We start from the raw sequence: 288,358 nt of genomic DNA, 5'->3' as shown, positions 1-288,358 counted from the left end.
CTGACATGACTTCCCATTGTTTATTACCAGATGGAGAGAGAAAGGGAGCTGGAAATAAGCAAATATACAACTCTGTGAAAAGTGAAATTAAGCCATGTAGTGTTCTCTGAGGCTGCCAGTCTGTCCTTGGAAAGGCAAGCAGGAAGACGCAAAGCTGAAGACTGGCTGAAGCAAAGCGAGTTAAAATTAGCACTAGAGTAGCATCCACGGGAACAGGCTGGCGTAGAGTCCTCATGTGCACTGCACTATAGCCAAGCACTGTGACTTTTGGAGCCAAAAAGACACCTCAGGTGGCCTCAATGTTCCTGATGAGGGGAAGGGTGAGATGGTGTCCGAGACCAGTCTCAATGGTCCTGATGAGGTGACGATGGGTGAGATGGTGTCCGAGACCAGTTTGTTCCAGACAGCTTGTTTCTGCATTCAGAACAAGGCTAATAAACAGAGAACTGGAGAAATGTGAAAGGAAAACATGTTTGACTGAAGTACATGGCACTTGTCAATTCAAAATAAACTAAGAAAAAAGGACTTGAGATGCTGGTGGGTTTGAGGTCATGTTTCTTCAGACTACTGTCAGTTTAACCTTGAATTAGATCCACTAAATGATGTGCACATGTAAAGCAGGATTCAGGCACTTTGTTGTTGGATGACCCCCAAATTGCAATCCAACCCAGTCTCAGAAATAAAACCTGCTACTCAGTTGCCACCTAAAACTGCCTGAGCCCAAGCTGCTCAATACCTATCCGTTGCTTGAGTCCAGTGAGGATCCAGATACAGGGGAGACAAGTAAACTCATAGGGGTGGAGCTAAAGGAGATTTTTCTTTTGCATTAATGCAGCTTAATATGAAAGCTTCAATGTCTGGAACAGGATATGCACCTACAAATGTCCTTCCTAGGCTTCAAACATTCAACTTCATATGTCCTTTCCCCTGGAAAGTGCCTTCACCACTGGGAGAAGCTTAGGCACAGGGCTGCTCTTCTGTCGGTCTTGTATGTGAAATTGGTTATTGCACGTGAAATAAAAAGTAGTACAGGGACTATGGGGGAAAGGTTTTCTCTTCTTGCTGTTATATTCTTCTTCCCAGTCTTTTTTCAGAAGTAGTGTGACCATCTCTGGCATTTGAAAAATTAGGTCTTGTACTGTGTAATGGAACCTCTATTGCGAAGACATGGTGCCCTTTAAAAAAATTTTGTTTGCATAGATATACATCTCACTAAACACAAACATACACTGCTGTACTTCTCTTCCATTGCTCTGCCATGAAGACAGTAGTACTATCTAATGGTTTAATTGGTAATGATAGTCTAAATAAAAAGTTTTAAAGTGCACGGTATTTTGAAATTAATGGTGTGAAACTCTACACTGAATGAAGGCATAACACCATATTGAACATTTTTAAGTATCTAGTGAGAATAATGTACTATTCTAAATGCCTAACTTTAAATTTTTATAAATGGCTTGCATTGCAAAAATTGTGCACATCCACATGTGATGCTACATGATCCTGGGAGGATTAGGACAAAGACAAGATGGGGGAATTCAAGAAACATTTAGTGGTGAAAGACAGCAAGATGGGGGCAGCTGTTACTGTTAGCTAAAAGGCTTGTGTTTGAAGATTGGCACCGGGAGACACACACCTTACTTGGCTCTGTTAGTCAGTCAGTCAGTTAACACCCCCCTAAAGAAATCTTCTGCGGGTTTTAGCATTTCCTTAATTGAGGTGACAGGACTAAGAATAAATATTGTGCTATCTTTCTGGCAATGCTACTGTAAAAGATGAGCAGCCTAGCTGAACAAAGGTAACATTTTGATATGTAAAATAAAATATTCCTTTGGTGGTTTAGCCTGCCAGCAGTAGCTGGCTATAACCAATTCCTACTGTCAACCTGTTCCATTTCTGGTGAATAAAAATGGTTTTAACACTTACACCAATTCTCAAGAGATCTAGGATTCTCTAATTTTTAAATCTAACAAGTTACATGCCCTTTTTAGAGTGGAGGTGGGGGAGGTTGATCTTAACTGTCACACCAAGGGTAACTCGGCACTGAGGCAGAAAAAATGTGAAGCTCCTTGTTCACCCAACCCAGTGCCTCAGTTGAGCCGCAGGACGCATGATGTGTCACCTGTTGGCTCTGCCCTCCAGGCACCTGCTGGGCCAAGGCCACTGTGTGCTTCTGCAGCAGTCACCAGCCCTGAGGGGCCACTGCCAACCTTGTGTACAGGCCCAGAAGACCATTGTGCTGGGGGGCAGCCCCCTCATCCAAAGCCACCTGAGACTACCTGGCAGTAGCAGGAAGGCTAGGGCAGTGTTGCCCATCACCACGCCCTCAGTCCCTCAGCCCTGCTTTGCTGTGCAGGGTACATTTTCTTATCGATATGCAATAGAAAGGGGTTTTGAGGCCCAAACCTCTTACATTGAGTCAGGTCTTCGCTGATACTGGGTTTGTGCTCTTGTAATTCATTAACCTTGTACTGACATCTTGAAATCACCCCAATGCTGAAGATACACAGAATAAGATGGTTTTCTTGCAGTATAACCACATAATGTAGTTTGATCTCTGTTTAGGGCATATGGAGTGTCTGGAATATATTCTAATATTAATTGTGGTGACTGTGCTACTTAACAGACAAAAATGTCTGGGTTACATTATCTCATAAATCTCTACAGTAAGCAGGGTGGGTGCTCCCAAAGGAAGAAAAGCAAGTTTTAGCTGTCTGGTAGTAATAAACAGTTTTAGCTGTCTGGTAGTAATAAACCTAAACACTCAATTTGTTTTACTTTTAAGCCTAAAAAACAGCCTGCACAGACTAGATGAAAACATGTTATGTAGCGGGTATGGCTTCCTGCTGTAATGTAGGCAGGTTTGTGGATCTATTGCAAGAAAACACTAGGATATGACTGCATATAGGGACAAGAGGTGTGTCTTATTCTTTAAGATGATTGATGAGTGATGCTTAACTTCCTTTCTTTCAACTTTCAAATGGAAATGAATATCCTGACCTGCACTGTTCTCTTTGTGGAGTTCTCTCAGACTTTTTTGTTCAGTAAAAGTTGGTGTGAATGGCCTTGTTTCAGGATATTTTCATTGTTCCTATTTAAGTCAAGAATTAGATGAAAAAAAAAAACATTGTTATGTTCAACTAATTTTCCACAAGGAGAGATTTTCCCAAATAGTTGTTCCATTTTAGGTAAGGTAGAAATTTAACTTTCCAGGGAGGAAGAAGTCTCTGTGAAAGAGTTTTATTTCCATTTACTGTCAAAAGTTCTGGCAGTACCTGATGTCATTCATACTGAATGTGTATGTACTACCTTGCAGGTGGGAGGAGATTATATCAATCGTTCTTAGGATAATAGTTTTAGCTTTATTATATTTTAATTTTGTATTATAGGTGCTCATTTTAGCTCCTTATAGTGATATTTAGTCTTCTTGTTTTGCTCTGGGAGGTACTGGTCTGTTGGCATCCCAGAAAAAAAAAGTGCTCAGACCCTGTAATGTATCACTTACAAAGCTGTTTATTAGAGCTAACATAATAAGAAGAGAAAAGCATAGATAATCCTGTCTCTTTAGGTGCTGGGAGCCCCATGCATCAAACATAGCTCCCATCCACTCACAAGACACCTTGCAGACCCTGTTCATGGCAGAGAGAGCGAGCAAATCACCCCTGCCAGTCATTCAAGCTGTTACCAGATTTCCTAGCAAGAAAACAACTCTGTTCATAATTTCTATTGTCAAAAAGGAAAGACATTCTCCAGAGAGCTGCTTGTTGCACTGTTAAAGACAAGGCTTTATCACCAGAGCTGAGTCGGAGCTGGCCGCATGCTCCTCCGGCACCATGCATAGGCTGCAGCCAAGGCAGGCATGTGGCACAGCATGGCACATGGCATGGCACAGCCTGAAGGCCATGCTGGGCATGCAGCACCTGCACAGGTTACCTGCAATGTGGGTCACCGGCTCCTAAATGTACAGTGTTGTCCTGTCCTGGTCAGCTTTACTACAGCTTCTGTTGCCAGAAACTTGTTTTCTACAACTAAAGATTGAAGTCACTTCAGCACAGCAGGGGTGGTCAGGATGGATAGATACGCACAGACAGAATGGACAACTTTGTAACATGTCAAAAATTCATTAGTTTTTGCCGCAGTCCCCTGCTATTTTACTATTACTACATTTTGCTAGTTTTTCTGTTTCTCCCTTTCTGTACTCTTCTTTCGTCAGCCTTCCTGTTTTCCTGGGGTTTTTTTCCCCATTTTTCTAGTTCAAATCTATTTTTTCCACGTTATTTTCTCATTCTGTTTTTGTCAGTGTAACAAAATATATTCTTTGTCTCACTTGCTTTTTAGTGCATTGCCCTGTGATTTTTGTGATATAGGTTCTTTGAAGAAGGTGGTGTCTGTCTTCCTGTTTGTTTACACAGTGCTTGCCACAGTAGGGCATTTGGATAAAGTTACAATGAAATCAATAACCCTGTGATATTTTGCTGCCTTTCATTTCCTCTGGATGAGTTAATATTTAACTCTAGTAAAAGCCATACCGTGGCTAATTTTTTTTTCCTTTTTTCTTTTTTTTGTCATCACACCCTCCCCACCCCATGCCCACCCATATGAGTCTACTGCCCAGGACTCCAGAAAAAGTTAATGGATCCATGCCATTTTTCTTTGTTTACTACTGCATTCCCAAGGTTTACATGGGCTTCTCTGGCCACTTCACTTCCTCACATGTAACACTGAATGCTCTGTCTCTTCTTACCATCTCCATGCTGTGTGAAAAAAGGAAGTGCTTGTGCTAAGCAGAGTTTCATCGCTGGTTCTGCTTTTCACAGCTCATTTTAATTTTTTTCCCCCTTTTTTAGGCTCTGAGTTAATGGACGCCATTTCAATTTGCCTAAAAGTCAAAGTTTTTATTTGCCTGTGCTTTCTAAACCTCTTCTGATGTTCTTTGTCTAACAAAAAAAGTACTGTGTGAACCCTCTTAGAATGCACTGTAGAGCACTGAAATTGCATCACAGAGACCCAGATCTGCCCAGCAGCTGGACTCCTTATGGCAGAAATACCCTGATCAAATAGGGGCTGAGCAGCTCTGAAGCCAGGATTTGCATGTTGAACTGCACCACTGGAATTGATTCAGTGAGAATAAAATCCCAATGGCCTCTTGAAATATACTTCAAAATTATTTGACAGTGTTTTTTCCAACAGCCTAATCCTTTTCTGGAGATTGCCATTTAATATCCAGGCTGACATATTATTCTACCTGCCTTTTTTTTTTTATAAAGGCAGAAAATCTTTTGCTGGCAATAGACACAATGTTTAAATGGCAAGGTAGTGAGAGTTTTTTATCTCCAGCTAAAGATCATTTGCATAAGCATTTTGAGGTTGATAAACTTTTCTTTTTGAAACAGTGCAGGAGTCCAGGCTACTGTAACTTGTATTGCTTTGTTCTGTTTTCCTGACTTTTCCTGCCTTGCTTTTTTCAAATGTCAGTTCTTGAGACTTAGCATCAGTCTCAGCCACACTCCCAGTCTGGTGATGTTCCTTTGGTATTGATTGGTTTGTACCACAACCTCAGAGAAAGACACAGGAAACAAACCTGACATCAGACAAATAGATGGATACTTTCTCCTTTGGACTTAGGACGTGCGCATAGCATGCAGTGTCTGCACAGAGATCTGCAAACATCAGTGAAGATGTACACATTGGGCTGCATTTACAGACAGCACTTAAAATGTTTTTCCGGAGGGACACTGGAAGTACGTGCCTGATTCCCTATTCTGAGCTCAAGTGCTAGGCTCCATAGAAAGCATGAACAGCCAGCACAAGGAGTTACCAGCTGCATGGGGCTGGCCAAGACAATAGTATGGAAAAGTGTTTGTCTCTAACCCCTTGTCTCTGTAGAACTGGTGACTTCTTTAGAGAAGAGACCAAATTCTGTGTAGACAGTGATATGTATTTCCTGTTCTTCTAAAAAACAGAGGATGTGCTGTTCTGAGATCCAGGGGAGGGGAAGGGAAGGAAAGCTTTCTGAGTGTGCATACCACAGTATGTCTTCGTGAAGACTTAAAAATTAACTAGGTGCTGAGCTATGCGGCATGGGCCAGGCCAGGTGGAAGGAGACACATAGATTCACATGCTTAGGTAAAACATGGAAGATCAAAGATAAGAATATGACGGAAGGCAGATGCCTCTAATTTCATGTGCAGTGGGGCAGGGACATAATTTTGGACATAACTATCTAATTTCCCACATTAAGTGCTTTCATTTCTTTCTGAAACTTGGCCAAGGCTAGCAGCAGCTTGAAATACAAATTGTATCATAGTCAATTACTGCAATTTAGGCAATACCAAATATGGGAAAGAAAATTGGAGCCAGTGCTGTCAATGTAAAAAAAAAACATTTCATGGTCACTTTTTGTTGCTGATATTTTTCCTTCCATTACCTTTGCCAACAAATGACACAGAGCACTCAGCAGAAAGTGAAATCATTTTGGTGGAATTATTTTTCCTTCTTTTTTCCAGCAACTAAAGAGAGTAGCGCTTAACAAACATTAACCAAATACTGCTTTCTGCCAAAAATTGTTTATGCTACTCTAACTCCAATGCCTATATATAAAGATTGATACTTACATGGGTATATCCTGATGAACCAATGCTAATTCAAACTTTTGCATGGGATTCTTGGACTATATATTAGGTGTCAAATTTTCATCAAAGGCCCGCATAATGTGGTTTCTCAGTTTAAACTGTTCTAAGTACCTGTTCCTGTCCAAGGAGATGACAAGCTACACAAACACACATGCATCTATCCTTTTTTACAAAAGTTTTTAGAAGTACAAGTCCAGACATACAGACCTTCCTAGGCAAGAGGGAGCATACATGAACATAATCATGCAAGACAGATTTGCTTTCCTATAGTTCATAATTTTTACATCTTTAAATGGCCAAAAAGAGAAATGCCTTCTCAGAACAGCACACAGGAGAAGGTTGACCTGATTGTCCTGACTCCTTTTTGTGTCCAAACAGGGACTTGTACAAGTGCAGGCTGATTTTCCTTCTGACTGCACTCCAAGAAAAAGTGGGGAACCATCTACCATCCTGCTGTTGTATCACACAAATGCATTAGTTTGTGGCTTCAAGGATGTGAGCAAAGCCAAATGGTACTCACAACAGCACCAGAAAGTGCTAGGTGTCTTCACTATTTTGCAGCTTTTTTTTTTTTTAATCACTATTCTCAGCTTCATCTGGGTTAATTGATCCTCAGAAATAGAGCTGCTAGTATTGAGCAAATAAGATAATTTTACATTACCTGTAAGCATCTTCCCCACCTCAGAGTGTAATTCTGTCATTAATGTAAGTAAACACTTGACCAAATTTAATCCCAGACAGATGTGGCAATATTCTTGTGAAAAGAATACTAAAGTAAAAATAACAGAACAGGTGAAAAAGGGAAGAATGTTAGGGCTTTGCGGGGACTGGTATGTGTGGGTGACACAGTGGATGTGAGCAATATGGGAAAATGAGTTACAGCAAGCCTACATATTTAAAACATTCCATTCATAAGAAATGGGTTCTTTGGCTCTGGAAATATTTTTTATCAGTCCTTATTCCTTTGGAGCGGTTTTGTAACTGTATAGCTGCTGGAGGAATATAGAAAAACAGTCATATGGGCTGGTGTGGACTGCAGGTCTCCAGTCCAAAACTGTGCCCAAGGCAGTCTGAGCCACGGGGTCAGACACAGTCGCTCAGTGTTTTATGTGGTCAGAGCTTGAAATCCTCCACGGACAGAAATGGCACAGCCTCTCCAGGGAGCCTGTCCTGCTCCTTGGTTATCCTGCCATGGAAATTCCCCATCCCTGCTTTCCCTAGCTGAAAACTCTCCTGTTTCCATTTATGGCCACCACGGACAAAAAAACCTGGCCCCTGGTAACCACTTCATCGGTAGAGTGGGCACCTGAAAGCTGCTCTTCTCCTGTCCAACTCTTGCTGCCATTCCTCGCAGTGTCTGTTGAAGCCTAGCTCATGTACACCCAGGCCAGCCACAACTGCTCTCCCCTTGTCCACAAGTCCAGACATTTTATCACAGACAACCATCCAGTGGGTCAGGCATCATTTAGCCTTGGTCAATCCTTGATGACTATTCTCAGTCCCTGTCTTCTCACTCGTGTGCTCGTTCATGCCCCAGAGCTCTTGCTTCACCCACACTTTTCCCAGGGACCGAAAATGAGACCAGCCAGCCTGTAGTTCCCCAGGTTGTTCCATCTGCCCTTCTCTGAAGATGGGTGCAACATTTGCTTTGGTTTGGTCATTGGGGGCCTCCTCCAGTCTCCATGACCTGTCAGAACTGAAGAAAAGCGGCCTTGCCAGGATGTCGGATACCTCCCTCAGCACCCTTGGGTACAGCCCAACTGGTCTCAGGTGCATGGGTATGTTGTGACCCCACTTGGAAGCCACCCAGTACCTCAGCCTCTGCCATTAAATCACCACCCTCCACCCAGCAGCTGGTTGAAATACGCTGTTTAACCTCTACTGACTGAAAGCAACTGGTGACTACTGCTGAACTGCTAACTACAGCATCTCAGACAGAGCTATGTGAAATATTTTGATACGTTGACTGTCATTCTGTTCTACCACAACTGTCACATTCCAGTGTTTTCTGAATCGTGGAAGATTTTCCCTCTCATTTTACAAATTTTCACGTGTGGCTGTTTTTAATGCTAACAGGATGCTTAGTTGATGGAAATTTCTCATAGTTTCATGCAAATTAACTGAAGTACACCAGTTACACAGCTGAGCTGCCAGTCTAGCAGATTTAACATTTTCTAAATGTTCTTCAGGCTAATAGTAAAAATTCAGCCTTCAAAGGTTAAGAAGGCTGAAAGCCTGCTATATTGACTGCAGATTTTTATGAACTCACAGGTAAAATAAGTATGACTTCAAAAATACATACAGAACACTACTGATATATATAGTTCCATACTGTTTAGTTAGATCTGAAAAATACTGCGCTCGTGCGGGCTTCAAAGTTTTGGGGAATACATCCCCAGGAAAACAGATCAGAAACATTTCAGAGTGACTCCTCTTTCCCAGAGTATTTATTAAAAGAATTCTGATGAAAAGTGAACTTGACAGTTGCAGCTGAGGGTTTCATTTAAAAGAAAACCCTGGATCTTTTAAATTATTCTCTGCCAAATAAATGGCAGCCATGCAAAAGCAATTATTCTGAAGAGGCTTTGAGATTCTGAATTCACTAAAAAATTAAGGTAAGAAATAGTTACCAAATTGAGAAGTAGTGTCACCCTTTACGTAGAAGATCTAATCCATTCTCTAGGTCCAACTCTCTCTTCACTAGTTGCTCCCTTTCCACAGTGGTATTGAAGCCTAGAGCTATGCTGAAGTATGGAAAAAATAATACTGTTCGGCCTTACCCCAAATAAATAAATAAATAAATAAATTTGCTTCTCAGTAATACAACAGTGCAGAAGTGACTGTACTAAATTTAAAACATTCTTTGATTGTTTTTCATGAAAAGTCCTATAGAACCTAAGAAGTATGTTTTAAGTGTTGTGTTAAAAACAGTGAAAACTATAAATCATGGAATGTAACCTACGTTCCTAAGTCAAATTTCTATTTTATCCTTAAAGTTAGTCCATTACTCTTAACACTTAAGTAAAAGTAGCAAAACTGTAAATGTGAGGTATGTAGTAGTTCTTACTTTGAATTGTAATTCAATAAGGAAAAGTGTGTTTGCAAATTTTACTGATTAGGAAGTATCTAGAAAGATTTTGGCTGAGAGAAATCTCTTTTATTTTCCCCATTATCTGAGTATATAATCATTAGAAAGATTTTGAGATTCAGCATAGACTGCAGAATAAAGCTGGACAGATAATCAATCCACCAAAGGATTCTCCGTCATATATAAATCATTAAAGGGGACTTGCACCATATTTTCAGTCTAGATACTGCTGGACCTAGGGGATGGGAAGCTGGGGTGAGAGGTGAAGACAGCCTTCAGGACCAAAGTAATTAAATACCCTTGCCCTGAGTAGGGTCTGTTACCCTCTCTGGGAACAGAATTATTGAAACTTTACTTCTCCTTTTATCTTGGCCACCTGAAGTAACGTTTGGTAAGGTCTGTGATGTTTCTTTCAGATGTGCCCTCTCTTCCCAGCGGATCATGGCAGGAGCAGAAAAGGAGGCAGAAGACTACTAACCAAGGAGGCAAGGGTGGGAAAAGTCTTGTTTGCTAAGGAAAGAGAAAACCCATGAGACTGGAGGTACTGAGGAAGAGACTATTTTCTCTGTGCCCTCAGCTGTACATGTACAGAAAAAATAATAAACGCTTTTGGTTTCACTGCCCCAAACTAGGTTCACCTGGGTTTGCTTCAGTGTGAAAGCAAATTCCCTGTGCCCGCTGGGGCCCCTGTAGCAATAGAAATTGAATGTCTCAGCATGCAAGGCTTACAAGTGTGTGACATTATTTCTTCAGAGCGTGTCCTTGCTCTGGATGCCCAGCATAGACATGCCATGCAAGTAGCTAAAACAGCACTGCTTGGTCCAGAAAAAACTAACCCAGTGGGCTCATTTGGCCTCAAGAGTCCTGTGAAGGGAGGAGGGCACCTGGCCTGGCCAGCAAGAGTTGGGGTATTGTTAACAGGTTTGCTGACTTTTGGAGAAGGACCTCTCTGCCTTAAACTTGAAAAGGCACAAAGGGTGGCTGGGATTAACTCGAAGTTAAGGGTGACAGCATTTAAACTCCTGCTTCTAGAGAAGGTATTACAACATCATCCTAATAATCTAGGGTTCAAAGAAGTAATTAAGGTTTAACTGCCTGGTGCAAGCAATATGCTTAATTAACATGTCTGCTATTAAACAGGTTTATGACCATTACTACGGACAGGTGATGTGCACTCTTCAGAATCCCTCTTCCAGCGTCACTAATGTAGTTCACGCAGCTGGTGCCAAAATGTATCAAAGACTCACCCGTAACTGTTGATGCTAAGCCTCAACTTTCGCTTTCCTTATTACACATCAGTAAGTAAAATATACTTTGAAGCCATATGACCATTTCTGCTCCCCACCCTTATGCATAGCAAAGGCAAGTTTCTTGAAAGGAAGAAAGGTAAAAGGTTTTTATGGAGACAAACAAATTTCATTAATGTTAGTGGAGACTTTAGTAACTCAATGTTTCCTGCTAAAGGATTTCTGAAATACTGATTGTTTAAATGAGAGAATGAAATTAAAGTCCCTGAAAAATAATAAAAAAATGAGGACAGGTACAAGTAATATGATTTCGTGGCACAGAGTAAAAGATCATTACTTGTACATGACTAGATCTCCCAGAACACCTAGATTCCCAAATCCAGACCAGTATCTGTCAGAAAATGTTCCAGCATGCTGTCTTGGAATCTGCAACATAGATTGTAAAGGTGATATCTGCTCAGGGCCCATCCTGACATGTTTTCTTAAATGCATTTTTTTTTTTTTCTATACTATTTAGGTGTTTTGGGGAAAACAATGTATTTTTAAATATGTTAGTTTGACTGCAAGGATTTGGTTGTATTCTTCAATTTTTCTTGTCAAGCTCTATTACAGCTATAGAAGACAGACAAACTAAATAAATACTGGCAGATCCTAAAAGCATCCAACCATACATAAGACTTCAACAGCAAAGCTAGGGAAGGGGAAGGGGAAGGGGAAGGGGAAGGGGAAGGGGAAGGGGAAGGGGAAGGGGAAGGGGAAGGGGAAGGGGAAGGGAAAACTCCAAACTGTTATTTGTATGTGAAGAGTAAGAAACTGACTCATTTCAGTTATAAAACAGAAAAATTCAGGAGATATATGAGGAAAATAACTTGATAAAAGTTCTTGAAAACTGAGTAAAAGTATCTGGAAAAAGCTGAATGACATGATTTGGAATAAAGAACATGACCTCAAGGGTACTGTCTTTTTTTATGTCTGCTGTCCAAGGCACCTGGAAGGCTCCTTGCCTGTCAAAAGCAGCTTACTGTTAATTTACCACACTGCAGTCTAGGACACTAAAAGCACAATTAAGGAAACTGATCTATTGGGAAGAAGGGAATTTGAAAACTATGGAAACTGGTCTACTAGATTATTGAAATGTTAAGCTGAGGTATTGCTAACTGGAATTGGAAACCCTTTTTACATAATACAATTTCTCATGTTTTAATTGACTGAAGAGGTGTTCACTATAATATTAACTCTTTTATATATTCTATGTGATTAAAAAGTCAACCACTAACATTTTCAAAAAAAGCTATAAATTAAATCAGTGCAATATTGCAACAGAACTTAAATTAAATCACATTTATTATTTCTAATGACTGCAACAGCCATTCAGAGCTAGCAACAGCGCTGAATCTGGAGGCATTGTATCCTCATAAGCACAGTACAAGTATGTTGGAGCAGATGGCCTCTTCTACCATTTTTGTCTTCTAATGCATTCATATTATAACCCAGGTCAATTTTTCATTATCAGGCCACTTGAAAATGCACCAAGTAATGGTGATCTGGCTGGCAACCTTAATTATAATTGCGGTTCTCATCTTGAAGGCTTCCTGTCCTTTTCTGTTGTGCTAGATAGGAAGCAGCAAGAGAGCCAAACACATGCTTACTGTCAAACCAAACCTAAGGCAGAAAGGAGATGAAAGCACAAGTATTATGTTTCTGGGATCAAATCAGCCATTGAGCCTAAAGGCTTTCATTTTGGTGACTTTTAGTGATACATGATACTTGGTTACCACAATTATCATCAGTAAACCATTCAAATTATTAGGGCCATTCAAAATGCTTACATGTGAGTCAGGACTGAACTACAGCAGTGCCTCTTTTGGAAAATTCTGCTATGGAAAATTAAAAGACAAGTCAGGGGATTTTGAATAGTGTACATGTTACTTCAGCAATGGTTTCACTGGCTCCTAATTCCATCCCAGCACCGGTGAGCTGGACCGAGAAACTAAACCAGCATTAAAAAATTGAAAGGGGGAGCGGGGAGGAAGGTTATTTGGTAAGCAGAATGCAAATCAGTTTCCTCCCTGGCTGCCCAATGGATGATTAGGTCACAGTGCAAGGGCTGGTGTAAGCTGGGTGCATGCAGCAGGGACTGGAAAAAGCAGGTACTCTGAATGCCCTGGGCAGCACCATAGCTGAACCCACCATCACCACTTCAATTTTAACTGCTCTACCCTCTCCCCAGCTTCCAAATTCAATCCTGGTGCAGGTCTGTGTGTTGCCACCTCCCCTGAGAGGGAACCTGAAGGTCATCAGTATAAATCAGCAGTTTTCTTGCATTAGAGCACCACTGTATTCAGAATTAATGGTTGAAGGGTTGACATAATCATTAAGTTTTTAATTTTTAGTTATTCCTGACATAAGCCCAGTATCTTCAGGACAGCATCAAGATTAGCTTCTTGATGCAGTATCAGTGAAACATTTTTCTTTCATGTTCACTCAAGTTAGTGTTAGACTTTTACTCCTGCCCTCTAAACATGTAGTAGAAAACTGACACAAGTTATGAAAAAACAACTGCTGATATCAGTAAGTGATATAATCTAGATTTTAGTTTTGTTCATGCCACAAAGTTGCTCAGTTCTTGGATGATGATTATTTTAGCTAAGTTTCTTGGCAGATTCAGTGAAATGCTAATGTTATTTAGATTGCTTTCTCTAACCATTATAGCTGGCTATGGTGCCTTTTCTTTATATGTAGTTGTAATACCTTTAATAAAACATCAATTTCCTTCAGCACATTTGGTACTTGTTCAACAGAGTAAGAGTTCTTGTCATGAAATTGCCTTTTTAGACCATTTAAAAATCTACTAAATTTTTAATTAAATTTAATTAATAATTAAAAAATAATTAAAATTATATTTTATAATTAATTATAATATATAATATTAATTATATATAATATATATATAAATATATATAAATAAAAATAATTAAAATTATATATTATATTTAAAAAATAATTAAAAAAATTAATAATTAAAAAATAATTAAAAATAAATAAATTAAAGGGTGTTTCTTCTACCAGTCAGTTTTAGGGAGGTGGGTTTTTCTATGATTCACTTTCCCTAGAAGAAAAAGAAATTCCTTCTTATGGAGAACGTACGCTGAACAGCAATGTTCTCTTTTTTCCTTCTACATAGAACAGAACTTTGCGGTGAGTGTTAAGAAGATCTCTCCTGACTCTATCCAAACAGTAACACTTGCAGCACCTACTCAAGTAGCATCTTTACTATCTATCTACAGTGGCAGTGTCATTAACAGAGATACAGACAGGTGTTCATTGTATTATACAAATAAGTAAGTACAAGGTAAGCTGTCTAGCAGATTTCGAGCAACTAAGTCAGCAGTTCACCCTGTGCAGACAATGTTACCATTTTTTCAATCTATGTGAATTAGCAGTCCTGGTCTCACAGAAGCTATTAATATAGCTTGTCTTTACGTGGAAATTCTTAACAACAAACAGGTTCCTTTCTGCTAAAAGTATAATAGGACTTTCTGGAATTTCCCAGTACAATATGCAGTGAAGTTACACCTTGTTGTAGCTTGTGCAAAAGCGTTAAAGCACAACTGTCTCTAAGAGCATTCTTGTAGAAAAGCCAAAGGGTGGGGAAGACGGGGTAATTTCCCTCCACTGTCTCAGTCACAGGCTTTAATTACCTGTTCATGTATCACGTGAGAGTCTCTCAAGACTCCCTAAACAGCTTTCAGGTGGTTTTGAAGGCAGGGGTTGGCAAGAATAGGCCCCATTTCAGATTAAATTGCTTGCCTCCCTAGCCGTTTGCATGATCAACGGTTAGCAGTTTTTATGTTAATGTCTGCGTATTAGGGCACACCTTAGGAGCAACTTCACAACGAACTACCTTTGTAAGAAACACATACTGCCATCACAGCAACAGTTCAGGAAACAAAATAAAATTTAGTCTGTTTTATTTTGCTAGACATTTGCTAGAGTCTAATGAATTCCACTGTCATCTCAGGAGTAAGATGAGATATCTGGCAGTAACTATGCATGACAAACCTGAATTGATACAGGAAGAAACAGTATCATCCCTCACAGTGCCCTGTTCTCTCATCACCATGCTTCCGTGCCACATTGCAGCAGCTAAACTACACAGGGACCTAACGTGAACAAAACTCATCCTTTTCCTTTCACCAAAAGCAGCAAGTAAATAAAAATCAGCTGAACTTGAACAGCTGAACAGCTGTAGCTGTAAACCTAAACAAGCATAGACACATGAATGAACAAATTAGCATATGGAGGAAAGGCAGGACTTGTGTCAGCTTCAGTTGTGTGTAACAACCTACAGTAAAAACATTTTAGGTCTTCATCATTAGGATTTTTTTGTCGTGCTTTTAGAATTACTTTAATTGTAGGAAGAAGCAATATCATTTAGAAAAATAACTTTATTTTTGCATAGTCAGTGTCAAGTTACTGAAATACATGTTGAGCTTGACAGAAAGCAGAAACCAGCAATTCCATCAAAGACATTTAGACACTACTGCAGTTGTAAGTTTAAGAAACTTGAGTCATTTTGGATCCAAAAGCATGACTTGACTCCTGGTACAGTAAGAAGTATAAAATTAAAAGTCTGACTCTCATTAGGCACAAACTGAATTTTCCCTGAGAAGATGTAATTACAAACTTCATATCACATTATCAAGGGGGTTTAAGAGTATGAAAGCAAGATTTGGCTAAAAAATTTAAACACAAGCCCTTAATACTCCATGTGAAGACGAAATTTTCAGGAGGATTAAAAGTTACATATTACAGAACTACAGCAATCAGATACAAGTTAAACGATGTCATCTGGTTTTGGTATATTCCCTTTTGTGTAGTTTTCAGATCAATTCTAATGTTATTTTCCTGAGATCTTTCAGTACTCAGTATGAAGTCTGTGCAGTCCAGCTGCTCTTCCCTCTTCCTGCTCCCCATCTGTTCCTTCCAGCTAGGATTACATTCATGGGAAAAAACTGAGGAATAACCATGAACAACATATATTTTCTAAGCTTAAAACAAATAGTTTAGCCAAAGGAAGACCATCCATTACACCTTTTAGTTAATAAATAATCCAAATAGTTGGCCTTCTAAAAATTGCTGTGTTTGATTTTCCACCTAAAGGTCCATGTCCCATCTTCACATGAGACATGTCTTGTCTCCCCCTTGTCCAGTCCATGTGGATGGCAGGAAGGGTGTCATTACCACCATACCAACATGGTGAGAACCATTATACCCATCATCAGCATCACCACCATCGGTGTTACATGTTAACATACACGGTTGTGTGCTATTTGTACCTATGTTTTGTATAAGGACCATGCAGTATTTCAGTTCTTTTGCACATACAAAGCTTTGTGTCGCAAGTACTCTTCCAAGCATTTCACTGCAAAAGGGTCAACATCAGTATCAAACTTATTAGCAAAGAAGTGGTGGTTTCTTAGCATCCAGTTCAGATCTCCTACCCCAAAAACACAGACAGAGCGAACGTGAACTCCATTGCATGGTGGGTAAGGTGCACCTTTGGATATGTCACCTTCGAAGTACTGCCACTTGACAAACCTGGCCAGTGCATTCATGTCAGAAACATCATACTTGTCACTAGAAGAAACTGCACCTGGGACTTCAGGGATTCTCTGAATTGTTGCCCACAGGTACTCATCTGGGCTGTAAGTATCTTTTGCCCACTCTATGAACTTAAGTATTTTGCTGCTTTTTAATACATGTTCTATAAACCTTCTGCTAACTACAAAATAGGCACTACCAGAAAAAATTGGAGTACTGAGAGGTGGCAGCTGTTTGTCTATGCCTGTGTTCTTTATTTTACCATGAATAATCTCATGGTGTTTTTTCCACCTTACTTCTTTATAAACAGGCATTTTTTCTGTTTCCAAGCTGTTTTCACCTTTAAGGGCTTTTAATTTCTCTACTATTTCCTGGTTGGTCTTTATAGGAAAGTCCATACCACAAAGGTTTATTAGGTATTTCCAGTTTGAACTTTTCCTGTAGAGATCTTTCATGCAGTTAATGTCTGCCTGCACCCTGCTCCATGAAGCATACACAACACTCTCTAACTGGCTGGAAATAAAGACATTCTCAAAACATGAGACTATGCCCTTCACAGCAGCAAAAAAAGACTCTGGAGACTTTTTGTCAACATGAATGCAGTAAAAATTCTGAGGGGCATAGATTGATCTTAGAAGTCTATCAAGCATCTCAATTTTGTGATAAACCACTATTGAGTAAGCAATTGGAAATTCTGCTTCTTCATTGCTGAGAGGTTCCATAATGTACTTCCGAGTCTTGGTGAAAGAGGCACAGTCTGCTGTCATGTTAATATAATCATCTGTTGTTAGTCTAGGGCGTTTCTTAAATGACACCAACAATGTCTCAAGCTTTACTTTTTGAATTTCTTGTATATCCCCCTCTATAATCTTGGTGCAGTTAATATTGCCAATAGGATCTTCTTTTGTCAGCTCCAGATGCTTCCGATTTAAGGAGTCTTGTTTCTGGTTAACTTTCAAAACTGAAATGATTACTAAAATAACAGTTAGACCCAAGAAAAGCCTGAAGCGTGAGTTGTGGCAAAACCGTAATTTCCTCTTCAGCATTTCAAATACCAGGTAGCTCTGCAGGGCTAAAAAAACTGCCCTCCAATCTGTTCATATCAGCTTCAACAACTTCAGAAAAAACACTGCGTGTTTCTCAGGAATTTGGTGAGTTTATCAGGGAGATGGAAGGAAAAATCCTAAAAGACAATGAAATATGACTGTCACCAAAGATTAAAAGGTTTCTTTATAAAATTCATTGTTACTCAGTGACAGTAGAGAGGTTCAGCCAAAAATATTCTGTTGAAATTTGAAATTAATGAATAAAATGAGTTTATTTTTCTAGAAAAAGATTGGGAGAGACAGGTAGTTTTCATGAGACACTATTTCTATAGTAGTAACACCACAAACTGTAGTTCAGTAAGAAAACAGAGCTGATTCAGCTGCACCTAACAAAATCAAATCCAGTGAGTCAAGATAAATTACTGAGAAGCACATACTGGATGTTCATTGATGCTGCAGAGTCTGACAATGTTTTATACTCACTTCCATACTAACATAGATTTCATTATAATTACAACTTACCACTCACTTCCTGGATGCTAGTTACGCTTTATCTTCTCATGGGGAAAGCAGTTCCTGAAGCCTTTCAAGATTTTTGTGTGAGGTGCAGTTGTTCAACATCCTGCAGATGAGCTTAGAAATACAATCAGGAAAGAGCTGATGAGAAGAGGAGAAACAAATCAGTACACCATAGCGCCTCAACTTTCAGAGTTGTGAGAAGAGCTGTGACTGTATTGCTGAAGTTCCTTTTTAAGGTAGAAAGCGACCCTTATGGCCTGTCTCTAAAGCTGTTTTGTGTTAAGTCACTGCAATTGCACCAGTCTAAGAGCACAGCAGTATTGTGTTACCATATTTAAACACACTTCTTTTTATGATTCAGCAATTGCTTTTGTGTGGAAATAGGCTGCAAGGCTGAGCTGCAACAAGATTTATAACACAGCAATCTTGTTTTCATCTTTATATGATTTTATGAATTCACAGGCACTACATTATCTCTGTTAGTCCTGTTTCTCCCTTTTTTTCTGTTTCAGTACTCTGCAAAGGGATCACTGCAGTTATGCAGCTGCTACAGCTATAGCTGTTGAGAAAATTGCATAATAGAACTGGATTACAGAACTACGTGTCTTTTTTTGTAAGTACTACCTCGTGCAGGTAAACTGATGAACAGGATATCCTTAAGCAATTTACATCATCACTAAAATGTTATTTGTACTCAAAAATTCATTGTCTAAAAATTCAGTGCGGGTTTTAATTTCAAACCAACCTCTAATTGCAAAAGCCAAGAGAATCTGTAAAGAATGCCTTCCAAAATTTTAATCTTTAAGTTAAAAGGTTAAGGAAATACTGAAGTATTTGAAGTACTTTCATTTTTTACTACTTACAAAGCATTCTGTGCCCCTGAATAACTTCCTGAACAGCTGTAAGAATAACTGCTACCCAAAAAACTGGTAAGAAAATCTGCTTAAGAAGAAGTGTGCACTGTGTCCACTTCTGAGTGTTGCTGTAGGCTGTTCAGTGTAAGATTTTTCTTTCCCCTCCTTCTTTCATTTTAGCTTTTAATTCTCAAACTGTGGCTTTTAGCCTGCTGCTTGTTCAAAACAGGTGCATGTAAGAAACTTGACGCCTGGCATCACAGAGTTTTTTGATAGTCTTGCTGTCACCAGGATGCACTACACGTTGGGTCCATCACTATGTCCACAGCACTGCAAACTGACTAGGGGAATTGATCCACATGTAGTAGGAGGGGAGGAAGGTGCAGATCACTGCACTGAATGTCTAGCACAGGTCTAAGAACCAGCAGCATTTTAAGGAAGTATGGTAAGCAAATATTTTAGAATTCAAGCCACAAGCAGGCAGAGACCACAAACTGTTTGTGACTAACAGCATTATATAAAAATCTCAGTTACTGTCAAGTGTACTTTGTTTTCAAAGTTACACCTGTAATTATTTTAACCTGCATTTCTAATTTACCTTAGGGAGGTGGACATTTGTTCCAAGTCTGTTTTAGGTGTACAGTGAAGTCAAATTGAAAGAACTAAAATTCTAACCCTTAAAGTAAGCCAGGTGAACTAGTGTGCAATTATTGCTGAAAGCATAGAGAGGTACCTTTTAAAAATATCAGGTCTCACACTTTGAATTCAATTTTTAAAAAATTAAAAAAGGGAAATTTCACAATTACCACTTTTAGTTTGCAATGTGACATCACAGCAATATTATTTAGAGCAAGTTTTAGCATGTTTTATTATGCTAAATAAACTTACCACTTGGTTGCTTACTTGATGTCCTGCTAGTTTTGACTAGTAGATCTGATCCAATAAAAAAATAGTATCTATCACAAATTAAATTATTGAAGGAAAGATACTAGCTATGTGATAGTCTCCATAATCTCCATCAAGTATCTATGACCATAGGATGAAGCTTGTGATACTGGTTACCCTAAATTACTGTTTTCTGCCTATCAACTTAGAAATGAGAAATTTTCTGGAACTTAAAATGTACTTCAAGTACACTTACATTTGTGAAGCTTTAGCTGGCAGAAGCTGGAATGCTTTCTTTAGGATGACAGCACTACTATTTTATCCTATTCTCAGTTTTTATAGGAATACTAGTATTGTGGAGTAACACACACTTCAAGAGGATTGCCAGTCCCTCCCTGATCATTACAATGCAGGGCAACAAAAGTCTTAATCAAAAGCCACTATTGCACTCTTCATCTTCCATGTTTCCAAAGAACAGAGCTTTCTAGTAAGTCTTTCCTGCTCCTGTTTTAGAATAAAATTTAGTTGAAAGCAGGATAAAGAATCTCTTTCACAAAGGCCTTGTATACCCAGCTGGGTGCAATTCCTGTATTGTTTTGAGCTCAGAATAACCAGACCCTGCATTGCCATTATACCAAAATGAGAGATCTGCAAACATTTACATGTTAACATGGCTCTTATCTTTAGATGGAGGTTTTCCTCCAGTCAGAGGAGGAATTTATCCTACAGTCAAATTTGTCCCACTAAGTAAATATTTGTTTATGCTTGCAATTCCTTTTCTAAAAACTCCTAAAACTTGATCATATCCCATTCTTTGCAAAAGCTAACCTGCACAGGATAAGCAAAGATTTGGTACCTTTAATCTAAAAACATAGCCATTTTTTGTTTTATAAAGTTCTATGAGCCCAGAGTACTCATTAGCATAGCATTCAGTAAAGCTTTTAACATCTGTTTCTCAAGCTCTGCATAGCTTTAGTGTGCACACTTGATAATGCACTGTCAGAGGCAGCACTTTGCACTGGGAGGGAGGTTTGTGCAGCCACAGATCAAAGAGTTTACACTGCAGCCTTAGTCTTGCTCTCAATTGAAGTTCAGCTGCAGAAGTTATGTACTTGACATGCATCCTTCTTTTACAACCTCCTCCTCCTTCAGTCACAGCCTGTATTTCCAATGCAGTAGACATTAAGTCATTAAAGGGGGGAAAATATAGGAGCTGCTGGTTTTTGGAGGAGTTAGTACAAAGATTGAGGTTGGCTGCCCACTTCCCTCTTCCCTGACAGTATTATTCTTCACTGCTGTATACAAACTGTATGTTACGACTAAACACAAAACCAAGATGATTTAAACATGATTTCTGCTACAGACTAGTGTTCTCCATTTAAACAGACCTTATGAAAAGAAGAATTACTCTATCTAGTTTAAATCTCCATTTCTGGCACCTCTTCTGTGCCAAAGGGCAAATCCCTTGGATCATCTGCTTCTTAGTTTACTAACCTGTGAAACCAGTACTCTTTACCTAGCAGTTTGGGAAACATCTTGATAAAAGCCATGTTCTGATTTAATTTCTGTTAACCTGTCAAGGTGCCACTTTAAACAGCTGATTTCATTAACAATGCCTTCACCTGGTTACTATATAAACTTGTGTTAACCCTACATGCTAAGTTCTTAATCTGACCCATAGTACCGACTGAAACATGTCAGCACTAAGACTATACGGATACTTATGCCAAAGGAGCTGAATGGGAATAACCGTCACCAAAGAAAGGCTGTGGCCTCAGACAGGAGGGAGCAGCACCTTCTAAGCCCAGCCCAGCGTGTGAGTTTAGATAAGTTTGGCTTCACCCATCCTTAAAAACAAACAGAAAATCCCACAAGAAACTTAGGTCTTCAGAGAAAAAAATCAAACAAAATACTTTTACAAGTTTATACAACAGCTCTAAGGGACACCAAAGTTTACGTGGAGGTTTTATAGACAGGCTGGACTGGAGCGGCAGCATGTAATGGTAGTGCTATTAGCCAGGACCATTACATCCCCACCACAGGGCTGGTCTTCAGAAAGAGGATCTCTGTGAGGGCACAGAGCTGGCAGAGTGCTGCCGCACCAGCCCCAGTGAAGGGCACGTGCCTCAGCCCACCAACATGGAAACCAGCCTTTGGCTGCCAGCACAGCAGTTCTCTTCGGCTGCAGTTCCATGGTGCAACTGGTTTAATACTACAGTGCCCTGCTGGTGGAGGCAGAAGCCCTGCTCCCATATCTGCTGGCCACCCATCAAGCCTGGACAGACACAACAGCAGATACAACCAGCTGGCCTCCTGGGTGGCTCTCTGCTGTCAGCTCTCATGGCTGCTGGCAGGGCCCCAATGGCACTAATGGGCCCTGACAGCTCCAGCTGGCCCCCTCCAAGCTCCCCCACCGCCCCATTTCAGCCTCCCACAGCTGCCAGCCCCTGCCCCTGCCATAGCAAGGCCAGTCTCCAGTCCCCACAGCCTGGCCGTAGGCCCTGACAAGCTGTGCCCAAGTCCCAGCTCAGCCTCGGCATGTCCCCATCCCCAGGGAGGTGCCTGCTGTCAGGGCTGCCCCCATGCCCCTTGGCTGCCCTGCTCCTGGCTGCGGTGGTGGGACAGGCCTGGCTGCCACCCCTGCCCTGATGAAGCCACCATGGGGAGCTACCAGCCCTGCGGCATCCTGCAAATCTCTGCTCACCACGCCACAGCCCAGCCAACCCTGACACCAAGTTTTAGGCTCTTGTGTGGGCTGATACGGCTGAAAGTGAGAGAGGCATCTTTCCCTAAACGAGGTTAAAAGCAACAGCAGGCAGCCTTTCACCAGCGTCAGGCTAGGGTGGCACCACTCCCCAGGGCTGTCCATTTGCCTGAGTCACAGTGTCAGTATTGGGCAAACAGGATCCCCAGTTCTCAGGCATCACAGGTCGTCCCCCATGCCAGCTCACACAAAACGCATTGCCCCCCTCTGTCCTGTCTGAAGCAGTTTAGAGAGCTGAGTAAAACCGTAAACGAAGTAGATGATTTTTGTATTTAAGCGATTACCATACATTTTTATACTAAGTATATTTTCTTCCCTTGGAAAAAGCAGCTAGGGCCTGCTGCTGAAACGGTACGCAGACACATCTCATGAGGAGATGAAAATCATTAGGGTCTGGTAGCACAGAAAAAAAAAAAATCATGTGTCTTTTGATTTTGGCACTTCAGCCTTTTCTTACACCAATGGAAAAACTCTTGAGGCAAGATGTCAAACACCAATTCAGCATCCAAAAGGAAGCACTGTAGCCTCCAATATGCACCACAGACCAGTATCAGCACCAGAAATTCAGAAGGGGGAGGTCTGGGGTACTCCAGCAGCCTGTTAAATCCTATGAAAGACTGACAGAAAGGCAGGAAAGAACTTAAGAGTTAGGTAGCATCACGAAAGCAGTCAGGAGGTCAAAAGCAGTCATAACAAGAGTAGGGAAGATCTGAAAGGTCTTGCGGGCTTAGCTGCAACTTTCTGGTGTCACGTCTCTCTCAGCCTTGTGGGCTGCTGAACTAACATGCACCCAACTTCCCTTCATTTTCCTCCTGTTCCGCTTTCTCTAACAAATACCAGAGAAAGTAGACGGTCATGTTTGCTCTCATAGTTGCTTTGATGACTTTTGGCATATAGCTACTGTGGAGAGGACCTAGCAACATGAACATTACACTGGGGTCTATTATATGCCCATAGACACATTAGCTTTTAAAGAAAGCTTTAAAACAGATATTTGAAAACTTCCTGGCACCTGCACTAATATCCTACATCCATTCATGACAACCTGAGATTTTTGTTTTTACAGAAATGTATCCAAGAAAAGCCAAGTGGAAAATGTAGTGCTGAGTACACCCACCTCAGAAATGGTAGTTGGGATGGGCCAGGAGACAAGTAATAGTTTTGATGGGTGGGGAGTGAGAGTCAGAACTGACTTATTTTTCCCTTTTCTTGCCTCAGAGGGAGGGAAAATCTAAGGAAATGTCCTTGTTTCAGCTGGGATGGAGTTAATCATCTTCTTAGGAGCTAGCAGGGTGCTGTGTTTTGGCTTTCATGTGAGACTTCTCAGTTCCTCAGGCCTTATTAGTGAGAAGGCTGGAGGGGCACAAGGAATTGTGAGGAGACACAGCCAGGACGGCTGACCTGAACTAGCCGAAGCAGTATTCAATACCATGGGGCGTCATGCCTGGTATATGTACCTAGGGGGTTGGCTGGGGCAGGTGGATCATTGCTCAGGGACTGGCCGGGCATCTGTTGGTGGGTGGTGAGCAGCTGTGTTGTGCACCACTTGTTCCTTTCCCTCTGGATTTTACTCTTCCCCTTCCCCTTTTCATTGTAACTGTTATTGTCAGCATTGTTACTGTTGTTCTTTTACTTCTATTCTATTTCAATTATTAAACTGTTCTTATCTCAAGCCTTGAGTTTTACCTTCCTTTCCAACTCTCCTCCCCATCCCCCTGGGTAAGGGGGGAGGGAGCGAGCGGCTGCGTGATACTTAATTACCAACCGGGGTTAAACCACAACAGAAAACTTCAGCTACCCCTGAGAACTGTAAGTAAGCAGGTGTTGACCAGATCTTCGCTATTCTATCTTCCCATTAACAAATTCTACCCAAGATAGAAAGCTTTTCCCCAATGCTTTAGGAGGCCCTCCACTGAGGATGGATTTGCTGGAAAGTCCTTGAGTTTTACCAGGGCATATCCACGATGCTTCAAAGTATACACGTCCTGCAAGCATTTATTACAATAAACCTGTTTCCATTCACGTTCAGTTATGCAGAACGTTTGTTCTGATGAGGACTTATCTTTAAAGCCCTAAGCAGCTTGCATAAACACACACATGCATAAGCACAAAGACAGACTGCACAGATGCAGGGCTATCTGCAGAAATTTGCCAGACCTAGAACAAAGTCGTATTTACTCAGCATTTCCATGATACCAAGCAGCACAATATTGAAAGTAGATACGCCTGTAACTGAATGAAAGTACTCATGTTTGTGCCATTAGGTAAGTCTTCAGTCTTGCTGAAAATAAGAATTGGTCATAAGCCGAGTATTTGGGTTACCATTAGACTTTACAGGACTAAGACCTTAATTCTGAAAGTCAGACAGAGGCAGTGGCAGGGTTCCACATGGGTGCAGTAGTCTACTCATTGACAAGTCTGCAAGAGCAGGGCTCTTCCTTCACAGCTGCTAAAAACCCCAATAAAATAAAAAAGGTATTTCCTTTTTAGAGGAAAAAATAACATATTTCTAGTGCCTTGTTAGCTTAGAAGGCAGGTTTAAACAAAAATCCACAAACAGCTAGTACTGCTACACCTACCACTGCATAGAGATTAAACAGTGACAGCAGCTAAAAGTAGACAGCTGTTTTTCAAGGGGGGTGGGGGGAGCTGGGGAAGATTGAAAATAAATTCAAAGCTGTGGGTCATTTGGAGATCTTACCTTCTAGTGTCAGGAACCTGACATACTAAAATCTTTCTCTTTTAAAAAAACAAGTAACACCCATACGAGCACACACTCAGTGTGTAAAATAGCATTGTAAAACTGTAAATTTTAGTAGCCTTTCCAGTACCCTCTTGTACTACTGGATCAAGTAAATCTTCCTTTGAACAGTTCAAAGCCTGACTGCCATTTGCGTTCATGTCTGGCCTTAGAGCTCCCACAGGCAGAGCTGTAACAGTAAGAGATTTCAACTAAGGAGAGTAAAGCTGTTACAGCAAAGTGACCAGTTCCTACCTTGAGAAGACCGTGACTTTTAGTACTGAAGAAAAGATACGCTTTATTTCTAGGTAACTAACACTGAAACTACACTCACAAATCCCAAAACAAGAAAACCACAAAATCTTTAAAGTTGTCCCATTTAACACCCAGTACAACTGCCTGGTGTTCATGAAGGTAATTTGCACACATTGGCTACTTCAAAGTAAAATGCCTATCTATTTTTTTCACATTATTCCAAAGTAGGAACTATAATTTCACCAGGGACAGAGCAGCTGCTGTACTCCTCGTGCCCACCTTCAGAATTTTGCTAATTGCTACCTTGTGACAATGCTGTATTTCAGAATGGGACACGCTGGCAGACTGTTTCAGGAAAGGTAGTATCTATGAAACCACAACTAAATCTCATGTGGATCATCACGTTCCTGAGTACTTGGATCCCTCTTCAAGCACAATGTTTAAAATATTATTCTAAGGAGACTATCTTTAGCTCTATGCAGACGCCAGTGTTTTAAACCCATGCCTACAGTTACAGTTCATCAGTGAGCTGAATGACAACTACTACCAGCAGCAATAATCTCTGAAAAGAACAGGTATCTCTTACAGTTACAGGACTAACAAGGATCACCATCATGCTTAAGTGCATAGATTTAACTCTATTGCGCAAGTCAATAAAACAATACTACTTTTAATCTACAGTTTAAGAGGCACTATATGATTTTTTTTGGGTTTTTTTTTCCACTGCTCATTTCAGGCAAGATGAGTTTAATCTGACCTGCAAGACAAGACATACGAATACAGTTCAAAAATATTCCTTTTTATTGTCTAGGAATAGACAAGAAACCTACCCAGAAAGTAGGTTTCGCTGCAAAATACACAAAACCACAAACATACCTCCCCACCCCCCACCCTACATTATAGTTTACAGTGCTGTATATATAACATCAGCAATAGGCAACTTTCATGGTCATTGCAGAAATTTTATACTGGGTGAGAGCTATCACCTCTTACTCTGTTCCTTACAGAACTTTTCAGTAGGAAAACAGCCTAATCCTTCCACCCTTGAGAAAGATCAACAAAGGAAGGCTTTTAAATCTAATAGGGAACAGTACGTATGACTAGGATGGGAGGATCAACACACAGGAAGATTTGGTAACAGTTATCAAACACAAAGTTTTTGTTATGATTTAGATGTTCTCCTCTGCTGGGTGCAAAGAGCTTTCTGAGATAACCTATCACAGTTTACTAAGATGTGATGAGGTTTCTGTTCATTAAGCCTCTCTACTAACACCACAATTATCCTGTGTATAACAACTCTTCACAGTGCAAGAGGTGGTTTACCTGCAGCTATAAAGTAAACCTAATAGCACAAGTTATTTTGGTTGTACTAGTTGGACGTGCTACTTTCCTTTTTTCACCTTTCCCAAGACAGAATTCTACGTTGATAAGTGTTTTCAAGTTTCAGTAGCTTATGAAACAAGGTAAGTGGAGAACTTCTGGATTATATTGGAATACAAAGGAAAACCAGGAGGAGATTATTAGAAAAGAAATAAAACTTTTCACAAGACTAGTGCGTTTTCCATTGTAACAACAAATGTGGAGAGCAGGATTTTGCTCAGCAAATCACCACATTCTGCACAGCAGACTGTAAATCTTCAGCTTGCCTATTCCCTAGTACATTTTGCTTAAGTCAGAAAAAAAGAGAACAGACTTGGAAAAGGAATTCATCGGATTTTTTAAGCAACTTTGGGCTCTTCTGGCTTCAGGAAAGAAGTACTACCCCAGATAATTCAGATTCATAGGAAAGAGATGATGCTGGTAGGTAATGTTTTCTATAGGCAGAATGAAGAATGACTGAAAAGGAAAAACAGTAGTATACATTTGTATACATCTACTTTCAAAAGCTTCAACGTGAGCTACAAATACTGCATTATTTTTCACAAGCATTTTCAAGCTGAAGTCTATAGACTGAAATGCTAGATTTGTCCCCTCTTACTACCATTTCTGTCATTCTTAACAGCTCTGAGGTCACCTACCTCATATTCCATTAAAAAAGAAATTTAAAATTGTAGACTCCAAACCAGCAATTCCCTCCTGCTGCCACTCCTCCTCCTTCTCACAAAGAAACCTACTTTTCTGAGCAACACTGAAAGAAGGCAAAGTGCCAGAGCACAACTGAGCCTCCTGTAAGGCTTCTGAGTCCTCCCATCCAACTTGGGTCACAGGAAACTATTTACAACTTTCTAAACAGCTTTGCTGTTCTGAAAAAAAAGGTTTCTTCAAGGTTTTCCTAGTTCTAACAAGTTTAACAGAGACAGAGAGAATGGCAAGGGGGAGAAAGAGGCCACATCGCAGGACTGCAGCACCTCAGGAGGATCACATGCCCCCTGAACACTGTGCTCGCTAACAGATTTCACATCAACCCAGTACTGCTGAGGCCAATAGCTCTGCACGCACTGCTGCTGGAAAAGGCAAAGGAAGAAAGGGAAGACAGATTGAAAGGGAGAAAAGGAAAAAGAGGGAGAAAGGGGAGAAGGAAAGAAAGGGATGACAAAGAAATGGGAGATGTGAAGAGAGGAGAGGGGAAGAGAGGGGAAGAGAGGGGAAGAGAGGGGAAGAGAGGGGAAGAGAGGGGAAGAGAGGGGAAGAGAGGGGAAGAGAGGGGAAGAGAGGGGAAGAGAGGGGAAGAGAGGGGAAGAGAGGGGAAGAGAGGGGAAGAGAGGGGAAGAGAGGGGAAGAGAGGGGAAGAGAGGGGAAGAGAGGGGAAGAGAGGGGAAGAGAGGGGAAGAGAGGGGAAGAGAGGGGAAGAGAGGGGAAGAGAGGGGAAGAGAGGGGAAGAGAGGGGAAGAGAGGGGAAGAGAGGGGAAGAGAGGGGAAGAGAGGGGAAGAGAGGGGAAGAGAGGGGAAGAGAGGGGAAGAGAGGGGAAGAGAGGGGAAGAGAGGGGAAGAGAGGGGAAGAGAGGGGAAGAGAGGGGAAGAGAGGGGAAGAGAGGGGAAGAGAGGGGAAGAGAGGGGAAGAGAGGGGAAGAGAGGGGAAGAGAGGGGAAGAGAGGGGAAGAGAGGGGAAGAGAGGGGAAGAGAGGGGAAGAGAGGGGAAGAGAGGGGAAGAGAGGGGAAGAGAGGGGAAGAGAGGGGAAGAGAGGGGAAGAGAGGGGAAGAGAGGGGAAGAGAGGGGAAGAGAGGGGAAGAGAGGGGAAGAGAGGGGAAGAGAGGGGAAGAGAGGGGAAGAGAGGGGAAGAGAGGGGAAGAGAGGGGAAGAGAGGGGAAGAGAGGGGAAGAGAGGGGAAGAGAGGGGAAGAGAGGGGAAGAGAGGGGAAGAGAGGGGAAGAGAGGGGAAGAGAGGGGAAGAGAGGGGAAGAGAGGGGAAGAGAGGGGAAGAGAGGGGAAGAGAGGGGAAGAGAGGGGAAGAGAGGGGAAGAGAGGGGAAGAGAGGGGAAGAGAGGGGAAGAGAGGGGAAGAGAGGGGAAGAGAGGGGAAGAGAGGGGAAGAGAGGGGAAGAGAGGGGAAGAGAGGGGAAGAGAGGGGAAGAGAGGGGAAGAGAGGGGAAGAGAGGGGAAGAGAGGGGAAGAGAGGGGAAGAGAGGGGAAGAGAGGGGAAGAGAGGGGAAGAGAGGGGAAGAGAGGGGAAGAGAGGGGAAGAGAGGGGAAGAGAGGGGAAGAGAGGGGAAGAGAGGGGAAGAGAGGGGAAGAGAGGGGAAGAGAGGGGAAGAGAGGGGAAGAGAGGGGAAGAGAGGGGAAGAGAGGGGAAGAGAGGGGAAGAGAGGGGAAGAGAGGGGAAGAGAGGGGAAGAGAGGGGAAGAGAGGGGAAGAGAGGGGAAGAGAGGGGAAGAGAGGGGAAGAGAGGGGAAGAGAGGGGAAGAGAGGGGAAGAGAGGGGAAGAGAGGGGAAGAGAGGGGAAGAGAGGGGAAGAGAGGGGAAGAGAGGGGAAGAGAGGGGAAGAGAGGGGAAGAGAGGGGAAGAGAGGGGAAGAGAGGGGAAGAGAGGGGAAGAGAGGGGAAGAGAGGGGAAGAGAGGGGAAGAGAGGGGAAGAGAGGGGAAGAGAGGGGAAGAGAGGGGAAGAGAGGGGAAGAGAGGGGAAGAGAGGGGAAGAGAGGGGAAGAGAGGGGAAGAGAGGGGAAGAGAGGGGAAGAGAGGGGAAGAGAGGGGAAGAGAGGGGGAAAAAAAGAAGGTAAAAGAAGGGAGTTAAAAAAGGGGGAAAAGGAGGTAAGGTAAGAAAGGAAAAAGAAAGAAAAAAGAAGACAGAAAGGAAGAAAGAAGGAAAAGAGAGGAAAAGAGAGAAAAAAGAGAAAGGGGGGAAGGTAAAAGGAAAAAAAGAAGGAAAAAGAGAAGGAAGGGCAAGAAGAGAGAAGGGAAACAGAGGGAAAAGTAGAAGGGAAAAGAGAAAGACTGAAAAAAGAGAAAGGAAAAAAGAAGGAAAAAAGAGAGAAACAAAGAAAGAAGGAAGGAAAAGGAAAGTAGGAAAGAAAAGGGAAGAAAGGGAAAGAGAAGGAAAGAAGGAAAGGAAGAAAAGAAAAGAAAGAAAAAAAGGGGGGGGGGGCGTCACAGAAAGAATCGTGGTGGGAAGAAGACAGACAGCAGAGGAAGAAATGAAAGAAGGGCAGAAAAATAGGTCGGAAGTAAAGCACAGCAGAAGGAAGAGAAGGAGAGCGGCGCAGCAGCTGCGTCCCCCCACCCTCCGGTGCAGCACCTGCCCAGCGATCCCGCGGCTCCCGGGGGCGCGCCGCGCGGTCACGGAGGGGCCCGGGAGCCGGGATGCTCACGGCCCGGCCCGGCCCGCCCGCAGCACCCACCTGCGAGGCCGCGGCCGCTCTCGCCCGGCGCGGCGCGGCGAGCGGGCGCCCCGGGGCAGGCAGGGCGCCTCGGCAGCGCGGGGCCGCACGTCCCACCCTGCGCGGCCCGGCCCCACCCACCCACGCACCCACCGGCCCGGCCTCGCCCCACCCGTCGGTGCGCGGCGCCCGGCGCCGTCTCGCCGCTGCCCCTTCTCACCGCCCCCTCCCCCGCTCCGACGGTGCTGAGCTGCCGCCGGCCGCCTTCGCAACTGCTCTTGTTCAGCCTCTTTTTTTTCCCCTTGTCTTAAAAGGCTCCCCCGGCGGCGCCGGTAACGCTGAAACCCGCGTAGGACGGGGCGGGGGCCGCTCCTGCGCGGCTGACGGCGGCGCGGGGCTCTCTCCGCGTTCCCAGCCCCCGGACGGCGCGGCCCGCCCGGAGCAGGCAGCAGCCGCAGGGCACAGCGCAACACGCCCCGCACCTCGCCCCGGGCGCCCACCCCGGGGCCGAGGGGAAGGCACCGCGACGGGGCCGGCTCGGCTGCGGCAGCCGCGCCTCTGCGAGCGGGGAGCGGTGTGGATGTGCAGCGCCGCCTGCGCGCCGGCCGGGCTGCCCCGCCACCGCCTTCTGCGGGCAGATGTGTTCGAAATGGTCAGCGGGTGGAAAAATCGAGAGGCGGAAGAGGAGGGGGTGGGAGTGGGAAGGGAGCAGACCTGGCTGGGAAGCCGGGTACGAAACTTGCAGCGGTGAAAAGCAAAGCGTGTCCAGACAGAGACTGAGGAAGACTGTGTTGCCCGCTTTGTGCCGTCAAATGTCCGCCCGAAAACAAACATACTCGACAGGGTTTGGAGAGCTGTGGAACGTGAAGGTGGAGCTTAGGGGCTGGCCCTTATAAAACAGAAAATTAAATTTCAAGGAGATAGGAAGTTCAAAGAAAGTATCTTCCTCATTCAAACAATCCCCAAGCGCTGCAGCCTGCAGCAGCTTGAACAGTGCTTTGCAGCATTCCCCAAGGACCCCTGCACAACAGCATTATCAGGAGTTCAGTGCGATTATGGCAGATCGAGGCTCGCCTAAAGGACCTTCCTGTCCTGTCCCCATCCCAGCTGTGAGCCCCCATTGGAGGTTTATGCATCTGCACGGTAAGGGGGATCGAGGGGGCTGAAAGCTAACAAGAAAATGAAATGTGGTTCCAAGGCTGTCACTAGGAGACGCTGCCCGGAGAAGGGGGAACTGCCTCTACATGTGACCACTTAGATAAGACAGGTTAGTTTGGGAATGGACTGCGAGACCTCCAATCTGCATCGTTACATTTTCAAGAAAATATCCATTATATATGTATCTTCCAGGTAGAGAAGTAGAGCATAACTACATTCTAGCTTGCACTCATCCCTTTTTCCTGACACGTGGGGGGGAAAAAAAGGGGTCTTTCTAGCATGTCTGTTATTTATGGGGCTGAACTTGTGGTGGAGCACCATACTAAATGGCCTTTCCTCTGCAAACCCAGTAGAGGTTGGTAACAGAAATTTCCAACAGGAGTGAGAAGTTTGGAGGGAGAGGGCAAGATTTCTTACTTGTTTTGCCTGTAGAGAGTAATCATTTATCATGAGAGCTGATGACTGTATCTTGTTGGTCTTGCATGTAAATTAGAACAGCAAGTGACAGGTAGTGTGAATTTAAGTATTTGTAAAGCATTGTAGTAAAGAAGTAGTAACAGTAGAGCTGAACACCAAGTATTCTTAAGAGTGACTTGGGTAAGCTTTGGGGGCACATGTTTTCTTTCTTTGTTTTTCGTTCCCCTTGCCTTCGTTACACACACAACTGCATATGCAAAGAAGTGTGTTGGATCAAAATAAGCAAAGCACCAGAGTTCATGTGTAATGCTGCAGTAACAGAAAGTGCCCTCTAACAATTACTTCCTGCAGAGAGAAAAAGAAAAGAAAAAGCCTGAAAGTCATTACTGAAACTTGTAATTTCAGGTAGAGAGCTGAAGTCTGGTGTTCCCTAACTTCTGCACAGGTATAAAGTGGAGTTCTTCGTAGACTGGCATGATTAGAGAGGTTGTGATCCTTGGCCAACCATGCTGGCAAAGACTCATCATTTGTTTATTGCAGCTTTGTGACATTTCAAGGACTGTGTTTCACTTATCGTTCCTCTCATGGATAGTTTTTGTCAGCTGATCCAGAATGAAAATAGATGAAGTGGATTTGCACCTGGGTTTCGGTCTTCTAACTTTGAGGTTGGAATATGAAGATGACAGGGTCCACAAGCTGGTCTTCCTGCTGTGTGATAGACCAGTGAGAGATGTCACTGTATGCCAAATGTGAAACAAAATAATAAAATAAAAAAGAGATACCATTCACAATTTTGGAAGTACTCATGTACTATTATAAAATATATATTATAAAATATATATTATAAAATACATAATTGATTTTCTTGGAAATCTTGACTGGTTTGCATGAAATCAATTTGTACATGAATATTTGACAGCTGTGGTAAGACCAACAATCCAGTGAGAACAAGGCATACAAACATCATAATTGAGAAAGTTTAAAAGAACAGTTTTCTGTGCATGGCTAAACTTACATATTTATGGTGCAGGAGAACACAACTTAAATGTATTTCCACTAGGAGGACATCTGTCTCATAGGTAAGCTTGCTCTAAATTTATATTATTATCTCATTTGTCATTTGACAGCTGCCTCAAGGCTTTTAAGCCTTTTCTTGGAAAACCTAAAGAATATAGAACATTTTTTTTTACCCTGTCAAAAGTTTGCACTGCAAAGAGTTTTTTCAAACCTAATGCTTGTATCTTCTCAATTTTACCAGTTTTAAGGAAGTAAAAGTTTCTTTTTTCTGAAAAGCAAGACAGTGGTCTAGCATCTTGTAATGTTAATACCTTCTCTGCTGACCTTTTCAAAAGACCGCTTGGCTGAGGTTTTGTGTGTAATAAGCGTAACCTCAATATCTGTTTCTTGTGATAGTTTAGACCTAACATTAGGAAGATGCTGGATCCTAATATCTGACCTCAACCGGAGGTAAGCAGAGGATCCTAACCCCAGTTTTGAATCCTGCTACGCCTTGAAGGTTTCTTAATAGAGAGGCTCTGCCTTTACTACATTAGCCTTCTCTAAGGAAGGAGTTGCTACAATGTAGAAATTTGTATCTTCTGTAATCTTTTCTGTAAGCATTCCTAGTAAGATTTCCCTTTGTTGTTGTCATGGTTTAAACTCAGCTGCTAACTAAGCACCACACAGCCACTGGCTCAGTCCCTCCTCACCCAGAGGGATGGGGAAGAGAATTGGAAAGGAATGTAAAAATCAGGGTTTGAGATAAGAACAATTTAATAAGTAAAGCAAAAGCTGTGCACCCAAGCAAAGCAAAGCGAGGAATTCATTCACCACTTCCCATGGGCAGGCAGGTGTTCAGCCATCTCCAGGACAGCAGGCCCCATCATGTGTTAACAGTTACTTGGGAAGACAAACAGCATAATGCTGGATGTCCCCCACTTCCCTCTTCTTCCCCCAGCTTATATAGTCAGGATGATGTCATAAGGTATACAGTATCACTTTGGCCAGTTTGGGTCACTTGTCCTGGCTGTGTCCCCTCCCAATGTCCTGTGCCCCTCCAGCCCTCATGCTGGCAAGGCCTGAGAAACTGAAAAGTCCTTACCTCAATATACGAGCAACAACCAAAATGATCCATGTGCCATCAACATTGGTCTCACACCTAATCCAAAACACAGCACTGCACCAGCTACTAAGAAGAAAATTAACTCTATTCCAGGTGAAACCAGGAAAGTTGAAATGTTTATGAGACTTAACATTCTTGCCTGGATTCCCCACACTGCTTGCTCAGTGCCTGAGTAGGCAAAAAAACCAAAAACCAAAACCAAAAAAAATCTGATCTTCAATTTGCAGATGAACTCTTAAAAGCTGAGTCTCAGCATAAGTCAGAAGGCAGGTGCTGGAAATTCACTGTGTCAAAAAAAAAAAAAAAAATAAAAAAATCTGAAGATGGTGATCACAGCTGCCAAAACCACTTTAGCACCAAGTATTGTCTGACAGAGGAAGACACCCCATCCCCTTTAAGAAAATACATGTGAAGCACATTGTAGCACACTCCTCTTTGGAACAAAGTGCCTTCCGATATGGATGAGTATTCATTTGTAGGGATGAACATCGTTCATGCCTAAAGTTGTTAAGGGAAGCTCACGTTTTCTTCCTCAGAATATGTGTCATACATATTAGAAATACTCTTTCATTTTACCTATTGTGTGTTTACACAAAATTGTTACACTTTCTGAGAAACACATTTGTCAGGTAAGTTTAAGGTAAGTTTAATGTGAATAAACTGTGACAGTACTGCATGATCAAGGCCACCCTGGGACAAACTCTTCCAAGACATTGCCTGGCAGTTAGTACTAATTACAGAATCAAAACCAGAGTGGAATGCATTGCTGCCTTGAGTTGCCAAAATTAACTGTAAAACACATACTAGGTAAATTAGGGGTCTCTCCATTGTACCACTGTGGTCAGTTTGACCTTGGCTTGCTGCCAGATGCCTACCCAGCTGCTCCCTTACTCTACCTCCTAAACAGGATGGGGGAGAAAATAAGATGGAAAAAGGTTGGAATAAAGACAGGGAGATTGCTTACCAATTATTATCGAAACAGACTCAACTTGGGAAAGATTACTTTAGTTTACTACCAATTAAAAATAGAGTAAAATGATGGGAAACGAAGACAAAATTAAGCCTGCTCTCTATAAAAAATAAATCTCCTAGCCCCGCTGGCTTCTTCCTAGGCTAGGCTGAGCTTCACTGCTTTGTTTCTGACTCCTCTACCTCCTCCCGTCACAAGCACTGAGCAGAGATGAGGAATGGGCGTTGTTATCAGTCTATAACTGCTCCTCTCTGCCATTCCTTCCTCCTCATGCTGTTCCCCTGCTCCAGCATGAGTCTTTGCATGGGATACCTTTCCACAGGGTTCAGTCTGTCAGAAACAGACTGCTCCAGTGTGGGTTCCCCCACCCAGGCTGCAGCTCCTGCCAGGAGTCTGCTCCTGTATGGGCTCTCCATGGACTGCAACTTCCTTCAGGGCATGTCGACCTGCTGCAGTGAGGCCTTCCATGGGGTGCAGGGTGGATATCTGCTCCACTGTGGTTCTCCATGGGCTGCAGGGGGACAAACTGCTCCACCATGGTCTTCTCCATAGGGAAGTCTCTTCTGCAGCACCTGGAGTACCTTCTCCCCTCCTTCTCCACTGACCTTGTTGTCTGCAGGTCTGTTTCTCCCATGTTTTTCTCACTCCTTTCACTCACAGCTGCTGTTCAGTGGTTTTACCCTTTCTTAAAAACGTAATCACAGAGGTGCCACTCGTGTTACTGACAGGCTCAGCTTTGGCCAGCAGTGAGTCCATCTTGGAGCCGTGTGGAACCAGCTGTGATCAGCACAAGGCATCACCTGGCCTCTTCTCACAGAGGCCACCCCTGCAAGCCCCACCCCCCCCCCCCCCCCCCCCCCCCCCCCCCCCCGCCAAGTAAACGCAACAGAACCACTTAGGTTATTTTTTATTACTCTGATTCAGTTAAAATCATGACTTGCCAATTTGCACTGAAGAAGTGAGAAGCAGGCCTGGTGTTAACATGTCTGCTAGGGGGAAGACTCCTCTTGCTGGCTGCTTTTGCAGGAGTGATGAAAGATCAGTCTGGTGTGGCCTTGCAAATCCAGTATTTTATACATAAAGAGAATCAGTCAAACTCCTCCTAAGACACTAACAAATTAGACAGACATCAACCTTTCAAACTGTTCCAAAATTTATTTTTGAAAAGTATCAACAGTTTTAGAAAGTCCCCTCTCTGAAAGTAAAAATAAATCAATATAAATATTATCTATAAAAATGTAAATAAATACATACATAAATATACACACATACATACATGCAGACTTATACATATATGTATGTATATGCGAGGAATTCTGAAGTGATGTCTGAGTTGGTTTTGTTTCTCTTCTACACTTTTGAAACATTTCACAACTTTCAGAGCCCAGTCTCACAATTGCTTTAAGGTGGGCTAAGTGCAGGCTTCTTCTGAAAGGACTGCAGACCGTGTATCTGCTCTGCTCAAGCCTTTCTTTCCTTTGAATTTCTATCATCTATCGTTTCATAGCCCAACTTTTCCTTTTAAGTTTGTTTCATTTCTCCTTTCTCCCTTTGTTGAAGGTGGTCTGTTGTTACAGCTGTGTGGTGGGTTGACCATGGCTGGATGCCAGGTGTCCACCAAAGCCACTCCATCACTCTCCTCCTCAGCTGGACAGGGGAGAGGAAATACAACAAAAAACTCAGGAGTTGAGAGAGGGCAGGGGGATCACTCAGCAGTTGCCATCATGGGCAAAACAGGCTTGACTTGGGGAGACTAATTTATTACCAACCAAACCAGAGTAAAGTAATGAAAAATAAAACCAAGTCTTAAAAACACCTTCCCTTCACCGTCCTTTCTCCTGGGCTTAACTTCACTACTGATTTTCTCTACCTCCTCCCCTCTGAGCGTTGCAGGGGGATGGACGTTGTGTTCATTATGTGTTGTCTCTGCTGCTCCTTCCTCCTCACACTCTTCCCCTGCCCCAGTGTGGGCTCCCTCCCACGGGAGATGGTCCTCCACAAGTTTCTGCAATGTAAGTGCTTCCCATGGGCTACAGTTCTTCATGAACCACCCCCGTGTCGGTCCCTCCCACAGGTGCCGTCCATCAGGCCCAGCCTGCTCCAGCGTGGGTCCCCCATGGGGTCACAAGCCCGGCCAGCAAACCTGCTCCAGCGCGGGCTCCTCTCCACATGCCAGGAGCTGCTCCAGCACAGGCTTCTCAGGAGGTCACAGCCTCCTTTGGGCAACCAGCTGTCTCACCGTGGGCTGCACCGCGGGCTGCAGGGGGATCTGCTCTGGCGCCTGGAGCCCCTCCTGACCCTCCGTCTGCACTGACCTTGGTGTCTGCAGTTGCTTCTCTCCCATAGCCTGGCTCCTCACTCCAGCTGCAATTACTGTTGCACAGCAACTTTTCCCCCTTCTTAAACACGTTATCACAGAGTTGCTACCAGTGTTGCTGATGGGCTCAGCTTTGGCAAACAGCGGGTCCAGTCTTGCAGCTGGCTGGCACTGGCTCCATCAGACATGGGGGAATGTTCTAGTAGCTTCTCAGAAGCCACCCTTGTAGCCCTCCACTACCAAAATCTTGCCATGCATACCTAATATAGGCTGTGAGGAACAATTCCACAACAATCTGTTTTATAGTGTTCATGTGTTGCTAGATAAACATGTATTTTCTTACCACTATAAATGGCTAAACTCATGTGATCCTATATCACATAAGCAGCATCTTTGATTTAGTTACAATATTTTAACAATTACAGTGTTTTTCTGTCACAGATTCAGAGAATCACAGACTGGTCAGGATTGGAAGGCACCTCTGGAGATCACCCTGTCCAACCCCCTGCTAAAGCGGCTTCACCCAGAGCAGGTTGCACAGAGTTGCCTGCAGGTGGGTTTTGAATGTCTCCAGAGAAGGAGCCTGCACAGCCCCTCTGGGCAGCCTGTCCCAGGGCTCTGTCACCCTCGAGGTAAACAAGTTCTTCCTCATATTCAGACGGAACTTCTTGTGTTGCAGTTTGTGCCCATTGCCCCTTGTCCTGTTGCTGAGCACCACTGAAAAAGGCCTGGCCCCATCCTCCTGGCACTCACCCTCAAGGTATTTGTATGCCTTGACAAGATCCCCTCTCAGCCTTCTCCAGGCTGCACAGGCCCAGCTCCCTCAGCCTTCCCTCATGAGGGAGATGCTCCAGCCCCCTCACCCCCTCGGCAGCCCCCCGCTGGCCCCTCTCCAGTCGCTCCCTGTCTCTCCTGAACTGGGGAGCCCAGCGCTGGGCACAGCACTCCAGGTGCGGCCTCACCAGGGCAGAGCAGAGGGGCAGGACACCCCCCTCCACACCCCTCCACCCGCTGGCCACAATCTTGTCAGTTGTTATGTAAACTGCTAGTCTGGTGCTAAGCTTCCTATTTGCGTTTTGCTGACATTGCAGACTTTAGGCTTGGTGTAACATATGTATCTAATATAATTTCATGCTATATTGTCTAGTATTGCTACTTGTAGATGGGAGTAAAAAAGAATTCAGTATCAGCACTTTTTCCCCAACATATACAAACAAACCAATGCCAGCTTAAGACCATGAACCTAAAGTTCCTTTAGACGTTACTTACATGTACAGCATTAGCCTCTTGTCCTTATCTTGTTCCCTCTTTATCAAGCTATCAACATCTACTCATAATTTCCCACTACTACATTCTTTATAGCATTTCATCTAATTTCTGTAAAATAGGGAGTGCTTTGGTTATTCCTGAATGTTCTTTCAGTTACACTTTCACTGTACTTTATCTGTTATTGTGGGTTCCTCTTTTATAATAGCAGTGTTGCTCTGCTAGCTGGGATCAGCTGAAAATTTTCCAAGAGGTAAGCTATTTTTTACCAAAATTTCCTCATCTAGAAACAGAACATCCTGCTCTGTCCCTCTGGACAGTCAGTCTCTCTGTACAACACCTTCATAAAAGTACTTTATATGTGATTCCTGAGAAACTGCAGAAGTATGAGATCTGAACACAAGTTTTCTGTACTCCGGTGGGAGTTCTTTTCTAATATTTCAGCTGTGAATAAATTTATAGACTAGTAGGTTCCATTCCTGGACTAGGTGCTCCATTCCCTCAGGAAATCATAATCTATGCATTTTCAAGCGTTGAGGATTGCTAGGGTTAATAGCCTTGGTTGGCCCTTAAAGCTATAGTATTTGAAGCCTTAAGCTACAACAGCTGTCCGAGAGTAAACTTTTTGGTAATGTTGCAACACAAAATTAGCTGAAACTGGCAGATGCAGAATGTGTTCAGAAGATAAGGACCAAGGAAACAATTCTGAGATAACGTGGCAACTTCAGAGGGCAGCCAGCCCACCAACCAAGAAAACCAATAAGAAATCAAGAGACCATCGACCAGAATTAAGTGATTGGACTTGGGGATCAGGTAATGGGTGGTACATTCCAGGAAATCTGTCTCTGAAGGTATAATTGCAGTGCATGGTCTGCAATGCGGGTCCCTCTTTGGAGGCACCCAGCTAAAGCTGCTCAGCATGTTGGCTAAATAAACCACTTATTTACTCAGTCAATGGGCAACCCATCTTCTTCAAGCAGGAACCTACAGCTGAGTTCTCTTGAGGTGGCATCCATGCAATTCCTAATATGGACTGGGTGGCAGCTGCATAATTCCTGCAACACAAGGTTGTCTTAAATTTGTAAATTTAGTACACATGAACCTATAATAAGAATTGTCCCCTGGTATATGTTATTACTTGTGTGTGACTTTACTGTAAGCTTAGACATCACATAGCATCATATAAACTGCACATTACCATAAATCACAGGGGGTTTAGTCATATTACTACATACAACTGCCTGTGAAGCAGCTCCTAGAATCAGTACTAGTGTACTGTAAAGTAAGAGTATACTTTCATTTTTTTCAGGAGTTTCATCTTTGTCCACAGGCTTTTGCAGATGGCTTAGGTTCTTGGAAATGTAGCAGTTTCACCAAAAGGATGGATACTGCTGGGATGTGTATTTTATTGCACATTCTATACATTATTTTGCAGTGCCCTTTCCAGAGTCATCCTATTGATTTTGCAGACTTAAGCTTCAAAATCTGTCTTGTTTCTTTATGCTCCCAAGAGTTTGTGGTTTGGTCATGCAGTCCGTCCATTATTGTTCTGCCCTGAAGCGTAAATATGGGGTCCTAATTACAGTCTAGTCAATTTACATTCTGTAATTCACCACTCCTTTTTTTATTATAAGTTTAAATCTGAGTTCTATGTAAACATTTTGTTTAGATTTGAGTATGTCATGTCTATCACAGATAGCTGCTGCACAAGAGATTGTGTAAGACTTTGAGACTGGTAAAATTGAGGTCTCCTATAAGAATTTCTTAAGTTTCCTCTTCATACCTGGTAGCTTTTAACAGTTTCTTACTGTCTAGGTCAAGGATACTTAGTACCTTTCCTTAGTACTGTCTGATAAATGTATAGTTTCACTTATGTATCAATTATTAAAGTAATATCGAATATCCAGGACAAAACAACTTTCTTCTCACATTTGTTTTGTTTTCAGCAGCTCTATTGAGCCTTCCTGAGAGACAAAATTCCTGCTGTATCTCTTAGAATTTTTTTCCATTGGTCTTTCTTTTCCTAAGCCCAGTCTCACCATGTCAAGTAACTACCATAGGTGGTAGTGTTTTGCAGCAGAGATAAATATTAAAAATAATAATAAAAAATAATCAAAAATGCAGGAAGTATTTACCTCTTAATCATGAGTTGCAAGTAAGAAGCTTGTAAGAAAGAACAGGTTTCATTTCTTGCTCTCAGTACTGTAGTAAGCCCTCAAGAGCAGCTCTGTTCTCTTAAAAGGTTTTCAGCCCTCACGAGAATTAATCTTTTGCAAAATATCACACCTTTTTCCTTGTGAAAAGTCCAGAAGAATCTTATGCCGCTGGTAACCTCTTGAAACAGTTAAACAGCTCTATATAAGAGATAAATAAACACAAAAAGAAACAAACAAGCCTGACTTCCAAGCAAAATTCAGGGATTTGTACTATAATGTAAAAAGGTTTAGTACTCAAAAATGTTATAAACTCTGAGGTGTTTTTGTGCCCCAGCTTGCTGGCATATGCCTAAACGTCATCTGTGTGGCTCTGCTAGGAAGTGGGATTGTTGCCACCCTGAAGAAAACCATTTTTCCTTTAAGATCCACCTATAAAGATTTGAACTACATCCTCAAAAAGATTCCAATGTCCTGCACAAAGGCTTCCTGGCTCAAGTATTTTCATTTCATCCATATATTTGAAATTCTATTGACTCTTAATGTTGTTTGATATGTCAATTGGCTGCCCTCTGTACCTCAGGATGGTGTTCACCAAAAGGGTTTAAACCAGCACTGGAAATCAATAGACTTAATTTTACAAGAAACCATCCAGTAATCTGAGACAGCACTTCTAAAGTAAGGAAAATGAAAATCATAAGCAAGTGTGATGCTAAAAATCTGTCCAAGCAGACACCAACAAGCTGTAGTGATACAAACTGATAGAGCAGAGAAAATCATTCAAGTAAATCACTGTTCTTTCAATAATCTGAAATGAAAAAGCTGTTCTGTGAGAAGACCTGTAGCCTGTTATTTTCTAGCACTGAGCCAGAAAAGGAATGAAAAATAGTTTCAAATTGAAAAGCTACACATAAGTAAATACAAAGAAGCCTTTCTTATAATGCAGCTTGAAGCCATGTCTTTGCAAAAATGGGTTTCTAATGCAAACCAAGAAGAAAGAATACCTGATGTATAGATTTTCTGGTATCTGTAGTTTCTGAATTAAATAAAGAGGACAATTTCTTCAGTGAAGTGCTTTGGGGTTTACTGATGAAATGTTCTGCATAGATGTAGATATTGCATTGCTGCAGTCATTGACATGACTGTTCCAAAACTTTTACAACCTTTGCTTCTTGTAGCCACCTTCTGTGTAATATCTCAAGATATGTTCAAAACAGTTTGTTGTCTGAGCCCAAAACATGTAAATATTCACTTAAAGCTCAGAGCAATGTCCAGTGTTGGCAGTTTTGTTTCTTTGGTGTACTGCTGCAAATTTCTGTACAAAGAAGCTTAATGTCTTTACAGACCATTCTGAGAAACTTGCCTGGTGTTCTCACAGAAATAAAGAACCAACCATGTACCATTCATCATTTTTCTTCTCTCTCCTATGCAAGCATGGCAACAGCTGTTTTCAAAGCAAAGTAAAAAAGAGGAAAAAAATCCTCATTTCTACCACAGCAAAACATTGCATTGCACATTCTATTTGTGAAGAGGCATAAAATGAAATGGTAGATGGTAATCATACTGGTTCATGCTGAACATTACTGATGCTCTGCTAATGAAGCAAGAACATATTAGAGAACCTTTTATGTATCAGACATGATTCTTCAGAAATCGGTTCAAGACTAAAAGTCGATTGAATATAATCGGTATATATATAATGCCAACTAATGCACAGGAAATAGTTAACTTTGGATATTTCTGAATAAAAATCACTCAGCTTTTTTACTAATTAGAATGGAATATAATCCATATTCCTGGCAAACATATACATGGACAACTAGTCCACATACGTAAAACTGATGGGGTTTCATTACACTGTGAAGAAGTAAAGTATTGTGAGTCTGTCCTGTAATTTATTTTTATTTAAACCATTATAATTAAATTGATTTTAAAAATCTACTGAGTATTTAAACTGAGGTATCTGAAATCAAAATTTGGCTTCATGTTTAAGCAACCTATTAGATCAAATTGTTAGGGATATTAATTGGCCATAATTTTGTTTTTAATCATTTAATGTGTTCTAATATTTACTGAGAAAGAGTCCTAAATCCTTCAAGATCCTTCAAGTGTTCTTGGGCAAGTGAAGGTGCTGTGAAAGTGCTCACAATCTGACATTTTATGAATTTATCAATAACTGTTGACAGAGAAGCTGTCTGATACAAATATATTTACAGAAGTATTTGTCAAGAAAGTGGAAAATAACGTTTAAGTAATTGTCTAATTTAGCAATATTTTAAAGACTGAAATGGAAGGGCATTCAACTCCATATTGACATTCTCTTTGTTTAAATGCAGTGTCAACATTCATTCAAAAACTAGCCTACTGGCATAAATAAGTTGGTATCAACTTGGCAGCATTTTTGAGTGCCTAGGTAAACAATTGTCTTTTGTTAGCTTTTTTCCACCAATCCACTAGTCCATGCCCTTCGAACAAGTCTATAAGAAAGCAACAATAAAAGCAGACAGACAAATTGATTAAATTCCAACACAGAAAGGTCAGAATGACAGAGGTACTGACCTTGAACTTCCAGGTTCAGCCATGTGCATTTTCCATTTGCCTGCAGTGAGAGTGAATCAGAGATATCATACGTAATGTCATTCACACTAAGAAAAACTTGCACAACTGAGTATTCTCACTGAATTGGGTGAGGCCAAAACCTGTGAATCTGAAGCTTATATATGCAAAGCCTCAACCTAATGTGGTAATTAATAAGGTCATGGGCTTATATATTACTGAAATGAAACTAGATACAGTGATACCAACCAGCCCATGAAATCACCTTTGTGCCTTATCTGTGAGCATTGTCCTCAGACTGATTGTTTCTTTCTTTCTTTCTTTCTAAATTTGACCTCTTGGAGTATTATGAGTTGTCTATTGAGGAGTGATATGGGGAGTGAGCTGCCAGGAATATGGCAGTGCAGTGAGCCAAAAGGCTAGAAAAAGCGTAATTGCATTTGGTGTTGGTATACGTTATGTCACAGCTTCTTGTCAAAGATTTTTCAGAATATATCAAACTTGCAAGTAAATTGGTATTAAGTTCCTCCAAAAGCCAGCAGGCTCAGCAACTTAGATTCTAGGTAACAGGCCTACTATGGGCAGTAAAAATTTATTCAATATATAGCATGAAAACAAAAGTGTAGGTCAAAATAGATGGTTATACAGATTCTTTTCCACAGCTTGATTTCTCCTTAAAAGAAGAAGCAAATGTCAGTTTACTCAGTTTTTTTTATATTCTCTAACATCAGTGTGCCATTTTGTGCCACCTTCTTACCTGCCTCTAGAGACAGTTCACGTTGCTTGACTGATGCAAAAAAATACCAATCTGAAGACTAAACAGACTTGTTTTTTCTCTTCTGTCAAAGAAGGAACTGGAAGATTATTGAAACCACCCCAGAACATGATGCACTTTTTCACTCAAAAGTAAAACTCTGCAATACCTCAAAGTATCTGTTACATGTTAGTACGTTGTGGTTGCCAAATACAAGTGCAAGTACAAGGCTGCCAAAATTCATGATGGCATATACTAATCTCCGATTTATTTTTTGGGCAACAAATGACTATATGAATCTCTCTATTAAACCTATCTGATATTACACTGATGATGGCTATGAAAAAAACCCAGTTTGTGGGGATAATTAGTGCTGTAAGGTAAAGCAGGCTCTACAGATTCTTCTGCTTAGCCTGTTTTGCAGCATAAATTATGGGTTTCCACTACTATTTCCTTGCCAAGGTAAATAGTGTGGGGCAAAACAAGCAATACAAGTGCAGGTTGTAGTGATATTAATAATGTGGAAAAACTGGTTAGAACACCTCCAGATGAATCTAGTACCGAGTTGGATAGGTTGTTTTGAACCTCTGCAGCTCAGAGTACCGTTGAGAAAGTAAGTGGTATAAGAGATGTCCTAAAACCATCTTAGGGGGTTGGGGTTTTTTGACGGGGAAGAAGTGATTTTTAGTAATAACTCCAAATGAGCAAAACTTGTTTTCATTTCTGATGGATGCAGCTTAACTGGGAGAACTTGGGGAGATGCACACAGTGCTTCCACAATGTAATTAATTTAGCAACAAACACGCCAGCTGCATTATTCAGACCATGCAAGCCTTGCTGCTCTTAGGGTAAGACAATGACCCAGCAGCAGCTTGGAGAGCAGCTCTGTCAGACCTCACATATAGCATGTAAGTTAGCTTCCCATATTACTACCAACAATTTCCATCATCCACCAAGGAACTCGCTGGAAACCAGCAGGTCTCATTTGGGGAAAAAGGCAGAACAGGTGTCATGCTGGAAGAAGCCCTGTGAGACAAAACGGTGATGCAAAAGTGGATGGAGTAAGGCTGATATCCCAGTATACAAAAAACTAATACAAACATTCAGGATGTAACCTACTAGACGCCATGATTGAGCCAAAGGACATATTCTCCTCATTTGCAGCCCTGCGTTTGGCATCTCCTGTGTAAGCAGATCCAACTCTTCGGCATATGCATCACTGTCACTTTTACAATAGTATTAACACACCGGGTTGCATGGTGCTAAGTAAAAAGTCAAAGAAACTGGAGAGAAAAGAGAAAGAATATATGGTGAAAGGGTCTGAACTTCAAAGAAGTTGGAAGAAGTTACATGAGGAAGTGAATGTGATTTAACATAGGGCTACTTTCTTCTTCAACACCTTGCTTACTGATATGGGTGATAATAATTTATTACACAATGCACACTCTAAATGCATGACAGGTTGCAAAAAAAAAAAAAAAAAAAAGAGCAGGAAACATGTGGATAGAATAACAGTTACTTGTTAGCATCCCTGACCCTAGGAAGAGCCCTTTCTTTCAAATTTGGTGTCTTTTTGCAATTAGATAGCAGATATTCAAGTTGTGCTTCATCTGACATCAGGGTAGGATATGATTTAGGAAGAACAAAGCAGAAAAAATGCCTTTTGCTTGTTGTATTTGCCTATCTATGGGGTAAGAGCTAGCTCTGGAGGAAATGCAGCTTGATTTTGCCCGTAATTGTTTAAATCCATACATGGTTAATAGAAAGCAGTTTTACTCTTCATCTAGTTTATTAGAGTGTGTTTATGGACTCAATATTGCTGTTGTTTGTGCTGTGTCATCACTGGAAGAAAATAATTTTGAAGGAATTGCTTGAGGTAGGGTCACAATTTTTTCTTCCTCTTTTAACTTTAGGGTTTTATTCCCCTCCCTTAGCCCCCAAACAAAAGAATTCAGAAACAGGTCTTGTATTACTTTTGGGATTATTCTTTGTACATGTCTTTTGTATTCATAGCTTTGGTTTGGCTCCACAGAGGAGAAAGGCAGCACCAGGCCAGGTTTACTGGCAAGGGCAAGTGACTGCCGTCTGTCCATAGTGAGGCAACTTTTGGGAGACTGATGCAGAGCAACCCTTTTCTCCACAGCATGGATGGGTTTGGCACAGGGTGCTTGCAGGAGTATGGGATTGTGTGCACAGCAATTGGAATGTAACCCAAAACCCAAGACTGGAAAATACAGCTAACACTTTCCCTCATTGTTATGAAAATATTTTTTGTGTTAAGAAAACGTGAGATTGCAGTCAAATAGCGTGCATGGAGCAGGGTTTCTTTGCAGTGGCAGGCACAAGTGATGATTAGGGCTTTCTTCAATAGGCAGGACAAAGAAGATTGCTAAATGAAAGAATGGTTGCCTTATGTAGATGGCAGTGTTGTCACAAATGGAGGCACACCCTGCATGTGCTTGGGAACCACCATCACATATTTGTGATGGCGGAAGTATTACAAACTCCAGGTTCGTTTTAACAATGAGAAATTTTCACCAGGATCTTTCTTATTTGCTCAGCATTGGTTAGTGTGTGAACAAGGCTGTAACAGGAAAAACAGTTAAAAACTGTTAATTACCACGGAGGGGAAAACATTGCAGCTATTTCTTTCATTACCTCCTCCCTGCAATGTCAGCCACTAGAATGATCATTTTCATCTTCTGCTCTTTCTGATGCTATTGCATAGGTGAAAGAGCTTTCTCTCTTGTAGCTTGAAAATTAATAAAGCTTTCAGCTTTCCGTAAAGAGAATAGAGGCAAGGCCCTGTGCAGAGTATTCCTGGACATAAAAAAGCAAATCTGCCACTGGGACAATACGTCTCTTGTAGTTTGGAGAGGGTACTGTTACTGCCAGCACTTCTAAATACTTCCATGAATGAGTCCAGTGGTTACTGGTTCAATTTTTTATTCTTCATGTCATTGTGAAACCAGTTCTTGCAGTGAAGACAGTTTAGACAAACTGGATAGCTTTCCATAAACAGCAAATACCTGCTGCTTTTATCTCCATGCTCATTCCCACTTAAGCTTACGCCCTTCTAACAGGCTCTTCCCTCCGAGCGATTGCCCTTTTCTATAAGCCTTTAGCACCTTCTTCCCCATGAAAAGTAGGAATTAGAACTTATGTTCTAGGTCAGAAAATATTTTGGTATCTAATTTTTTTTTCTTTCCAACTCATCAGAAACAGAAAATATTCAGATTCACCAAAATCTGAGATGAATTTATTTCTGGGTGTTGATACATTTAAAAAGCTGAAAAATCTATTGCCCATTCCATTGTTTGTGGCCGCCTTAACAGATCTCAGCTAACTACTTCTTGTAACGTATTATTGCTGCTTACATGCCATTTCTGTGGGAATACTGGTCAGAAATAGCTTGACACTAACCTCCAAGCTGACTAACATCTATTCATCTGCAAGGTATTGCACAACTCATGACAATACAGTAAACACCTCCTAACCTACTTCACTGAGATCCCCAGTCTTGTTTTGCTACATTTCATTGTGGGGTTCCTGGTAGCAATCTGTGTTGATCGTTGAGAAATGCAAGGTATTTTGTAACACAGACTCTTGAACATATGACTATCTTATTTAGTTATCTTTAAGGGTGGAAGCTGCCTGAGATGCCTTGCCCTGTGCTACTTTTTTTGTGCTACCAAAGCCTCTGTTGGTAGGATTCTCCTGAGGATAGCACCAAACCATTAATCAGTCAGTGTTGTAATTTAATTTTGTAGGAGATTAGAAATCAAAATGAAAGGTTTTAATTGCTTTTATAATATGTGATAAGACTGGTTACGAACAAGGTCAGCTGTGCCTGGAAAAAATGTGTGTGATACATACCTGACATTCAGATGGACATTGTTATGATTCAACCTAATCAGGACTAGTTAGAGCACAATTATTTAGTCTGAGACTTCTATTAAACTGTTTTTGGAAAACAGAGAAACAGGGAGGGCTGTAAAATGCATTTAAAGGCTCTTTGGAAGAAAAGCTGGGGTTCTTCAGCAGTTTTACAATTTAAGAGAATTTTAAGTGCTAACTGTCAAGTATGTCCACATAGCACAATACAGTGCTGTGCAGGGAAAGCAGTTAAGCTAGCTGGAAGGAGTGCTGTGCATTTTTCAAGAAGCCAGTTGAGGGTTTGGTATGGAGAAAAGGCACTGGAAAGAGAAATAGTGATTCAAAAGCCAAGGGAATTTTTTAACACATTGATATAAGCTTTCAAAAGAATCACGCTCTACACCTTTATGTCATATTTCTGCAATATCTGAATCACACCAGTAAGTAATCAAACAAGCTTTGTCTCTTACACATTATTTAGTAACACGTGAATGGTAGTTGCTAGTATTTTCTGTAATTACCAGAAGCTGTTCAGTAGATAATACCAGCTATCATAGAATCACTGAATGGTTTCAGTTGGAAGAAGGGACCTTAAAGACCATCTATTTCCAACCCCCCTGCCATGGACAGGGACACCTACCACTAGATCTTATACCAAAGCCCTGTCCAACCTGACCTTCAACACTGCCAGGAATGCAGCATCCATAACTTCTCTGGAAAACCTCTTCCAGTGCCTCACTGCCCTCAAAGTAAAGAATTTCCTCCTAGTATCTAATCTAAAGCTGCCCTCTTCCAGTTTAAAGCCATCCCCCCTTGTCTTTTCACTATGCACCCTTGTAAAAAGTCCCTCTCCAGCTTTCTGATAGGCCCCCTTTAGGTACTGCAGGGCTGCTGTAAGGTCTCCCCAGAGCCTTGTCTTCTCCAGGCTGAAGCCCAGCTCTCAGCCTGTCGTTGTAGGAGAGGTGCTCCATCCCTCTGATCATCTTCATGGCCCTCCTCTGGACTCACTCCGTCAGGCCGTGTCCTTCTTATGTTGGGGGCCCCAGAGCTGAACACAGCACTCCAGCTGGGGTCTGACTGGAGTAGAGAGAGAGTATCATCTCCCTCAACCTGCTGGCCATGCTTCTTTTGATACAGCCCAGGATATGGTTGACTTTCTGGGCTGCAAGCACACATTGCCTGGTCATGTTGTTCTTCTCATCAACTAACACTCTCTACCCAGCCTGTGTTTGTGCTTGGGACTGCACTCACACTCACACGCAGGACCTTGCACTTGGACTTGATGAACTTTATGAGGTTCACACAGGCCCACCTCTGAAGCCTGTCAAGCTCGCTCTGGATGGCATCCCTTCCCTCCAGCATATCAATGGCACCACACAGCTTGATGTTGGCAGCAAACTTGCTGAGGGTTCACTCAATCCCAGTGTCCATGTTGCCAGCAAAGATGTTAAACAGTGCCAGTCCCAATACCAACCCCTGAGGAACACCACTCATCACTGGTCTCCACTTGGACATCGAGCCATTGACCACAACTCTTTGCATGCAACCATCCAGCCAATTCTTTATCGACTGAGTGGTTCATACGTCAAGTCCATGTGCCTCCAATTTAGACAAGGATCTCATGCAGGACTGTGTCACGTGCTTTACACAACTCCAGGTAGATTGTATCGGTTGCTTTTCCCTTATTCACCAGAGCTGTACTGCCATCATAGAAGGCCACCAGATCTGTCAGACATGATTTGCCCTTAGTGAAGCCATGTTGGCTGTCACCAATCACCTCCTTATTTTCCATGTGCCTTACCATAGTTTCCAGGAGGATCTGCTCCATGATCTTGCCAGGTGCAGAGGTGAGACTGACCGGCCTGTAGTTTCCCAGGTCTTCTTTATTTCCTTTTTTAAAAATGGGGGTTATGTTTCCCCTTTTCCAGTCAGTGGGAACTTCACCAGACTGCCATGACTTTTCAAATATAATGGATAGTGGCTTAGCCACTTCATCCACCACTTCCCTCAGGACCTGTTGATGCCTCTCATCAGGTCCCATGGACTTGTGCACCTTCAGGTTCCTTAGATGTTCTTAAACCTGATCTTCTCCTACAGTGTGCGGTTCTTCATTCTCCCAGGTGCTGCCTTTGGCTTCTGTGACTTGGGTGGTGTGGCTGCGCCACTTGCCAGTGAAGACCAAGGCAAAAAAGTTGTTGAGTACTTCAGCCTTCTTCATGACTTGGGTAATCAGGTCTCCCATTTCCTTCCAGAGAGGGACCATGTTTTCCCCAGTCTTCCTTTTACCACCAATGTACCTACAGAAGCATTTCTTGTTGCCCTTGATGTCCCTCGCCAGATTTAATTTTATCAGGGCTTTAGCTTTCCTAACCTGATCCCTGGCTGCTCGGACAATTTATCTGTATTCCTCCCAGGCTGCCTGTCCGTGCTTCCACCCTCTGTAGGCTTCCTTTTTCTGCTTGATTTTGTCCAGGAGCTTTAGTATATTTTATCTACATGTAGAAACTGCTACAACACAACATATTTACACACATTTCAAACATAGCTGGCCCACACAAAAGCTAGTTACTGATGTCATTTGCTTATCATATGATTTTTTTTTCTGTAGATACACATGCATAGAAGTACCTCTGGAAGTCTCTGTGTTAACAAACTAGTGCCTCTGCTGAGGAATGTCAGAGAGAAAGCAAGTACCTTCAGAGAGCAGGAAAATGCACTGTTTCATTTCCAAGAGTGAATGCCTACCTTCCAAGCAATGAAGATACAAATGTTCATTAACTCAAAGGCTAGCAAACAAAGATACTGTTACAAAACTATACCTGAGATAATGGCAAACATCACCAGTTTAACACAGATTGGAAAGTAATGTGGCAAAGGCATTTCTGACAGGCATTAGTAAGTGTAAGCAGTCCTTCTGTGTGATGGTTTTAGGTATAAGGTCTGACCTGCAGAAGCGAGTATTTGGCCTTGGGGGGAAGGTAACGTGGAAAGGTGTTTAGTTGATCGTGACTAGACTGATGATAAAGTGCCTTTCTCCATACACATTCTATTTCTTGAGCAATTTACTTTTACTGGAGAAAGTGTTGAAAAAGCAAAACTAAAGATCTCTACCCTAGGAAGAACTGAAGAGGATGAATAGATGCATGTCCTATGACTGCCTGTTGCTGCACAATTGCAGTGCCAAAAAGAGATTTCACAGCCTTATCTGCTAGCATGAGCTAGAAACAAAGAACTGAGAGATCAAGACTCTTCAAAGACATGTTAATGGCAGAAAGAGGAGAAAAAGACTCTCCCTACAGACTACTGACTCAGTGAAAGAGAAGAATGGCTAAAAATTGCACTTACTTACAGTGAACTTCCAAAATAACAGACAAAGGGTAAGATAAAAATATTATTATTCCACTCAGTAAACCAAAGAAGAAGAAGTAAATAATGAGTCAGCCTAATCTGAGAAAGACAGAAAAATCACCTCACATCCATCAGATGAATGGAAACAACACTCAGAGAACCACTGATGCTTTGAAAGATGTCTTTACTGGGGAGCAGTACTGAAATACACCCTCAGCTGTACAACAGTGGGGAGCTCTGTTAGCCCTTATATTGAAAACTGAGAAATTCCAAAGCAAGTAAAGAAGTGTTTTGTCTCTAATGCTGATAAATGAGGTATATAATGCATATATAACAACGTAAGTGTACATGTATGGTTATGTGTATTTTCTTTTCATTTATTTGGACAAGAGGTGGAAGTAGGGACAATATAGAGTAACTCCAATTATTTTTTTAACTAACTGCAGTAGGGTGGCAAACAGTGTGTGAGGTAAGAAAGAATTTGACGTATGACAAGTAAGCAAGTGCTTGTTTAAATTAAAAAAGAAATCTCACAGTTCATAATATATGACCTTACAGCTACTTGATCATCCCTGCAGGCCTCCTGGTGTTTTTGCCTGACTTCCCCTTTGTCAGGATGCATCACTGCTGAGCTTGGAGGAGGTGATCCTTGAATATTAACCACCTTTCTTGAGCCCCTCCTCCCTCCAGTGCTCTATGCCATGGTACTCTTACCAAGGAGATCCCTGAAGAGGCCAATGTCTGCTCTCCTGAAGTACAGGGTTGTGACCTTGCTGTGCACCCTTCTTGCTGCCTTAAGGATCCTGAACTCCATCATTTCATGGTCACTGCATATAAGGCTGCCCTTGAGCTTTGCATTCCTCACCTGCCCCTCCTTGCTGGTAAGAACAAGGTGCAGCATAGCACCTCTCCTCTGTTGGCTCCTCTGTCACTTGGAGAAGGAATTTACCGTCAATGCATTTCAGGAACCTCCTGCACTGCTTGTGCCCCGCTGCGTTGTCCCTCCAACGGATACCAGGGTAGTTTAAGTCCCCCATGAGGATCAGGGTTTGTGACTGTGAGGCTGCTCCTATCTGTCTGTAGGGGGACTCAGCTGTTTGGTTTTCCTGGTTGGGTGGCCTGTAGCAGACCCCTACTATAATGTCACCTGTGTAGGGCCCGTGTCAGCTTACCAGACTGAATGTAAGTGTTGTAGACTCATCATACTAACTAACATTTAATGCAATGCATAACATACTTAATCTTATTTCACAATAAAACAAATTACTTGTATCACACCACAACCCTATGCCAGAGTCCCCGTCTCCTGCTGCAAAACGGTGCATTCCTAGGCATGGCTTAAGGTTAGAGCAGGAATATCCCATTGCCTCCATATAAGATGGAAAAATAGCAAAAAATATCTGTGAGATACTGGGATATTCAGGGCTGTCCTAGCCAAGCTGGAAATTCTGGTTACACCAGGTCTGGTGAAATATTCAGGAGATGACTCAGAGAAAAAAGTGCCGTGTAGTAATACTAGTAGCATTTTAACCAGCTCCTTGGAAGTTTCCATTCCCCACATGACAAAACTCTCATTGATTCTGGAGTTCAGTCCAAGGACACTCTGGCATGCCTTACTTCTAGTGGCCTGAGACAAGGTGGTGAAATCAGAGTACAAAGATATATACAAAATAATTTTGCAAGAACAGCTAACAAACATACCTGCTTTAAAAGTATTTTTTCTGTCTTTTAGTCTGGAATAGAGATCTGGTGTTTTTTTTAAAGTCTGAAGTTTTGTTCTGTTTGAAAAGAGTATTTTCTTCTAGAAGTAACAGCAGATTAGTGTGATGGCTACCAAGACTGCATTAGATTACAATAAAGAACTGGTACTACTAATGCCTGCATAAAGAAATCGGGACCAGCAGGTCCAGGGAGGTGATTCTCCCCTCTGCTCCACTCTTGTCAAGTCTGGGGCCCCCAACATAAGAAGGACATGGACCTGATGAAGTGAGTCCAGAGGAGGGCCATGAAGATGATCGGAGGGATGGAGCACCTCTCCTACAAAGACAGGCTGAGAGAGTTGGTGTTGTTCAGCCTGGAGAAGGCAAGGCTCTGGGGAGACCTTACAGCAGCCCTGCAGTACCTAAAGGGGGCCTATCAGAAAGCTGGAGAGGGACTTTCTATGAGGGCACATAGTGAAAGAACAAGGGGGAATGGCTTTAAACTGGAAAAGGGCAGCTTTAGATTAGATACTAGGAGGAAATTCTTTACTGTGAGGGTGGTGAGGCTGCCCAGAGAAGCTGTGGATGCCCCATCTCTGGAAATGTTCAAGGCCAGGTTGGATGGGCTTTGAGCAACCTGGGCTGGTGGAAGGTGTCCCTGCCCATGGCAGGGGGGTTGTAACTAGGTGATCTTTAAGATCCCTTCCACCAATTCCATGATTCTATGATTGTATGATGTAACACATACTCTGTTTTCTTTATTCTGGTTTTTATGGCTGTATATATATACTAGACAAATATTTAAACACTTTTCACTAACAACAATAGCTGTAGATAAAGTAGCATAAGCAGGGAACCACTGCCTGTAATAGTGGCAGACTTTGTTGTTGCAGGCATGAACTATAAAACTGCTCTTCTGTAGGCTGACAATGCTAGCAAACACGCTCATCACTAAAATTTGGTGACACTTTGGGATATGTCTACTAACTCAATTAAATTTTAGTACACGTGAATAAATTCTAATTGTTCAGGATCCCCCCTCCCCTTCAATATGAACTAGGTACAATTAACAGCAAAAGAAAAACATGTCCAATATTAAGGGTCGCTTAAGTTTTAGCTGGATCCCTGCAACCCACCATGATGACTGATAAAAATTATTAACATCACAACTCACAACTTTTTGACCGAATGACACAGAAATCATCAGTTAGACTTCTGTGAAATTACCTAACCATGTAGTTCTTAAACAAATACTTCCCTGACTTACTATTTCCGGAGGTCTTTGTTAACTGAGGTTGTAAACCTCACACCCAAACCTATGCATGCTGAAAAAGAAGTCATTGGTTGCCATCTTGTGGATATCAGAAGAACATCAACATTTATTCTGAAAAGATGGATATGTATCTCCTTAAATAAGAATTATAACCTAGTGCATAATTCATTACTACCAGGAAGAAACATATTCTGTAAAATATAATTGCTTTTGTTTTGTTTCTTGCTCTTCAGCTGAAATAAACAATTCTAGTGGCCACATGGTCAACTGTTAATGATCTGTCATTAGTTAAGCAACTATGCAACAGCTTCGGGATTTGGACTTAATATCCAAGACACTTCCATTACGATGTATTACTGAAAAGACTTTTTGTAACATTATTCTCTATATGCTTGGAGACAGCAAAACAGAATATACGCAGTAGTAGGATACTTAGGACATCCTTCTCTTCCACTTTTCCTTGTTACATATATACTTCCACCACTGTTGTTTATCTACAGCTACACATATAAGGATTCTCTAAGTCAGTCAAAGATAGTCAAACTGAAGTAATGAATTTAAATGTTAGCATGAAAAGGATGGTGGGGAATCAGGTAAGAGAAAAATAAAAAAGAAGAGGGCAAGTTTGAGAACCACTTTAAAAAATACTTGTGGCCTTCTTATATAAAATAGTTTGTGTCCAGTTTCCATGAACTGATAGCATTCAGTGTTTTATAGTATGACATATAAGTTTTCTCAGGACAGTTCTCATTAGAAGTTATTTACTTGGAACACAATTAGATATAAGCACAAGTCTGCTTTTCCCACTAAAAAAAAAATAGCTAAAAGAATTAGAGGTAAATCCTGAATTGCTGTTGTAGCTTACATCAAACTGGTAAAAATGCATTCTAGAGGAGAAAGGGGGAAAGACTGGAAATTCAATTCCAGGACTTTGGCGGTATTTCTAGACATAGAAACATACGTGTAAACACGTAAAACATATGTGTTTATACACAAATATGCTTACGTACAGCATAGCAGTGCTGAATGAGACCCCAGAACTCAAATGGCATATATGCCACTGATACATACTGTCTGCTGGCAGGCTGTCTGCTCTGTACTTTAGAGAAATTAAGGGAAGTTTTTCATACTTAGTAATACTACTTTGAATTTATGTAAACTCATTTGAGCCAGATCAGGGCCATAGAAAAGACGGTGCTAATGAGATCTGTCAACACAACTACAACGTTTAAGGCAACTGGAAACAGGAAGTGAAGGAAGGGAAATACAGAGTTACCATTCACTTTCTTTGAAGTATAGAGTGAACGCAGGGTGAGCATTTCTGGCTTGACGCTTTTTTCCCCAAAGAAAATTCTTGCCCTACCAGCGCTAATGACAGGAAAGGAGATGTGAACATGATGACAAATCATAAGTGAGTAAAAAAAAACCAAACAGCTACAGCTCGCTGGTATCATGTAACAAAAAGATCTGTTCTCAGAGATTTCCCAAATGTCTGCTGTGAACTGAAGCATTTGACCTTTTCTGAAAGAAAAGGCAAAACCCGAGTTACTAAGGCAGAAACGATTGTTATACCTATGCACAGCCACAGGGCCCAAGATGTAGCTTTTCAAGTGAGAGGGCCAAGATGGTGCAACTGCCAGTCACCCTGCGTGGCTGCTGCTGTTCCCATTGCATGACCGCCGACTGTCGCCGGCAGTGAAGGACACCCCGTGCGCTTGGAAACCGACCGCGGCCCGCCCTGAGCGCTGCCGCCCGACCCCGCCCGCAGTCACCCCTCGGCTGAGCTCCCAGAACGAGCAACCCGCTGTGCGCCCCGCGGGCCTGTGCTCTCCAGGGGCAGCCGTACGCCCCGCCAGCGGCCTGCCCCCGCCTCGCCTACCACAGCCCGCGGGCGGCGGGCGCCGCCACCCTCCGGGTGGCCCGAGAGCGCGCGGCCGGCCTGTGACACGGGGGGACGGGGCACGGGGGTCTGTCAACAACACCCAGCGCGGTGTGCCCGCCCGCCTCGGCCCAGCCGGCGGGGAGCCTGCCGCCGCACCAGCGCCCTCTGCCAGCCGGGCCCAGGCGCTGCCCTGCGCTGAGGCAGAGCCGCGGGCGGCAGCCCCCTCTCCCGCCGGGCAGGCCTCCCCCTCCGGCCGCGAGCGCGGCTGAGCGACCGCGACCAAGCCCCGTGCATCCGCAGGCCTCCCCCCGCCCCCGTGCGTGGGGTGGGTGAGGCAGTGTGGTTAAGTCCATTGTGGGGGGGAGCCAGGTGCCTGTCAGAAAGTGGCGTCGATTGCAAACGGTAACGGTCCGCGTGATTCCTCCCCTCTTTTTGGTAGCGCCTAGAGCAAGTCGGCGGCGAGCCGGGGGGGGTGTGGCTACGGGGAGTGTCGGGCGAGGAGGTGGTGGCGGCCGGCTGTCTTTGTCTGCCGGCCGCCATGAAGCACCTGCCCTACTTCTGCCGCGGAGAGGTGGTGAAGGGCTTCGGCAGAGGCTCCAAGGAGCTGGGCATCCCCACCGGTGAGCGGGGTGCGCGGCGCCGGTGCCGGGACGTTACCGCCGCTTCCCCCGGCGGAGCGAGGGTGACAGCTTCCGTTGAAGACCAGCGGCGAGGCGTTCGCCGCGGCAGAGCCGGGAGCTGCGGCCCCCTGCGCAGAGCCAGAACTCCGTACCGGGTGCCTGAGGGCACCGGGCCCGGGGCGTTCAGCGGCCTGAACTTCTCCGGCCATGTGAGCGGGGGGGCCGGGCGGCTCCGGCGGGACGGGGCTGCGGGAGGGGCGCGGCGCGGTGCGGCGCCAGCCTTCGGGTGGCCGCCGGCGACGCCCAGCCCTCCTGCACAATTGCTTCACTCTGTGAATAGGCTTGGCTTGTGCCGTGTTAGTTTTTCTGACGTTTTTTCTTGCAGAGTCTTGTACCCTCTTCCGTGTTATTACCACCCCACTCCCCGCACCCACCCCCCCCACCCCCCCCACCCCCCCCACCCCCCCCACCCCCCCTTATGTTAAACTGGTTGCTTTCAGTCTTGGTTTTTGTTCGTTTAATCATGTAACCATCGTTGCAATGATGTACAGGATGTAGATAAGTGATCATATGCACGCTGTTGCCCAGCGGAAGCTTGGAAAATACCCGTTCTCATAAACCTCAGATGAGAACAAGAGAGGGAGTGTAGGCACTGGGAATAGCTGTAAGGAGGGAAGGTCAAGGGGGAGCAATGCAGAGGTTAAAAAAAAGAGCAGGTGGACTTGGCCTGCGAAAAAACAGATTTTCCTGTTGCTCGTCTCTGTTTCAGTTGTCTAGATACAGGTAGATGTGTAATCAAACTGAATTTTAGCCTGTCTTAAACAGGCAGTGAAGTCAACGTGCAGCACCACTCCTGGGAGACAAGGAAACTTTGCAAGACCAGCCTTGCGGTGCTGGATTTCTGACGGCAGTGTGGTAATGGTGTATTGGTATCAGGGAATAGGGGAGGGAATTTTTTATTGAGGTGCCTCTGAAGGGCAACTTGTACAAAATTGTCAGATGACTTAGTCATAGTCTCATTTATTTCTACATACTGTATTTCATAAGTAATTATTTTACTAACAAGTAAATAGTTCTGAGATGCTATTTTATAGTGCAGAAGAGACTTGATTTTCCCCCACCCTTTCATCTTTCACCATATTAAAGCTGTGATAGTTATCCTAAGAGTGAAATGCATTCTTACTGGATATATTACATGTTTGTTAATTATTGCCATAGAAGAGATTGTATATAACTATAAAATATAACTATATAAAAATATAAAATACAACTATAAAATACAGCATAAAAGACGTGATATCGCTGGTATTATCACAGGAACTCAATTTTGTGAAGCTGGTTTATATTTTATACTTTGGCAAGTGGCACGTTGAATGGTTCTTACCATCAGTGTTAAGTATGTAAGTAGTATGTAGGCAGAGCCTGTCTTTTAACTGTATTAAGATTCTGTTATGTCCTTGACTTGCATAAAGTCACTCACGCTTTACACTTTCTAAAATTTTTGCAGCTAACTTTTCTGACCAAGTAGTTGAAAGCTTTCCGTCTGATATCTCTACTGGTATATACTATGGATGGGCCTGTGTTGGAAATGGAGATGTGCATAAAATGGTTTTGAGCATAGGATGGAATCCTTTCTATAAGAATATTAAGAAATCAGTGGTAAGAATTTTGCTTTGTGTGGGATTTTTATTATAATAAATGAGTCAGGTGTTGATTTTGAATAAGATAAGCAGAACTTGATCCATAAATGAGATCAAATTCTGTTTGTGCTTAGAAATGTATTTGGTTTCTATAGCATATGTTCATATTCAGAAAAGGAAATACTCTCAGTATCCAGAGAGTATGCAGCTGTAGGTGAATAAAGTTTATCTTCTTTCTATTCCATCATTAATTAAATACTTCCAAAACAAAAATTCAATAGTATTTCTGAAATGGTGGTTGCTTATGGTGTTGATGGCTAACTAAACTTGATAGATGCATTGAATTTACTAGTTATAAGAGCCCTAGCATGAGCTGGAATATACTAATATATTGTTCTCTGTCAGCTATCTATATTTCAAATAAGAGACGTTGGGGCATCTTCATTTGTAATGGTTTCGTGATAATTCTTCTCTTAAATGATGGAATCTGTACATGAGGTGCTGTGGCTTGATATACAGAATAAATATTTGAAGGTACATAGTAAGATGGAAGAGCTGAGTTAACATCCTGAGCTGTGACAACTGTGGTTTTCTTGTTAACAGGTGCTGGTGTTTTTTCTGAGTCTTTTTGAGCTCTGTTTTAATTGTTTAAAACACTTTTATTTGGGCATGAATCTCTGCTTCTAAGGTTCTGATTGTTTGAAGGCTCTGTAATGTGCTTGTCCTATGCAAAAGTGTACCTTTTAAAATTTTTGCAAATAACTTATCTGAGCAAGTAGTCAGAAGCTTTCCATCTGATATCTCTGTTGTTATATGCTATGGGTGGGCCTGTGTTGGAGAGGGAAGTGCACATAAAATGGTTTGGGGCGTAAAGCACTTATTCTTGAATTCACTTCTTGAACTTTATCATTCAGTGTCCCACATAGGCTGCTTGTAAAAGTTGTCCTTAAGCCAACTGTTTCAATCAAAATCTTCATAGCTATTTGGATGCATCAACTTAGTGATGAAACATTAAACTTTGTGATTTGCTGCCTTGGAAATCTCAACTCTGAGAAGTGGCGAAACATTTCTCCCAAGTAATATATGTCTTGTCTTTTTTTTTGGCTATCAGAATACTCTTCAGTGAGTAGTTCTTCTTAAATTCCATGCAAAGTACAGCTCTCTTTCCTAACATAATCAAAAGCTTTAGCTTTTAAATCTTGCATTAAACATGCTAAAATAGATCTCCTTTTTATTGGTGTGTGTTGGGGAAAATTTGAATTGGGGATATTGGCTCTACATCCTTACAGTGAGGGAAATAAACTCCAGGTTCATTATATTTATTTCTCTTCCTTTAGGAAACACACATTATCCATACCTTCAAAGAAGACTTTTACGGAGAAATTCTTAGTATAGTCATCATTGGATATATTCGACCAGAAAAAAACTTTGATTCCTTAGGTCAGTACTGCAGCTCTCCCTCAAGCTAGTATCTTATTTGTCTTATTCATGCAAATACTGTGTCTGCACTGTCTCTTTCCATAAAGAGGTATTTTATCTCTTAAACTTTGAAATTTCAGTAAAATGTTTCCATAAGCTAAATGTACAAGTTGGTTTAATTAAAAATGCCAGAAACAAACCCCCACATTCTCCAATGTGTCAGACTAAAAAATTGTACTGTTGTGTCACTTCTCTGATGAGTAATTTTAAAATCACAGGCTTGTTATAAAAGCATCAGTTTTGTTTGTTGATTACTTTTTTAAATGCAGCTCTGTTAGAATTGAAACAGAAGTGCTAAAATGTCTTTTGGAACAAGGAGAGGGTAGTGCTTATAATGGTGAAAAGTGCAACTCTGGCATGTTTAAAAAACAAAACTAATCAAAAAACCAAAAGGCATCTTAAAACCAAAGAATTTTGCCTTTCAAACCTCATGGTAATATTCTACTTCTGGGACTGTTGTCTGATATTCTGTGGTATACCTTATTTTCATTTGCTATTGTGTGTTCAGAATTTAAACCAGCTTTTAAATACCCCTTTTCTTATTTTTTTTCAGAGGCGCTCATTTCAGCAATTCAAGAAGACATTGAAGAAGCAAAAAGACAGCTAGATTTACCAGAACATCTTAAACTCAAAGAAGATAACTTCTTTAATCTGCCAGAACACAAAATAGTGAACAACCACTGAGGAAACCCATGCTGCTTGTATTTTGCTCTGTTTTTTATCTCCCTTGTCATGAAGCTTTTATATTTGCGCTGCTTTTGCAGGTACTCCGGTGTCATGTGTCTGTTTAGCTAACTAAGGTTAAAACCAATCATGCAAGGTGACTTCAGTTTTCTTGTATTAATTCATCATTAACCCAGCCATGCAGTAGAAGTAGAAGGCTGGTTTAGGTTCTTACAGATAAACTGTATCCTGAAGTTACGTGTTGTTCAGGGATCTGGACACACGTGGAGCAGGACCTTCTCTGACCCTAAGATATGGGTAGTTCACTTAAGTGAAGAATGTCTTTTTTTAACATACAGAATGTTATTCCAACCTTTTTTCCCAGTTTTGTGTCATTCTCAGATCTAGATCTTAGCTGTATGTGAGAAAATGTTGCTATTCATTGAGTCAGGACCTGCCTGTAGTGCAGGGAGGCAATGATTAGGTAACAACAGCAAGATTTGTTCTGTATAGTTCTTATTTTTTATATGCTTACACAGCTGTCATGGTTGAAGCTGTTCCTTTAATTCAGATTATTTATTTTAAGTTTGTTTGAAATGGAGGAAATTGCTGTTGCTCATTAAGTTACTGGAATCTGAGTTATGTCACATATAAGAAACAGTATATATATTTCTATATATATGACAACACATGATCTGCATAGTTTACTTCTGAGGAAGTGTTTCGCTGAAATTCAGGAAATGGGTAACAATATGGAAGTTGACAAACTTTAAAGGTTCCGGCACAAAAGATGCAGAAGCAGCATAACAAGATTTCTGTTCATTGGGCATTAAGGCAAAAGAGGTAATGGAAGACAACTTAGCATTTTATGTGCTGCTGGCATTTATCATAGGAAAATGGGGAGAACCTTGGGGTTATTCGCTACACTGGCAACAAAATGGCTGACTTGAAGATTGGTGTTACTGTAAGGCACAGAAAAACCTCATTGACTCCCTGCACCACATGCTGGTAAGAGCTAGGGCTTTGGCCAAATGAAATCCTTTGCAGATTAATGTAGCAACACTATAGTGGGTATTGGTTATTTATTACAAGTAAGTGCAGCCAGGACTACTCTAAAATGTAGGGAAATAAATGGAGGGGATATTGTTAGAACTGATAAATTAAATAATTCCTATAGTATGTGTGATTCCACATCTACTTTTTTTTTTCTCTTAAATTTTTTCTGTCTCCAACTCAGTGAGTGGAACTAGGTAAGCTGCAATGACTTTGTCATGTTTGTAATCTTTTGATGTTGGCTTGTGATGTGGCTGGGAACATTTTCTGTGGGTATGTCTCAACTGTAGCTCTGTGTCTGAATTACCATGCATAATTTGGAACGCACAATTTCTGTAGTGCAATTTTATGAATTTAGTCCTTGTCCTATCCTATTCAAATCCTGCTTTTCACTCTAGGGTTTAAGGGAATTTTAACAAGGTAGTTGTTTGGGTCTTTGTGGCAAGTGCTATCAAGATGTTAGTTCCACTTCGTATTAACTGTCAGGCAGTATCATCAGACGTTATTAGGAAAGAGGTCTTGAGCAAATCAAGGATTTATGTTTGCTCTTTAGGACTTCAGGAGAAACTTGATTTAATTTAAATGAATTGTTTGCCAGTGCTGTTGATAGCAGGAGACACAATACAGAATTGAGGGGCTGGGGAGGGGAAGGGCAGGGCAGTTTTCAGCATTTAGATATACTTTTCTTTTAAAAGAGAACAAACTAATTGAGTGGACTTTTGCTATGTAACGTGTTGGAAACTACTAAAAAGTCTGTAAAAGCATTGTCTTGCAGGACTGACAGTTGGATTTTTTTGCATTGGGGGATGAAGGGGGAATTATTTTTTATTTTTTTTTTGCAAAGATTTGAGGCATTCTTGAGATTGCAGTAATGTCAAAATCTTACATTTTACTATTTTTTTTTTAAGAATAAATAAACGCTACACTTGTCAACTGAATATATTGTCAAGAATATATTTGAAGAATAGATTGTTGTTGTTCGTAGTACTGTAGCTAAACACTGAGAGCCACCTATAAAATTTTTTGCCAGTAATTTCATGTATCTGTTGTGGAAGCCATGGTGCCTTAAGCTGGTTGTCTGAGTAATGCTTTTCTGCATCTGCTAGTAAATGCTACTATCAGAAATTCAATTCACTGTTTGGCTGTAGAACCACTGTGCAATAGAGGACAGTGGCAAAAGGAAAACTTGGAAAAAACTCTTAAGTTTGCTCTCAAATCTTAGCTGAGGTGTGATGTATGGATACACTGAACTAATAAACTGCTCTTCATTTGTTTGTCTTCAAATTGGAGAAAATTGCTGAGCATACCTGTCCACATTATTTAAGAGAAAATGTCATGTATTGATTCTTAAAGCTCAATGCCTAATTCCTAGCACAATATAAACTTTATGAAGGGTTATATTTTTGTATTACTTACAAATAACTGTATTTATTCCAGTTGATGTTGCTGCACTGTACCATTAATAAAGGAATTGTAATGGACAAAGTTATCCTTGTCACAGGTTTCCTTTTCTTTGCCACAACTAGCAAAGTTAGTTATCTCAGTCTTACACAAAGCTTTTTAGGTGTGACTGCCTAAAAAGCTAGACTGACAGGAAAAAATAATGAGATGTTGTTCAACCTTCTCAGTGTGTCTGAAAACTGGCCTCAGTCTGGGGACTTAGGTGGTTTAGTCAGAACTTAAGGGAGTGTTAGAATTCATAGCATGAAACCTGTGAATCAGTTTGTCTATATATGCTTTCTTTCAAGACATTCTAAACCTGGTTTCTTTTAGGATTCAGATGGAAGAAGTTGTGTTCTCCTGTGTTCTGCTTCAACTGTTAAATGTTCAAGTAGGGCAGGTCAAACATTTGTCTGCTGCTGAAGGAGACTTAAACCTGTATCTTAAAACACATTATTTTGGCTCTGGCCTCTGGGGAAGAAGTTTGTTTCATACTTCTCTTGGCTGTTTATATGTAGACCTTACATCAAGGAAGAATGTAATATATTCTGGTGGTATATGTCGTAAGGGTTGCTTTATATCACATGTAGTGGATTCTTCAGTGTAGGCTGGTATCTGTCAGAAATGCTTCTAACAACAGAGTGCCCAGACTGGAGGTACAGATTTCGGAAAGGGAAATCCTCAAGCACCTGTGTTGTTCAGGGCTTTTCTTTGACACTCAGCATTATAACTTCCAAGTATCTAGATTTTCTACTAGTTTACTTCTGGAATTAAAACAGAATTTAAAAATACCCTAATGCCTTAGATGTCTTTTGTAATGAATATGCTTTATCTAGAGGGATAACCTTTTTTCCACACATGCTTGTATTTTCTGAAGAGAGAAGAAGGACGTTAAAAAAAAAACAACCCAAACAACCAGCTCACTAGTAAGCAAAAGACTGTACTTGCTAGTGTGACAGTTGGAAAACTTCCATTATCTACTTGTCCAGAAGAACATTTGGGTCGGTTTGTGGGCTCTCTTGGTTTTTAAATGGGTTGGAGCTTTAAAAACAAATAACAATGGCAGTTACTGTCTTAATAATGATCTCTATCTTGATCTATAATGGTTGGGAACTAATACTGGCTTCCTGTTTGTGGCTCAGATACTAAGCCAAGTGCTTAGTATCTTTTATATGTTCTTAAGTTTGCAGTTGTTTTGCTTCTTCCATAGTGCTAAGATTCAAAAGAGGAAGTCACAATTCAATCCAATCAATGAATACAGTAGGATTTGTATTGGGCATTTTTGTTTCCTAATGATGAGAACCTAGGTGAGTGAATTTGGTTTTTGCATAAGAACCAGGAAAAAAAAGAAAATTTGGAATTGAAGATTATGTTAAAGACAAGAAAGAGAAGAAAAGGTACAGCAAAATAACTGTTTGGGGATTTTGGTCGTGGCACATGCAGTGAGCCGGGATGGAGGAACTCAAGAGAAGTACTGAGGAAGAACAGTTTAACATAATGGTGGTTAGAGGAATGTAGAACTTGAACTCTTGAATGTAGAACTTCAACACAGAAAAGACAAGTCCTTATGTGGATGTCGAGTAGGTAATGTAAATGAGGAACAATAAAGTAACACTTCCCTTTTTATTAATCAATTGAATGTATAATATAAACCTACAAAGTAATGCAAAGGGAAAATACGTGTGTTGTTTTGTTGGTTAAGGATGTCTGCCTCCTGCTTAAACCTATTCTGAAAAGGGACAAAGGGGAAAAAAAGTTGTAATTGCTGCCTACTGTACATTATGTATTTTCCTAGGGAAAAATCTTCCATTTGGATCGCGATCAATGATGTCTCGGGAGATTTGTTAAAATCAGTTTTTAGACATGTATTGAGCAGTTCCCTACATAGTTCTGGGTAGTAGGAAACAGCCAATAAGAGTAGGAACATATGGTACTTGGAAAGACAGCAGAAGTGACCTGTGCATATGATTTCAACTATTAATTTTGGATCTTATTATCTGTAAATTTATCTAGTTCATTGCAAATATGCATGTCCAGCCAGAATCTTCAGTCATCTGTTGTTTGATTGCAGAAGTGATAGCTTATATATCCATCTGTATGATCTTGAAAATGTGGTACTGCTATTACAATATTTTTTATTAATTTGATTCAACACTTGAAATGTGCTTGTAAACCCCAGTTCCTAACCCTAGCATCTTTGGTATTGGCATATACCTACCAACTAGAAAACAAAGAAATAAAAAAAAAAAAAAAAAAAAGAGTGGAAAAAACTTCTTAGTCTTTCTATTCAGCAGTCCCTTTGAATCCTCAGAACATATCAGGTTGCATGTTTGATTATTCCTTAAAATTTAGACTTGAAACCACACTTGCATGTTTTTTTTTAGGTTGAGGGCAGATGAAAAAACTGCATTAGGAGCCGTGTTCTGCTGAAAGAAATGTACCCCTCCCTCCCTCCCTTCCCTGTGCATATAATGCAAATTCTTACTTTTTGAATTCCTGTCATTTGTCGTGAGAAGACCAAATGTCTCAAAATCCATTTGAAATGCTTCTGTGTTAACTTATATTGTTGAGTTTTTAGTAGTTTCATTGCTTTCTTTGGTTTGAAATTCTAGCCCAAGTCCTTAGCCAGAAGTCATGTAATGGTCCCACAAGACCTGGAGGCAATTGCATGGTGTACTGCAAAAACATAGTCTGATTTAGGGACTAGCCTGTGGGGGAAAGAGTCTGGGCCTCAAGGCACTTAGATGGTAACACCTACAGTGTAATTTTCTTTAATTCCTTTCTATCAAAATTAAGAAAGAATAAGAATCGCAGAAGAGGAAACATTTCCCTATGTACATACACTCTGTTGGAAAGAGAAAGGCTAAAACCCACTAGTAGCCTACACTTCCCATTGAATACACATTACTGGATTATGAGAGGTGAGTGGGTGGTAAAACTGCAGGAGATGTGAATTGACAAGATCATTTTGAAGGAGCGTTATGAGTGAGAGAGTAATGAGAGTATTACCTATAAGGAAAAAAAATACAGCTAGCTAAGGAAGAGCTTAGAGCTTGGAAACTTCATGGGTAGATGAGAGTAGCAAAGAAAGCATGGTGAGTAAAGAATGAAACACAAAAAGGCCTTGAGATGAGAAAAGCTTGTGAAACATTTTTAGTTTTTAAATATATTTGTTTCCTTCAGGACGTCTTTCTCAGTCTGGTGGCTGGAGAAGGCAAGAGGATAGAGACGTGCAGCATTGGCTTAGTGGGATGGGGATTTGTGGATTTGAATAGCTGTGGAGTTGAATTTTGCTAGCTTTTTGAGGACAGTGTAAAAGACAAAGACACAATAAATCCACAAAATAGGAAGTTGTATTTCAGATCCTTTCGTGCTGTGATCTGTGTGCATTTATTATTGGTTTCCTTGGTTGTGCTGTTTTCTATGGACTTTCTCCAGTGGTGTCAGTGACTAACAACAGTTCCCTCTGAGTCAGTAGTTACTGGACACACGGCCTTTTTATAAAGATTATGATTCTTCTTGGTCTCCCTGTGCAGTCTCAGTAGGCAGTTCTAATTGATAACAATGTAAAATTGATACGGCTCTGTAGGTCTCCAGCTTTGGGCATCCTTGACCACTTTTTTTAAAATGCAATTAAAAAAAAAAAAAAGTCTTCCTCACGATTCTCTTCCTCATACCATGTCCTTCTAATGTTATCAGTCAGTCAGTTGTTCTCTTAAGAAGACCCCTTCAAGGCATTTATCTGCTATGTTGTAAAACATGGAGATTTTCACCCTACCTGTACAGCATGAAATCATACAAACTTCCTGCTGTCTTGTAGGAGCAGGCTTCTCATCCGAGCTGCCATTTGAATCCTGCCAAAAGCACTGCTTTTCTGGAAGGAAAGAAGATACCAGTACTGCTTCTCTTCTGCAGGTGATAAATTCAAAACATGGTTGAAATGTTATGCCTAAACCAAAGAGCCTCTGAAAAGGTTTGGCATTTCAGAAGAATTCAGAGCTCTTTGTTTTTTGGAAGTGTAGTTTTGTTCCTGTCTTAGTTGTGGTAATGTAGACCAAATTATTTTAAGAAACAGGCTTTTTAAATGTAAATGCTTATTAGGTTTTTTTTGAATTCTTTTTTTGTTTGTTTTCTGTGTTCGTTTTGGTTTGTAATGATTCAGGATTATTATATATACAAAAGTTTTTGTAAAATAATGATGTTAATTTGAGAGCCCATAACCAAAATGTTTGCTACATCCCTTTCTTGTAGACATCTAAGGCTGCACAGGTGTACCTTGGATTAAGCCTTAGAAATTTGATAGGAGTCAGGTTATATAAACCAATAACAGTAATAAAGCACAATATTAATCTAAACAAGTGTAGGAGAGCAGGATATCACAAATTTTTCATTCTTTTTGTTTCTTCCTTGCTTTTCCCTGGAAAGCTCCTCCAGATAAGAACTTGAGTTGAAGTAACAGACCAGATGTGCCTTTCCAATGTACCTTGTTATTATATTGCTTTCGATAAATATAGGTCCTTATTTTGTCCTTTTTAACTGTCACATTATTTTGAATTCCTCTTTCTTACTGGAAGTGCAATAATTAAAAGATTAAAATCCAAAGTGGAGTCCACAGAAGTCCTGCAAATTTACCGAAGAATTCTGAGGTCTTTAGGAGTGTCTAACATTAAAGAAAAAAAAAAAAATAGAATCCACTAAGGAATTACACCATAAAAATCAGTCTTTCTCACATTTAATTCCCTTGTAAAACCAAGTAATTAACAGGTCTAGAGCTATTTATTATTGGAAATTTAAGCTATTCTAAGGTTCAATCTGCTCTCTTAGCCACCTGGTCACACTGACAACAAATAATAGCGCTGTCAGGGTGGTTTTGTGCAAAGAATTTGTTCTTTCACAGCAAGGGGTTGTAAAGAGCCTCCTTTTCTGTAGTACAATGTATTTTTGTAATGGTACAAAGTTATATTTTGTCCCTTTAAGTTAAATTACCCACTGAGTGCTATTTGCTTTGGCATAGTTTGAAAGTGCTGAACCATTTAAAAGATAAATGGAAAATTTCTATTGTAAATTCTCTCTGCTTATTCAGTTCCTTGTAGCCCAAGAAGGTGGTTAAAAAGACAAAAGTCCTTTTTGCCAGTGTACTTATAGACTATATTTCACTTCACAATAAATCCAAAATTTGTGTGATTAAATGATGCTTAATGACCACCAGACTTAGGATTAACTGGGGGCTGATGACCTATAAAATATTGCAGATATTTTTCATACAAATAATGAATACATTTGCTATTTTGATGGACAAACAACGAATACATTTGGAGGTACTTGGAGGAACGTCATAACCATAAATCTTTAACAGTGCCTTATAGATGCAGTTTCACTGGGAAACATGCTACAGGGTTTTGAGGGAAAACGTACCAGCTTTGAGGAGCACAGGTGTACCAGATAATATCAACAAAGAAAATCTGGGTATAAAGCCTATTGCATTATGAATTGCTTTACAACTATATTTCCATAGTAGTAAACTACTGGCACCCCATCCCAGTGACATTAACCATGTAGATGAATACACCCATCTTGTTTATCTCTGCGTGTTTTGGTAGTGATTGGCGTGGTTCTCAATAGGTGTGTGCATGCACAGTTTGTGTAGGTGTTTGCATTAATTACAATGCACACAGATACGTATTAGGGAAAGGATTTGCTTTCTGCACAGTGGACAGAAATGTAGTCTCTTAAGCAGTATGCATCTGGAGTGCTGCTTAGAAACCTACTAAGTATTTACATAAAGCTTGAGAAAAAACATGTTTTTAGAAACCATGCCCCTCCCACAATATGTATTGGATAAAATCTTGAGCTCATCAAGCTAGGAAATAACTAAATATACTGCAGTAATTTTGTAACAAAGGCAGCAGAGTGGAAGATCTATAAATTAGGAGTTCTCTAAGTTACTGACTTGCATGCTATTAAAGCTCATCTTCCTCATTGTCACCCAAGAATCCATTTTTAAATTTATGGTGAACTGTTGTCATCCTGTCCCATATATGACAGCATATTTTATATCTATATCTATAAATCATCATCATCTTCTCCAGTCTTAATTTCTGCACTCAATCTCTTGATCTTCCTGATAGTTTGTGTTGCTGTGGTTGCTCAACATGGGAAGGAGAGACTCTGGATTGATTTATCAGCTTCTCATACCCAGCTTCATTAACAGCTGTGGCTTTGGCTTGATATATTCTCCAGATATATGTAATGGTCCCAGCAAAAAGTTGGAAAGAAGCAAAATTAGTTCATAAGAAAGTAAGTGGTTTAGGTTTTTCTGTCAGGTGGTAGAATGGTTCATAATACACTGGCATCTGATAATAGCAATTAAAAAAAGAAATTATGTGAGGTCAGGTAGGAGGGGTCTGTTTTAAGTGATCTAGTAGAAAAATTAGGGTCGGCTTAGCATTTTCAATGTGTTGGAGTTACTGCCTTACCGTTCTAGTACCACAGTTCTGATCTTGTAGCTGTGATAGTACAAGAATAAAGGCAAAGAGGGGGTTGATAGGACAGCTGGGTTGCTTTATTAGATTAGGAATAGTCAGAAAGAAACAGAAAAACTAACAGAAACAAAACCACAACCTAGCTCCTCACCTTAGGCTAGAAACACAAAGCCCTCAGGAATATGTATATTTTTAACTCTCTGGTATCTAGAAACATTTGGAGACTGGTTGTTGTGTGACCTGAGCCTTTTTCCCAATAGTATCAGCACATTTCCTCACTCTACAGACCCTTTGTGCATAAAATGCTGTAGCTATTTCAAAGTCAGTGAGGTGATTTTGACATGATGATACAAGTTGCTGTGCATTGAAATGAGTACTTCCCAGTCAACTGCTTTATGAAAAGGATGGACATTTAAAACCCTATTTGTAAGTGACAGAAGGTGTCATCTCCAGTATCTGGCTGTTACTTGAGCAGCAGCGTTGCTTATTCTGGTGATGGAGCAGTAGCCATATACTCTGTGCCTGCGGCTCAGCAGCATGCTTTTGCTGTTTTGTGTTTTTCATTTTTAAATGTCAGCCCTGTCAATCATAAAGCCCTTAAGTGCCAGTACTGCTCTTTGGCATGGTCCTACCTCAGTTTTTTTTGCTGCAGTTAAAGCAATTTGGGCTGTCTGCCAGGTCAGAGTTATTGCAGCAGGGTGGGCAGCAGCCTTCTTCAGCATACAGTGGTGTGATAGCTGGACACAAGAAAAAAATAAGAATATTTAAAGATAAATCATGCTGAAATTGGAGAGGATCTTTCTGCATTCATACTGTATTCAGAAGTTCAGTTCAGTATACAAATCACAGGAGAAAATGCCTACAGGTAGGTACCTCTTGTCCTGGTGTCTCCTGGACTTTGCATTCACCTACAAAACAGTCTGAGTTGCACATTCCACTCAATAAACTGTAGCTCTGTACACAAGATGTGAACCCAAATGCTCCCTTCCCTAGAAAAGCAAATGAAACTGTCACAATAGAAAAAAAGTCATCTAACTTCCGTTAAAAATATACTGAGCACCCTGGCCAAAGGAAAGGGCTGTTTGTTATTGCGATGAATCAACAGTGAGGAGTCCAGCAGGAAGAGGTCAGTATTTAAAAGAAAAAAAAATTAAAAAGCACCTGGCCTGAGACTGGTCTTGAAACTTCATGTGCTCACAAAGTGTATTTCTCGTGTGTTTTGAAATTTGTGAAAAACAGATTATGAACTGTCCGACTGTGTTGGACTTCTGTTTTTTTTTAAGTGGTGCCACTGCTTTGCCACCTACTATAGCTGTTCGTGTCATGTCTGCACATGGATGTTCAGAGGCATTCAAGAGGATCAGTCAGGTCAGTGCACTAAAGTAAAATATTGGGAAACCTTGGCCAGATATTCTCATTTGCAAAGGCGATAGGCGTTAGGCCTAGCAAACCCCTTTCAAACCACAATGAATTAAATCACATTTGTTTGAATAATATTAATTCTTTAGGTGCATAGGAAAAATTGTGGTTAACTAGGTGCAAACAGAGCATCATATGTGCTTTGTGTGTGTCATCATATGAGCTTTGTTGCTGTGAGGATATTTTTGAAGACACACACTGGGTACGGTTCTTCTGTGAAATATTGAAGTGAATGTTTCGCCCTACATAATGTTAAAACATGTCCCTCCAGTTCCCTGCAACTAGACATTTTCTGTCTGAAAAGAAAAAAATGGATATGCTAGTAGTTCACAGTAGCAGCAGTTAAACATGTGAAGTTAGCAACTTTCTGTGACCTGGTTAATTTACTATGTGATCTTTCTGACTGATGCAGGATTTAGCTTTCTGCTCCTGAGAAAGAGACACTGCACCACTTCTTGGCTCCTACATCAACATGGCAGATACATTTCAGAACACTTACAGCTTTGCCATTTAGAGGGATTGGTTTGTATTTCATCTTAGTATTTCCATAATTATGACAGAAAATCTGTCCTGCCATATAAATCTCAAATAAAATAAAAATCAATCATTGAAACAGTCTGCAAATTGAAATTACAATCTCCTTTTGTCCCAAATTATGCCTAAATATTTCTGTCTTTTATTATAGTGTCTTGTGCTGTTACATTTTAATGATTCCTGAAGGTAGCTTCTTTTCAGTTATTTCTACAATTTTAAGTATTGTTATGTCATAATTAGTGATCTGCAGTATCCAATATATCCACTGTCCTAAAGTGTTCATATATTACAATATGATGCAGTCTGAGCCTGGTATAGTAGGGTGACACCCGCTAGCTATCATCTGATGCTGTGGAGAGAGAATAGAATGCTGTTTCCAAGCACAATAATGCTGTTCATTTCAGAATTAGTCACAGTGTAATTTAGGTAAAAGAAACCAAATACATAAATGTGTCACAAAACAAAACAGTCAGTCTCTCAAAGTTAGCTCTACAAAATACTGGACTACAGACGTCACAGTACTTTTTCTGTTTTTCCACCTTGAGGATATGTTTTGTGGCCTTTTGATTTTTAAGTTGTGTTGCTGCTTGTTGATCTAATCTTACAGGATTGTAGCTCTGTGGGGCTTTTTTGAATCTGCAATTAAAGGAAAAAGGTTTTCGTTTTGACTGTCTTACAAGGGGTTTTTTGTTCATTTCAGCACATGGAGGGTTATTTCCTGCTGCCTTATTCAAAATTGTTTTTAAAATCAACCTTCTTCAGTTTTTTAAATTCATGAAGTTTGGCATTCATTTTTATGTTCAATACCGTACTTTTAAATTTAAGAGCTGTTGTAATAAAGAAAAATGTAAATGTCATCTGGAGATTTACTAGGACACGGTTCTGAACTGCTCATCTGAAATGAGGAGCAGTCCAGAACTGTGCCTTACTAAATCATGTGCTTATTGCAAATGAAGAGAATAATTCAGCTTAATATTGTAAATTTCAGCCATTTTAATATTGTAAATTTCTCCAAAGCCAAATCCAGCTCTGCAATCCAAACAGATAGTACAAACAGGAAAAGCTGGGACATATATTAATTTAGGAGACTCGTCGCAGGAAAAAATTCACACGGAGATTTTGTACTGGCCAGCCACAGGATGCTATTACCCTTTACCTAAGAGGTCAAACTCTGAGTAGGAAGGGAAGTAAAATAAAAATTTGGGAAGAAGTTGTGTGAAATAGCTTTTCTCAATGCTATCACCTAGCCATTTCCCTCCGACAGGGGGGCTCTGAGATGTGTCAAGTGGAAATTTTATGTCTGCTGAAAACTAAGAACTTGGTTATGCTTGGCACAGACTTAATTCAACGTGTCAATCATTTCCTAAATGTTGAAAAGATTTGTGCATTCTACCTCACGCATGGAAAGGCTGCTGAGAAGGTTGTAGGTCTCAGCATTCAATTCTGTATTTTGTTCCAAGCAGTCACAGCAGTGAAAAAATTAGATGTCTGATGAAAAAGGAATTATGACACAGTAGGCTATTCATTTTGCTGTGGAAAAAAACGCCCAACCAAAACAATAAAACCAAAGTGGGGTGGAGACTGAACTTGGCACTTCAGTTAGCATTTCCAGTGGTTTCAAATAAATATGATTTTTTATAAGTTGATGGATTAGCTGACAGTATCCATTAGCTCCACGCAGCCAGTCAATACACTTTGTTGTTCTGCCTGTTACTGCAAAGTAGTTCAAACTGTTGACATTTCAAATGAAAGACAGGAAAGGAAGTGTTTTGAGTAAGGAGGAGGGAGAACTGTAGACATACTAAGCCTCTTCTCACTAGAGGAAATGGTGGGCATTTTTAGTGATAAGATATGCACTGAGTAAAGAAGTAGAGATGTGCATAACATGGCACAGGGGAAAAAGGACAAATAGTAATAAAAATAGTAAAAATAGTTACTGATAACTGCAAATCTAAATGAGATAGTTGTGCCATGGCTATCTCAGTAACAGGTGCAAAGTCCATACGGCTAGGAGACAGTCTGTAACAACATGAGTCACTTCCACATCTGATCCTATCTGCAGCTCAGAACTTCCTAAAAGCTCTGTGTTTAAAAAAACCTAAAAATCAAATCTGTCTCTTCTCTTTGAGAATAATTGACAGTGGTCTGGGGCAGCACAGTGGATCAAAACCTGGCAGTCTAACAGCAGGGCACTCAGCAACAATATTGTTAGTAATTTTTTTACCAGGCCTAGTTGTGAATATTAGTTGCAGGTGGTATTGAAGCCTCTAGTACTGCAGTGCATATTGGCAAGTGGCAAAAGATTAATCGGGGGCAGATGTAGTAGGAGATAAGGAGAGTTTTCTCCCCTTTCGCTATTCTGGCTACAACATGTCTGCCTTGAGCAGGGGTCCCAGATTTTTTGCAGGGTCCAGACACAGGCTACAGCGTCCTTCATATAATGCACGTCACAGCAGAAAGCTGCACACTGTCAGGGTGAGCATGAGACATGAAAGCCCAGGCTGCAGCACCAGGCCTCTGCGGATGCCTGCAAATGTGCAAAGCATTCGCTGCTGCAGCCTGTGCAGCACAGCCCAAGTAAGTGAGGGTCTGAAAGGAAGAGCGAGCAATGGCAAATGAGTTTAGAAGGGGTAGAGGCTTCTTTGTCTAGAAGCTATACAAAATATTCAATACTTAGATTTTATATGCTTCGTTCTCCTTTTGGTTTTGTTTAAGGAAATAAAGTGACGTAGAAATTTTCTGTGAGAAGACTGTTTATAGCCTTAACAAATTATGTCAATAAGAACATTCTCCTCCCTAAGCTGATTACCCAACTTTTTCATTTTCTCACCAGCTCCACTTTCCCCTGGCATCCACAGCTAACTGTGGTGCTGGTGTGAGCTTTCAGGGCAAACAAACCAGGTGTTTGCCTATCCCAGTGGGGTCAGAGTCAGGAGGACAGACTGGGACACTTAGAGCTTAAGGTCACTTTCAGTGAGCAGCAGAACATCCAGGAGCTACCCTGGCACTGCTGTGGGGTCACCCAATAGTGGACTTGCCTGCCAGGGAGAAGTAGAGAAGCAAGAGCCAGAAGATAATAGCTCAAGGGAACAGGTGTGGTGGGGGAGGAAGGAAAGGCAGCTACTCAGGTCCCTGAGATTAGAAACAGTCATCTGAGTCGTTGGATCCTGGTGCTGCTTATTTGCCTGGCCATTGGTGAGGATGTCTGGTTGAAGAGCTGGTGGCAAATTGCCCTGAGAGGTGGAAATCGGGATCTCAAGAAAGGGCTCGGGTTAAGGAAGGCAGGGAAGTCCAGCCTTCCCTCTGCTATTCTTCTGTGCTGTCTTTTCTGTTTATCATTCCTGAGGGGGTGAAACTTTTCAGCCAAACCCACAAGCCAGGCAGGTAGTGGGGAGGAATACCAGTGGCTACAAAAGGACAGTAACATCAGTGATTTCAGTGTCTCCCACTTCACAGATGATGGTGCAAATAAAATGTCTCTTTCTGATGTTTGTCTGCAGTTGGATATCCTCTGTTCTGTTGTCAGTTACTTCTAAAAACTTGAGAAATTGTCAAGGCTGAATTCTGATTAGACCATTGAAACTGTCTATGGACTACATATGCAATAAATACAAATTCTCATTTCTCTTACTTGCTTCCAGCTACCTTACCCTGGGTTGTGTTTTGTTTCATTTATGGGCAGTTTTAAATGCTGTAGTTAAACACTGGTTATATGTGTGAAGAAATAAGCCAAAAATATTGCTGAAGTATGTATTGAAAGGGACTTTGATCCTGATGAGACAATTGTTGTAATAGAAAAAGTAAATACTGATAAGGTAAGGCTAAACTGAGAAGTTAATTATTGCTGAAGAATACAGTTTTGACACAATTTAAAGCCTTGCAAGTAAAAACAAAGATCTTTTAAAAAGTGGAGTACTTTCCCTCCTCCATTTAATCTTTGCTCCTTTAGCAGTATTTGTTGTTTTATATAGTATTTGCTAGTCACCCCCAGAGGGAGATGTACACAATTAGGCTTCTGATACTTGGCATGAGTGATAACCATAAACTTTATAGTCAGACGTAAATGTTTAAATGCCCCAGCTTATTTACTGCTATTGTCTGTGGAAGGAACGGAATTAGACTATCTTTTATTTAAAAAAAAAATAAATTTTTTTGCATGTCAGAAAGTTCCCAGAATGGACAGGTGTGATACAAAAGATTTTTCTACAACAAACTGCACAGGGGGTATTTCCAGTAATATAACCAGAGCTTTCCCAAGAGTAACCTTGTGAAGCTGTCAAGAAAATCAGTCATGAAAAGGCAAAATGTTTATCCTTGGCCTTTGAACCAATGCTAAATGAAAAGAACAAACAACTGGGTTTATCCATAGAAAGATCTTTCACTTGTCAGTTAAAACTTTACTTTGGATAGTGTGACAAGTTATGTTGCATAATGCCACAGGAGAACTAAGTAATTAATTAATGACAAAGTTGCCTGCCTTCATGGGAAGACTGCCAGGTCGGAGGCTTCATCCCTCTGTTCTGGCTTACCATCATTCTTTGTGTAAGAACAAGCCTCAAATAAGAACAAGCAAGTTTGTGGCTTGTTGAACTTTTTTGTTGTGTTTCTTTCTGCCTCAGTGTCTACCATGCTGCACTTGAGGATCCTATAAGCCTCTGTTTAAAACTATCTATGCTTCTTCTGGTTGCAAATGAAAAGTGTAAATATAAAAGTCATGTGTGTATGATGTTGTGTGATTCTGAAGTAGTTATGAAACCATGGATCAGAGAAAAGTGTAAACTAACCATCTTACAAAAATGGGGCATTAACTCTGGAAAAAAAAACCCTCTGCTTTATTATTATACTGTTCTGGATTTTTAAAGGCAAAAATGTATGACCTTTTCAGACCTGCTGAGCTGTTTTCATCATTATGGGTATGTTCTTTCTCTTTTTGTTTTAGAACTGAAATACCTTCTCTTTAAAATTCCTATTCAGGCCAGGCTGTGACTCAACATCACATTGATTCTTGCTTCTTTATCAGAATGAGTAACAACTTCCAGCTCAGTCTCCCCAGTTTCCTTCTAGAAACGGAAACTGATCACACCATGCCATTTCTTGAGCTAAGGTTTACTGCAGCTCTGAAGTACTGTAGTGCTCTGCCCCTTCAGTCTATTCCAGCATGAAAAAAGTTGAAAGCCCTTGGAAATCTGAAGTACAAAAACTGAAAACTACTGGAGGATTTGTTATGGGCAAGACAGCAGCACCCTTCCAAAAGGTCACAGAGATCTCATTATTGCAGTGTCTAGGTGGTTTGGCCTGATGGCATTATAACTGAATTTTTTTATACCTTCTTTCTTTTGGCAGCTATCTCTTTGTAAAACACACAAAACAGCTGACAAGGAACCACAGATAGTCTAATTTAATGCAATCCTGAACTGGAAATATTAAGTTCCCAGTCTGAAATTCTGCCCACATTTCTTGTGCTAATCTCATTTCAGATGTAACATACCTTAAATCAGTACTGTTTCCTCAAATATGAATTTTTCTGGACTCTATTGGAGTATAGCATGGTCTGATCATAGATATTTGTGTTGTAAATTGTAGGACTGATTGGGGGCAGGGGAGGCGGGGGGAGTCCTATGCAGTAAAATGTCTTACAGGACCTGATTCCAATTTCATACCAGTGTGAATATCAGCTGGTTACAATGCAATTCAGTGCAGATGAACCAGGGTTATTAGTGTGAGAATAACAAGACTTCTGGATTAGGCATTAATAGCCTAATGTAAACTTTTGGGAAAGATCCTCTCTGTAGCTCTGCTCAGTCCTCTTGGGAGCCTATGAAAATCAGCCTTCTCAATTAACACACCTGAGTTAGGGGCTTATGTTTAGGTGCTATGAGTATCCCCTAAATTGGCTGATTGCTAGCCTCAGTGTCCATATTCATGCCTGTGCCAAATTCCATAGCTGTACAAAGCTACAGGTGCCCTGGACTCCTGTCACATTAATTCATCACTGTGGTGACTCCAGCAGTTATGATTTTGATTGGAAGACAATGAAAGAAAGACTATTCCACTCATTTACAGAGAATTCTCTGTGTTTGTGGAAATCACCTGGTTAAACATAGACTATCTATGTAACCAATGGTCTTCACATAATGTGTTTTCTCACTTTCTTGCCCTTGGTTTTGTTTGCAATAATCATCAATTGCCTCTTCACTGGAGTCTGCAAACTAGTGCTAAGACCATACAGCCACTTCTCAAGCAGCTGAAGCAAGGTCTTGGTGCTAAGAGGCACCTATCTTATGCTTGGGCATTCCATTAACCAGAAACATGGTGGTGTTCACAGTGCCTCTATGTATAATTTTTTTTGTCTTCTTCCTACACCTTCTAGGCAGCAACAGCCTTATTTACGCTGGATGAAATTCTGGTGCTAAAATCCCAACCTGGGCTTAAAAAAAAATTCTTACTGGAAGAAGAGTTGTCTGAAGATGGTGGTAGGGAGGTAAATGCCCTCAGATCATGAATGTGGTAATATTATTATGGCACTGAAGCACACAGACCATCTTTTTATTTACTAGATGACCTCTAAAATATTTTTACAAACTGACGAGCTATACTCTTCATAACTCTAAGACCAGAGAGATTAGTTTGGTAAATACTGCCTTGAGTGTTACAAAACATTGGATAGGGTTTTACACATTAGTTTGTTATTGGAAAATTTGTTCTAATGAAGCCTGGATACTTGAGAGAATTGGCCTTTTTAAGTAACAAAAAAGGCTGGACAGAGAGTCCTGTATAATGCATAAAGCCTGCAGCTATACTGTGATTCTGTAACTCTACGCGTAACTGGAGAATACCATCAGCAATGTATCTTGACTGTGCTGTAGTTCAAGCAATACCACTTAGTTACTTGGGTTCTTCCTAGATTTAGCCTTCATGCAGCAGTCACTTTTGAGGGGAAAGTATATATGCCTAAAAAAAAAAAGGGGGGGGGCACTTGTGGATGGCACAGGACTGAAAGTGTTACAAGAGTTAGCTATGTTAACAGATGTAACTCCTCATAATTGGAAGATCTTAATGTATACTGTTTTTTGTGTCCCTGCTTAATAATATTTCTCTGATTCCACATTGAAGCCTGTGGTACAGTTAACATCATTAGCACTCCTGATATATCCAAAGTGGGCACCCTGGTCCACAAGCAAAGTACTTCTGGGTGATACCATTTCTGTTAAACTCTCTGTCTTGTATGCTGCAAGAAAAACATTCAGTGAACAGGACATCCTCAGAGATTTCAACTCTGCTAAGAACAGTAGTTTTGGAAGATGTCAATGAACTGTATTTCTGTGTATTTTGCACTAATGTCATTTTATATCTGAATTCATATTCAATAGTAAGTATGTTGGGGTAAAACCAGAGCATTTGTTTGTATGTGGAGGCGGGAAAAGAACTATATAGAATGTTCTTCATGTGAACTCTGTATACTCTACAAAAGCTGGAAAAGGAACCACAACCCTCAGTGATGCTCCTTTCTGCCAGTTCTCTGGAGTCAGTCAGAGCTGGATGTGTACAAATGCAACAAATTTATCCTGATATGTTATAGACCAAAATGGTATGTCAAGTATTTGCATGGCAAAATTGATATGTGCTGAGACAGACGTCACTCAAAACTCATTGCATTAAACCTTTTTTTAATTCATCCATCTCTCTGTAACCTTCTCTGGATGAGCTCTAGGTTACAATGACATGTGGTTCTAATTTCTTGATATGAAGAGGTCTCATAACTGATTTACTTCTAGACCTGCAACTGACTGACTTTACACTGGACAGGAAACTTTTCAGTTAGAATGCCTAGAAACCAGCAGGAGCTGTAAACAGAAATAAGACTCAACCCTGTCCTTCTTTTGTTTTTTTAAATCTTTGATAAAACTATTAAAACCAGATGAAGTGAGCTGCACCCAAGAGTTAGCCTTTTCTACATATGATGCTGAATATTTCTCACACTGTTTAATACTGTTGTTTGTTCTGGTACGATTTTCCTGTTGGGCTGCACTTGTTGGACTGTATAGACTAGTAGCAACAATCTTAGGGAGGACATTATCTCAATGTCTGTGACATTTGAAAGGAATTAATCATAGCGAATAACCAAGCTGACCATTCAGTAAGAATGATACATCGGTTGCCTCTGAGAACTCTTAAGAAAGTGCGAGTTCCCTTCACAACTTGGGTACTCCTTAATCCCCTAATAAATCTTTAAATGCCTCTAAATATTTCTTTTCCTCTTGCTACCCCTTCACATAACTCTGATTTTATTATAGATACTTAAACTTGTTTTTCACCACGGTTTGAAGTAGCAAAATAGAAAGCTGTGATAGTACACCAGGGTCTTCACAAAAAAGCAGAAAAGCATTCTGAAAGCCACAGCTTCTGAAAAACGGGTAAGGAAGGAAAAGTCATCTGCTGGAGGAGGAAGTTATTTTAGGAAAATTCAGGTAAAGTGAATGTGACAAATCCTATTAATACACATACGTATTGTGAACAGTAACATCAATAAAGTATCGATAAAGATACTTGGTTAGAACAAGCTGCATCACATAATTTAGTCTATATTTTTCCTAAAATAAATGTAGTTCTAGGGGAGACACAAAAATCTGCCAGTTATTTCTCCTTTCCAGAAAGAAAATGGAGGATGTGATAGGAAATTAGAATGAACTCCATTAAAAGCAAAGAAATGGGTGTATGTGCACTTTAAACTAGAGAACTTAGATTCTTCATGTTAGCTGGAAGAAGTCTGCCATTCCAAAAATACGTTAAAAAACTACCAAAAGAATTAAGATTTCACGTGTCAGCAACCATGTTGTATTGGAACTACAATACAGAAAAGTAAAATTGCAGGCAAAAATCCAGAGGAAAGAAAAGGATCCAGCTAAGTGTCAGTGAGGTAGGTACCTGTGTATGTCACACAGGAGCAGTGGCATGATTCATATTCACTGCTACCACAGTATTTTCCTTCTTCACAGCAGGTAACACATTCGGTGCCGTGAAAACTATTGTAAAAAGGGGGAATACACCGTGTTTGAGCTCTGAGCAGGTAACAGCAGCAGAGGACAACAAGGTCATTCACAAACCAGTGACTCTCCTTTAATTAAAGAACAAGTCAAATATTAGACTTAACCAGATTTCTTCACTGGTCACATTTTAGGAAATTAGAGACAGTAATTACTTCAAGTAGGGATTAAATGCAGTTTTGGCCACAGTGAAATAGCAGCTGTTTGTGAACTCGTAGCAAATATTACCAAGTAGTAGTGGACAGAAAAAAATGAACAATGCCACTGCGTATTGAAAAAAAATCAGGTATATAACCCACAATTGCCTATGAGCCATTTGGCACAGAGTCAGCACATCCACATACAGAAAAATGCTAAGGGACTTGTTAACAACATCTTGTGCTTCTCTTGAAAGACTAGCAGCAGCTCCTGATACCATGACATGGTACAGGCTAAGAATAGATTCACAGCAAAGGAAATCGTCACCTCTTCCTGCAATAGCAGTTTCCTTTGAAACCTCCTATGTAAGTGCCAGTTTTATGGTTTTACGTGGCTGGGACATTTGTCAAGATTACAGTTGCAGGTATTTTGCCTTGCAGGCACTTTTGAGAGAAAGCACAGAAGTGTGAGTAGCAGAGAAAAACAGCATAGCATTGTCATGTTTCTGTGTCCCTAAGTAAACATTTCTGCTTTCATGTTACAGGGTGCCTACAGCAGGATACAGTCTCAGTTTCGAAAAACAGCTTAAATCAGTAATACAACAAATGTAACCACACCTGCTTGGTGGCTGTTTTTCCTCAGCTGTGTATTTCAAAGTGCTTTACTAGGCAGATAGCATTATATTTTTATGGGTCGGAAAACTAATAATTTGCACAAGTTTAGTTAATGGGCCAGTAACTGGATGAGAACTGGAATCCAGGTTTCTCCAGTCCCACCCAGGGCCCTGCCCATTGATAGCTTTGCCAAGACAATGCAGCAAGTCTTGAACTAGTGAACGTGAAGCCCCTGCAGGGGTCTGTTTATTTGCCACCCTCACACAGATGGTATTCTTTCAAAATGTTGTTAGCAATTGTCTCATCTCACTACTACAACCAAAGAAAACATGAAATTTTGGTTCTTTTAATATTTTTTCTTTCAGTTTCTCCTTCTTTCCTCATGCAGAATAGACTTGTCTCCCCTTTTCCATGCTACCATTGTTAATTGACTGGGAAGCACATAAACATAACTTTTGACATAAACTGGGTTTGTGAGAAGTAAAAATGTCAGCATAGCATTTTTTAGAGACTGTGACCCATGATATCAGAAAGCTGTAATCTTGAGTTTTCAAATATGTTTTGTTATTGTAGGAACTTCTAAATTTTGACTCCACTAATCTCATTTTACAGAAACACAGAAGGCCACACCCAGTTTCCTATGGTTTTCCAAAATCTTAATATAGACTGCAGATTTAAAGGGAAGCAGGTGCTACTCTTTCACAGAGAGTTAAGACTAATGTTCTTCCCTTTCCATTACATTATACATCCTCTTTCAAAAGTCACTTGTAAAAAATAAATATGTTTGTACTAAGAAGTGTGCAAGCACTTGAAAAATCTAAATGCAACATAAATACAGGAAAACATACTTGCAAAAAGTAAAGGAACCTAGTTATTGTTGTCAGGGATTCAGACAACATGTAGCTGTTACCAGCTGCAAGATGAAAGTCCACTTTGCCAGAAGGTACAAGATAATTGTTAAAACATCCATGGAACAGCTGTGTTCTGTAAGAAGAACGCCTACAGATACCAAATACTGAGCTTATAATTTTTGTGGTGTAAAGTCCTTTCGGTCCTTTACAAATTTAATGAGAGTTTTCTACCTTTTCTGCTAGAATCAAAAGGTTATTCATTCACTCATAAAGGAGCTTGAAATGTGTATGGCTGCTTTGTGGGTTTTACCCACCAGTTTCAAGAATTAATGTTGTTCCCTCTACCAGCAAGAAACATCCACTCTTGTTTAGACTGTGTGAACAATATGTTGTAATAGAATTAAGCCTATGATACATGAGGTATGGCAGGATCACTGGGCACCTCTGTGTGCACACATTAAAATTTGTAGTGTGCTTTGCCTGCTCTCCAAATCATAGTGAAAATAATACTAATTCCTTTGAGAGAGGAACATTTACCTTTCACAAGTGATTTGCACATAGCTTATGTTCCAATTAAAAAAAGGAAGAAAAAGTTTTCCACTCTGTGAAGGACATCTCCACATCTGGAGGAAGAAATATTAATGGGACAAAGGAGACTTGAAAGCAAGTGGACCAAGAAGAGCTGAAACAACATTCTTCTAGAATGGTCAGCTACATGCACATGTCCTGTAATGCTAGCCTTCTTATTTTAGACACATAGCTTTTAAGCACTGCAGTTAGCATTTTAGCTAATATTTTTTATATGTGCCTTTTCATGTAGCAGAAACAATAGAAGTACTTACATTTTGTGAGGGTCATTCAAATAGTTTTAATGATGTCCAATAACCTACACATGCGGACATTCTTAAGCATTTTTACAAATCCGCTATTCTTCGAAGCTCACAAAGATATAACTTTATGGCTTCAAATACCTTATTCAAATATTTTTAAGTAAACATCTCAGTCTTAAAATTCAGAATTCATTTTTTAGCAGCTCAGTAAGAACTTCCTTACTGCTTTGTGAGTTCATTTAGCTGCCTGAAGTGTAATGTACCTTGTAGTTTACTAAATTATAAATTAATAATTCAAAAGGGATGTTATGGCAGTCCAAAATACATTTCATAGCAGAACTCTTGTAATTAATTTTTAGAGGTCAGAAAGTAGTAATAGATTTGTCACTTCCAATGCAATACTGTCACTTTCTGACTATTCAATCAAGTATCAGGAGTAAGTGTTAATTTTGCCTTAGTGATAAATAATTTCCAATATTTATTCAGAGTATTCAGCTCTCTAATAAATACATTTTGATCTGTATTCAGTGTTCATACATAAACAGTGGTATTTTTGTTTGTATATAGTAGATCTCTTTCAAAATGTGTCTCAAGGATGAAATTTTCAGCAAGCACCGGGGAGGTTTTACACTCATTTCCCACGACCAGCAAATAGAAGTACCAACTCCCATGAGTCTCTCATGAAAGTCTTTCCCTCAATCTCCATTTATTTTCAAGTGCTTATACCAGAACAAGTGAGTGAAACTGAACTGTGGAGTGGGAATTAAAAGCAGAAGAATGTCGGTAGCCCCAAAATTTCTTCCTAAGAGCTCTGTTTGTAAGTGGACTAATCTGAGGTCTGCACACTTCGCCCCCACGCACAGGAGCAAAATGCAACCTACTAGGGTACCAAAGCAAGGATTTCTTTTTTTCTGTGCAACAGACTTTCCTAGTTATGTAAACACTGACAAATGTCACTGTTTTTCTTATGGGTAGGCTAAACAGGACAAAGCAAAGCAAAACAACATGGAAATAAATCCTTTGGCCCTATATCCCTGCAAGAGTCACTGGCACTGTGAATGCAGTAGAATGACTCCAGGTTGCTCTAACTAGAAGTCCTATCTGACAAAACCAAATTCAGCACACAAGAAAACAGATGCCTATATATATATATATTATAACTGCTTTCAAATGTGGCACGTAGAATTTCATGGGGTTTTTTTTAATCTTTTTCCGTGAAGACTGCAACCTATTAAAGATTTACTCTGAAAGCACTGACTCTTGGTAACTTGTCAGACAAGACATACAGAGTCTGAAAAATGCATGCCCGCTGTGATCTAGCTCAGGAAAATATGTAAGAAAATTCACATGCTGCTCAGGGCTGGAGTCCTTGGGAGAAGAGGATGTCCACCAAACTCAGACCAAAGGAAAACACTTTGTGTCGCTTTGGAGCAGTTACCACTCAGGCATCTCCCCAGCACTCACATACAGAGAGCATCCTACTGACAGGAGCTCAGAAGGGCCTCAATAAACCCATGGAGGTTCCTCACCAAGAGGCAACCACATAGCCCAGGTTTGCTGATCCCAAGGTGAAGCTATTCCCAGGGACTGAGTAAGGGTCAACCCAAACCCATGGCACCTCACTCCCCCTGGGGTGACTGACTGTCTCAGGTGCCCACAGCCCGGCTTCTCAGGATCTTGCCAGCAGCACAGAAAAATCTCCATTTCTGCATGATTCTTGGCTTGGTTACTACCTGTCTTGCCAGTGGGGACCCCTGTGTTAAAGGACAACAGCCTGGCCAGCCCAGTGTTGGGTCTTGTCACCATGGATTTTTGGCTGGCAACAAGTGGGACAGAGGAAGGTGCAGAGGTGGGATCTCTGGCCTGTGGTGGACACAGCAGCACGGCCACAGGCTGCCTGAGCTCAGCTGCCTCAGTTCTAGCCAGCAGGTCCCAGCTGCTCCATGGATGCAACACTGACTGCCCCTCTCCCTCGTCTGCCACCCTCTTCTCTTATTTTCAGCTATTTCTCTAATGAAACAGGTGTCTGGTTATGCTTGATGCTGTTGAGGCCAGCCAAGACAGCTGGAGACAGCTAGGTGTCTGTGGGTCCCACGTGGAGTTACTAGGAGAGCACGGCCTTCTCCCAGCTTAGACGGAATGTCACTGCACAATGTTAGCGACTTCTTGGTGTGCCCTGGAGAATTTGGCAAGTGTCCTTTGCCTTGCAGGCTTGAAGGTCCAAGCAAGCCATCTGTAGCCCCTGGAGGAGGTGCCTCTGTCTGGGACCGCTGCAGAGTCACCCAGGACTTCCTGGGGCTGACACAGTTTCTCTCTCCGTACCACAAAAGAAGGGTGTTTCACTGTTCTGTGCCTCACCCCTCCAGAGTTCATGGCTCTGCAGCTGAGTTGCAGCCACAATGTCTCCTTGCTCCATGTCCCCTGCATTGGTCACTTACAGCCACCACAACACAAATGACCCCAGCCGTGAGGTCCTGCTTCCAATGAAAAGGACTGGTATTTTTTTTTTTTTTTTTTTGCCTTCCTCTTCAGATCACCCTGCTGTCATTGAGATGGACGTCACTTCAGCTCTCAGGAGCATGTCAATATGCCATCACCAGCTGCCACAGTCCCCTCAGTGGACTCGTGATGGTTCGTTAACTATGATCTTGAAGCGCAAAAATCAAGGCGACCGTGCCAAGGGGTTATGCTTCAATCAAACAGCACAATTTTATTGTTTGCCCGTAAAGCGGCGTGCGATAGGTAGAAAGACAGAAAGTGAATAAAAGGTAAAGTAAAAAGAAAAGGAAAGAGGATTATAGCTACCACCACGGGTCCAAGGCGTTCCTATGGTCCCACGTCCAGGCAGCGTCCCCGCCGGTCCTTCCGATCGTCGTGATCCTTGGTGGGGAAGATCTCCAAAGTTCAGTTGCTAAGAAGGCATCTTTTTATGCCAAGCAACACACCTTGCTCCTCCTCTGGTCCATGGACTTCTGCCAGTCTCCGCCTTCTCGAGCCAGGTTATCTTGCCCCAGAGGCGGGTAGCTTCAAACCAGGAGGCGTGTTCTTGTAGTGTTTTCTGGTTCGTTGTTATGACCACAGTTGTGATCCATCTTCTGGACAGCTGTTCTGTGGCCTTATTCAATCCCAGGTGGCAGGGAATGGCATAGTACTAATCGTACCGTGCAGTTCTCCTTCCCAGGGTGTTCAGTCCCAGGTTGCAGGGAGCGGCATCGTTCTCCTTGTACTGTGCAGTTCTCTTTCCCAGGGTCTTTGTGTCTTAGTGTCCATGAGGACCACATTCCATCTCCAGGTCTCTGTTGGCAATGTTGAGACAATATTGTTCTCTTTAGACCGACTCTTACACCAGCCTGTGCTCCCTAGACTTGCAGAAGGGAGGAGGAGGTATGTATGTAGACAGCAGGATAACGCTCTGTTGCTCAGCTGTTTCTTTTCAGCCTTTCCTTTGCAAAATGAAATAAGGAGAAAAGAAAGAGCTCAGACACCTGTGAAGAGTTGCCCAAAGTGCAGTAAACAGTAATCAAGTCACACAGAGCCTGAAGTCTAGCAGCAGACAAGAGGGTAGCACCCTCAATAACCATATTTCAAAAGATAAAGCACAGCTTGTAGTACCTATTGGGTGCCCTAAAGTGTTTGGCCAGTTTGCCCTAAGGCAGGGGTCCTCAAACTACGGCCCGCGGGCCAGATACGGCCCCCCAGGGTCCTCAATCCGGCCCCCGGTATTTACAGACCCCCCGCCCCCCCTCCCCCACCGGGGGTTGGGGGGGAAACCAAGCAGCCGCAGATGGCTGCCTGCCACTGCATCCACGCGCCCGCCCCCTGGTTAAAAAGTTTGAGGACCCCTGCTAAGCCAAACTGGCCATGGCTAAGCTCTGTGGAGAAGAGCTTTCTTAGTAGCTCTGCATTTCAGAACAACCACACAAATTTCCCACCATATTATATACTTGGATTTTAAAACTATGGGAGGGGGATTCTCATCTTTGTGTGACTGTGACAGCCTCCAAGACCCATTTTTTTGAAGACATTTGGGCAGAGACAAAAATCCTCATCTACAAATACTCTGTGATGTGTGTTACGCAGCTCAGCTGCCCATTGCCAGCTGATGTCACCTCGGCCTTGCAAAGCTGAATGAGATAACACCTGCAGACCTTGACTATGGGTGACTGTCCTCTCCAGCAGTCTCACACTTGTGATGAATTCAGTGGCAAGACTCGGGATCTTCCCTGGTCAGCCTCAGTGCTCACAGGAAAGTGAACACACATGCTGAGCAGTTCCTCATGACTGGAAATGCCAAGAGCGCTCAGAGAAGATCCGGAGACCTTCTCTGAACTTCTGTAAGCACTGTTCTCCTCAGTGTGACCATCACCTATGGAAATGGTGTCAAACATGACGTGACATTCACTGGTGTGTCCTCATCCCTCCCGTGAGGACATGGTATATGCTCTAGGGCATCTGGGAAAGGTTGGGTGGGTTTTTTGGTGTTGCTTTTATCTGTTGGCTGGTTTCTGTATGTCTCATACAGCTGGAACAGAAAATTATTAAGAAAGCATCAGGGACATAAAAGCACTGATAAGCCTCACTGTCCTTGCCCAACTCACCAAGGTCTCCCCCTTGGCCTTGCTCCAGGACTCCATTTCTGCCACCCAGGGCCATCAGTCTGCTCTGCAGCATCACAGCAGGGCTGGTCTTCAGGTCTCCACAACCCCACAGGGCAAAGGATTATAAAGGAGAAACATGATAATCCATATGGGGATATCAAATGGCTAAAGGAAACCTATACTGACGCTATGGCAATCTGGTTGCAGTGAGAGGAGTGGAAAATGCAAGTCAGGGTTATATCAGTCACTCAGAATTTGCCTGCAGGCAGGAGCAGGCAGGTTAAGAGACAGACAAAGCAAAATCTGGTGGTGAGGAAGAAAATTTACCCAAAGCAATGTAACCTGTAATACCAGAACTAGTCAACTGGAAGTAAAAAATAAGTACTTAGAAGGTAAACAACAGTCTCATATCAGTGCCAAAGCTTTGCTGCAATAGCACAACTGTTCCAAACCGACAAAACAGGCCCAGTCAAGTTTATGACTGCTATGCATTAAATTGTTTGAGACAAATACATGGTGTGATCTGCACTCCAAATTCCCACCCCCTGAACACCCTGTGATACCCAAGACCCCATCCCCTGAGCACCCCATGATACACTACTTGATTCAGAGGATGACAAGGTTCAGGGAGTATCACCAAATAAACCCCACAGAAGAGCCTGATGCGCTGCCAGGACAGCTGTTGCCCCCTGCCTGTGGCTTCACTTCTCAAGAATTATTGGATTTACAGACTCAAAATCTGGAGAAACCTGGTGTGAATGGGTTATTGAATTGTGCAGCAGGATGGGCTTGTTCCTCACCTGCTAGTGACAGAGGAGGTAAAGATGGATGGCTTTGGGAGAATGCTAGCTAATTAGAAAAGGTAATATTAAAATGGGCCATCTTAGACTTGCTAAGTGGTGGACAAACTGCTCTGAATAACCCATGATAGCAAGACACCACTGCAGGTGGACTCCATCCTATAGTAGAAGAGGCTGCCCCAAAATCTAAACCTCCAGCACTGCTGACCATGGAAGCTGTGGGTGCTGACACCCCATGGCCAGATTGTCTTTACATGACGATCTGAAAGTGCCACCTGAAGTCCAAGTAGCACAAACCCAGAGAAGCTTGATGCCACCCACCCCAGCCCGTCTCTGCCACACCACAGGAGAGCCATGGGCAAGCCAAAAAAAGCAAACAACTTCTGACAACTGCCAAGGAGGCAGGAAGCCAGAAAGGCTGAGATAAAGGTTTAAAGATGTTGCAGCTGCAAGGTCTTTCCATAACTACTCTCAAACAATTAGCAGGAGAAGATGTGCCAGTGCAAAAATCCAGGAGCTCCAACTAGCAGCTGCCTCAGCCCTCAGCCCTGCTCCTCCATGTCCGCACCTCAACGAGCAGGGCTGGCCAGGCCCCATCACAGGGCTGGCAGCCATCCGAGCAGCCCACCGCCAGCCAAGACTAGAAATGTTGGTCAGCAACAAGTTCTCCACTGCCTTCTTAGTACATGCTGGAACACAAAGCTCTATCATTCATAAGGACAGATATAAAGGAAGAATCTCCCTTAAATGAAACAAAGACTCAGTAATGGGAGCAAATGGCAAAACAGTCACATATCCTGTGGTTAAAACTAAATTACTTTTATTTATGATGCCAAATATCAGAATGGTGAAACCTCAGGTCCTGTTAGATATCATGATTATCCTGGGGATGGACATCCTTTGAGGTCAGATGTGGACAGACAGCTAGGGAAAATGTGAAACTGGGTCACCACCCAAGCATCTTAATATGAACCAAAAGGAAGCTCACATATTTGCTCCAACTCCATTTCTGTCTGAAAGCAAACCAATACATATCCCACAATGCAGGTTACCAGTAGTATCTGTCTTGTGTCTGAACTGATCCAGCAACTAGAATGATGGGGAAAATAACAGAAAAGGGATGTTCACCAAATGATAGTCTGGTGAGGCCAGTCAGGAAACCTCATGGTACTTGGCAGTTACTTACTGATTACTAAGCAAGATGTTAACCATTAACAATTAGTATTAGTCAATCAACCCACTGGCTTCGAGGCAAGGCCACAGCTGCATGTTATCAATGCTAATCAACCCACTGCCTCCATTTCTCTACAAGGTAGAGCAGTAGGTACTCTGCATTTTTGGTGCTCTCATATTCCAGGATTTAGTATATTACCCAGATCCTTACATGTTATTTTAAAGCAAAATACCTATTGGCAATGGCTTCTAAAACATCAGGAAAGCCCTACACATGCAGAAAGATGATCAGTCTGTAGGACCCTTCTCACACCCTTCTCACCCCTTTCTACTGGGGTGTTCAGAGCAAAGCTGCACTGTGTTTCTGTAAGTGTTTGTTTAATTGTTGTGTTTTTTTTTCTCAACACCAGAATCTGTATTTTAAAGTTTCTTTACTGACCATAAAATAAATTAAGTAAAATTCACTGACTTAAAACTTTTTTGTTCCCTGTGACACCAATCATTTAACTAAAATCAATACAGTCCAAAATGCCTCTGAGGAGCAGTTAGGAAGGTGTCTGCACAATGGTTAGGACTTAAGGGGAGTTCAAATCTGTTCTAACATGCAGGCAAATGGGCATGGTCTGTAGCACGTACTCAAGCTAAATAAATAGTAAGCATACTCATGCCAGTTTTGCTAAACTGTGGCTTGATGCATGATCTACAGCCAACAATATCCTAACCTGAGGAAAGGATAGGTGTTGCACAAATCTGGCAAATAGATTACACAGGCATTTGTGGAGAACTAACAAGAGATGGAACATGTGCATCCATCTCGAGATGCCACAGCACCACCGTCTGTAATAGGATTAAATTAGCAGTTTGCTACACTCCCATTGTCTCAAGAAATACAATCTAGTAATGAATTACATTTTAAAAATCAAGAAATACATGAATAGATGTATTCATAAATGCATGAATAGAAGATGTGTATGATAGACTCTCCATCTACCGTGTCAATCACAGAGTAAAGGTTTGTAGAAAGACAGAATGGTCCGTTAATGAAATAAAAAAATTATAATAAAAATCTCCCAAGTGGGGAAAATTCTTGTGGACAATTTCATGCCACCTGAATGATCACCAAACACTCAGAGAAAGAGTCCTTAGTCGTGCATTTGAGTTGTCAATAACCTATCCAACCCCACAACACCAACTGCATTATACCTGGAGGTCAAGAGATTAAATGGTAGATGTCCACCCTGCACTAGGAACCCACTGGATTACCTGGTTGTGTAACCAGGGAAAGAGAGTGTGGAAAGCTTTGAAGAAATGTAAAGGGGAAGAATTAATAAGAGCTGAGGCTTGGATAACCTTCAAGACTAAGATTTGTTTTCTATCATTTCAGGAATCAATATAGCATGGCAGACAGAAAAAAGGCCAAAATAGGAAGGGGAATGCCGATATGACATACTAGCAGACACTCTCACAGCATACCCACCATCCCTCCCTCCTCCTGTATTTGTTTCAAATTTTCTGGGACTTCTTCCTTTGTTAACAGGGAAAGTCACATCTAAACCTTCAACTGATGTTTCACGTATTACTGAGACCCAAGACCAACAGACAATTGCACCCTGACCCCATGCCCTGAATATATTATAAAGTACTATCAAGAAGAGACTTCTAATCTCATAGCCTAAATGCATTTGATAGAAAAATAAAGATGATGTCAGACATCCCTATGGTGTGTTCTGGTGCATCTGCATTAATACAAGTGATTGGCCTGGACCCTCTCCATGGGGAAAATAATGCCACAGTATCCACCTACCAGATACCTCAGGAAACATTGTCTTCTACTATCAAATCTCTGCCTGACTTGGAACCAGTTAGTGTCTAATTTTAAAAGGTGAGAAATGTTACAGAATTTTTAACAGATAAATCCAAATTATTTTCATCTGGGACATATATTTTTTATATAATGGGGGAATTACAAATAGCTTTTGATCTGTTTTTACATGCTGCAACTGGAACCCCACTTGTGGAACAGGCCACCAGCTCATACCTGTCTGGAATCTTTTGAGTGGTTTCTCTAAGGATCTTGATAAAATCCTCATTCTGATGTTAAGTCAAGGCCAGAGATTCTGGTACAGAAATTGAGGATGCTCATAATTCTGAATTTCTGCAAATCCCGCAGCTAGTAAAACCCCTCCTTCAGGAACGGGAAAATCATCCCCCAAATCTTTTGTACTCTTTCTCTCAATTTAGAGTGACATGTAATCACTGTATTGGAAACAAACATAACAAAAATACACCCATAGTACAAATTCAATTTTACTGGCTTAAGAAAATTCAGTCTCATTGCTACCTTGAGGGCAGGTCAGGGAACTGTTGGAACTCTTTGGGGATCAGTATGAACAGCTGGAGCAGCCCTGAATGCTGCAGATCTTGAAGTTGTCTGGCATAAGTTAACTGGGCTATGATAATTTAGCAGCCATATAAATTAGCAAGCCGTATAAAGACAAGTGACCAGTAAAGTTTTTTAACATGAAAATCATGTTAAAACTCTCCGAGTAACTCTTCAGCCTTGCAACAAACTCAAAACATTGGAGCAGCTGTAACAAACAGCACTGACTATCATCGCATGTACTGTAATATAATTTTTTGCTGTTTTGCAGTATGATTGATCAGTATTAATGCTTAAAACTGAAAGCTCTGCAGTTCCACCAAATTCATATTCTGAATGTTAACCCCTATTTACCAACATTGTTTTATCCAATATTACTTATCCCTATTGTGGGGATATCTGCACACACTCTGTACCCCAAGATGAATCAGTATACCCTTTTTATGAGTGTCTACTGGTCCCTTTAGTCTTGAGAAACTGCTTTTTGTCTCTTCAGAATTTGGCTCATTGGCTAATTAAAGGACATTTGTCCTGGATCACTGACATAAATGACAACATAATTGAGACAACTTTCTAGATTCCTGTCATTTACACCCCGACATTGTGGGAACTATATATAGGATACTCTTGTTGCTGGATGTATGTAGCTGCCACCACAGGACCCCATACTAGGGATAGCTCAAAGTAACATCCCTGAAAAGCTTCAAGTAGCACCAGGTCTCCCAGATCAGCTGTTACACTCTAGATTCTGTGCCTGTCTGAATGGCTATTACTAGCTATTGTAGACGTCAGAAAGGACCTTCATTTTTCAGCTGATGTTAACATGAATCAAGAAACCAAATGCAATATATTGCCTTCCACAATACTCTAAATTAAATTTGCAACCAAGTCAGTTAATCGCTTTTTAGAATTTTCTTTCGAAATCATCAGTTTAAAAAGAACAGATCATAATCTTTTAATTATCTTTGCAGAGAAGTTATTTTACTGCAATATATTTAACTTTACCTTGAAGTTTTATAAGCAACCACAGTGATTTCCAGACATTTCTAGACCAGCACCTATATAATCTAATATGAGCTGTATCTTATTTTCCTTAGTTACTGCAACATATACTTACTAAAAGAAAGTAAAATCATGGTTTTTAGGTCTTTGGATGGAGCCTAGACATTATGGAATTACTTTTTACACCAGCTATAATTCATTAGAATACACAGCTGAAACTGCTGCAAAACTCTTGGGTGGGATAAAGTGCCATAGGTTTGTCTATTAGGAAATAACCAATCTCTTACCAGAAGTAACAACCATACAGGGCAGGATTTAGCTCCCACTGAACAAGCCTTTTAGATTTTTTTTCTATTGAATGTTTTTGTGGAATGAGGGAATACTTTACACACTGAAGTGTCTAAAATGGTGCTGAAACACACCTAAAATAAAGATGTGTCATTACAGACTTACACCAAAAACCTCTGACTTGATTGAGGAAAAATCCCTGCATCCACACAGTTTGTATTTCTGCTTCTGAGTCTTCTTCATAAGAATTATCTCAGGAGGCAACACAAATTTCTATAGGTAGTAGCTGCAGGTAAGCAATGGCAGAGTGCACAAATACACAAATGTTAAGTCACATAGAAAAGAGGAACATTTAAGAAAGTTAATGATCCAGCAATGCAATAACCTGACTAGTAGCAAGGTGGAGATAGAGTGAAGCAGTATGGCAAAACAAAGTCAAGTTTTCTGAAGTCACAGATTTCATATTTTGAAGAATTTACTATGTTCCAGTTCATTGTCTGACCTTTCTCATCCCTTTAATGTTGTTAAACTTCTGATACTTTAGAGTAACTGGTGAGATTGTCTATGAAAATGAGAAATAAGTATATATATTCTGAAAGGGTTTAGAATTTCTAATTTAGACTTTGACTACGGGAAAGGATAGTAAGTATGAACAGAAACTAAATAGTTCTTGCAAGAGTCTTTTATTCTGATTCCCATAACAATATTTACCGCAACACTTGTAAAGGTGTTACTGCTTTTCCCTTGCTGAGCACAACTGGGTTGATGGACCAATAGGATCTTACTAGAAAGCTTCTGCACTGCACTCCATTCCCTGGAATTAAACAGGGCTGAAATCCCCTGGTAAAATCTCAGCCTACATGCATCTTTGGAAACTAATGAAACTTAACTACCTGAAATGTCATTGTTATTATATGGCAGCAGTGAACATACGCACATCAGACAGCACAAGAAAAATAGGATAGGAGAGCTGCTGCCCTAGGCTCATAGGGAGAAGAGTTTGACCCCATTAAAGATAAATCACAAATGATAATTGTTAGCTAATACAAAACACCATAAAATAGGACAATAAAAAGATCCTTTTTTGTCTTCAACATTTTATGGGGCATAAGGAAAGCAACCTGCAGGGGTCATTCCAAGACCAAAGTCTACTGTGTGCTAGCAGAAATTTCCATGGGGACCCAAAGGTAGTCAAAGGAGGATACATGAGCATCATTGTATAAATTCTCCACACCCTGCAGAATACCAAAACATTATTCCAGAGTTCAGTCACCCTGATACTTCAAGAAGAGTGCAAGCTGAACTTTTCTCCCTTTGGACTCCATTGTTAGACTGTAAAGGAGTAGTACTTTTTCTGTGTGACAAAGTCTTCTGAGGTGAAGGAACCAACACCTCTCCCTTAAAACTTCTCTGAGGAAAATAAAGCCACAGTACAAGAGTTTAATATGGGATGGATTCCAAACTCATAACCAACCCCATGAACCACTTCTCTGTAGGGGAAGAAAAGAAAAGAAGAAGAAATCCCAAATTATTTTCTCTCACTCCTACATCAAAGAAAGCAAACAGGTGAACTTCATGCAAGACACAGTCTAGTACACCACACACACTACAAATCTATCTGGAAGTCTATTGCCTGATGCTTGTAGAGACAGTCAGAAGCAAGCAAGTAAGGCATAGCAGCTTGACCAGGGAACAGTGTATTTCAACAGATACTTCTCTCCAGATTTCCAGAGATAATTACAGACACTAGAGTGCACTGAAGATTCTTCTGGAAATTATGAAAAGTAAATAAATGCATATTTCTCTACTACTTCTGACTGGAATAAAAGGCAGAGTCACATACTGGATAGCAGGAGAAAAGTAAAAAAAAAGAACTGTACAATTACCCACTGAGAACTGCCCGTGAACTGAACGGCAGAAGGATCCTGGGTGCGGGGAAATCACAGGGAAGAGCTGATGATGGTGACTATCTCTTGTTTTAGCTTATTGGACAGCTGAACTGTTAGCTGTATTCTCATGTAGGCAGTATGTAACCATTTCAGAGCTGGGTCATAGTACTGAAGTTCAAATGGAACCACATCTAAGAACATACAGCAGGAACACAAAAGCTTTAATGCCAAAAAACTCTCTCCAGCTGAATGTAAAAAGACTTAATGAAAGCAATTCATAGTGAGCAGCACAAGTTTCCTCATCTGAGATGCATCTATTCTTTTGTTCCAACAAGGAAATTCTACCTTCTCTACTCTTCTTTTCCTATTATATGAAAAAAAATATTACATGATCGGTTCAAGATTTTCTACCCTGTCTAGCAGAATAAGGGATAAAAAGAAGGATTGTGCTACCAAAAAAACCTGAAAGGCCCTTGCCACTTTCTGCTTTCTGTTGTTCCCCAATGATGGCCATTCAGTTTCATGCAGAATTATTGAAACTTGACCAATCTGGTCAAAACCAATCTTTGTTGTGGCTTTTTTCTGGGTTCTGTGACATAGTCACCTGCTCCACAGTCTCACCCTCCTGTACACAGTCCAATGGAGGCTTTAGCTCATCTGGGTGGAGGCACAGGGACGTACTGTTTATTCTTTCTTTGAGCAGAAAATCTGTCCAGTCCCATTTTTCTCCTGCAACCAGCAGAGGTGGCTCTTACTCTGCTAGCATGGAGTCCATCACTGGCACAGCTTAATAAACCCCTGCAATGCTGTTTTCAGATGCTTTCATTATTTTGATAGTGCCAGACCAGAAATTCTGTCAAAGTCTTTTCCGTTGTGATGGGTTAGTCCTATATGTAGCTCTTAATGACTGCATTCAGCATGATGGTTGTGTCTTATGTTTTTCTAAATATGTGTATTCAATTCAGAATTCTGTGTGCCCAGCTGGGGTAGAGCAATAAGTTGTTCTCCAGGTCTGGAAGAAGCAGCTGGGCAGCCTGGCTGAAATACGGCCTTCCAGCATACCAGCACTGTGGCCTCTGCTCGCCACACAAGAGGATACTGGTTACTTAGTGGAGACTTTTTTCTTTTGGAAATACTGTGTCCAGTTCTGGAAAGGGAAATCTGCTGCCCTGATGAACCATGAGCTGAGAACTGAAGAGACATGATGAAGCTAAGCAGGTTGCATGAAATCTCTGAGGGAGCTGATCAAATCAGCTTCCTCAACAGTGCTGAAGTTGCAGATGGACATTATGCCTTTACTGTTTGCATCCCTTTTCCTTCTTTCTTTACCTTGCTTAAAGAGAGCAGTATAAAAAAGGATGCAGTATCATAGTGGCACTGTTGCTTCATTGTGACAGGAGCTGTGTAGGACAAGGCCTCAAGGACAAGAGTCCAAGTACTGATAGCCTGATGAATAGAGACTTGTTAGAACTTGTAGGGCACAAGCCCTGGGAACAAAGGAGCAAGCTAACTGCAGAACCCTGAGCTGTTACAGTTGAGGAGGCAACCAGACGGACAGAGAAACAAGTAGCCAGATAAGGGAACGGATGGCGCCGATATGTAATCAAGAAAGCCGCGTAGAAAGAAACTCCCTAACCTTGGAATAGAAATTATTGCTATGTCAAGATAAACTAGTAAGTTCCTATTGTTCTAACGGTGTGCCTTAAATATCAACCAATCAGTGTTTTTTACGCTTAAGATTTAACCAATCAGTGTGTAATATGTAGAAGGTAGAAACGTATATAATTGTAAGAAAATCACTAATAAATGGACAACTTGCTTGCATCAAGCTGCGCCCCGTCTCTTCATTCGCTGCAGAGCTGAGCATTTGGATGAAGTTGCTACAGATTTTTTCTGGGTGACACTTCTGCAAAGCCATTGGAGCTCAGAAATAATGCTAGTGACCCTTCAAACCCCCAGAATTGTGGATAAGCTTATCTACTTCCGTTTGGTCTGGTTTGTTACCTGTTGATGAATCTCACCCAGGCACAGCTACTGATGAATTCTTGCATTCTATTTTATAAATGCAGCAGAAACAGGAAGCATTGGAGTGTGTGTGGTGCATGTGTATTTGATGGGGATATTTTGGCAACTGATACAGAAATGGCCCTATCGACTTGCTGCATCACATATATTATGCCTCCAAAGTAGGATATCTCCACAGCTGAGAAGCCGTGAGCCCTGATTAGCAGATCAGCAGATTTCAGTAAACGTGGTATATTGCCCAAAGATATACTGCTGAAACCAAAATTAGTCGAAATACACAGTTTGGAAAGAACGGTAGCAAGGTTAAGATGGGTGTGAGATGGACATTGTGATCTTGATGGTAATTCCTTATGAACTACAGGAATTTATTAACAACTGTTTTGATGATAAAACAGATGAGGTAAGATACGTTCAATTTGTTCACAGAAATTGTAGCTATCCCTTCTAAGGAAAATACTTTTATTTGCATTTATGGTCTATGCTTATGTTTATTGTGGTTCATGAAAGATTGATTTTGACATGCAGAAGCTGACTGAGGAAAGACTATAAAACCCATCAGATTCATGAGAAACCATCAGTTAGTGGAATTAGAACAGATCCGGCAGCCCATGTGAGGTGAGGCTGCAGCAGCTCTATGTCCCCAAGTCCAGCTGCTAGTGAGGCTGAGTGTGTGTTCCTAGCAGACACACGCACACAGAGCGTGTGTACACAACACATAGATGCATATTTACACATGGCCAGCCACACAGATAACACAGACAAATACACAGAGCACTCAAATGAACACTAACGGTGCCAACAGCCTCATCCTGCTTCTCAGAACAGGAACAGTAATTGTTATTCATAATAGGGACAGCAGCAGTGGAAGAAGATATTTACTTGTTCCACATGAGAAACCAGAAGAAATGGCCAAAAATACAGTGAAACTTATTACAAGGTATTCCATCTTGGCCAGGCATGACACATTTCCATGACATGGAGTATGTGGTGGCCTGTAGAGGCAGATTGTAGCCCTAGAGAATGTGTCAGCATCCTCTGAACCCAGAGCCATTCTGGCCCCAGCTCCCCAAAGCCTGCCATGGGAATGGAACAAGGGTGTGGGGCTTCATGAGTCACATGTGGCTAATGGTCCCTGTGTACCCAGGGGAAGAATGAGCCGCTCAGATATGACCATCTCCAGGCTCTCAGGAGTGGCTCCAGACTGGGTATCCGTTGTATGGAAAGCAATGATCAGAGCCCCCATGACCTTGTTTCCCTTCATGAGTGTCTTTTGACACCATAGTCAGTGTTGAGCTCCAGTAATTATTTGGGGTTGTAATTTACTTTCTAAGTTTTAGTATTTCATTTGTGCTTCCAGTAGGCTGTTTCTGGTTTTATAGGTTACAGTGTTTTGGGTAAGACTTTCTTACCTCCTAGAAAAGATATTTCGCTTTGTTTGTCTGATAAACTCTCTATCAAGTAACAAATGTGATCCTGGTTTGTCCTTTCCTTTCTTCAGTTTGTTCTGATTTTCCACCTTTTAAACCTGACCAATATTGTTATAGAGTAAATTCAGTTTTCTGTCTCTCCTTTAGAAACTTTTGCCCTAAATCTTTCCGCTTACCACATACTCCACAGTTTTCATGGCAATGGTCCCAGTAATACTGGTCTTAGTACTCATTAGTATTATTTAATCTCATCAGCCGCACTAAACGCTTACTGGTGAGCTATGGTGGTTGGTCAGAGGGATCCTACTGAATACATTAATTTAATGTCATGGTTCTTTATAATCCTCTCATCTAGCATATACATGACAACAAAATTCTGCTTAGGCAAATCAGTATTTATTATCTAATTAGTAAATAAATTATAATAATAATAGAAAATACTCTTAGTAATAATAATAGTACTGATACTACTGTTTAAATGATACTTAAAATAATATTCCCAGCTGGAGACTCGTCACAAGTGGTGTTCCCCAGGGCTCAGTGTTGTGGCCAGTCCTGTTTAACGTCTTTATCGATGATCTGGACGAGGGCTTTGGGTGCACCCTCAGTAAGTTTGCAGATGACACCAAGTTGGGACGCGGAGCGTTGACCTGCTGGAGGGCAGTCAGGCTGTGCAGAGGGACCTGGGCAGGCCAGAGCGATGGGCCGAGGCCATTCCTGTGAGGTTCAACAGGGCTCAGTGCCGGGTCCTGCCCTTGGGTCACAGCAGCCCCACACAGCGCTACAGGCTGGGGCAGAGTGGCTGGAAAGGGCCTGGTGGGAAAGGGCCTGGGGGTGCTGGTCCACAGCCGGCTGAGCATGAGCCAGCAGTGTGCCCAGGTGGCCGAGGCAGCCAGCAGCACCCTGGCTGGTACCAGACACGGTGTGGCCAGCAGGACCAGGGCAGCGATGGTCCCCCTGTACTGGGCACTGGTGAGGCCGCACCTCGAACGCTGTGTTCAGGTTTGGGCCCCTCGCTGCAAGAGGGACGCTGAGGTGCTGCAGCGTGGCCAGAGCGGGCAGCGAGGCTGGTGCAGGGTCTGGGGCACAAGGCTGACGGGGAGCGGCTGAGGGAACGGGGGCGGTTTAGCAAGAGAAGGAGATTCGGGGGACCTTATTGCTCTCTACAACTACTTGAAAGGAGGTTGTAGGCAGATGAGTGTGGGTCTTTTTTTCCCCAGGTGACAAGTGACAAGACAAAGGAAACTGCCTCAAGTTATACCAGGGAGGTTTAGATTGGATATTAGGAAAACTTATTCACCAAAAGAGTTGTGAAGCATTGGAACAGGCTGCCCAGGGAGGTGGTGGAATCACCGCCCCTGGAGGTGTTTAAAAAATGCATAGATGTTCTTAGTGATGTACTTGGCAGTCCTGGGTTAACAGTTGGATTTGATGATATTAAGGGTCCTTTCCAACCTAAATGATTCTGTGATTCTAAAAGTGACAGGAGTGCAAGCCTGCAGGAAAACACAGGGCAGTTGTGCTGGGTATGTGGCAGCTGCAGGTGCTGGGGAGCAGTTTGATGCCTGCAAATGCATGGAGTCAAGTAGTTAACAATGTGGATGCAGGCTGGGTGAATGCAATTCAGGCTTTCAGCTGTGTCAAGTACTTTACGTCTCTGCTTTAGCTAGTGTGCCAGCTTTTGTGTTCATACATGTAATCAGTTTTCATGTAAAGGTTTGTGGGGTTTGACTCAGAAAAGTCCAAGTTGCACGTTCAGTATGAATCATTCAGTCTGGTTATTCTCATGTTTTACAGTGTGCTAACATTAGGATTTGAAATTTTTATTAGAAACTTCTTTTAAATTAAAAAATGTTAACATTTTTAGGTCTGTGACAAAAATTTACAGATCTTCATTGGAAAACAGAAAACTTTATGGAATTCAAGTATTTATTTGAAACCTTGAAAATTTTTGAAGCATAAAATTGTAGCAAACACTTAATTTAATTGGAAAGTTTTGTCAGAAGAAAAATATTTACCAGCAGCCGTAAAATAAAGATTTTTAGGGCTAGCTACTGCCTTCTTGATATCTGTACCTTGAATAATTTACATAGATGGAACTAAGATTTAGTATTTAGACCACAATACTTAGTTCTGGTGCTAGCAAAGTGGTGTTCTTAAATTTTAGCCCTTCTAGTAACAATATAAAGCACTGTGAGCAGCAGCTGCATATCATAACCCTAACCCTACAAAGAAAATTTCTTTCTATCCGTGTACTTCATAATAAAGACAGACATTTGGCTTTGGTGAGAATTACTGGAGTAGTGCCTTTTAGTCTGGGTTTTAGAAGTAAAATATCTCAATGCTAATATTTTGGTTCACTTGCAGGTCTCCACCATTAAGTCAATAAATGGTATTCATACAAAGGTTTTAAAGTCAATATAAGCAAAAAAAAGAAGTATGCTTTTAGCTTTTATAATCAGGTCAAAGTCAGATTTCCTCTGATTATTTTTTTTTAATAATTTATTTTTATGCTGAAAAACATTCTCATTTATATGGGGTGTTTTAATGTTGCATTAGAAGTACGTGACTTTTAGTTAAATTAATTAGTCTGTCTTTTACTTCTGTGTGGCTCTTTTTGTTGACAGTTGTGTTGCATGTCTCCATATGGTATAATAAATAGCTCTTACAGTTGATAGAAGATTAGTAAGGTCCCATAATTAATGCTTAATTATTGCTCTTGCTGCTTTGCATATGGAAAAATAATACATTGGCTTTCCTTTTCCTGGAAGGATGTTTATAAAGTATATATATATATAATATATAAGATATAAGAGTTAATAATTGCGGACCAAATGTTTTTCTTCCATTTAATTTTTAAGTGCCTGCTTGGGCTTCAGTCCTGTATGTGGTGCCTATTAAGGTGAAAGCAGTTCTTCTCTGGCATTAGATATTAGCTTCAATAGTGGTAGCAGCAGGACAGCAAGCAATCTACCTATACAGAATGGGTGATAGGGTGAGAACCTTATCTTGCAAATTTATGCTGCTGCAGAGTCCTCAAATACATGATGACCTCTCACCTGGACGACAGTATCCATGCAAGGCATTAGCAAATACTGCATCTGATATTAGAATACACTTTGTTTCCCTATAGTTTAATTCATATAAATGTTCCTTGAGATTTTCTGTAGCTGTTCACAGTCCATGTGTATCTAATGCTCAGAAGATGTAGGCTGTGAGCCATACTAAATCCATAATTTGAGTTGTTTCCATTTTTATTACTTCAGTTAAGACTAGTTACTTCTGGTTTGTCTTTTGAAATAGCATATTTGCCTGTTTATTCTAAGTTGAGGAGTACTCTCCTGGTTTACGTGTGGGTGGGGTCTTTCACTGTGATGAAGTGGAACATCTGATTTATGTTTGTAGGTGAGTAGCGATGGAGATGTTTGAATTTGTATCTGCAGGATAATATAGTCTGTAAAATAAATTGGCAAGGGTGCATGTTAGATAAATGGACAGTGACGTGCATTGAAAACTCTTGGTGAGTTCACAGGTGATACAGAACTGGGAGAAATGGCTGAAAAAACAAATGTTGCCATTCAGAGGGACCTGGAGAAATGGGCTGAGAGGTCTCATGAAGTTCAGCAAGGGGAAATGAAAAACCCTGCCTGTGCAGGGAAATGACCCCAGTATGCACTGGGGAACAACTTGCTGGAAAGCAGCTCTGCAGGGAAGAACCTGGAGATCCTGGTGGACAACAAGCTTACCATGACACAGCAAAGTGCTCTTCTGGCAAAGAAGACTAATGGTGTCCTGGGCTGCATTAGGCAGACTTGCCAGCAGGCTGAGGGAGGTGATCCTTCTTCTTTTCGTGCACTGGTGAGGCCATACCTGGAGTGCTGTGTCCAGTTCTGGGCTCCCCAGTACAAGTGAGATGTGTATACTGGAGCAGGTCCAGTGAAGGGCCACAAAGATGATGAAGGGACTGGAGCATCCCTCCTCTGAGGAGAGGCTGAGAGAGCTGGGATTGTTCAGCCTGGAGCAGAGAAGGCTCAAGGGGCATATTCTCCATCTCTATAAATAGCTGATGGGAGGGAATGAAGAAGAGACAGCCAGACCTTTCTCAGTAGTGCCTGCTGACAGGATGAGGCTATGGGCACAACTGAAAAAACCAGGAAGTTCCATCTGAACACAAAAGACAACTTTTTTACTATGATGGTCAAAAACTGGGGTAGGTTACCTGGAGGGTTTGTGAAGTATCCATCTGTAGAGATACTCAAAACCAACTGGTCTTCATCAGCCTGCTGTAGATGATCCTGTCTGAGCAGGAGATTGGACTAGATGGTCTCAAGATGTTCCTCCCAACCTCAGTGATTCTGTGAAGATGCCGACCAGTTATGGAGCAGAAAGAAAAGGGTTTTTTTTCTCTCAACTCTAAAGTACAATAGATTATTTTGTCCACTATTGGATATGTAGTAGTGAATGTTGTAGTTATGGTTCAGATCTTGGTGGTGTTTTAGATTGTGTGTAGAAGAATTATTTTTATCTTCTGCCTCTTCAGCGGGCATATTAGATTATGCAGTCAAAAATGGACTATATATATAATAAAAAATAGGTTTAAACTACATTTTTGTATGGTAGAATTTATTATAACATAAAGGTAGAAATTATCATCCTTATTTTGCATATTTATAATATAATTTTCCTTTTCTTCTTAGATTTTAACATGTTTCTTCAAAAAAAATTGTGTGATTTTTTTTTTCTTAAATCTGTCTTAACTTTACGTCATTTCTTGCATTTTTAATTTAGACCATTTTGATACAAAGGAATTTGACTGAGCAGACTGTTATTAACAAGGATTCTTTTGGACATTAAAAACCTGACACATGCTTTGCAGGATTGAGTGCTTAAAATTTAAATATGTCAAGAGACGAATCTGTTATTTTTATTTGCCTCTAAAGAAGCAGTTGTACACATAATACTCTCTCCTGAAGTGCAGAAAAATTTTGCATGTATGAAATGGGACAGGAAAAGTTCTTATATGTGTTTCAAATCCATATCCCACATCTCACATAAGCACAGATTGCAGATTATAATGGCATACGTGAAGGTAAGACTTCATTTAATACACTGCTTCTGCCTGTCCTTTTTCAAGTACTCTGTTACTCCTGTCATTGCTGGTCTTTTAGATGGTTTATAAAACTGAAGTTATTGTCCAATTTATGAATGGAGGTGTTCTGATTTTTAGTGGCCAGGAGGAAATAAAATTATATAACCAAAGTCCCTTAAGTGTCTCTGTCCTCATTGTACTGGGACAAATATTTTTCATTTATTTGTGCTGCAAAATAGTTTTGGAAATTCTTGCAGAATAACTGGTGTCTTAAGTTGTTTCCTTCTCAGGTTTCTTACTAATGTAAATGTGTTGAGAGGTAAGCTCAGCAGAAGAGTGTGAGATACAGTGGAAGTCGGATGGCTTGCAAATATTTGCACTCCAGAAAAACCTTTAGCTGGCTGCACTTTTCTGTAGTTGCATGTATTTTACTACTGCAGAGCTTGTGCAGAATAAGGAGAGAGAGAAGACAGAGTAACGGTTTACTGGTTTAAAATAAAATTACCTGGGGCACTGAAGTCCTGGGGAGTTTTGAGAAGGGGAGTGTCATTCCCAGCTTCAGTTTGAGAGTGGGATTTCTACTTCAGGGTGGAACCAATAGGTTCCTTAAGTTGGGTTCCCACTGCTAACATTTTTTTGCTGTTCCAGGCTAAACTATTTGTTCTGCTTTCTGTCATCTGTGTTCTGCTGAACCTGGCTGTATTTATATTAGGGTGTCAAGGCATTAATTTTCTGCTCAGTATACCCAGATGCAATTTGGTGAGCAACGTATTGATTTATATGTATTTCATCACAGAAATTATACATGTATTTCTTCCATGTAAGCTTGCTGTCCTGGGATCACGAAGTGTACTAATATAGAGATGCAAGTAATACAGATCAGCATGGTAGGGGAAAAAACCCCACCTGTCTGTTTTCAGGCCTTGATTCAGTTCAAATTGTGAACAGACCCACTGAAATCCACAAGAGAACTTTTTTGTCTGTGTTCCGAAACACTTGATTTTTTTTACGTTGCAGTCTTCATAAGGTGTTATAAATATGTATAAAAATATATATAAAAAATATATAAATATAAATATAAATAAAAGATGTTATGTTTCAAAGCTGAAGACCCCAAAAAGATGTTTTGAAAGGTTTTATTCTTAGCATACTTAGCCCAGAAATAGTTTTGTTTGACTTCATTAATAGCTGGCTTCTGTCTTCAGGGTCTGAAGATGCAGCTGATTTGGTACAAGGCTTTCTAGACAATTTTATGGGGCCATGTAGGAGGGAATCCCAAATATAACCTTAGAAAATCTTTTTTTTCAGCATTATACACTGATTTTTAATATCATAGTAGTTTAAGAACTAGCATAAAGGATTTTTATAGTAATGTAACAAAGATAAACTGTTGAAAAAAGGCTGGGTGGGTACTGGTGAGCTACCTACAGAAAGCTTGGTCAGTATAATCTGTGCGTGGGATTATTTTTCCAGGTTTGCTTCACCTGGTGAGGAAAACTTGTGTTGATACCATACATCAAGAACTGTGATGAAAAAATAAAAGTAGAGCAAACAGAGCAAAACATAATAGTTTTTCAGAACATTTCTGCTTGAGGAAGAGGCAATCTGCACAAGAAAGGACAGGATGCAAATGACTTTTCTCAAATCAGTGTCATAAGAAGTGGAAGAATGTCTATTTATGAACCAGAAACTGTGGAATAATTGAAATTGAAGGATACAGGGTCACTTGGGGATAAAGATAATTGTGTGTAAAGGCTTGAAGGACTTAAAAGGTTAATGGAAAGAATTTTTTAATATTTATTTTCATTCATTTATTGCTTCAAGAAAGCTATTGTTTGTTCCTTAACATGCCAGTAGGTATATTGCAGTGAGAGTCCAAGATTACAAGCACTTGGCAATCTAGATTCACCCAATATCAAGGTACCAAAGCAGCACAGAGAACTGCTAATGTTATTCCAAATGAGATGGTTAAACATTTCAGGAGTTTTGGAGCACTCTGTGATTTCAAGCATTGTGTACAGCCAAAAGGCATTATTGAAATAATATTTTTTTTATATATGAGGTTTATGTAAGTGGAAGACCTTTGACACTATGACTCTAGAGAGTATGACAGCTAAACCCTCATTATCTCTAGATACACAAACATTGAATTTCTACTTCAAATTAATGTTATCTTAGTTTTTAAAGTTACGAACAACAGTGGTGTACCGACATAGCTATTATTGATTTGACTGCGTTGAAATTTTACCTCTGGGTTTCATTCCATCCATAGAGATGCAAAACATACTCATGAACCAAAGAAAAGGTGTGCACTCCATATACAATGGCTTACACATCAGTCACAGAAAGAATTTTCAGGCTGCTATGAATCTGAAGGAGCATGGATACTAAAATTGCTTAGTAATCAGTGCAGCTTTGATTTCAACTAAGTTGTATTTAAATTTCTTGAGCTTATCAGTAAATCTTCCTTTCAAATAGGAAGATTGCAGAATATAGCTTTATAATGCATGAATCATTGGCTTACCAAATGGTACAAATTTCATTTTACAAGCCTGTATTTCCAGTCTGCTTTGCAGCCAGAGGTACAGTTTAACACATAGGCTCTATATTATGCCGATAAATATGTCACATAAAAACAGCCAATAAATTGAGAAGTGGAGTTTTGTGTTTTTAAAGGTGGGTATGGGTGAAAACAAGGTTTGTTTCTGCTGTGAAGAATGTTGCACTGAATGTACAGAAGAGATAGTGCTGAAGCTATACCACGTGAAGCCGTGCAGTACTGCTCACCTTGTTCTCAATGCACCCTGCACACACTGCTCAATATGACTGCTTTGATAATGTCCACACTTGTGCAAGAGTCCAGTGCTGAGGCAACTGCTGTGTTTACTGTGAAAAATTGTTATTTTTCTGGTCTTCCACACTGGTCAGAAGCTCTTTATGGTTCTGTAACAGGTTTTTTTCTCTCATCGCTGGGTTTTGACCAGTGCATTGCTGATCCAGTATGTAGTTCTTGTCCTGTCTGTGTTTTATGCAACCAGAACTACAGCTTAATTCAGACATGATTGCATGGTTAAATACAGTGTAAGTTTTAGCTAATGATTTGATGTCTTTGCTGGTCTTTTATCTTCTCAGCCTTAATTGCCTTACAAACTGCTAAAATACAACTTCCAAACAGCATCACCTTCAAATATAAAAGTGCGCTAACATTTTCTTTTTAATGGTGATTATCTCACATCTGGATTTTCTACAGAAAAGTTAAGAGGAAGCTTATAATTCTTGGATGAATAGATGGACTATAAGTAACATCTGAGCAGTATTAAACCTGTCTGGATCTCTCTGTCAGGAAGTACAATAGGGCAAAACAAGCTTTTGCAAATTACTCCAGTCTTGGAGATGATTTGTCCTCAAGACTTCATCACATATGTTTCTAAGAAGTAATTGTCATCATCAACCTTGTGTTTTCTGTATTTGCGTTTGTTTTAGTTTTTTGTTATTATTTTGACATTTACAAATACTTTGATTTAATCTTTAATTTCCATTATCTTGTTCTTCAGAAAGTCTGCATTGCTCTTTGTGCTCTGAATGCTGTAAGCACCATGATCTGCTTGATAGCAGCTGCCCTGTGTTACTTAAAGATTTCCGCAACAAGAAGAACCATCATAGTAAGTGAAAGCAAAACATTGCCTGCTATAAACAGCAGTACTAACACTACTGCTAGATTAAACAGCCCAGCAGTTTTGTGTGTCTTGGAAGGTTTTTAACAGAAGTTTCATTTGATTAGGATGAGTCTCAGATTGGAGACCAAGATCATGTTTTTGTTCCTGATGATTTTGTTGCACCTGGAGCTTGTGATTCTTCTCCAGAAGCAAGTCACAGGTAAACCTCTACACTCTCTTACCTTCCTTTAGTGTCTTTGGAAACAAATGGAGATTTGCATAATCTTCATTTTTTAAGACCATTTTCTCTGTTACTAACCAAGAAAGTTTGGTAACTTTAGAAAAAAAAAAAGGGGGAAAAAAAGAATTAAAACCCCGTTGAGTTAGGAGGCAGTGTATATATGGTGTGGGTGAGTGGTATAGTTTTGTGGTTTTCAATTTAGAATCTGTAGAAACTGTTTCTGGATGAGAGAAGTACTGCAGTTTGACATGGCGGAAAACTTTTATGATGCTGTCAGGAGCAGGTGAGGGTAGTGACGGAAAGCCAGGCACAACCTGGAAAATAGAATACAAAGTGTTTTAAGGCATGTGAATTTAAGGGAAGAGGCAATCCATGTGGGGCAGCAAGTCAGTCATCTGGAGTCTAGAAATCTACCCCAGTCCAGTTTAAAATATCATTTGGGGACTAGAGGCATTTGCCAAAATGCAAATCTGCTTGTCCAAGTTGTGTATTCTCAAATTCAGTGTGTGCTTCAAACTGAAACCCTGTGCTGCTGACAGTTCTTTTTTAACCACCGAATGTATTTCTGCTATTGAAACACTAACATTTCCAGGAGGACAAAGCCCTGACGGTGTTGTTCAGCTGAGGTATGAGTGCAGAAGGTGGGAAAGAAGTGGCCAAGGATGTGCATTGCCCCTTCATGTCTTGCTTGCCAGCAGCGGTACAGAGCCTCCCTACGGTCTGGAGCACTGTCTCAGCAGTGGGGTTCGCTGAAAAAGCTTTGACTCCTATTCTCTACCTTTACTGTACCATTACTTCAAAAAGATGCCAACTTTTTGACTAACACAAGAATTTGCTTTGCTTGCATAAAGAGTGGAAATAAAGAAATAAAGAATAAATTGACAAACATGCACATCCTGGAAATTACTTTTATATTAGGGGACTTAAGGGAATGCTTTTCTAGTTGCACATTCTGCAATAAGTTTTAACATGGTATACTTTTTGGATGCAATTTTAATTTTCAAAGTGTGACTAATCTGGGTAGGCCAGATCAAGCATGTTTAAAAATAAAACTAAGGTTCAAGAAGTATATAATTTTGTGGCCTGTGTAAGCTCAGCATGAACATACTGGGAAAATGTGAAAAATGTGACGAATTAATGTCAAGGAGGCACCAAACTCCCCTGTTCTCCAATCTTGTTTTGAAGCTTTTAGGGGCAGATGAAATAGGCTGAAATGAAAAACGATTTTAACATGTTTTATATCCACCATTTTTAAGACTAAAAAAGCAATGACCGGTTATCAAATTTTTTTCTTTCTTTTCCTCAAATTTCTCCATGTAGTCCCTCCAATACCTTGACAAGAGCCTTTTGGTCCCCAGTTCCTTTTCCCCTGTAAGCAGCCTTCCACAGGCAGCATTTCCATTACCTCTGCTCTTTCCTCTGTGCTTGCAAGAAATAATTTTCACAGTCATCTTTGTTCCCTCCAACCAGTGTCCAGAGAAACCCTAAACTCTGGAAGGAAGGACTTGCTCTTGTGTAACATTTCTTTGTAGAGAGATCACATCCGCTAGTGATAGCTGTAAACCTGACACGGGTCCAGAGATCAAAACACATGGACTTCTGTGTGTTGCTTGAGGTTCCTGCTCAGTACCAAATCAGCAATTAAAAAATGTATTAAAAGAAGAGAAAAATTGAGACACTTTGGTTCACAAACTTCTCTGAAGATTGTGTGGAGAGGGTCCCCTCAGCAGCCCTGCTCTCTTCCAGTGTTAATGGTTAATGGTGTAATGTAAACTTATGTTATCACAATCAGCATTTGTCAGTTTTCTCCAGGCATTGTTCTGATTTCTTCCCTCTCAGAGCTACATCCTAGGAAGATGATACAGCAAAAGATCTTTGGGATTTCTGCTGCATTTAGGGGTTTGGAGAGCAATTTGAAAATTCAGAAGTAAAGTTAACCAAGATACACATTTGCTTCATACAAGCCTTCATGAATTGATCCAACTATAATATCCTTAATCAAGCATCTTCACAAAGATAGCCTTTAGTTTGAATTTACCTTTTTCTGTGCAGCTGTATCTGAACATAAAACATGAGATCAGAAGTATCTTGAGTTTCCATTACAATTAAGAATTCAGTAGTTCTCAAAAATCAGAGCTAGGCTGTTGCATTTTAAGTGAACACCTGTATTTGAATCTCTTGAAACAAAACTGAATTTCTGAAGTAAAACTGAAATGGGTTCCCAGGTGCAGTGCTGCCCAAAGGCATTTGAAGCTCTGGTGAAGCACTGGAGAGGCACCTCCTTAGGAGCCATTTCCTGCCATCTTCTGGGAAAATCTCTTGCAGCTCTTGACGAGTTCATTAGCTGTGGCTGCGATCTCAAAATCTGAGCTGGCACAGGGAACCCGATGGAGTTTGGTAGCAGGTGATTTTTTTTTCAGCTGGAAATCCATACTCATGGAGTCTCTTGGTGCTATTTGTTACAGGATTCTTGACTCTGATGTGAATCTATTGCCCTGTGGTTATGGAGCACTAATCAAAAACATTGAAGTGTCTTGTTCTCTGAAGCAACATCCTATTTATGAAATTCCACGGAGCCAGAGCAACTCTGAGCAGGTATGGCTCACAGGATTTTAAGAGTGTAACATGACCACTATAAAGGCAAGTTTGCGCTGAGGCATGTTAAACATAAGTCAGGTATCTTTTCATTCCAGAGTAGCAGGAGAATATATTTGGTTGCAAATATGAGTTTCTGTAAATATCACTGAATATTTTAATTATCACTTACCTTTAGAACTGAAAAGTTTTCCCCAGCTGGAAGACTCTGTTGGGGCATGGCAGAAGGAGCAAAATGTACTGTGGAGCACACCTTTTGCTGGTTATTCTAGAGGACCCCTGTGCTGCCTCCTTGCTTTAATTCCCTTCTGCACCTGTACTCCTCCCATGTGGGACTAGGTCATGATTTTGCCATGCTCACTGATCTTTTTTCACTAGCATTTTCAGTGCTTTCCCCCCAGAAATACTCACCAGGATAACATGTGCTGACCTGGATCATGAACATTAAATTTATACATTCACTGGTCTTGGTTTTGCAGTGGAATTAAACCCGTATCACATAGTCCCTGTGCAGTTAAGCAAAAGTATTCACTTTATAAGTCGGATGTTGCAGTTCTTAGGAAGTACCAGAAAAAAGATAGTGGCTTGTGATTTTTCAACTTTTCTATTTTATTCTAGGAAGGTGCACTAAAAAGGGTCATGGAAGTTGCTGTTGAATCAAGGGAAGTGAGCGATAGGCAGGCCGCTCAAGGTAAAAAACACATTTTAAAATTTGGTCTGTAACAGTCCTACCCAACCCAGATGACTTAATGTAGCAGCAACATTATTATTTCTTTGAAAGGCAGCCACCATATTGCAAGCTGAAGATACAGAACCGTGATTGTTTTAGGCGGTAGGAACAGGGAGTAATGTTTAAAATACTTGAAAAGTTGTTTGCTCTTAAGATATGAAAATAAAGACATATGTCCTTCTTAGTAATCTACAAAGTAGTTGTGCACTTTACATTCATACATTGTAAGAAATTATGTCCAGCTCCAGTGCTTCCATTTGTTTTATATTCACGATGGTGCCTTGTTGACATTTTGTTACTGACAAAAATAGGAAAAGGATAAAATAATACCATAGTGTGTTGAGCTAAATGTGAGAATTACTCTGTTCTTCAGCCTGCACTGGAAGAATTACTAAATAGTTTCTACATACAGGTACAGGACGTAGCTACACTACTTACAGAGGCCTCATCAAACTTTGCTCAGTATTGTTTTAGAAAACCATGGAAATGGTTCCAAGTTGGTTTTTAGCCTAATCTGTCATCGTTCACGTTTGCAATTAAATATTACTGGCTCCCAGGTAAGTCACAGGCAGTTTTTCCAGTACAGCCCTAGTGGAAATCTGTTCTATTTTTCATTTGAACTTGCCATTATGCAGCAGATATCTGTTGTGCAACAGATGGCTATGTGCCAACCTGCACAACATGCACGCCGCGAGAATATAGATAGTAAAGACACTTGGTGGGGAGGGGTGGCGGGGGAAGTCCCAAATCTACTATTTGACTGCGGTTTCTCTTCAGCCAATGTACTTCTCAAGCTGTAGGAAAACTTTATTGTGAAGTTTATCAGTTGAAATTGTCCCTACTAAGTGGCGGCAGGAAAAAAAATATGTTTACATAAAAGCATACTTTAACCAAAAACCAAGTCTTTTGAAGTTCCCTTACACTCCGGGAGTCTGCCTGAGACCTCTGAAGACAAGTACTTGCATGCTTCTGTTATATCATCAGTTGTGATAACCAGAAAAATTTAGAAGAGCTGTAGCAAAAATCTTAATTCTCAAGGAATTCTTATTGATAAAACAGCTCTTGCTTTCTCGGGGCTCTTTGAGCACAAATGAAAATAGGATATCAAAAATAAGGCTGCATGGTGACTATTTAAAGTTATGAGAATGGCAAACAGGAAAAGAATACTATAGAAAATGCAACTTGTGAAGGAGAGTCAGAAAACCTTGGGGTTTTGTTTTAAAATATGAAAGCTATGATGAGGCATTGTTTGAGGTATTGTTTGCATTTAAAAACTTCCTTTGGAAGCAAGCAGATCTAAGCAAAGGTTGTAAGTTGTACCCTCCTCCCTAACCTTTTAACTGGCTTCTCCATCTCCCCCCACCCCCCTAAAAAGATCTGTAGAGAGATGTTTAAATCTCAGCCTAGTTGTTAAATTCAGATAAAGAAAAAAGTGAGCATCTCAGTAAAGAATATTAACGTTGCTTCTTTGATGCCAAGGCTTTCTAGGGGTAATTTATTTAAGAAAAGGAAATATGCTGAGCAGTATCTCTTCCTCTCGTTATATTTAGGGAGATGTACTGGGTCTGGCTGGGATGGAGTTAATTTTATTCATAGCAGCCCAGATGGTGCTGTTTGGGATTTGTGACCAAAATAGTGTTCATAACACACCAATGTTCTAGCTCTTGCTAAGCAATGCTTGCACAGCATTGAGGCTTGCTCCATCTCTTACTCTGCCTCCAAATCCCCTCCCCTCTCCCTGCCACGTCCCACCCCTCACCCTACCCCCTGGCAGCAAGCAGGCTGTGGGTGAGCAAGAGGATGGGAGGGGACACAGCTGGGACAGCTGACCTCAACTGACCAAAGGGACGACCCATGCTGTATAACATCATGTTCAACAGTTAGGACTGGCTGGATGTCAGTCACCTGGTGGTGAGCAATTGCTTTTGCATCACTCATTTTTCTTCAGTTTGTTTTGTTGGTCATCCCATCCCTGTTGCCTCAAACTGTCTTTATCTCAACCCATGAATTCTGTCACTTTTGCCATTCCAGCTCTTGTCCCCACCTCGCTATGGGGGCTGTGACTGAGCAGCTGTGTGGGGCTGAGCTGCCTGCTGGGGTTAAACCACAGCAAGAGGGAAACACAAAATGAAGGGATACGCTGGAATTGCGGCAGAGGAACTCCATCGTCTCTCTCAGCTGATGTAGAGTTACAGCCTATAAATAAAAGCTGAACTTTCAGTTTATGCTGGTAGCCTGTTGTGTCAGGGCATTTGTGTATGGTGCTGTGATTTTCTTGGCATCACCAGAACTGATCTGTAGCTCCCGATGGAAGTTAAAGCTACACACTACTCCCTGTCAGCAGAACCGGGGGAGTCCTGACTGCCGGCTGCAGAAGGAGCTGTCAGCTTCTCTGTGCCAGCTAAAGTTGTTTTACTGACTTGAAAAGTACTCCTGTCAAGCAAAGCGGGACTTTCCCTGCCAACTGTAGTAGGAAGACATGCAACCTTCTGCTGATGGCTGGGGATGTTTGGAAGCTGGTCTTCATTATCAAATACTAGGTATATGCATTTCCAGTACACACCAGCTTAAGCCAGTTACATCTCTGACATTTAGAATATTAATATTATGAAGAATTATCGTAAGATTGGTTTATCATAATTATCATAGGCAATCATCTGTTCAGTAATTAGTAATTAATTTAATTCATTAGTAATTAATAACAAGACTTCTCCAGTACCAACAGCACTGTACCTCAAGAACTCACTGCTAGCACAACTCCATTGGTGCTAACAAGTTTATAGTGGTGATGGATTCTTTAATCCTGCCTGATTCTTGGCCCACCATGCTTTGTTGATGGTCCTACCTCCTGACTTTCAAGGCTGGTGTCTGCTTTATGTAGGTTGTGTCACTGTTTCTTTGCTTTAGAGATTCTAGGTTGCATTTGTTTAGGAGATAAGGTGCCATGCTCAACAACTACATATCATCAAAGCCTTAATTTTTGCAAATGCCCCGGTCACTGGTACACTCCTATTAGACTAGCAGCACAAACATTTGCCATGTTCTGAACAAAAGACTGTTTAAATTAATTTGGTATTTTACTCTTGCATAAGAAAGAACATTGTTTTCTGTAATACGCCAGGTGGCATCAGAGGGAGGTATAGAACCAGGCTTGGTGAGAAATATATAGCTTCATCCTGTCCTGTTCTCTAAAAGGCAGTTGTGGGACTCACAGTATATAATCCCACCCTAAGGAAAAGGAGGAATGTTGACTAATTGGAAAGATGAAACCTATCACAAGAATTCAGGAAAATACTTCTAATAAAGAACCTCATGAAACAAGTTTTTAAATTGCCTTATAGCGACTGATGGCTGATTCATGAGCTACTGAATTGCAAACAGTGACTGCCCCCTGTGAACGTATCCTCTCACGTCTGCTTATATGCAGGAGGATTTCAGGCTTTGTGAGATTTAGTTTCCACTCCAAGAAAGCTGTAGCTCCCTTCTCTCTGATCAGGTAGTTAGAGATAAGGTTTACACCAGGCAGAACTGTATTTTTTTGCTATTCCAGTTGCATAAGGCTGAACAGGTTTCTGCAAACGTTTAAGCAGGCTTTAGACCAGTGTTACTGGTGAGTGTGGGTATACGCACACATACTTGCACCTCTAGGCTTTTGTGTCCAATCATTACAGATTTGAGGGGGAGGGGGAACGACAAAAAAAAAAATCAGTAATAATCTCTAATAACGGCTGCTACAAGATCTACCTTACTCTGACTACTTTTCCTCCACCTTTGATGTTCCCGACTACTCAGCTGAAAGCACTCCCGAGCCTGCCAGCAGGGTGAGCCTTTCACGGAGCTGGGCGCCTGCAGGACGGCGGTGCGCCTTCAGTCCCCGCAGAACCGATGTACGAGTGACCTGTTCTGCGCTACCGGTTGCTGCAAGGTGACTTCGTTTTCTCTGTCAGTGCGGATGTTATGAGTCCTTAAAAAATCATTTGTGTAGGTTAGTACCCTGAACCTAGCATCTGCAGAAATCACCTACTGTCTCCCAACAGAGTACCTACATCAGCAGTTTGTGCTTTGCCAAATCTCCTCCCCCCCAACACCTTAGTCTTGCTTGGTTTTAGGCTTTCACATGCAGGAACACGGTCTGTAGCAGGCATTGTTATTCTGGGGAGGAGGGAGGGATGGTGAAAGATGAGGCGGGAGCACATAGGACTTCTCATTTAAAAACTTGCTAGGGGAGTTGTCAATGTGAGCAATGTAAAGCAAAATTATCCTGGTTATTTTACTTGCATGTCTCTTCTTGTTCCATAGCATCACAAAAATGAAAACTCAATACAAAAAACCTACAGTGTAGAGCCAATGAAGTCTGTTGCATCTACACTAGTGTCAGTAATCCATTTCAGTTGCTGTGGAAAAACTGCTAATGTGACTACAGAGTTCTTGATTCTGTTGACAGTCTTAAAAATCCACTAGTTAAGAGTCTTGCAGGTTTTATTAAAGGATGTTGGAATCCCCCATATTAGCTGCTGATTCATATAAACACTCACAATATGTAAGCAGGAAGGGAGCGTGTCAGTAACAACCATTTATTCTGAATATTGACAGCATGCCTATCAGGATTACACTTACTATTTTGTGGAATGTTTTTATGTCTGCTACATCATGTGTTTTCTCTATTCCTCCTAGCGAGTTCCACCACAGCACCCTGGAGAATTTGCTGCTGAAGCAATAGTTACATGACACAGCCTATTCATAGCTGTGAAAGCAAAGCATTTCTGCTGTACAGAGACTCCATCAGTCAGAAGCACCTGGGCTCTTTAGGCTTGGTGTAACTGAGGTTAGGTCTGTTCAGCACTGGACCTGAAAGCTGAATACATGAGTGCTGCAGAAAGGGGATGCAGCTGCAGCAGAACAGTGGAAGCTGCTCCAAGTTAGTTTGTGCTGCTCTTGCTGGAAAGTTTTGCATCTGCTTTGGGTACTGTTGTGTTTGGCATAAAGCCAACATTAAAGCGCTTCTTGAACAACCTGTAGGTGCTCTTATTTTTTAACAAGACCAAAATCTGGTGATTTTTATTTAGATCAAAGGCAGGGGATTTTTATTCAGACCAAAGACAGTGGAATTGATTCCTTTTTGCCCCTTGTTTAGTCCTGAAAAGGTAATTTTGAATGTTGGGGTTTCGTTTTGTTTAATTTTTTTATTACATTTCCACTTTGTAGTATTACTAGCTTCCAGCTTGGTAATTATTTTCAGATAGTTTGTAACTAGCCCTCTTCACTGGTAGTAACTGAAAGTTACAGAGTTTAGTAGAGATCATGAAAGCCTTCAAACTTTGCTTAACCTGCTTTGTATACCTGTATGTTAACACTGGCACTCAATGCTCATTTCAGGTCTGTTCAGAACAGAAGCAAAAGAGAAAGGAACAGTTGTACACAAAATGGCAAATAGTTTTCGCAGAAATTCCCTCCAGACCCTTTGACACGTGACATGTGCTTAACCATAGCTATGCATGACTATTTTACAGGCATTTTCTCTAGTGTAAATCCAATACAAGTGAGCCTTGCATGCTGCCCTGATCACGCCAGACTGTTACGTTTTAAGTCATTAAACTGTGCACTGCATCATCACTGAGTCAGGAACAGAATGCCAAGGGATACTTGTTGAACAACAGCACTGTGAACCAAGTGGATTGTCTGCTTTGTTTGATCTTTATCTTCAGGGGGAGTGCTCACTAGGAAGCTGAAACAGAGACTGAAGGAGAACCACAATGCTGCTCTGTCACTTTGCTGAAAAGTCTGAGAGGAAGAGCTGTGAGGGGAAGACTCCGATCTTTGGTAGAGTACGTGCTGCATTGAAATGAAACAGCTTGTGGCGAGGATCCTAGAGCAGTTCTCCTGTAGCATGAGCCCTGACCTTTATGAATGTGTGGAAAATATCAAGTCTGTTTTCAAATCAGATGAGAAACATGGGGCAGAAGCTATCACCAGTGCCCCCTTCCTTGAGCAGGTAGTTTTGTTACTTGTATTTCTTAGGTGATGTGGAAACCCACGCCTTCGTTTGGGAGTACGTGTTTACATTTGTCACTCTGCTTTGTGTGTAAAAGTTTTTGAACCTAACTAGCTTTGATATTGTAGATTTATTTAGGGAGTGTGTGAGAGGCTGTGCAGGTGTGATGTTTCTTCCTTTATCAACCACACAGCCAGGAAGGTTTTCGCAACACTGAATATGTGTATTTAAAAGCTGAAAGAGATGGTTTTCTGTGGTAGAATCATGAACTGTAAATAACATGATAGTGCATGGCAGGCGAGAGGGAAGAGATGTTACAAAGGAGTTACTATTATAAATGGAAGCTGACAAGGAAATTTATATGTAAACCCACTAGAAGCAACTTTTCTAGTTGCTTTGAGTAAGCAACTAGACCTAGTACTAAAGGAAAAAAAATCAGAAAAACATATGCTTACATTGATGGAATGAATATTCAGAAGTTTCAGATATTATAGACTTCATCAAACAAGCAATTTTGGTAGCTTGCAATTTGGATAGGTGAGCTGATCCACACATGGTACAAGTGATTTGCTGTGACAACTGGTTTTGGTTTGAGTTCTGAAACAAAACACATCAAAGACTGTAATTTAGGCTCTGCAGATAAAGTGAGATTTCCCACTGGAGCCTATAGGCAACAAAAACCTCAACAAATTTGACATGAACAGCTGGAAAAAAAATTCCTTATGAGACTAAAACTTATTGCACTGACCTGAAAGTTATTACAGTCCAGTGGCAAAAGCCATTTAGATTCCCATTAAGCAACACCTGACATGCCATGGTTTGGAGTGAGTTAATTCTTGTGCAATTAAAAAAAAAAAAAAAAAAAAAAAGAATCAGAAAAGACAACTCTTAGTCCTTTTCCCAATTGGGTTTGCTTTTCCCACACCTTCTTGACAAACAGAAGTTTTAGTCTCAGCATTTTGTATTATTCTTTAAAAATAACAGACAACAGTACAACTAGCTTCTTCCTAGTTGGTAAGAAACTATTTTAATGGAACAAAAGCCTGAAAACAAATCTGATACACTTTCTTTTCTTTTAGTGATGGCACCTGTCCAGCAAGCCATGTCATCAAGTGCCCATGTGTTACCTTTCAGACAGCATCCTGGATTCCTGCAGCTGAAGGGGTGCGGTGACATGACTACTTTCACATGGATGAGGATCAGTTAGGGGAGAGGAAGATCCAGACAGCACAGTATCAATGGCATCATAGTCTTATTGGCATTGTCAGGGAAACCGTAATTTGAGTCACTTTCTGTCTTTGTTTTTGAGCTGTTTTTTGTTTATTCCTCAGTAAAGCACTTCTGTTAGATATACATCCTGCACAGGAAAATTGTCTTTGGCAAGTAGATGAAAAAGTGTGTCAATAAACCATTTTTTTTTATACCCTCACACTCAAGGCTGCTAAGGGGACGCTTGTTCTACAAAGCCTATTAAGGAGATTGCATGCTGGCCTTCATGGCTCTCAGGTGCAACTAGTCTGTTTCCCATACAGTACTGTCCTGTTGCATCTCTCTAGTCTGTCACCACTTCGGATAGATTTGCTTTTTTCACTCAACTGACAAGAGACGGCAGAACAGCCCTATGCCTTCATTTACTGTGGTGAGGCAAGGACAGTTAATGCATGTGTGCACTTTGTGTCTTGCTGGAGAGCAGGGTCAGTGTCAATACCTATGTTCATCTGGTGTGTGTTACTGTAGTTCCACTGTTTTTTTGGTTTGGTTGTTGTTGTTGGGTTTGGGTTTTTTGTTGTTGGTTTTTTTTTGGTTTTTTTTTTGTTTTTTTTTCCTATAGCAATTTACTTCCTAGTGTAGGCGCTTGTCACATATCAGCTGCTATCCATGCTGGAAGCATGTATGCAGCCATCTCAAATCCTTTGCAGATGTGCAGGTGACTGCCTAACGTTGTTTGGGCAATCTTTACCACCTACCACTAGGTCACAGTGAGCTGACACCTTCTGGCTAATAAACAAATGTATATGCCTGTTGGCTCAAGCTGTTGACTGCAGAGAGTTTGTTAAGCTTTGTTCTGTGTATTTGCTGCTAACGCAGAATACAGAAAAGATTTTCAGAGCTGGGATCTCGCACACAGATTTTTATTTGCAAGACTAGCTGTAATCTTCTGTGCCTCAGCAGGATGGCTAAATATTCTTGCTACTGTTTTAACAATAAAGTATAGCTTCATTTAAACTTACTGAACAGCTTTCAGACTGAAAACCAGAGAGCTTTAAAGGGAGTTTCAATTGACCTTGTTCAGAAGCTGACACTGTGCAGTATGGGTTGACTCACTAAAGGTAGTAACATGAATAAAATAAAATGCTTCTCTCTGTACTGGAACTGGTGGTTTATTTTTCCTGTCTAGTAAGGGAAATATGTTAGGGGTATTGAGTTTGATGGAGTACTGGCATGTTGGTACATTTTGCCCTCAGAAGTAAGAGCACAGCAAGTGAAAAATGAAGGGTTTTGTTTCAGAGAAGAAAGAAAACACCATGAGAACACATTGCTTTGTTACGCTAGCTTTTACCTCAGCTCTACTACATATTTTGCAATTTCATCACATTTAAAACTCCAACTCTTCTTGTTACGTGCATCATCTTAAGCAGGAGTTCTTTCCTACCTTCTGCGTTAGCTTCCTTTTCCCAGTTAATCCCTACCCTTCCAACACTAGGCTGTGGAAGAGGAAAATTTTGCACATGCCATCATTGCGAGCCATACTTCCAGTAGCTCTTGGCAGCTCTTACCTTGCTGTCACACTCTATATATAAACCCCTCGCATCCCTACTGCGAGAAAAGCACAAAGGTCCCAGGGCTCCAAGTCAGGATGCAACATAAGCTTACCCTTCAGAAGACTTGATCACAATTCAGTTCATTGCTCATTACTGCAGTGGAACAGGACTAACCTGAGCTAAAATTACCAGCCATTGGACCACTGAACAGGGCTTCAAAACACAGGTCCATGTTTCTGATAACAGAAGAGAGAAAAAAATCTGATTTCAATGAATTGTCTGCTTACTACAGCTCTTAATTTCTAATTGACCAGGTAATTATGCCAGGAAGAAGGCCACAATTATTTATAAAACCTATCAATCAAGTTATTACCCAGGTACACTGTTCCCTTAGTGAGCTGCACAAAACACGACCTGCTAAAAACCTAAGAGAAACAATGTGGCACAAGCACTGTTCCACCTGAGGAAAAATAGAAAAAACATATATATTCAGAGTCATCAACTTCCCAGGGTAATACTGGCCTGTTATCACAGGCTTCTTGGAAGACCTCTTCCCTGTCCCACTGGCGTGCTTCCGAGAGCTGATAGCCAGGTCTGTGCACTACGGGTAACCAGTCCCACTTTGTAAGGAGAATGCACAAGCTGAGGGACTTTATGTGAGGGTAGGAGCCTACCTGTTCTCCATGTACCTCATCTTAAGTTATACTTGCAAATTGTGTAGCTGAATCAGTGTGTAAAAAATACTAGGATACCCGTATTTCTTGGAGACTGTCCTGGACACCAAGCAGGCTAGTTTCTGTAGCCAGACTGTGCTCTATTCTGCACCTGACAACCTTAATGGCTACGGACTGGACAGGCAGGTCCTTGCTAACTGCGAGGATTATATATCATTCAGGACTCTGTTTTGTCCACTAGACACCTACCCTCTTCAGCCACTACACCTAATACTGCATCTTGACTGCCACGAATTTACAGCCAGCCTCACATATCTCTCTGACTATGGCACACTGATCCAGAAAAGATTCAGTATTTTCTACAGAGGCAGCAAATCTACCTCAGAACAGTGCTCTTGCAAACTGAGTAGTTATCCAAAATAGAAGTTTCTCTACCAGTATGAGAACAATAACATTGCAAGTTTTTTAAAAAAGTTACCCCTATACCCAAACAACATGGCGAGTTTTAATTTAATTATCTTCAGGCACTGAGAGACACAGTACTAAACCCAGTTGCTTTTTCTTAGCCATAATTAGAATCTCAGCAAGAGGTAATGTAAAGGATACTTACCACTCTTAATACTATTTCATCAAGTATTAAACACGCAAAGATTCCAAGAGCTACAAGGTATCCTGTGGCTAACTTAAATCACCACAGCTCCAGTGACAGTGCATCCCTTAGCAAGAGAAGAATCATTCTCATTTCCTAAGTTTACACAAATATCTTTCATCAGAACCAGTCTCCGATCAGCGGCTGCTCCTCCCCCCCTTTCTCTTTAAAACTACCAGCTTTATGAGACATTGTCATTAAAAAGATAAACTTCTCATGCCCTTTCCCATTTGCAAATGCAGTCTCATTTCCCATTTGGGCAGACTGCAGAATTAACGAAAAATCTCCTTTCATCAACCCTCTCAAACACAGCTGCCATCACCACTGCTCCAGCAACTCCCACCCAATGGAAAAGCCACCAGTTAGAGCAAAGGGAATTTATCAGTGGGTGAGATACTGCCCTCAGTCCCAGACCTTCTCATTCTAAAACAAGGGGCACACAACTCAGGGCAACCTGGCACACCGTCTCTCTTCCACTGCTGCCAGGGTACATCTCCTGAACTTCTGTGGCCTTGCCTGAAGATGCCCTTCTGGAGAAGGAGCAGCATACACACCTCCTCACCAGCAGTGAAACTCACAGAAGCCATAGAAGATACTTTATGGGATGAAACAGGGAGGAAAGGCAGAGTACATGCAGGCTGCAACAGGGTAAAGACAGCAGGAAGAAGCATCAATGGGTAAGTGGATGCTTATGATAAGGATAAGCATGAAACATGGGCTTAAAGTGAAAAAAAAAATTGTACCTGCTTTTAGTTTACTTCTCTGAAAGTCATTCTTATGTCTTCCCTGTTCCCCCTACCCCTATGCACAGGTGCACATGGACTAGCAGAAATAACAGTGGTGGAGGGAGAGAGCACAAGCCTTTTAGCCAGTTGCTTAGGATTCAGAAAGAGATTTTTGTGAATCTTAATCTTATTAATTGAATCAAATTAATCAAATCTTAATTTGGTCATTGGTAAAATCATCCAGTGGGGAAATCAGAAATGATAGTAAGTGTACAGAATTTTAGCAAGGCCTCATTTATGAAAAAGGCATATTTTAAGTAATTCAGACAATGAAATAATATTTCTGTCATATAAAAGGTATCTTGAAATAACATATTTTTGGCAAACATGGTGACATTTCACATAGTAAAAGCAGGGATGCAACCTTAGATAGGAATCAGCTTCATTTAGGAGCACTAGTGTAATTTCTTACCTGAAAATAATGCTGTTTTAAAAATAAAGTCAACAGCATTCATTTGCACCTGCAGAAACACATATCATATTACTCCAGACTAAGTGGCAAAAGCAAAGTTCAGACACCTTCCAAGCATTCACCCACTTGGTATCGGCAAGCCAACCCCCTAGGCCAGTATGAGCAAACTCTCAGCGTAGTCTGAGGTAATTTTGTATTTTATTGTTGCAAATCTTACAGACATTAGCACTCTGTTAAATAAAGGAATGTAGCACAGTAAATACACCACAACAAAATAGCTGGCCAGAAACCCCCCACTCTGCCCCATCTGAAACAAAAAAACCACTCCTCTCCACCTTACCCTCCCCCCAAATCAAAACACTGCAGCTTCATTACAGAGGTCAGAGACCTGTGGCAAAAACATCAGAGGAATTACATTCAGTAGATGTGCAATATCAACATTCCAGGCTCACATATATTTTTATATATATTTGTATTTATATAGAGAGATCATTATATGTTTACAAAGAACAATATTGTTACAAATACAATAACTATACTTTTCCCAACGCTTTACAATAATTTCTATTCACCCTTTTTACAGAACAATAGTACAACTTCATAGTCTAGGTACTGTGCTAAATATGTACAAGAGATCTCAACCACATTGCTGTCTTCAGAAATACATTTCATTTAGAAAAAAAGGAAAGCAAGCAAACCTGGAAATCCCAACTGAGTCAAATTCAAACAAGACTCAAAACATATGTGTGAAACTTGCCAATAAAAAAATATAAGGGATGTTTCATCCTTAATGTAAACATGGAAGAATTAATCAGACTGTATGAAGCAGCAAGGATGAGAAATAATTCAGGTCTGTCGCTAAAGAAGGAATGTAAACCAGTAGTTTGTTCCTTTGAGTCTGTTAAAAATTCGTGTATGTAATCCAACAAACTGCTGCAACAGTCTACAGAGAACTGCCAGCTTTCCCTTTCAAGCTCCTTTTTCTTGAAACCTTTCCTTTACAAAGTAAAAAGGGATTGCTTACTGTTATCAGAAGTGTGCACACACTATGGACCTCTCAGTTTGCACACAATGTAATTGGGAAAACTGTGACTTTTTGCTAGACTCTGATCATGCAAGCACTCACTTGCTTAATGTTAAGCACCTGTTTACCATGAACTGTTCAAGCACCCAGCTGCCTGCAACTTCACAGAATCTTGGCTGCAAGATTTTCAAAGAAACAGTTGATAAATCTCTAAATACATCTGCATCTTCAGGTCTTCATCATTTCCCCATGAAGTGAGTTAAAGACCCTACCACATGAGCTGGACAGAACCACAGAAACAAGTGAAGCAGAGGGTGTAAACATAGCATGAACCAGAAGCATGATAACTGATTTTCTCAGGCAACTTATGGAAAGGCTGCACTGTATATAATCTAAATTGTACATGGTTATATATCATATTTACATATATTACTATATATATGGAAACTCTGGAAAAAAGTTTGTATGATCATAAACCAGATGCCTACAGTTAAACAATATACTCACAAGTCATTCACTATCTAGTTGCATCAGTCAGGTAGTAGAGGTAAGTACTAACCTGGAATACTAACACTGCTCTCTTGTGCAATCTGCTATTCTGGAGATTTGGATTAAATTATATAACAACAAGAACTGCAGTTAAATCAAGTCATCATACACTAATTTCAACACTAAAATGTATTCACTGACTACAATAGTTTATGCACCACTTTATTATCCCCTTTAAATATTTACTGCTCACAGAAATACAAAGTTTATTTTCTACCTCTGATTGAAATACAAAGTTTATTCTCTGCCTCTGATCAGCCCACAAATACCCATGATTTCTGAAAACCAAAAATGAACCTCCAGCAAGAGTGCTCAATGGCTCTTAGCAGCATTTGCACTAAGTATGCATATGCATATACACACACACACACACACATCCACTTCCATGAATCTCTGTAGTAATGTCTAGGTATCATTACTGGACTGCAAACAACATTTACATTGCACAGTCGACCCCACAACTGAGAAATAAATGACTAAGACCAAGAGCACATTTGCAAAGCAGAAGTGGTTTGTGGCTGTGTGACCTGCTCTGGTTTTCATCTCACTGAGCCTTTCTATCACAGTAAAATTAAGCACAAACTGCTTATTTGAAAGAAATCAACATACTAGCCTGGACTAAATGCATGGTTCAATTTCAGCACATGCACCAGTACACTGTCCTGGTAAAAAGTAACTACAGAGAATTGAGAATTTTTCTCTCACTAGCAAGAGAAGTCATTGCTTTTCCCCACACCCACCCACCCCCCAAAAAAACCCCAACCCAATCCCCCTTTTCCCCTTTTGTCTCTAGCATGCAAGTTAGAGGCCAATCAAATCCTAGATTTCATACATTCCTAGAGTTTATCATCTTCATACAAGTGCATATAGTACACACATATTTCCTTTAAGTGCCATGGATGGAAAAAAATCACAAGTTAAATTATATAACAAAATAAATAGGTTTATTCCCACCTCATCCCTTCCACTCTTATCTATATCATGAACTAAAGGAAAAGTCAATAAAATTAGACAGGTCTTTGGACAAAAATATATGTTAAAACTGGTTCAGAGAACAAAATCACTTAGAATAGTCTGCAGATCTCTTATATTCAAACTTCCATAAATAGCAAGCACAATTTAAAAAAATGTCTATATACACTGGTGCACATGGCTGTGTGCACCAAATTCTGAATTAACTGCCTAGAAAAAGAGCAGCTATTCAGGAAATCCCCTCATTATTTCTCCTGTAGATATTTAAAGATTTTCCCCCTCTCCTTTAACTTCTAAAATAGGCAAGGGACTATAAAAGACATGTTGCATTTAAAAACAAAGTAGAAGAAAACGAAAGAGTTAGAAACCTGGGGGCAGAGAGGGGGAGGCAGCTGTAAAAAATGCCTCCCAAATTACTTAGTGTAAGTAATGCAAGTGTAACATGTTTCAGCAACTCATAGAGTACCTTTTGGGGTCCTACTGTCATGAAGAACTGATGACAGAGGGGAATTAAAAGGTGTGTATTTTGACAGTCCATTTTACAACAGTAGGGTTTACGGAGTTTTCACAAGCAGGTAATTCTTCCTGAAGGCAAAACTATCCTTTTGGTATTCTACTTTCCCTACAGAACCTTTAACACTGAGCTCAGTGCCTGTGGGAAAATAGCGCCAGAAAAGCAGCGTCACAGGCAGGATATCCTAGAGAAGTCTTTGTGCCCTATACTTTTATCTGTTTGGTAAAGATGTATTTTGTTCAGCAACATTTAGTTTACTTAGTTTGTCCAATCATAGCTTCAATAATAAAAGTTATTATGTGGCATGAAGCGGAGTCAATCTTCTTTGTGAATCGCGCTGTGAACAATGCTGCAGTTATCTTCCTGTTTTGCATGTGGAACTGCATGAAGTTTCACTTGTAAAAAGATGCAACCGAAATAGTCCCATAGATATATTTTGCTCCCTCCCAAAATACAGGAAAATGGTGGGAAGAAGATGAAAAAAGGGAGGGAGGACAGAGAGACAGTGTTGTGTTTGTATTGGGCGTGGGGGGTGAGAATGTCTTTGCAGACACAGAAATGCAGTGCTAGAGAGACAAGCACTAATGAGGAAAAACATCCTCCATGCACGTTGTGACGGTGAGGTGTCAGCTTTAGATGTAAACTGGTTGCTCTTGTGCAGTCAACAGTCTGTACATGGCAGCTGGCATAGTCTTCATATGAATCTAGAGGAAATATGGCAAGTTAATCTATGTTCCTAACATGCATACTACAACAGAGGTTGGTGAAGGAACTAGCTAAAGTCATACAGAACAGAAGGGGAAGGTAAAACCGAGTTTTCATACCCTTATTAAAGTATTGCAGCTAGTGATTTTACAAAATCGTATGTTTAATATCAATGAACCATTTGAAGTTGTGGACACTTCATATTTTCAGATTAGGATACTTCTAAAGCACAGGAGAACTATGGCTAAGAAATAAAATAAATGGTGCGCTGGCTTGCTCTCGGTTCCACTTCTTAAAGTTGAGTAGCAACAGGTTAACAGAGGTAGAATCACAGAATTATGGAACAGTTTGAGTTGGAAGGGACCTCTGAAGATCACCCAGTCCAAACTGCCCTGCTGCAGAGACATCTTTCACTAGATCAGGTTCCTTAAAGCCCCATCCAACCTTTGAACACGTCCAGGGAGGGGACATCCACATCTTCTCTAGGCAGCCTGTTCCAGTGTTCCATCACCCTCATCATAAAAAATGTCTTCCTTATGTCCAATCCAAATCTACCCTCTTTCAGTTTAAAGCCATTAATCCTTGTCCTATCACTACGCGCCCTTGTAAAAACTCCCTCTCCAGCTTTCTGGTAGGCCCCCTTTAGGTACTGGAAGGCTGCTATAATACTTCTGTAATACAGAATTTATAGCTGTTTGTTAGCTTTTGCCTCAGAGCCAAGAATCACAGTATCATAGAACCACAGAACGGTATGGGTTGGAAGGGACCTTTAAAGATCATCTACTCCAAACCCTCCTGCCATGGGCAGGGACATTTTCATTGAGTCAGGTTGCTCAAAGTGCCATTGAACCTGACATTCAAACCTTCCAGGGATGTGGCATCCACAGCTTCTCTGGGCAAACTGTTCCAATATTTCACCACACTCACCACAAAATTTACTCTCTTATGTCCAAGCTAAATCTAACCACTTTCAGTTTAAAATCACTGCAGCTTGTCCTTTCACTACAGGCCCAGCTAAAAAGTCTTTCTCTGTCTTTCTGATAAGCCAGTTGTAATTATTGACAGGCCACAACAGGTCGCTCCAGAGCCTTCTCTCCTCCAGGCTGAGCATCTCCAACTTTCTCAGCTTTTCTCAATGGGAGAGGTGTTCCAGCCCACTGACCACTTTTGTGGCCCTCCTCAGGACCTGCTCCAACAGGTCCATGCCTGCCTTGTACTGGGGAGCCCAGAGCTGGCAGCAGTACTCCAGGTGGGGTCTTGATGAGCGCAGAGCAAAGGGGCAGAATCCCCTCCTTCAACCTGCTGCCACGCTTCCTTTTATGCAGCCCAGGGTACAGCTGGCTTTCTGGGCTGCAAGTGGACATTGCTGGGTCTTGTCTAATTTTTCATCCACCATTACCCCCAAGCCCTTCTCTGTAGGACTGCCGTCAATCCCTTCATCTCCCAGTCTGCACTGGTGTTGGGGACTGCCCCGACCCGGGTACTGGATCTTGCACTTGGCCTTGTTGAACTTCATGGAGTTTGCATGGGCCCACTCTTCAAGCCTGTCACGGTCCCTCTGATAGTATTCCTTTCCTCAGCTGCACCACAGAGCTTGGTGTCACCTGCAAACTTGCTGAAGGTGCACTCAATCCTACTGTCTACATTATCGACGAAGACATTAAAAAGTATTGGTCCCAGTATGGTCCCTTGAGGGACACCACTTGTTACTGGTTTCCACTGGTAACAGTGATTAACTGTTATATTGCCTAGACACACTGCCTGCTCTTACCTCACCAACAGCATTTGAGAGAATGTGAACAATTTTCTCATGGGGTGTTGCTACAACACTCTGTCCATTGATTTCAATGATCCGATGGCCGACACGTACACCTCCTCGCTCTGCTATACCTCCTCTCATAAGGCTACAGATCTGTAAGGGAAAGGACAAATTTTTCAGGGTCAGAGGGTTTAGATTACTCATTTTTGCTTGTAAACTGTAAATCAGCATTTAAACACAGAGGTTTTCAACAAATTCTAAAATGTAATCAATCACTGATTCAAATTAAAATTTGTTAGTGACAAGTAACTACTGGATATTCTCTTCCAAGAGCAGAACAAACTGTCAGAAAAGGCTTTTTGTGTTGTACGGCACATATGTTGTGATTTGGAAATTTAAGGGTATATGAATGACCACAGTTTAGCAATGTTCAGAAGGCAGATGCCTTACAACAAAAGGGGATCGAGGACTGTCTTTTGCTTGGTTAGACACAAATGATGCAGATTGAAAGCAACCTCTACCACACATTTTTGTTTCTCTACCTAAAACAGCTTTTCGGTTCCTCTGGCTGACTCTATAAAGTTGTGAAGTAAACAGAGTCAAAGACAAAAAATAACTGTGATTAACTGAGCTTCTATATAGGAGACTTAACACATGTGCAAAGTCCTGCTTACTGTAAGGGAGAAAACAGTTGCCTCTGCCTTCCCACACTGAAACTTATCCACAAATAGATAAGAAGTTTCTTATATATTAAAACTTAACCAGAGAGTGTGGAAGCTACTTACAATCCCATTCTGCACACTGAAGCCCAACTGATATCTGAGGTCCGGTCTCCTGATCAAGACTGTGGTTACTGGAGGACACCTAACTATGTTCAGTTTAACCCGGGCCTGGTTTTTCAAACCCTGAAAAAAGAAATCACCATGAAAAATGCTAGCAAACTCAGTGGAGGTAGCAGGTGATATAAAAAGTGTTAAAATATTGACAGTCCTGAATAAATACCTCTTTGTATGCATTGTAGCAGAATCTCATCACTGAATGACAGACAGTAGCATCAGAATGTTCAGTGAAATGAGTGAAAACATACCAAATTTTTCTTGCTGAGAAGCTGACACAGGTTTTTTTTAAGAAAACTAGTTTCCTGTCAGCAATTTCTCCATTTGATAACACAATCACATATAAAAAGAATATCAAATGGGCCTATGCAGCTCAACAAAAAAGCAATGACCATGGATGGGAATAAAAAGTTAAATAAGTAGCGAAGATAGTTACAAATAAGTGGCTTCCCTAATAGGATATTTTGTCAAGCAAATGGCAGGTCCTGCTCGTATCATGCTTATATAAGCAGTGCTCATAATTTCTGTTTCTCTTCCCCTTCTAAACATCACATTCATCATGAACTCCTTGCTACAAAAAGAAAATTGAAGAAGGAAAGTTTATTTTTACTGGGCAGTAAAACACTGGAACAGATTACCCAGTGAGGCTGTGGAGTATCCAGCCTTGGGGTTATTTAAACCCTAGCGGGCACAGTCCTGAGCAACCTGGTCTACTTTGAACCAAAGTATTGATCTAGACCAGCTTCAGTCGTGACCGCCAGCCTGAGAGACTCTGTGATTGTATGGCTCCATAAAAACTCAAATGTAAAAATGCAGATAACTGATCTGAGCCCTTCTACAACTTTAAGTAGTCAGAGCTCTTGGAGATTGTCAAGACATTTTTCTGAAATGCTTCATTCACACAAAGGATTAGCCATAAATAAATGCATTAATAAAATCCACATGGAGAAAAAATGCTTTATAAAGAATACAGCAACATCCACCCTACTTAATACAACACCTACCAATTTCAGTACCTGCTTCTGAATTCATTTTATAGGTACAATTGAAATCTGGGTCCCACCGCAACTAAGAGGTGTCTGGCACGGACTTGAAAAGGTTAATTCTGAAGAATAATTCCTACTATAGCTAAGGTAATACACTGAAGTATGTACAACCACTTTACTGCTGCTGATTCTGTTGAGCTACACTCCAGATTCAGCAGTGACTTGTGTAACTAGACCGGCACCCTGCCAGGGTGAACTGCCTTAGAGTCTGTTTTCCTGTCAGTCCTTAAACTGGATGTAATCATCACATGGGAAACAGTTGCAGTCACTTCCACACCGTGCTGAGCTCAGCTGGTCTGTTACTGAAAGTGGCTCCAAGAGAATGGGCATGTGAACACCGCATGACAAAACACATGGCCGTGGGAACTGCTTCTACTCCACTCCCAGCAGAAGGGTTTGAATGCTGTCTCTTCCATGACTACGGACTCCTCCATTCTGGTGAGGACTTAGCAGCACACCACACATGCTCAAGGGCCATTCATCTTCTATACGCAGGTCTTCACAACAGCGCACATTATAGAAGATAGGGACTGCTCAACCTGCACTAAGCTGTGAGTTTGACGTTTACTCAAAACTCTGAGGCATTTTTGCTTCATCCTTCTTAATCCAGGAGAGCAGGAGTCATGCAGAATACTGGAGATACCCATTTCTATTAGGAATTTAGGTGTCTAACCTCAGTGATGTGAATTCAGTCAGGTTACATGCCCTCAACAGAGTTGATATCATTGTGCTCTCACTTCCCTGAAGAATGTGCAACTTACTTACATGTATTCCTTGGAAAAAAAGGAATGTGGTCCCCACAAATAATTTTCTAATTTTACAGAAAGCACATATATTTCAAAAGTGGCTGATTTCCAGTATTATGCAGACTGGTAACATATACTGCTCAGAAACAAAACAATTGCATCATTTGACCAACTTATTTGATTATCTAGTCCCTGAGTCTGCTTCTGTTTGTAGGCAGCACCAGATGCTTCTGAAAAAGATACAAGTAGTGTAATACAATTAGGAAACAACCACCACATATGGAAAGCTTCTTCCAAGCTGTCAGTTTGCAGTTGGTTTACAGTCGATCTGTTACAGAGATTACAGCCATAACACTGAAATTATTTCATCTGAAGTGCTTGTGAGATATTCTTAGCTACATAATATTCTCATATTTTCATAGAAGTCCTTACAGCATGCTAAAGAAATCTGAAATCCAGAAACATTTCTGCCACATTCATATGTGTGCTTAGAACATTCAGTGGTATATATACTTGTTACCAGAAGTGCCATATGAACAGCTCCAGATGTATGGTTACGAAGACCTGCAAACACACAATCTTCTCTTTAGAAAGACAAATTAATGGCTAGCAGTTCCTATGGCAACAGCAGTAAGTATCAGCGAGGAACAGAAAGGTCTGCAGAAACTGGGAACACCAAAGCTGGTTGTTTTGAGAAAGTACTGATGAGCCCAACAAAGCCCCACCTGGAAAAGCTCTGAATCAGAGAAGTGTAACTCATCACAGGTGTAGAAATAAAAGTGATGTGGGATAGGAAACAAGTACAGCTAACATGAAAAGTCTAAATTTGCAGGGACTTTTGATCCAGTGAAGCTGGCACAAAGATACTTAATATGAATTCTTTTTTCCTTCACAAATATAAGACAGTTTTTGCCATGCTTTCAGTATGCTAAACTTCCAGGCTATCATTTCTATTCACTGAATCTAAAATGGCTGGTTCAGTGACTTACGGAACTATTACTCATCAGAACTCTGCATCAACATTTTTGGAAACCAAAATGGGAAGTCTTTATAGCAAATATCTTGGTTCAAGTATTAGGAAACTAATTCATGGACAAAAAAATAAAAAATTTACTTTGTAAATGCAAAATTTCCTTTGCAATTTAAAAAAGTACAAAATGCAAAAAAAAGTATTAAATAACTTGTTACAGGAAGTTGCCTAAATTAGTAATATAACACGCATATTCCTAGAAATTCCTAGAGAAGGACATCTGTATAGCACACCACCAGCATTACATTACGTGTCTACGTGTTATGATCTGCAGGAGCTCTGTGGGGCTATTTTGGTAAATAACAAAGTCCATATACCTACATCTCAAACATTCTCTAGTGATGCAACTTTCCAGCTCTTGAAACCCTCATGTTTAAACACCTATTTCCTTGTATGCTACAGCTACCCCAGACACTCTCCAGTTCCAGTTGACCTGTATGCTTTTTGCAGTCACATATTTTTCTGACAATTACAAGAAAGCTCTTATAATTAAAATATCCCATTTAGCTAAGTGAAAAGAAGCATCACACTTTCAAATACTAGGGCAAAGTTTCTACAGAGGATAAGTATGTCTTTACTTCAAAAGTTTTAAAAATAGTTATAAACAAACAAACAAACAAACAAAAGCATCAGCTCTATTTCAGCCAGATTCTAGGAGACATTTAAACAGCTAATATGGCCTAGGGCAGTATTAGGCACCTGTGCCACCATTTGTCACACAAAATTTAAAGTGTGTATCTGGTAATATCTTCCTTCTGAACAAAATATTCTCTTGCAGAGTGAAGTTCTGCACAGAGTCCTTGCCTGTACAAGTAAATGGCACAGCTCACTTTCTGGGAGTCAGAAAATTGGTGTAGCATAATTCTCACTGTAAAGATCATAAAATGGAAAGAGCTATACAAACATTTGGTAAGAAATTACTTAAGAGTTCTATACTTCCTGCTCTCCTATTATGTAATCCTTTTAAAATGTGCAACTTCCAGAAACACTCTCCATACCTTTATAATACTCTGACACGTTGACAGTGGTAAGCCAACCAAACTGGTCCCATTGATTGACATGATCTGGTCCCCTATGTTCAGCTTCCCAGACTTCTCTGCTGGTCCTCCATGCATCATGTTGGCTATGATAACTGTAGGCAAAATGGATCCCCAGCCAGACTCCACAATCACTACACCTAGGATCTCTCCCTTTTGCTTTTCAATGTAAACCTGTATCATAAGAAAAAAGTGTTTCAAAAAAAAGCTTCTTCACACCTATGGAACTGACTAGCACCATCCCTCTCCAAACATTTGTATAACCAACAAACATACACTCTCCCTATTTGCAACATTCATAATTCAATGGCAAAACAAAGTAGTATACACATCTTACTACATTTCATTTGTATTCAAACATGAAATCAAATATCAGCACTACATAATATAGATTTTGCTTAATGCAGAACACACCCCTCACAACTTATTTCTCCATACGAGCAGAGGAAATTGGAGTGGAAGAAGCCCTGGTGCCATGGCCTTTGGCAGACAAAGCTAAAGAGGAAGAGACTTGAAACAGTTTATGACTGTGGATTGGAAAACCATTGCCTGTGTGCTCCAGTGGTGCACTGGCTCATCTTTATTAACCAAGCTGCAAATCCTTTCAGCAAATACAATTCTTTAAAATCTGGAATCAGCCACTTTCACCAACACCCATGACTCTCTAATTTTATATTGTTTACTGTAATCTGTTATATTGTATTAATCTGTTAATTTGTTTTAAATTAATTTTCAAACACATCTGATAATTGTTTGGTAAAAAGAACACAAACAGATGGTATATCTTTTCACTGCTGACAACTTTTGTGTTCGTTGTTTGCCTCTGACGCAGAACGGATGACAGGGTGTTCTAATTGGGAGGATATTCTAGATCAGGGGTCCTCAAACTTTTTAACCAGGGGGCTGGCGCGCGGATGCAGTGGCAGGCAGCCATCTGCAGCTGCTTGTTTTCCCCCCCAACCCCCGGCGGGGAGGGGATGGGGGGGTTCTGTAAATACCGGGGGCCGGATTGAGGACCCTGGGGGGCTGTATCTGGCCCGTGGGCCGTAGTTTGAGGACTCCTGTTCTAGAGTCACTGAGGTCATTTATAGGAAGTATTAATGGTTTTCTGATTTCTGCCAGCGTGGGCCTGCAACCGATACAGAGCATCTTAATGCTGTTATGCAAGAAAAAATTAGACCTACATCTTTGCAGTTTTCAGATTTGGAGAAGTGAATCAGGTCATCGTTGTACATGTCCTGGGTATTGAGCAAGTCACTATATTCCTTCTGGCTAAGGTCTTCTGGGTTGATTCCATTTGCCCTCAGAAACTCCTGGTAGGCCACACTAAATGCTTGACCTATGGACTGTGCAATCAATTGTGCCTGTAGCAGTTCCCAGAGAAGAGAAAAGAAAAAAGTGAAACATTCTGATGGTCTTGTCCACTGATACTTTCACTGTTACAATCACACTGTAAAATGTCAACCATCAAGCTGATGAACCTACAAGTTACGGCAATACAGTTTAAAAAATACTTATGCATTAAAGATTAATTTTAAAGACCCACAAAATGTCAACACATTCACCTGTGCCATGAATCCAGCTGGGTAAGCAATTATAAATATGAAATATAAATAAAGCCATCCTTTCACAGTTAAGAACTGCTAATATAAATGTAAGGAAATACCCACTATAGTGGCTGTAGCCCACACCTACAATTCTTCCCACACATGCAGCTCCCAGATGGTTCTCCATCCTAGCAGAGGCAATGCCATTCTCTGACAAGCCAGCAGTGAAAATGAAAATGTCTACTGGAAAACACAAACCCACATTTAAGAGGGCATTTCCTCCTTTTCTTACCCTGCTTTAAAACCATCACATCTATATTGACTGCTCCTACCTCAGTCACGGATGAATAAAAGGAAAAGGGCAGCCATCAGTGACTGGATCCAGGCCTTGAAGTAACTGGAAACGGTCACACACATCTCCCTCCCCACCCTGCTACCTCCTTCAGCCTTCCTCCCCACATTTCTTGTTTCCCTCTCTCCAGCTCCATGAGTCTGCCAGTTACCTGTCCCTGTCCTTCTCTGCCTGCCCTTTGTGCGCACCCTCTTGCACCTGCAGCTTCCCATCGCCTTCTCTGCACCTAAAGCCACCAAATGTCCCACTCACTACACTGCACTGCTGCCACCACAAATTGTTCCCTATCTGCAGCAGTGGGAGAGAAACTGGGCACAAGGCAGACACGTGGAAAGCTCTGTGTTGTGCAAGGTAGGAGATGCAGCTGGAAACAGCAGACCAGAGGGATGCCTCCCTTGGAGTTAGTGATCACGGTTAGTATGAGACAGGTAACGGAAAGAAGAGGAAAGCAGCACAGCATGGTGCAGAGTACTGCTGTGTATAACTGGCACAATATATGCAGTAAGTACTGTGTAGCGAACAGGAGTTGGACACAGTGTGTACCAAAACAGACCCCTGGAGCACAGTGCTGCTGGCTGTGATGAAGGGAGGGAAGAGGACAGCTCCACAGCTGACAGGCTGGGGGAGTGCTAGCGATGAATGGATACTGCTGAGGTGTATTTTCATACAGCCTACCAGCTCTACTTAAAGTCCTTTTTGGTCTCTAATAAAGGAAGAGTTCCCAACCCTGAAATAAAAACATGATTGTATCTTAAAGCAACTCAAACCTGCTCATGACAACAGGATGATTGCTGAGAAGGCCAATATTTAGCCTGGCAGTATTCACCAATGCTCAGATCAACATAGTTTTGACAGCAAGAACAAGACAGCAAGAAAATGGGAAAACTACACCTCCATAGCTCCGTAACGTGAGGAGATAAACGCAGACTTTACATTCATACACATGTATCTTCTCTCCAGGAAGAGACCAAGTCCCAGTTGGACACCCACCATGTGGACACATCACTAGGATTCAGCTCATTTAAAGATACAGCTCTAAATACAGTTGAAAATCCAGTGCTGTCCTCCTTAGATAAGAACTCTTCCAAGTAGAGACACATTCTGGCCAACAGCCACTTGAGTACTTACAGCTTCTGTGTCAGTTACTGGGTAAATTCTTCTAAAATACCCAGCTGCCCCAGAAGAAGAGAAGGTGACAATGATACATATATGAGTTTTATAGTATGAACAGGCTGTACAACTCCACTGGCTCTACAGTATCTTTGAAGCTGCCATCTCCTTGCTGTTAACAGGTGCTGCAAGGTTTCCATTCTAACTCTTTCTCAGTCATTTGGGTATCTGAGATGAATTTGCAATCTATCTGCAAACTATACCGTGACTAAGGAGAGGTATAATCTCCTGTAACATCTCAGCGTGTTTTCACATCACTGAGCAATGTTTTTCTTTCATCTACAGGCATATACTTTCCAGGCCAACATCCTGTGGCAGAGAGGGGATCACATCCGACACAAATATGGGCTGACCCAAACAAACCACAGAAAGTAATGTCAGTTATCCCCAGAAGGAAACAGAATCCAGCTAGCCAGAGTATTAATAGCAGCCTGGGAAACGGATCCAGGAAGTCTGGATCATAGTCAGACCACCAAAAGCTGAAGGAAAATAAGCTCCAGCCTCTGGTATCTGACTGTTTTTTGCCTTTTCAACTGGCCAGTAAGACAGCAAGCAGTGCCCAAACTTGTGACTAGAAAGACAGGAAAAGCAGCATCAAAGCTGTTTTATTTTCACACCAGTTTCTTGAAAGGCTTTGCAAAAGTGGCCTACATGTTATTTTTTGGGGAAAAAAAAAAATCACAACTTTCTGTGCTCTCTGTCAAAAATTTGTTTGAGGATCAATTCTGTCAGTGCTCTTGTCCTTACTTTTTAACTTCAGCAGTAAGTCATATATGTACATTAATCTGCACCCATATACTTTATACAGACATGGGTTTAGTAGAGATTCATCATTACATAAAATCAGTTGCTTATTCAAGAAAACCTTCCCAAGTCCTTGCTGATACATTACAGAGTGGAAGACACAGGAGTATTTGATAAGAAACTGATTTTCACCTTAGTTCTCTTAAGTAATACTCTGCTATTTGGAGGGCTGAGAACTGAGATCTTTTATTTTCCCAAATTATTAGGGCTAACCTGATTATGATCCTGACAACTACATATCAATCCACTTCAATCTGATATGATTGATTTTACCTTTCAGTTACTGAGCTTTAAAAAGTGTATAAAATCAGCAAGTTATGCACATTGATTGTGAAAACACACTATCAAGTCCCATATCATGTAACTTAGTAACTTGCACCATAGACTAAAATTTACACAGCTGTGTCTCTATTCAGCATACTTTGGGACTGCTGAAATTACCAACTTCCTTTGCTGGCTTTTTGATATGATGTCAGCAACTGCTCCCCGGTACAAGTCTCAAACAAACAAACAAACAAAAAAAATCCCTCGCCTTCTAGTACGTATCAGTGACTGATACTTGATGCAAGATTTAGGATTAGAATTTCTCTAGGAAAATAGGCATATCTGATAGGCTTTCACTCTCACACACGGAATCTGAGCTAGTATTTGTGGCAACTGGACCCTCCTCTCATTGTTACTGAAAAGCACTGAAGGAGCTGGCAGATCGGAAGCATTACTATAAACATCAATTTTGTGAATAAAATGTCATGTGCAAACATGCAAACAGAAGGCATGTTCCTCTACTTAGATGAAGTATTTTGTTGCAGTTAAAGAACAAATGGGACTATTTGCAATGGACTTCAAGCCCACTAAAATGTGCTTACACTTCCACCCCTAGAAAACTACAAGACAGAGTAATTCCTTACATCCTCAGACTCAAAGACATGGCAAATCATTTTGTACTGCCTCTTTCCGTCTTGAGAAGGATGAGATGCTTCCACATTATCCTGGGAGTTAGACCGTGGCATTCGCCTACGAGCCATCAAAACAACTATATTTCCTATATCTGCAATATAAGAAATGGTCCGCAGGGGATGATCCATCATGGTTTCCTGGGGAATACAAAAACCAACATAAGTACCTGTTTCAATGAAGTTCTTATTGCACACCTAGCATTATGAAAACAAACAATATAAGACCTTTGCCAAGTGAAATCTGTAATACCTGTCATGCATGAAGGCAGATGCCAAAAGAAAACAAGAGCTTCACTTTCCAAAAGTAAAGCAAAGAGCAAGTTTTACAAATTAAAGCTGTGTTTTCTGTGGAAAAGCACATACAGGCCCCAATATCGGCATGTGAGTATGCTGGGCATGTATGTGCAAAGGACTATACACTTCAAATTGCCACAAGCAAACATTTTGGGTTACTCTGGACACAATCAATACTTGACACATTATAGCTCATAAGAAGTGAGCTGACTGCAATTAGCTTACCTGCAAATTCTAATAATTTCTACAGTCAGACACACCACAGTAATTTCATGTATGACACAATTCTTGAGCATAGAGCCTGGACTTTTTAAACGACAAATTTTGGCAGGTAGGTGGAAGACTGCTTCAGAAGCCTACTACCACAATACTGACAAAGGTGTCTTTGTGTATACCTGTGTGTCTGCATTCAGTACTTTTATTCTCTGTGTAGAAATGAAGAGGTCTACTTCAGTCATGGGTTGAGATTCACCTTCTGGAGCCTGAAAATAAATGGATTAGTGTCAAACAAACACATTAGGTACATAGTTACTAATTATGTTAGCTTATGAGCAGGGGTGCACCAAGACACAGTCAACAGAACAGCAATGCAAGATAGAGTATTAGACTGCAGAAGCCAAACACAAAGATATGGAAACTATATACATATATGTGAAAGTGAACTGGATATTATTTGAAAAAAATGTTAACACCATAAAAGCTTCACAAATTCAGTAAAAATATACCTGACTGCAACATGAACTATATAAAGATTTCATGACAATCAAAATTATTCTCCCATTTTTCCCACACTATGAATCCCACTTTAAAGAAGGTTTTTCACACAAGCCATAGAAAGGCGTAACTGCATCTCTTGCCTGAGAAATTTGTATATGGGCTAACAGTGACTGCCAAGACCAATGGAAAAACCTGCACCACAGGTAGGTACAGTTTAGGCAATTCATAATGCAGTTCTGGTAAGACCTTCACAGTCAGACAATATATTATTCGAGCACTAACACACTTTAGAAGTCATATTTTGTTAACAGAAAGCAAAAAATTTTAATCTTTTAAAAAATAATATTTGCTCAAAGATACTTAGAAACTCCATAAATGAAACTTACTACTAAAATGAGTCAATTTCAGCATATTACTATGTGTATATACATAAATGGGTTTTTTTGCATCCAGCAATTTGACACATCCGTAAATCAAACAAAGCACTCTTATAGAAAGATAACAAAATAAATAAATGAAAAAAAGACTTAATTTTAATCTATCGTTCTACAGAATTAAAACCTTTGCCATGTCAGTCCTGTTTCTTTAGTATGCATTTTGGGTACTGCCTGTAACCATCCAATCTTTACTCTTATTTCTAATGTGAAATGGCTAATGATAAGCAACAAAAAATGGCTGATCAGGCAACTGATTTCTGAGAAATGTCAACTTGTATGGTGGCTCAGAAACAAATCTAAAAAAAAACTTGCTGGATGCAGAAAATAAAAACATAAAATAAAAAGAAACGCAAAAATCCCTCCCAGAAAACAACACGCATAACATCAAGCTGATGGGAGTTTGTACTGCACCTTCTTCCTGCTTTTGGCTAATTTCTGGGCCATCTGCTTAGCATGGAACAAACAGAGACAGGACAATAGTTAGAGAAGGACTTACAGAGACTCCAAGTCAAGCAGGAATCTGCATGCTAATGCCAGGGCTCACAGACTACTAGCTGTTCTAAATTAGTCCCTGCTTAGATTAATTTCCTCCTTTTCTTTTTGGCTTAAAAAAACCCTAAAATTTTCATGTTTAGCACAATGACTTTAAAAAATAAACTGTACCAAAAAAGTCAGGAAGAACATGAAAGGTTTGGGTTTTTTCTTGTTGTTGCTTTTTAGTGTTTGGGTTTTTTTGTCCATTTAAAATGCTACTCAAAACAAACAAGGGGGTGGTTTTGTGAGTTTTTTTCTTGGGATTCTTTTTAAGGACAAAAAATGGCACTTCCCGTCATTTACAGCAGTGTTAACCATGATACCACTTCTTTTGAATCAACACCAATGTAAAAGGTGAAAGAAGAATCTTAGCCATTATTACCCCAACATTTTCAGATCTAAAGAATTTAGACTGACGTTTCTTAATGCTCTCATAATTAAACAGTCTTCAGAAAATAACCTCTCTAAAACTACGCTGTTTTCCTGGAAAAACAAAATGACACAAGTCAACTTTCACCTCCATTCTGTGCAAAGTTCTCCTCCTGTGCAAATACATCCCCACCAATGTTAACATTGCATATCTAGACAACAGGTTTTACTGTGACACCTGCACAAAGATACGTTAATACTACCACATTTTTTCAAGAAGGCAGTGGAGCATGTACTTCAGTTCCACAAACACCTGAATCCAGGTTTCTTGTCACCAAGTAGTTTAACTGATTTACATCCAGACATGTATCAACCCATTGCAACAAATTGATTCCTCATGTGCTACTACTATAGCAACAATAACAACACAAATAAGCATTATTCTTACAGGCTTGCAATCATTAATTCAAACCCAGGTGAACTGAACTTACAGACCTGCTTACTGCAGAAACACAATACTCACCAGGCTGGCAGATATCCTTTTACTTCCAACAGTCTAAGCTGCTTAGCTTAGACTGTTGCCTCTTAGCTAATTAAATTAACAGGTGTACTTGTAGTGGGAAGGAAGCTTAGTATCACAGGCTTCCTAAAGATGCATGGCTAACTACTTCCATGAAGAACAAACAGAAAGCCTGAATCACAAGACACATCAAATGTTTTATACTGATGCTCACAACTTCCATCTCTCAGGTTTTGTCTAAACAAACCTGAAAGCGGCTACTGAAACTTCAGACCTCGCTGCTTATTTACAAATAACATTCTCTCACTAGCTTTTAGTCACCTTTTGGAAACTAAGAAATATTTGATAGCCCGGTGACTGCAAACTACTGCAAAAGCAATTAATAAAAAGCAATAATAAAAAATTAAAAAAAAATAACTGCCTCATGCTGCAGGCGCTTCATTAGATTAATATTAATTTAAATTGGTAGTCAGAAATGACATAATCATCTTGACTAACAGCTGCTTGCTATACACTGGACAAGGGGGGGGGGGGGATAAACTCAGGAGACAGAGCATTTAAATTGTTTCCAAAACCAAGCTTCCCTTCTGACAACTTGCCCCACTCCCCAAACTTTACAGAGTGATGGACCTCACAAAAGAAGAAAAGCACCAGCCAAAAAGAATAAAAAAGGGGGGGGGGGGGGGGAGGGGGGGGAAATCCTTGAGCTAGTGGTTTACAAAGCAGAATCAGAGATTCATCAAAACACACTATCATTCAATTTAATGAAAATTCTGCTCTTGCACTGGAAGCATCTGGTCTTAGTAGTATTTCAGTTTTTTGAAGAATTATTTTCAAATATTTCATAAAACTAAGGTGATGACATGGAATAACCAATTCTAGTAAGTGATTTAACACTACACTGAAATGCCATGAAAAGTAGTCATGGTCCATGGGGAAAAAAAAAAAAAAAAAAAGGATAATTCTATGCAAGACACTTTATCAATCCAATCCTCTTTATCACCATGTTATTTTGCTAATTCAGAGCAAAAGATTCTAATTTTTAGAAAAAACCAGAAACTACTTAATCTAAATAAAATACAGTTTTTCTAAAAATATAGAGTCCAGACTTTTCATTTCAGGTAAATTAAATTTAACTATGTATCTAGTAGCAACTTCCAAAATTACAAATTGTTAAAAACCAGCAAGCTTCCACTTTTCCTACAGGATGTCTTAAAGATACTCAACCCATTTAACCTCTACAAAAAATGTACTGCAACTCAGTGAACACCGAGATGATACTGAGCGAACAAAATGTGCGTATTATTCCCACACATGGGTTCTACCTTAAATTACATTCAGTAATTACATCAGTTGTTATCTAAAGATGTTCAAACCTGCCACACAGCTCAAATCTGCTGATGAAAAATAAAAATGAAAGTTAATTGTTAGTTCAGATGTGAAATGTAACCAACACAGATCAGCTGTGAATTGTAACCATGAACATCAACTTTTTTATTGTTACAAGTACTATAGCTCTACTCCAAGCAAAATGTGAAAAGGCATTTTTTTCTGTGGTATCTAAAGAAACGAGACTACAGTCTGAAGATGGTGATATACGCTTTCTATTACTGAAAGTACCGGCTAGTGGAAATGTGAAATAACTGTTTTACAAACATCTTCAAAGCAGTGCATCTGTTTTAAGTTAGTTGGTTTTCACAGAGATAAAGTCCAAGGAAAAAAAACAACCAACCCAACCCTCATACTTCTAAACTGAAGAGATACTTTAAAGCAGCAGCAAAGAGAATTGTTTTCAAAATCTGTTCATATTCTAAATGACTATGTGGTCTGAAGGCTCTGCTAAAAGGAAACATTATAGGGATTAATAAATTCAAAAGGAACACACTCATAGAGAAGCTATGTGTACACAGTGGGCTTTAAACAAAGCTCTTCCCCCTTTTTAATGTTCTTAACTTCAAGTCTGAAAAATTTTTAAAACTCATTCTTAAATCATAACCTTTGTTTTCTTTAACTACAGAGAAATGTTTCACATGCAACACCTAACACACTGTGAACAAACACGACTAGCACCCAAGTATCTTAGTCATTGTGTGAACAATATTTTATACATTTGGGCTAACACCCATATTATGCAGTGATGAATTTAGCAGCAGGAACTCCATCATAATGGATGTCTCACTTACAAGGTTTAGCTTTAATGGCAATCAGAAAACCAGTCAAAACCAACCCAAATAAACCAAAAACCCCAAGGTGCAGGGAGGTACATTTACGTTGCCTGAGCTTCACCTAGAAGCAGAAAAGCAGTAACTGTCAAGGAAGTGTACAATGGTATTGTGTGCCATGCAGTAAGCCAATAATTTTCTGAAATACAGTTTCAGAAAATTCTGCATACCAGCTAGGGTTTTACCAGGTCAACAATGTAATTACTTGGGCCTCCATCTTGAGATGAATTTACTACAACCAAGAATATATGTGTCTGACAATCTGTATGGATGTATAAACTATGGGGTTTGTGAGTGAAATGAGCTGAACAGGTTTCTTACGTTTTGCGGCACAGCACTGATGAGGCATAACAGAATCCTCAGAAAGAACTTTATTTTGTTAAACAATTTCTAAAAAATACATTTAGTATCAGGGAAAGATTCTACACCATCTCACAGGCCCACTTTGAATCAATTCTGTTCTGTTTTCTGTAACACATTCTTTCAATCTCTGTCTAATATTGTACTCCCATGCAAGTTTCACCTTCCAGGTGCAAACTTCCAGCCCACCCCCAGGTTCACGTTCAGTTCCTGGTACAGTTTCCTGCGGCAGCTGTTGCTAATCTTTCCTTTCAATCTCCAGTGATGTGGCCCTCCTAGATCCAGCCTCACTGAAGCCCGTATTTCACTCCCTTCTCTATCTTACCTTTAGTCTCCTGTGCATTCAAATCAGACAACTTTTCTACCATGTGGCCCAGCATCAGGAAAGAACACATGGGGACTATTAAACAGCGAGGCACAGCCTTACTCACACCCAGAGCAGGAAAGAAGCAGACTCTAGGGGAAAATCTCCACTGTAGCTTTGGGAAGAACCCACCAAGACCTGCCAGAGTTGAGAAAGCTGAGTGAAAAAATCCTTTTAAAAAATGTCACTGAATCCAAAGTTTCCAATAAACACAGATAAATCATTCTTTTTCAAAAGGTTCACCAGTTGTTTAAGTTTGTGGAAACTTCTACAGAGGTGGCAGAAGACGACTTATCTGTAACAGGAAGGCTACACCCCTGCCTTGAAAATGCTAGAGTGTTAGTGATTTTCAGAGACAAGGTTACAAGAAATTACGTATTTGGACATCAGCAAAATTACACTTTCTGGAAGTATCTCAGTGGTTCTACTAAGAGCTTCACTGTGAAAGTCTCATTCACAGACCGAACTGAACACCTGGCATGGAAAACATTGGAAGGAATAGTAACAGTAGGAAGAATCAGCCAACCTTTAATAGACAGTGCTATCGGCTTTGCTGATAACATACTGTCTCTCCTCCTCTCCCTTTTATACGATTGCACACAGAGTTTGAGTTGGAATCCAAAATAAACTATACAAAAGAGGAACACACAAGTATTAAACTAAAGAAGACTTTCAGATAAGATTGTGTTGGTTAGCTGAATTAGCAGAAGATGAAGCGGTGTGCATACCACCCAGTCACATATGGGTAGTGGGAATATTGCAGCATACTCTACAACCATGCAGTACTTAACTTCAGTTGACAATGTCATTATTGTTACTTACAATACAGCAGCATGCCCATTGCTTGTTGCGGCCTGTACAGAATTGGTAGGCACTTCTGTTTTCCAAACAAACAAAGCAAACATACCAGATTCCAGGACAAATTATTTTTTTCCATACATCTCGGTACAATCACAGGCTTTTCTTTTTCTTTTTAAATCAGTTCATAGCTATTATGTGGTGAAGAAACTAATACCCACAACAGGGTCAAAAATAACTGCAAACATTACCACAGTACCCATTCCATCAAGTGTAAGGAAAGAAACACCTGCAGTACTTACTGGTTATACCCTAAACCTGTTTTCCCCCCAATACCCAGGTAATATATAACTTGGTAATATATAACTTAGACCACTTCACTGAATCTGGCTTCAGATCTGGCTTAGAGTACATGGCAGAAGTATTACTAAAGGGAATTAAAATTATCTGGTAAATTTTCCTGATCAGTGTTGTTCCAAAAGCATCACTAAATACGTGATTTATTTTGCAGAAAGAAAGATGAGGAACTTAAGCTTTCTGAAACCACAGATAACCCCACATGGAAAAACAAGTTCATACCTTAAGGCACCCATATAATAAGGAGCAGGAACCATTCCTCACCTTGATTCTGCTGACAGCTTCCTGAGCCTGCATCATTCTCACATTCTTGGAGGGAGTTTTATCAGAAAGGAGTTGAGTGGAGCCAAGGTAATTGGCAGCAAAAATGATGCCATCGATTAAGTCTTCAGGATCACAAGGGCCAGGAACTGTAACACAGGAAAGCAGTCGCTGTGGAAAATGATGCTGAACCACAGCAAAACAACAGCAATCTGACAAGTTGAGCCTGAACCTGATGGCTGCAAATCCTCCTCTGAAATACTTCACAGTTTAGCATGATCATAAGGCAACCAGTACTTTCAAAGGTACAAAATGCCAAGTAAATGCACTCAACATCTGCAGTGGGTTGACCCTGTCTGGACACCAGGTGCCCACCAAAACCGCTCCATCACTCCCCTCCTCAGCTGGACAGGGAAGAGAAAATATAACGAAAGGCTAATGGGTTGAGATGAGGACAGGGAGATCACTCAGTAATTACCGCCATGGGCAAAACAGACTCAACTTGGGGAAATGAATTAATTTACTGTCAATCAAAAGAGAGGAGGCTGATAAGAAATAAAAGCAAATCTTAAAACACCTTCCCACCACCGCTCCCTTCTTCCCACGCTCAACTTTACTCCCCATCTCTCTACCTCCTCCCCACCCAGTGGCACAGGGGGACGGGGAATGGGCACTGTGATCAGTTCATCACACATTGTCTCTGCTGCTTTTTCCTCCTCACAGGGAGGGCTCCTCACACTCCTCCCCTGCTCCAGCGTGAGGTCCTTCCCATGGGACACAGTCCTCCAGGAACTTCTCCAACATGAGTCCTTCCCATGGGCTACACTTCTTCACAAACCGCCCCAGCGCGGGTCCCTCCCACAGGTGCCGTCCTTCAGGCCCAGCCTGCTCCAGCGTGGGTCCCCCGTGGGGTCACAAGCCCGGCCAGCAAACCTGCTCCAGCGCGGGCTCCTCTCCACATGGGGCCACAGGCCCTGCCAGGAGCTGCTCCAGCACGGGCCGTCCACAGGGTCACAGCCTCCTTTGGGCACCCACCTGCTCTGGCGTGGGGACCTGCATGGGCTGCAGGTGGGGATCTGCTCCACCATGGACCTCCACGTGCTGCAGGGGCACAGCCTGCCTCACCGTGGGCTGCACCGCGGGCTGCAGGGGGATCTGCTCTGGCACCTGGAGCCCCTCCTGACCCTCCGTCTGCACTGACCTTGGTGTCTGCAGTTGCTTCTCTCCCATAGCCTGGCTCCTCACTCCAGCTGCAATTACTGTTGCACAGCAACTTTTCCCCCTTCTTAAACACGTTATCACAGAGTTGCTACCAGTGTTGCTGATGGGCTCAGCTTTGGCAAACAGCGGGTCCAGTCTTGCAGCTGGCTGGCACTGGCTCCATCAGACATGGGGGAGTGTTCTAGCAGCTTCTCACAGAAGGGACCCTTGTAGCCCACCCACTACCAAATCTTTGCCACACAAACTCAATACAATGTCTCTCCAGTAAAAGCCTTAACTGTTAATCTAGCCCATCTCTCATAATAGCTTGTTCTTTTGTGAGCAGGGATCATCCCTGAGCAAAATAATTTCTGTAACTTTTCCCTGTTATAAAGGGACAGACACAGTCACTCAGCTTTTCCTCACCCACCAAAACCAGCCTTGCAATGGTAAGACTGACAGTCACAACAGAAAGAGGAAGGGTGCAATTTAGTAACAGCCATCAGCCACTTGCTCACCTGTGCGTTAGCTGCAGTTAGTGCAACAGGCATTAGAGCAGGGGTCCTCAAACTTTTTAACCAGGGGGCCGGCGCACGGATGCAGTGGCAGGCAGCCATCTGCGGCTGCTTGGTTTCCCCCCCCAGCACCCGGGGGGGGGGGGGGGGCGGGGGGATCTGTAGATACCGGGGGCCAGATTGAGGACCCTGGGGGCCGTATCTGGCCCGTGGGCTGTAGTTTGAGGACCCCTGCAGTAGAGCCTCCACAGGAATGCTTTACAGGTACAAAATGTCTCCCCTTACCAAGAAGACTGATTGCCCAGTTAAGAAAAGTACTTCTATGCCATCACTGTTAGTCTCAACAATGACATTGAGGTAAAGGACAAAGTTAAATAAAAATGTTGTTAAATACACAGAACTTGGGCTCTCCGAACGGCAGAACAACTCTCTTTGTCCTGCAGATTCTGAATGACCTGATTCCCAACAACTTCTGTGAGAAGTTAGATGGTATTGAAGTGTTCAGTACCTGAATACGCAAATCCTTACAAAGCAGCATTTATGATCTCCTAAGTTTTTGGTATTTGGCATTTGTATCTAAAAAATGTATATGCAAACATGTTCTATTGTAACACCTTGCCACATGTTAAAATTGTCGTGATCCAAAAGGGAGGCTGGTTAACCTAATTATGTTCAAGACAAATAAAAATGCAAATCGTATTAGAGAATGCTAAGAGTAAAAGTGTCTATATTCTATCACCAAAAAAATCAACTTTTTCAGTTTGCCTTTTTTTCCTGTAAGAGCAAAGCAAAAACCCTACAATATCGGAAGGGAGCTTTTATTAGCTCAAGGGGTATCTTGAGCTATATGGCGATGGGGCTTAAAGTTTAACATTACTCAGAATGCCAATTCTGTTCTAACTGAAGAGATTAACAGCCCCTGAGAATGAGCACGGGTAACTTTGGCCCCAAAGAAATGCAAGTCACTATTTAGATTAAAATGGTAAAAGAAAGAGCTGGAGACACTGAAACTATACACACAGACAGAAGTAGATATATAAATCTTATCAGCAAGCTCGTCTCCTTTATGGTTTCTTTAAATATGAAAATTTATGACTAGTAATTTTAAGATGCTCATCTCTGAAGTGCAGAATTTGTTCAGATACAATGTATCTGGAAAACTCTCAAAATGAATGAGTCACTTTCAAGCCCCCCAAAATGGGAATTTTTTCCTGAAGGAAATGTATGCATCTGGAAGTACTGTATATTTGCACACTCTTCCAGTCCTGAAACCATATGGCATTTCAAGTGTTGCTATTCGTTATTCTACATACCAAGGCCTTTTCACCGCTTTCATCACTTCACTATAAAGGGCACAAAACCCTTTATAGTACAATTTCTGATCAAAACACTAAAATCATAAATATAAATTGACAAAAGTGTAGATAAGACTCCCAGAAGGAAGCATATTAAAACCAAAAAAAGGCATATGCTTTACTTTCTTCAGTGGTGAACACACAGACAGCGCTGCTTTTTTAAGATCCCCTCCATTTACTACTTCTGACAATTAAATTATTACCTGAATGAAAGTACTAGCAAGATTTTCTTGGACTGCTAGTGCATAAAAATGGAAAAACTTGGGGTTTTAAGGAATTTTGCACTGGATTGAGATCTAAGAAAATTTTAATTTATAATTATTATCTTTTGAGGAGAGAAGGACTATTTAAGATAGTCCTTGATAGACAGGGCTACCACTAGGAGATGAATTTCAGTTCTAGAGTGATCCTTCACTGCTGCAAAATTCCAGAGCTCATCTAGTTTCAAAACCATGTATGAAGTTTATGTTATTGACATTCTAGTGACAGATTCCAAAATATGCAGCTCATACACTGAAGACTAAAAAATGATCTAATTGCAGTCTAAAGAGAATTATCACATAATAGCTTAAACACAGCACACTGTAAAGTAATCCAAGGAGTTCCAAGACAGTCCAAATGATGTATCATCTCAACTGTATTTCTGGCATTCCATCAAGCATATGCAACAAGCACTGTTAGGGGACAAAAAACTAAATGAAACTTCAAATTTTCTGCTTCTGTCACAATGAAATATGCTGCTGCTCTCATAATGAAATAACTGTGGTTTACAGCATGCAGTCTTCCTGTATACACAGGATGCAGACTCATACGAAAGGTAACAAGTTCATGTAGCAGGTAACTTGCTTTTTCACATTGTTCTGAATAAATTCAGCACTAGTACAAACACAACCTTCACTCTAAGACAGGAAGCACTACTTAATTAGAAGACAAGCAGCTGTAAAGCAATGCAGACTTCCTTTGGCAGGGCTCCCAATTAATCAAATTAATTCAATTTTGCTAATTAATCCAACTGAGATTGGACTGAATCTGCCAATTGAAATCAGTGCAGAACAGAGCACTAGAATCTTCTCGCTTAGACTGTTTTCCTTGTCCGCACACATTCATATGTGTTGTGTAAATACCACAAAAATTTAGTAGTGTTTTAAGTGATACTGATAAAAAATCAGCAGAACTGACATAGAAACTATGAATGAAACACTAAAAAAATAAAAGTTCCAAGTTCCTGAACTACAAAAAGAGCACAGTACAATTAGCTCAGGTTCCAGACTGGATACAATTTACTCTAAATGAGTACACCCAACCCTTGCAGTTTTTCTATTCAGCAAATAAAAATAAAATTTTAGATGTTTTAAATATTGGAGGTTTGGGGATATGAAAAAACATTTAGAAACTGTAGAATTATCTTACCTTCAACATAGGTTGGAAATGAAGCCAAGCTTTTTCTGGACTGTAATTAAGACAAAAAGGATTTCAAACAGAACAGAGCATGCACAAATACGCATTCAAAATTTCTCCATGACAAAAAAAGAAAAAGTAAATCAGTCATATTTATTATCAAAGGAAGATCACCACTTGTTAAGATTTATTACTACATTTAGTATTTTCAAAATCTAAGCACCTACTAGATTTAAATTCAATGTATTCCATTTGTGTCTTTACCTTCCAGGCAACATGCTAGGCCCAGTGTTCAGTTACTTGTTGGTGTTCAATAGTATATTAACTGTCTACCAATAGGTGCTCTAATTTTACTAATCAAGAGGTATGCCAGAGAATACATCATATCTCAAATAAATACCTGCAGGAATACATAAAATAAGGCTATAGTTTTATTATTCATGACAAAGCATCAGCCTGGTCAGTTATTCACTAACAAAATTGTTATTCATTAACCAAATTCTGTTATTCATTAGGACAGGTTTTAGAGGTATCCCTCACATTAATACAGCCTTACAAAAAGCTTTCTAAATTTTAACAGGTTAGGTAGCAACCTGTGTTCTGTGGAGTAACTGAATTCACTTAACATCTCACCACCAAGTATGGTTACACCATATCAAGCACAAAACCGCATCTGGTAGCTTCACTTATGTAAAAAGTGAACAAACAAAAAAAAAATCCTGACTTGCCTATGTAAATACACAGTCTAAAGTAAGACCTTACTTCTGACTTCAGTTTTATGTGAAAGACTAACACTCCAAACATGTGAAAGCTACGACTTCCAGTGAGTAAGACTCATCATTTTGTTATAATCAATAATGCAAACAACATTGGAAAATTTATCAAAGAAAATTCTGTGTGGCAATATACAGATGGCAATAGGTATATTGAAATACTTGCTGATATCACATGTGCTGCAGATAAGAATTCTGGGTATCCCAAGGATTACAAAACTTTAATGAATCTACAACTGACTGTATTAGCAGTAACTCCTCCAATGCCTGTTTAATACAGTTTTATTAAAAGAAAAATCTCTGTATGATCAGAATAATGCATAATATCTTAAGACAATTTCCAGCATATTTCCAGACAACATACACTGAAATATATGCTGCATTGTTTTCCATTGTGAACTAGGAAGTTCACAGTTATGTGACAGTTCAGCTGACTAACGCCAAGCAGTCTTTTCCATTGTAACAAATAGAAAACGGATTTTAAAAGTAGTATTTTTCAACCAATGATGCTCATCTTGCTATAAAATAAAACTTGTGAAACAAAACCAAAAGATGCATGACACACAGATCCTGCACAGCCTGTGACCACCTGCTGTTCCTTGTGTAAATGACTATAGTGTACTGCAAAATTGAAAAAGCTCTCCATTAGAGATTGTACTAGCATAAATAAAGATGTTAATAAACCAAAATCTCCTGATATTAAGGCATTTAAGCTGGTGTGAGGACACTGACATGCCTTTTCAGAACTGTGGCTTTTTGATCTCTTCGGGTGAAATGTTTTTACTGGACCACCTGCCCACACAGTCTTCAACAATTGTTTGTAATCGCCACTGGTCTAAAGACCAGAGAAATAGTAAAGTAACAGGTAAAGTTACCAACAGGAGGAAACTTACACCTTTTAATTTACGTATCATGAATAATGAAACATTAAGTTCATTAATGTTTCATTACTCTTGTTAATCCCATTGCCACCTAGTATTGTAAAATCTGTATTTTTAAAAAAGGTTTTACAAAGACCTAGAAGTCATTCCCAAAAATTATGAGGCCACTTTATCACTGTTGTTCTTCCATTAGATGTGCTAGAGCAGGAATTACTGCTCACCTGAGGGAAACAAACAGCCTGCCTGACACATCCCACAGTGAAACCTGATTTACCACCTCTGACACCATGTGTGAGCACGTTCTAAAAACTGAAATGAGTAGCATCTTGTTTCTTTTCTTCCTTTGGGTAAGTTTATTGATATCTAAAAACTGCTAAAAGTTAGGATATATATGAAGTGACAAATCTGTACTGAAGAAAGCTAAAGGCTTTTACAAGCTAACAAATATAGCAGATGAATATTTAATGGCATAATCTCTTGTTGAAGGCTTTAAGTACATGAGAAATTATGAGTGTTTTAAGTCTTTTGAAACCTTTCATTATTTTCTAAATGCAAATATGGACTAGCACAAATACATGCATGTTACAAGCTTTTTTATTCTTTAACAATAACATGGCGGGGGGGGGGGAAGAATGGATTAATAATTAGTGTTTCTACTTAATCACTATTGCCAGTTAGAGCAGATCACTTTTTTTCATTGCGGACAGTAACTCATGCATTGCTATCTGTAACAATATGGTATCTTGTCAGACTAGAGTTTCTAGATTTTTTTGAAGTTTAAAAAAGAAAATAAACTAAATATTTGCTGATTTTTCTGTTTACAGAGCCAGTCATTCTATACCAATCCAAATACTTTTTATGACAAATTATTTTCTTTTCACACTGCAAGAAGTTCTACTCACACTTCTCATTTCCTGTTGGTGGAAATACTGCAGTGTAAAACCTGCCAGATGAGGGGTAGGGGACAAGTATTTAACTGTATTTTGAGGAGCCTGGAGTCAGGACCTGAATTCTGACTGTGAATCACTGGCAGGTCAGTTTCTACAATGACAAAATATTAAGCAGCATATAATACCACCTGAGTTCATTTAAGCAAGATTTTTCATCTGGCTGAGAAACATTCTTTTCTTTGCAGGAAGACATTCTGCATGGAAAAAAGCAAAGGGCTTCTTTCTTTTGCCTCTAATACAGAGGTGATATTGGCTGTTTGCTAAATCTATGCTTCCCAGCCTGTTAAATATAGTGGCATCTGAACACAGAGTCAGAAACGCCATGATAAACAGTCTTAAATGTTAGAAATTCAGTCAGCCAGCCAGGCAAGCATAAGGGAAAGGAGCTACAAATCAGCTTTCCAAGTTTGTCGCAACTTTGCAAAAAGAGAAGGGATTGCACAGGTACAAGGGGGAAAGGAAAATAAAAAGGCAAAATTTACATGAACAAAACTGTGGGTTTTTTAGAAATTTCACTCTACCTCTTTATTAGTGGAGGCCTCTGCTGTACTGCAGACATCCTGGTGATGTTGCCTACTTGCCGACTCAGCACCCCGAGGTGAAGAGGAATCTGGAGATGGAGACTAGACACGGCAAGAAAATTAAATAATAATCTGAGTGACCAATGTAGAAATTCTTCTTTCATATTTTCCTCTAACTTGGCAGTGGAAATAAGAGATGAGAGGGGAAGAAAAAAACAAACAAACAAAACCAACACAACAAACACTTTTAATGTTGTAACCCTTGCTTTTTATCATAATGATCACACTTCAGTTTCTCATTGGACTTTCTCAGAACCGCTGAATCTTCTAAAAACCACCTGTATTTGTCAATAATACATAAAAGTTAAGGAGTTGGAAAAATAAAAAGCTGTACTCAGCGACAAGAAACACTCAGCCAAAAGTGTGTCATAAAACTGTATTTTTGCAAGGTGAACTGAGGATTGTCTGATATTGGTATTGGGCCAACTACTTACACTTACTGTCACCATTCAACTAAGCTGCAGTTACAGGACTTCAGTTGCACAAGTACTTGCCTACTGCATGCAGGGAAATGACTGTGTGCTTACTGAAGGCTGACTTCATCCTAAACTCATTCTAGGAAAGAAAATATAAAGTCACTAATAAGTAAGCTGTGAGGGGAGACAGGTGAATTGACCATGACCAGAACACAACCAATTCAGCTAAAAATTATTTAGTCGTCGAGGAGAGTGAAGAAAAGACTGCAATTTCCCCATAAACACATATGCTCTTGGATATAATTAACCTGAAGTGCTAAACTAATCTAACCTCAGCAGAGGTAAGCTGCAGTGGTTGTCCATAAATGTTATTCCATCATCTTAAAAAACAACACTTACAAATCATACAGAGTAATACTGATGTATCCAAGGAATATTCAATACCAGTGTAATCAAGGACTATGGCTCCTCGACCTAGATACAGCGCAAACTTGGAAAGTATTTCACAGTCCATGCTATGATCTCAGTACTATACTTGTGCTCTCTAGATCAGATTTCCTCATTCTTCTCCTTTCACCATAAATAATTCAGTGGAGAAACTGTCTTTCCAATCATGTACTAGTCATTCATGATCATCAAGAATGTCATAGCAGAGGAACAAAGGGAACAGCATAGAAAAGCAGTATCGTGGACTAGATCTACGTGGTAAGTCAGCAAGTATCTTGATAAAGAAAAAGAATGCTTTGGGAAAGGATATTCTAATCATAGACAATTCCTAATGAATGCTGGCAACACCAAAAAGCTGTAGCAAGGTATCTGAAGTCTAGAGCAGGGAGGAGTGGTACAGGGGTATGACAGAACACAGAGTGTGAAATTAATGAAGGCGACCAAAATGAAAGAAAGTACAAACTTCAACCCAGCAGGTATTTTTAAAGGCAGATCTTAAGGAGATACCTGCAAAACATGTCAGTGCATATGCCAAAATGTGAATCCTCAAAGAAAGGTTTAGCATTTAGCTATGCAAGCTGGGCGTTTTGCCCAGCAGCCCTGGCATTCTGCACTCTCCTTTGACATAAGGAGTTTGGTCCTAGCTTTGCCAGCTCAGCAGTTCATCACTGATGGCAGAAAAATCTAATACTATTCTTCTGGTTTCATAAACAATCACATGGCATGGCTTTTCTCTAAACCAGTGAGCCATACCAGAAAATGGCTACACTTCCAGTGCTCTCAGCTGGCAGCAGCTCCAGTCTAGGAGTTCCCTCTGCTCCAGCTGAAACATTTGAGTTCTATGAAATAGTGTGGAAAATAAAATCTAAGTTTTACAAGCTTAGCTTCACAGATATAGAACAAAACAAGAAAATAAAATTCCTTCTCCTATTTCTCTTTACCTTCATTCCTTTAAAAGGTCTGTATTGGATAATTACTAAATATTATAATTACTTCCAAAGAGTTAAGAGGTAATTCCTTATACAGGTGTCTCCTGGGTAGAAGAGCAGCCCTTGTATCTCCCTGTTTTGAATTACAACTGCAGGGCAAAAAGGAGATGCAGCTGTGAAACGGTCCCTAGAATGCTGGCATGTGCTTGCACAGTCATTCACACAGGAGCTGTAGGAGAGATACACGCTCCCCCTGACCTGCTGTGTAATTACCAAAATTACAGCGCCACAGTGACTCAAACGCACAAATGATAACTTCTAGTTACTTAGGAAGTGTCCTCATAGTACTCGCATTTCCAATAGTTACATAGTATTTTTGTGTTAGGATTAAATATAAAAGGTACACAATACTATCAACCTAATAAAGACATCAGGATATTGTAGGATTAAGCTTTAAATACTAAACAAAGAAACAAAGTAAAACATATCATATTTTAGCACCAACATTTCCACACACAAAAAAAGTTCTTTAAAATGCCTGAAAGCTCTGACATTCACACACTAAAGTGGTAACAATAAATGATTTCACTTAAACCAGTTGGTTGCTGGCATTAAGAAATTTTGCACCATTTAAATTTATTAACAGTTACTCCAGCAGCACTGTGAATACCTGTACTCAGCTGTTTTCATCTATGAAGTATCAGAATTAAGCAACCATCAAAATGATCACACAGCTTTCCATGTGCTCTGTTTGAATGTCTGCTCAGATTTTTCTGGGAAAAAAAACCCCAAAACCAAAACTACCAAACCCAAGCATCAAACATCCTACAAAGTTTGCTACATGACAGGACATGACAGCTGTCCCCAAAAACATTTGTATAAAAAAGTTCAGCCTTTGAAGAAAAAACACTCAGTTCTCTTCTGCATCAAAATGCAGTTTTAGAGGTACCATATACAATGCATAAGGAAAGAATGCAGTCACAGCGATAACAAGAAATATTTTGGTACATCATAGTGGATAGACAATTTGCATAGCTGCTCAAAACACTACAACTGAAGTCTGAAATAAATGCTTAGTGACTGTTTCGTTATCTGCTAATAAAACAAGTTTTACAAGCCTAAGAAAAATGCTGTCAGAGCAAACATAGTAGGTTTGTGTGAAGCATACTGTTACTATGTAGAGAGGTCCATCAGCAGAAGTGCAGCAATAAAAAAGTACTAGTTACCTCATTTCTCCTCTTGAATGTCTACTTACATTTTTTTTACGATACTCAAACTGGTACATCCAAAAATTCTCCATCTCAATTTTGGCGTTGTTTGACTCTAACTAACATGCAACCCACTCCACCTAAGAAACCTTCCTTGCTATTCTGCAGAGGGATTTAGTAACAGAACTTGTAACAGGAGAGGATTGTTTTGCATCTAACCTGTCCAGGTGAGTCTAGCTGGCTACTGAATAGCTCATGAGGACAAACACAACCTACACTGAAACACCTTCAAATGCAACCACCTGGTCTTGCTTCATAAAAGCTTTTGTTATCTGCTTTCAGCAGCAACTTATCTGAAAAGAGTAACCTAGTGGGTCACATTATCACATACAAAGCTGGGACAAAAGGGATGAAATCAATAAAGACTTCACCAATGCAAGGTTCACTTAAAAAAAAGGCCATTACTGATACGATATTATTTGGCAGAGGAATGGCAAGTATGGTCTTGTACATTAGTTCAGAGGAGACAACTGGATAAAGCAAGGCTTTTAGGTTTATTTGGTTTTAGTGATAAACAGTCTTCTGAGTGGTACCCATACACATTAGGTAAAGGTCAAAGCACTATGAACTTTTGCCCAACATGCAAATATAGTCAGATGCCTAATTTCACAAACACCACGCAATACAGCACAAATACGGCAATAAATCTCAGGTTTTAGCACAGCTATGTTGTGGCAGAATATCTACTGTTATTTGAACAGTTCAAATTCTATTCACTAAAATCTAGACTGAGACCATCAACATATGTTCACAGCTTTCAGACAGCATAAAGTACCCATAAAGAATGGAACTGAAAGCTAAATTTCCTTACAGTGTAACTATTCATCATTATTGGCCATCTTCATTTAAATTTGTTTTATCTATAATGTTAAAAACTGAGGGTTTGAAAGAATAAAACTGACTTACAACTATTGTACATGTACATGCATACTGTGGCACAGTCTATGCAATTTTATTTATAACTGTGACATCAAGATGAAAACTTAAGTTCGTAATGTAGCTGTGGTGTAATTGTAATTGTGGTGTAACTGTCACTGCACACAACCAGTGCACTTACCCTTCAGTTTGCTGAGTGGTCCAGCACCTGCTCCCTGCCAGTTTGTGCACAGATGATATGAGTTGACCTGAAACAAGGTAAATGACTAAACTGCTCACTTCAGAAAAACGTTATTTGACTAATTGCTATAAGACCTCTCCGTACAGGAATTTCAGGCAGCCTCAGAGACTCCCCTGCAGGCTCCTCCTGTGCACATGCCAAGTGAGAGGCACAATTCATTGCTTCAGGGCGCAAACTACCATCCTGAGTAGGGACTATGCCTGACCCAACAGCTCCCCCATGCAGTTTCTGCTGCAAAAATGACCAGACAGAAACTATTCCTACAGATGCAGGTAAATAAGGTCATGTGTGACAGTCTTGTGTACACAGTTAACTTAGAAAGTGTTTTATATGTAGCTTAAGGTACACTATAGCCATGGATCACACATGCTAGAGTGGACATGTAGGATCACAGACCAACTGTAAGACTTGAGAACAAATGCAGTTTGGGCAGTCATAGTTTGGGGAATCTCCCCTGATCCAGCTGACGATGCCCTGCAAGCATGGATGGAGCCTCCTGCCACTTTGCCATCATCTGGACAATGACTGGCAATCCCACTTAAGAGACCTGACTGTCCACACATGCTACACAACTCAAAAGCTCTGAATAAACTAGCTTTTTTTAAAACAAGCACACTGTCCATGAGTGTCTGCATACCACAAAGTTGCTAATTCTTCAGTAAAATTCACTGAAGTCACAAAAATACGAATTTTGACCTAAGCAATAACTGTGCACCTCTGCCAAAGTCTTTGAAGCAAGAGCCCCGTCTGTTACTCTTATATTACTAAGTCTGAAATACAAAATAAAAACATACCTAACAATACACAGAGATTTAGACCTGACACCAACAAGTCCAAGTGGGCAAACAATAAACATAACTGAGCCTCTTAGGGCAAGATGATCCTTTCTTTTTGCCCATTTCAGAGTCTCTTGGCCACATGAGTCAGTAGCAGTAACCATGTGGTACCACAGTCACACTTTGTTTAGCTGGTAACTTCTCTTTGAATAAAATCTTAGGCTGTATGGGCTCTGACTGCCCATTAGATCACACACAGATGCTATGGGGGTAGGGTCTGTCCAGCAGCACGTGCACTGGATAGAGGGCTGTCAGCACAGCAGGGCTCTGGGAAGCCCATTCAGTGCTGGCTGTTTCTCTCTCTCCTTTCTGGAAAACTGCACTTTCACTTGAACATGTAGTTTGAATGCAGCTTCAGGTGTCAGTCTAAAAAAACCAGTGTGGATGCTTCCTGTGTCTTCAAAAGACTTTAACTGTAAAAAACTAGATTTCAACATCACAAAAACCACTTGGAATTGCTTTCATCTTTCAATAATTAAAAACAATAATAAATCAAAAAATATTCAAGGGGTTATGTATACAGTGCTCACTGCAATTTAGAAACCCATAACTCATCTGGGAAGTGTTTGTTTTCAAGTAAGACAAATTGATAAATTTAAGCTTTCTTCTGTGTGATTGATGAATCAGCATCAAGCTTTCTGCCCTGGATATTAAAATGAGTGGGTTTTTTTCTGGTTGGTTGGGGTTTTTGTTTGTTTCGTTTTTTTAAATATGATTTTTGGTTTGGTTTTTGGGGGGAATTTTTTTCTGTATAATTTTAACACTGTGATCTTGCATCGATGATGGAAAGTTGACCTGTATTCTGTGTGCTCTGCCAACAGTTTTAAAAGGTCTGCCCAGAAAAAGAAAACAATATCTCATCAATATAAACTCATCTTTATTTCATGTATTTTCTTTGTCTTTCTTCCCCCTTAGTTCACCTATTACTGAAACCTGCTCAATTATTTAAAACAGACTTCTCTACTGTCTTGTTAATAATACATTACTTCTGCTGTGGAAAAAGTGAAGCAAATTCATGTCCATGAAAACACTTCACTTCTGGAGTTATCAGAATTGAGAAAATCTTGCAACTGAGAACTCAAAGGTTGAAATAAAACTTACGTAACCAGAAAGAACAGAGAAGCAAAACAATGCAGCTCAGCTCTGTTCTGCCTGAGAGGGTTGTCTTCAGCTCTGAATTTCTCCTTCACAAATCTAAACCACCCATGCATATGGTTTTTACTTTATATATTGAGTTTATTCTAACCACACCATCTCAAGTGTCTGCAGAGGAACTGAGACTGTAAACACTGATGAGGGGGGTTTGCAAAACCAAAGTCTGGGCACGCAGCAACACACCATGCCTTGCAGGCCCCCAAAACATGGCTTCAGATCTATAACCCCATGGATAATTGAACGGACCTCAGAAAAAGATCATGGTGCTTAGTTCTGAAATGGAGAATTTCTCCTTCCAAATTTTCTCCTGATTATGGCAGAAGTGAAGCAGGCAGCCAGCTTCTCTCTTCTGGAAACAAAAGGACAGAATTGTTCTTTAAAGCTCAACCAAAAAAAAACCAACCTACTTTAGCTTTTGTGACTTTCAGGACTCTTCTCAACAGGTCTCTGTACTTCCACAACTAAGCAAGCCACTACTCTCAAAGTTTTATGACATTTTAAAAATGTTTTTTTAGACCTTCCATACAGCTAACACACCAGAATATTTCAGAAATTTATGTCAATTGTTCTTCTCTTGTATGTGTGGCAAACCTCATAAAATCTTACTGCATTTATTCAAAGGACACTGGGAGAATTTTTCAGCTTTTACCAAAAACATAAATACAACACCTTCTCCACAAACTAAATGTCCAGACCTTCTCTTATTCACGTGAAAGCATGCATCACTAAATCAGGGTGCACAAGGCACATGACAGCAAATACTCTCCATTGTTAAATATTAAGCAGGTACTTTGGTACACTATTTATTTATTCACAGAACTCTGCCACCCGCCTCCTACATCACAAAACTACTAGAGTTTGTTAGAGTAAAATTGTTCATGGGCTATGACCAATTTTTTTTTTTCATATACCTATCAAATATTTCTTTTGAGAAGAAATACATAGGAATGACTGAAATTCCTTGTAGATAAAGTGTGAATAAACCTGAAAACAAACAGATACAGTGACCTGTAGCTTTCTTACCATCACAGTCGTTGCATGTCTTTTCTAACAGTCCCAAACCATACCCAGCTGCAGGCCAGCTGAACACTTTTGGATTGTTAGCTTCACAAAATAGTCTCTGGACACTTCCAACTGGTACTCTTATCAAACATTCTGCTGTGAATGTATCATCCAAATGCCCAGCACTGAGAAGCAACAGCTGCTTTCTTGTGAAAATAGGCAAAAGAGGTTGTTGTATTGATGTGTGAACTGCAAATCATTCTTCTGATTCCCTGGCTTCATTGTTCTCTTGTGGAGAACTCCTAGCTAAATAAAAAGTGACTGCTATTTGTATCTAAAAATGTCTTACCACTTTCAGTATGATATGGTTAACAACACAAAATGATTACAAATATTTTCAAGTTAAGTCCTATCTCTAAAAGCAAAATTGTTTTGTTAAAAAACAATGTGGGGACCATTTTCAACGTAGACCTGCAGAATAACTGAAGGTAATAAAAGCACCCAATTTGCATCACTTATCTGTAGCCTCTTGATACTTTTGGGGGAAGAAAAGGGTGTCTGCCTTATGTAATTCTTTCTTATTTCAAGTCCAATGTTACACATCAGACTTAATAACATCTCTGGCATTTACAACTGAGAAGCTCCTGTCTGAGATCCTGTTCCTTTCTCAAGGGAGACAGAAGAAAAATCTACATTTAGATGAATGAACTTAAACTATATATTTATTACAATTTATCACTCATGGTCACTCGGTCAACACAACCTAATTTAGCCCAGTTTACTGCTAAGCGGTTCTACAAATGCTTTGTTAAAGAAAGCAGACTGCTTAGACTGTTCATGAGTTGGTATCTGAATTAAAGAATCCAGTAAAGCAAATACATACCTCACCTTTAGTGAAAAACAGAATTCCTACCCAGTCCCAAGTCCCTTCTTCTACAGCATGTATTCCCCTCAATCTGCTAAAGATCTTCTAAACTATACACTTGACTTCCTTCCTTCCACGAACACAGACTGTCTGCCCATCTGCAACCATTGTTTATCTTTGCAGTGAGCTATATTAACTGTCATTATACGTCACGGTTTTGATTACAGCCAGGGCTGAAAATCTCAGTCAGGTTCTCATCTGACAGGCTATGAGAAATATGGAATGAGAAATCAACTTTTGGTGCAAAACAGAAACCTCTGTGTATTTCAATACTTAATGTAGATACCAACCAACAGAAACACCTGTTCTTTTTACTATATGAACATACCAGGCTGAATCCTACCAGCATACCTTAGGCAACTGAATTCAGGAAGGTGCAGCAAGAGTTTGGAGAGCAGCTGGAGCACCTTCAGGAAGGACTCAGTACTCTCAGGATCCCCAACCTAATGTCACTGAGACCATTTACAATCAGACAATCAGGAAGCAACAGGAAGTTCTTTGATCTTCCCAGACAAAGACAGCACTTACAAACACAGACAATATGGTAAACAAAATGTACAGCTAAATCTACCTGAAAAATGGGAGAGAAATAATTACAGCTTTTGGAAATTTGTAAAGAAGTTAAGTTAAAAATAATTGCTCTCCCATATAGAACTATCTGGAAGATTGCTTTAGCCCTTTATGTGACTGCTAATCAACTCTGTAACAGAAATAATTAAAAAAGAAAAAAAATCAATTAAACTATGAAGTAAAAAATCCCAACCCAAACACACTCATCACTGTGTGTTTCCAACAGTTTTCCAGGAAAAATAAAATCTGGAAGCTGCATGTATCAGTCAGCTTGCATGGTTTTTGAGAAACTCAAATACCATGTTCCAAAAATCTCTTCCTGTCTGTAGAATACCAGCCTTCATTGCCTTGAAGGCAAAGAAATCAGAAGCCTGTCATAGATCCACATGGCATATGATCTTTTTTCACCATCTGAATTCCCTTTGCAGAGGCTGAGGTGTTTTGGATAGTTCTGATGAATTTATAGAATGTAACAATAATTCAGTTTCAAACACCAAACAACAGATAAAATGTTCTATTTTCAGTGTTCTTCCAAAAAACTAAAGGTCATAAAAAAAATTCCACAGCAGTTTAGAGGATGGAGCAGATGTTTGCAGTGCCCTTATCCTTGAAGTAATAGCATGGGTCCATATGATATACTATTTTTGGCCAGCAAATTTAGCTTACCAGCTCTTTTCATATCAGGCAAAAACGTAATGTAGTTAACAGTTGTTTATGAGTTTATTTTATTAGAAATGCAGAAAACCCATAAAACTTCAAGTAAAGACTATCATACAGGCAGCTGCAACCACAAACTGAGACCTGATTCTGATCCAAATTCAACTTCATGCCAAAAGTACAGAATTTCAGAAATGTTGATGCTGTAAATCTGAACAATGGCCTTTGACACTTAGGTTGCTGTACAGTAAATACGCTTTACAGTGAAAATGTAATATACTGAGGTTTGTAACACATTTCTAGAGCCTGCTAGTAGACAAAAACCTGCAACTTTTCTGGAATATGACTCTGAGCCATGGTAACATCATGAAGAATATTAACAGATTTCTAGTGGAATTGTTAGTATTGTTATGTGACAGAAAACGAAACTTAGAAACCTGCAATTAACAGAAACACACAAGGACAGGTAATAGAGGACAAAGTGTTTGGTAGCTAGTCTAAAATATCCAGTGGCAGTAAAAAATGTAACAGCATTTGTTTCAGAAAAAACAAGTAAAGAGCTTCATGTGACAAATTCTTGTACAGTATGGCTGGGGGTCAGCAGTGATGCATAAAGAAAAATTTGGCCCACTGATAATGCACATGCTCTTTAAAGTACAAACTCAAAAAAGCAGTACATACTCTACTGAAGGATAAGTCACAGAACAAGAACAAAATGCATCTTCCTTCACTGCCATGTTTGCCACATTTAAAGGAAGGAGACATACATAACCCGAGAGCTGAAAGCTTTGTATACTCACATCTCCATCTAGTGGCCTCTGGTCGTCAGAGTCCCTGGTTGGACTGACGTCCTGCCTCATCACCCAGATAGGCTCCTTAGGTTCATCAGGGGTATAAGGAGAACGGATGGTCCTTGTCTTCACCTCCTCAATAGCCTCTTTAATATCCTTGATGGCCAGTGAAATTGCATCTTTCTTTTCCTTGCTGTACCTCTGTACAGATTCTCCCGAGCTGGGTGCAACTCGAGACACAGCTGGGAGCTGGCCGTTACTTTCATGCCCACCACCAGCAACAGCATGACCATGCTCCAAACTCTGCTCCGCCTCTGGCATGTCTTCAGCTGCCTTGTCTAAGCTCTGAGAGCTCATGCTCTGCTTCACCTCTGCTACAATCTGATCAATGTCCTCCTCTTGTTCGTAACTATCCATTCTCGGGTAGGGCGCAAACTCTGCCTCCTTCTCAGGGCTGTCAGACTCGCCATCAGACCGTTCATCATAATGGTGAAGGCGAGCACCAAGTGCCTCCTTGCGGTAGTTGTCGGCTTCCTCCCTCTCCCGCTCATACTGTTGGATCCCGTCCCTGACATCGAGGTCTGGTGTATCTCCTATCTCCTCATACACATGCTCCTGCAGTCCATAGTCGGCGTAAGGCTCAGCATACTGTTCATCTTCTCCTCGGTGGAAGAGCCGATGCGTATAGACATAACCTGAGTAGGCTGCATTCATGGCTTCCTCGTGTTCAATGGAATGGAAATGTAAGTGATTGGGCAATGTTCGATTATGAATGGCCTCGCCATGCTCAGCCTCGGCATTCTCCGTGTACTCCTCAGACTCAGGCCTGTACTGCACTGCATACATGCTCTCATCCTCATTTTCCTGAACTCTCTCTGTGTCATAACTGTCCTCCACTGTGGCTATCACATCCCCTTCTGCAGTATCTGTGTGATTGTGGAAACCACTCTCAGTGCTGGCTGACCGAGCTAACATCCCTTCCTCCTCCTGCCCGGACAGGCCCCTTTGGCTGCTGTTTGTATGCCTTGGGTAGTGAGTTGCATACCGCTGCTCCTCTTCCACCTCTGAGTGCTCCAGGTCGGCCTCCACTGACTCGTTCACTGCTCCGCTTGCTGGCTTTTCATGTACTTCCCCCTCAGGTGGTCCAACCAAATGGTTCATGGCAAGTTCTGGTGGGTAGGTCCCTTACTGTATTGACATTTTGTCTATCACAGCTGGAAAGAAATAAAAAAAAAACCTCTGACATTACTCTTAAAAAAAAGTAGAGTCAATAAACAGAAGCAACAAAAGGCACCCTACCCTTCCTTCCCCAGCAGACGAACATTTGACTTCATCAGCTCTGAAGTCAGATGACAGCCAGCAAAACAGTATGACCTCCCATGCAAATGATCTCCAACAGCAGCAACCAACAAAAATCCCCTTGGGGACTGAACTTCTTATTTCTACAGACATTCTTTGTGGAAGGATCATTTCCAAGCAATTCCTTGGAGATGCTTCTATGGAGTGCTGTGGCAATTCAATGAAGTTGGCAAGCAAATGTTAGAAAAGCTAACTTTTGCCAGGGGCTCAACCACGGTAGAGCTATGACAAGAATATTCCACCTTTGCTCTACTGCTCTCCCTACAGCTCACTAACCCAGTGTGAAGGAAGGATTCTGTAATGTAGAACCACAGATTTAGTAACATCACAGGAGTCTGCAGTTGCTCAGGTACATGACAGCTATGCATACTACACTTCTTCAGTATGGTATCTTCAGCTAAGCTACTCACCCTATGCACTTTTGAAAAAATAATCAGAAATAAAAACGCACTCTCAGGGTATCTGAAACATCTTATCCCTAGAGAAGCCCATGACACCTAGATACAACATTGTTACCTTTGTAGAATGTCTCTGTAATCACTTCAAGATGGCTTCTGCACCAAGTATCTTTCCTAAACCATGGAGAAGTCATAACCATGACCACATTGAGACTAATGAGTGATCTTACCCTTGACGACTTTGAGCAAAAATCTCAAAAGATGACAGAATTACTGAAGAGGTCTGTCAATAATAGTAAATATATAAGCCACAGAAACAGGAAAATGCCATAAGAATACAGATTAGCTTCTGCAAGTTTCATGGAGCAAACAGGCCTATCTACCTCAGAAGGCTTCATGTTTAGGTAAGGGCTTCAGCTGTTTTGAACCTTGCCCTATGTTTTTAAAATGTGTCATAAAAAGGACATTTTATGTCTTTTTAGGTCCCTAGGTCAAACCACATATCCTTAAGTAAAATGCAGCTCTAGACCATGACTTACAAGTCCTAAAAGAAAAGGTACTTGTTGGAGAACTTCTAACTTGGAGGATCTATAAAAGCATGCGCCAACTACCGATTAAAAAAAATTAACATGAATGTAAAATAGTACTTAAATCTACTGAACTGAGGCAAGGAGTCTCAGGTGACACTTTGCTGACTAAATGAGCTCTGTGCAACAAAAGCAGTGAGAATAACTTCCTGTGACGAGAAAGCAACAGTAATTTCAGTTGCCCTCTATTAGTTAAGTTGACAGGTACGCAAGCCTCAGTGGGAGTTACTTGTGCTATATTTCCACGGGAAATCTAGTGGGAGCAGCTTCCAGCTCAGCAAACATTCCTTGTCTTTGTCACACCTAATGTTTTAGCCTTTAAAACTTAATAGTCCTTTTAAAATAAAGGAAACAAAATACGTCTTGGCCCTTGTTCCAGACAGATCTTTACATTTTCAGAAACAGCATATACATAGTTTTTGCAAATCTAGCATGCTGTGTTTAATCTTAATACATGCATTTCTCACCCTCATCACAAGGCAGAAAAATGTATAGTATATCACATAGTATATAAAAAATGCAGTTCTAAAATAATAACCCTATTCAAAATGCAGTTCTAAAGTAATAGCCCTTTGAAAAGTCCATACCAAGCAGGACTGCCTGCTTCCACTGAAGTCAGTTATAAAACTTCCATTGCTTTGGACATAGACAGCACTAGGCTAAAATAAGGGACTGTTTAAAAATTCTACCTTAAATGGGTTGCACTCAAGCAGCCCCTGACTTGCACCTAAGTGTCATTGGTCAGCCACAGGAAAAGGGCAGTACTAATTGAAAGAAATGAAGTTACACATAAACACAGGATGATGACCAACTTTCTGAAATCTTTATCACATGTTATCCTGCCACATTTTTAACATTTTTCAGTTAGAAAGGAAGGCAAAATTCAACTACATGAAGACTACCCATACCTCAAGTCAAACAAGGTATCAAATGCCACAATATTTATAACAATGAAAGTTCTGATAATATCTGAAAATACATGATTCTGGTTTAGAAGTCTACATATGCAACATAATGCATACTACAGACAGCAGCATTACTAACATGTCTAGCTGTGAGAAACAAACTGCAGAAATTGCAAATATAAAATACTGCTGAAAACTACCTGAGAGCCCAAATATTCTCCTTTTGTAAACTGGAAGTCTCCAAATTTCCACTTGTGAAATTGCTCTCATTTGAAGAACGATCTCAGGTTAATAACAAATATTGATATCCTGAAATTTTCAATGTTGTGTCCTTTGAGGGGATGAGGATGAAACTGTTAAGCTTTACTTAAAGCTTTTTACTGGAAAAGATCCTCTTGTGTTGCCCTTCCTCCAGTAATTTCAATTAAATGTTACTCTTTAATTCTAGAAGTAATAAAACATTGTTTTCAGATGTATTTTGAAACTTTCAAAAAAGAAATTTTAATTGTTAGAACAGAAGATAAGTTTACTTCAAAAACTGTAGATCTGAATAAATGCCCTTAGGTCACCTAAGCCCCAATAACCTTCAATGAAAAGTAAGCTTCTAAGTCACGTACATTTATTTAACTGTTTAACAATCAGTCTTTAGGACAATAATTTAAAGAACCACCTATTAAGGTTGGGGGTTAGAAGCACTAAATCCATTTTCATACATGGTAGGTGGAAAACTGCTAAAAAACAAATTTTTTCATTCTTAGTAGCATTTCCCTAAAGCAAATATAAGGTCTACCTGATTTTTCTCACCAGGCCTTCAAAAAAGCATTTTATTTCCAGCAAGCAAACAAAAATCAATAACTATATAAAATGCCATAGATGGAAGAGAATATAAGCAAGAGAGGTCATCTGACCTTGGAAATAAAGACACAACACCCATCTGAAAGATATTATCCTCTCACATTAATTACCCTGCACAACAGCTATGCTCCAGTAATCAAACATACACAGGAAAGTGCTCTGTAAGCACTCTTAGCTTTGCACTCAGGACTTGATGGATAAATCTCTCCAAAATAGAGAAATCAAAGGCTGATTACTACTGCAACTAGCTCTTTGCTGAAGGTTAAACTACCTTCCTGCCTGTAAAGAAGAAAAAAATCTCCACATATTTTTCAAGCAACATAAAGAAAACCTGGAAGTTTAAGGATTTTTCTCTGCTACTTTATATTACAAAAAAGAAGTGTTTAAAACACCACCAAAGGGCATACAATCATCTTGGAGCAAGACCACAACATCCATTCCCAGTGCTACTCAGGAAAAGTCATGCAATAAGAAAAGGTGAAAATGTGAGTGTTCAGATTCTAACTTAGTTTGTTATTTGCTTCTCAAGTCCAGATGTATAATTGTTTGCTTTATTTTTTATATGTTTTTAAATATGTTTTATATGCTTGTTTATGATTGTTTCTTGTGCATGCAGGCAGAAATGAAGCTTTTTTTTTTTTTTCTTAAATTATTCCAAATACACCTTTTAGAGTTGACTTTGTAAGACCACTATGCATCCTATTTCCACAGTCCAGTCCCCACTTTTTGGAATAAAAGATCGCAGGTGCAGTAGGTCTTGTACTATTATTACTGTCTCAAAACAAAGCTGTGTGCCAGGTGGAAGCAAGAGAACCCCTAGACATACACGTAGCCAGTGGCTTTTGTCACACAGAGGATAACAGGGTAACAGTTAGGAGGGGACCACAGGAGGTCTCCAGCCCAAGCCCTGCCCAAAGCACAGCCTGCCCTGAGCTCAGGCCAGGCTGACCAGGGCCTTACCCACCTGGGGCCTGATAACCTCCAAGGCTGGGGATGGCACAGCCTGTCTGGGCCCCCGCTCCACTTCTGGGCTGTCCTTGCTGGGAGAACTTTTCTTCCTTTCAGCCGGTTTGAATTTCCCTATTTCAGAATTTGCCTGTCTCTGACCCACCCTCCTGCCCCACACTACCATGAAGAGCCCAGCTGCATCTCCTCCATCCCCTGGCCTCTTTGGGTGCCCCCAAAACTGTCCCTCCTCCCAGCTGGGCCAGCCCTGGTCCCACAGCCTCCCCTTGCAGGACAAGGGCTCCAACCCCACCATCTCTGTGGCCTCCCCACACCTCTCACCAGTTTGTCAGTGTCGTTCCCGTACTGGGGACCCAAAGTGGAGGCAGTGCCCAGGTGAGGTCTGAAAGGTGCTGAGCAGAGGGGACAGTCCCTGCCCTCCCTTGGCTTTTAAGGCCATGTCCTGCTCACACTGCCCCAGGCACTGTTGTCCCTTTTTTTGCTGCTCAGGCCATGACCCAGAGCTGCCCCTTGGCCCCACCAACCCCAGACTGTATTGCTGTGAGGGGTATTACTCGTATACATCTTTTAAATAGTCTTTTCATTTGTAAGAAGCATAACTGTTTGCTCTTATTTTGCAGAACTTTTGCAAGAGAAGAAGTTATTACGTCAGTTGAGCATGTAAGCAAAAATAGTTTTGTCTTCCCTAAAACCTTTGGATGTATTTACCCACGTCTTTCACAAAAAAATAGTTATTCTTTGAACACATTTAACCATAACTCTAACTCACACGAGAAGCAAAGAGACCTCTGAATTTGAGAAGGCACATTCTCTGTGGAATTTCACAAAGCACCTGTGTTTTTCCAGACTCCAGCAATACACCGCTGTATCACTTGTAGAGATACAGTTATTGACAAAACATATAAACACAAGCTAACTTTCAAAAAAACAACATAGTCAATGTTAGCAAATCTATGTTTTTGAGACACACCTTCAAAATATTTTCTTTTTTTTTATAAAGAGCCCCTATGGTATAAAATGGCTGAGAATTTAACAACATATGTGATGCCCTCCCAGAGAGAATTCCCCACCACTCCTGTGTTAGATGATTCTCTTTTCTGAACTGTAAACCCAATCGCTTCTGCTGCCATGTGCTAAGTAAGCTCATCCAAAAGAGCTTTAAACAAAACAAAAAAAAGCTGTGGAAGTATGCTTCTTGCCAGTCAGCAAAAGCAGCACTTGGAAAGTTACATTAATACCACATGCACACACACTCATGCATTCGTTCACACTGATGAGGCTGAACAACTTAACACTCAAAATGTTGTAAGTGTAAAGCCAAAAAGCTGCATGCACAGTGTTACTCCGCACACAAAAATTTTATACAAATGTTTGTGGAATCCTTGTATCACTGTAATATTTTAAACAAGTTAAACACATTAGTTTCAACACTATAATTTGCCTTTAATATTTTCTGAAAAGTCTTTTACTTCAGTTTTCTTCATAATAATCCCGCAAGCTTCCATTTCTGAGTCCTAGGGCTGCTTCTGAACTCGGCAGGAGCAAAGTTCAAAACACACTCTACTTGCTGTTCAATAAAAGGCCTTTTATTTTCTACTAAGGTATGTAAATTTCAAAAGGGGGTAGCTTCCACCAGCATCAGTCTTTTTTGACCACAACTAGCCTAAAAGAGTACACAGATTCCTAATAAAAAGTAAGAAAATACTGCTGTTAAAATAAAAGAGAGCTGTACATTGGCCCATGCTTACAATGTCACCTTGGCCATGGCACCTAAAAGTCCTGTGCCTAACAAGAGAATTGCAACTAGCCAAAGATCAAGCACCCTGGCACAAGGCTCAGTGGCTTACTATTCAGGTGTCCCACAACTGAAAGCACACAAGAAATCCAATTTTGGGCATAACAGAGGAAAAAAACGCAAACCCATGAATTTATGGCCAAAGAACCACCGCACTACTAGAACAGGACCATCACAGGATTTAAGCCTGCAGCAGAAAAATAAACAAAACCTACAAGTTCTTGGGAATTCTTTTATACATCTATTTTTATCTGTTATACATCAATAATTACATCTATTGTTTAGATGAGTAGTTATAAGCTTCCCCATAAACAACACAAACATTATGTTATTAACACCAGAGATGTATATGGAACAATAACGAAAGGAGTACACAAGCCACGATGGAATGGAAGTGAATTGGATTGAGCTGCATTGCGCACCAGAGTAACTCAAAAGCAGAACAAGCAGGCAAGAGATTTCAGTTTCCCACTGTTTCTAAAAATATTTTGGCTCTCACCAGGGTATAAAATTCTGTGGTGGAAAGGGTAAAGATGTGTCAGCAGCAGACATCCTAAACCACATAATCTCAGACTAACTCTGTGATTACAGGGAACTAATTTGAATTTCTGCTTACATCAGCTCTTAAATAGCTCTTCAAATTAAATTGACATCATAACTCAAGAAACCTGATCAGGTCACACAACGCCCCTCTGGAGTCTGGAAATGTCATCACTCCCCAGACAACAGAGTACTAAGACTATGCCGTATTTTGCTCAACTTCATTGTTAACCCTCCATTTTTTAATTCTGTGTACCTATTTTTGAACTTTTTGTTCTGATAACACAACTTCACCCTTGCTGCAAGTCTTCAAAAAGCATGCTCCTATTTCACCTACTGCAGCACACAATCTGGTGAAACTACAGAAGACCAGTTGAAAAAACTGACCATTTATCTGAAAAATGTCTTTACAAGTTTATGTAAGCTTTGAAAAGTACTTTAGATGAATTATGATATTTACAACAACTGCTTATTGAAAACAGAAATTACTTACTGCCTATACGAATCACCTGTACCTGTTTTTAATACGGAATTAAAACAAATCAGAAGCATCATTTTCCAAGTCTTCAATCAATAAGAAAAATTTTTTTACAAAAGTAATAATTAGCTTTAGGCATCCAATTATTAAACTGAATATCTATGAAGAAAGAAAAAAACAGTTTCCTGTTCCATTGAACCTGAGCACACTGAACAGCTGATGACGAGTATGCAGTCAATGACAAAGCCAATATAATAGGCACAGGATGAAAAAAACCCAAACCACCAGCTCCTTCACCTCCTACCCACGGGTCTTCTTCCTCCAGGCCCATGCCTGCCCCCAAGAAAAGAAAGGGGAGCTGAGAGAAACCTGCACATGATAGAAAAGAACCCCAAAGTTTTGTTCATAGTAAACAGATCTAGAATTACCACAATTAATGATCTCTCAAAACTCACTTTTTCTCTCCTTCCAATTCCCACCTTATTCAAAATTAAAATTTAAACTTGTGCAAGAAACACCATTCAGTAATCTTAAATGCAGACAGGCCAGATCTCGTAATCTTCTAGAGCACTGAAGAGAAAGAGTACTCTGATCAGAAGAGCAACAGACCTTCCCACCACCTTTTAACACTGAAGTCCTGCCTACACAAGAAACAGAGGCAACGGACTCTGAGAGTATGTGAAGTCATCCATCTGCTGACCGAGGAAGGTTAGCTGGTATTATGGCCCAAACAGACGAGATGAACCAAAAGCAGTAGAGACAAATCTTGACAAGGATCCACAAGCAACCTCTGTTGTAAAGTACAATTAGACACACCAGATCAAAGACACTTCAAAAAACCAATTAATCACAAGTCCAGATTGTAATTGGTTAAGGGAATAAATCTGACTGCTCTCCCCAACCAGAATGATTAAGCATCATAAATCCTGTAACATCTAAGCTAAAGGAAACTGGGGGTTCTCTTTCTGCTGTGATTCTTTGACAGGTTACTGATGGTTTTATTCCTGGGTGTATTATGGATTGCACCTTTAATTAGCAGCTGAATAATCTAAAATTTTGACCACTGGAATTGTTACTCTGGTATTTACATCATGGTTACTAATAAAACCCATTTCCAAAGAAGAAAGAGAAACTGAAATAGTATATAAGCAATGTCAAAGTACAACAACATTTAAGATCAATATTACAATGCAACACTAGCTTCAATCTCTGCTATAACTACAATAACTAAAAATGAATTTTACTAAATCAGAACATATGGTTGTTTGTCATTTACTATTTTTTCCTCCTCTGTGTAAAAGGGCAGAACTGTCTCAGAGTGCACAGTGGAAAACGCTGACTCTCCAGTGATGAATTCTGAATGCAAATGATGTTATCTTTAAACTGGTGACATTTTTATAGTGATGAAAACTATATATTTCCCTCTATTTTAACAAAGAGGGATTTGACCAATGCTACAAAAAAACCCCAAATCGACCCAGCAAGCCCAATACCCTCTCTATCTCCTTTGAGACGCCATTAATAGCATAATATAGAACAGATGCAGACAGAGCTAAAAAATATGATCCAGGAAGCTGCAGGGCATGGCTGTCTTTAGGGTGAGTAAGGATGCCTCAAGCTTCACTCACATAGAGAGTAAAAACTAGTATGTCCAAAAAGCCCTTGGATATTCCTCCTCTGCCTGCACATACAGACTTCATCCAACCTTTCTGGATGAATCTTACTCAGTTCTATTCTTGGTCAGTGTTGCACAGTCTGAAGCAACATATCTTAGGTATAAGCAAGACAGGAGATGGATCAGTCAAGAATCAAGATTGAGAACACTCTTCATCTGTTGAAATTTTTGTCACTTAGTCCTCCTGATTTAGTAACCTGAAGTGATACTGTGAGGGGGAAATAAAGTTTATCAATTTTGTTATAAAAAGCAAAGTTTTCAAAAAAAAACTCTAGATTTTTTTAATTCTTTAATGCAATCAAGCCACAGGTTATGACAGACACACATACATTTGTATGGTATTGAGACCACTTCAAGAAAAGAAGGGTCTTGTAGAATGTGAGAGAAGGCTCTTCAGCAAATATGTAGCTTTCAGTAAAACCAAGCTGAACAACAGACAGTGAAGTCCAGCTAGTTTGCCTGATTAGTTTCATTCAGCTGACAGAAGCAAATTGCACAATACTGTTTGCAGAAGAGAGTTTCAAAGAAAAAAAGGCTGAAGTAGCAGAATAGTACACATGTGGAGAGAAAAGGAAAAAGCCTCTAGGACATATAAGCAATAACTTCTTTACTTCTTAAATGCATCTCTAATAAATCTAACAGTTAGCAAGACAACTGAGCAACATATCTTGATTTAAAAATCTGTTTCCTTTCATCCCAAACTCAAACCCAAAAGTACAGGATCAACCAGCACCCACGCGCATTTGACTGGCCTTACCATACCTGCCTCCACCAGTTCTGTTCCAGGGTCCCAAACAGCAAAATTTTTCTAGCCTGAAAACCTAACAATTTCTGCACCCTCAGTGACTTAGGAAGCAAGATACACCCTGTGAGCCTCCCCAAAGCTGATGAGAGAGAGTTAGTTATTCACACAGAGAGGATATCAGCATCACTCTTTCCTCTGCACTGAGGAAGATCTTGACTGAAACGTACTTTTCAGAACCAGCACATTTCTGTTAGCGGAACTAGCTGTTCCAAGGCCACTACACATGAAATTCTGTTAAAACTGCCCTTTTCACTTGCTGTTTTTCTCTGCTGTAATTCCACTACTTGGATGTGTTTATAGTATAAAAAGATTTGATATGGTTAAGTAAGCATATTAAAAATATTTTACATGAAATATACTCTTCTACTAAATTCTAAGTACTGCTATACAAAAAAAGACAAAGTAACCTACTTTTACAGAAATGTGAGCCAGCTGAAGGGTTTTTTTAAGTCAGTTCTGTTTGGAAGAAAGACAAAAGCACTGCAGGGGTGGAAGGAATGAACAATTTTTAAAAAGACAACTGCCACCCTGCATGTGTTTACAAAATCTTTTATTTATGTTCTGTTTTGCTTATGAATGCATCTTCAAATGCCGTTACACTATATCCTTTTTTCCCATTGTCTGTATGTGTTCCTTGACTTGGACGGATTTGTGCAGAGCCTCTAGCTGTAAATATTGCATAGGGAGGGAAAAGTGTGTTTGGGTGACTTGCCTCAGTTTTCTTTGTTTTTCTTCTGAATTCTCTCCTGTGTCATTGTGTTCTGGTAAGTTTTCTTTGTGGGTAGAGACTGGCAAGTGTATGGAAAGCTTTGTAGTTTTGATAAAGTGCATCTAGTTTTGATTTTCATGATCTGGTGGTAGTGTGATGTGGTTCACCAAATTAGAATCAACAGATTTTATTTTTTTTTTCACCTGATAGGACCCCCATGGCTGTAGCTAGGCATCACTCCCATCTCCCTTGCTCAGACTGTAAACTTTGAGCAAGCTGCTGTTTGAGAGACACATCTGAAGACCCTGAGCTGTGTACAGTGTGATTACTAATACTCTTCAAGTTCTGTTCCAAGCTGCGCATGTGGAGAAATGTCAGCCTTCGTTAGGGTTTAGTTATGTCTGGGGAACATGTTACATGGACTTCTCTGGACAAGTAAAGCTTTTAGCTGTATAAAAGTTGTAAAAACCCATGGATCAGTAGTAAATCCAACTTCTTAAAAACCACAAAGCATTATGACCCACCCACTCCCCTAAGCTCTTGCTTGCTTGAACTGCAGCATAAACCATTTAGAAAGACCTGTAATTTTCAAAGTTTTTCAACCCACAACATTCATTCCATTATCCTACACTGGACAGATGTTACGCTGCCACACTACAATTATCAAGGCATTCACTTACCTTTTAAAACATTAGCACAACATAAACTTCCTTACAGTCTTCTGGGACTCTGGCATTGTTGTAATAGCTATTGAAAACTAAGGGTCCAAAGGGCTTCTCTGCTACACCCTTCTAAACATCAGTTACCTGACCAGAACAATTTTTATGTACAAAAGCAGCCAATCAACAGTAGGAATTTAGCATGGCCAAGTTTCAAGACTTTCAAACAGGCCAGTTTCTGCAAACAGTTACTCATGCAGATCCTGAGCTCAAATACACAACATCCAGGCTCTGGAACAAAAAGTGAGTCACAAGCTGAAGTGATGTTTTGATTACATTAATGAACTAATTTTGATTAAATTAATGATTTTATTAAAGCAGGCACACAACTGAAAAAATCACAGTCAATCCTGGGAAAACATTGTTTGCTCTTTCAGACCTGTGGCTGGGGTTTTGGCTTTTCTGAAAGTCTCTGAAATTCTGACTCTCATCAATTCTAATTGAAAAAAGTCTAAAAAAAAGGGAGAGGAAGGAGAAGGGAAGGGCGGGAAGGAAGTAGCACAAAAAATTCTGAAGCTTAGCAGAGTGAACAGGTTGCATACACTTGTCAGAGGCAGTTTCTCAGAGTGGATCTACATTTGTGTTTTAGTTTGCAGCCGAAGTACACTTTCAAAGGGCAGCTTCTGATGGCCCACACACACTGCACTTCAGTGCACACTGCAGAACACACTCGGAGATCACGTACCTGATTTCTTCCAAACAACAATCAATTGGCAGAAGATTCAGGAGTGCCCCTAATTTGCTCAATCTGCTGGTAAGCATTCAGGCACAGGACCAGTTGTGGCGGTGTGCTTTGACAACACTCTCCTGACCCGGCCCTTTTCTGTTTAAGCAATAGCCACCAGTGGTGCTGTGATGGCTGCATCTGCCTTAAGCTGAACTTTGGGGAGCCAGGTAACAGCACAATAGCTAAGGGCCATAAATCTAGCTCAACAGCTGAGGGCTAGTTGAGCATGCGCCAACCAAAATACAGCTGGTACGCAAACGACTATGGCAATCACATTACTCCATAAACAGTGTACAGCACAGGGCCTGCTGAGGTCTTCTGCATGGCAGCGGGCTGCATGCCAGGATCTCCCCTTGAGCAGGGGCACCTCTCAAGGTTACTCCTCTAGGTTGAGAGATTCCTTGCTGCAACAGATTCATGGTAAGTGATTAATAGCACGCTAAACTTCGAAATCTTAGCTAAGTGGTATAAAGGATTGATTGTGCACATATCCTTTTGATATAAACCACTGACAGAGTCTGAGACTAAGTATGGAACCAGCCACACCTAGACTCCTGAGAAAGAGTTTAGAAACTAAAGGGGTCCCTTCTGAACCTCATGACTCAATGGGATGGTCTCCCTGACAGTTTTGTCAGATCCTGTCCTCTATGCAGTAAATGATCAAGTGTACCTTGCCACCGAACCTTGTTAAACCACTGCTGCATTTACTATCAAACTTTGTTAAACTGATGTTTTATATCAACAAATATATTGCTACTTCACTCTCAGGAGTGAAGTGCATCAATCCATCCATGACACCAACCAGAGCTCATGTGATACAAGACTCCTCAAATGTGCGTAAGATTGTATGTTAGGTCTTTGGTACCAAAGATTTTGTCCTACAGATCCAGCCAGACTGCAGCTAAGTCAGGGAAAGCTCAGGGCAGTTCAACAGAAACATTTGTTTGGTAATATTATCATAATTTCTAACTTAAGCTAATTCTTTTAATCATATGGGAATATTTTCTCTCAGATGTATTTTCACTAGTGGGATGGGAAAGACAAAAACATTATAGACACAGGTGAAATATTTGACAAACCAGTGTATTCTGGTACCTCCTTGCATACTCAGACGGTTCTTACAAACTCATAGAGTCAGAAAAATGCTAATTGGAAGTGACCACTGGAGATCATCCAGACCAACCGGCTCCCTAAAGTAGAACTAATGCAAATACCAGATGGCGCTGGTCACAGCTTTGAGTGGCCACACCTCAAACCCCCCTGCAGATAGGTTATTCCACCATCCCTCTGGGTACCCGGTCTGGTTTTGCACTTACCTTACCTTACTAGCCTTAAGAATTTTTCCATTATATTCAATCTCAATATGCATTACTGTGATAACTTGGTGCAGCTGAAACATCAGAACCGACCTTACAACAAATTCCTCATTTGTTTATGTAATGTGCCCATTTATAAGAGTAAATATGCACTTGGGAAAACACATTCAGAGGAGCAAAGAACATAAGGCAAAAAGGGTGGGTGGAGGGGCAGCAGAAAAGAAGAGGAATATAACACACAAGCTATATATTAACCTTCAAAACTATTTTTTAAATGCATTAAGAATCATAATAAAAATACATAAGCTATAAAGAAGAGAAGTCTTGGGGGTAAAAAGGGGGAAAACTTGCATCTAACGTCTTTAAAAGGTATTTAGAAATTCTGTTTTTTACTCCTGATTACATTATGAATTTCATTGTATCAGATCATTAGACATCAGCTAAGATCTATCTAGTGGCACTGAAAATTTTTTGAAGAATCAGATTAATATAATTCAGTTAAAAAAAGACTTCTGAATGATTGCTAATTTTGACTGGAATTGTTAAGTGAAACTAAGCTCCAGTATCTTTGCAGGCATGCATTGTTTCCTAACCAAAAGAGTGTAACTTTCAGGTAACCACATATGAAGGTGCTATTAACAGATTCTTCTATGTAGCAGGATGTGGTGGGTTGACCCTGTCTGGACACCAGGTGCCCACCAAAACCGCTCCATCACTCCCCTCCTCAGCTGGACAGGGAAGAGAAAATATAACGAAAGGCTAATGGGTTGAGATGAGGACAGGGAGATCACTCAGTAATTACCGCCATGGGCAAAACAGACTCAACTTGGGGAAATGAATTAATTTACTGTCAATCAAAAGAGAGGAGGCTGGTAAGAAATAAAAGCAAATCTTAAAACACCTTCCCACCACCGCTCCCTTCTTCCCACGCTCAACTTTACTCCCCATCTCTCTACCTCCTCCCCACCCAGTGGCACAGGGGGACGGGGAATGGGCACTGTGATCAGTTCATCACACATTGTCTCTGCTGCTTTTTCCTCCTCACAGGGAGGGCTCCTCACACTCCTCCCCTGCTCCAGCGTGAGGTCCCTCCCATGGGACACAGTCCTCCAGGAACTTCTCCAACATGAGTCCTTCCCATGGGCTACACTTCTTCACGAACCGCCCCAGCGCGGGTCCCTCCCACAGGTGCCGTCCTTCAGGCCCAGCCTGCTCCAGCGTGGGTCCCCCGTGGGGTCACAAGCCCGGCCAGCAAACCTGCTCCAGCGCGGGCTCCTCTCCACATGGGGCCACAGGCCCTGCCAGGAGCTGCTCCAGCACGGGCCGTCCACAGGGTCACAGCCTCCTTTGGGCACCCACCTGCTCTGGCGTGGGGACCTGCATGGGCTGCAGGTGGGGATCTGCTCCACCATGGACCTCCACGTGCAGCAGGGGCACAACCTGCCTCACCGTGGGCTGCACCGCAGGCTGCAGGGGGATCTGCTCTGGTGCCTGGAGCCCCTCCTGCCCCTCCGTCTGCACTGACCTCGGTGTCTGCACAGTTGCTTCTCTCAGAGATTCTCACTCCTCTCTTCTGTGCTGTTGCGCAGATTTTTTTTCCCCTTTTTAAACATTTTATCACCGAGGTGCTACCACCATCACTGATGAGCTCAGGCTTGGCCAGTGGTGGGTTCATCCTGTCGCTGGCTAGCACCGGCCCTATTGGACATGAAGCTTCTGGTATCTTCTCACAGAAGGGACCCTGCAGCCCCTCACTACCAAATCTTTGCCATGCAAACACACAGGGCACAAGAGTACAGTGTACCAGTTGTACCAATGTAACACTGGTCAAGAAGGCACTTTTCACTACTTGAAGAACAAACAGCTTTCTGAGTTAATTGTCTTATGCTGTCATTCCTGAAAGGTAACCAACAGTCTACATGCACATACAGAGATTTTTTCTTAGGACCAAGTGGACCAGTAAACCATTTTGCCTGACCCCCTACATACTACAGGCCAAAAAAAATTTTATTCTGTAATTCTAGAGCAATTCTGCCCACATATTGTTTTGTTTACAGGATCCTAAGCATACTCACACTTCTCACTAAAATGACTAAAATGACAATACTGGCAATGTAAGGCTGCAGCTCAGTCTAATTACTCTTCCACTGGTACAAGCACAAAAACATGGCCTTCAGAGCAGCCTTGGGGCTATTCTCAAAAAAAATCTACAAGTCTTAATAAGGCTTAAGGGATTTCAAAAAACATTTCATGTTCAAAAATGTTTCACTGTCATTTTCAACTTTTGCATCTTTTATTCTTACCGTGGTACTTCTTGTGTGAATACAGAAACTGAAATTCCATTGCAGGTCCTACCAAAATAATCTAACAGGATATCAAAAACCAGGCTGCACCTTTCCAAAAGAAAAGCATCCACCTCTAGGTAAATGCTTAAAAGCAAAATACTTTGCCACAGAAGTTATCCCAATCAGTTTTGCAAAAAAGACCAAACATTTCAGAAAAAAACCCCACAAAACCAAAAACAAAACCCAGACAAACAGAAAAGGTATAAGTAGGAAAGACTCATCCATGAAGCAGATCAGGGCTAATGCTGTTAAGATTTGACAAAAATGCCCATCTTTTTTAACAGCATTTACTTTTTCAAAGCGGTGTTCAAATCCGTTTTCTCTCCTGTGTGTGGTTTTGAGCCAAGAAACACACACTGATAGCTGCTTTAAGCTATGCAGATCTCATCTTTTGTCAACCATGATCACACTGGAGTATCATCTGGCAATATAAACAAGGTAACATTGTCCACAAGTCAAGTCCCCAGGTTATCCATCCTTATGACAACATGAGGGGTTGGACTAGATGATCTTTAAAGGTCCCTTCCAACCCAAACCATTCTGAGATTCTATAAAAAAAATGAGATAAACCCAAGCTCAATACTGAAGATGTAGCTTCTGTTTCTCTACTCCAGACAAAAGCCCTCTTCTCAAGCCTGTGGACTGGCTTTTCCATCTACTGAAAACATATTTTTTATAGCTATCTGCATCACAAGAGGGATTCTTAAATGCGTACACCTCCTTCAGAAAAAAATGAAGGAAAGTATAAATTTGTATTCAGACTAGGAACAGCCAACACAAGATTTGCCTGTAATTTCTGCTAAAATGTAGGAATGACCTTTGCAAATACAGGTATTTCTGATGTAATTAGCTTGCATTAGTATATTTATCAAAAGAAAAACCAAATTCCAAAACTTACGTGACCTGTTCCCTTCTAAGTTGTGTTGTCAGATTTATTTCCAGAACAAAGAAAATAAGATGTTCTACATAACTAATTTTTTACTTTTTGACTTATTAACATTCAGCTATTGTAAAGCTCAATATGAAATCTGGTTCGAATATCTATATACCAACCACTTCACATACTGTAAGAAATTAGCAGCCCCAAAGTACAGATAAGCAGCAGGTCCAATCTACATTAATGAAAACTTACACATGCAAACCTCAGATCAGGCTGAAAGGTAAATGTACAAACCAAAAGACAAGTGCGTAACGCATTTGGAAGGCACTGATCAAGCCACTTGACACCAGAAAGTTATTTTAATCCAATGAGACAGGCATTCCAACACAGACGGGAAAAGCTGCAGGACACTATGGATCAGAGAGTGGGAAAAGATCATATGATGTCAACTCCAAAAGAAATTCCACTGACGTGGAACAGACCGTTGAGATTTTCCTGCAAACTTTCCAACTAGGGATTTCACGGAGCAAAGATGCAACAGAGGGACAGACTCCAGCATCACAACACCTCTTAATGTTCACAGAGAAAAGAACCTTACAGTGCCCTGCTCTGTGGCTGTGTCTTTGCAAACCCAGCATATTTAACTGTAAGCTATTCACAGCCACAAACATGAGAAATACTACAGAAGTGAACACACCTTCACCAAGCTCTAAGGTAGAGGCAAGCATTTAAAATGTTCCTCTTAAAAGCAGGTTACAAAAACCTCAAGGGATAAAAATAGCTTTTCCTCACAAAGCTCAAACTGGACTGGAGAGTCTGACAGTAGGTATTGCACCCCCAGGTAGGATGCCAGAGTATATAAACCAAATACCAACTTATTTAAACTGGACAGTCTGGAAGCAAACAGCAAACATTCTGCATCAGTTATATTGGTGTGCAAAGTCATCTTAAAGAATGCAAATTAGCACATATTAGGCTGATTATTTTCTCAAGGGGACAGTGTGTAACCATAAATGTAAACACTGAAGACTAGAAAAAGGTCAGCAATAGAAAACTGGGCAGATAAACTATGACCTCAATTATCTTATCGAGTATAGAAATGGACCTAAAAAACAGCAGCAAAGCAAGATTCTCAACGCTGCACACAATTCCAGGCACATCAGAACAAACATGAGCACTGCATTGCACATGCAAAGCAAGACAAATTTTATGCAAATATCTGCCCTAGCAAATTCGGGAGAAAATACAAAATAGATATACCTAGCCTAACTGCAAAAACATAACAGAAAAAAACCCCAAACAATAAAAAACAACCCAGTGACAGAAAAACTGCTACACTATAAAAAAGAACACAGAAAATAAAATCCCTTTTGTTCCTGAACATTCAATAAACCCCAATTAATTCTTTGTACTATGATACTTAATTCTGCATGGTTTGAGAATAATACCAGTTTGAGAATACAATCACAATTCCGGTAACACTTAAAAGCCAAAACACAGATGTATTTTTCAGCTTATAGGAACAACAGCATGCAGACAAACATTTTAAAGGCCTCACCCAGGAAACATGAATATTACAAAAAATAGGAAAAAAAAAAATCAGCAAACCCACCAGTCCAACTCAAGGCACAACAAAGCAGGTTCAACCGCAGAATCACAAGCTCAAAATCGATAATCCATACCTACTGTGAAGAATTAAAGCACCAGAAATCACTAAAGGAAAACAAGCAAGAGAGCCTTGCTTGGGACCACGCAGGGAACAACAGCTTGGCTCTCAGCCATGGCAAGCACAGCCAAATCCCCTCCCCACATGTTCCCTGTAGGTCCCAGAGGGGTCGGCTTTGCTTGTATCAGGCTCTGGAACATCACCACCCAGGTTTTCCTCACCTCAAATCCATTCCTGCATTTTAGAAAATGCAGCTGTGGCTCTAACCCTTTGATGCCTGTTTTGCCCAAAGGATTCTGAACTCCTCAGAATAACAGTATTAAAGAAATGTGGAAACAAACTATTTCATATGTCAGATGATACTTCCTACACATGCACATGTATGGGGAAAGATGGGTCCCTTCTGTGACAACTCTGCTGGACAGAAGTCCATGTCTGGACCAACACCAGCAGCACCGGCTGGCACAGGAGCATTGCCAACCACAAACCTAAGCACTCTGATGATGGTATCAAGGACCCATCTGCAAGTACATTAGATTTTCCCAATATTCTACCGTGTGTGCGTGTGTCTTGGTGTTATATATATATATATAAATTTTATATGGTTATTTTATATATATTTATATATATATAAAAATATATATAAACCACATTTTTAGTATGATTTATAAGTGTATAAATCACACTGTCTAACCTTTTTGTCCCAAGGCTTGCATTTCTCCTGCCACTGCACATAAAGACCCCTGCCCGGAGTCCCAAGCAGCTGCACCACTCTCTCCTGCCAAACCCTAGAACTACCCACCCTGCATCCCCTAAGTGAATCCAAGGCTACCCACAACTCTCCAGCTATGCACTGCCATAACTGCTTCAACATTCTAAGCTTCCCAGTACAAACATTTGCAAATCTGAGTCATAACTTAAGAAGAAAAAGCCACCTCACTTGCATCCCCTAAGGTAACAACTGCACTTGCTCTGTACCGGGTGCAGTGCCTGGGCACTGGTAGAGGAGGCTGTGGGGCAGCTGCTGCGAGGAACATAGTATCTGGTGCACTGAAGTAAAGTCAGTATACTAAATTTTCAGAAACAGATGTTACCCAGCTTGCAAGAAGAAATTAGCTTCTCCTTCAAATCCATTCCTAAACTGGTTTATGGTTCTGCAGTTCTTTAAACAACAGGTAATTCTGTGACTACACATTATTTCATCAAGAGGAAAAACAACAAAAACAAACAAACAAAGCACTTCCAAGAAATTTCAGTTGGTAAATACAGTTTCTAGGACACCTCAGAGTAACATGCTAGTAACACTTGCACCAGATCAGCTGACAGTTCCCTACATATTCTGTCTGCAAATATCTCATTGCAGAAACACATCTCAGGTCTCTGCAGTCCAAGCAGGTGGACAAAAAATGAAACGGCAGCGATCACCCAACTAATTTGCAGAGCACAGACTTAGAACATGAAGGTAACAGAACCCCCTCTGAGCTTGTGCTCTGAAATATGGCTACAGACCGCAGACATACTCAGAAGCACCCATGTGAATACTACTGGCTAAGGCTCATTTTCAGAAGCGATTTAGGAAGCTCAAATACTGCATGACTTTAAGAGAATACAGGCTTCCAAACAAAGAAACAGCATTCTGTTCTGTAATATTTAAAGACTATTTACTTCAAAGAGTTTGATTACATTTCTACTGTCCCCTTTGGAGGCTCTCCTGCCCTATGCTACCTATTCACCTGGTACTAATGACATTGCCAGATATGGCTGTGACAGATCAGAAATTTTTAGTTTCTAGGAGATTGCTGAAGTCATCAGAGACACAGATGTCTCCCTCTCCAATTCCCTAGTCAGGTGTAAAGACCCAAGTAAAGGCAGATGTATAACTTGAGATGAACACATGGCTGTAGAAACAGCAACAGCAGAAGGGTTTTAATTTTCTTGACTGAGAGCACCTGTTTGGCAAATGAAGGATGGCCAAAATATGCAGAGATGAAGGAGCTGTTCAGAACACTAGCTTAGCAACACCAAAACCAGCATTAAAATAAGTTTTGAGGGAACTAATGGGAAAAGCCCTTACAGATTAAGAAAACAGTAACTCTTAGAACTAGACTCTAGGAAGCAGTTGGAAATTCCAATAGGATAATAGAAGAAACAAAGAACGTTAAAAGACAGCTCTCTAAACACCAATCATGTCCACACAAATGACAAAAATACCAAACCATCTGAGTTCTGCAGTATGGTCTACCCAGCACCACTGCTGCCTAAACTCCTGAATTACTGACCTCTGATTCAGTGTTTAACTGTATGTTAAACAAGTACGTACACAAAGTTTAGATCAAGCTGACCCACCCTCTCAAGTAGTCAAATGACCCACCCTCTCAAGTCATCAAAACCGATGAGTGAAAGGACTTCTAATCAAGGGAGTCAACCTGGAGAAACAAAGAACAGATAATGGTAAGAACACCGTTCTCCAAATCATGCAGAGAGATGCCTCCACGTGAGGAAGTTCTGCCCGTGAGAGGAGACAAACTGGTAAGGTGTTGCAACCCCCAGGAAATTAGCTGGAAGTAGGACAAAGGTAATTGTGGTAGTGGGAGATGGTGACCTCCAACTCAAATAGCCTCCCCAAAAGAGGGCAAACCCCTGCTTGGGGAGCACGTGCAGCTGGTAAAAACCTTCAGCCGTGCTGTCTGAGGATGTGTGCTAATTGGCGTTAGAAGCAAGAAACTCGTAACCAACCCTGTGTGTGTGAATGGAAATGAATATGTAATACACCATGAATGTGCAAGTGCTCTGCTGTGTATGTGGACCCTCGAGCAACTCGGTGAGCACGCTTGGAGGAAACATTCCCCCACGCTCCCAGCACTGCAATAAACCAATGTTGGCTTTATAAACTATTGTTTGGTTTGGAGAGTTTTCCTGGTTACCATTTTTGGTAACAGTATTGAACTTTGTGGGACAAATAAAACCAACTGGAATTGCAACACAGATGATGACAGCTTGTTCATGAAGAATAACCGTGGAAAGGAGAAAAGAGTAACAAGGTTCTATATTATATTTCAGGAACATTTATCCTAAAATTCAAGAAAAGATAAAAGAGTGCAGTGAAGTTAGAATGAAAGGCAGGGAAGAAAACAAGGGCAGAATTATAGGTGAAACAAGATTCTTCAGTTTTGAAGCAAATACAGACATTTTTTCTTACGCAGTTATCTCAGCTACCCAGAAGACAGCCTATGATAGTAAAATACAAGAATTCATTAACTCAGGCACTGGGTGAGAAAGCGATGCAACATGGTTACTAGAAGTATGCAAGGATCTCTGTTGCTTAAGAAAATTGAGAAGGTTACTAGGAAAGAAAATTTTGTTCTGACTGGATACGGAGGAATTAGTGTTGAAAATCAAAATCTGATAGATAATGGTGTCACAATCACAAAACAATGAAGTTTAGCATTGTAAGAACAGCAGGATTCTGAGTGTGACAGGATGAGGACAATGGACTTGGGAGAGGCACCAGAGAAGAACAAATAATTACAAGATGCTTAGAATATAAGACCTCTGAGAAAAGACTGAAGGAAGTGAGTTTGTTTAGTCCCCTGGGGAAAAAAGCAATCAGCCTAAAAGGCAACAAAAAATACTGAGATCAGATTTCAGGGAACTAAAAAAACAAACCAAACCAAAAAAAAAAACCACAACAAAAAAACCCAAACAATTTTAACTTAAAGGATAATTAAGCTTTAAAACTGATTACTTTTGCAGACTGTGGAATCTCTTGTCTCCTTACCTGGAGACCCAAAAAGAGATTGGAAAAATATCTAATCAAGGGATATTTAAGTGATTCATCATACCTTTATACAGAGGAATGAATTAGATTCACATCTGGAAAAGCCTTCTGGCCCTGTACTTCCACATTAGTGACAGGCAGATTTCACAGCAGTGAGCTTTTCCTGCTTATTAAAACATTTATAGGTTTCTTTAAGGCAAGAAAATCAAGACACTCAGCTCTACGTCTTTCACCAAGGTACTAATTTATTTCCAAGTAAATTAAACAGAAAGACTTCAGTAAAAAAAGGACTGTATGTAAAGGACACTGTGAGCAAGAAGTCAGATGGGAGCCCAAGGCCTCGCAACAGCTAAGGCCCTGGCAGGGAACCATGGCACCCACAGCAGAAGTGTGGCATGGCCTTCAGCACATACGGCAAGGACCTGATCTTTTGTGAACTGGATCTAGGTAGAGATCTAGGGCTAAAACAGAATAATTACGGCTACTAATTTAAAAATGTAAACCAAATCCAAACACTCTAAGCTGGTAACAATCAGTGGATTTTGGGCTGCCAAGCCACTCGCATGAGGCAATCCTGTTGGCAATGCTACACAAGGCTTACAGTGACTGTAGGACAACAGGAAACACAGGAGTGGATGTAGCGAAACTGGCACCAAATGTCAGAAAAGTCGTTACTAGTGGGCTGTGTACTGGCAAGTTTTGGCACAGACATGGAGGTGCAAGGCTAATGAAAAGCTAGGCCCAAACTCAGAAGATAATGGAGACTAAAGTACCATGTAGAGAGTAAAGAGCCAAATCAAGTGGAGGAAAAAAGGAAGGTAGGTCTTCCAGTGGCAGCTGTGTGGACACCTACAGATGGCAGTAAAGCTGACACGCAGATTCGAGTCCACGAGGAGGCTGGAGGAAATCTCTTTGGATGACATGCTGGGCTCTCCACCAGGTCTACGTTCTTTAGATCTGGGGTCAGGCGGTGGAGCCAGGAAATAGATTTACACCTCAGTACTTAGAAAACTGTAATTTAGTAATAATCACATGTGATTCCTTAGAATCTGCATTCTATATCATCATAAAACTGTAAATTTATATATTTGATTGCATACAGATTATTTTGCATAGACTATTTTGCTGCTCTACCTATTTCCTCTTACAGTGTTCATTAACCAATAAACATCTCAATAGTTCATATCAGCTAAGTCCGTCCTGTGTCTTCACCCTAAAGGGGGGAGTGTCAAACCCTGACAGCAACAGAACTGTATCTAGGTAGCAATTATTTCTGACATTCTTATAGGATGTACAAGTGATGTTATGTGATAAAATCTCACCCACAAAGCAACACAGAAAGATAAGGACAGGGGCAAAGCTCAAATAATACCCTGCCCCAGCCACCCCCAGGAGCCATCAGCCCACCAAAGGCCCATCTCCACAAGCCCAGAGGAGCACAGAGGCATGCAATTGCAGTTCAAACTGCAGGCTCCTAAGGAAGGAACACCCTGTCTGAGATGCCCGCTCCACTCTGAGCCGATTCAGGAGAGCCTCAGCTCCTGCGTCCAGATGTGAAAGTCACCAAGATGAGTCACTGCGAGCAGCCCTCTGGATTACCTTTCGGACTAAGCAGGGCTGTTGTCCAGGGGTGTGGGACGCATTACGGGATGCAGGGGAAGAGCATGTGATTGATTGCACACGACTCATTTACACGAAGTTTAGGGGAGGAACCAAAGGCAGGAGAAGGGATGGATCTATTGATGAGGAATGACTGGGAAGACAGAGGTGTAAGGGAATAAAAGAGGCTGGTTGCATGTGAATAGTGTGCTGGTCGGTATGCTTGCCTGGGCATGCCCTGTGCCTGACCCACAAAGTCTGTCCTGTTTTCCTGTTAAACGCCTTTCTAACTCATTCCTGTGTGAGGGACTGTCTACCTGATGTGCATGTGTGTACGGGGGCCTGGGTGTAGCAACTGGAGTCAGACCACCGGCTGGAGGGCTCACGTGCCTGTGGCACCAGCACTGAAGCACACATGCAAGAGGGCATGTGATCGTGAGCAAAGGTGAAGCTGGACTAGCTGGTGAGCAAGAGAAAGGCTCTGGGAACCGAAGCCAGAGGGGCCTCTTAACAGCCAGCCCTGGGTGGGAGAGATCTTGTGTTTCCAAGGGCAAGAGCACAGCAGGGTCAGCTATGGGAGCAGGGGAGCCCTGGTCAACTCTCTGTGTGTTTGTGTATGTGTGCATGCAAGTGACATGGTCAGTACCACCAACACGGTTGTAGCCACAGGGGCTTGTTGTACACCCAGATGCCAGCCACTGGGACCCAGAGACAGCTACAGGGCAGACTGAGTGACCCCAGCTGCTGATGGGATCCACACTTCCCATACAGATATAGATACGGGTCTCACTAGGGGTGCAGTCCTTCCCCGCGAGAGCGAGGAGCGGGATGAGGACCCTGGTGCTGCCTGTGTTTCTGTCGGTGCTCTGTGTGTCCATCCCATACAGCTGTGTGTGTATGTGTACGTGTGGTGTTCAGGTGTGCTGCATGCATGTCTCCACTGGGAACACAGGCTCAGCCTTGCTGCTGGATGGAAGTGGGGCCACCGAGCAGCAGCAGCCTCACGTCCCTCGCATTGCCAGGCCCAGCACCATCTATTTCCCTCTAACAGTGTAGTATTAAACCAAATACAGATAAAACTGTACCTGCTCTACCAACCCAATATACAAACAATACACTGTACTCCTACCAAGGCAAATCAAAATCTGTTTGACTTATATTATTATGGGTAAAAAAATTATTAAATAGAAACAGTACTAACAAAAATGGAGTGTTTCGACCAATCACCACTAGGAAAGTGTTTTTGAAGAGTCCAATTTTCTCCATTAAGACTAGCAAAGAAATAGGTAGCTGCAATGCTTAAGCAATTTCAATGATAAAACTTGTGCCACTGCTTCAAGTGTGTAATATTTTGATTACTTTTGTACTGAAACAGAAAGGGATGTTCCAAGAATATAGCTAGTAGTCAGAAATTCTTGATTTCTATCTAATCCCTTCCTGACAGTGGGCAAGTCACAAAAAATTTGTCCTTTAGTTTCCCTATCAATAACAAACAAATAGCATGCCACAAATAATTATCAGGTTACTAGACTGCATGAAAATTAATTAGTGCTTATTTGTAATGAACATTGAAAGTGAAAAGGACTATTTGCATCAGCACAGAGTCCTAAAATGACACAGCACTGGCAACATGAAACAGTCAGGGAGAGGAAGAGAAACCATTTTTCCAAGACACAATTTCTGTAAGCATAGGGAAGAGTTACATCCTATTTCCTTCACCTATTTTATTTTTGTAGCACGGACAAAAATAAAGCTTAAAACAAGGCCAGTCTACTTAAACACTCAGTTTATAAATACAGAAATGATGTCATCCTAAAAAAAAAGTCTCCTGAAGATAATCATCTGGGAGAATTTATGAGAAATGTGTACTTGGCACATAAATGCATGCAACAGCAGTAATTACATCAAACATATCTCAAGCACATTAATTTTATGTGATGTGAATTCTTCACTGTAAGTTACGTCAGGTGTACTGCAGCTGACTGAGATTTAAATATCTATAAATAAGAACTGTGAATTTAAATGTAAAATGTATCACCAAATTCGTTGTGCACCCTGCCAGAAATGTAGGAGGTTAGGAATAGGATTATTTAATTTTCTTTAAACCAAACTGGACAGCATTATTGAAATCAGATATGCTTATAAGATAGTGAAGAGGTGTCACAAGTGGAGTGAGTTCAGCTACTCTTTGTGATGCAAAATCATAAGGTCCTCCGAGTATCAAGTAGCTGGTGGCAAGGCAGAGTGGTACAGCTTTTTGTTTGAAATTGATGCTAAGTTTTTCAGCAAAAGTACAGAATTTCAGTTTATATGGTTCAGGACTGCTTAGGCAGTCCTATTTGCTGTAGCCTCACTGAAGTGGATGGGCATCAGGAAGAGGTCAGATTCCTTGTAACGTCTCTACATATTACAGGAAACACTTCTAATGGCAGAGAGCAATTCAGCAGTTTCACAGCATGGCAGTTCACTCCCACTACAGGGCAGACCCAATTCTCTTCAGAAGGCCCACAGATCAAGACACAGACTGATCCCCTTAATCCACATATGCTGCCTATCTAATCTTGCAACTACTTTGCAATGAAAACTGACAGTGGCTTCAATGAGAGCTCTAGGAGTGGCCACATGCTTTGCCACCTGCTACAAAATACTTGAAATTCCAGTTCATTTTCCTTAAATATTACTTGAAAAAGTGACATGAAAATGGCAAATCTTTCTTTCAAGACCAGGTTGGATGGGGCTTTGAGCAACCTGGTCTAGCAGATGTCCTTGCCCATGGCAGGGGGGTTGGAACTAGATGACGTTTAAGGTCCCTTCCAAACCAAACTATTCTATGATTCTATGATGATTCCTTGATTCTTCTGGTAGAATTAAATAATGGCATTTTATAAAGCCCACTCAACTCAGTAGGGGGGGAGTGGGGGTGGGTGACAAAGACAGAAGGCTGAAGAACCTTTCAAACATAAGTCTTATATCAGCAATGCCACCTTACAACCCATTAAAAAAAGACTACACAGTTTTCAACATACAGGATTTACAAACCTATAATCTCACAGACACTGGCCTCAAAATAATGGCCCAATTCAGATTTGTTAAATTTTATGAGGAATTAACATCACCTGCTTTAAGCATTTTATTTTCTAATTCCATCGACAGAAGGGGGAGAGAAGCATAGGAGAGTAATGTCCCTGGAAAAAAGGATCAGATCTTTCCTTCCAAGCAGTAACCTAACATATCAGTCCCAGCTTCTCAGCTAACTACACAGTCCCAAGGGATTGGACTTTGGCAGAACCATAATGGGCAGCACATCAGTTGGCTTCCTGAAACACAGACTGCTATTTCACAAGGCAAACCTGTGCACTGTCCCCAGTGATGGCATACGACTGACTATGCAAGGTACAAACAACAGCTTGTCATCCACACATTTGCTTTCTCAGCAGACAGCCCCAGAGCTGAATGCACATGTTGACATGGAAAATAACTTACATTTTAACTATTTAGGATCAAAAGTTGCAGGTGCACTAACAGGCTGCATGTGTGCAGTGTATAGACAACCGCGCTGTATGGAAAAAATTAACAAGCACAAAGTCTATCCATTTCACATTTCTCAAATGCAGCTGAGTGACAACTTCAATCTGCAAACTCCAGCTGCAGTGACATCAGTCATTGCCCACAGCCCACACTACAAACAAATCTCCATGTATGCACAGAAGGATCTGTTCCTTTGATTCAAGAGTCCAACAAGGTACAAACCTTAGCTGCACAGCATCTAGCTCTACACAAGGCAAATACAAACACACTGGCAAAAAGAAATTCTAACTTTTTTCAGCTAATTTTAAGTATGTTTGCACAAAATACTTTTCAGAGTTGTCCTGGGGAGACTGAAAAGGTCTTAACACCAGAAATTAACTGAAATACTTCTATTGGGAAGTAGAATAAATACAGCATTGTGAAAAATGCTGTCAAAGTTTCTTGCTTTCTCTTCCTTGGCTCTAACTTCAGAAATACGTTGAGGACTGGTTTTCTGAATGCAAGTGTTGTTTTGCCATTCTGTTCTATATTTTACATACAAGTTCAGGGTTTAACAAAAGCCCCCAAAGGATCAAGGTTTGAATTTCAGATAAAGGTTACTAGTCACAAAGAAATGAGTACAGAATCTCACACACACACAAAAAAAAAAAAAATTAAAAAAAGAATGAAACGTGAAAATCTCTAGGGACCTACAATGTCAGAATAATCAAGGTAAAGATACAATATCTAATTGCATCGATTTCAGCATTCAGAGTGCTTGGTTTTTTATGTATTTTAAAATACTTCTAATGCCCTCTAGACTAGTGCATCTTAAGGTTTACTGCTGGAGAACTACAGTTCAGTCGTAAATGCTGTAAACACATCTTCATGAGCCAAGAGGGCAGTAAATACACACCCTCACTTATTAGTCAAAGGGAAACAGTTCTATGTATTCAATACAGAAAGCTCTCTTCATCTGTATAGCCCAGGATTGCTTCTGTTTGGAGTGCCCAGCAATCAAGATCAGAATTCAAGCAGCAAACCAAACAAATGCACAACCAAACCACAAGACTTCATTCAGACCTCAGCTGGAATTTCACAGTCACAAACAACAAGCGCAAAGGCAATGCACAAGCATATAATTAGGACAAGCTTTCTATTTCCTTACAAGAAGAGTTCAGAAGAGCTGAACTTGATCTTAAAGAACAAAAACCTGAGAAGCTGAAGTAAAGATACCCAATCTTTTTAAACTGAAGGATGCTGTTGGTAATAGGACAAACAGGCATGAACAAAATCTAGAGAGGAAGTAACCAGTTGGTTCTGCAGCAGCTTTCAAATGGGAGCTCTAGCAGAAGCAACAAAAACCCACCCTAGGTGTTCTTAAAATATCAAAATTTTATGTAAAGGATTATCGGAGACATCAGAAACCGGTGAAAACACACCAAATTGCTGTAGCATGGTATTTCTATCTAAGTTTCCCTCTTGTTTTAAAAAGGTAACTCTGTAATTAACAATAAAGTTCTTGAAATGCTGTGAGATTGAGAAAGCGTTACAACACACTCTCTCTGGTTTTATACTTCTTCCTAAGAATTGATAGCTAGAAACAGGACACTTGGATAACGGACTTTACTAACACTGCAAAACTATTCTTGTGGGTATTTTTAAATAAGTGTAGTTTTGTTAGATTTTTGCCAAAATGCTACAATAATGCAGTGTAGTTGTATATAGCTTACACTTAACTGATTGGCACTTAGCTGATCAACATTTTCACAACATGCAACTTAGTTCTCCACTAATAAGAAGCGTATCACAAGCTGGCTTTTCAGCAGTTCCATCACACAACAGTTACAGCATTCCCATACGCAAAACATTCTTGACTCTGGGAATTTTACTTCATTTCACCTATTGCCAATTAATACAACCTTCTGGTTACTGGTCTGTGTATTGAGAAAAAAAATATAAACAATTGAATACTTAGGGAAACACTCTCCCTTCTCCAGACTCAGCTTCAGTGCAACACCTTTTCCTTCCCCTTCCCAGGCTCAACTTCTCTTGTTTTCACCACAGGTTACACTTATTCCCTCCCAATTCCTATAGTCAAGCAAAAGGCAGTGCAGGAAGTTGGAGCCAGTGTTGTATGGTTTCTTTCTGCTGCTCCTTGCTTCCTACTTGTCCTCTTCCACTGCCGCTTGCTTCTCATTTCCTCCACTCCAGCTTGAGTTCCTCCATGGGCTGCAGTCTGCCAGGAGTGTCCCTGCCCTGGTGTGGGTCCTGCAAGACCTGTGATCTCTTGGGGCAACCCGCACCAGCCTGGCTTGCTTGGGAGCTGCAGTCCCTTGGGAGTGATGTTTGGTCCAGTGTGGATCATCTCCTTCCAATAGTGCACCTCTAGCCACATCTCCATTTCTGCTCCCTTCCAGCAGCTGCTCTCAAGGAAGTCTGAGCAGCAATGCCTGTGCAGCAATGTGCTTCCCTGACAGGCTGAGGTTTTGGTGCACAACATGTTGTTTTAATGAGTTTTAGACCTGCTTGGAAGTGGCTGTGGCTGGCTATATTGGGTTTACGTGGCAAGGTTTTGGTAGCAGGGTGGCTGCAGGGCTGGCTTCTGTGAGAAGAGACCAGGGGTTGCCCCATGCTGTGTAACAGAACAATTCATGAAGGACTGCATCCCATGGGAGGGTCCCCATGCTGAGTGGGGGAACAATGTGAGGAGGAAGGCGCAGCAGAGAGGAGATGTCATGGACTGACCAGAATCCACGCCATTCCCCATCCCTCTGCACTGCACAGGGTGGGGACAAGGCAGAGGAGTCATGAATGAAGGAGTGAAGTTGAGCCTAGGAAGAAGGGGGTAGGGGAAAAGCGGTTTAGTTTTGGCTTTGTGTCACCATCCCACTCTATTTTAAAATGGTAATAAATTAAATTAATTTTCCCCAAGTCAAGTCTGTTTTGCCCATGACAGTAACTAGTAAGTTGATTTTTCTATTCTTTCCCTCAGCCCATGGGCTTTTTCGTCTTATTTTCTCCCCATCCTGTTGAGGAGGAGGAATGCGTGCACAGCTGGGTGGGCAACTGGCAGCCAGCCAAGGTCAAACCCACCACACTGGCGCAGGGTAGTTATGGTCTCTGCAGAGCTGCCTTCTGCCTCCTTTTTGTCCCACCCTGTATCACTGCCACAGGGGCTCTGCCACCTCTGGAGCAGGGCTCAGCCTTTGTCCTTTCAAAATTTCATCGGGTCCCTACTGTTCAGCTCCTCTGAACAGCAGCCCTGCCCTCCAATGTATCAACTGGTCCCCCCAGTATGGTGTCATTTGCTGAAATTTATCACAGTGCCTTTCGTTCTCTCTTCTGGATCACTGCAAGAGATGTTGAACACAACAGGTCCCAGGACACACCTCTCTGACACCCCTCTTGACTCTAGATAGCACATGACCCATTAACCACGACCCCTGAGCCCGACCACTCAAACAGATTTTTACCCATCTGTTTGTCATCCCTCTCAGACTGTAATGTTCCAGTTGGATACAACAATATTGTAGGAGACAGGGTCAAGACATTGTTAAGCGTTAAGGCAGCATCCATTGCTCGCCCACTGCCTGCGAACCTGGTCATTTTATTACAGAAAAAGTCACATGGGTCAGCCATGATCCACCCTTGGTCAATCCATGCTCACTGCTCTTGATAACTGTCTCCTCCCTCACATGCCCAGAAATGTGTTCCAGCAGGACTCACTCCAACATTTTTCCAAGGACAGAAGTGATTCTAATCAGACTATAGCTTCCATGACTGATTTTTCTTTTGAAGATGGGTGCGATGTTTGCCTTTTTCAAGTTGAGGGGAACCTTCCCCAATCTGCATAACCTTTCACAGATGACAGAACACCCGTGCAAATCCTTCCAGATTAAAACTTGGTTTCTGGAACACAGACAGTGTGACTTCTGTGTAGTCACTAACAATCCAAAATTTAAAAAGATGGAAAACAGTTGTACTTTTATTGAAAATAATTCCTGATTGCTCATTTTAGCAATCAAAAATCATTTACTTTGTTTTTTGATTTGACATATTATTGTTTTGCTTTTGTACTGTAAAAGAAACTTAATTCCAATTTGAAACACTTTCATAAACTTAACTGTATCGTGCCTCTGAAAGCTCTAGAAACTTTACACCACACCAGACAGCAAGATGTGTCAAGGTACAATTTGGATTGAAATTCAACATACAGAAATGCTGAGATAAACTAATTATATTACCCATTCATTTACACTCAGGGACCCTGTAATACTACACAAAGAGGCATAGCATAAGAATCTGAGCAGAACAGATTTGTGGATTATATTTGCAAAATAGTTCCCAACATATTGAAGTTCACTCTCCTTTCCTGCACAAGCGTTTTTCATTCGTGTTCTCTCAGGCATACTGTTCTACTTCTGACATGAACCAAATCATATTGCTATTCTCAATTACTTAGAGATATAACAGCATTTAGCACCAAAACAATCTCCCTCAATTTTTTCCATTTTCTCTGGAAGTTATCTTGGACATTTTCCCTAATGTAGAATCACTCCATAAGCAAGAAGAGAGAGCAGAAATGGTTTTAAAGACAACACCCAGGAAAACTGAGCAACAGCAACATCAGCCTGCAGAACTGATTATTCCAGACTACAGCTGTGGCTTTGACATTATTAATTTACCAACATCTACTCTCCTTTTAAATTGCATCACAGAACTTGCATTCAAAGGAAACAGGCAGGAAACAAGTCGTAATCATGGCTTACAGAGTAAATGTGTCCTAACCCAATCCATGTTCCACCATAAATCAAAACTTCTTGTCAGACTACCAACCACACAGGATCTGTGTCAGGTGAAAATACTTCACACACGTATCAACAAGCATAGAGACTTCAGAGTCTGACAGAGACACTCTGCCGATCTGAGGTTTCTGGGATTTCACATCTACCTGAAAAGCAAGAAGGCCAGACTCCTCCTACTCCACCTACAGATTAGCTGTGAAAAGAGGATGCTCAGATGTGTTACAATTTCTAACCAACATGGGAGACAGCTAGCATTCAATATAAAATACAAATTAACAGGTTTAAAACACTAGTAAGCAAGCAGCCATTACTGAGTTTATAGGCCTCACTTAAAACTATGAACTGCAAACAGACTGCTTTTTCACATGCCTGCTGGGTATACATCGTAAGATTTCAGCTCAGCTTCGAAATTATATATTGGAAATCACTGGTTACAATTTTGACAAAGCCACTGGTATTCTCTCAAACACATATATGGTTCTAATCTTGCCTGCTACAGGCTAAATATGAAATCTAATCAGTACAAAGGAAAAAAATAATGGATGAAATCAAAAGCTATAAAGGTCGTCATAAAATGGCAGGAGTATTGCAATGGAGGTACTCTTTCTGTGCACACTTGGGATTACTGCTTCATAAAATAAAATTATTCTGAGGCTCAGACAACTCAGAAGAAGCTCAAATCCCTATGACTTTCTATTCTTTGTCTTCTAAATCACCTTTTTTATTATTATTATAAGGAAGTTTTTTCTAACACCTGAAGAAATCCTGATCAGACAAGAAACAGAACAATCTACAATGAGTCCAGAGCTAAACAAGCAATGGCTGTCCAATACACACAACAGCCTTCTCAACTGGTGACTGCCAAATTTATATATAAATGATTTCAGTTTCTCTTCTCAGAGGAGAAAGTCAAAGCACTTCCCCATTATGTGACCATTTTCATTAAAAATGAATAATTTTATTTCTGTGATCTCTACTCTTCTTCCAAATTTGGCTGGAACTAACTAGCAAGGGTACTGCTGGGAGAAAAAAGGAAAATGGAGACTTGTGCAGATTTCTCTACTTCTTTATAATACCAAGCTGGGGGTGGGGGGTGGGCGTGGGGGTGGGAGGGGTGGGGATATAAAGAGGGGGCATGTCTGAAACCCCTCCAGTGGATTGGTATTACCCGTGTCTACAAAAACAATCAAACCACACAGTTACATGACAGTACAACAAAACCTCTGCAATCACAGAGTCAAATCTCTGTCTGACACATCATATCAGTGTCACTGTCCCTTAAGTCAGCATCAGCGACACTGGTAACATTTCTGGTATGTGTATTTACCCATTCTCAAAGGCCTCCAAGCATCCATGCCTACTCGGTCAGATTTGAGTGTTTCAGTATTCCTCCTGTTGGTAGTTTTCCCAAGTTCTCATCTGACTCTTCACTGTTTTGGTGGGAACTGGTTAGTTATACCCAGTCCTGCCAAACAAAGCACAGGCAGCTCCCACTGCCTCTTTACTGCAGCTATTTTCAGTGCCCTGTACGGACCCTCTCTTCTCTGGCCTCAACAATCCCCACTTGATAGTGGAGATTCACTCTTCATGGTCTTGCCTGTCTACCTATAGATTTCCAGTACTCTCCAAACTTTCTCCAGCTCTCTCCAACACAGCGTGCCAAAGAGGATACCCCTTCTGAGCCCCCACCCAGCAACCATCGAGCCTCTCCTAAGGCTATATTCCTGTTCTCTCAGTACAGTAATCGCCTTTCATTAACAACAGGTCACTGACAACCCATCTTACATGGTCATTAGCTGCACAGACACACCCACACCCTTCACCAGATATCTGCGTACATGCTACTTAGCCAGCTGCTCCCTCACCAGGGTACCATGCATCTTGCTCTGGCTCCTGCTGCAGAGCACATCTCTCTCCCTTCCACCCCTGAACGCTCATCAAGATTGTTTCTCTGTCCTCCAACATCCTTGTGGGTCCCCCCAGGCTGCCACCTCCCTGCACTGGTTTTCACACCTCTAATCAAAATGTTGAGTACTACTGCCAAAATCCTGCAAAGTCCACTTTGATGCAGGTTTCCATTTCAACAATAGGTTACTAGATTCCTCTCTGTGGTTTGCGTAATAGGTCTTACAGCTGAGATGAAGATGAATCTTACAGGAAGCACAACGTGGAATTCACCCAGCCTCTTCCCACTGCCACCAAAACAAATACATAAATCTAGACCAGAATTGTATCAGGAAACCTTCTGCAAAGATAATAAAAATACTAAATTTAGAATAAATTTAAAAAAAACAATACTCCCAAAAATGTTGACTCAACTTGTAGGACAAGGACACATTTGTACCTCACACTTACCAAAACAAAACAAAATTAAAACATTGCCAAAATAATCAATCATACAAAGCAGTCACAGTCTTCAGACAATTCTCCCTCAGGAAGCAGAATTAAAAATGTAGAAAGCAACAGATTAGTAAAATCATACATTTATAAAATAAAAATCAATCTTTATAATTCTTAGACAAGAAAAAAAGAGTAACTTACTATGATTAGATTCTTACATCTTTAACCTGCTTTTTAAGGTAAATCTCTTAATTCAGCATTGACAAACACATACGTCTCCTTAAACTACTTAATCTCATTCACAGTTCCCAACCTCTGAAAGCACTGTGTCATACCAATAGTTTTGCATAATAATAAACATGACAGAATGTGATGCACCCTGGTTTAAAACTCCTACAGACTGAATCGCTCTTTTACCATAACAACACAAGAATTCCCACTACTTTAGTACACAGGCACTTCACAGAACAAACACTAATTTATAATAACCAGCAGTGGGCTAAAAATCCCTTCTTCTGCCACTAACCAAGTTTTCATTCATGAAAGATTTAAGAAAAGCGGGACAAGATGCCTCAGTTCAGGTTCAGCCAGTAAACCCTGCTATAGCATACATACTGGCTCCAGCAGTAAAAATCCCGGTACTTAGAGAGCTAGTCTATGATACCACCAAAGCGCATCCCTGACTTCTAAGACGTTAAGTACCACCATCTCCATGAATGACACTGAACAGCGTTCTCCGAGAGAGGCACTGAAGAAAACAGCAAGCCACTCTTCAAATGAAACAGGAATTGCAACACTAACAGAAGGCGGTACGCTTTTGAAGGCAGAGCATTATCTGTTCCTACAAAGATGGAATGGGACTATTGTTTGGCATTCTTATGTCTCCTGCTTAAGTGGAATTAATATTAACTTCTCAATGAAAATTTATTCACTGGGAAAGAATAATGGGTAATTCAGTGGAAGGTCAAAGCACAGCCTAGAAAATTAAAGAAATTCAAATCTTCTGAGATCCAAACACATTTAGTATTCAATCTAAAGGTTAGCATTAAACTCTTACCAAAAAAAAAAAAAAAACCCAACGCCAAAACCAAACCAAACTCCCAAAATTAAAACAGCCTCCATTGCAACTAGATAATTTCTGATATGGCAGATTTCTTTCATAGCCTACCTGAGTAATCAGACATACAGCGCAAACCACCACAGTATTATATGAAATTAGGATCTATGGAGAAATTGTGCTAGTTTATTGTTTTAAGATGGATAAAAATGCTGGTGAGAGATGCACCCAGTTATCATTATAGTCTTGAGAATAAAAATGTTCCACTGTATTTTCATCTGTCAATTCAGATAATAATACTCAAGATAGAAAAATATACAAAATACTATTCCTTTCCACTGATCTATGCTAATGCATTAATTTTGATGGCTTAAATTCTGTTTCACAGCAGTGAAAAGGTTATAGATGAAATGAGCCTCCTGTCTAGCAAACCTGTTTCTAACTGATGAGTTTTTCTCTCCATAACCCACTATTTTGCATTGTACAGCAGCAGTGGCAGTGATGGCAGGGATTCAAAATTATTTCAAATGTTTACTAAAAAATGTCAAAAGAAAATACTTCAAAAAAGCAGAAGTCTGATTATCATGAAGTTCTACATTTCTTCTAAAGCAACAGAAAATACTCTCCTGAAGAGCTCATTCATTTGTAAAAACCTGTGCAAATAAAAATATTACTGTTAACTGCATGATGTTTTCATGAAAAACACTGCAAATGCAAAATGACAAGTCCTGAAACTAAGAAAAGCCATGCAAGGTTTCTAATGATCCCCTTCAGTAATTGTTTATTCGGTTAATTATAACTCAAGTGTCTGTGAGAAAGAAAAAGGGAAGCAAAAAAGGAAAAAGAAGTAGTCATGGTCTGATATACAGTGTATTACAGTGAATTACAAAAGACATTTTCTTCTATAAGAGCAAAACATTTATAATATTTTTTAGATAAATTAATCCAAATTCCATAAGTCATATAATATTGACTCTTTATAAAGGCCCATACAGAGCCCAAACAAACACAAGTGTTCATCAAAGCCACAGCCAAGAATTAACTTCTTATAAAATTAAAACCAAACTAATGTTATTTTATCTATATGTGAACAGTTTTGGGGAAAGGCTATCATATATGTGAGGTATACATAATGTTTCTATACAAGTTGATATTACTCAAACAGAAATGCACGGACACAATTAAAGCTTCATAAAAGATTTAATACATTATATTGCTGATTTTCAATTAACGTTTACCAAACAGAAAACAAAGAACTGCACAACCTTATAAGATTTGCAACCTATGTATAGTATTATGCTGGAAAAAAGCCCCCTATAATTAAACAGCCTGGAAGGTAGGCTCTTTTATTAGGTTTATAATCCACAAACAATACTTTAAAGTGATTTAACATTTTTTTTATTTCTTATCCTTAACATTTTAGCCGCTGGCAACTTGAAATTGATTTTATATTTGAGACTTCCTTCAAGCCTCACAGGCAATCTGGGTTCACCCTCCCAGTAGGGCAAAGGTGAGCAGAAGTCTGGCAGTGGCTGGCAGACTGACCTGCAGGCATGACCAGACCATCAGTTCAGCAGGTCTTCAGCCTGATGTTGTCCTCATCCTCTTCTGCTTCTTGACCCATTTCCTGGCTTTCTTGGGAGATGTGTAGTAAGAAGTAGGGAGTGGGACAAAGCAGCAACAGAGCAGTAAAAGGAAGGCAGACTTACGAGATCCTTGTGAATCTCATGAAAATCAGGTTCCATGTGTCCTTGTGCTTGTGTAATTTCTTACAGGTTCTCTTCTCCAATGTAACAGGGGGATCACAGTCCTGTGGCTGTCTTTAGTGCACCACACAGACTCCCAATGCCAGGCTCTCTTCATTTAACCAGTCCTGGCTTCAGACCAGACCCAGCTCCCAGATCCTCTCTCATGGAACCTCTTCCCCATAGCAGCACTTTCACGTTCACACTTAAAACCTTGCACTCACCAGTCACTTTATAGGGCGGCCCTGATGCCAGTCAGAAGACCCATCTATCCCTTCCTCAGTTTCTCCATGATGCTGCACAATAAACTAGCTACAGATTACAAAACACACCCCAAAATCCCATGGGAAAAGCCATGAGGAAGCCACATTCAAGAGCCACACATGGGTTGTGCACGGGACTTGCACAGGACCTAGAAAGGCCATTTCGTCTCTGGCAAGGGATGTGCCTATTCTGTAAGGAAAGTTGTACTAGCCACTTCGGTGCCAGGCTTCCTAAATTCACTTTCAGTCATCTCCAAATACATACTAACTGTATTGTGAAAGTGAGTAGACCAGACACCCTGCTGCTTTGAATCATACAAGAAACTGAAAAGGCTTTAAATTTTAAAACAACTGGAGCTGATGCCCTTGTACACCAGTGTAGCAGGGACCACAGGGCATCCCATCCTTCACCTGCCAGGTGCTGAGGCTGGGACAGGGGAGGAGGTACACAATGCAGTTACAAATCATACAAGGGAAGATACTCTGTTTGTCTGTTGTAACCTTAAAACTGCACATTTAATACAAGAGATTCTATAAAAACATCCAAACATCACACGCATCATATGACTCAAAAGTTTAGTTCCTTCCCAGTGTACAGAATCCATCTACTTAGTTATCATTTCTTTTATAAATGATGCTCCTGCTTGGCTTTACTCCAGCACTGATTTCTTCTAAATTCTGCAACCTGTCCATCGAACTTTGCTGGTTCTAACAAGACCATGCAATAAGAAAAAAACCATGACAGAAAGCAAAAGATTAAGCATAGCAGTAACTGCACAAGAGCACTTCTTAAACACAGAAATGCAAACCCAGTAATGGCCGTTCCTTGAAAGGGCATCTTCCCATCTACCTAATAGTTCCAAGGGGAAGTTAAAAACATAGCCAGAAAACAAAGCTACACGGTGCCTCTTCTATCCCAAAAGTATATGCAGGATTTCATTACTGTTTTTAATATTGATGTGTTAATGTATTGATCTTTACATTCTGTCACTGCAGACAAACCGAAGAATGCTCCACAAGAAACTCTTTACAATGCTTCTTAATGACAAAAATACTGACTAAACTGTGTGGAAACTTAGAAATAAATGAAACAGTAATTAAAAGCGTTTGGAAAGTTCTGTGCATTATCTGAAGAAATGCGTCCACATTGTTAAAGGCAGGCAAATTAAAACACCTCAGTCTTTTATGTGGAAACAGCTATATAACTATTGATTTAGAACATTTTTTCCACCCTATACATTCCCATAAATATGATCTAGCTAGGAAACAATGTAATTTTTTTTTTTAATTCCCTTAAGCTTCATAAACTTGTTATTAGAGGAGAACAACCTTCAGTTACTCATAATGAAAAATATGTTACTACCTCCCAAATTGCCTTAAAATGGCTGCCCAGAGTCCAAATTTACTAGTTTCTGGGTTTGGGATGTGGTTTTCTTTGTTGGTGGTAGGTTTTGTTTGTTTGTCGTTACTATATTGCCAAATAGATTGCCTAACAAGAAAAGAAGAAAAAAAAAAGAAGAAAAAAAAAAAAAACCCAAAACCAAAGAAGCAATTTCTTCTAGCAAGAACAGAACCATAACCACCAACATGAGGAAAAGAGACAGAAGAGTATAAAGTCATTTTGCCTGAAGATTTGAAGAGCACTACTTATAAAACAGTCTACCGACTCAGCATGCTTGTTCTCTTACAGATTTCTTTGGGTGTATTTTTTCCCCAGCTTTAAGAAAGTGTACAAAATTTTAAGTTTTCTTCGCTTTTGAGCTTACAAAGAAGTTGAAAAAGCCAATAAGCAACTGAGCTGTTCTGAATTGAAAAGGGTGTAAGTGTGCCAAGAGTATGGTATAGAGACTACAATGAGAAAAAAAAAGTTAAACAGATTTTGTCTGAGAACAGTACAAAAAAAGGAAACGTGGAAACTTACACAGCAAATTTGCTTTCAAATAGAATATGGGCATAACCTTCAGAGATGTCCACAATGCCCCAGTGCAACCCCAGCTCAGATCCCAAGAACGCCTTTAACGGTAACATACACATGGATTAAATCCTAAGAACAGACCTCCAGTTTATTCTAAAAAAAATTTAACTCCACTAAATTGGATACAGTTTTGTGTCACTGACAGGATTATAGCAGAGCTACAGAGATTTAAATCAGACGCCTCTAGACTGTTTTTTCCTCATTAATGAATATTGTTTCTTCTACATTCCATGAATGATGAAAACCATTGTTTGAGACTTGGCTAGTTATGTTAGAGGCAGAGCAGTGAGACCTGCTAAGTCAAAGGATCTTTGAGACTCTCAGATAGTTTTTATTTCTCAATCATGTACTTTTTCAAATTCCCAAGGATTTGTAATCCTGAGATCCCCAGGAACAAAATCCCACTTAGGGAAGATATAGCTAAACTCAATGCTGTTGATAATACCCTTCACTTTCACTAATTTTCAGCTCAGAGATTTTGGATGTCGCGGCTCAAAAGCGTAGTCTCAGCTGCTCTCCAGGGCTTCCACAAAGTGATGCTCTGCTAGCTTATTCATTGCTCAGACAACGCCAGCGTGCTCGTCACTATGGGGCATTTCTAGAAACTATTCTAGAGCAATCAGTTAGTGAAAATGTAAACAGAAGCATACAATAACTACTATCAAAATCAACTAAGTGGTAAAAAAGGTCATCTCCCACTTGTCGAGAGGATTATCAATGCATTATTTCTGCCCTTACTCTCCCAACGTTGAAGCAGCATGTCACCCTAGTTTTGTTGTTGTTGCTCTATCTAGAAAGAAACAAGTTGAACAGCACTTGGAAATATTTTTTTATTTTCAGGTATTTGTAGCGCTTTTCACACAATACACACACAGTTAAACCTTTGCACAAGCTTCGGTGAATTTAGCCAAAAGTCATGGAAGAGTGTGAACTGCCTTAATAGTAAGTCCGAGGCACCAGGCAGTTGTCATTTTAATTACATGTTTCTATTTATTGAAATGCTAATGTTATCCTAAACCTTTGTAGGTTCCTGGAAGTCACAAACTCTGCACCTGAGCTGTCCTACCATTCCACCACTCTCTCAGTGACTTCTGATCTGGGTTACATATGCAGCAACAAGAACATCAGGAACTTATTACCACACTTGGAAACAAAAACCAAAAACAGATGTTGACAGTTCCCTGGCATATTCTCCCTGACGTGCCTTCAAACTCTTCAAAGCTACAGTGTGTCCTCAATCTCCTCAAACTAACACAGCACGGGAAAAGCACAGCAGTCACCAACAGGCAGACCACCAGTACAGCAGGTAACTTCTCTGTTCCACTGAACAGGCTTCCACATCAGAAACCATCACTGTGGCAGTCTTTTGGGTCACCTCACCAGAGCAACCAACCCAGGCCCACACACTATCTTCTCCTCCAATGCTACACATCTGGAAACATCTGGCAAATTAATGGATTTTGCACAGCTGTCAAAAGCAGGAAAAAGATCTTAAAGAGATAAAATATGTCAGTATCTGCTGTATACCTCTTACAGAAGTGGCTTTATTGGAGACTACACAGTTTTTCAGCTCTGACTCAAAACTTAGCCTCTTTTTTCAGCAAGAACATTGAGGAAGGGAAGGAAGAACAGTATGTACAACCTTCTAGACCATTAAATACTTGCAAGCAAAATACATCCAAGGAACCAGCTAATTCAATGACATGCTGTACAGTAATTTTCTCAGTTCTGAGTAGTACTGAAGCCACAACACCAGTTCTACACAACTGCAATCACACCATTTGCAGTTGAAACCTCACCACTCAATGGAGTCAGGCTTGATGCCTAATTGTGGTTTGGTCCTGGGCAAGTACGGGCTGTGATTACTCAACAGGCAGCACTGCCTGCTTTGCATGCTGAAGGTTATTACTGCGGGGGTAAAATGTGCAAATGTGCGTATATGATAAAGAACATAACGGAATTCAGGATTACAGAGACAACGATATTCTACAGAAATAATGTTAATCAGCCTTCAGTTACTAACAAGCGTTTGCCACAATGCCAGATTTAACCACACACTGCCAAGTCTTTAGTATGAAGAGACAAACATGTATTTAGATGCAGTGGGTCACTGGCTCCAAACTGTGGACTGTGAAGTTACTTCTATCACAATGGTGAACTATCTGCCAACTTTTAAGCTCTAAGGTTTTCCCATTAACCCAGTCCATGATTTTCCTACAATTTCCAAGCGATATTTTTTTCTGAAACATGTTTCTAGATTGCACACCAGGCACAAACTCACTGAACTCTCTCTCCATGTGTCCTCCACAGGTTCAACAGATCCTTTACAAAGGCATTTTTTGCTAACCTTCAATCCTTGCATATAAAAATCTGATATTACATCATTGCTTTTTGTTGGAGAACACGCCACACATGCTGGGAACTCATGAATGGGGCTACATTTAGAATCAGAATTAGCCTTCTCAAGACAAAGAACAAATGGAAAACATGATGACGTAACTTACAAACCAGATACAGATGGGAGGGAAGAGAAGAATGAAGAGGATTAAATTCTCACCACTGTCATGGTTTAACCCTGGCCAGCAACTAAGCCCCATGCAGCCTCTTGCTCACTCCCCCCACAGTGGGATGGGGAGAGGATCGGAAGAGTAAATGTGAGAAAACTTGTAGGTTGAGATAAAGACAGTTTAATAGGTAAAGCAAAACCCATGCCTGCAAGCAAAGCAAAACAAGGAATTCATTCACCACTTCCATGGGCAGGCAGGTGTTCAGCCATCTCCAGGAAAGCTGGGCTCCATCACATGTTAACAGTCACTTGGGAAGACAAATGCCATAACACCGAATGTCCCCCCATCTCCTTCCCCCAGTTTATACACTCAGCATGCCATCCCATGGTGTGGAACCCTTTGGCCAGTTTGGGTCCTGGCTGTGTCCCCTCCCAATTTCCTGTGCCCCGCCAGACCTCTTGCTGGCAGGGCCCAAGAAACCGACAAGTCCTTGATCTACTATAAACATCTCCCAGCAACAACCAAAACCATCCGTGTACCATCAACATTGTTCTCCCACCAAATCCAAAACACAGCACTGCACCAGCTACTGAGAAGAAAATTAACTCTGCCCCAACCAAAACCAGGACAGCCACACACAATTGAAAGGCATTTAAAATACGAAGCACCCATGTAAAACTAGAACAGATACACACCAGATCCAAAATAAAACCTGTACATGACATTACCATTCAGACCTTGTCACAAGTACCACGCACATGTGAATGGAGCTGAAGGTTGACAATGCTATGCCTTAGAAGAAGGAATTCAATTTTCACTGCTGTGCTAAGGGACAGAGAAAATAAAATTACAACTAGTACACAGAAAGATTTCCTGTGAGGTATCTGGGGCTGAGTCTGAAGAATCTGCAATCATAATGATAATTCTGGAAATAGAAATACAAGCAGTGTTATCATCCTGAGTTCCCAGACAAAAACTGGTAACAATACCACTGTCATCTCATAAAATGCAAATTGGAATTGGAGTATTTTCATTCCATCTTTGCTTCTGACACTCAAATGCCTCCTCACAAGTGAAAGTGTCAAAAATCTCATCAGTTCTCTGTGTCAGTGCTTAGGAAGCTACAAACATCAGCAAGAACAGATCTGGGAGCCACTAAAAGAGAATTCAGAAACTACTGCCTGTGGGGAAAGCATATCACAGCTGATGAGCAACAGAACAAACGAAATTTCTAAGGCTTTAGTCTCTCCTCAGCAGAAAATGGCTTCCAGATTTCCACCCTTGAAGCTTAAGATGTTGATCCATAAATTTTCTTTAGACAGCACTGCAGCCAGAAGCTTCGCACTTTGGATAATAAAAGCAAGGTGGAGGTCTTTGGGGGGATTCCTTCCTCCTGGTAAAAAAAGGTCGTATTTCATGAATGTTGTTCTTAAATAGCTGTTTTAGACAGGTATCTTAGTGTGTCTTCAAAACATTCAGTTAATAAACAAGCATATAAAAATAAAAGAATAAACAGACCAGAAATTATAACAGTCTAAATAAAAAATATTCAGGTACAATAGCGAGTGCTTTTTATATTGTATGCTATGTCCTTGTTACGTATTTGGTATTGGCTTGGCTTGCTTACAGCAAGTATGAGATAACCCACTAGCATGCTGTGTCATCAAAACACACCAGATGGATGCTCCAATTACACAGTCTCTTCCGTTCCCCACTCCTCTCCTCCAAACAGGATGTAACTTTTAAAGAGCAATGACAGGCACCAACATGGGAAGTCTTATGTTGATACCTACTTACACTTATCAAAGTATAATCACTGCTCCACTACCTTAGTCAAAACTAATGGTAAAATTTGGTCTTGAAGTTGAAACCATGTACAAAGCTGTACTGCTGCAGTGCTTGTGAGGCTCCAGAAAAGTCTGGATTGACCAGGGTGAACACAGAACTATCCACAACTGAAAGCCTCGGGAAGTTTGATTTTCTCCTGAATAATCCACTCCTGCCACCAACCTCATGCAGGCCCCCCTGACCGTGCCTTAACAGGTGACTGATACTTTCTTGCATTTTCAACATCCCAATTTGTCTTCTTAGTGAATAAAACCCCATAAAACATTAACTACGCTTCTCCCTTTCCCTTATTCTCCCCCTTATGTGCACATGTCACCTTTAGACTGCTGCCACTGGATACACTGACCACAAGAGTGGTGCAAGGCCTCTTCCTCATGGGAAGTGGCACCAATGGTGGGTTTCCAGCAAGTTGCAGCAACAGACCGCTGCCTCACATTGAGCGACTCCCACCTGCAAGCAGAGTCTGCCTTCCTAAAACCCACCAGCATTTCAGCCAGGTCTCCCATGCTGTTCAAACGAAATAAGCAATTATAGGTGCCTTCACAGTACACCACTTCATAGCTGAAAGCTTTAATGACTTTGTGTTTGCAAACACATCTTCTATCCCTAGCATGAACTCCCCCCAGGTGCCAGGTGAAAAACAACAAAATCCACCCAGAGACTTCATTGGCTTCTTCTCAGAGCCACTAAAGCAGTGAGTTTTACCCTGATTATCAGGTATGCCCACTATTCAGCACCCCACTACATGTGAAAAGCCAACACAGAAAGGTTGCCACCAAGGTTTGTATGCGAATATGTCATAATAACTGTGTGAGATATGGCAAAAGGCCATGAAGCTGCAAGATTCCTGTCATATACTGGAGAGGGGGAAAGTCTGCAACAGCAGAGTAAGTAAAATGACAGTAGATATGCACCTAGTCGGAAGACGTTAGTCTTTAAGGAGGTGTATCTGACTTTTTGACACACTAAGCGTTAACAAATCTGACAGAATAATATAAAAATGGAAGATTAACAGCCAGCTTTTTTGTGTACTGTCATTAAGTCCTTGCAGTTCATATGGTTACTAAACTTTCAGATCGACTTTAAACATATTTTAACTGACTCAAAAAGTATCTTCCTCTTCCATGCATCACAAGAAGCCCAGAATTATTCAACCCCACCCTGTGAATTCCTTCCTGGTCATTTAATGCTCTGGCTTCAGGCGTAAGACACCTACAAAAGCAGAGTACATATCCTCAGTGTTTACAATGTCCAATGGCCCTAAAGTCACTGTTCTACACACTCGGTCGTTTGAAAACACATGGCTCTTGGACAGGCAGTTGAGAAAGTCTTCCTTTTCCAAATAAATGAAGTGCTGTTTCTTAATAAAAAAGAAATTCTTACCTTACTGCTGTTTCTGCTGTTCTGTTACCCAGAGTGTACCTAGTGTATGTATACAAACCTGCACCACAGCATCTGTGGATGCCACAGGTTACAAGACCGAAACGCAGAGATTAACACTGCAGATCAAAACCGCGTTGTGAACTGCTCACGTTTCAACACTGTTATATACTGGAAGGGAAAAAAAATCAAATAAAAAATCAAATATATCTTTGGACCTCTACCTAAGAAGTCATTATCTTCATGGATAAAGGTGCTGAAGAAAAAGCATTTCCCAAAAGATCTGAATTTGCATACCAGAAATGTGACATATAAAAATTGCCTTTGCGCCATGCACAAAAAGTACTGTTAAGTCACACTTTTTAACTCCTAGAGAATCACCAAAGGGCAACTATTTCAGGAGTAGAGAACTATCAGGTTTTTTGAAAATTGACTGACTATAGAAATATTAACAGCATAAAAAACAGGATTGTGCTTTTCGTATTTACTTTTCACACAACTGTATTTCTGCACTGCCACTCAGTTCCAAATGCCTCTATTGGCCATCAGAAGGTCATTATCCTGAGGGGGGTCTGACAGAGAATCAGATCTCCTCTAGGAAATGTTTTGTTATTCCTGGTCGACAGCAGCTAACAATTGGATCCCAGTGCAGCAGAAGACCTCAGCTCTGTGTCACCTGCAATAAGTAATGTAACCCAGCGAGTTACCTGATAAATTACCGAGACTACTTTTTATCTAAAATAAGCAGTGATAGTGATAAAATAAGGCAGCTTATAGACCTCCGATCAATTTATTCTTCTCCTCTCCTTCCAGCTTACTCATTTGGCTTTCCTTAAGACAAAAATTTTGTTCAAGAGGCTGGGATATCTTGGCTCCAAACCCAGACATAATCGTCAGTCACTAACTAGAGATACAAGTTCTTTTTAATAAAATAGTTAATTTGAATCCAGAATGTTTCAACGTATTGTCTATCGAAACATTAAATGTGTGCAGCTCCTAAAATATACATGTTTTCTGTAGCATTAACTGCCTTTAAATTTGCATTCAAACACAGCTTGACCTAAGCTGAAATAAAGACATTCAGTCTTCATAGTTTTCCTAGGTAGCAAAATAAAAAGATATGTGAGAGTATGTGAAGTCCCTAACTCAACTTTCACTGGAAGTAAACCTGCTGATTCCAAATACGATGCTGCACTCAAACTACAACCCAGTAAAACCGCCCAACTTGGACAAGACTTTAGAGCTAAGCAGTCAGGCTAGTTCTCATAAGGCTGTAGTTAAAAGTCTAAAACCTGGATGCTGAAGCTCATGCAGAGTCAACATTATTAAGTACGGCACTGTCCCCTCAGACCGATGCCCAATTTCTTGCCAAGAAGGCACCAAGCTCAAATGTCTCTCCCATGCTCCTCACAGCCCTAGCATGGTCCTGCATAAAGAAACTTTCAAGGACTTTGGGATTTTGTCACTGTTATGAAACAAAATTAAGCATGCCAAAATCTGAATGATGTCACAGCAATCTCATAAGTGGATTACATTAATCATTTATTAGCAAGGGAAGGTAATTCTTGAGTGAGAGCAGAACCCTGAGTTCATACTTATTTATCACTCTGGGACAAAAGGTACAATAGCTGTGGATATCATAAATACAAAAGAAATTTGTGGAAAGGGTATGTAAAATGTCCACTGAAAATGCAATGTAATTATAAAGCTACAGACTGGTTTTACACTGACTTTTTTATTTAATACAAGTTTCTGCCAGCTCTCCACAAAGTCACTGGAGGAGATTTTCTTCATTAGGTAAAAGGTGATTGCACAGCACGTAATTATTAGGAACGCTGCTTAATAAATCTTTCATTTAAAAAAAATAGTGTTCTAATTTTGAAACTGTTGCAACATAATTTAACGCAAGAAAATGTTCTCTAAATTCCGGATATTACTTTTCTCCAGTTTGATCACTTTAAAAATCAAATTTAAAAAAAGAAAAAGGAAAAAAAAATACCAGGTTATTAGATAAGCTAATACAGCAAATACACCTGTATTTCAGCCTGTTCCTGGGTGGAATGATTACAGTAAGACGGACTTAAAAGCCAGCACACATCTGGAGGTAATTGCCATTTCCCTTAAACTGTAGATGCTCTTCACTCCAACATCCTATTGCCCCAGCAGCGGCGGCAGGGAGCAGCTCTCTGCATGGCAGTTCAGCCGGCAGAGGAGGAAGGCAGGCTGGAGGAAGGCTTGCCTCCAGCAGCCATGCCCATCCTGAGGGGTGGTAAGCTAAAGCTTCTCCACACTCTTGTGTCTGAAACTCACAAGAGGCACGGCACTTTGGTTTCGGAGCTTCATGCTTTAATTAAGCCAAGAGCTGCAAACATGGCATGTGCATCCCTTGCATTAGTCACCCAGTTTGAGCTGAGCTTAGATCAGATGGCATTTAGGGATCGTTTCCAACTCAAGTTACTCTATGATCATAAAAAAGCTGGTGTAAGAAAGCTGTTAAGAGAAGAGAAGAAAAATAACCTCAGCTCCCCACACACATCACACAAAGCACACCAACTGCCTCTTCCAACAGTGGAAGCAGCACTCACCCTCTCAAAATTCACCTGACACAGCCAACATACAGAAAACTACTGGGTTTGCCTGTTCGTATTTCAAGACCGTTAGTTAAAGCATTCTGCTTACATTAGCCTGGGGAAGACCTAGAGCAAGGGCTTTTACTCTCCACTTCCTCCCCTTGTTCTGGCAGAAGCTTTTTCAGATACTACTCTCAGTTGTTCTTTTAAAAATGTTTTTTTCTAATTTAAATTTATTTAGTCTGAAGAAGAGTTACATTTAAGGTTTCCAAAGCACCAAGATTTCAAACATGATCAAAGTCCCATCAGTACAGACGCTATAGAAATACCTGGTAACAGTAACACTGTCAATGAGAATTGCAACTTATATATCAGAATAAATAAAATTTTAAAATCCACAAATAAAACCTAAGCATATGTTCGGAAAAAAAAGTCACATTCTTGTATGTTTCAAATCTTTCATTATGTTCTGATTTTTTCCTCCTCCTATTTAAAATTACCTTCTTCTACCCCAGCCCCTAAGCTCTTGCTCACCCAAATACCCACCAATTTTTGTGAAAAGTGTGTTTCTGGTAAAAAAAAAATAATTCTGAATTACCACCAGAAGAGCAACAATCAGAAACCGTTTCACTTAACGTACAAAAATGAAAGTAACTGCAGATAAACAAAATTATTTATCCAGATCAATATAGGGCACCAAACCTGTATCTCCTAGGTATTGAACCAGTACCTTAGCCACCCATATAAAGGCAGTTCTTCCCCTGATACATGTTCATAGCATGGAAAAAATAAAGTGAGTTTATGTAGGCTGGTTGCTCAATCGATCTTGGTAGCAGGTGGCCAAGTTTGGTAGAGTCCATAGCCCCGCTGCCATGGTGTTTTCCTGATCCATGCTCACCTTTTACGGTTTGAAGTTTGAATATCAAATTCAGCAGAGATACTCTTGACGGAGAAAAAGGGTGCCACAGAGGTTCAGAAGAGTTTAATTAGTTGAAAAAAGAAATTACTACTAAAAGGATTCAGCCCAAATTCCCAGGATGTACTTCTCATCTGTCACATTCACCCACAGACTTTTAATGAAGTCTCTCACTCCCTACTCTCACATTTTCCTCAGAGAGGTGACAACGTGGTCATCTTCTTACAGAAAGTCATTTTTGTTGAAGTGCTCATTAAAAAGAAAGAAGCAAGTAACGCTTAATTGCTGGCTTATAAGCAAGATTTGACAGACCATATAGATAATCCAATAACGTGTTGGACAGCCTGGAGGGAGGGTACCTGTCTAAAAAAAATAAATTAAACACTTAATGTTCTGAAATGATTGGCTAAATGTCACAGAACACCTGCTCCTCCTTTCACTAGGCAGAGGCTCCCAGTGTGGTCTACCTCACCTAGACTATTTATTGTTTTGAATACTTGTAATCCACTTCTTTCACTAGTTTCCTTGACGATGCACAAAAACCTCACTGCTTATTCATAAACAGTTGCTTATACAGACTTACTGGATGATGGAAATTTCTCCCAGTAAATACTTGTAATTAGACAGAACACAGCACAGGACATGATCTTGTAAGGACAACATGACAGGCCAGGTGAGATTTCACCTTCCCAGCAGCATCTCCCTATTGGCTCCTGGGAAGCAGGTTTGTACTCCCATTCCCACTCCTCCTCCCACGTCCAGATGGACCTTTTGCAGCAGAAAGGGGCTAGCGTAAAAACACCATCCTATGGTCCTAGCGTATCCTCAGCTAAATTCTCTGTCAGCTACATTATGTCATGTATCCATTATGCTGCTCCTGTACTTATTAATTCAGAATTAGGACAAGTATTGTCATCATTATTTGCCTGCATATGTGAAAGTGGCAAATAAAGATGTTTCCCCAGGCTCCTTCAGTAAAGCAACAAACGTAACAACTTTTTTAGAACACAGTCTCATGCAACGGAAACAAATACTATGACACTGCTCTGAGCAGCTGGCTTACCAGATTAATCAATACTTTAAACCAAAAACAATCAATCTGTTTTTCAGAAACCTCTAACCCCTATACAATATGTATTACAGAAAAACTATTAGAAATAAATGAGCAGAGGGTTGTTTGCTAGATGTCTCATTATGCAGGAATCTTCACCTTCTGTGAAACCAGAAAAACACATTTACGAATGCATTACCGGAACATCAAAGCTTGACTTAAATCTACAATAATAGGCTCTTGTTTGAAGTTAAGCTTCAATTAACCAAGCTGCACTGCCTATGGACACCGTGCATTAACCTATCCTAAGCACCTCTATTTATTTTTTTTTTTTTGGGGGGGGGGCGGTTATTGGTTTTTGGTTTTTTTTTTTGGACATAAGAGAAAAGTCTGACATCTAATTCATAATCTCATATAAATCCAGAACAGCTATGATCAATAGCAGGCAATTTGTGTGCAGCTGGAAAGGAGATTCCATTTCTTCGCACCCACATGGCTTTCATGTCAGCTCTAGCACCAGTAGGCACAACTTATAAAAAGAGAATGTTAACTACCTTTCAAAGATGCATATAATCCTCATATTGCAGGCTTTCAAAGTTTAAGAACATAAGCAGTGCATGTGACTGTGGCTTAAAATGATATCAAAGAAGTCAGCAGCCAGTTCCTGGTCCAATCAAAATCTACTCAAATGTCATATGCAAAGAACTCAGGCTTCTGGGTAGTTCTGCTTGTAAGACAGGTGAGACAAACTTTAGCCTCAAAATTCGTAGCCACTGATTTCAAAGCATTATGGAGTCTTCACATCCATGCAGACCAAAGAAGATGTTCAGGCTTACCTCTAAAAATCCACACTCACTTTCCTTGCCCCACAAAAATAAGGGCACAATGGAGTACACCAAGATTTTCACCTCTGACATCCACCACCCCATCCAGCATAAAGAAAATTTTTCTCAAGCATTACTTCCTATGGATTAAACACATGAAGACAGTTTTAATAAATCAAAAATCGGGAATGCATTTACACTCTTCCCAACAATACAGTAGGATTGCAAACTTACCATAAACAAATGACTGAGAATTAAATTATTAACTCAAGAAATTGTGAAAATTCAGTAACCAAAAGAGCTTTGTATCCTAAAAAGCTTTGGTGTCTCTGCCTCCCCTCCAACACACCAAAACTATCTTTTTCTATCTACCTAGACGTACCAAGTCACCTTCTCAGCATTCTTACATTTTATAACCCAAAGGGCTAATGAGTGAATACCTTTATTTTAATAGCGTTCCAAAAGGATGGCCTTGCATCCGTTAGAAGAGAACACAGTAGCCAGAAAATGTGCTATTTTAAGTGAGGACAATGCATTAATGTAAGATAAAAGTATTGCTCCAAGCTATAACTAGAAACATCCAAGAAAACTTAGAGCAATATGATGCATACTACACTGCCAACCTTGAACGGCCATTACTTTGTGGAAACAGTTTGGCCTAAAAGCTCATAGATCTCTCAATCTCAGATCACATTTTCCAACCAAGGCAAGTTGTCTTTCACTCAGGTTTGTATTTCACTCATTAGACATCCACAATGTCTGTCCCAAGGTGCTTTAGAATGCTAAATTTTCTGCTTTTGCAGAGTTTCCTGGAGTCTTCTATTATTGTTTACTGGACACTAAATTTTTCAATACAAATACACACAGACGCACAGAATTCACCTGTAACTGTTCTCCCTCACTCCCAAACAGTGTTTCCAGGCAGTGTACCCTTCCCCCACCACCATTACAGCAAAAGGTAAACACACACCTCACTTTTGGTTATCTGCATATCACTAGAACATAGCACCTAGAGAATAAAAATATTCTACATCCCTGTCGTTGTTTGGGAAAATCAGGCATCATGTGCTTGTTCCTACCATGGGCTGCAAAGGCAGGTGCAGCCAGCCCGGGATTTAACAGCAATGCAGCAGAACCCGGAGTACTGTGACTGGAATATTTTCCAGGAGAAGTTGGTTGGGACCTCATGGGCTGCAGTCGCAGAGCAGGTGCAAAATGGCAGCAACATGAGCATACTCTTCTCAGTGGGCACAACATGATGCATGTCAAAGACAAGAGAAACGCTCCATGCCCGATCTGCTGCCCTACACCCACGTTAGCTCACTCCTAATACACAGAGAGGCAAACATCTCTGCCTCCTAGCTTCTCAGCAGCTATGAAAACGGCTGGATCTGCAACGTGCTCTCTCTCAAGCAAACTGCAACCCCACAGCCCAAAAAAGCCGCAACAGGGAAAAGCAAAAAGATGTTACAGTTTTCCAGCCTAGGCCCAAGTTCCCATCTCTCTTAAAAGGCTGATTTGTCGATGATGGCAAACAAAACGAGTCTTGGTAAATTGCTCCTATTAACACTGATCCTTCCAGAACGCAGCAGCACATATGGCTGCACTGATCATGACTGCGATTTAGGCAATCACGGTATCAAACTGCCTTTCCGGGAAGAAAACATGAGGATGCCTTCCGTTCCCCGAAACCAGTAGGTGATGGCAGCAGATGTCACCTCCCCCCGAGGCCTGGGCGGGAGGGCAGAACGGACAGCTCGGGCACCCCGCAGAGGGGACGAGAAGACCCAGGCCCCGCTGGGTTCCCTTCTGCAAAGCGGGACGCGGCCGCAGCGCCCGGCACCGCCTGCTGCGGGGCAGGGCTGTGCTCCGTCCCGCTGCCACCGCCACCGCTCCATCGACCACTGCGAAACACACGCACGCACACACAGCCCACCGCGCCTCTCCCTTCCCAGCACTGAAAAGACGCGGGGGGGGACGGGAGGGGGGATTAAAAACATCACAACCAGCAAACCCAGTGCACCAGGGTACGCACAGCTCCAGCCACTATTATTCCACGCGTGCCCCGCCAACATTACATGACATAATTAAATGGATAAAAAGAGCGATAGCACGTAGCTGCCCGCCGGAGGCTGGAGCCGAGGCATCCATGCAGGCGCTGGCGCCGCTCCCCGCAGCCCGGGGCAGGTGCGGCGTCTCCCTCCGCCCGCGGCGCGCCGCAGCCCCCGGCCGCAGTCCCCGCTACCGGCAGGCGCAGCGAGCGCGGGAGTGCGCTAGCCGCCCCCCCCCCGCCCGTCACCTCCACCCCCCCCGCCCGCGGGCCCACCGGCCTCCCCGCCACCCAACGGCGAGGCGGGAGGGGACGGACCCCGCCGACCGCTCCCGGCCGCGGCCTCTCCGCACCTGGTGCGGGTCCGCGCCGCCTCCTCAGCACGCAGGGCGGCTCCGGCGGGGGTGGCAGCGCAGCGCGGGGCGAGCAGCCCGGCAGCCAGCCGCTCCTCCCGCGGCCACCATCTTCCTCCTGCCGCCGCCAGCACCGCCCGGCCCGGCCCCTCCCGCCGCGCCGCGCCGCGCCGCCCCCCGCGTCAGCACCGCCCGCCCCGCCGCGCCGCTCCCTCCGCCCCGCAGGCCGCGGGGAGCCGGGGCGGGGAGCGGCGGTAGCCGCGCGGCGGTCCCAACCCTCCCGGAGGCGCCCGGCGCCGAGTAGCGCCGCTTTTCGGGCGGCGCGGAGGCAGTTCTTGCCCGGGTAGCACAGAGCGGGGAGGCGCCGCAGGACGCGGACCTCCCCTGTCGCACGGTCCCGCAGACGCGGCTTGCCCCGGCGGGGAGGGCCGGGCTGCCCCCGCGGAGCTGCCGGGTGCCGGGTAGGTGTGCCGGGGCTGCCTGTGAGGCGGCAGGAGCCTCCCCGCAGCGTGCCGCAGCCCGCGGGAGCTGCGCCCGCTGTACGGTTCTCAGCAGTGCCTCGTCCCTGGCAGAGGGCTGCTTGTCCGCATGTGTGCACACGCACGCACAGCGCTAGCTCTCACGCCGCTCCTGTAGCCCAGGCTGCAACAGCCACTGTAACTGCTTCTGCAAGCTGCCGCTCTCCGTGCGCCCCTGCCTCACGATGCCACCACGCACGCAAACAAAATCCCAAATTCCTCAAGACAGTGCTTTGCATTGTATGGTCGTTAAATCAATACGGCTCGACGCTCATAACCTAAAGGAACTAGCAGAAGAAATACACCTGCCCCACCCCCACATTAGTACCTAATGACCAGGGGTCCTCAAACTAGGCCCGCGGGCCAGATACGGCGCCCCAGGGTCCTCGATCCGGCCCCCGGTATTTACAGACCCCCCGCCCCCCCCCCCCCCTCCCCGCCGGGGGCTGGGGGGGGAAACCAAGCAGCCGCAGATGGCTGCCTGCCACTGCATCCACGCACCGGCCCCCTGGTAAAAAAGTTTGAGGACCCCTGCTAATGACTTTTCAGTTTTATTTTTTTTTTTAAAAAGGTAGGAGTCTTTAAGATGCCTAACAACTAATGCTGAACTGTAGTACTGGTAACATAAATTGGTACATTCTAACAGTATTGTGAGTTTGTCTCTTCCGAGAATGTGGTAACTGCCTGCCAAGTGTTTAGGCATGCACCACTGCAAACTATCATAAGTAATCTGCACATATAAAGGCTTGTAATTAGTCACTATGATAGCATGGTGTTAGTTTGGAATATAATGATTTTTATATATATAAAAAATATATAATATAATATACTTCTGGTTTTCCCCTTCCAAACAGACACCCAAAAGAGACTTTCTGGTTCTTGGTAATAGGATAGCAGTTATTATAGGTAGTAGCACCCTGTTATGGTATGGTTCAGCCACTCTGTACACACAGGCATACTTTTATATCCTATCTAAAATGCTGCAGTACTCCGCAAATGAAGACTTTGAAAATGAGAGTATGAAAAAAATGTTGTTGAAGAAGAAGGAAGAAGTTAAGAAAATATGAGTGAGCTTTGTGGTTCAGACAACTGCTACCAGATTCCTCTCCTCTATATTTAATACATTGCAACACTTTATTATTTTTTTTTCCCTCCTATGCTAATGGATTTCATTCACTGGTGTTTTTCTCTCCAATCCTGGACACATCTATCAACCTTGTAACTTTTGTAGTGAAAACAACAAAACCTGGAGGTGATGTCTGTCCCCCTTCTTCTTTTCTATGGCATCCATATATGGCCCTGCTATAGCCCCAGCTTACCACTCTTCAGGGTGTACAGAATGCGTCTGAGAGACTTCAACAGCTACTGATTCTTGGATAGTTACACTAAGTAAAACACTTGTCATCCTTCTTCTCTCAAAATAAGACAGCAGTTAGGCCTGAATGTGATCTAAATTTGCCCTGCTTTAGGAAGGACATGACCTGTAGAGGTCCCTCCTGACCTACCTTACACTGTTACGTTCCTAAAATTTTGAAGACTACTGCTAGCAGTCTTCATGGCTGCTAAATTATATCAGAGGAAAGTTCCATATCCTAAATGCATTTTTTTTTTCCAGAGCTCTGCTCTACCCCATTTGTTTCACAGCTCATCATGACAGGTCTTATAGCACACAAGTTGCCTGTGGACCTGAATAGATGCTACTGCTAAAGCAACAGTATTAGTATGCTGCATTAGTGTTGAGCGTCAGGCTCTTACATATTTTCAATCTGATCATCATTATTTAGTAAATGTTTTCCTCTTTCAATTTTTGCAATTAAAATGCTGGAAATTGACATCTGGTTTTGAGGTTAAACTTTCATTTATGCAACATAGTTTCGTTCTATCTTTTGATACCACAAAGTTGGTAATGAAGAAAACCCCTCTAAGACTTGAAGTTTTAGAAGGCAGGCATTCTTTATTACAGTGCTGGGAGCGTGGGGGAATGTTTCCTCCAAGCGTGCTCACCGAGTTGCTCGAGGGTCCACATACACAGCAGAGCACTTGCACATTCATGGTGTATTACATATTCATTTCCATTCACACACACAGGGTTGGTTACGAGTTTCTTGCTTCTAACGCCAATTAGCACACATCCTCAGACAGCACGGCTGAAGGTTTTTACCAGCTGCACGTGCTCCCCAAGCAGGGGTTTGCCCTCTTTTGGGGAGGCTATTTGAGTTGGAGGTCACCATCTCCCACTACCACAATTACCTTTGTCCTACTTCCAGCTAATTTCCTGGGGGTTGCAACACCTTACCAGTTTGTCTCCTCTCACGGGCAGAACTTCCTCACGTGGAGGCATCTCTCTGCATGATTTGGAGAACGGTGTTCTTACCATTATCTGTTCTTTGTTTCTCCAGGTTGACTCCCTTGATTAGAAGTCCTTTCACTAATCAGTTTTGACAACCTGAGAGTCAGCTTGACCTAAACTTTGTGCACAGATTTGTGTAACGTATAGCTAAACACTGAATCAGAGTTTGGTAATTCAGGAGTTCAGACATTTTGTCCCTTACATGACAGATCAGAAGGTTAAGACCTTTTGCTAAGCCACCAACCTTCCCTTAACAGAATACTTCAACATAAATGTATATACGTTGGTATCTGTACAGTGGCATCACTCTCTCTGGAAACACAGAAACAATTTTGTGCTCTGTAAAGCCACACTTACATGAAATTAACCTCCTGAACAAATGTAAACTACCCTTTTAAAACTGACCAGTTCCCCTTTAAATATAGTAAATAAAACCTGACTGAAAAACTAGTATCAAAAGCACAAGACTTACCTGTAACACTTATAAAATGAAGAAATGCTGTGGATGAATTTATACAATCTGCTGGACACCATTGTGAGGGTGACAGCGTTCCAAGTCATTCTGGCAATCCGTAACAAATGCAAATCAGCCAACTTCTGGCACATTCAGGCACTCTTGCTGCATAAATCGTGCTATTTAAACTGAACCAATTTTTCATTGTATATAGGTTTTTTGACCCCCTGTGTTTCAATTTAAAGACAAGCATTTGCATTGTCCCTTGTGTCAATGGCTTTTAAGGCTTGCCCCCTGCCAATGACCAAGACATGCTTACCTTAGGGGAAAATGGGTGTAAACAGGCCTTTCTGCCCAAACTCCTGCACCAGCTGAAACCAGCCTCACTGCCTGCCTAGCATAAGGCTTGTGATTACACCTGCAGCTCAGCACTGCTGTGAAGGTAGAAACGCAGATGGAAATGGATTTTGGAGAGCCCTTGTTCCCCTTGGCTCCTGAGTACACAGGGAGGTCCTCTGGGCTTCATCGACAGAGTTGTATGTGGCTGAATCTGCTCCACGACAGTCTGCCTTTGTTCTTGTAATATTTTAGGGTTGTTTGCCGCAAGCTGCTCTGTGAATATCATCAAAGCATCTATCTCACAGAGAAGAGCCTGGCCCAGGTTTCATATGGACATCTCGTTAGCTGGGCCTGGATATTTCAAAAGGGAAGAAGTTATGCTGAAGGTTTATCTTTTCAGGAAAAAACTACACTCTCTAAAGCCCAATAATTAGACACATTCCACCTCTATTTATATACCCCTTAGCCTAGATAAAAGCCTTGGCCATGGGAGCTCAGACATTTTCATAGAATCATAGAATGGTTTGGGTTGGAAGGGACTCAGATCACCTGGGTTCAGGTGGGTTAAAATCACCAAGTTCCAACCCACCTGTCATGGGCAGGGACACCTTCCACTAGACCAGGTTGCTCAAAGCCCTGTCCAGCCTGGCCTTGAACATTTCCAGGGATGGGACATCCACAGCTTCTCTGGACAACCTGTTCCAGTGCCTCACCACCCTCACAGTGAAGAATTTCTTCCTTATATCTAACCTAAATCTACTTTCTTCCAGTTTAAGGCCCTTACCCCTTATCCTATCACTACATGCCCTTGTAATAAGTCCCTCTCCAGTTTTCTGGTAGGTCCCCTTTAGGTACTGCAGGGCTGCTGTAAGGTCTCCCTGGAGCCTTCTCTTCTCCAGGCTGAACAACACCAACTCTGTCAGCCTGTCTTCATAGGAGAGGTGCTCCATCCCTCTGATCATCTTTGTGACCCTCCCGTGAACTCACTCCATCAGGTCCATGTCCTTCTTATGTTGGGAGCCCCAGAGCTGAACAATTGTCTACTAATCCAGTCAGCTTGTATGTTTTTTTTCCAATAATGTTGTTTTTTCCAGTCTTGGGCCAAAGGCAAAACAGCTCTTGAAAGCTGAAAAGACCATTGCAAGCTTGACATAGTTTTAAGGTCAGATCTTTTCCCATGAGGGACAGAAATGAGTGCTTTTTAACTGTCTGAAACCTTGGGATTACAGCTTTCATATGTCAAAAAGCATCAGTCTCTGACTGGTGGTGTGTGAATTATGTGCTGCTAGAAGACTGTGGGCTGCTTCAGAAGTGCTTGCTGGTACTGAATTAGGTAGCTTTCAGAAATGTATATGTTTTCAGATTCTGATACTGGACCAATGAATTGAAGGAAGGCGTTTATATGAATAAAATCTCCTAGACTCAACCAGTTTATCATCTTGATTAGCTTGGTCTGAAATGGCTAAGTCGGGAGTATGGAGTCTGATCTATGGTTTTCAAGCCTAGAAGTGACCAGTATTGTCAACTATTCTGACTTCCCGTATGACATAGCTGCAAAATTTCAGCTGTGTGTGTCTGCAACCAGCCTGTAACTCATTAGCAGCACAACAAACACTTAGGTTCCATGGGAATTTTCCTTTATAAAGTGATTTTCCATGTCTGGAAATGATACCTTAACATATCTTCAAGCACTCCTGCACACTAGACAGGTGCACAAAAAGGACGTCTAGCTTTTTCTTTATCACTTGAATAGGGGTAGTCTTTAGGGTAGTAGTGGAAGATCTCAAAGGCTTTGTTCTGTAAATGTTTCTTTGCCCTTTCCTTTGGTTATATATTATGACACACTAGCAAGATGGCCTCTAATTAACTGTGATTCAACAGCCTTTGAAGTCTCCTACTACTGTTTCAAGCATTGGTCATTGCTCCCAAAAAGTTTACTGTGATTTCAACAAATACTATTGTCCAATGATTCCCATCATCCCATTGACCAAGCTTTGGAGTAGCCATCCCGTACATTACAATAGAAAACTTCAGTTCTGTTGGGTTGCAATTATAACAGCCTGCCCACCCGTAACCTGTAAAAACAGGTTGTCTCTTTCCTAATGTTGTAATGGTCAGAAGGGACAGTATATCACTAGTTATGCTTTTAAGTATTTGCTCTGTCTGAGGGGCCACGTACTAAATATTTCACCAATTTAAATTATAAAGAATGCAGCCTTATCTATGAAGGGGCCTTAAATATACAGCTGGCAAAGAGAAAGCTCTTCAGCATATAATAAAGTAAAACTGCTGTGCCCTCCAGAATACTAAGCAATAGACTTAATCACAAAATTAATAAAATCCTGAAGATACAAAAAAATTCTGAAAGCTTGAGATATAATAAAAGGAACAAATAATCAGCCAGGAATCAGCTATATAGAGAGTATCATGATATGTGGTAGTATTTGAGGAAGCAACAGCACATTGAAGCAGGCAATTCTGGAAGTTTGAAGATATGCTGAAGGACTATAACCTACTTGAAGGGCACTATCAATTTACTATCCCCCTTTTTACACACTGTAGATAAATTTGCTTCACACTTCCCCTTCACTACTGAATGAGTCAAGTCACTTTTTCATACTGTTTTTACATTTTTTTGAGACATAAGGATAGATATGGAATAAAGCTGATAGTGGTTCTTTATATCGAACTATCGAATAAATCAAAACTATATTTTTCCACAAAGCTTTAACAGTTTAAAGACAATTTGAGAAAACCCCCTTTGTATTATGGATTATAATATATGTTCAGACTATGACAAGAACACCCTAGGATTTTTAATGTCCATGATGATGGAAGATAAGGGATATTCTCCAGGTATAACAGCCGAAAGCAGTATTTGTGTAGTGAGTATAAAGTACCTTACTTTTGGTACTTCATCTATGTAAAATACCTGGCTTCTTACTGCTTTGGCTTTTTTGTTTTCTTTTTCAGAGCAGCCTTGAACAGAACATGGTATTTACCAAAGACAATGAAATCAGAAAGAGCATCTTGCACTTAGTACAACCAACTGAGACTTTTCGTATTTTTCGTACAGGTGCACAAAGGAATCTAACAAAAGTTACACATCAGAAACCTGTCAGAAAGAATAAAAACGTTAAATTAAATATGCCATCTGCTTTTGTAGTTTTACCCTGATAGACCTTTAGTAGGTTATAGAAGCCAGCACATGCAAACAGTGGGAAAAGGAGCCACAGGGACCCTGGAGAAGACTTGATTTACCTTACCTTGTGCTCCTCCTCAGCTACCTCCATATGTAGGATTTTGAGGGGCTGGCCTCTTGGCAGCATCCTGATTATTTGCGACTGCTGGAACCAAGGGTGGAGGTTTGGGACTCCTGGTGAAAACCACAGGCATTGCCATTGCCTCCCTGTAGCTGTGTGGTATGAAGGCATTTTTCAGGCAAGAGGTAAGAAATAAGGTCTTGCTGAAAATTAGTTCTTTTTGCCCTTATCAAAAATTCCTGTGACATAAGCATTTTCCCTCTGAATATCTTTTGTGTTAAGCTTATTAGCAAGGACGTTTCAATGCCACTTGCTTATCTTTGACTTCCCATTTTCCAGGCCTTTCGTTTCAGACCTGAATTATTTCCCTCAGCAATCTCCACCAGCACTCTAAAAGTGAAGCAACTAGCTCCACTGCTGGTTTTATACCTCCATCTGCCTGCTTGTGAGATCTACACAGTGGATGGGGCAATCGAACACTACTTCATTCTTCCCCATCTAAGACCTAGCAGCAGATGGAGATAGGATATCGTCAGTCCACCCAAATGACCTTCTCTAACAGTGACTCTTCAGAGTCACAGAACCTGTGGATCAGATTCATCTATACAGGGAAAAAAAAGTTAAGAAATATTATGGGCTATGTGTCTTCTAGCAGAGTGATTTTACCAACAGCTTTGCCTCTGTTTTGTCTTTCCATTACAGCACAGTTTCTGAGGTGTCTCAGGGAGAGCGATATGCAAGTGAGTTTAGAACGTAATTCAGAGAAGACAGAAGTGGTGTGTGGTTTGCAATATTGAAAGAAGCAAAAGACTTGGCAGCATCAGTGCCACTCTATCTGTTGGTGAGGCAGACAATGCCCCTTACCAAAGACACTCGCAAGGAGCATGGACGGTAGGAGTGCTTGCTCTACAGAATGTGAAAAATCCCGAACAACCCTATCATTAATCAGGTGACTGGATTTTTTTCTCGATGGGGATTTTCCGCCACTACAGCAGCATGCCAAATGGTACCCTCACTGGTGGGCTGGTTCCTGGAGCCAGGTACTTCTAGCATTGCATGCAATGCCATAGAAACCAGTCACAGCATCAGCCCAACTGCTTGGCAAAACCAGGCAAGAGCTAGGCTCAGCTCCAGTTTTGTAATCCATAGCCTCAGTTTCAGTCTTTAAATTAATGACTTGGCACAGTAGCCACAATAGCTTTGTCTTTGGATTTCAGCAAGTGGGAAGGACCTCAGCTGAGGCACTTCTACTGGTAACCTTAATGAGGAGTCCAAGAGAGAGCTTGGAGTTTAATGTTAAGAGTTTAATTTTTGGGAGTCCAAGAGTTACCAAGAGGTAACTCCCAGTGAAGGATCCCTGGAGGCATAAACTCCATCCTGCTAGCGATCTACTGGATCCAGCAGATCACTTGCACATAGGTGGCTTTCAGAACATGCCACAAGTGTTATTTTTTCAAGGTGAAGCTGGTAACAGGTATCAGGTGTGCTCTTTTACCATTTTTTCTTTGAAGCACGTAAATGTCACAGTGGTAGCTGTCCCAGGCAAAAAAATATATCACATTATATCACACCCGCTGTTTGAGCACTTTGCAGCTGTTTACATTTTAGGCCTCACCACACTGCCTGTCAGGACTGGAAGTGCTCCTTTAAACACTGTTTGAAAGAGAAGTGCTGGTGAAAACATTTTTTTTTTCATTATAAAGTGGCCACTAATTGTATGTGATCCCTTTTCAAGTGTCAGTCTCATGATAATTTGTGATACCTGGGCCTTGCCCATCGGAGAATTGTAATATAAGTTTGAGGGAGTCAGCATCTTGTCCAAAGTTCAGTAAAAAAATAAAGACAAAACCAAAACCCAACCTAGCCTAACTTACTACAAATCACTGAGGAAATTGTCTGGGGCGGGGAGGGTCTTGCGTTCAGACCACAGGGGCAAATATGAGAATAAAAAAGTTAAAAGATTTTACTGAATTGGAAAGCAATTAAAATGTACAAGAGTTAGCAGACCAAACATGAGAAGCTGTCACAGAAGTAGTCAAGAATATTTGTGGGGTTTAATGATGAGTGGAGTTGGATAATAAAGTTTTGTGGAAAATTGAAATTGTTCTCTGAGAACACAGAAGGAACAGACTAAATGAAAAACAATGGTCTGTCTAGATTTGTGTTTACACTAACATTTGCATTCATTCGAATTACAAGAGCTATGATTGTATATGAACTCTCTTATAACATGTTTTTTAAGGTGATGGTGAAGCATAGAGATAAATCAACTTCTAAATGTTAAGTGTGTTACTCTGTAAGCTGAAAATGGAGCATCTGCCTTGTCAAACTAAATTAGCACAGGAGGAGGCCTGCTTATTTAAATCAAGTTCAGATATGTCTGTTGAGTATAGAAAGATCCTTTCATACCCTCCATTTGGAAAAGCTTCACTTAATGGAGGACTGTGTATAAACTCTAGGCACCTAATGGCAGAAGGCAGCAACGAATGAGATGTGAAGTCCATTTGAAAGATTATGTATTTCACGCACAATTCCTTTCCACTGACATTTTTTCCTCTTGCAAAATAAGATTGCTGAATCAGGTTTGAAGGGGGCTGTTATTTGGAGAGGTGAAAATTGTGGGTGGCGCAAGTGAGTGAAAGGGTTCGGTGGATGGCTAGTTAAGAAATGTTCTGGCATGTGCATATGAACCAAATTAAGGTGAAAGGCAGCCTTATGGCTTTTGCTAAAGAAATGGGATCTTTGATTCCCTTGGTGAAGAAATTTCACCCATTCTTCAAATATGTACATAGGTACATAAATGTATGTTCACACAGAATGTGTTTTTCACAAGGACAAGAGGAAGAGAAGATCCTAGATATACATTTTTGTCCCTCTTAGGAGAGTTACAGGAGACAGATGTGCTTCCAAACCAGTATAGACAAATTTAAAGTACTGAGAGCACAGTTCCTTTAAAAAAATGTTTGTGTTGCTGTAAAGATGTACCCAGCTATTATGGTTACACGTATTCTCTTTGGTTTACTTTAGCTTAATTTTAGCTGAAAGTAGCCTGATATCTCAGACCTCTCCTGTGGTTTTGTTGTTGTCATGGTTTTACAATATGTCACCATAAGAATAAATTGAAATATGTTAAAAGATTAAAGAAGGAAGCAAGCAAGCACTTTTTTTTTTTTTTAATTAAACTTTTATTAAAATGAAGCCTGGTTTTATTGATTGAGAATATTATTTCTTTATATCAATCTATACTGAAAATAATACACTTCATAGCTAATGCATAGGAAGACGCACTACTTGTAAATTGTTTGCATTTTAATTGTTAAATCAGAACAACGGGTGCTGGAGACCTTCCTGAGCAAAGGCTGCTATGAAAACAGTATGTGCAGAAATTAATTTCACTAGTAGTTTTGAAGCAAACTATGGTAGGTAGGAGTTTAAAAAGTTAAACTGTTATAAGTTTTTTCTATATGCAATATGTTCACAAAAAAATATCAATACTAAGACTGAATACTGTGGTTCATATGTGGTATATCACAAAAATGCCAGGTATTCCTTTGTGGCAGTTACAACACTGCAGTCTCAGTAAAAATTATGCACCCTACTCATTAACCTAAGCACTTTCTATCTACTGTGTTTGTGGAATTTAGAAAATGAAATCACAAAAATATATATACATCCATATATATTCTTGTATTATTGGAAAACATAGGAATACAAAGATCACTCAAACTGGAATTTAAAGTTTCCATGCAGACAGAATTTATCTCCTTTGAGTGCATGACCAATGGCCTACGGAGGCTGAGCCAGACCAGACAGTGGTGTCCCAGATGCCTCTTCCAGAGGATTCTTGTGCGATAATTCATTAAACAATCTGCATTTTGTTAAATATATGCATGCTGAGTATTCTTTTTTTTTTGGGTCCCTAGTAGGACCTGTGGTGTGCTGAGCAATGCAGAGCACCGCCACTGGAAAGGAATTTTGTGAATGTTAGAAATGCTATATAAAATGCTCTGTATACAAAGGCCTCAGGTTTTTCAAAGCAGGGTCAAAATTAATGGCTATTTTCCTCAGCTTTGGTCTTTAGCTTTACTGGGTTAATAATCTATGTATAAAGCACGGGCAGTGTTGCTTTATTTTATAGGAAAACAGAGAAAACTATGAAATATGGAAATAAAGCACTAACAGCTATGTTCACTGTCCTTAAACAAAATATCAAATCCTATATATCAAATATTAATATCAAAATTCCATTCATTCCAATATGAAGTAAACAGATTGTAGACTCCCTGAGGATAGAGACGCCAGCCATCACAATGTTAACCATCAAAACACTAACCACTAAGTGCTGACACTCTCAGGATCAACAACTATAAGACCAAGGATTTTTGTTTCTTTTCTCCCTTTCCATTAACTTTAGTTATTAATAATCTGTTTTAGCATAACTAACAAGCCCTTTCACAACACGTGACATGACTCAGGCTCTTCAGAACAAAAGTGACAGCAGGCAGGTGCTAAACACAAAAGCACAGATTAAATCCTAGATTCATCAAAATGAAACCAACAGTTGCAAATTACTCCTCTTTTGTCCCACAGCATACTGCTTAGCACATTCAACTACTGCACAGTTACCTTCTTTGCCGGAGCGGGGACACACTCCTTATTCTTCCTATGGAACCTTTGGCACTACAAAAAAAAACAAAGAAAAAGAAGGGGAAAAAAAAGGCAAAACACTTATTCACCAGTCCAGAAAATAACAAAGCGAGAGAAAAAGAAGTATGACGATATCTTGCAAACTAGTCACCATACAGGGTGGTGTAAGGAAGGTTCAACTTCACTGACATCGCCGCACTCCCAGAAACACTCAGTGTAAAGTAGCTTTTACCCTTCACAAAAAGGACAGATCAGGCTTGAGATCTTCTGAGAAGCAGGTCCATTGGCCTGCTCCCTGCAGTGGTACAGCAGGTCTCTCATGCTGCATGATTAAGTCTCCTTTGAGGTAGCGATCCTGTCTTACATTCAGTGTGACACAAAGACCTAAATAATTCAGCAGGCTTCACCTCATCCCCCCCTTTGCCCTCCAGATTTAAGAGAAAATATGCTTTATATTTCTGCTTCCCTTATAGAAACCTCTAACTAAGAAAGGGACGGAGATACGTACCTTCCTTCTTCTCTCCTCAACGTCCAAAGTTATCAACAGGTTGTTCCTGTGCCACCTTCTACTAGCTCCCACAAGTGATCTGACAGTTTCACCCATGTGCTGGTTAAGTTTGCAGTACTTGCTAGTACTGTTAGCAAGGATAGAAAAGAATTAGTATTACCCCAGTTCATTTTTCAGTTCTTAAATATGACTCAGTGCAGGCAGCTTTGCACCAATAAGCATTGTAAGTTTGCATCCCCATTTTCAACTAGGTGGCATGCACTTCATTAATGCAGGTATGTTCTCTCCCACACAAGTTTTAGGCTTTTGTAATTGAAGACCCACTGCTGTCTGAGAAAACCCCAAATCTTGTAAGACAGAAAAGGAATTGATCTATTTATATTTCATATTGTTCCCCTTCCATCTCCATCCTAGCCCATAAGAAACTACTTCTCACCTCTGACACACACTCTCCTCTCCAGTTCCTCAATGAGAGCAGCTGCAGTTTTCCCTACATGTAAGATGGTGCAGTCACAGATGGAGCAGCTGGAATAGTATTTTGTTTCTGTATTAGCTGAAGTCAAGCACTGCTAAACTGAATAGGCTGTGTTTGCTGAAACCAATCAATCTATTTTTTCAAGGCTTTTTCAAGCTTCTACATTTCCAGTCAAACTGAAAAAGGCTTCAGATAGTAAAGAATAAAGTTGTCACAGGGTATGATAAACTACACTGAAGCAAGGCTTTCAACTTCCTTGAAAACAGGCAAACATATTTGTGCAAGGGTATGCAGGAGAGAGCCTCTGCTCCCTTAAGGGTATCTGGTCAAGGGCCTTTTTAATACCAAAGGCAATAATAAGTAAAAGGGGAAGCCATAAACAAGAACAGAGAGAGACACAAACCCAACAGATGAACTAACAGAAACAAAGGCAAGAAAGATCTCATCAGTCATACTAACAGATGGGTTATTAAGAAACCACAGGTAAATCAGAAAGTTGCAACTGATTAAATGCAAACCCTAGCGGGTCAGGGGAGCTGTGCAGACTGATGAAGGAATGTGCAGGAATGGGGACAGGGAGGAAAAAAGTAGTTGCAGACAGCAAGGAGCGCAAAAGGGGCCAGTCACCTGCAAAATGGGGCCAGAGAGTACATTGTAAAGACAGCAGTTATGCATGGAGAGGAAGGTTCCCCTTTCCATTTACCTCAGAAAAAAGCCATATTGCCCTTCGGTAGTGAAGTCATCCCAACCAGTACTGAAATTAAGGTCAACGGATTGTCAGTGGCTACAAAATTTTCATGGCTCTGTTGCCTAAACTCCTGTATTGACTATATGTTAAACAAGTATGTACACAAAGTTTAGGTCACACCGATCCACCCTCTCAAGTCATCAAAACCGATGAGTGAAAGGACTTCTAACCAAGGAAGAAACAAAGAACAGATAATGGTAAGAACACCGTTCTCCAAATCATGCAGAGAGATGCCTCCACGTGAGGAAGTTCTGCCCGTGAGAGGAGACAAACTGGTAAGGTGTTGCAACCCCCAGGAAATTAGCTGGAAGTAGGACAAAGGTAATTGTGGTAGTGGGAGATGGTGACCTCCAACTCAAATAGCCTCCCCAAAAGAGGGCAAACCCCTGCTTGGGGAGCACGTGCAGCTGGTAAAAACCTTCAGCCGTGCTGTCTGAGGATGTGTGCTAATTGGCGTTAGAAGCAAGAAACTCGTAACCAACCCTGTGTGTGTGAATGGAAATGAATATGTAATACACCATGAATGTGCAAGTGCTCTGCTGTGTATGTGGACCCTCGAGCAACTCGGTGAGCACGCTTGAGGGATAAACCAATGTTGGCATTATAAACTATCATTTGGTTTGGAGAGTTTTCCTGGTTACCATTTTTGGTAACACCATGTTTTTCATTAGGTACATGTGCAAAGTAATGAACTAACACCCCATAAGAAAACAAATGAAAAATGCGGTATGTTTAGATGGTCATTCTCTTCTACTTGCACTTCATAATATTTATTTGTTCTCTAGTACAGAGCTTCAAATCTTCCACTGTTTTCCAATTCCAATGAATATAAACATTTCCCAGCTACTGATAAGTATATGAAGACCTCTAGAACTTCTTTTGCGGGATGCCAGCAGGTAGTGGTGGCATTGTCTGGTTTTTCAGAGACATGAGCACCCAGCTGTTACCCTGCACTCTGTTAGGGGTTGCTACACCTTTGAAAGGCAAGCCATGTACTCACTGCTTACTTTGTTACAGAACACTTGAAGCACCTTTGAGAATTACTCTTCTGCAGTATCTGGTAAAGATGTAAAAGGAGAAAGGAAGTGGAAGTGTTATGTCAAGAAATACCTCAGCAGAGAGAAGGAAGTCGATGGTGTGTAGTACGAAAAAAAAGCATAACAAGTGGTTTTGTCATTTGGCTAAGTCTTACGATTATCTCCGTGAGTTGTATCTGACATGCAGACATGCTGACAAGCTACAAAACCAGCGACTAAGGGAGGAAGATAGCAGTTTGAGGGCAATCATTTCCACAGCTGAAGTGGAGCATTTGCAATGGAAGTTTTCTATTTTATTGTGGGACAGCTTTTTTTAATTATTATTTCAGTTGCATATATTCTCAGCTCTGATGGGCCCTGTAGTAGTATCACTATTTCTTTTGCCAAAGTAACATCTGTTGGTGATTTCCAGCTCAAAGGACAAGGTGGAACATAGATTTATAGCTGCAGAACCCATGGGGTTTCAAAGGTCTGTCTTGCTTTCTCCACATGAGCTTGCCTGTTTGAACAGAGGTGTTAGTGTGCCTGGAACCTCCATCAGACTGGGAAAAGTGACATTACTGAAGGTGCACTTAGTGGTTTCCACAGCAATCAGTGATCACCAGGTGGAGTCAAATAGAAGCCAGGAACAGAAAGATCAGCCCTGCCATTTATCATCATTATCCACCCTAAAGCTAAAAGTATACATCTTTAATGAAACACGTACACCCATCAACCAAAGTAAAACTACAAGGCATCCCAGTTCTCTAGTGTCACTTCAGGTTAGTGTCCCATACAGCTAAATGTGCATACACAGAGACATGGCCTGTTTTTTAGCCAGGAAGATTTATCAGAGCTGCAAACAAATCAGTAGGGTTGTTGCCGAAAATGGTAACCAGGAAAACTCTCCAAACCAAACGATAGTTTATAAAGCCAACATTGGTTTATTGCAGTGCTGGGAGCGTGGGGGAATGTTTCCTCCAAGCGTGCTCACCGAGTTGCTCGAGGGTCCACATACACAGCAGAGCACTTGCACATTCATGGTGTATTACATATTCATTTCCATTCACACACACAGGGTTGGTTACGAGTTTCTTGCTTCTAACGCCAATTAGCACACATCCTCAGACAGCACGGCTGAAGGTTTCTAGGCTGAAGGTTTTTACCACGTGTGCTCCCCAAGCGGGGGTCTGCCCTTTTTCGGGGGCGGGGTGAGCACCATTTGAGCTGGAGGTCGCCATCTCCCATTATCACAATTACTATATCAGTTTGTCTCCCCTTTTGCAGCCACAACTTCCTCACTTGGAGGCTTCTTCCTGAATAATTTACCTAACAGTGTTCTCACCGTTATCTGTTCTTTGTTTCCCCAGGTTGACCCCCATGGTTAGATGTCCTTTCACTCATCAGGTCTGATGACTTGAGAGGGTGGGTCATCTTGACCTAAGCTATGCACATTCTTGATTTAACTGTATCAGAATTGGTTAATTCGGGAGTTTAGGCAGCAACATCAGGATGACAAGACAATCTAAGAAACATTTAAATAAACTTCAGAATTATTTGACCTACGATTCCAGTCATGCCCTGTAAAACACACAACCATCTAACTTTATTTGAAGAATTTTTATGTGCAGTTACATTGAAATATTCTAACATAGCCATTTCTACGATTAAAAAACGCAAGCCCAACCACACATTCTGTCACTAATTCAATATTCTTTTAGATTCATATTTAATAATTTATTAAATTATTAAATTTAAGTTGTGTGAATCTCAGAATTATTTTTATTACAGCCTGGAATGAAAGCTATTTAAAGAGCTATTAATTATTCTGATATAAAAGGGCTGGAAGCAAATCTACTGCAGCATTAACTCGAGTCTGTGAAAGACACCTTAACAAGTCAGACAGTTTTGATAAACAATGAACAATTTTTGATACCTGAAAGCACAAAACTATCCATGAAGTAGAATGTTATTTAAAGAACTTAACTGCAGATCTAAAACCTTGACACTGTGGATCCAGGTGTTAATGCATATATATTTGCATAATTAGAAAGTTTACAAAAATAATGAGCATACCTCCATCATCTTTTCATCCAGTTCAGATTAGGCTGCTACTTCAGGTAGTTTCATAAAATTTATACAGCAAAATTTATGTTCTAAAGGCAATCAACTGGGATCAAAGTACCATGCTTCTATATTATCTCAGTCTTTAATGTGAATCAAAGTATGTTTTTTGAATATAAGATGGCAGTTACTTGCCTCTAAGATCTGTGAAATGTTTACCTTCAACTGTAACAGTACTGAAATTGTACAGACCCTGGAAAGACTGGCATAAGCTATTTCAGTTGATTCCAGATTTTAAGAAAGGCAATCACGTCACTGAACATCATGCTAAAACCTAAAAAGTTACCAAAACATAAGCATCATTCAGCGGCCCAAGTTCTGCAACACTATACAGTACAGCCAGCTGTCTATTGCTAGAAAGAGATCTCACTGCTCATCACCACCCTTTCATAAACCAAGCTTGAACAAAAGATGTAGGAATGCGTAACTGCCAATGTTTAAACAGATAGAAAATAAGTCTGCTGCCATCAACTAAATTCACAATAGGAGACACAGTTCCTGTTAAAAGATTAACACTGAGAAGAGATTAACAAGAATTAGGAAGGATATCTGTTAATAAACAACGAAACTGGAGTCCAGGATTGTTGTCACAGAAAACAAGGACTTTTTTAGGAGATGAAAAGTTTATTTAAAAATTGCCAACATTTAACAAAACGATTTTACACTATGTTCCATTTTCTACAGAAATACAATAACTTACAGCTGTGCTTAGTCCATTCTGTCACTAATACATATAAAAACAAGTCTGCTGATAAATATGTGAAAAAACCAATCTATTTACCAACCACCACTAAAATAGTACCTGTAAATTTTGGAAGACATCTGCATAGAATAGTTAGGACTGTAGGGGTGCTCTTTCTTTTTTCTTTTTTTTTTTTCCCCATTTTATTTTGTACTATTAGGATATGTAAAAATTTAATTAACATGCAATACAAAATAAGATAAAACAAGGTAAAACTCAAGTGTGCACAACTGGAAAGCAGTGCTAGGATGCCCTCCTATGTTTCTAATTCAACATGAGAAAACTGAGTATTTTACATGGTGGAATTTCAACTTCCCTTCACAATAAACCTAGATTTATAATCACAAAAATCTATACTTGGCTAGGTTCCACTGAAGATTGATTAAAGGTTTGGATAAAATTGCCCAGTACTAGATTAACAACAAATAATTGGAGAACATATCAAATCAACATTAAGTAGATGCATTTTAAAAAGGAAATTACCTGATGCCTAGTTATAAGCATTTGTGAGATGACAGGGTGACTAACGTGCAGCTTATTGTTACACCAATAAATGTGTATAGCACTTCTGGAGAACAGCAACATCTAAGCTATTCACTATTAAGACTTTCTCCCTTTGATATTGCATCAATTATCACATGGCACTTAAAAGCTACATGGGGGAGGGGGGGGGAAGGGGCAGGAAGGCGGGGTAGCTAGGAAGCTTTCTTAGCTATTGATACCCCACAGTACCCAAATTTTTCTCTAGCTGCCCTTTTAAACCTGTAATATTCTACAGCCTTAAGAGTTTATCCCCAACCACAGTGCTAATAAATATACACTATTCTGCTTTTATCCTTGAAGCCATAAATATGGCCATTTGTGAGAGACACAATCCATCACACTAAATATGTCAAAGCTACCATGTAGTGGCTGATATCCTCTCCACAGCATGATCCTATGTCAGTGAAGTCAATAGGAATTCTGTTCAAGATTTAAAAATCAAGCAGATTCAAAACAAATTAACAACCAGATCCTGCAAATTACTTCTACACAAGGACTCGGGAGGGTCTATTGCTCATACTAAGCTTTGCAATTTAATGAAACCCCAAATTAAGTAAACCAAGATTGTACATATCAGCTCAGGACTTCCTTACATGTTCTTTCTACGTTCAGTTGCAGCAGCTAGTAAGAGGAAAAAAAAACCCCAACAAACAAAAACCCAAAACCAAACAATCAAACTGTATGAGCAGAACATATTTGCTTTTTTAAGTTTTGTATTTAAGATTATGAGCAGTACTTTCAGTAATGCCCTGTGATTTTAGGTGCTCATTTTAGAACATCTGGAATGAATCACACTGTCTAGGAAGAGAGAGGAAAGGTGCTGGCATTTTCCAATAAAATTGAGCCCTTTAAGGAGTGCTCTGAAATATAGTAATTCAAAATCAGAAGGCATCCAAAATTATGAGTAACTTTGAAAATCTTTTTTTATGTGATTAATTTTTATAAAAAGAACTTGAGAAAAACATTAAAAATAAAGTACCAAAAAGACTACTTGTTGTTTGTATTCAAATACCAATTTTAGTTGCTAGTCTGTGTCTTGACATACTTTGTCCTGTCTCCTGTTGTAGTTGACTGGCTCCCAGGTACGTGATTAATGAGGCCAGTGTGCTTTTTAACTTGAAATTTAGAAAAACATGTAAATATCTATTAATGAAAAACTAGAAAGAATTAGAAAAACAAGAGGATGTTACAAACCGTTAACGTTAACAAAACACGGTCTTGGGAAAAGGAATAGACACCATAAATATGTCAAGCTGGGCCACAACAAGATAAGCTTAAGGAGAACCAAATGATTAATGAGACCAATCAGAAAATTTGTGGTCCTATATGTGAACTATTCTAATTAGCATACTAAAAGATTCACCCTCGAGCAAAGAAAGGCCCTTACTAACAAATACCCCTCCCCACAGAACATGCCAGGTGAAAAAAAAAGAATGGTGTACCTTTAAATGGAGACGAGGCTTCTAAGAATCAGTGATAATTAAGTGCTACCAAAGGTAGTTATACACTTTGAACATTTGTTTACAAACTGTTTCACTCTGTGTTGAGAGAGGTAGCTTTTGTGGATTACCACCTAGTGCCCTTCTTTACACAAAAGAGAATCAAAAGACAGAAATACCTTGACTAGGTGTGTGAACTGGCACCGTACACCAGGAACAGGCCCGCTTACAGAACACTGTGATGATAAAGCACTTAATCCAAAATACGCCTGTCTGTTCCTTTCTGCAGGACTCCTGGAAGGTAAGCTCCAGGTAGGACACTGGCTGAGCGCTTCCCAGTTCTCCCACCTTGCAAGATCTTACAAACCCTTTCACCATGTCAAACACTCCCTACAAGCACTTGGAATAAAGCCCGCCACTAGTAATTTGGTTTGTGTATGGACATATTAGCCCAAATATGAAAGTAAGCCAGACCAACCAGGGAAGCAAGAGATCTTGCTGTTTCCAGCAGAAACCCTGATGCTGGCAACAACCCTGCCAGATTCAGACTTCATACATGTCTGCCATGGAAGAGTTCTGTTTGCAGACCACCAGTGTTACAAAGAAACAGCTGTACATGGAGGATTCACCTTTTCCACAGGACATTACATATAGTTCTGCTGCCCAACAATCCACCCACACATATATGCACACTTACTGTGGGAAAATAAGTATAGATGATTTATTCACAGATAAGCTCTCTACTGATGACAAAAAAAAAAAAAAAAGAACCCCCTCTGAAAGGAATTAATCCTATGACAAAGTACGACAAGTGAAGAGCAAACTTAATGCTTTGTGTTCACTATCCTGTAGAACACTGCTCATTTATCAAATTACTTTCCAGTGTCTTACTGTCATGTCATCATTTTATTCTTTCTGCTACAAAATCTACCATTTATCTCATTTATCTGCATTGGAAATCTACATAAAATTTACAATGGTCACAACTGTGGATCTGAGAAGTTTTCATAGAAAAAATATTAAAAATATTTAAAAAATTATATTTTAAGCCAGCTGTACTTCCCCCTAATATGAAAACTGTGAGAACTTTTTTTTTTTCATGTATCTTGACAAAATACACATTTTGCCCTACACAGAATAGTACTTTGATGGATATGATGGTCTTAAAAAATTAGCGTTTAATGGCTCACTACCTTGGACCTTAATGCTACTTAAAACCATTTAAGACATCTACTATTTCTATTACATGAAATTAAAGATGACATTCCCAAGTACACTTTTCAAGATGACTACCCAGTTTTAAATCTAGCCACTTCAAAAAAGAAAAACTGGGACAAAAGGGAATGGACACAGTAAGTACAAATACATCTTGTCTTGTAAAAGCAAGTTTTTTTCTCATTTATGTAATTTTTCAATAACAGGCAATACTGCATTAAAAAACCCCAAAACATCTATCTACTCATTCTATGCAGCCATTCAGGAGATCTTACTGTATTAATGTACATTCCAATTTTATAACTTTATTCACAATAAATGTACAGGAGTACATCATCCACAAAAAGTTCTTTGTTTCACCATAATTATATTCAGAAGGTGTCCTGTGAAGAAAATACACACCTCACTGTGGGTTATCCCCATCCTCATCTATACAGTAGGATTAACAGCAGGTTCCAAATGGTGCAGATAAAGATGCTTAATAAACTAGACTTCAGTCAAGAGTTCTGCTCTTCAGAATAGCTGCATCTGCCAGCTATCAACAACTAAAAGCTTTTGCAATTCTAGCATTCAGACTCCTAACATTATTTAAAAAAAAAAAAAAAAAAAAAAAAGAAGAAATTTAAGATACATAGTGCATCTACACAGACACTGTAAAAAGCTTCCCCGTCATTACAATACACGTTTTTGTGAGGTACTGAATAATTCCTGTTGAATAGTACTAGGGAACTCAGGGAAGAAACCCAGCAACTGTCAGGAGCTTCCTGTAAGACTGCAACAGCAATTTAAGATACAGAATAACACTATGATACAGATGAAATAGTAAGGTCTAGTATGAATCATTAGGTACAGTATTAGCATGTGGATAGATACAAAACACTATGCTAGACAAAAAAAATAATTAAATCCAGTTATTATGTTTCCCTTTTTTCTTAAATCAATAATTTTAAACTGTAAAAATGTACCCTAATTCACTACAATAGACTATGCCCTGAGAAGTAACATTACACACTAAGTAAAAGCCATTAGAAAGTGTCAGGTCTAATAATTCAAAAGCATAAACTGTCTACAAGGAATTTCTTGGAAGCACATATTTCCTCCATTTTTCAGCAGTACATTGCTTCTTCAGCGGAAAAGACTAATAAAAGTTTATGCTGATTGTAGCTTTCCCAACTTTAACTACAAGATTTTTTTTTTTTCTTTTCCTCTTTAAAGTCTTCTGGGGAAACTAGATGGCTTCATACATAAAGCTCTTGCTTTTCACCTCTGAAAGAGGATGTAGGCCTAGTATGAGGTTCTGAAAATAATGAGCCTGACTAACTCCACTGAAGGACATCAGTCAGAGCACTTTTTGGGAGGTAGTCAGAGTTATCTAAACATGAAATGAGGCCACCTCACCAATGCTTTGCTACATTCTTCTTTGCTGGTTGGAAGAACAGAGGAGAGGCTGGGAAGAAAACACACCTTTGAGCACATGGGAGAAAAAGAATGAAAATTATCTTAAGACAGGGGTACTGAACTTCCTTTGGAACTTACTTGAATGTTAAGTGCATTTGCGAATAGGTGAGTTACCCTCTTTCCTTTGTATCTGACATTAATAAACAGTAAGATCTAATTGTAAAGACGTCTCATCACCAAATGAATACAGGACAAACATGCATTTAAAAGTCACATCTACATTTCACTTCACTGCTTCTTTTTTCAAAATTGCTCTAGAAGATACAACTTAGGAGTTGTGGGCTTCTTTTCCCCCCACACCGTTAAGTACAATGGTTCACTTCCTACTAAATTAAAAAACCCCCTAAGCAACATTCTTCCCACACAGAAGGCAAAACAAAACTAAGCAAACAACCTCATCCAAAAATTCAATCAAGTCTCTGAAAACTCACCACTTCAATTATTCTCTGGTAGTCACATTTTGTTTGTTGTATTATATGTTATTGTGAAAAAGCAAGCTTGTTTAGTCTGGCTATGTAGACAAGCCTTTCCAAACCCCTTTGTTTCTGCTCATCAATATTATACAGTACTGTTTCAAAAATTCATTCATTATCTACTTAGGGAAAAAAACCCACTCCTGTCCATAAACACTAGCTACACATTCTAACTAAGCAGCACTAACACAAAACTGGAAATGCCAGAAATTTCGATTGCAAGACAGAACCTAAGCTTTCTCACTATGTTACCACTTTACTTAATTGTCTTAAAATAAGTTCTATGTAAGGTTATTAATCAAACAGTATAAATCGACAACTTATGTTTCCCATTATTTAAATGACAAGGATTTGACTGTATAAAGAATATGTAAGAAGTCAACAAAACACTAATATGCAGGCATGAATAGATTAATACTAATCAGAGCAGCTATAGCAATGCGTTCCAATAACAACTTTATACAATTTTGTTATTGTAGCTATCCTTAATTCTGCATGTGTTGCTCCAGTGACTGTTAGCACAGAAGATAAACCAAATGCCAGTGAAATAACAGTTAATGTACTTAGCAGAAGAGAATTCAATGCCTTAAAAATGCGACTCCTTCTCATTTCTGTAGTTTCAAATTACATTTGTTCCTCAAACTCATTTGTTTCTAGCACAAATAAATTCTACAAAGACTAATCTGGTGAACAAAAAGAATTTGCATCAATTCAAGTGAGACCTACTGCTGCACAAGATAAAAATCAGTAAAGATGCTGAACTTTATATGAAGACATCTACAGATGTACAAAGTTTGGGGTTTACATTTGAAGGAACTTCAGAGCGAGAGCTTTGTATTCTGTGGCTTCTGTTGGACATTTTCTCCACAAGAATGTTCATTAACTACATTCTAATTCTCTGACCTCTGAAAAACAAAACAACTGAAATACATTACTTAGAGTAGCTATACTCAGTAACCTTTAGGAATGTTAACTACCAATGGTCTGAAACCACTTATCTTTTTTGCAAGTAATGCCCTGTGGAAAAATGACTAAAGTTATATTGTAACATTAAAGAAATTTTAGGATAAAACTGCAGCTGCTACTTCCAGGATGGAATGCAGTTGGTACGCAGGGAATCTACTCCCCAGTAGTTCCCCAGGCAACACAACCTGCAACCTTGGCACATGCTACGAGGAACTGGGTGGGAGCAGGGGTGGTCGGGCAGAGTGAAGACACCTTGGCTAGGCCCTGTTGTACTCCCTGCAGGAAGGGGAACTTTATGGTACCACGTACTGATACACTGCACAGTAGCTGTCAAGGAAGGAAGGTAAGGGAAGATGTCTGCTGTTGAGACAGTAAGTGTGGTGAAATTGCTTTCCTTGGATGAACTTTACTCATTATAATACCAAAGCATACCTCCATCTCAAGGCAAGCCTCCAAGGTACGACCACCCCTCAACTAAGCATGCGCTCTATTTTTTTTATTTGATTGTACCTTTAAAGGTAAAGCGAGAGAATTTTACACCTATCAGTAACAAAAGTATGTATGACTAGTCACCCAAGCTTCACCTGGAAGTAAAGAAATAATAGGAAAGTAAGTTAGGAAGGGGAGAAATTAGGGAAGACTCCATCATAACTGCTGGGATTGGGTGACAGGCCAAACCTGTCTTCTCCCTCATAGGGACACCTATCAGGTAAGAACTATACTCTATGCGTGCTTAATGATTAACTTCAGCTAGCTTTTATTATTAGATTTTGTGCGTATACTATTTCACAGTTGTTCTTGCAGTCAGTGTACTATCAATGACAATCTTGAACTTTAATCTGTCACAAATCTGTATAATATAAAGGCTCTCAGCTGAGATCTGTTTTGTGTGAGTTTCCGGCAACTTGAATAATTGATTTGCCTAGTGTATCTGTCACCATAAATCCCTGACTGGGACAGTCTAATCACCCTCCAGTCTAAACACCCTGCAGAGTCTCTGCAGCGAGCTGTGACAGGCCGGTTAGATGCATTGGTCTAGTCTTTCCTCGGACATTGACAGACTAGTTGAACATAAAGGGTTGAGGCAGGGGAAACTTCCCCCTGAACGGGAAATGACCAAATGACTCTACAGTTAATTCTAAATGGTTAGACAGGTATGTTCCAAAGATCATAGTCCCGGAGCATCACACATTTGTGAGCTTAATGCAGTTTGCTGTACCTCTTCAGTCATTCCATGTAAGAGGCTTCAGGACATTGACAGCTTCAAGTAATTTAGTTATGTATTTTCTTCTTTCATATAATTTATCTTGTTACCATGAAAAACTTAAAGCTTGATTTTGACAGCTTGTTGTTTGCATTTCTTTCAAAGGGGAAGATATGACTTGTTTCAATTTAACTTTTAATGTTTAGTTTTCTGTGTGGCAGAGTCAGGTGTGCAAACATTTCTAAATGTAACTGCTCTCGCTGGATTAAATTAAAAAAAGGGGAGGGGTAGCATTTAATCAGGTGTAGGCTTTAAAACCCTACACCTAAAAGTCATACTACAGCCATCAGTGTTTTGTAAAAGTAGTAAAAATATCAGCACCATCTCTAATCAGAGCTCTCAGAACATTTTCCAAGTATGAAAATACTATGTAACATTCTTCAGTTACATAGGAACAAGTATCATCTTCCTCCAAGCACACGTAACTCATGCTGACATCAATAAGAACTGCACACGTACATATGAGGGCTGCTGTTTGATCTTAAGTGTTTATGATGGAATGACTGTCAAATTCAATAGCACAGTACTTCCACGACATAGCTCTAACAAAGCCAACTGAGACTCCAGATTATAGTCTGGAAGAAATAGATAATGGGTTTCAAGACAGATTCTAGTATAAATCTTTCACTGTAAAAACCTCAATCATTCTAGTGCAAGAAGAGAGCATCTTCTCCTTTCCACAGCTCAAGAAACGTTTCTTACCATGCTCCCACTTCCCAGTCTGCTCCTGCCACCAATTTTTTTCTCATGAACAGGTAATTTTTGCCAAGGTAGACAGAACACACAACTGCATTACTAAATGGCTTAAGTAATCTAGGATCAAGAACCATGATCCTTAATACATTACCAGCTGACTTCACACTTTCCGGGTTCATACTAATCATTAATGGGTGGGATACTGTTAACAAAGCTGACCTAGGCTACTGCACATGCCTAAATGTATCTTTCATACTCAAAATTAACATCAGGTTCTCTAGGGTGGGTAAAAGTTCTTGCTCAAGTTAAGTTCTTAAGTTCAGACTCCAGTTTGTACTTGAACCCACCCGTTTGTCAGTGGTCATAGAGACAACATCGTACAATGAAATTATCCTCTCAAGCCATTCCCACACCACCTTCATGCATCAATTACGGTTCTTCTGCAACTAAAGCAATCAACCAAAACAACATCCCAGAGCACCTCAAAACAAATGACCATGTAATACACCACCCTAGCTACACAGAGAGAGGTGTGGATGCCCACTGAGACAAAGCTGTGCCATGGAGATGCTCAACCTTAGATCAGTCTTATCCAAGTACTGTAAACAAAACTGTACATTTAGAAATGTCTCTGTTAGCTACTCTGTGCCTGAAATGAGTTATGAACATACTCTCAAAGGCTAGAGGTGGTCTATTTCCATTTTGAAATACAACAGTAATGCCCATCCATCAAATTATTTAGAACTGTTGGAATTCCACATGGTTTGAGTGCCTTTTTTCTTTCCAAACTATACCTTTCGAGCAGGCTACCTGTTTCTTTTTCTCCCTCATTGCTGCTCTCTCTGCCCAACAGAAACAGCAGCTTGAAACTCAGAAGTCAGGAGGCACTTTGGGCAGGAGAAATATAAAGCAATTCTGGTGAAGAGTCTAGCTCAAAAATTAATCCCCTCAGCGATTATACTGTTTGGAACAGAGGCAATGTTGCCATTATACAAACGTCTACAGTTGCACAATATTTCTCCCCTGGGTCTTTGGACCAGCACAATTAAATTAGTGTAAAAAAATCCCTTAATATAGAGAAGTTCTAAGGAAATGTCAAAATAAACCATTCACGTTTAATTTCACTGGAATAGAAATATGTTTCAAATTCCCTTAAAATTTACAGTTATGTAAACAGAGATGTATGGTTGGAGAAGTGCTCTTAAGCAAGAGTCAACAGAAAAAAATACCAAAGATTGAAAGTCTGCAAAACAAAAGTGAAGAGAGAGCTCCATTGTGCTCTTTTTTTTCCCCTCAATTATATAGTCTCAGTGACCAATCAAAAGAATTACTTTTTACTCCATCATCAACTGGACTTGCGTGGTCTTGGTTAAGTAACAAGTTACCAATGTGTGATTTAACAGGCTGAGATTCTGTAGTGTACATAATACATTCAAAAATGTGTATCAAGTGTCATTAATTCTGGATTGTTGAGATAAAATAAATAGATAAATACCAAGCTGGAAATGAAGGTAGTCAGTTCTAAGAAAAATATTTCCAAATATAGTTCTGACTGTGTCAGTGCAAACGTGCATTTGAATTATTTTCTGTCACATACTCCTGTATCTACTTTTCAGGATTTCAACTTCATAGACTTTCCTATCAAACTCATGTGACAACTAATAAGCAAATAAAAACCCAGTTACAATAGTAAAAGGCATGGCTCCAATACTGTTACCAGAGCCTTAAGAAAGAGACATTGCAGTATGGTGTTCTACCAAAGGTTGCTAATGAAAAAGTAATAGCACTCATAGCTGAATACAGTCTGAATCCAGTAAGGTTATTAGCAAGATGCTGCTATAGTAAAGAGGAACAATCTAGAAACAGGTTTAGCTGATACTCCTGTACCTTTTCCAGACATTGTTTCAAAAGCATTTCAGACATTTTTTTTTTAAAGCCAAATGATTCAGAGTTCACCTTAATGCAGAAGTTATAAAATAAGAAAATGGCATGGTAGAAAGCTGACAGTGATTTCTTAAAACGGTTAAAGAACAAACTGCGTTTGGTTACTAAAAAGGTATGCTAGTTCTTTAATAAAGTGACAGACTTCTACTCTGAATATGAACTTTAGGACTGACCATCAAAAGGAGTGAGAAACACATGGTTAGCTAAAACACTTGCAACCAAGACATGCATTTGTGTCTGAAAAGAGAATATTGCACTAAAAGAAGAACCCTGAAGGCTTTAAACCCCTCCTTCACTGACCTAAAAAAGTAACTAACCACTTTCTATAAGCAGTAGCAAACCTGGCTTGGTCTGCATCCCTACAAGTTGACAATACTTGATCAATGAATTTGTATTCCTTTTCTGGACCAAGAAAGTCCTGCATAGGAGCACGCTTCAGGCGTTTTGTTTCTTGGCTATAACCTTGTTTGCTGCTGGATTCATTCAAACCATCAACATCCATTTCATCACTGCTGTCCACAGATGATAACACCGCACTCAGATGAGGAAGTCTGTTGCTTAGATGATGCTGAAGGTAGAACATACACCTTCTTCAGAGGAAAAGGAAGGAAAAAAAGAAAAGAAAAGGAAGAAGAAAAAAACAAGTCATGCACTGAAAATAATCTGCTGTTCCTACTGAACTGCTTCAGTTCATTTGCCATCCCACCAGATTACCCCACAAACAGGCACAAAATCTGCTGTCACTCTACAAAAAAGGACTCAGTGTCACTTCCGCAAATCTGCTGTTACCTAGTCAGGCACATAAACCCATGCGGCAAAGCAGAGTTTTTCTGCAGGTGATCCATCTTCTGCTATCTTTTGCTCATCTTTTGCCCTTTAAACATTTTAAGCATGAGAAGGCTGCGAACAGTATCTTGTGCCTCTTGCACAAACTATAGGGACAGGTGGAGCTTATATCAAGATACTTAAGCACAATCAAATTTTCCATTTGATAGTTCTGATTATGCTCTTGAATGTTTTCCAAAGGCTTAAGATATGGTAGCTTAAAAATCTTTTATTGATTAGTACCTTTTTAGATCAGAACAAAAATTTGTCTCGAAACATCAGGCAAAGAACAATCCACAAATCAGAAAGACACTCTTTTGATCAAGTCCTCTTACCTATGACACCACAAGGTTTCATGCCCTGGGTAAATATCAATCAGTTCAGTGCAGAGCTCCAACTCTTCCTCTAAACAGCGGGGGAGATCCACACTCTGCTCTTCCACACAGGCAGCTTCTGCCCCTGCGCTCTCCTCCTTTTGAAAGCTAGTGTTTTGCTTATTTACCATTTGATTTTGTAACAGTACATTCTTGTCAGTCACAGTTCGGCCTATCAAGGAATTGAGTAAGAACTGGCGGTAATGAAATCCACTATGGTCTGAGACATGCATGGATACCCAATATTTAGTGGATGCGAGTTCATCAAGGAGAATCTGAAACAAAAAGCAGTGATAACAAAGTTATCAATCAGTGTACAGGAGGAATCTATTACCGCTGTTTCTGTATTAAGGTAACCTCTTCTCTGTGGATTTTAGCCACTGTGGTAATGGTTTAAGAACACAGACAGAAAACCGAAATATCACTGGCCCTTTTCCACTGTGTGCTGACAAGTATCTTGGCATCCCTGCACAAAAGAAATTACACTTCTTCCAAACTCTGAAAAGGTAGCTGTGTCAGAAACCTTCCCACAGGGTGAGGGAAAAAAAAAACCAGATCACTTTTGATGAGAAATAAACAGTGGTTTAAGAAGCTCCATAGTTAGGAATAAAACCTATTTAGAGGAGGCAGAGGGTACAACAAACTACATGGATATCATATAGAAGTATTTTAACTTTTGTCAGAGGGTGAGTGAGTTGCTTAAAAAAAAAAAAAAAACAAACCAAAAAAGCCCTACTAGAACAAATGGTTGTATTTCATTAAAGGCTTTAAATTCACTCCTCACATTGATCCTCCTCTGGAGTATAAACTCTCCAAGAAATCACAACTACCTTTTTTCATTTACATCTGAAGGCTGTGGATAACACCTTACTGTTATATTCTTGCTTTTAATCTTTTTTTTTTTAAGCTACCTACATCACTTAACAGTACCAGCTGATGCAAAGCAACTTTCATAGGTGCAAGTCTTTCTCTGCAGCACAAGCAGCACACCACCCACAAAGAAAACCATGGGAATGTGCAAGAGTAGTTATACAGCTGTGGTGCGTGTGTTCTGAAAGATATTAAGAGCAAATACAAATGACATAAATAGTGCCTTCTACCTGAGATACTCAACATGCTTTTTTAGGTCTTAACGAGACACCAGCAAACTGAAGGGCACTATTAAGTAACAGCCCACACATGGGGTTTTTAAGGGGGCTGTACTTTAAACCAAAAGATCAGCTTCTCTCTTCTCAGCAGAACTGAACTTACTATTTTAAATTTCTGACCATTAAAATTTAAAAACCTATTAAAAACAACATAAGGCTCAATGGCAACATCAGAAAAATCATATTAGTCTTTATTCAGCTGGAACTGACACTATGCACATTATGTCCAACTTAGATCTTAGAATAATCTGATTCATTTACCAGACACGTTTATAAGCTACAAAGCTATGAGGGAACATTGTAATTATGCATTTTAATGCCCTGCACAAAGCAAACAAATGATTTCCAGCATCACTCCTTACCTGAACTAGAAAACCTTTAAGAAAACCAAGACAGAAGATTGCCATTAAACCTCTTGAGAGCTACAAAAAACAAAGCCTCTCCTCTAGGAACCTCAGCGTAACAATGGAAAATGCTTCAAACAACTGGAGGTACCAAAAGCCAGCTAATGTCTGAATTCCAACAGGGGAATTTGCTTTCTTAGCAAGCCAGTTTTCTCCATTTCCACACTGAGCAGCACAAGCCCTTTGCCATTTTTCCATGAAGCAAACTGAAAATTATATGAAAACGCCTCCCTCCACCTCCTTGATAGTCTCTCAGCAAAGGGCTCTCTTCTGCTTTCAGCGCTGAGCTGAGTACCACAGAACTGGCATTCTGCTCCAGAACAGGACATAAGTGCTCAGTGACCTTTGCCTCAATCTCTGGATCTGTACTCCTCCTTACATCCTCCCTGACCCTGTGCTTGCTTTTTAAAAGTGCTTACCCACCATAAACTGCAGCCAAAAATTTCCTCCCTGGTCTGGGACACTTGGAAAATTAAAACTGTAACTGAGGCAAGAACTTTTAAGGGTAACCAGAAAAATATGGCAATGTCCACTCATGCAAAAGACAGGTACCTTCGAGGTCCAGTCAACTGAAAAAAGCCAAGGCCTTACTGGGGATATACTGGATAATTACTTTTTGTCTTACGAATCCACTTCTGTCTTCTGGGCATCACACAAGAGAGGCACCACCTCATGACAATGACCCCACCACTTGTTACTTCACTTGTTTTTTTGTTGTAGGGCCTGATGAGTCGCTCTCCATCCTGTAATTATGATACTGAGTATTTCTGTCTAAAGAAAATGAATAGTTTGTCCATCCCTGCTGAACTACACCCAGTTTTCATACCTGTACAATTTCTCTGAAGCATCATGATGTGTATGGATTTTAACGGATGTATACTAATATTATTCTCTTATTCTGGTTCTCTAATTACACACCCACCTACTAGTAGGCGTCTGAACCCCATGTTTTCTCCCCATTAGCCATCGTACTGTCATGTAAGCATGCTGGAGTTAAGGCTTTCTCATCCTTTTCCAAGGCAAGTACTATAATACCAGAAAGATTAGATTGGTTTGGAACAATCTATTCTTGCCAAATCCTCAAATGGTATTAATGAACACTACTCAAGCACTACATAAACTTGCTATGGGGTTCAAATACTGCAGGAAAAACAAACTGAGATTTCTAAGTTCAAAGAAGATGGTTTTTACTGTGTAGTGTACGAAAGAAGAACCATCTATATTCTGTGAGAAAATCTTCCTACAGGGCCAAAACTTTCTCCTTTAGCATTCTGTATCTTTTTCCCAGAGCTTGAACTGAGATTCAGTCTGCAGAAGCATCAGGATTACCAACTCGAAAGAAAAAAAACCCCTGAACCCTACCAAACAACCCACATCCTGAAATCCTCCAAAGTGGGCCAACAGTTTCATAAATTATAAACCTGGTTTTGAAGTCTTATTTCAATAATATTACAACATATTCATAACATTTCCTGGCTCTGTTTCCTTGTACACTGTAACAAAAACTGCCTCAAACTACAGGCAAAGTTTGTATTGTAGCAGAAACATGACACTCAATAATACAGGGTACTCTACTCAAATTTGAGGCAAACTTGCAATGCCACTAAAAAGATGCACTCATGGTGTCAGGAAAAAAAACCCTAGAGACAACATAGAAATTTTCCAATGAGTTAAACATGCTGCTCAAGGAACAGTAGCGCCAGTGAAATTTTGGCAGAGGTAATAAAATCCAGTTGGACAGAAAACTACCCCTTCCTTAGTAATCAGCCTAAAAAGAAGGTCACTAGTGGAACTGGGATGGCAGGCAGGCAAATAGAGTTGGGAGTGATCAAACAAATTTAAAACGCTTCCTTCACAGGCATGTTTTGTGACTTGTCACACAAAGCACTGACAACTGCCAATGAATAAATACAGCAGAATAATTCCAGCTCTGAGACGAGCTATTCACAATACATTTTTTTCTGTTTCTTTAAATTAGTAAGGAATGGCAAGTGCAAAAAGCACTCAGGGTGTTCCTGATCTTCAAACTACTGTTGTTAACTACAGCATAAAATGACCCAAGTTTTAATTAACACTGCTAACATTCCCCCCCCTCTTTTTAATAAAGCTATTAAAGACTTAAGTGAAAGTGTTAGAGGTCTATATTAATAGGAAACAGGGACTAACTTCTAAACTCCAATCTATCCCAATCCTGTAATTCTCCTGAGTTTTCCATAACCACCTTTTCATACAAACTTGCCTTCCTCAAGGAGTCTAGAACATACTTGCTATTTACTACTAATCTGATACAGATGTTTTTAATGCTTCCCAGTTGACAACAGAAAACACCAGTAAAATAACATCTATTGCTAGCAAAAGCTGGCTCATAAATGATATAAAAATACATGCTATACTGACTCAACAACCTTCACTAAGTTCATCCCTCACTCCTCCGCATATTTACAGAATGGCAAAATGCAGCGGCTGATGTTAAAAATGTGAATGACACATCATTGTATTAGCCTAATATTTACAAGGAATTCACCTAGCAGCTTAGAAACCACAGTATTATAAAACTGCCTATGTAATTTTTGGTTCTGTCACATTCATTCAATTTGCTGTAGATCTCAATGTTTTAGATACTACTGTGTGATCTTAAATATTTGCCACTGCACAAAACATCCCTGCTGGAGTTGAAATAGTTTGATCAGCCCTCAGTTTAAATGCTGTCAAAAGATACTGTTGGAGATGAAGAAACTAGTCACAAACACTACTATGCTTTCTCTGAAATTCCTGCTGTCTCTACTGAATCCTTCAGTATTCTGAAACCCTTATTCAGCTTCTCTGTGGTATCAAAACAAGACTTCGCAATACATCATCAAAATAAAATGTCAAGCATTATCTTTTTCTCTATTAGGAATTCCACAATTAGTGTTGTAAGAATTTTCAGTTGCCCCTTCTTTATTTCAGCTCAGTCTCATACATCCTCCTGCCACAAGTTCACTAACAGTACCAACAAACAGAACTTTGTACACTGGCAAGAAAAATCTGTTCTTTCTGCTGAGCAGAACCTGCCTACACCAGCAAGAAAAATGCAAAACATACCCATTGCAGTATTTTGCCTGTCTTTCTAAAAACATTCTTAGCTACCTGTGCTAACTTCATATGATACTTCCCATCCACGTCATCAGATCTGCTTGGCAAACCAGTATTTATTTTTTTTTCTTAAGACAAGGAAATTTAAGACTTTATTCACTATTGTATTATACCTTGACAGTCAGCTTTCCCAAATGCTGTAAAACCCAGATGCGATGGGACCAGGCATTGTAGTTGCTTGGATATCTCCCAGCAGCTTCAGAGCAGACATTCATTTCTTCCTGCACTAGTTGGTGAATTCTCTCCACAGGTGCTGCTCCAAAGTTTCCTTTAGTCACAAGACTGGGCAAGGAGTTTTCCTGAATTAGTTGTTGCAGCACCCATCGTCTGGTTAAACGATGTACAGTGTTAATGGTGAGAGAGCAATTTTAAGAGGAAAAAAATGTTTTTTCACTTATATAAATCAATCAAACCTTATGGGTATTTCAATTATTAACTAGATGATGAATAAGTAGTAAACATAACCATCTGAAGTCTTCCCATACTGAAAGCTACGAATTTATGATCACACTCTAAAATAATTTAACTCTGCTGTATTTGTTTGCTTGCTGTTAAGCGGTCATGGCTACTTACAGTATGCTAAAATAAAACAGAGGGAAACAGCAAATTTATGAAAAAAATGCAAGGTCTGGATGAGATTTCTAATGAGCAGCTCTTCAGACGCTTGTATAGCACTAAAATAAAGTATCCAAAATGAGCCAGAAAAAAAGTGATTAAACAAAAAAAATAATTACCTGTGCTTTGTATTTTTTTACATTTGTCAGTACTGCACCCAGCAACCCAAATTAGTTTCTGTACATCAGCAGAAAGTGCAAAAGACATACAGTTTCAAAGACTGCTGGTATAACCAAAACAGATGTTTTTACTGCTGAACTACACGTATTTGATTTGAAGTGACTAGGATAAGCACAGATTCCTAAATGTTTTTTTTAATTTTACTTTGGACTGACTATTAATAGTAGTTTAGTAGTATTTTGAGAGGTGTCCTCAATGCTGCAGAAAACATGCATCTGCAGACCCTGCACAAAAAGTCTCCTACAAAAAGGGATCACAGATATACTGACTTCCATAAAGCAGCAAGTGTCAAGAGAATTGCAATGGGCCAGTGTGGGATGCTCTGGTCTGCGACAGTTTTTTCTGTTTTGCACTGGCTCACATCGGTTCCAAAACCAATTAATTGCTACTTTCAGAAAGGTGTCACTCCTGGTTAAGAGAAATCAATAAATAAAATAGAAATAATAAATTCATTTTCTTTAAAAAGATAATTCTGTTTTGCAATTAATATATAAAACTGTATATATATGCATATAACATAGATAAGCCAATCACTAAATATTTGGCAACCCATCCACTTTTTCTCTCAACATATTTATAATATCCTTGTTCACTGGTACTTTTCATTTATACTGAGTCTTTTTCTCTTGTTTTTTTAAAAAAAGATTTAAACTATTGGTGAACAATGTTAAAGATAATTTATAAGAATGCAATCATTAAACTGATTGTTTCTCAGCAGAAATCACAAGCAAAGATTGAAGGATTCATACACTGACTTGCTATGTAACATTGGTTTTAACTAAAGATGTACAGCCAAATGAACCATGTTCTTTGACTTCTGTGTAACTTTAGGAAATGCAGTAATTTTGAAGACTTAATTTTTGCTTTTCAAAAATGTTTTTGATCTGAACATCACTATCTAGTATTTTTTCACTTCAATCAGCAGATTCACAAGAATTGGGAAATTCTAAAAATGTCTAGGCGCAAAAGCCAATGGGTAGAGGGTCATTTCTTTAATAAAAGATAAATATTTATTTCAATAACATTGAATTCTGAGTGAAAACATAAAAAGACAAATTATTTTGATCCTAAAATAATTTCAGTTTTTTAAAATGAGCGTTTTTTAAAAAAAATCAAATACGTTTTACAGAATCATGGGCAAAAAATACAGGCTTCATAGTCTCTGTGGCTACAACAAAAAAAATTATAAAATGAAACCTGAGCTTCTAGCTGAAATTAAATTCTACACTTTTTGCATGGGAGGAAAGACAGACAAGCACAACCTCAGAAGATTTCAAATGTATTTATGGTACCTGTTTAATATCATGTTATTATTTTGGAGGTTCTTATGAGAACGTTTTCTCCAATAGATTTGGGGGGAAAAAAATCCAATTTCTTCTGTCACTGTATGCATGTTCCTATTACTATTACCATTGCAGTTCCTGAAATTACTGCAAATGAACACAGGATATTCAGTGACAATTATGCAATCAATACATATACTGAATCTATATGCACATGATCTAGCTGAAATCCCTCAAAATGTACAGCAAAAGACCATATGGCAAAATGTATGGTCTTTTGATATCTTTAGTGAGCGTATCTCCTATGTGTAAGAAAAAAATATTTTAGATGTGTTCCACTTAATTTTATAATTACCCTGTTCTACTTTTTTGCACTTCTGTTTGAAATTTGATATCATGGGGGAACAGAAAACACAGGGTTAATTATGCTCATGCAGAAAGAAAATTTTTGCACATCTTAATTTCTAACATGTATCAACCACGGTCAACACATCCGAATCCAAGCCAAACAACTGTACAATCACCCTCAAATATACTTTTCTGATTCAGACAAATACCAGAAAACAAAAACTTACAATGCTATTAAATTATTCCTGATTTAAGATTGCACAGACATTCTAGACAGAATTTTTTATTATTTCTAAAAGGTAAATAAGTACTAAGAACCTACCCTTCTGACTAATTTCATAACAATGTATTGATCATCATAATGATGGTTCAGCACTAGTTACATGCAAAAAATCAGTTTCCAGTGTTAGCTACCACATAGGAAAGGCTAATTCATGACAAAACACAAGATTTTTTCCCATTATTTCTACAATACTCCTTTTGCTTCAAATAAAGCTATCAAGCAGCATGAGTCAGTAGCATGGAGATGATGAAAAGCAGTTGAACAACAAAATTAAAAGCCATCGTTGCAGAAATTTGTCAGTGTTGTTGCTATATCAACGCCACTAAGAAATAAATTAACAGAAATCAAGTAGATGTTTATAAATTAAATGCCTAGGAATGTTCCATGTATTACACTCTAGATTCTACATTAACTTTGTGAATTTTAAGGTCATATACTCACAGAGAAGAGTTTACCAACAACTCCCTCTTCCAAAAATGCATGTTATTAGTATGACTGAAGCTTTATTTTTGATAGATTATGAATCCCCTAATGAGGTATATATGTTGCGTTCAAACCTCTTTAAGGCTGTCTATAACAGGATGAGTTACCCTATGAAAAACACCTAATGAAAACAACCACACACATACCAAGATCATTTATTTCTTTTTAAACAAAGTTGAGCAATGGATCTATAGTTTATTTGGATGTGCTGCAGGCATTTTACGTACACGCAGTCAAACTGAGACTGTTAGCTTTGTGCATTTGAGTAATTCTGGAGTTATATTTCCCAAAAATACACTATTTTAATATTTAGTAGTGGTGACTTAGTGACATTGCTTAAGTTAGAAATTATAAAAATAAATTCACCAAACTAAAAAGACTGGTATTGGAATGGAAAAGAATCCAACTTTGGGTATAAAGATTAGTTTTTACAGATTCTTGTCTTTCTCAAATGCCTGTAGACAAGCAACACAGTAATACACTGGAGGAGGGAAAGGGAGAAACACAATGCTCAAATGCTCATTACAGACAGAATTAGAATTCTCAGGCTGAGAATTTATGCAAGACATGATAAACCTTTTTGAAAATTTACACCACCTCCAAAGTTTATAAAAAAACACACGTGGCAAAAAAGTCACGTATGATTTTACTTGTAAGTGTAAAATATAGGCAGGCATCTTCAAAAGCCAAAGCACAGTACTGGCTCAAAGAATCTGCTGTATTTCTGCATGTCCTCCTTCATCTACGGCTCTTCTTAACACAAGTTCAGTAAAAAAAAGTGCCTAGAAAAAATGTTTTTAAGCTTGGGGAGGCAACAGAATGCAAGGGAAACAAACCTATGAATCCACGTTTCCGGACTCTTTGGAAACTTTGTTAACGCCAGTTTTCCAAGATGCAAATCTCTAAGTGGATTTAAAGTGCCAGACAGTATTAATTCTTTCCTACAAAAGATAAAATAAATTTGTATGAATAAAAGAAATAACCTGAAAACAGAACACAATCCCAGTAACAAATATCATGGTATTTCCTTTGCATCATAATAGAACTTCACTGTCAAACTACAAGAGTTTAAGAAGCCTCTGGCAGATTAAGCCATTCCACCATTCCACTCTGCTCTATATATACGCAGCCTATTTAATGAGGCCTAACAAAATTCATCCAGATCAAAGAACTTCATCTTAAAGTGAACACATACAACCCATTGGTTCCCAAACCTACCCAGAAATCACCGATCTGTATTTGATTTGTGGCTCTTCATCACATTTTCTGTTACTAATCCAAAAGCCAAGCAGTTTGGGCTGTATGAAATGCCTGGTGAGATAACATTGCTTTTATCTGCACACTCTAAAAGCATCTTCATAACACAGGCAGCTTTTTTCTTTTCTTTGACGCAAGGGCTGCCAATAGGGTTACATATATAACTGAACATTCCTTCTTGAATCCTCAGATCATTCTGTAGATCTGAAAATACAGCTACTTTTTCTGCACAGCCCCCCTCCAACTCCCCCCCCACCTGTAGTTTTAAAATATGGTTCAAGGTACAGTATCCAATATCCCTAAATTTAGAAAGAAGTGGGAAATATTCTCTGTGTTGAATGTTTTTCAAACTTAACAGAAAGGCTGAAATCACCAACTTATCGCCAACTTTATTTATGTGTAAAACAACTTTTGGTTTATAAACATAAAGATTTTCTTTAACAAAACTTGAATGTTCATTCAACATAACCCTTCCCAGAGTATCTCTGACACAGAAAAGCGAAGTATAAGTCTGTATTTATCTTTCTCAGCTTCTTTGCACAGGATTCCCTGCCCCACATGCTATTATTCTTTCTAGTTTCATCACTCTTACTGCCAGTCCCAAGCGTGTTTGTAAACATTGCCCCATCACTGCTTACTCCCAGGACATTAATCTCAACATCCTATTCTCAGTCTAGTCAATAGCAGCTTTGAAGTAAAGATACAGTAATTTTTACCATTTGCAGACAGGAAACATGCATTTTCCAGAACCTCCAGAAGGCAGAATTAAAAACTAAGAGTGCAAGAAGTAGAAGCTATTTTGGTATGGGTTTGGTGTTTTGGTGTGGGGTTATTTTTTGGGTTGTGAGTCTGTTTGGTTGTTGTTCGTTGGTTGTTGGGTTTTTTTCATATAATTTATGGTTCATCATACTAATATGCATGACAACAGCTTCAGCAAGAGGAACACTAGCAGATGAAGAGCAGGTGATCAATTTTCAAACCAAAAAATGGGGGCAGGGACACAGACGAATTACGCTCTGAAAAAAGCTGCTCTCCAGTAAGAAGGTAAAACTGTGGTCTGACATGGAACACGTAATATGGTTTTAAAGTAACGGCCCAAGTCTCACAAATAGATTGACATATTCCTTTATGTAGGCACTTATTACCATTTTCTGTCTGCTTTGGAAGTTTCCAGTAGAAAACTGACTCCACCTAGTACACTTGCTTTGTGTTGTATACCCACAGTCAGAAACTAATGGCAGCAATACTAACAGTGAGCAACATATTATTTCAAATTCAAGAAAAATGGTGAGATGTATACATCTAGGCACTAGCCTAGACCCTTCTTTCTCTACTGAACTGGCAGTTGAGCAAATCCTTAAGGAAGTTTTGCTCCTGACACCTAGTGAAGTCAGTACAGAACTATCTGAAGAGGTCAGAAACATAGCTACTAGGACATTTGTTTTTATCTGCATCAAGTTTCAGCACTCTTCAGATTGGATGCATTTAGCAGGTGCTCAACAGGAAACCCAGGTATACCAGCCAGGAGTGGCAGACTGACCAGACAGTGCCAGTGCACTGACTTACGCAATGCAGACAAGAGAAAGACAGGGAACGTCAATGCTGGAGCAGGTGGAATAATTGCTCCATTACTGCAATGCAAAAGGTAACATTTCGGTAACACTTACCATAAGGACAATGAAAAAGCCACCTAGATCAGTTTAACACTCAAAACAAATGCATGTACATACTTAAGAAAGATTTAGATTACCAGGCCACCTACCCCCCAAAACCTAAACCTGGTGAAGAAATTGCTCTTTCTGTATTAAAGCATTAACTGTGAATAAGTAGGCTCATGCATATTTACTTTTAAAGTAAATTTACTATTTTGCAGAGTTGAAGAACATTACAGACAATTCAGTTTCACTGCTGTAGCAGAAAAGCAGCTTTCAGCTTCACAGATTTTCAAATGAGAGATTTTCCCATTCACAAGTAAGGGACTTCAATCAAAAGTATGACTAAAGTATCCCAAATAAACCTCTTTCAAGCTCTTTCAGCAAACGTCCAAGTTGGGATATGTAACTTCTATTGCCTATTCGCTCTTTTGCCATGTGGACCACCTTCAGAATTCTAGCTCCCATAAAAGATAACCTGAAATGATTTTGACTTGCCTTGTGTTTTTTCTGACACCTTTGAAGTCATTGGTATCTGACAGGAAAAAGTTTGACTTTTAGAGCGTCTTGTTACCTACTGTCATTTGACTTTCAATCAATTGCACATGCCAGCAAGTATACAGGCAAGAACAAGAACACCTATGACAATCCTTTCCAATCACTTACATAAAGATTTGGGTCATTTTCACTTGGAAGGGTTTTCAACTTCTAAAAACACAGGATAACTGAAATTATGATTAACAACCAGAACTGTCTTGCTGCCCATTCAGTGTAACAGGGATGATTTCCCTTCGAAATCTAAGAAGTGATGTCTCCTGTTTTTTAGCGTGCCTTCCTACACCATACAATTAGCTCTTGCTCAGTTCTCATGGTTTAGGTTAGTCTCTGCCCTTCTGTAGCTTCCCTTCTAATTAAAATAAATAAATAAAAGATAAACCTATGCAGGCATATTACAATTGTTTAGAATAGGTAATCTGTCTTGGCTTTGGAGCTAACTCTTCCTAGCATGTAACACATTTGAAGCTTTATCTTCTCCTGTGCTTCACTAACCAGATGAAACTTTCTATGATTGTCAGCTGAGCTTAAATACTCATTAGCCTTGCACAATGCCCCTCATGTCTTTTTGCTCTGACAAGTCCTGTATCCTTTCAAAGGTAAAAATTTCCTTTTTCCCATTCCCAAACACTCTTCCTGTACCTTCAATTTCAGTGCTATTGAGTCAACCTCTCTCACTCTCAGCAGAGAATTCAACATAGGGAATGGCCACTGGCCAAGAATTTGGGGAGCAAGGTCACCTCCTCTAGTAATTTGTATACTTTAGTAAACCATAAACGTCATAAAGGAGAACACATTCCTCATTCATTATTTAACATTTTTCATTCCATTTACAACTTTGAACTACTCCTCTCATGTCCATAAAAGCAAACTCTTTCAGCTGTCAGGCAGACAAAAAGCCAGACTGATAAGGATGAATGCATTTGCATTAAGAAAAGTTTCCACAAAACCTAAAACAAAAACCTTAGTTTTAAGTATCACAAGATTACATTACTGTAGTAGTTTCAGTACTTATACATGCTCCTAACTGGATTTTATCACTTGAAAACTACTCAAACCCACACACTTTCATGACAGTAAGCCCTTCACTTTCACTTTAATTCCCCTTTCTTAGGCCTGAGATGCTAGGAAGATTCAGATCACAGCAGAATCAATCAGAACTACATCACCAGTAAAAGAAGAAAGAAAAGGGTAAAAAAAAAAAAAAAAGTGCTGAATCTTATCTAGGGCTGACAGCTACCTGCAGCCATCATCTTTCTAGGTCATCTTGTTAATTTTTCCTACTGCAATAACACATCTTAACTACAAAAGTCCTATTTTTAATGAGAACCCTCCCAGACACTAACATATAATATTCTGTCAGCCCTTATAAAATTATTCCTTTAAGACTGTCTTCAGTCTTACCTAGGCAGCAGAAAGGTAAGATTTTCTCACCTCAGAGATTTACACAAAAATTAACAGATGACAGGGTTGTAATGAACTGTTGCTTCTGGGATCCATGAAGAGGAAGGAGGTAAATTCCTGCTCCTCCTCCATAACGACTCCTGTGCAGGTGCTGCAGCATGACCAATGGTGAAGGCAGACTAATTCAAACAGGAACATGAAAGGAGCAGGGTGGGTGAGATTGTGTCCATAACAAAGGATAGCCACCATCCTCCACTTCTCTTGCAGTGTATCTATTGAGGGCTACTCAGCTTTGATCCAGCTGCATCAGTAATGGCAGCAAATTGAACTGTTATCTCTAAAGGACTCACGTATAATACTCAAAGAGGGGTAAAAAGAAAACAGTGAAGACAGACAGCAGATATCTTTTCGCTGAATCACAGAGTGCTCAACTGGATAAGCCCATGTAAAGGTTACAAATAGCCTTCCTTAACTGACAGAAGTGGCAGTTCAATGGGATTTATATCCCAAAAAAACCTTGAGCCAAACATGTGACTTCACATGCAGCAGTGTAATCTTTAGCCTGCACTACAGAAAAAAGAAATAAAGCCAGTCTCAAGCTCAAACTATCTGCAAGATATACAAGATAGAAGAGATTTTCAGTGTTCTTTCAGCACTCCTTAGCTGAAAGTTCTTATGTCACTCACTAATCAGCACTTAAAGCTTACAGCTGACTCGTTTATAAGGCCCAGGTCTTTCTGAGGTCATTCCCAGAGCGCAACCTACCTCACATTCCAAGCAGTGGTGAAGTCAGGATTCAGCAGCAGCAGGGTACACGTGATATCTATTAGCTCTAAAACAATTGAATAAGAGACAAAGATTAGTAATGACAAGCACACAACAGTGTTTTCTCTGCACTGCCTTACTCCCTGTCCTTCCTCAAAGTCTCTGCTCTGTGAGCTGTTGTACCTATGGATGCCTGCCTCTGCAAAACACTGCTCTGTCTCATTCCAGAAGAAATGCTAGCTTAATTTATGAGGGAGCAACATCTGCCATATACTCCCTTTTCATTATTTAAAATCATGGACTTCTGTCTGACTAACAACCTGCATCTAAGAAGTCTGCAGCCGGCCATTTCTGACCTCTGTCTATACTGCTATGATCAAACACACAGTATGCCCTCAGTGAGGGACACACATTAAAGAGAAACCTTCAGTATTTAACGATTTAAATTGCAGACAAACTGTATACATCAAACTGAGAATTCTTCAAAGAAAATCCAACATTTTTTAAATAAAACACTACCATTAAAAATATACCACACTATTTCAGTACAAGTCTCAGCTGCAGATAGCTGCCATATACATTATTACAAAAGATACACATACTATAAAAAAATCTGTAGCTAGGAAAATGAAACACCTTAACATGAATTAGGATCACAAAATAACTCCACTACTTAACCGCACAGAAAACACTTTAAAAACATTCTGAAGTGACAGACTTGCTTTAGACTAAGGTTTTAAGACTAATCCACTACTAGAAATAAAAACAGAACGTTTGTTTGCATCCCTGCATTTAAGCACTGCAGACTGTAGATTTACCTATTACACTTCTTTTTAGCAATGTTGTAAAAACAAAACTGAGGTATACAGTTCTTGAGAATGGAATAGTAATTTCACTGTAACCTAGTCTTTCCCTTTCCCTTTGCACTCCACTCCACCATTTGAGCAGTTTTGGCTCCCACCAGGGTAACAGCGTGGATTCATGAAGTACCTCCACTTACGCATGAGAAATTAAGGATTGTCACTGTGTTGGCTCCCTTGAACTCTACTCTCAGGAGACACAGCATCACATCAGTTAACCTGTCCTGCAATCAGTTCTTAAATTTACATGGTAATTTTGCAACTGAATAAGAAGAAACTTGCTTCAAAACTGAATGCATATCCAGGCTTTTACTGCCAAGAAAATCTGGCTACATTCTCATCTAATCAACTGCAGTGCTGCATTGCACCCCTCCCCTAGGCTGCTCCCCCGTTAGGCCTTGACATTTGTGTAGTAAGTCAGGCCGTTAAGCACCCGTTGACCATACCAGCAACTCTGGCAAGGCTAAGGTGTGGAATGGCACTGTCTGTACCAGAACTCCTGTTACCTGGCCAAGGCAAGGAATGAGAATGGGGACCATCAGTTATTGCCTGACAGCCCTGGAACATTCCTGACCCAGATCACAGCCCGAGTGGAACAGCACTGTTGTTACTGGAATATGTAAAAAACTACTGACTCAGGTTACAGCCTGGGCAGAAATTTACAAATTACTACAGCAAATCATTTCACTAAATTATAAAGAGTAGTCCTAAGTTAAACCCTCTGAACTCTCCTGGACTACAATAGGCTGCAACCAGCACCTCCTTGTGAGCAGGATGCTGCTCAGAGCTCGTGAATGCTCACATCTGTGAAGTCAGGAGGATCGCCACCAAAAGCTGACAACAGGGCCTGGGGTGAATTTTCAGCTTCTCAAGGCTCAACACTTCACCCAGTGAGAAACGCAAAGGTGCAAAGGCATTTGACAGAAGTATTTCACTGAACTCAAGGGAAACTTTTAACAGGTATGTAACTTTCTATGTATCCCTATGCATCTATTCCTTTGTGTTTGTGTGCACGAATTAGGCACGTCATAGCAAGCAGAATTAGAATTAATTAGATACCCCATAGCAAGTAGAGTAATATCATATCAATAGTTAAATCACTGCTGTTCTGAAGTAAATCCTATTGATTCACTTTGTAATATTAAATTAGTCAATGATTAAGTGCTACTCAAATCTTGTGATCCACCCTAAAACTGTGAATAAACCTTAGACATCCTTTAGATAGAAACCTTTGTTGAAGTCTGAAACTAAGATTGGACCTAGCCACAGCTAATCTCTATTAGGAGTTTAGAAAGCAAGGGTGTCCACTCTGAACCTTGTGACTCAACAGAAGGACTTCCTTACTCTTCGTATTTCTTCCATTAGAAGACCAAGTTGAGACTAAGCCTGGACCTAGCCGCACCGAAGCTATATCAGGAATTTAGAAAACAAGGAGGCCTACTCTGAACTTTGTGACTTGGCAGGAGGGTCTCCCTTACCCTTTTACATTTTTAGTGTCTGTGTAAATCATTCCAGCTTAATTTTAATTTGTATGCTTCAACCATGTAGTAAGTAACAGTGAACGCTGCCACTGAACTTCGTGAAGTTGCACTCCCACAAATTCATATTAAAACTATTTTCACTAACAGCTTTGACGGTGAATCTTTAAGTGACCTAAACCATTCATTCACAAGATCACCCTGCATTTAACATACTAAACAGCTTGTACTCCAGATTATGTCCCACAAATAACAGGCGCTTTATTAATTAAAGGAAAAAAAAGGATAAGGAAAAAGAGAGTACCTCAGGAACTAGATCCCTGTTTAGTGCAGTTAATATGACTGTAAAATGAAATTTTTAAGTCACTGACGAAATACAACAATAATGGAACATATTAATTCAAAATGCAAAGAAACATGGCTTCACATATTTTTTGAACCAAGACCGAAATAAATTAATACTTATGCAGGTCAAAAAGTAGCATACCTTTGTATCCTACTGTATGGCTACTCTTTCACTTTTGTCCAACAAAGTGATTTTATGTTTTCCATGATGTTCCAACTTAGGAGGAACATGTTATGCCATCATGTAATACAGTGGGGGGGGAAATATTATTCAGTGCACTGTGTTTGCACTAAGCTGTTATGGTGATATTTTAAAAGTTACCTCAAGGAACTAACTTAACTTTTTATTTTCATGAGTTTTAGCCAAGGTTTGGGGGATTTTTTCCTTCAATGAAGATTTCCTTTTAAACTCCAATGTGTTGCCAGAGAATGAGTATTTCTCATATGCGTAAGCTACTTCCTAATTTGCTGCCTGAACATACAGGCCTTTTTCTTTGACACTCCCAATCCCTCAACCAGCAAAGTACTTCAACACCTAATTAATTTTAGGTAGATGAATTGCCCAGTTGAAATATCCAGGATTACTCACATACCTGAAATTAAGTACCTACTACTTGTTATGCTGGCTACTGTTTCCATTTTACAATCCAAAAACTTCACTGGCAACATTTAACAAAACACCGTTTTATACAGATCTATAGTTAAAATTATGAGCTGACATTGTTTCATGTAGATTTTCCATTTAACCTTCTCTAAATACTAATAGTTATTCTATATTTTTAAAATCTCTCTATTTTACATATCACGAATATATATAACCAAATGCTCTGGTTATTCTGCTATTATTACCTTATTTCATAAACAATACACACAAATTGCCTTTAAAAATGCAATAGACCAAGAGTTAATAAAAACTCTACCAAGATAACATAAGTCTTCTTTAAATCAAATTCACAGTAGCTACCAGCAAATGAGTTTCTTCAAGGCAAAAAAGGAAAAAAAAAACAACCCAGGCTCAGGAATTACAAGCTTTGTTGCCATCACAACGCAAGGCTAAGTACCTCTATGTGGTTAATTGCACTTTTACCCCATCCAGCAACTTTCTCTCCAGCTGGTGATTATTTACAAAAGCGAACAATCAACCACCAAAAAAAACCCCACCAAACCCAAAAAACCTTTAATACTAGCTGCTCCCCTAAACAGAAAAGTAACGTGCATTTTAAACTTGCTTTGAGCTACATTTAATCTAGACTGCTGGCAAACTGCTGGCTTAATATAATTTTTGAAACATACTATGAGGAGTTCAGTGCATCAAGTCTAGATTGACTGACATTTCCCACGGTGACCTTTATTTTCAGCTGCTTATCACTTTGCCAGAGGTCAGTGGGCTGCATCTAAAGGCTCCAATGCTCAACCATGTATCCATGCAACAGGACTGTACAATAAAGGAGACGTCCACAGACTTTTTTTATTTGTAACAGATAGGAAAGGTATTTGCTAAAGGAGGGAAAGGTAAATGAAGCTGTGCACTGCAGGATAAGAAAAGCAGATGCCCTAAAATGCTGCAACAAAGAACAGGATTTAAGGCAGTTCCAAGTTAAGTCACAAAATATTATGAACTTTTGAGTGTTTATTTTCTAAATACAGTAATTTTGAGTAATTTAGGTTTTAGTAATTACTAGTTATTACCACTTATTAGAGGTAATACCACTTATTATAACCTACCACTTATTACTAATAAATATATTATAAACTAATATATATTATAGTCATAAGATATATATTATATATATAACGTACAATTACTATGGTACAACCATGCTGTGGTAGTCAAGACACATTAAGCAAAACCTTATTACAGCCTAGTTCAGACTTCTGAACACTTTTTAGAAACAGTTTCCATAGTCTACATGACTCCACTTAGAACAATACCATTTGTTTATCCTACTAAGTCATGATTTCCAGTTAACATAACTACTCTGGTAACGTCAAAGGTCTGGAACAGCACCAGACTGAGCCCAACTTAAACAGAAATTTGTCTAACATTTTGTCCATTTTCCCTGTGACAGAGGTTCACTGTATCCTGAATATCAAAGGAAAGAGGCAGTCAAAAAGAAAATCTCAAAGCAATACCCAATTCTTTCATGTCAATGTTTTTTGATGCTCTGTACAACAAGTAATGAAGATTTCATGAAGTGTGGATTCTGAGCCAGAGATGTCAAACACCACAATTTTAGTAACTGCTGAAAATACTTTTCCATAGAAAGTCTCATGACAGATCTGGCACACAATAGACAGTAGCGGCCAGCTAGTTCCCCCTACGTCAATAACAAACCCCAACATCTTTTATTTACAATGTAAAACTACTTTCTGCAGGATACATTTTAAGCAAACTGTAGCATCATAGGTACTCACAACATAGCTGTCCTTTCCTACATGAAAGTCTCCTGCTGCAAAAGGACAAATACCACAATATGTTTTCAGCTCATTTTCTTTTTAAATACGATTGTATCCAGATTTTTATTTTTGTAAGCATATCACACTAAGATGTGCTTTTCAGAAGAGTGTTGTAAAAATGGAAACACAGATTTATAGGAAGTAAGGATATTCTGGGAGTACGCAAAACAGTACTTTGCATTAAAAGAGAAGTTTGTAGTGATTTCAGAAAACCATATTGTGATAACGCAAATAATATGCATGCATAAATAAAAAAAAATGTTGAAGAAAGGATAAAAAACATATTGTAAAATGAGGATTTCTAAACTGGAACAATAGCCAGAAGAAAAGTAGTCACTATTCTGGATTCCAAGTATCCAAAAGAAGCCATAACTATATTAAATATCTGCCACAGTAAGCTATCAATGACTGACTATAAAGCACTCCCTTCTTCCAGGATCCTGCCTGAAAAATACCAGACACCACATCTGAAAGCAGACGCTTGAATCAGCACCCTGTTCTTCTTCTCTGTTCTATTTAAGATGGATTACAGTAAATTGAACAACACAGAAGCAGTAACACGAGACTACTTTTGCAATCACTGTTTATTACAAGCATCAATAGAATATGCAATTGAGTACTGCAGCAGTAATAAACAAATCTATCCTTTCACTAGATTCAGAAGAAAACAACTACCTGTCAAATTCCAAGCACACACTTTTGTCTACGAAAAGGAATCTGCTGGAAAATCCTTGAGAATATTTCAAACATACATAAAGCGTAACATCTCTTGATAAGAGTATGCCTTACAGTTCTCTATGTCCACCTGGCAAAGATTTCCACCTTCCTTCCCTCCACTACTACAGTTCAGTTTCTGCTTGAATTTCCTATCATATGTGAAACTCTATGGTAAAACATACTAAACTCTATAAGCTATACCTTGCTTTACAAACAGCTTATTAACATGGAGGTCCTGATTGTGTTTTACAGTAGTGACACAAAACCTCATGAAATATGAAAACACAATAGATCGCCTCTTCTCACACCTTTTAAACTGGCTCTTGTAATTGAAGAAACAAAGGAGAATGGAGTTTCATTTTTCAGAAGAAAACCAACCAAACAAGTCTCAACAAACAGGCAATAATCTAAACTTCATGCCATCAGTATTTACCAACACTTTTATGATCTGCATTTTGAGAGGAAGGGTTCTGCAAGGCTTTGCCCGGGAAGGAAGCAGAGACACTCTTCAAGCAGTCAATTCACCATACCATCTCGGTGGAATAGGCATGTGCCACAGTGTCACCACCAGCAAAGCACCTGGACTGGTGTAAATGGAGCAGGGTACCAGCACATTAGCACCCAGCTGTCCTTTAGCCAACAGCTATCAGTGATCTCCAGCCTCCCAATCCAAAAGTGATAAAAATCTCAGTGGTCTGTATTTCGACTTAAAAGCAACAAGTTTTTGTTTGCATTTCTAGGGGATGACTTCTCTGTCACGCTTGAGACCAAAATGAAAAGTCTCCCTGCAAAAGATCTGCACCATAATCAAAATACACCTCACAAACTCCTACTTCAGATCTGCAAAAACACCACAGTGAGAACCACCGGTCTTCCTAAGGCTGCCTGTGCTAGCACATTCATCTCCTAAAATGCTAAAATTTGTTTCTGGCTACATGTCAGAGCCAACATTATTTATATTCCTTGTATTAAAGCTCTTTTTCTTGAATTTCATAATCATCTGCATTATAAATTCTGAATTTGCAACCAGATCACAATCACTGGTTTCCATCAAAACTGAATGTATCACAGCAACTTGATGGCAGCTATCAGAAAGATCGAGGTCTTACTAGGTCCAGCCGTAAACGACTGAGACCAATAAGAAATGGAAGTTATGTTAGAAATACACATCCCCTAGAAAGAAAAGTCTTGTAAAGATGACTGTAATGAGAAAGAATATTCAAGAAAATAAATGATGTGAAAACAAAAAATCCAAAAGGGCAATGTATAATTTACAAAGTCCACAAGAAGTTTTCCTAGATAATCATGTAATGACATGACATCAACCCTCTGTTGGGACACCCATAAAAATCAAAATCTGTTAGGTAAAATAAAATGCAGACAAGCAACAGCTCAGCCATAAACAACAACACATGAAAACACACTTTCTTAAACTACTCTTTTGAATGCAGAATTAACTCCCAAGCAAAACTGAAACGATTAACAAGAAACAAAACTAGTTTCTTAAACTACTCTTTTTCATTCTTACTCTGAACAAGACACTTCATAAGCAGTCAAGTATCTCCCATGTCACATCTGTTTATAATTCTTTAAAAAAAAAAAGACAAGATAAAATATTTCTGATGAGAGTAAAAAAAACTAAAAACCAGACAGATGAAAAAGGAAATACAGCTTTGCAATTGCCAAGCTGTACAGACTTGTATTACTGATGCCTCTATGTTTGAAATACAATACATATGTTTCTCACTTCCAATCCACACACTACCAGATTTTTCCTTCTGACTCAGGAAAGCAAGACAAAATTTCTTTGGTAAAGATTAACAACACTTCCCTAAATCACTCATTGAATTAAGTCATACCTCTCTAACCCTTCCAGCTTGGGCAAAAGAAAGGACTTACATTTTCAGCTAAGCAACCCTACAACATCAGGTTGCCAAAATGCACAATCCAGAGCCTGCCCTCCCCACTAGTAACACCCAGTTCTTTCAGAACAGGTTAAACAGGCTTTAAGATGAGCCAGTGTAGTGTCAAAAAAGGTAAATGGTCTGGATAAGGGGACTGAATGCACCCTAGTAAGTTTGCAGATGACGCTGAGTAGGGACGGGGAGCGTTGACCTGCTGGAGGGCAGTCAGGCTGTGCAGAGGGACCTGGGCAGGCCAGAGCGATGGGCCGAGGCCATTCCTGTGAGGTTCAACAGGGCTCAGTGCCGGGTCCTGCCCTTGTGTCACAGCAGCCCCACACAGCGCTACAGGCTGGGGCAGAGCGGCTGGAAAGGGCCTGGTGGGAAAGGGCCTGGGGGTGCTGGTCCACAGCCGGCTGGGCAGGAGCCAGCAGTGTGCCCAGGTGGCCGAGGCGGCCAGCAGCACCCTGGCTGGTACCAGACACGGTGTGGCCAGCAGGACCAGGGCAGCGATGGTCCCCCTGTACTGGGCACTGGTGAGGCCGCACCTCGAACGCTGTGTTCAGGTTTGGGCCCCTCGCTGCAAGAGGGACGCTGAGGTGCTGCAGCGTGGCCAGAGCGGGCAGCGAGGCTGGTGCAGGGTTTGGGGCACAAGGCTGGTGGGGAGCGGCTGAGGGAACGGCGGTGGTTTAGCCTATTTATCATTCTCCACAACTTCTTGGAAGAAGGTTGTAGGCAGATGGGTGTTAGTCTCTTTTCCCAAGTAACAAGCGATAGGATGAGAGGAAGTGGCCTCAGGTTCCACCAGGGGAAGTTTAGATTGGAATCAGGAAAAACTTCTTCACTGAAAGGGCTGTCAAGCATTGGAATAGGCTGCCCAGGGACGTGGTTGATCACCATTCCTGGAGGTATTTTTGTTAGCTTTATTGTTGGGCCAATGATCTTAAGGGGGTTTTTCCAACCTAAATGATTCTATGGTAAATAAAACATATGCACTATGAATCACACAAAATACTATTCTCCAACTAGGTAACTTACCATCTTTGTTCAGCCACTGTTTTCTTTGTCTGTAGAGGAGAAGTTTATTGTGGACATATGGCAAAAGAAACTTGACACACCAGCTCTCCACACCAAGCTTGTTTTCTACGAGGACAATAGGGCTCCGGTTATATCTGGCTTCAGGGCAGGGTATTAATCCAATCTCATCTCTTAAACAGAAAATAAATATAATTACACATATTTCCAGTAGATGTTAATTATTTTTCTCAATAGCACAGACTAGCAGTGCTTCCTACCAAGTCAGTCCATCATCTTTTTCCCCATTTTCACTGAAAGCTGTACTCCTTATCCTCAATTAGACTTCCTGATTCTTGCCAGACTGCAGGTACAATAAAATGCATTTTCAGAAAGCCATTGTCTGCAAAACTCATTAGTATATTAACTTGGCAAATAAATGATTCAAATATGTCTTAAGGCATGGATAAAGATTTCTTAAGCAAAAAAAGTTGATGTATTTTACCTCTGTACAATTTATTCAGACACAATATAAAAGTGGGTTTGAGTTAAGAGCCACTACAAACATTTTGTATTAGTTCTCCAGTGCTCTAGTGATAGAAAACAAATATTTTAAGACTTGCTGAAAACTCTGGAAGTAATAGCCATGATTAGATGAGCAAGAATGAACTCGAAATCCTTTAAATGCTCTGTAGGAAGATTCCTTTTGGTGATCCTGGTTCTTCTCACCTTAACTGGAAAAGTTTTGTTAGATTTTCCCAAAGATCCTGAATGAGGAAGGTCCAAGTTTTGTTAGATTTTCCCAAAGATCCTGAATGAGGAAGGTCCCTGGTTTTTTATTTTTCAATTATCACCTAAGCAGTTTTACTCAGCTGAATTAAACAAGTACCCCTGGTTTTGTGATGGAGATGCAATGGAGCTGTAACAGCTGCTACTGCAAAGGAAACGAAACACAACCAGTACAGGCACCTGTCAAACCCAAAGCTTCCCAGATGTGCTCTGCAGCAGGCTGACCAGGTGCTCTGAAACCAAAAATCACACAAAAGAAAATCACAGACAGCAATGTCCATGTTTCCCTATGTCCCATTTTTCCTTCTCCTGTGCAAGGCAGCCTCTTGAACAGGGGCAAGATCTGAGACACAGGGGCCAGTCCGATTAAACAGCAACAGTGTACGAGAGGCTTTAATCAAGCCTTTTAAAAAGTCTTGATGGCAACAAAAATTCATACCAGCAAACAAAGCAGAAGAAAGTTAGCTCTTAGTTTCAAAGGGCCATAGCATATGCTATTTTTTCCTCAGCTTTCTCCAGTGTGTAGGGATGTTGGAAGAGCAGCTTTAACACCTTCTTAAAAACAAACAGAAGTTGGCAAGCATTCCACATTCATTTGGACAGAAAGCAACATTACTCTATACTTTCCATTATGCACGACTTCTCCATCAACGCCTATATAGCGGAAAAAATTGCTGCTGAGGAAGGAGATCCTCAGACCTCAGGCAGGAAATAAGAGATTGCTTGTGATGTCAGATACAAAGTGTATCCAGGCAATGCATGAGTGCTGTCCTATTGATGCCCCTGTATCGGCAATTGTAAATTATGATATGCTAAAACCATTAATTATGGGAGTCCCTGCTATTCTGAAACCTTATGTCACTGCAAAACAAAATTAAAGAATGAAAATTAATATTCTGTCAAGCACAGCTCTGCCAATTAACTTCATGAATTACCACAAGAATTTATCAGCTGTTGCTTATAAGGATGTATATACGTCCACACCTTCACCTCCTACCAAATACAAGAAGTCTGATTCAGGTGAGCTAAGTTACACAACACTGCTTTAAACATGCCAAAATGACAGACAGGTAGGGTTTGCACAGAGTTGATCAGTCAGCCTGAAACACCCCAACTTCAGAACATGCTCAGTTATCTGAAACTAGCAGAGGACTAGACCACTCCATAATGAAATTCACCAAGATACAGTGCAATGCAAAAAATGATTTATCTAGTAACTACTCAGTTTTTGCTATGATCAAACCCGGACTTCTCATTTGGTGGAAATGTTGCCTCCAGCACTTCAGTATTGTTTTTAATAATCCGTGGTGTTCAGAAATCATATGTTGCATTTAGTTCCCACAAAGAAACAGAATTCACAATGCAAAATGTCAGGAGGGCAGATTTATATAAGGTGGGGTGCCTGTCTCACAGCCAAAACAGTAATTCAAGCCACCACCTATTTCTGCTCCTGAAGGCCCCTCTGATCTGCAGGAGGAGTAAGTGACAGGGCAAGTCTCTCAGCCCAGAAGACACTGCCTGAAAACACCTGCACCCTCTGCTCCATCACGTATCTAAAGAAAGCTTCTGCAGCAGGACTCACATGCAGGCACCACTGAGTTAGTGCTTGTGAAGTGACTGAAGTACTCTTCATCTTGTGCAAAATACCCCAGCCATGTGACAGAACATGCCTGTTCATGTGACAAGATTGCCCAAACTCACTGCAGGATGGAGGATGCCTACATTTAGGTCAAGTGGCAGGTGCAAGCTGCTCACAATACTGAAGAAGACACCAACTGAGGTCTGCTCTTTGTCAGTATCAGAAGAACCACCAACTATGAAAGTAAGATTTAATTTCTCTCCCTAGATTCCCCAGTTTTCTGATAGTGTCTCTTGAATTTTAGGAGTTATTTCACGGTTTAAAATTTACTTCCCTCAAAACAAGCACCAAAGTCACATTCCAAAAACTGCATGAATTACCTCTGCATTTGCAGGATTCCACACTAGGTCACATTCTTAAAATACAGAGTGGAAGCAGCCAGACCTTAGTGGGAGATGTTAGCTGTGCTGTCATGAAGTCTGCAGATACTACAGAGCTTCTTCAACCTGTGCAGCAGTTGAACCTAGCAGACAGAACAGCCGCTTTTTCTGCTTAAGGGGGTAAACTAGCACTAGCTCATGCTTCATCACTTGAAGCATGACACATTGCATCAGTCTCAAAGCACACAACTCTCGTAGCCTACTTTCATCTCTGAGACTGCATCTATGAAAGAAAATGGCAACAGCAGCATATTTTTCAAAAATACAAGCTCAAAGTTTGCTACCAATAAACAATTCTGGCAAAGGAGTAGGAGGTAAGAAGAATCAGAACGTTCATTCACAAATACTGGCTGTTTACAGCACATTATGTCTCACAAACTAAAAATGAAGCTTCAGGGCAAAACAGTTCTTTTTTAGAGAGCATCCATATGCTGTATTTTAAAACCTGGCCACCCACCCAAATTGCTTACTACATTTATAGAAACATGAGGGTACTCATTCTAATCCTCTTTTAAGCAAAGGAATAAATTAAGAGCCCATAAAATTTTCCTATGCAGTTGCTTGGCATACATTTTCTGGAAACAGATTAATAGGCCACCACCTTAGAGACTGCAGTGTTTCCGACCAACGGAAACATACCGCACTTACACTAGGAGGTTGTTATCCATTATGTGCTTACTCATTTGCCATAGCCAATACGGAGTTTACATAAATAGACATAAAGATACTTCCCTAAACAGTCCGTGTCTTAAAACAATAACGGACAGGGAAGGAAACAGAAATATGGGAAGTACCTAAATCAGGGTCTCAGAGCCGGTCAGCAGTGGAACTGAAAACAAAACACAGGCCATCTGACCCCCAGAATGTTAGATAAACCCGATTCTCTCAAAACAGCAGTAACTGTAGTTTGTGTTTACAGTTATTGTTTGTCTCCTTCGAAACAACACACAATAAAAAGCACCCGGCTCTTTATTTACAGATACAGATTTGAAGGTGGCATTTATCAAACAGCACTGTTTGTACGAGGGTGCAGTTCAGTAGGCTTCAACCCTGAGCTCTGCTTCCAGCAGCGCTACCGCTCTGCCTGGGCACACAGGGACACCGTGGCCTGCAGCGGGGCCGCGCCTGGCCCACCGCCCCCAACGGGCTGCCCCGTCTCAACCAGTTGCGAGACGAACAATGCCAAACATCCGACTCAAGGAGGGCTCGTTCAAGAACTTCTCTTTAAAAAGAAATCAATCACTTCCAGGTTTCAGAGCCCTCGCTGGTTTCCATAACGGAGTACTTCTAACCGACGAAGCCGCCGCTGCCGCCCGGCTGACGAGCGGCCGCACGGCTCACCCGCAGCAGGGGCGCTGCCGCAGCCGCGCCGGCGCCCAGGAGTTACTCCAACTCCCGAACGGGTACGTGGCGTTATCCAGAAGACGAGGCGGCCGGCGAGCACAGAAGCCGTGCGGCACCAGCGACCCGTCAAGCACTGGTGTCGGAGAAACCGCCTGGCGCCGGCCGGGCCGCTGGCTGGCACGCCCCGGGGAGGTGCCGCGCCGAAGCCCCTGCGCCGGGTGGGAAAAGCCGACGGGTCCCCGCGGCGCCTCACGGCCTGACCTTGGGCCTGGCACCAGCCCTGACAGGCGCCCCCGCCGCGGCCGCCGCCCGCCCACCCGGAGGCGAGGGCGCGGGGCCGCCACGGGCCGAGGAGCGCGCTCGGGACTGAGGGCGGGCAGCGTTCCCGCCCCGGCCCGGCCCCGACCGCCGTGTCCCCCGCCCCACTCACATGCGGGGGTTCCGCTGGAAGGCATTGCGAATGTCCTTCACCACCCGCTGCACCAGCACCGCCACCTCCTCCGGCGACTCGGCCATCTTCCACCTCCGCAGCCGGCCCCGCCGCGCCGCACCGGGCCGGGCGGGCTGGAGCGCTTCCGGGTCAGCGGCCCGCGGTGAGCCGCGGCTAACGCGCGGGCGGCGGGCGGGGCCCGGCTTCCCGCCCACCCCAGCCCCCTCCCGCGGGGGGCCGAGCGCCGGCGGTCCCGCGTAATGCTTCGGAACGGGCCCTGGCCAGGCCCCGCAAGCCGCCGGCGGCAAAATGGCTTCCGTCGCTTGCTCCAGTGGAAAGGCTTTCCTCCCGGGGGGGCATCTCCTGCTGAAGCGAGGCGGGCGGGGAGGCGGCGGCCGGCCTGGCCTGCCGGAGGGCGCGGGGAACCGTCGGGCCCGTAGCCGCGGCGGGAGGGCGTGGCCCCTGCGCCGCCGCCTCAGCGGGGCCCGGGCCCCTTCGGGGGTCCCACCCGTCGGAGCTGGGGAGGGCCGCCTCACCGTGCAGTTGCGAGAGGCCGGGGCCGGGCTGGGGGCGTCGGGAGTGGCGCCAGCACAGTTAAATCTAACAGAGGGCAAGCACCCCTCGCCTTGCGGTGTGCCTGTCACATGCAAACTGCGCAGACTTCCTGTCTGCCATTCCCTTTTTTGACAGGTAAATGGTGAAAAGCAGCAGCAGTAGTTAATTTATATATGAAACTGGTAGTTTATACCTCTATTATTTGTGCTAGATGTTAAGCCACGTAGCTTAAACAGATAAATGCGCATGTATAGCTTCCCCTGACTTTGAAGAGAGGTAGGTGCACTGATCTGCAGACTAAATGTGAAACGCTAATTATAATTCTGATCCATACTTTCTGTATTTGATTGTCATTTAGAACTTTATTATTCCGAAACAAGTTGTCTTACAAAGCATTAACTATGCATAATTTAGTTGTCTCTCATTTTAAAGCTTGCAATGCCATCATCATAATCATCTGCTTCATCATTACCTTCGCCACCATCAAGAAGGCCTGGTAGACCCACTGTATGTTCCCTTTAAAAAAAAAAAGGAGAAAGTCAGGAGAGAAGAAGGGCACAGTCAAAGAACAAATAGAACGGTGGATGTCCCTTAGAGAAACACTGAATGTGTTCTCACATGCTGAAGTTGCCATATTTTTGCTGGATTTGTAAGTAAACCAATCTAAAGCAGAGACATGTTTCATGTTGGCTCTTGCCTTTTTGTTAGCTAGATTCTGTCATTTTTGTTCAGATATGACAAATACAAACTTGGAGATGGTGTCTGCAAGAAACCCCAAGTGAAACCAGATGCTGATGGAAGCTCAGTGTTAAAAGCTGAAGATGTGTTGGAAACCTCTTCAGCTGTGACTGCTGAAAGCTAACTTTTGCTTTTTTACATTGTTTTCCATATATTCCCTGAAATAGTATTTTTAGGTGTTTATGAACGTCTCTTAACCTTGCTGCTGTAGTTTTCTACATGCACGCTTTATTTTTATTTTCACTTCCTATGAATGCATGTTTAGACTCTCATTCCTCTATCAGAGGTTATGTAAAGCGCATACCTTGGAACTAGAACCTAGGATTTCCTGCATTCCCAATTCCTGTGACTTCCTTTTTTTCACCATTATAATACCACCTTGTGGACTGTGGACTGGCTACTTTGGTATAACGCTAGTTTAAGTAGATAGCTGAAGTGAGGATCTCTTGGTGCTGACAGGTGGCAAACCACCCTAATTACAGAATTCTGAACTTAGTGCCTTTGCAAGTGAGAGATACACAGCACATGTTTTTAGCAGCTCCACTGCAGCATACTTGCAAAAACTTTTTTATGATTCCAAGAAAGTGATTTCTTACAGTAACTATGTAAATGTTGAATTAGCATAGGTTTGGGTTTTTTTCCTTTCAGTAGTTCTTTTTACTCTAGTGCATGCCCAGGAAAAAAAACTAGAATGTAATGGCCTGAGGTAGGTCTAAAATACTATCTTCAAATACTGAAGAAGTGGTCTGATCTATTGTGTCTGTTGTGAAAATGAATAATGCTTTAATTTTGATTTGGGCTTTAAAGCAGTAGATTTTTTTTTGTGTAAATAAGAAGACAAGAGCCTGTAAACTCATATGGTACTGGAGACGTGGTTGTTATATTAAAAGATTGTAGTCTTTCACAAATCTGGGCTGCCACAGATTTATTTGAAGGTTCAGTGTATTAAACTCCATATCAGAAAACTAATTGGATGTATTGAGTGGGAAAATTCAGATTAAATAATTCTGGTTTCAGGTAACTGCATTATACAGTTGAGCTCTCTCAGGTTTTCATCTTACAGACGGTACACTTTTATGATGTGTGTTGTCTGAAGTTATTAAGCTGATGCATTGTGATGTCAAATAAGTAAAAATGCAAACTGAGTAAAGGTATTACAACTCTTGATGTGCACTGGGAGATATTTTTAGCTGAAAAATACAAATTGTTTTCTCAAAATAGCTTTGATGTTATGTTCAGCATAACCCAGAATTTTTCGTTTATGCCCATTTGCCTTGCTCAAAAGGAATAAGGCAGCTTTATGTAGATGACAAATACATTTTCAGGCTCACTGCCTTCTCACTTTGTCCTCTCCAGTTTTAGTGTACAGGTTTGTTTCAAATAGTTAAAAGCAGCAAATTTAACTTCAGTCAGGTAACACAGTGAATTAAATATTCCAAGTTATATGCGAAGTTTGAATTTCATAAAGAGATTTTGGTGAATTAGACATAAAAGGAACAATGTTCTTACTCATGCCATTGGATTACAATGGATACTTGCTGTAATTTTGGAGTAATTAGAATATTTTCTGAAATAATTTATTATTTTATTAAATTTCACATAGGACATAAGAAGAAACTGTGGAAAATATACCATATTTAAATGATCTAAGAATTATATAACTTATCCATAGAAATTTCCCTGGGTAATGCATTTCTATGACATCTGGAGAGGTGTCAGAGATCTTGGAGACAATTTGATTGAGGTAGTTCTTCTGTGATGAGTACAGAACATTATATCTTGTAGCTATCTGAAGTGATACACCAATCTTCTATTACATTAAGCTTGCCTTAATAAATAACTAATAGGTTGGAATCTTTCAGTTTAGATCCAATTCACCAGATGTGAACTAAAATTGTTAATGTCTTCATAGGCACCTTTACAAAGTACGTGTGATGATCTTTGTTTCTGTGCCCCTCAACAGCCTTATGTACAAGTCCAATTGACTTAAATGCTAATGATTTAAGTATCATATTTTGCCTGAAACCCCCTCACAATTGGTGCTAATTGTCCTCCACTTTGGGAGGGTAGAAATAAGTGCACAGAAAAGTGGGCACATCAATCATAGTGATTTCTTGTGGCCTAAGATTGTTCTAAATAGGCCGTAATGGACAGCCAACAGGAGGACAGTTGCATCACCACTGTCCTTGCTTTGCTCTGTATTACAGAGATTATTTGGGAATTTGACAGCTACTGTATAAATGCAGGAAGGCCCAGCTCATTTTTTTTCATAAAACAGAAAGCATCAGTCTTCAGATTTTTCAGTAATGTTTCTTTAGCATCAGAAAATATGATGTGTGTATGTGTAGTTTTATACTTGGTAGTTTTGTACATTTGCCTTTCTGGCTAGTAAACAGAAAGATTGTCACTGTTGTGTTTGTGTTGGGTGCACCCAGCCTAACTGAGTTAACAGTACTTTGCTTCAGGCATCACTGACAAATGGACCTGACTGAAATCAGTCCTGTTGTGCAAACCTCGTGAACTTAGTGCTAAGCCACATCTTTTTGGAAACCAACAGTGAGCCAAAACCACAATACCTCTCTGAGCTAGAAATAGATGGAACTAAAAATTACTACAGTTGCACACCCGCGAATGCACTGAAGGGGAGTTTGACTACAAGCCCATCACTTTACGCTCCGAGTATCTGCAGCCACCAGAGCCCACTGAGTTATCCTGCACAGCAGTGGGCTGCATGGCGATCTCCTGTTGAGTAGGGACACCTCTCAAGGTTATTCCTTGAGGCTGAGGGATCCCTTACCCAGCTGTCTGATGTCTATGAGAGATGATCTAAAAGATCTAAAAGTACATAAGCTAATTATTTGACATGTAGTAAGTAGTGGATTGTTTGACCACTCTTTAATCGTTGTTTAATAAAAGCTTTGGTTAACCCCACAGTGATGACTCCTCTCGGTAGTTGTCACGCAGTGCTGTTACAGTGCTGCTCGGACATTGTTGGTTACTTCTGGTTTTGTTGCGAGGAAGCTCGTTTGTGTGAATAAAAATAATTATTAAGTTGTTATTGCATCAAAATTTAATATTCTAATATGTCTTTACTGCAATAAATTATGAAGGTTTTTAATGGTTTCTTAACATAGGGAATGTGGTGCAGCTTTGTTTGTCATGGTCAATGAACATTAATGGGCTAGTGGAAACAGTGCAAACATGGTCCTCAAATGGATGAAGGAGGAAAGGAACAGAAGCAAACTTTACACTGAAATGTACTGAAGAATATAAAAAGTTTCAGAGAAACATCCCATTCTTTACAGTTTAGGTATAATGGACTTAATTTGTGGATATTAGTTTATCTGCATTTCTCCAAATTAATTCTTTTCCCATCTTATTAGAAGCAAATGTAATTGATATGCTAAAGAAAAAATTATCTCACCTGTGCTGAATTATCTTTAGTTGCATGGTATGAACTTACATAACAATTGAAGCAACCTTGATTTTAATTCTAAAGTAACCTTAAGGAAAAAAATGTGAAATAGATAAAAACTTTTAATTTTGTTTTATTAGTATGTATTTAATATGGTGAAAGTGTTCCTGATACATTAAATAATGTCAAATTTTTTCTTAAAATCAAACTTTATTTTCATTAAGATCTGTGTTTGATCTGGAGCAGTTCCAGCAGCACTTGTATATGTATGCTACCATGTGTTTTAAGCACACCTATCCTGTCTACTGAGTGAGATGTTTTTTAACAACAGTTGATTACAGTATGCACTTGAATTGGCAAACCATGCACAATCAACAGAATCAATTATTGTAAGTCTGTCTCCCTAGTTTTCGATCATCTTAGTTTTCCTCTTTTTAAATGTAATTTATTTATTGTAATTGCTCTGAAGGGGAAAGAATTGTTTTTAATGCTAGGTGCATACTCTCAGTCCAATGCTAGCTAAGACAAAGCTGAGATTTCTTGACCATTTCCACATCAGCAAACTCATGCTGGAACTTTTTCCCCATGTAAATAGCTGTATAGCCTACTTCTAGTTTCAGTATGATATTACTTACAATCGTTAAGGATGGATACAGACAAGTAGTAAATGTGACTGTTTGGTTTTCCTTCCTATTGTAGCTTGAGGGTGGAATAATTGTGTAAATGAATGTATTTTGTGTTGTATTTAGAATATCTTGAAATATTTGCACTTAGTAATAAGTGCCACTTTAGATTACTTTTTTGAATGTTTTCTGATTTTCTGAGGAAGGACAGAGGTCGGTCCCACGAGTATTTCATTACATGTAAGGGCATTGATTTTGTATATAATAGCATTAATTTTCTTTTAGGATAAGGATGGTAGAGAATGGAATTCTGTGACCACTCTTATTTCCTTTTTGATGTATATTTACATATTTTAACTAATGCCTTTTAACAGCAGTCTTGTGATATAAACAAGTAAGTGAATCAGTGATGGTGAACCCGATTCTTGACTGATGAAAATTGAAAAGCCTTGTATCCTTCATCTGGAAACAGAAGACATAAGGGACAAATTCCTTACTGGTGTCAATGTGTGTGTAATGGACTGCTGAATAAGAACTGCACAAGCAAAGTAAAAAACCTAACTGGTGGCTATGATCTAGTATATAACTGAAGGGATTTTCTTATTTGTAAAAAATTTTTCTCCTGCTTCAACTTTATCATTCATATTGTAGAATATACCATAGGGAATCTGGAAGATGGACTTTGGTACCTAAGAAAGAAGAAATACATAGTGTCTGTATTGATGACATAATGGAGGAAATATTTCAGTGCTGCTTGGAGACATAGAATGGGGTCACAGTGGAGCAGGATGTTTCAGGAATACAAAACAATTTGTGCTACTTCATCCATTCCAACATCTAACACCTCCAACTTTCTGCTTACTTATAGTTCCTATATAGTTGTTTAACACTTACTCTTGATGCAGGGAGAGGAAGAAGTGGTAATCTGTCCTAATGAAAATGCTACAGATTGGAAAACCAAACATTTTAATAAGCTTTCATTAAAAATCTATTCTGAATTTTGTATTTCTCTAATGTTCATAGTACACAGGCTGTGTTACCATTCAGTTTTAAGGACTGTTTTTGAGAGTTTGAAACTAGTTTATAATTAAAGTAATATGCACATTCTTTGTGTCATAATTCATTTCTCATGTGTGTTATAAATTAATTTGTACTTTTAAAAATGCAATAAAAGACTTATACTGAGTTCTGTTTAATATTTTTAAATTATGTTTTCAATTTCAATTGATCTTAATTTTCTTTTTTGTTCTAGGCTTCTGCAATGTACTTCATTAATGTAACTCTGTTTGCTACAAACAGTATTATACACAAAAGTTTTGTTACAAATAGATGTAGATACCAATAGATCCGTACATGCCCATACCTTATAGATCTGGGGTTGTGATAACTGTGCTGATCAGCTTAGAAGTATGTATGTCTGTTGCTGAATTGAGTGCAATGCACAGTAGCTCCAAAAGTATGTCTGTTGATGAAGCGTTGGACTGTTTCAGAAAATTGCATAAATTTACATACATTTACAAATCATAAAAGTAAATTTAAAACCATGTCAAAGTGCATTTTCATTCAGTAAAGGCTTAACCTTATCTCTTGGTCTAGTGTAAAAAAATTTCTAAGATAACTTTCTGTCTTTTATATTAAAGTGAAAACAAAGGATGGGTTAGCCCTTCATATTAGCATATACTGTGCTAACATAGCATATTAGCATATTAGTACAGTATTTAATTATAAAGCCAGAAAAGCAAAATAATATAAGGAATCCTGTAATTGTAAGGAGACTGCATGACTGCATCTTTATTTTTTTCTGTATGGAGAATGTAAAAAGTTAGGACCATCTCTAAGATTGCAGAATCTTTAGTTAGTTATATTCAGTTTAAGTTTCATTTTAATAGATTGAAAAGCTAAATGATTTGGGGGAAAAAGAAGGTAGCAAAAGTTTGAAATGCTATGTAATCTGTTATTTTCTCTGTAAATGTTAATTGGTTTTGTATGAGAAGCTCAAGAGTTAATATCAGCATCCATTTGGGACCTGACTGTAATTGCAAAGAAGCATAATTGTGTGGCTAAATTCAGCCATCCATAAAGGCTGATGGATGTGCTGAAACTATACCATAGCTTAAAGCTGTCATCTTGGCAGTTGTAAGTGGGGCAAATTGTGTGTTTACGTAGTTCAAACACGTCCATGTGTTTTTGAAGCAGCATTGAATTCTGGAAAGCGAGCATTCAGTAATAAATGGTAGCATTCTGCTGTAGACATAACGGGGTGTGTTTATAGCTTCAGCTTAGTGGTTTTAAGGCAAAAGTGTGTGTTTTGTACATTTAATGCCAATTACCACTGCAGTGACTGGTGTGTGGCCTGCTGAGAATTGTAGTCCAGGCAGGAGCCTCCTCGGGTCCCACAAGGAGAGTGCCTCGCTGTGCTTGTGACAGGGACTTGGCAGATCCAGGGACTTAAGGCGACTTAGTTGAATGTCACTGGTTTTGCACAAGAAGTTGCTCTCTGTATAGGGTAAGGTGAAGTCCAGGTGGCTGCAGCTTTAGAGTAGTGGGGTTTTTTGGTTTTGGGGGGTTGTTTGGTTTGTTGGGGTTTTTTTTCCAATGTGTGTGCTAGTCTCCCTGTTACTCTGCCAGATTTGCTTGATCCTTTTTTTGTTGTTGTTTGTTTGATTTTTTTTTTAGCTCTTTGCTTTGAACTGACTCTGAGACCTAAATCCCTATATGGGCCTTATCCTTAGCTGTAATTTTGCAATAACCTGCCACATCTGGTTTTATGCACTGTGCTTACAGAGGTACTTGCTACATGGAAACACCACCTGAATTCCTTTGCTGCTATGCCTCACTTACATTACAGATGGAGCTGAAAAAAACTAGTTCACAGACTTCTTGTATCACAGCCCGTAACTCAGATTGGAACTGACCTTTCTCTGGGCCAGCCTGAGTACCCCCCATCATATAAACCCAAATAGCAGTTATAGTCTCAACCTTTAATTGCTGCCACTGATCTCAAGATGTGAGGCAAATTGACAGCAGTGTTTGTCGTATCCTGGTGACTCATTCTGGTTGCAACTGTCAGTTTATCTCAACAGCTTTTTACCATTCCTTGTCTTCTTGTGATGATTGTGCCTTACATCTCTACCATTCCTTGTCTTCTTGTGATGATTGTGCCTTACATCTCTTAGTTGAACCATAAATTGTCATAGCCTAGTGGATGATGGTAACAGCAACAATTGGTTTAATTGGTTGTCTTCTCCTGAATTTGTGTGTTAACTATTTTTAGTTTGAATCCTTGCCTTACCCACAAAACCTAATGCTTGCCTATCCCAGTGCTACTGAATGTGTTCTCTTAGCCCAGACTGGTACTGGCAGTCCACCTACCTACTTTCTCGATTTCTTCCTCACCCTAGAGTGTTTTTTCTAGTCTTAATCCTGCTTAATGGTAAACAGGAGGTAGATGGGAGGAAGTAAGCAATCAGAGAACTGGATAGGTAAGGAGTCTCACTTGTATTTATAAGGAAACACCTTTTTTTCTTGCAGCACCCAAATTCATATGGTTTGCTCTGCTTAATCTAACCCTTAAATCTTATCTCTTAAATCTTTTCTTCGCTCATACTAGCACTTCTGGTTTCTTACAGTTCTTGTGCTGAGAGAATTCTATATTCAAAAGTTTCTAGATAATGTGAATCATATTTAGCATCTGCTGAAATTACATGTCCATGCAGGTAAACAATGCTTCTCAGTTACAGTATAAGCAATCTCAAGTATTCTTATGAAACACAGTTAAAAATAAAAATCCAAGGTTGTGTGCTACATGAATGTGAGGTATCATTCTCTCTTTACTAAGAGACTAGCAGTGCTTGTAATGGTAGCCCCCAATAAAATGAAAAGATCTGAAATTTGCTGGCAAAGCTTCTCTGAGTGTGTGCAAAAATGAACTGCCACTTCCAATATAAATCTTACAGCTTGTTTTGCATGCATGTAAAATAATGAGGTGAGGACCTACATTTGTAAAATGTACATGCTGTTGATAGCTCTGCATATTTGAAACTTTTCAACCTGTAGTTCCTCAGGTAAAGAGTAAAATATTAAGAAGACAGCAGTTCATACCATATGTAAAGTAATTTTCAAGTTCTTGTTTAGCTATTAGAATGAAGAATTACTAGCATGTAATTTTTTTTGTGCAAAGTGTAGCAACCTTTTTAGCTCATCACTCACTTAGCAGATAAGAAATTAAGACTGGTTGCCAAGTTAAATGAAGAGCTGTAATTCTAAATTTGATGTTACTTGTCTGTATGTCTTTTTGTACTTCTTTTACATGGTGTTTAAACTGGTGATGTAGTCTGAGTCCAAACTTTCAAGAAATCAGATATGTATGATTAGTTTCTTTAATACACAGTTGAAGTGTTGCCAGAAGCAAATAGAAGTAAAAAAACCCTGGCTAACTAAGGACACTTCTGTCAGTTTTCAAATATACAAAAATTGTACATCAGTGGACAGTGGCCTAGTGTATTATCCTCAAATGTTATGGAGAAAAAGCATAAAGTATACAGCATAGCTTTCATCTTTCTTGATATCGTATGGCCTTGCATTCTAGCCTTGTATCCTTGTTTGAACAACAGTATTTCATGTCATAGGCAGTTATCCTGGCAAGGATAGATAGCTGTACTGTGACTATATGTAAAATGTAGTTGTTACTGCTTTTTAATGACACTTTGGCCACATAGTATAAAGAAAACTTATTAACTTACAGTGTCATAGTTTCACTGCGTGACCAGGAACATTTCTGAAATACTAGCTATTAAAAGCAAGAACTTCTTTGCCTTTCTGAACATAATCCCTTGCTTTATTTTTGTCCAATGGTTTTCCAGTCCTATCCTTTTATTAATGTCTGAATGCTCTTTGAGTTACCTAGGGAGCCCTGCTGCTAACAAGAACTCAGGCTCTGTGCTTCTTGATAAAATGCCTCCTGTAGATGGGTTCAGCTCAATTAATGTTGACAGAAACTAGAGCAGTTTTTCAGAAGCCGTTGCTCATACTCAATCCTTGCTGATGTCGAAAGCTGTGTTTTCTGGCTTTATTAAAATGAAAATTCTGTGAGAATATTCTTGGTCATTTCATACCAAACACAAAGAATGGAGAAGTGGAAAGGCTGTGCAGTAACACAAAACTTAATGCAAACTCATGCTTTAGAGATCCAGATTGTGATTAAAGACTAGACTTGCTATAAATTAGGACACTTGGCATATACCTCAGTTTCTCTTATTTCCTGTTGTGCTTTAAAAAGGAAGAACACATTTGATAGCCCTGTACCTGGAATGTGACAAGGTGGTTGCATTGCTGTGTTGACCAAGGTCATGTTGCTGACTAAGCTGGGATTCTGTAGGTGATTAATGTCTCTGGAGTGTGTGCTGGGAAGTTGTGCTGGTTTTGTCTTGGCAATATGTTCTTCAGTGAGTACTCTGCTCCAGCAATTGAAGTATAGCCATGGTGAGATCAACTCTTCTCTGAAAGTGCTTACCAGTTCTACTTCTTCCATGCAGCTGAAGTTCTTGTTATGGGTAGTAAGGGTAAAGCTGCGTTACTTACATCTCCCTAAAGATGAGACAATCAGGTTTTTGCCTACATAGCTAAAAATCAAGACATAGGACTAATTCTGCTGGTTCAGACCAAAGTGACTGTCTGGCTCCAAGAGTCTGAGGCCACACATGGAGACCTGGGGAGGACTAAAAAGAGCTTGTCCATGCGATACTCTCCTCTGCCTTCTTCCCCTACTCTCTTAGTTTCTGACTATTCCTCAGCTCCAAGGAAGTAAAAAGACTGTAGTTTGTTTTGTTAGTAACCTTCAGAAGATCTTATTAAAAAACACTTGAGTCTTCCCTTGAACCCATATACATTTTTTGTCATCTCTACCTGGATGAGGTGTAGTCTCTTACTTCTCTTTTCCAGGTTTAGTAGTTCAGTATTGGGTGGGAGAAACAACTGAGGCTACACCTTAACACTGTGTTGGTTACTGGATTCTGGCAGTCTTCAGCTGCACAGGTTTTCTGAAATGTGCAGTTTTGCATTGTCCTACATTCCTGCCTTTTTCCTCCCCTTTTGCTAAATCAGTGTGTGTACCTATGTGTATAAATTTTGATAGGCAAACAAACAGTCCTTCTTTGCCCAAGGGACTAGGAAAGTTGTCTTGCATACTTCCCACTGTGAAAAGTTCTTGCAGCATTTTGCTTTTTTTGTCAAAGCTGTTTAAAAAGCAAAAAAAGTGGAAGCTTAACTGGGAGTGGATCATTAATTAGCAGTTTGACAGTTTTACCTGTTCACCTGCCTAGGGGACAAAGGGGTGAAATCTAACTATTAAAGTTACTGACATTTGCTAGATCAGGTGCCATGTCATAAAATGCACAGAATTAAAGTTGAGGCTCCTTATGCTGCTGAGTTCTTCACTCCTACCTTTGTTAAATACACTTTTTGAAAATACTAATAGCTGTGCTCTTATTTTCATAGGAATATTGTGTAAGAGGATTTCAGGTTCTCTTGTGTACAGAAGAGATGTGAATTAAAGAAGAGTAAGTTGTTGACTCACTGTGATATTTGATGCTAGTGTTCAGGAGTTTCTGCATTACAAATGTCATTACACTAAAAGTCAGTGATTCATTGTGACATATCAGTCAGCAGTAAAGTTATGTATGTTCAGAGAAGACAGCATTTAAGATTAATATTTTAGGGCACTTGTGTTTTTAATAGAAGTAACTGATGTGACTGCCCAAGGTTAAGTATCTCAGATGATTTGGGCTACTGCTCTGCTTTCAATAGAAGAGCTCTGCTCTACAGGTAGAAATCGGGTGACTCAACAAAAAAGGGAGTAGAGATTTTTATCTGCTGTTATTGTGGAGAGTTCACACAAGACTTCTTCTGGCACTTTTAGAACACTCTTTACTCAGAATAGTAAAGACTTTCAGGGCTTAGCCCTCTGCTTTCTGCGTTCTGTTTGTAGGTTTGGGTGTATATTCAGATGACAGTGATACATAACTCCTCTGCTCATGCCTCATGTGTTCCAGGCCTTGACTAGCTTGGTGACCTCCCCTGGACTCATGTTGGTGTCTTTCTTGTTCTGGGGAACACAAAACTGGACACAGTAGTCCAAATGTGGTCTTGTAAGTGCAGAATATTTGATTTGATTTGGCTTCTTGAACTGTTTTAATTAAATGTCCCAAATAATTCCAATTTTTAAATGGAATTTGACCTCCAGTGCAGTTACCAAACAGATTGAGAAGTACATGTGTACCATCTATCCTGTTTTGAGTTAAAGTTTTTTTTTGTTTTTTTTTTTTGATACTCAGGCTTCAACTTGTGAATGCACAGCTCTCAGAAGCCACATAATGCTGTTCAGATTAAATGCTCAAGAGTGGAAGAATACCGTTATATATAAACTAAATACTTGTTGTCTGGCAACTTGCTTTTCAGTGGTACAAATAGAGCTTATTGCAGGATTTTTTTAAAGTCCTTCCTCACTCCCCCCTCATGGGCTAAGGTTACCCCTCTAAGCTTTTCAAAATACATTGACGTGGTAAAAGTGAACAATTTTATTTAAGTGTGATGCATGCAAATCTCAAATAGTTTAATCAAACTAGATAATGTAAAACAACCTATAAGCAGAGGGCTATTGAGAATAACAGCTGTCACCTCCGAAGCCTTCAGATCCTGCAATACTTAGTCCTGGTACTCGCAACTTTAAATGCCATATGGCATTATGCAGATATTGATATGGATTGTTAGAAACAGGGAGGTGGTATCAAGATTGAAGTTTACTTTGAAGTGTGGACTTGTTTGTTCCTCCATACTGTAAATGTTTAAATTACATTTTTAATTAAGTTGATGGCAAAATAGTTGTGGACCCATAGTTTGAATGGATGAAGTTTCACCTTTCTTTTAAATGCTGGGAAGCAAATAGAGGGATTCTTGGAATATGTGTTTTTAGTATCTGCAGCTGCTGGTTTGGTCTGTATCCTTTTCAATTATGCTTTTGTGGTGCTGTTGATGACTTGCATTCTGAATACCTCTTATTAAGATAAAGTAGCTTTGAGGTGGTGAATAGGAGAGGGTAGTTGTTAATCTGGAGAACATTCAGAGGATATCACTAGGGAGGAGCTCCGCTAGGTGCACATTAAAGTAGTTAAAGAGGAGTTACTATAGTATTGGCAATAGGCTATAGTTGTATACATCTCAGCTAGTTTTGTCTCTCTTTAGTTTAGTGTTAGTTTAGTGATCAGGAAACAGATTTGACCTTTTTCAGTCTTTAATGCACAAAATCCTGTTTGCCAGTAAATGTTTTCTTTACTCTGAAGGGGAGGCATAGATGTTGTTATCTCCCAAGTACAATGAGATGCAACTGCAAATGTCACCTGAACTGAAGGTGGTAGCAGAGAGAGTAGGACAATAGTATTAAAATAAGATTAGTTTTAAACCTTGATCCTAAAACTGGAGAATGGCCCATTCTGGCTTTCCAAAAATGTGAGTTGTACTTTTTTTTCCTTTCTCCTTTCCTTGCCTTGGCTTGGCACCAAGAGGCAGATCCCAAAGACAAGGCTATAAATGAGACTCCTTTGTATTCAAGAAATTTATGCTAATCTTACTTAATACAAGGAAATACAGAGGGGGTAAGTATTTGTGCCTTCTCCTTTGTTATAGCTCAGAAATTTAAGTGCACACCTGTGAGGCCTGCTTACAACTTTGATTCATGAAACATGCATCTCCATGGCCTTGAGGTTTGGTTTATTCAGCAAACATACCATTTAAATGCACACTTTCCATTGAGAAGGTTAAATGCAAATTCACTTTCATTAAAATAAGTAGCTTTTCCTCTTTATATGAAACAATAAAGATATATTCACTCCGTGAATAATTATGTGATGTATACAGAAAACGAACAAGGTTTTTCAAATATGGCCATACATTTTCTGCGTCTGATCTGCTGGCACATAGGAATGCCGTTAAGGGAACATGAGGAGTAGGTCTACATTGCTCTATGCTGGCTAAGCAGATCTCTCTACTCAGAGAATGTAGTATGAAGAGAAATCAAATGCAATCATGCTAAACAGTTAATTGAACACAGGTATTTGTGTGGGAGTCTTTCTCTAAGAAACTGTATCTGGCTGTGCTGTAGTTTCCAAGACAACAATCCCCTGAGAGTAACTCCTGTGTTTTTTTGTTCTGAGTTACTCTGTGTATCTCCTAAACTGAGTGATTTAAGGATCAAAAGCTAGTACAGTTCCATTAGACACCTTTTTAATAATGAAACCAAACTGTTTCAGCAGACTAAGTCAAAGTATAGAATCATAGAATCATTTAGGTTGGAAAAGACCTTTGAGATAATCAAATCCAACTGTTAACCCACAACTGCGAAGTTCACCACTAAACTGAGTCCTTAAGCACCACATCTACATATTTTTAAAATACCTTCAAGGACAGTGATTCTAGCACCTCCCTGGGCAGCCTGTTCTAATGCTCCACCACCCTTGCAGTGAAGAAATTTTTCCCAATACCCCATCTAAACCTCCCCTGGTGTAACCTGAGGCCTTTTCCTCTTGTCCTGTCGCTTGTTATCTGGGAGAAGAGACCCACACCCACCTGCCTACAGCCTCCTTCCAGGCAGCTGAAGAGAGATAGAGAGCTGTACAGGAACAGAGTCTCCTCCTCTCCAGACTGAACAGCCCCCGTTCCCTCAGCCGCTCCCCATCAGCCTTGTGCCCCAGACCCTGCACCAGCCTCGCTGCCCGCTCTGGCCACGCTGCAGCACCTCAGCGTCCCTCTTGCAGCGAGGGGCCCAAACCTGAACACAGCGTTCGAGGTGCGGCCTCACCAGTGCCCAGTACAGGGGGACCATCGCTGCCCTGGTCCTGCTGGGTACACTGTGTCTGGTACCAGCCAGGGTGCTGCTGGCCGCCTCGGCCACCTGGGCACACTGCTGGCTCCTGCCCAGCCGGCTGTGGACCAGCACCCCCAGGCCCTTTCCCACCAGGCCCTTTCCAGCCGCTCTGCCCCAGCCTGTAGCGCTGTGTGGGGCTGCTGTGACACAAGGGCAGGACCCGGCACTGAGCCCTGTTGAACCTCACAGGAATGGCCTCGGCCCATCGCTCCAGCCTGCCCAGGTCCCTCTGCACAGCCTGACTGCCCTCCAGCAGGTCAACGCTCCGCGTCCCAACTTGGTGTCATCTGCAAACTTACTGAGGGTGCACCCAAAGCCCTCGTCCAGATCATCGATAAAGACGTTAAACAGGACTGGCCCCAACCCTGAACTCTGGGGAACACACTTGTGAATGGCCGCCAGCTGGATGTAGCTCCACTCAGCACCACTCTGGGCTTGGCCATCCAGCCAGCTTTTTACCCAGTGCAGGGTACACCCGTCCAAGCCATGAGCGGCCGGTTTCTCCAGGAGAATGCTGTGGGAGACGGTGTCACAGGCTTTACTAGGGTCCAGGTAGACACTCTCCACAGCCTTTCCCTCATCCACTAGGCAGGTCACCTTGTCACAGGAGATCAGGTTCATCAAGGACCTGCCTTTCATAAACCCACGCCAGCTGGGCCTGATCCCCCCGTTGTCCTGCACGTGCCCTGTGATGGCGCTTAGGATGATCTGCTCCAGAACCTTCCCTGGCACCAAGGTCGGGCTGTCAGGCCTGTAGCTGCCTGGATCCTTCTTCCTGCCCTTCCTGTAGATGGGCATCACATTCGCAAACCTCCAGTCTTCTCGGACCTCCCCGGTTAGCCAGGAGGGCTGGTAAGTGATTGAAAGTGGCTCAGTGAGCACTTCTGCCAGCTCCCCCAGTACCCTCAGGTGGATCCCATCCAGCACCATAGACTTGTGCACATCTAATTGGAGCAGCAGGCCACTGACCGTTTCCTCCTGGACTGTGGGGGCTGCATTCTGCCCTTCGTCTCCATCTTCCAGCTCAGGGGGCTGAGTACCTTGAGGGTAACTGGTCTTACTATTAAAGACTGAGGCAAAGAAAGCATCAAGGACCACAGTCTTTGGTACTGTGTCAAGGACCATTGCCATCACTTGTGGCAGTGTTTACCCCCACATCCAAAAAGGGATGCAGATTCTCCTTGGCCCTCCTTTAGTTTCTAATGTTTTTTGTTAAAACTTCTTTTTGTTATCTTTCATGGCAGTGGCCAGTCTGAATTCTACCTGGGCTTTTGCCTTTATAATTTTCTCCCTGCATAACCCTGCAACATCCTTATAGTCCTCCTGAGTTGCTTGGCCCTTCTTCTCAAAGGTGGTAAATTATTTTTTCCCCAAGTTCCAGCCAAAGGTCTCTGCTCAGTCAGGCTGGTCTTCTTCCCTGCTAACTCATCTTCTGGCACATGGGGACTGCCTGCCTCCGCACCTTGAAGATGTCCTTCCTGAAGCACGTTCAGTCTTCCTAGACTCCTTTCCCCTTCAGGACTGCCTCCCAAGGGACTCTGTTGACCAGTCCCTAAATGGGCCAAAGTGTGCCCTCTGGAACTCTAAGGCAGCGGTTCTGTTGACCCCCCTCCTTACTTCTACAAGAATTGAAAACTTTATCATCTTGTGATCACTGTGGCCAAGATGTCCTCTGACCACCACATCAGCCCCCAGTCCTTCCCTGTTTGCCAACAGCAGGTCCAGTGGGGCATCTCCTCTGGCTGGCTCCCTCACCAGCTGGGCCAGGAAGCTGTCTTCCCACACTCCAGGAACCTCGAGACTGTTTCCTCTCAGCTGAGTTGTATTTCCAGTGGACATCCTGCAAGTTGAAGTCCCCCACGAGAAGGGCTAGTGATTGTGAGATTTCTCCCAGTTGCTTGTACAATATTTCACCCACCTCTTCTTCTATTGCATTTCGTATTTCTTGCTAGGCATCTTTAAATAAACTAGCTATCACTTTTATTCAGTTTTCCTACAAAGGTATATTATGTGGTGATGTTTTTATTTTTAGAAACATTCTTATATCTGAAATATGTTAACACAAGAAATTTCAATCTTGGACAATTTCTGAAGTGTTTTCTACAAAAAAAACCCTACCAAAACTGAAAAAACCTCTTTGGAATAGAATCAAGGAGAATAGATTACAGTTTTATATCAGCTGTGTGGGAGTTTTATAACCCTTCCTCCAACTTGACTTCAGAAACCCAATTCCATTTGCACTCACATGGATGCAAACTTAAAATTCAGCTACATGTGAGAGAGCAGGGCCTGGACCTCTTATTTTGTAGTAGTATGACAATGTGCTTGGGTTTGCTTATGTTTATCTAAATGTTACAGCTGTCACTTAGACC

At 40.5% G+C, this 288,358-nt stretch overlaps 5 protein-coding genes and 1 long non-coding RNA gene across 13 annotated transcripts; 3 read left to right on the top strand and 3 right to left on the bottom strand.

Annotated features, from left to right (window-relative positions):
- Window positions 1-15,397: 15,397 nt before the first annotated feature.
- GCNT1 (glucosaminyl (N-acetyl) transferase 1) lies at window positions 15,398-31,202 on the bottom strand. Of its 6 annotated transcripts, none has more exons than XM_080371699.1 (3): window positions 31,099-31,202; window positions 18,140-18,274; window positions 15,398-17,754 (listed from the first exon to the last, which is right to left on the bottom strand). In XM_080371699.1, exon 3 carries the CDS (start codon window positions 17,615-17,617, stop codon window positions 16,337-16,339), a length of 1,281 nt encoding a protein of 426 aa, XP_080227825.1. In that variant the 5' UTR covers window positions 17,618-17,754; window positions 18,140-18,274; window positions 31,099-31,202; the 3' UTR covers window positions 15,398-16,336. The 6 variants fall into 6 exon arrangements, with proteins under 6 accessions (XP_080227825.1, XP_080227824.1, XP_080227822.1 ...); XM_080371698.1 differs by lacking the exon at window positions 31,099-31,202 and adding an exon at window positions 30,605-30,623; XM_080371696.1 differs by lacking the exon at window positions 31,099-31,202 and adding an exon at window positions 30,406-30,533.
- A 6,025-nt stretch (window positions 31,203-37,227) lies between these two features.
- Window positions 37,228-46,484, top strand: LOC308056389. The gene is made up of 2 exons (XR_013924808.1): window positions 37,228-40,297; window positions 40,366-46,484. It is a non-coding gene; the product is annotated as an uncharacterized lncRNA (long non-coding RNA).
- A 10,146-nt stretch (window positions 46,485-56,630) lies between these two features.
- On the top strand, window positions 56,631-67,761 carry RFK (riboflavin kinase). Its single transcript, XM_080371713.1, has 4 exons — window positions 56,631-56,796; window positions 58,304-58,455; window positions 59,774-59,876; window positions 60,469-67,761. Exons 1-4 carry the CDS (start codon window positions 56,715-56,717, stop codon window positions 60,597-60,599), a joined length of 468 nt encoding a protein of 155 aa, XP_080227839.1. The 5' UTR covers window positions 56,631-56,714; the 3' UTR covers window positions 60,600-67,761.
- A 36,765-nt stretch (window positions 67,762-104,526) lies between these two features.
- ENTREP1 (endosomal transmembrane epsin interactor 1) lies at window positions 104,527-118,079 on the top strand. The gene is given in 8 exon segments (XM_080372637.1): window positions 104,527-106,471; window positions 107,209-107,316; window positions 107,436-107,530; window positions 110,017-110,146; window positions 110,765-110,837; window positions 116,082-116,101; window positions 116,598-116,702; window positions 116,707-118,079. Coding segments are annotated over 8 exon segments (858 nt in total). The 5' UTR covers window positions 104,527-106,336; the 3' UTR covers window positions 116,899-118,079.
- Window positions 118,080-122,329: 4,250 nt separating this feature from the next.
- APBA1 (amyloid beta precursor protein binding family A member 1) lies at window positions 122,330-232,412 on the bottom strand. 3 transcript variants are annotated; one of them, XM_080371692.1, is made up of 14 exons: window positions 227,572-232,412; window positions 215,493-227,096; window positions 162,206-163,410; window positions 152,024-152,125; window positions 148,911-148,950; window positions 144,434-144,579; window positions 139,057-139,089; window positions 137,887-137,973; window positions 137,150-137,335; window positions 133,553-133,732; window positions 132,330-132,542; window positions 128,459-128,578; window positions 127,686-127,826; window positions 122,330-125,913 (listed from the first exon to the last, which is right to left on the bottom strand). In XM_080371692.1, exons 3-14 carry the CDS (start codon window positions 163,355-163,357, stop codon window positions 125,842-125,844), a joined length of 2,472 nt encoding a protein of 823 aa, XP_080227818.1. In that variant the 5' UTR covers window positions 163,358-163,410; window positions 215,493-227,096; window positions 227,572-232,412; the 3' UTR covers window positions 122,330-125,841. The 3 variants fall into 3 exon arrangements, with proteins under 3 accessions (XP_080227818.1, XP_080227820.1, XP_080227819.1); XM_080371694.1 differs by lacking the exon at window positions 128,459-128,578 and having other exon boundaries at window positions 215,493-232,412; XM_080371693.1 differs by lacking the exon at window positions 139,057-139,089 and having other exon boundaries at window positions 215,493-232,412.
- A 126-nt stretch (window positions 232,413-232,538) lies between these two features.
- On the bottom strand, window positions 232,539-271,447 carry PTAR1 (protein prenyltransferase alpha subunit repeat containing 1). The gene is made up of 7 exons (XM_080371702.1): window positions 270,740-271,447; window positions 266,182-266,351; window positions 257,386-257,452; window positions 252,589-252,693; window positions 248,674-248,887; window positions 243,835-244,148; window positions 232,539-243,264 (listed from the first exon to the last, which is right to left on the bottom strand). The coding sequence occupies exons 1-7, from the start codon at window positions 270,823-270,825 to the stop codon at window positions 242,967-242,969; spliced, it is 1,254 nt and encodes a 417-aa protein (XP_080227828.1). The 5' UTR covers window positions 270,826-271,447; the 3' UTR covers window positions 232,539-242,966.
- Window positions 271,448-288,358: the final 16,911 nt, after the last annotated feature.

Source organism: Falco punctatus (genome assembly GCF_963210335.1).
Source record: "Falco punctatus genome assembly, chromosome: Z".
In the NCBI taxonomy this organism is placed as follows: Eukaryota; Metazoa; Chordata; class Aves; order Falconiformes; family Falconidae; genus Falco; species Falco punctatus.
Note: the sequence above shows the minus strand (reverse complement) of the source record. Positions and strands in the feature narration are given on the sequence as shown.

Coding starts and splice junctions, on each gene's coding strand:
- RFK (XM_080371713.1), top strand. CDS start 56,715: ATGAAGCACCTGCCCTACTTCTGCCGCGGAGAGGTGGTGAAGGGCTTC. Junction 56,797..58,303: donor GGAGCTGGGCATCCCCACCG/GTGAGCGGGGTG, acceptor AAATTTTTGCAG/CTAACTTTTCTGACCAAGTA. Junction 58,456..59,773: donor AGAATATTAAGAAATCAGTG/GTAAGAATTTTG, acceptor CTCTTCCTTTAG/GAAACACACATTATCCATAC.
- APBA1 (XM_080371692.1), bottom strand. CDS start 163,357: ATGAACCATTTGGTTGGACCACCTGAGGGGGAAGTACATGAAAAGCCA. Junction 132,543..133,552: donor AATCTGAAAACTGCAAAGAT/GTAGGTCTAATT, acceptor CTTATGATACAG/GTTTACATTGAAAAGCAAAA. Junction 128,579..132,329: donor CGTGTCAGAGTATTATAAAG/GTATGGAGAGTG, acceptor TTCTTTTTTCAG/GGTTTGAAAAACCAGGCCCG.
- PTAR1 (XM_080371702.1), bottom strand. CDS start 270,825: ATGGCCGAGTCGCCGGAGGAGGTGGCGGTGCTGGTGCAGCGGGTGGTG. Junction 266,352..270,739: donor TTCCAGCGGAACCCCCGCAT/GTGAGTGGGGCG, acceptor TTTCTGTTTAAG/AGATGAGATTGGATTAATAC. Junction 252,694..257,385: donor ACCACTGCTTGGAATGTGAG/GTAGGTTGCGCT, acceptor TATCTTTTGTAG/GAAAGAATTAATACTGTCTG.
- GCNT1 (XM_080371699.1), bottom strand. CDS start 17,617: ATGCTGAAGAGGAAATTACGGTTTTGCCACAACTCACGCTTCAGGCTT.